The following is a 281,758-nucleotide window of genomic DNA, read 5'->3' on the forward strand; positions in this document are numbered from 1 at the left end:
CACTTAAAAGACTCCTATTATGATTTTTTTTACTTTTGTTCCCGTTTCTTTCAGCGTCTGAGTTCCTCTGCATGTAAAAGATAGTGAAAGTTAAAAAGGTCAAAGTCTGTCGGAAGCTCCTCTCTCCCACAGGAAACACTGCTCCTGAAACGCCTCGTCAGTAGTTAGATTTAGTGATGAAAATAAAACAAGAGCATTTCATTTCTTGACATTTTATGAGTTTATTTTTTCAGGGTTTTTTTTACAATAGAAGCTGAGAGAACCTGTGAAACAAACACATCTTCCATCTGAGACTGTCAGACTGTCGACTCATGAGGTAAAAACTGGTACCATGAGGCAGGACAGAACCAGGCAGTATCTTACACATTGCTCCTTTAATGTCAGTCATGTAAATAAATGGTGATTGTCCTGGTTGACAAAGCCAATAAAGTGCAAATCAAAATGAGGTCATTTGGACCTTTGGGTACTAAAATGAACCACCTGTGCTGAGCGATGGCAGATTTAAATAATCAGGAAGCTGAAACACATTTCATGTTAAACTTTTAAGCATTTATTTCTGGCTGTAACTCAAATAAAAATTCTTCACAGTGACTGATTGATGCAAAATCTTTAAAGTCTGTTCATTGTTTGTCCAAACGTCTTCTCTTGGCTGGTGTGTCTGATGACTGTCCTCTCTTTCTTTTAGGTGCCCTCTTCTTCTTCTTCTGTAATCCTGGTGGTTTGACCTTCTTCTTCTGTGGTCCTGTTAGTGCTTAATTGACATGAACGGGACAAAACTGAACTGTGCAGGTTCACATTTCTTCCATTCAGTGTTCAGACAGTAAAACATGAATACAGCATGTGCAGAATGTATCACTGATGTCAATCAAACTAAAGATACCTGTCCTCTGAGTCGGTCTGTTGGACGTTGTCTTCTCTGTTCGGGTCAGAACCATCCTCCTCTGAGCCGGTGCTTTGTGTTTCTGATCAGTCTTCAGCTCGACCTCCACGGGATAATGGTCACTGATACTCAGAGTCTTGGAGATCAAATACAGTCATATCCTGAATCATGATTCTGTCATCTCTTTCTAAAAACACATTAAACAGTTAATGATAACGAGCTTCTTACTTCCTCGTCAGTCAGCTTGAACTCTCTCTGGAAGTTGAAAGACTTGGCCGAGCCGGGAACGACTGCGTTCAGCATGGTCTGTCCGTACACCACGATCCTGTGGGCAGAAGATGCATCTCACTCTTTAGAAATGATTAAACAAGACAAAAACACAGATTGAGGCGCGTCTCACCTGTCGTAGGTGTGGTCGTTTAGGTTACTGGACGTGGTATCGACATCATCCTCTATCAGCCAATGGTAGTGAGCCGAGCAGATGCGGATCTTTTCCTTCTTCTTCTTGGAGAGGTAACGTCCATCTGCGTTAAAGTCCCCCAAAATCATGATTTTCTGGAAAACAAAGAACACAGCTGGAATAATTAGCAGTTTTTTAGGAAGCCTGGGAGACAGAGAGGAAGCCAGTAATGGTCACTGGTCAACAGGCCAGCACACCTGTGTTTCCTTTCCTCAGAAGACAGCAGGTATCTGTCTGATCTGTCGTCCGTCAGTCATGTTCTTAATTCATTCAGTACATTATTATGTGTATAATAAAGATATTATATAAAAGTTAAACGAAGAGTGTCCTACAACGTGCACAGTCAGATTTTTATACTGTATTTGCATTCAGGTATGAAACAGCCATAAAGTGACAGAAAGCTGAAGAACATTTTCTGGAGTTGAAATGTTTCCAGGAAGGAAAGAAAACATCTCTATGTAAATTAAATACAACAATGCTTTGCCATCTCCTGCTCTTTTTTATTAACTCAGCCCACATGATATCAAAATCAACATGTAAGAACTTCAGTTTAAATGTAAATAACTTAAATGATCAACAGCATGTCAAGAATTGTAATGTGTTGCAGAGATATCTGATGAAGTTGGCATGCAAACCAGCTAGCCATTAGCCATGTTAAGGTGATCAACAGGTGATCAATAACACCAACGTTACCCTCGTGCTCAGCGTAGAGTCATTTTATATGACCAGCTGTGTTTGTGATGACAGAACCACATATTTTCAAACTAAAATGTGAATTTTTTCTGTGATCTTCATGCCTAAAACTATCAAGAAAGTAAGAACAGCATTGTTAAAACATAAAATTATAAAAACTGAACCTAAAGAAAAGTTGCAGCATATCTGCAGTTTGCAGAAACGCACATCTGTCAACATTTACTCCAGTGTTTGTCACTATCAGACCTACATTAGTTTTCCACTTCTTCCTGACGGCATCGACCACGTCGTGCAGCTCGTCCAGCTCCTTCTGTGAGTCCTCGGGCTTCGTGTGGACCGGGATCAGAACCAGGTCTTTCACAACTGTAACACACAGAGACATAAACACATGTGGACACATTCAGACATGAATCTAACAACAGGAACACTCAGCACACACCTGTAGTTGGACAGCTGAAGCGCAGGATGAAGGGCTCTCTGGCGAACACGTCCTCATCTCCAACCTGATTATCTTCATACTGATGACAAGCTTCCAGCGTCACTGCGTCCTTCCTATGACACACACACAAACACACACACACACACACACATAAACACACACTTGTAATAAATCATTTGTGGGTAATGTAGGTGTCAGGCTTTGGAATGAAAAGGTGATGTGTGTGGTTCTGCTGTATCAGTCCAGTGTTACAGGAGTGCAATCATAGAACAGTGGACTGCTTGTCAAAACCTGGAGCCTACATTACCCACAATGCACTTTAGCCACTGACTGACATCATGCTTTGGTGTGCAGTCATCAGACAACTCATGTTGATTCTGTCCTTTATGAAAATATCACATGATGTCAGTCTCACACTTCCTCCGAATACTTTCTCAAGTGATTTTGTCAGTTTGTCAGTTTTAATGTGAACTGGACATTTTCACAAGTGACTTTTTTCACATCACGTGTAATTTCCACTGGTGCCACAATTAAAGTGTGTAAAAACACACACACACACACACACACACACACACTCACACACACACACACACACACACACACACACACACAGTGGCATCACAACCCTCCATAACAGCTTTAATTTCAGAGTGATCTCCTTCCTTTACTTTAAGGGTTGGAGGTGAGTTTCCTACCTGTAGAAACAAACAAACTGCTCCTTGTATGTGTCTCGTCCCAGCTGACTGCTGGCGATCATGGAGTAGGGACGGGTTCGGGTCCAGCTGAGGGAGTCAGAAACAGAAGGAGATTATCACTCAGTTATGGAACTTTGTGTGTTTCTCAGGTCAGTTTCAAAAGTCTGTTTGGGGTTTTGCAACATCAGCAGTTGAGCCTGATTAGCACAACATGACAGTTTCTCCTCTTGACGTTTTCAAAACAGGCTCGTTACTTTAGTTTGAAGGTATCACGAAGGTATCCTTCCGGATTTCAACGTAAAGGACGACGTGAGAAAAACAAAACAAAACAAAAATGTTTCCATAAGTAGTCCAAGATTCATATACTGCTGAACTTAGTACGTCCTAGACTACTTGCATGAATAATAAGTACTTTTACTGCGTACTTTTCGAGTCATACTCTGGGACTGGGGCTGTAACCATAGTAACAGACATGCTCTTATTTTCTCCGTTCATCCGGTCATTGTGGAACTGACGATGCATTCAGGTGCGCTCTCAGACAATGGGAGATAGGAGTTGTCAAACCTGGGGTGTAAAGCAGGCGCCACCTGCTGGACATTCGGGTCGATAAACTTTCCTTTGTTAGTGCGATTTGGGCGGCTCCCATGTCAGAACCATGTGACCGTCCCAACACAATCATAATGTGATAAAATGGTAGAAATATTTTCTTATTTATGACTGATCAGAATATTATGTCACTGACTTCCTCATACAATTCCCAGGGATCGTTACTGACTCAGAATCAGAACCTGCAAATAGGGATATTTGTGTGTCACAGCAGCCTAAGGACAGTTCAATTTAACAATAAACAATAATGATAGTACAAAATAAACAATTTAATAAAAAGTAATAAATATATTCTTATATACATAATATGTATAAGAGGGACTGGGGACTAGAACTGGAACAAGGGAAGACTCTCTGATGAAGGGACACTGCTTCACCAACTGGGCTAAACAGCTCTCAATGTGCCAACACTCTGGCTGGATCCACGTAAACCACGTAAAAATAAGTCCCGCCCACAGGTTATCTGACCAATCCAGGTGGTGTGAGCCAAAAGGGGCGGTCTCGCTCGTTTCCCGCGTGAAATCAGTGCATTTTCCTCCAAAACCTAAGATCCCTATAATAATGGCTGACTGATCATCACTCTGATCAGAACCGATCTTCTCTGCGGACACGAACACGGTCAGTAAACTGTTTTGTACCAATCTGCTTTATGTGTCCAGCTACCTGCTCAGTACAGGTGTATTCATGTCTGTGTGGGAGGTGTAGAGTTAAGTTATTACTTACAGATCTCAGGTAATCCTTCATTTATCAGTGAGCTTCGCATAGTTATCTACCTTCATGCTTTGTCTATAAACCCAGTAAGTTCTACATATGTGCGGGTTAAAATGGAGCCAGCCTCCCTCTCATGTAGGTGAGATTTGTTTTATCTCTAATGTTTCTGAAATAACTCTAAACAAAAGCTGAAGAGTTTCATTTAACTGTTAAGTGTTGAGGGAAATTCGGCTCAAACATAATCCTTTAATTATATCCGATTAAATCCGCCATGCACGTTATGTTTTGCTCTGTGCACCAAACTCCATTGTGATTTTTGTCGTTTTATCTCTGCCATGTTTATAACATGAATAATGTACAGCTAGTTAAATGTACGTCTCTTTCTCCAAGTCGGTAGTTTCAGTCGAATCGGCATGAAAGTTTTTTTTTTGTTTTTTTTTTTAATTTATGTATTCTTTTGAATGGTACGAAATCTGGTTAGCTAATGTCTGCTGGTCAGTTTAGTGAGCGGTTATGCTATGTTAGCTAGCTAGCTGACTTTAAAGTTGTTACAGGTGCACTGCACGGCTGGAAACACGTTAGCAGCGGCTCAGCTGCCTTTATTAAACAAGTAAGGACACATGAACCGGGTACTGACACTATAACGAGCTTATTTAATTGTCGTGTTTTTACAGACTGGTTTGTATGTTAGCTAACCTGTGTATGTTGTACAGTGTTAGCATGACACCATTATCGTGCTGTGTAATGTTAGCTTGTTAATACTAGCATCATTATAGCTGAATGTCTGAGCCCAATATCAGTACAGCACAGTTAGCTGACAGGCTCCATGTGTTTAATAATGTGTCAGTATGTTAGTATGTCAGCATCTAGAAGGTCATTTTGAGCAGCTAATGTAGTTTAACACACAACATGCAGCCTCATTGTAGCTGCACAGAATGTATTCAGTGTGTTTGTCTCAGCTCTGGTTTAATGTGTTACATCTGTTTAAATCTCTGCACTGACTCCCTGTGTGTGAGAAGAGAGACTTTAAAGTACATTACTCGCGTCTAAAGCACTAAATGTTCTTAGGTCTTACTACAGTTGGTTTACTTTTAGTTTACCTTAAAAAACACATTTATATAATCAGATTATAGTAGATTATACAGTGCAGAGTGATGTGAGACTCCTGAAGTGTTGTCATGCACATGGTTACAGACTGCTATACCATCCTTTATTATAAAATTATAATCCTGTAAGAAATCCCCTTTTTGCTGGATGTGTCTGTAATCTGATTACATCTTCTGTTTTCCTGTTAGAATCAGAATAGATAGATATATAACCACGCACACACACACACACACACACATATGCATGTAGTCATCATGTTATACTAAAGTTCTTCCTCCTCTCTCCAGGTGAACAGTGGGACGTGTCTTCAGCTTCAGGTGGAACAGCTCTGACCTGTATGATGATGAGACCCAGTGAGGAGACACACCTGGTCCAACCAGGTCAGTGCAATGGAAGTGCAAAAAATTAAAGGCAGAAAGTGTGAGATTTGTCAGTTGCTGTTCATTAATACTCTAGGATCAGTAAATGATTCTAGTCTTGTCGAGTCTCATTCTCAGGTCGCTGAGACAGTTTGGCTTGGCAGAAGCCACGACAGTGTCACTGTTGGGACACGAGTCTCTTTCCTTCTTTTTCTGTTTGTCTTTTTAAAAAAACTAAACAGAAAGGCAAACAAATTTGTAAACAAGCAATGTACAAGTAACTTCAGTGGGAAATAAAAGAAGGAAGTAAAAGTAGTATTTTAAATGGGTTTTACAAAGTGCTGTATTGTAGGCAGCTGGCCTTGTTTCAGTTCAACACGTTAAAGGGGTTTTGTTTTCTGAGAGGAAATATAACAGTATGTCTGTTTAGAACGCCTGCATTTATTTGATCTCATTTATATATAATATAAATAATATGATTATATTTTATTTAACATGTTTATCTCCACTGTTCAGCCACAACATTAGAACAGCTGACTAGTGAAGTGAGCATTGATCATCTTGTTACAATCAAATGTTCTGCTGGGAAACTTTGAGTTCTGTCATTTCTGTGGAGCCTCTTTGACAAACACCAGCCACCCAAACACTGTTCAGACCAACTGCACCCCCTCATGGCAAAGAACCCAAGGTGTCAAACTGGCCTCCTCATTCTCCAGATCCCAGTCCAGTTGAGCATCTGTTGGATGCATCAGTACCAACTGCCATCCATGTTGGGGCCCCCATGGATCGTTCTTGGCTCTGACTGCATCCAGTGAAAGCTCAGTTGGATTGAGATCTGGGGAATCTGGAGGCCAGGTTGACACCTTGAGCTCTTTCCCACGTTCCTCGGGTCGTTCCTGAGCAGTTTTTGCAGTGTTGCAGGTGCGTTGTCCTGCTGGGGGCGCACTGCCACCAAGGAGTGCTGCTGCCATGAGGGGGTGTACTTGGTCTGCAGCTGTGTCTGGGTGACTGCTGTTTGTCAAAGAGACGTCCACATGAATGCTAGGACTCATGGCTTCACAGCTGAACATGGCGTTGGAACACAATGATCCATGTTATTTATTTCACCTGTCACTGGTTCTAATGTTGTGGCTCTCAGTGTATACACATGTTAAATCCCTCAAATATTACTGTTCCCGTCTTTGTTTTTAGTAAATATTTTAAATATTTTATTTGACTGAGGGTCAGTCTGATGTCCATGGCTGTCGGCCATTTTGTCCCTCTCTCTCACAGACAGACCACAAGTGTCACGTAACAAAGTATTAAAGCATTTAATTAATTCTAAAGTAAATATAGGCATTAAGACATTATTTACTAGCCTAAAATAAGTTAAATAACAAAGTTTTCAATATCATTATTCAAGGATTTTGACAAAGTATTACTCAAAAAGTACACAGTGAAAGTACTTTGTATTATTCATGCAAGTAGTCTTGGAAGTACTCAGTTCAGCAGTGTATTAATCTTATGGAAACAGGTTTTTTTTTTGTTTTGTTTTTTGTTTTGTCTTTTGTCCTTCACTTTGAAATCCGTAAGCATGTCTTCGTGATACCTTCATTTTATTACCAGGAATAATTATCGTAAAATTCTCGTATGTTTCTTGGGTCTGATTGTGAGACTGTGTGTTAGTGTCTCGTATCTGCAGAGAGTTTCTGATTTTCTCTCTTTGTTGCTGCTCGGGACGCTTTACCAACCCAACATGTGTCTATTTGACGTCCTGGGAATGAGACTCAACCATCAACTGTCTTTGTGGTGCGTTCAGGAACAGCTGGGACAAATCCTACTGATTCTACCTTTAACTTTAATAGTCTCTGAATTCTATTAATATGACGTGAGCTTCAGTTAGCTTTGAGCACAAATGTCCTTCAGAGGGAGACTTTTTACTCTGAGAACAAGAACAATGTGTGTCGGGAACATAATTATACGAACAAAAATTCATGGCAATCGGTTGAATATTTGTTGACGTATTTCAGTCTGTACCAAAGTGGTGGACTGTCATACTGACGCCTTTTTTTGAAGAATTTTCCTCACCAGAAAAATATCTGTATTATTTGTTAGTTTAGTGCTTCACATGTAAGAAAAACAACTTCTCTCACCTGCTGCTGTTGAGCTCTTGGTGTAACTTCTCCATGGCCTTACCGCTCTTATCGTTCACCTCCAGTATCACCACCACACTGTACCGAGACATGATCTGGAACAGACGCAGTCAAAGCAGCGTGCTGTTTGAATGTGCACATATCATACTGTGTACATACACGTTGTTAATCAGCCCGGGATAAAATGTTTGGCAGTGAACGTTTCAACAGATTATTGATCACTTTGCATGTTATTGACCTGACTTTAATGTCAGGAGGTGGAGTCACCGGTGAGAAGGCTGCCAGGCTGAATAGTTTAAAGAGCCTGGAGTCATTTTCCAGTTGTGTTTGTGCCGACAAAAAACCTGATATGTTTAATGGGAATTTGGATTTCTGTGATCTGGTCGGTTATCGTCGTTTGATTTTTCAGATTACGTTTTCATCAAAGAGTCACCTTGGTGAGGTGGCGGACCACAGTCTCGTCGGTGACTTTTTTCCAGCCCAGGTTCTTGACATTGAAGGCAGCTATCTTCATTGTGACTCGTGTTCAAACTGTGGAGGTACAAAAAAAAAAAGGGAAGAGACGCAGACAGATGAAGTGATGTGTGGGAAAGTAAGAAACTGAACACTGTGGTTGTTTTCTGATGAGACTGAAGACGTCAGCTGACTTCTACACCACAACTTCCACACTGTGATGGAGGTGACATTTATAATTTTATGACTGTTTGCATCTCTGATAAAGCATCATAGTCTGCAAGATGGCGACATGTAAAGTAAATAAAGTCATAAATACAATATTTACCTCTGAAATGCAGGAGAGTTCAATAAAAAAAGTTATATACAATGGAAAATAAAAGTACTCAGCTACTTTCTAACACTAAACTTAACCTTTTTTCCCTTTTACACATTATAATTTCAGTCAGTTGGACTCTCTCTCTAGTTTTCCTCCTACTACAATTTAAATGCATATCACAATACTCAGCTTCACTGTCGACAACAGTGTTAATTTAAAACAATGTTATGTTATAAAACTGAGTTGTGGACGTTTGCTTCACACAAATCTGTGTCCAGAACAACTCTGTCAGCAGCGAATTTAAAGATTTAATATTTCTAGTCTTTAAAATAAAACTGAAATTAAAGCAAAAGAAACAGCAGAATAACTCACTCGTCAGGTTGAAGAAGCTTGTAATGAAGTAGCTCCTGTGTCAGCAGACGGACTGAACGACTGTTGAACCGCTGAGCGACAGGAAGACTTTCTGCTGGTTCCCACACATGAATAGACCCACAGTGTGATATACAGCAGACACATGCAAACCACCCAACAGCTTCTGTTATCAGTAAGTGTTTCCTGTCTCGAAGTGCTGCTCAGCCCTCAACCACAAGCATCGCAGCGCTCCGTCACTCAGGAGCTCTGAAGACCTGAAGAGAAACTTAAATGTTCCTTCATGAGGAGAATATGTTTCTCTGCTTCTTCTCTGAAAGTGAGTGTAGAGGATCAGTGTGTTGTTAGTTTAACTTTAATCTGACCCGCCAGATGGTTCAGTTACGCAGAACCATCTGATAAAACTGTTTGGATAAAGGGCGAGTCCTTTAAATAAATGTTTGGCAGATGATTGGACGAGCCATGTGTCTGTCACAGGCTAACCTCAACCAATCAGATCAACAGTAGGAGAGCACTACTACGTACTCTTCTTTGCTCTTCTTTCACTCAAATAAACTCTCTATAACTGATGCTAAATGAAGACTGAAGGAAGTTACCACGTGTTTAGAGACGCTGAAGGTCGAGAGGATGTGTGAGTCTGTGTGAGTGTTAAAGTTATTTTAATAAATGTACATTTTCTGTAACAACTTTCTTGTGGATATGATTCTATATGCAGTTTCATCTGTTGTCAATCGTTTGTCTTAACGAGCAGAAGTCACTGCTGCAGCTTCATTTCATAAATGGATCATTAACAAACTGCTGTTGCCTTGATAACAACATGGCCGTCAGAACAGCTGATACAACCTGGACTCGATCATGATACCTGCATGTGTCTTATATCGTTACACAAAAATAATACTTTATTAACTTCTGTTGAACACTTCAGTGGAGTGAGAGTTAATATACTGTTCTACCAAAAGATGGATGATGACCTTCAGACCTTAATGCAGAGACTGCAGAGGAAATTCACATTTTAATAAAACAGGTGTGCAAATTAGTAAATAAGTTCACCTCCCAGCCTTCGCAGACCTCGCCTACCTCTGTTCTCTTCTTTTGTCATAACCTGCAAATATATACGAAAATGAAAACACTTGATAATATTTGATAATTTTGTTTATTATTGTAAGACTCAGGTCATGTGATCGTTAGGCATCGTTGATATTGTGCCTTCGTTTGATTTTCATTAAAAAAGACAAGATGAGGTCACTTTTAGTTGTATTTATGTTGTGTTCAGTCATTTTGTGGACTTCCTCACTCTCTGACCCTCCTGGAAGTTAAAGTAAAACTCTAGAGAAACTGCTAATTTCTCTCGTTCACAACAAAGGTCTTACATGTTATATCTTTAATGCAGAAACAACAGAGAGCTTTTCAGAAGAAAGAACACACAAAAATACTCTTTGCTGCAGCCGTCTAGACATCCCTCTTCTTCTGACTCCCTGTCAGAGATTGATTCAGAGAAAGACACAAACAAAACAGAAATTACAGTTCAGGGAGAAGAAAATATGAAGAAGAGCAGAAACATCAGTCAACATCTGATGTCAGCGTCCATGATAGGAGTTCTTGTTTTATTCAGGACTTTAGTGACACCTGGTGTCAAACAGAAGCTGTGGCTGACAGAAGTACGAGATAATTCCTCAACACGTCTCATGAATGAGCTGATAAAATCACGACTCTCTGTGGCTGATTATCTCATTTCTGGGGGACAGTTGAACACAGACGGAACTTATTTTCACCGGACAACAAAAAAACATTAAATAAGAATGTATTTTAAATGTTATAATCACAAAACAAAGAACACTCAAACAGACGAAAGCACCAAAAACCCCTCAGTACATTTTGTGTTGACCTTCAGTCTTGATGAGTTTTCAGCTCTGGTTTGTGTATCTCACATGGTGCAGGTCAAAGAATACATTAATGATGTCAGTGAGATACCTTTCTTCTTCGTTGGTTGTCCTCTGGGCTCCCTCAGCTCCACCTCCACAGGGTAGTGGTCACTGATCTCTTGAGTCTGGACGAAAAACAAGTCAGAGAAACTTTCAGAACTTGAATGTATGAAAGTTTTTTGAATTGATCTCAACTCCTCCATGCTGAGTGTCAGTCTCACCTGTTCATCAGAGAGACGGTAGGCTCTCTGGAAGTTGAAAGGTTGAGCTGAGCCTTTCACAACAGCATCATACATGTCGTCTCCGTACACCACAATCCTGTTGTCACAGTCAGAGACAAATGTGGTGGAGTGGTGAAGCTGCAGACTGTAACCAAGTGAAGACCTCACGAGGCAACAGCTACAGTAACAGAAACTGTATTTCAAACAACGTATAAAGTTACCTGTCGTAGGTGTGGTCATTATTGTTGCTGGTTGTCGTGTCGGCGTCTTCATCGATCAGCCAATAGTAGGGCGGCTGGTGTATGGAGACCTTTGCCTTCTTCGTCTCGGGGAGGTAACGTCCATCTGCGTTAAAGTCTCCCAAAATCATGATGTTCTGCAAAAAAAGATTTCCAAAATTTATCACCAAACCATCATCAGGAAGAACAAACCACACACGGAGACAAACTGTTGAAGTCCTCCAGAGTCACACTGAAAATAACATCACAGAATCTGAAGAAAGTACTCGGTACAGAAAATGTCGTCTGTGACTCGGATGAATGATAACGTTGTTCTGTGTCTGTTGGATGTGAAAATAGAAAACTGTCCCTCAGGAGAACATATGTGGATGGTGATTATTATTTTGATAATTAAATTATTTAAATATTTTATTGAAGAAGTATTTAAAATAATGTCTTAACTTATATCAAAAGCTAAAGTATTTGAAATAACATCTCCAAATCAGAGAATCTATGTTACTGCTGACTGTAAATATGCTGCATGAACACGAGCTTTGATTGATACAAACTTAAAATGTGAGTGAGAGAAAAGCAACAATTTCATGATTCATTCATATGACCATACGTTTCATTTATTCTACAGCACTTACATCAGTCCTACATTTCTTTCTCGCAGCTTTGACCACATCGTCCAGAGCGCTCAGCTCCGTCTCTGCAGAGTCTGGTGTGGTGTGGACGGGGATCAGGACCAGCGACTTCACAACTGGAACAACAAATACAGTAAGTAGTTTGTTAGTGGTAACCAGGAAGATGCAAAACACACACACACACACACACACACACACACACACACACACACACACACGTACCTGTACTTGGCAAACTGAAGTGCACAACAAAGGGCTCTCTGGCGAGGAGGTCGACATATTCCTCGTTCCACTGGTAGGATTCGATCACCTTCACCTCGTCCTTTCTGAACACACACACACACACACACACACACACACACACACACACACATGCACAGAAACTGATTCAGAAACTTCAGACAAACAGCTTTTTACCCTAATTTATTACATTTAATGTTGCTTTTTTAAACCTACATTTAGTTTCATAACATTGATTTGAGGACATTTTTACTGCATCGATCAGTAACATGATGTTAATGTGAGTGAGCAGAATGTCTTAAAACATCTCTAACTCAGCACAAAGTGAATATTAAGATGTGATGTGATGTCATGAGCACAAATGGAGCTCAATGTACATTCAGATACAGTTTCTCTTCTTACCTGTAGAAGAAGACAAACTTCTCCTTGTGGAATCTTCGTCCCAGAGGTTCACTGCACTGCATAGCATACGGATGCTTTTTGTTCTGTCTGTCAAAAAACACAAACAACTGGAAATCACTTTTTATCCGTCCACCATTGAATAAACTTAAACATGATAATTATAGTTTTGATTTATGTGTGAACACATTCGGATGCGTTTAAACACTTTTTCTTGCATTGTGAACATTGACTGATGTGTATCCGTCCATGTGTAGACGACGTACTCAAAGGCGTTCAGCTCTGTGAGGAACATGTCGATGGCCTTGCCGCTTTGATCCATCACCTCCAGCACCACCACCAGGCTGTACCGAGACACGATCTGCAACAGACATGAAGCAAGAGCAGTGAACAGGGTCGAAAGAGCAGCTTGAAAAAGGAATATGTAAGTACAGGTGGTATTATTAACATTTGAACGCCTTTGTTCTATTCTAGTGTGCCAGTAAGTCGTGAACAATGTGTTTTAGTTAATGTTGAAAGGTCTTTTTTTTGCAGAAACTGAGTGTAAAACTCTAAACAGAGGTCTCGATTCTGTGATGAACATACAAACAAGACGTGGCATTCATATGTTTACGATCCGTAACATACAAAGCTCTTTTCTTGTGAGCATCACAAAAGTATGGTCATATTTTAATTTTATTTACTTCATTTTGAGATTTACTTTATTTTTTTTTTACACTACAGTAAATCATCACACACAGGCAGCACAGTCAGTTACCTTGATCAGTTGTGTCCGCACAAACTCATTGTTGGCCTTTTTACATCCAAAGTTCTTCACATTGAAGGCTGCGATCTTCATTTTGACTGAAAACAACAACACAAAAAACAAAATGTACCGTAATATTCAGAGATTCATGTAAGACTAAGAGTTGACAGTCATGTTAGCAGCTCTGTGAGGCTGCGGCACTGTGCTGAAAGCTAATTTGCCTATGTCAGCATTCCAATACCCTGCTGATAAGCAGCTATATTGTTTAAATTGTCTTTTGTTTTAGTTCAGCATATTAGCATGCTAACATTTGCTAATTAGCACTAAATGTAAAGAGCAGCTGAGGCTGATGTTAATGTCACGATTGAGGCAGAAAACAAAGAACTGGATCATTAAAGTTATAAATAACAATTCAGCTGTTAGAAGATAAAACATCGATCAGCTGAGAACTGTCTCTTCACTTTGATCTCTGCTGTAATATCAGGAAATAATCCCAGGAAACTTCGTTCATGGTGTGCATAAACACGACTTCCAGTACAAACTGACTCATTTCCTCAATGAAAGTTTTGAGGAATAAATTCTTCTGCAACTTATATTTAGATGATTTCTTTTCTCATTTTTTCATTCACGCTCTACAGAAACGTTGTGATTTAAATTTCCTGTGATTATTCTTCTGTAGTCTATGAAATAATGTCTCAATGTCGGTCCGACAGGTTGCCGCCAAAACTGACCCGACATCAATGAAAATTATACACTTGCACTTAAAATGACAGAATTGAATTGCTGCAAAGTTAAAACTTATTTGTAACATTGAAAAGTAGAAAGTAACAACAACAATAAAAAGCTCACCTCTCTCGCCACAGCAGGACAAATGTCACTGAGAGTTTCACCTGAAAACACTTTGCTTAAACCGAGACTGAATAACAGGAATAACAGGAAGTCTGTTTGCCAGCCAGATTTCAATCCAGTGACTCACGGTAAGTTCAGAAATCAGAGACAAACGGTGCCGATACGATTCATTAATATTCCTGTCCTGTCAGCAGAGGAGGAATGTAACTGGGTATATTAACATGAGATTACATTTCTGCTACTTTACGCTTCCACCCCGCAACAGATTCAGATTAAATCATTGTAGTTTTAACAATATTATTTTTTAAGATTATAAAATACGATCCATAGCGTAAGTCAAAGTCTTGACTTGTAACCTTGTACAAAAAAAGCAGTTTGAGGCCTTTTGCCATGTTTCAGATCAAACATGTCGCCTCAGAGTCCTCAGATAGTTTAGAGACTCAAATCTTCATGATTCTGATGATTAAGAGAAATTAATTATCTGACGAACCCTCAGATTTATCTGGTGACTCTTCGCAGGGCTCTGAACCTTCTGTTGGGAATCTTCACCTGCATGTATGTTTTTTTAAATGCTCCATCATCACCAGCAGCTACAGGAAAACACTTCTTTCACATTAATGCATCAACATCAAAACGTTACTTAAGATACTAATAATAAAAAGTCACAGGAGTCAAACTACTTTACTTTTGATACTTAAAGAATATTTTACTATTGTAGATTTACTCAAGTAAAAACTGAAGAACCTTCATGTTTGTTTTTAGATGGTTGAATATTTAACACTTAATTTGATCTTTAAAAAGTTGATATTCAAATCATGTAACTATGGCTGTAGAAAACATTTAGCTGAGAAAAAAAGTACAATAATTCTGTGGTATTTTTCTTTTTAAGTATAAAGTAGTGTAAAGTTGTACGAAATGGAAATAGAACCTTAGATTTGTACTTAAATTACAATTACGTCCCACGACTGGAAAAGCCATTTTCAAGTAAACTTCTTCAATTCATCAAATTATAAGAGAAAATGCTGAAGAATGTCAATCCAAATACAAACAAGGCTGGAAAACATGTTAAACAGCTGAAAGATGTTCTGCACAAAAATCAACCGGACAAGATCAAGATAATCAAAGTCGACTTGACTTCAAAACAACTGAAAGTCACTAATCACAGTGAGATGAAAACTGAAGATGAGCTGATTGATTAACTGACAGAGTTGAGGTGAGAAGTTGAAAACTTTAAAATCTAATCTTCCTACACACACACACACACACACACACAGCTGTTGATACAGCATGTTTCCCTTTTTTTACTCTATTAAAATTCCTATTTCCTCTATTAAGGAACTTTTTTCTGTTATTCCCAGTTTATGTTTTTGCTAATAATTCTGTACTTTCACTTGGATAATATTTTGAATGCACGACTTTTACAACATACTTTCTTTATAATCACAGAAATGTATGTTTGCAGGAATACAAAACATAAACAGAACTGTTTTCACGTTATAGTTTAATTACATCAAATATGAAAAACACATCCATAGTTTCTGATCTTCGACTGAAAGAAAAAAAAAAACAATCAAAAACTCTTTACAATTATGCCTCATTCATGGTTGTCGTGGCAACATATTGATTTACTAATGGCTGATTAATTAAGGCAGGTTGTGGATTTAACACCATTTAATGACAATGAAACTCTTGAGTTGAAAATAAAGTGTAGTCATTCAATGTTTATTGAAAAAAATCATTTATTTACTGATAATTATATTAATTAAATGAGAAGCAGACAGGGAAATAATGTTTTGCTCTGCTCTGATGACGCTGTTTGTCTGTGGGAACATGAGGATTTGTTTTCAGCCTGAGCAGAAGAGAGTTGTTTTATAGCTTCCTGCTCAACACAAAGCTCTTTTAATTAAACAGCAAATAAACTAAGTGTAGAAATAAAAGGGGGTTGCTGCTTCCCACGATGCTGATCATCCCGGGTGATGGTTGAGGTTTGTTCTCCGCTGGTGGAGGTGGAATGTTTCAGGAGCAGAGCATCATGGGATGAGTTATATTCAGACCAGCGTTTATGTACATGAGAAAACTCTAAACTGGGTGGAAACAAGGATCGGTGGAGTGCATCTGATAAGAAATACATTAAAGTAATTATCAGTCATGTTTGTGACATCTTTCCTGGGCAGATTGTAAAGATCGAACAGCTGATCTCCAGTGGAGCTCAATAACTGACAAACAAAAACAAAAGCTCAATCTGTGTAGGCGATGTCTTGTTTGCTTGAAATGTCCGTCATGTTTGTAACGCTCAATTCATCGATGAAGATCGGGGTCACTGTTGTGTGTGTGTGTGTGTGTGTGTGTGTGTGTGTGTCACTGCTCGCTCTGCTGTGTGTCTGTGATGGTGGAGACGGCTCCCTGGCCCTTGCTGACATCGCTGATACAAGCCCACTGACCGTCCATCGACTCCTTCCACAGCGTCACCTACACAACAAACACATTCACAGCAGCCAGATTGTTAGCAGTGTTTTTCTTTTGAGAATGAGAACACAGAAACATTCTCTGATGCATCTATTTTGAAGAGCAAATAAAATATCACGTTCCTGTGATTCAGTGTCAGTTTATTATAGACACACTCTACCTTATTGTCTCCTCCGGAAACAGCCAGAATATTTCCGGTGATAGACCAGCTGACGTGCCAAACAACATCATTGAACTTATGGAGCAGTTTGGCCGTCCAGGTGTTTCCTGCAGGATCGTCACACGTCCAGATAAACACACGTCCGTCCTAAACAAGGTTCAAAGGAAACAGTTAACAAAGAAATGTATCCGACTTAATGCTCTCTACTCGACTCATCAGCTGAACAATGCTGAGAATGTTTTATGTTTCTGTGGTTGCCAGTTTCATCCTGTCTTTTGTGTGTGGGGGCAACCGTTCGAAGGGATTGGCGCCAACAGATTCAACAAGGACAGTGACCAAGTCATGTGTCATCTTAGAGAATCTTTAGAGAAACTTTTTCTTTCAGGAAAAAAATGTGAAAATTGTGGTTCCAGGTTTTTTTATTTTAAATGTGAATATTTCTGGCTTCTTTCCTCCTCTGTGAGAGTGAACTGAATAGATTTAGGTTTTGAACAAAACAAGAAACTAATAATCATAACTAATAATAAATCTCACCTGGGAGCAGCTGGCGATGGTGCTGGTGGGGAGACCAATAGATGGAGCCCATCCGACATCTCTCACCCAATCACTGTGAGCCTCCAGCTTCTGGTCCTCCTTCCACTGACCGTCTTCCTCTCTGAAGGTGGAAGGAAACAATCAGTGACAGTCTATACAACAGGAAAGGTTTCTTTTTTATCCCATGGAATCTTCCTTGTCAAACATGGCTCCTACACTACCCACAGTGCAATCTGACTGCAGACTAAGTTCTTTATAAAAGTTTTTTTCACATATATAGTAGTGTTGTAGTCTATGAATAGTTAAGTGTAACTGATTTGATGTGAAAAATTGCTGCAGTTAACTTTGAAGTTCCATTGTCAGTCAACCTTGCAAAATTAAAATATTTTCTTTAGTTGTTTAAGGATGTAAATTTACTGATTTAAATGTCATTAAATCCTTATTTTTTAAGGATTCATATTAAGTTCATATTTTGTTTGTTATAAAGACTTTAACACACAGATCCACCACATTACTGATGCTCCCAACCAAACTTCACTGTGGGTGAATCTGCTTTACAAACCATTCAATTATTCTCTGCTCTCTATTCTCACGTCACAAAACACCACACAGGAAAACATGTGATGCCACAGAAAGTCTGCGAAACATGATCTTACTTCCAGAGTTTGACGAGGTTGTCGCAGCCCCCGGAGACGAAGCGTTTCACGTAGTTCGGTTTCTGTCCTGACGGCTGATCGATCAGACTGCCTGGAACGACGGCAGGAGCCCAACTGACTGCATTACAGCCGATCTGCAGGAAGATTACAACTGAATTAATAATCAGACACAATATACTCTTAAAGGTAATGCGACACAAAAACAAACCGTAGACACACAGCTGGAGTAAAGACTAGTCTGGAGAAACAAGCGCAAAATAGAGACATAAACTCATGATTGACTCAGAACTGCTCTCAGACTTACAGTGTGTGCGTTGCTGATCTTCTTGACGTCCCACTGCTGATCCCCAGTAAATGTGAGAAGGGAAATAGCTCCATCTGAGCTGCCGCAAGCCAGGATCAGACCAAATTCATAGGGACCCCAGCAGACAGAGTTCACTGTAGGCAAACACATAAAACAAGACCAAAGTCTTAAGAAACTGATCACATGCTGATGTCTCTCTCAGAGGAGGACACAGAAAAGAACTTGTCAGACTTTATTCAACACACAGAGATCTACTGACCTGATGACTCGTGTCCGGTGTATTCATACATCTTATCCCAGGATCCGTTATCCTCCTTCCAGATGATGACTTTACGATCGTAGGAGCAGGACGCCAGAATGTTGCCGAACATCGGGTGAGCCCACGCTACCTGCCACACGGGACCCTCGTGGCTACACAAACACAGAGACCCACATTTAGTTCATAATGCTCAGAGTGAAAGAACATGTGTGAAACAAATATGCCAACAACATGCCATCAGTGTAAAAACAGATTAAATGCCTCAGGTATGAGATATACCCTTTTTGTTTTTACTCTGTGCTGCAATTTTGACAGTTTTTTTTTTTTTTTTTTTACTTGTTCATTAAAATGAATAACCTGACAAAATTGAAAGTGTCTCAAACAGATTCATAATTTACAATTTATTTTCAAATGGCTGCAGTTAACTGACTTTCAGTGTGAATAATTGAATATAATGTATTTTATTTATTCATGTGAAGTGACTGAAACACTGTGAACTGTTCTGTCTAACTGAGACATTTTGCTGAATATGTATTCGCCACAAATTCAGAATTATTTAAGTTCACAAAGTCATTATAAAAAGTGTTTAAAAATGTCATAAATACAGTGTTTAATAATCAGATAACACTGACTCAGAAATGTGTATATGATATACCATCTTAAAACAGTGTTTGGTGAAGGCTTTTAATGCTTTGATGCATATTGTAATCAGAGTTTAGTTAAGGGCATTATGTTGTAATACTTACAGAACCAACATGGCTGCAGAGAAAGACTGAGGATCTAAAGTCAAGTTATTCTACACATGGTCCAATAGACGCAAGTCATTGTCTTTTATTTTGCTTTATACTGATGTATAATGTTTGTCAATGTGCTTAACATAGACAGTGGTGAGTTTATCAGTAACTATGTTTAATTTCAGCCAATTTCTGTTGGGACTGTCTTGGAGATTTATGTTTTCATATTTAAGTGTTTTAATTTGTTCTAGTTTTCAGGGTGTCTGCTGAAGAGACTTAAAAATAAACTTCTCCTGACATCTGTTTGCTGCTGCATAGCCATTATTTTGTTGGACTGGTGAAGCTACGACAGTGATTTACCCTCTGAGGTCTGCGACCAGTATCTGTCCTCCATTTCTAACATCGAAGATCTTCACAGTGCGGTCAGAAGAACAGGTGGCGAGTCGAGTCCCGTAGTAATCCATTTGGGCATCGTGCTGAAACAGACCAACATCAAGATATGATGTGAGACAATAATCTCCTATTTTACCTTCTCATATTTTCATCAAGGCTGACAATATCAAAAGAACAATGAACACATGGATCTTTCACTGGCAGCAGATGGTTCTTCATGAGTATATACATCAACTGTACAACATCTCTTACCCAGTTTTCCTGCTGGAAAAACCAACATAGACCAGCACCAAAACACAACATTAGCTGGTCACCAGCAAACCCAGCAAATGTTGTGATTTGGTGGTTTTTACCAGCAGGGTTATTTTTATTTACCAACCTCCACATCAATCAGACCTCTAAAATGTACTGTGTTAAAAGATATATTTCTACGATCGTTTCCTGAGATGTGGGACAGTCACCCAAATCAAACAGTGTCAGTAAATTATAATATTGCCATAATACCAGCAGCCAGCGTGTCAGCTGTGACTGCCGCGGTGTTGTGCAAGCTTTTCCCCCTGAACTCGCCCTTATCCGAATAAATCAAAGTAATGACAAGTAACAGTGACGCCACTGACAACATGAAGCTTTGACAACACAATGTCATCTGAATTAATCCTCACGTATTTGTTGTAACTTCATGCAAATGCTGTTTCTACTGAGAATGCTAACGTTAGCTTTAATGACAAGCTAGGGCTAAATGGAAAAGCAAGAAAACTTACGATCATGTCCTCATGAGAGGTGTCCACCGTGTTGATAACGGAAACCTGAAATTGACAAACAATATATTCAGCATTAAAAATGACAGAGAAATAAAGATAAACACTCCTGCTTTAGGGATTAGCTCTCTGTCATTAGCAGGGATGCTAACGGGCTAGCTACTTGGGCACGTCAGCAACTAACGGTCAACGTTTAACAGCTCAAATGTTAACAAGCAGCTTCACCTGCAGCTTTAATTAAGAGTTGTATGACTCACCATGACTGCAGATAAACGAGAAACCCTTCAGAAATGTATATTCCTTATTTGCTTCTGAATGAATAAACCCGGTTCTTCACTTATTCCGACGTGGCAACAACTACTCCAACCGCTTTCCAACGTCCGGGTCCGACAACTCTCTCTACCGGCGGAAACTGTAGATCCCACACACCGAAGGTTCCACGTAGGAAAACTTTACGGAGCTCGATAACTAGTTCATCAAATCAAATTAATCACCGTAAATATTTGATAAAGAAAATAAAGACCAAATTGCTAGTATATATGCATTTAAAACACAACAATGTATTTTTTAAGCTAAGAGAAAGGGTGGTTAAATCAAAAGGTTACGCCATTAAGAGACGGACTGACGGTTGTTAACGATAATTGAATCGAAAACCTGACGTTTAACGTTGATTCACCAACAAAATCAAATATTAGCTGCGTTGTAATTTAAAATCTCTTAACGCCGAATGCGCTGCGGTTCCTTCTCTGTCCACACGGTGGCGCCACAAACCCTGAAACACTTTTTTCCCCCCTCGTCTATTTTTATCCGGACCGAACAAGTGTCAGGTTCCCCGCCGGGCAGCTATCGTGTGTTAGCCCTCTCTCCGTCCCCTCCGGCCTCGCCATGTTGTCGGCTTGAATCTGTCGCCCCAGTGTCTTTCAGATTTTCTCGTAGAGTAACTTTCATAGCGTCGGTGACAGCTGTCAAAGTACCAAGATGTCGAATGTGTCTTACCACATCTCCAACTTGTTGGAGAAAATGACATCTACTGACAAAGACTTTAGGTAAGACGGTGGACGGACAGTGTGCGTGTTTCTGACAGTGAGATGACACTTTCTGCTCCTCACTCAGTCACTGTCACTGTCACTGTGTGTGTGTGTGTGTGTGTGATTTTAATACACGGGCGACATTTATTTCATTTTATTAAATTAAATTTGATCCGAGATTTTGTTCTTTGAAGACAAAGTTTACTTGTAGTCAGTTTTGAAAAGTGACATTAGACTACAGATTTCCCTCAACTGGTCACCTTGATTAACTGGGGATGAGTTTTTCTTCACCACGTCTTATGTTATACTTAATATGTATTTAATGTATATATACATAATAATATGCTCTCTTTAGCTGTCATTTAACATTTAATCAATGATGAAATGTAACTATGTAACTGTAATCAAGTACAGTTTTGAGGTACTTGTTCTTTAAGTATTGAACTTTTACTCCACTACTTAAATCAGTGAACTTAAGTTACTTTTCAGATTACATGTTGCATCAGAGCGTAATGAGTGCATGTTTAAATTAAGTGAGGTTTTTTTTTTACAGTCAGATAAAAAAAAGCAAAGGATTCCAATAATCAGGCTGATAATTGATTGCCCCATAGTACTCAGCATCTGCTTAAATTAAGATATATCCTTAGTATACGTATATATGTATTTCTGATACATAGATATATTTAATATCAGATCATTTAAGACTTTTACTCAAGTACTTTTTGCATGAGTGACTTTCACTTTAATCAAAGTAATATTTAACACAATATCTTTATGACGTCTGGATACTTTCCACAACACTGCCATTCATAATTCATACCAGCATAATTCGTAAACCAGGTACTTTGTATGTTTTTGCCTCTTGTCTCTTGATTTTAACTCTCAACTCATCATAGCCATCGCTTCCTGTGTCTCCACTGGTGTGTGTGTGTGTGTGTGTGTGTGTGTGTGTGTGTGTGTGTGTGTGTGTGTGTGTGTGTGATCAGGTTCATGGCCACCAACGACCTGATGCTGGAGCTGCAGAAGGACAGCATTAAACTGGACGAGGACAGTGAGAGGAAGGTGGTGACCATGCTGCTCAAACTGCTGGAGGACAAGAACGGGGAGGTGCAGAATCTGGCAGTGAAATGGTACAAAACACACACACACACAAGCACTCACAGGTTAGAGTGTGTAAATGGAAAGAAGTAATCCATGACGGCTTAATTACCTGTAATGATACTTAAATACCTGTGTGTCATGTCAGGAGGCCGCGTCCTGTATGTTCTCCTTCTCTGTCTGCTGTGGTTGGAACTTCCCTCTCTGTTGCTCCCTTTTTTCTGTAGTTTGTTTGGATCCTTACCACACGTATATTCTCCTGAAATGTCAAAGGGCATGTTTGTGTCTCATGACGTGGACAAGGCAGAAAGGAAAAACACCCAAATGTAACCGACCAGGGAGGCAGGAAGACTCCAGGGATTTATTGATGAAATTAAGATGCATAACTCACAAGAAAAGGCAACAAGTCTGAACCGTGACAGACGATCGGCTCCAAACTTATTTTACTCTTATTTTACCCTTTTTGCACTTTTTGGACTTAGCAGACTCCTTAGTCAAGGTAACATCAGACTTTCTGTCTGAAAACGGATTATTAAAGCTGAAGGCTTCAGCAGAGAGATCAAGTTTCCAGCTCAGCATCTGATCATGAGTGTGAAATTTTAAATAAGGGTTGTTTTATCAGCTGCACTGTGCATTGATTTCGTCTCAGAAAAATACTTAAACCAGCACACAAATGTTTAACTTTTGACAAAATGACAAGTGTTGTTGTCTGAGACAAGGAAGAAACGAACGTTTTCTCATGTTTTGGGGTGTAGATACTCTTCAAATTAAAATGACCAAAAGTGTCTGTGTGTCTTTATGCAAAATATTCTTTGGGTGCGTTTGATTTTCAGCCTGGCTCCTCTGGTGAGTAAAGTGAAGGAACCTCAGGTGGAGACGATGGTGGACACGCTGTGTTCAAACATGATGTCAGACAAAGAGCAGCTGAGAGACATTTCCAGCATGGGACTGAAGACTGTGATCGCTGAGCTGCCGCTGACTTCATCAGGTGAGAACTGACCTCTCAGTTAATTCTAAAGTTTGGACAACCAGCTTTTAATACCAGCTCTCCTTCTCACTAACTAACTGGGTTACCAGGTTTGAACCTGACAGCCAGTGTGTGTAAGAAGATCACCTCCCAGCTGATTGGTGCTATGGGGAAACATGAAGACGTGTCGGTTCAGTTAGAGGCTCTGGACATCCTGTCGGACATGTTGGGAAGGTAAAACTAAACATGCCAAAATATGATCAGTCGTGGCAGCAGCTCCACGTCAGTCGGTCTGTCCAACCAGACTGAAGTATCTGCAGCTACTGGATGGATTTTAATTAGATTATGTTCAAACATTCATTGTCCCCAGAGGATGAATCCCCCAGACCTTGTTGATCCATTCACTTTGACAAATGTGAGAAGTTTCGTCCTGAATTTCGTTGAAGACATCAGGAGTATTTATTTGAACTTCAGTGATCTTCTTCCTTCAGCACCATCACGAGGTTCATACTTGTGTTTTTGAGTGAAATGTCTCAAAAACCTCAGAGGATAGAACTGTTTAAGATGGCACCATCATCAGGTCAACATTTTAATTTGTCCGATACTTCAGTTTATGATGAAACACAAATACACAGTATTATGAGCGTGATGTTGATGCCTCCCAGAGCTGCTAGCTGTAGACTTTTAGTCTTGTTACAACATCGAATCACAGTGACTATGACTAATCGCTCTCTGCCAATTGAACAAAAGTGAATATGAAACACTGACTGTTGTGACTGTCTCCAGGCTGAGTGGTGCTCTGGTCGGCTTTCACAGCTCTCTGCTCTCCAGCCTGCTGCCTCAGGTACAAATCACTCACACTGTTTTCCTATTTTGTATTTAATCTATTTATTTGCTGTGTCTTCTATTTGTATTTTTCATTTTTTTTTAGGGACTACGGGTGCAAATTCACAGCTCTGCTATAATCTGGCATATTTACATTTTCGATGTTCATTAATGTGCACTGTCCCTATCCAAAAATAAAGTCTAAATGACTGATGACTAATGTAAAAGTATTAACTTTAATATCTTCACTACTCGCTGTAGTCCTAAACAGAATGGTAGTGGGATTAGTTCTAGTGTTCTTTGCAGGACTAATGTACTAATTAAGATATGTAGCCACTGTCTGTTGCTGTTTTAAATTATAAACACAGGACTCACTCTGATCTCACTCGCTCTTCCTCCTGATGCCCTCTCAGTTAACCAGCTCCAGGATGGCGGTCAGGAAGCGCTCCATCTTGGCCCTCGGTCACCTGGTGCCCTGCTGTAGCCCCGCCCTCTTCTCCCAGCTGACTGAACACCTGTTGACAGAGTTGGCCAAGGGCCCGCCCACATCGATGACGAGGACGTACATCCAGTGCCTGGCAACCATCAGCCGTCAGGGCGGCCATCGAGTCGGTGAGGTCTACTTTCTGAGAAACTCTCTTCCAAAGTCATTTCACTGGCTGCCTGGTTCTTTTTATTTGTTGTTAAATCACTTCATGACCTTTCATCACCATGTTTGTCTAACAGACTTGCAATACCTGAACCAAACTGTACATTCCTTTAGTCTTTTAATGCGTGTGTGTGTGTGTGTGTGTGTGTGTGTGTGTGTGTGTGTGTGTGTGTGTTCTGTAGGTGAACACTTAGAGAAGCTGATCCCCATGGTGGTGAAGTTCACCAGTGTGGAGGACGACGAGCTGAGAGAATATTGTTTCCAGGCGTTTGAAGCTTTTATACGCAGGTACACACACACACACACACACACACACACACACACACACACACACACACACACACACACACTGCTCTCTCTCCTTCCTGTATCACTGATTATGATTGACAGGTGTCCAAAGGAGATGTCCCCCCATGTTGCCACGGTAACAAAGCTTTGCCTTAAGTTCATGACCTTTGACCCAAACTACAACTATGATGACGATGAGGAGGAGCAAGAGGACAGCATGGACATCGAGGACGGACTCGATGAAGGTTTGTGTTCATCTTTCTTTTAGTTTTGTTTTCTGTTTTTATCTTGTCTTGATGAGTTAAAGTGTTTTTTTATGTAAAAATTGCATTCAAAAGACAATAAAAAACGAAAACAAGCAAACAGTTGAAAATTAAAATAAGTTTTGCATCTTATTTGTTTTCTAAAGCGATGATAGAAGCCCAGGTCTTAATGAGCACAGTCAGAGTAAACGTTGTGTCCATCCAGAGTCAGACGACGAGTACAGTGACGATGACGATATGAGCTGGAAGGTGCGGCGCTCCTCCATCAAGTGTCTGGATGCTTTGATCAGCACGAGACGGGACCTCCTCCTCTCCTTCTACTCCTCCGTCTGCCCCGCCCTGCTGGCCCGGTTTAAGGAGCGCGAGGAGAACGTGAGGGCCGACGTCTTTGCTGCCTTTTCTATGCTGCTGAGGCAAACACGAGTGGGGTCGAGTCACCACGGCCTCGTCGTGGCCGGCTCGGACTCTGAGCCGAGCAAAGAGGAGGAGCCAGCTGTCACCATGCTGAAGAAACAGGTAGAGACTCTTATGAAGGGGAGAAGATGATGATGATGGGATGGATGAGAGCTTATTCAGGGTGAAGTTCAAAAATGTCTGACATTCAGTTTTATGAAATATTCTTCCTCCGTGTGAAAGTCAGTTTATGATGTTAAAGATCTTTAAACCAACCATTAAACCTTATACTGCCTTTACACTTGCACTTAACCTACTTCTGCACTGGACTGTACATACTGCTTACCTTTATATGTGCCTGTGAGGCTTGAATGAGAAAAAGATGATTTGACCAGAAAACACACTGACATTTTGTCAAAAAAGATCTTGAAAATGTGTTCAAAAGCATTCAGTTGTGTCTGATACCTGTGTGTGTGTGTGTGTGTGTGTGTGTGTGTGTGTGTGTGTGTGTGTGTGTGTGTGTGTGTGTGTGTGTGTGTGTGTGTCCAGGTGCCAGTGATAGTGAAGGCTCTCCACAGACAGCTGAAGGAGAAGAGCATCAAGTCTCGACAGGGCTGCTTCTGTCTCCTCACTGAGCTGGCTCACACTGTGCCGGGAGCCCTGGAGCAACACATACCTGCTCTAATACCTGGTGAAGACACACACACACACACACACACACACACACATATTTTACAGCTCTTTTCTATCATCCACCCTTTCTGTTTCTATTTTTCTCTTTTATCCCCTCCTCCTCCTGCTTCCTCCTCCAGGCATCGTCTTCTCCCTGACAGATAAATCCACCTCCTCCACCATGAGGATCGATGCTCTCACCTTCTTCCACGTCCTCCTCCTCTCCCACCCTCCTCAAGCCTTTCAGCCACACATGCAGGTTTTGTTTTCCAGCTTTGCCTCCTGACATTTGCAGTGTGATGTGAAATATGAGTATTGTTTAAAAAGATGATATGCCAATAAAAGTACTGTGAACCTGGAGATATTCATATCTTCAGCTTGTGGCTCATTGTGGCTGATGGTTCCCTGCAGGTGCTGCTGCCTCCGGTGGTGGCCTGTGTAGAGGACAGTTTCTATAAGATCACCTCCGAGGCCCTGCTGGTGGCTCAGCAGCTGGTCAGGGTGATGAGGCCGCAGGGACAGACGGGAGGATTTGACCCCAAACCATTTGTCAAAGAGGTATGAGGGGTCAGATTCTCAACTGTGGTGTGATTTGATTTTGGTCCTTTCGCTGTGCGCTGATATCAACATTATACCCACCCAAGACTGGTAAATGTTAGTGGCTCACTGTGAGGATTGTTTGCTCCTGGTTAGTTTTCAAATCAGGTTGAATTTCTGACTGTTGTTTCTCCAAGGTGTTTTCTGTAACCCTGAAGAGGCTGAAAGCAACAGACATCGACCAGGAAGTGAAAGAGAGGGCTATTACCTGTATGGGTCACATGGTTTGTCACCTTGGCGACCACCTGCGGGCGGAGCTGCAGGGTGTTTTGGCGATTTTCCTGGAGAGGTTAAAGAATGAGATCACCAGACTGACAGCAGTTCGGACCATCACCCTCATCTCTGCTTCCTCATTAAAGGTTCCGCATGACTTTTGTTCAGAGGACCAACAAACAACTTTGTCTCTTTTCTTCACTCCTTTTGTTTCTTCTTCCTGTCCAGATCGACTTGTCGTCCATCCTGCCTGAAGCTCTGACCGTGTTGGGATCTTTCTTGAGGAAGAACCAGCGTGCTCTGAAGCTCGGCACGCTGGCGTGTCTGAACGCTCTGGTCACGCATCACGCTGCCAGCATCAAACCTGCAGCGCTGGATCCTGTGCTGAGTGAACTTCCTGCTCTGGTGGACGAGAGCGACATGCACGTGTCACAGGTACATCAAGCTCCTTCCACCGTGCACACTGTTAAAGTCACTTGTGTACTTATTTGTCAGTGTTCAAGGTGATCTGGACAAGTGGAGCCAGGACTCTTTTTTTTTTTTAAGATGATTTTGATTCAGTACATTTATATCAAAATGAAGTAATCAAACACAGATAATGACAATTTCATAACCACACATTTATGGCCATTAAAGAAATACCTACAGTAGTAAGGTGGCAGGGTTTTATTTATCATTTACTTTCAATTATCTGACTTTTATTCTCTTGCGTGTTCAAAGAAAATCAAAAACAGCACTTGCAGCGTGTGTGTGCTGCTACACTCACTCTGCAGAAAGCCACCAGGATTAGAAATGTCTTTTTTGCAGGTGAAGAAACTCAAGCTGGTGAAGACTGTCAACACATCTTAGATAAATTATTTGACCATATCATCTGAGTATGAAATATATGCTCAATATATCAGACCAGGTGTATAAATATTGCTCTGTATTACATGTTGTTACTGTACGTGTGCTCTGTTTAGGTGTCCGTCACCTTGATGACCTGCATGGCTAAAGCCTGCCCGTCCTCTCTGGCTAAGATCAGCTCCTCTGTGCTGCCGGGAGTCTTCAGACTCGTCCACTCTCCGCTGCTGCAGGGAAGTGTGCTGGCAGCCATTGTGGACTTCCTACAGGCACTGGTGCTGTCCAAAACCAGTAACCTGGGCTACAGGTAAGATGGTGGGTGTGGGTGAACTTTGTGTTGGTTCTGTTGTGGCCCAAATGTTCCCACAACTATAGCAGCAGTATTCTGGTGGGAAAGCTGTTTAGTGTTGAGGATAATTGTTAAGTTTCTGATGAGTCACATGAGGTTTTAATGCTGATTTGAATCTGATCCAGTTCTTTTTGTCAAAACACAGATGTGACCATATTTATCTTTAAGAAGCAAAAGATCTCAGGCTTGTAAACAGAACTCATCAAGTGGCATAAAACTTCATAAAAAGTTGGAATTCCTTCAGATGAGCCTATTATAACACAAGGCAGGAATAAAACTGCATTCTAAAGCTCAAGTGTGTGAAGTTAAGAAATGGATGTGCAGCTGAATATGAATTGACCCTTAAAGGCAAATTTCTTCAGTTCAGTAGCTGCGATGTCATCTGGACCTCAGAGTACTTACCAAATCAATTATTCTCCTCTCCTCTTCCTCTCCTCTCCTCTCCTCTCCTCTTCCCCTCCTCTCCTCCTCTCTCCTCTCCTCTCCTCTCCTCCTCTCCTCTCCTCTCCTCTCCTCTCCTCTTCCCCTCCTCTCCTCCTCTCTCCTCTCCTCTCCTCTCCTCCTCTCTCCTCTCCTCTCCTCTCCTCTCCTCTCCTCAGTCAGTTGCTGAAGTCTCTCACAGATCCGTTCCACAGCTCCCAGGCGGACGCTGCAGTCATCCACAGACAGTCGTATCACTCCGTCGCTCGCTGTGTGGCTGCTCTGTCCTCCGCCTGCCCCAAAGAAACACCGGCCACCGTGGCCGGCCTCATGAAGGAGGTATGTGAGTGTTTGTTTGCACATCTGAATATCTCAAGCAGCTTCTGTCTCCGTGTCACTGTATCACCTCTCTCCTGCTCAGGTGAAGAGTCCTGGTTCTCCAGAGTCGGCTCGAGTCCTGGCTCTGTTGTGTCTGGGGGAGGTGGGGAGGACCGGTAGCCTGGGAGGAAGCAAGGAGGTGCAGGGAGTCATCCTGGAGGCCATCTCCTCCACCAATGAGGAGGTAGAAGACATACTTAATAATGATAATGATTCATACATTTTATTTAGTCATCTAGAAACATGTATTCCTGCTTTCAACATTTAATTTAGTCTCCTAGAAGAGAGAAACAGAAATATGTTCATCATTACTTCGTTGTTTGTGAATCCAGGTGAAGACGGCAGCGTCCTGCGCTTTAGGCAGCATGGCGGTCGGCAGCCTGAACGACTACCTGCCCTTCCTGCTGAAGGAGATCTCCTCCCAGCCACGGAGACAATACCTGCTCCTCCACTCCCTCAAAGAAGTCATCAGGTGTGTGTCAATCTGGTTTTGTTTCGGTATCATCTGCTCTTTTTTCTCCTCATATCTTCTGTGAATTGTTTTATAATGCTGCATCAGGAGCATCACACTGTGGCGCCCTCAAGTGGCAGTGAAGGAAGAATTTTTTTACTTTGTAGTAAGTTGAAGAACGTCATGATGTAGAAATCTAATCATGTAACCTCCAAGTTTCTCTTGCGTAGTGTGTCAGATGGGAGGACCGAGGGTTTTAACTTTCACTGTTAACTCCAGCTTTGTTTTTAAAATATGATTTTGTTGAAGACCATCTGTTTGTGAGAGGATCTGACTCTCTTCTGTTTCTGCCCCACTTCAAAACCATACATGTTTTCTCATAACACTCTCTCAAAGTGCAGCTTGATCCTCAGCTTGTCTTCATGCTGAATACCTTCTCTCTCTCTCTCTCTCTTTACCCAGCGCCTGTCCAGCCTCTAGTCTCTCGCCCCATGTGGAGTCTATCTGGGCTTTGCTGTTTCAGAACTGCGAGTGTCAGGAGGAGGGAACCAGGAACCTGGTGGCTGAATGTTTGGGAAAACTGACCTTTGTCAACGCTTCCCAACTGTTACCCAGACTTAAACAGCAACTTAAAGCTGGTACGGTGTGTGAGGGGGGATATCAGTACCTTCACGATGATGACAGCTGCAAAAAATGATGTTTCAAACTTTATTCCATATAAACGAGCTGTGAGCTTAATGAAGGTCACAACGAACTTACTCAAAGTTGTTTTTTTCTAATAGTTGTATTTTATAAAATAACACAAAGTGAACCTGCTCCTCCTGCTCCCTCACAGGTTCTCCTCTGGCTCGCAGCACAGTGGTGACTGCTATTAAGTTCACTATTGTTGATCATCCTGCTCCCATAGATTCACTGCTGAAGGACTGCATCGGTGAGACACACAGCCGCAACAACACACTTCTGATTCATTTTACTCCTGAGGACGAACTAAAACCTCACGGTTCTGAAGCATCTTTACCCTCAGTGATGTGGAGTATCTGGTGACTTGATCAGGATGGAGGAGATAAGCGTCAAATTTTTAATTGCATCAGAAAGTTCAGATGAAGCTGATCTGAGGCTCCAGGAGTGTGAATCTTCTTTTTAGTACAAAATTATCTTTTTTAATGTACATGAGGAAATGTGGGTGTCGGGACTCTTAAAAGAAACATGTAACAATCCTTCGACCTGAACGCTTCATCTAAACGGTCCTCAGCTACTTCAGTAATGTCTCTTCTGGTTGTCAGGTGACTTCCTGAAGACGCTGCAGGATGGGGACATCAACGTGCGCCGTGTCGCCTTGGTGATGTTCAACTCAGCAGCTCATAACAAGCCATCTCTGATCCGTGGTCTCCTAGCAACAGTGCTGCCTCACCTCTACAAGGAGACCCAGATCAGGAAGGACCTCATCAGAGAGGTGGGTCGGCTCCACGCGACTCTGTCTGATGTTTGCATCTCAGTGTGTAAGTCTAATGTGTAATTCTGCGTGTGTGCTGCAGGTGGAGATGGGTCCGTTCAAACACACAGTGGACGACGGTCTGGATGTGCGTAAAGCGGCGTTCGAGTGCATGTACACTCTGCTGGACAGCTGCCTGGAGGGGCTGGACGTCCTGCAGTTCCTCGACCACGTAGAGGAAGGACTCAAAGATCACTATGACATCAGGGTGGGTAGAAAACAAAGACGTCAAATAATCAGAGTTATGTGCTTATTCTGATTACTCTGGATAGAAAATGTTGTGATGCCAGCCAGCCAATAAAAATCCACCTATATTTACAGGACCATCACTGATTTCAGGGACATTTTCCCACAATAATGTTGCAGGAGTGATTATAATATTGGTTTCTAACTGTAGCCGACTTGTTTACTGTAAGCTTATTGATGACATGTAGGAGACACTTTTCAATTGGTCTACATAAATAACTCAGTCTGGGTTATTTTGCGCAGCTCATTAAACTATTTTATAGCGTATACTGGGTAAAAATAAACACAAATTCTTGGCGCGGTTACTCTTCGTACTTGCCTTAATTTGGCAGGATTAGTTCCTTTGGTATGTTACATATGAACCCCTGATTCTCATTGGCTACTTATTTCACTTATGTGAAATATAAAATTATATAATTATAAAATTATATGGCTTGTAGCACAAAAACACAATATGGATTGTTAACAAGCTGAAAACGTTTTTCATTTGACTGTAAATTTGTTTAGAAGCTGATTTGATTGAGAGCTGAAACTTTTCATGATGTTGCCAAAAAACTCGTCTTAGTTTGTGTTTCCAGTTTGATAATTAGACGCACAAACCAATTAAATGTGTGTTCGTGTGCACTACAGATGTTGACCTTCTTGATGCTAGCTAGACTGGCCTCTCTGTGTCCTGCTGCGGTTCTTCAGAGACTGGACAGACTGATAGAACCACTTAAAGCTACCTGCACTACCAAGGTACTGTCACTCATACAACTCCCAAGCTCATATTATGAGTCATGTAATTGCTGCAGGTGCTAGTTGGGGTCTTTAGATGTGGGGCTGTAAGAGGTCTTTGTCCCTGTTCAGTGTATTAGCTGCAGTAGATCTCCGTCAGCGCTCCTGTATGTAGAAGCAGCACGTGGCACCAACAGGGAAGCAGAGCATTGTGCTGCTGACCTGCACCGACAGAAAGACGCATTAAAGCCACCTAAAAGAAGGCACAGCTACAGTATATATACACTGTAGCTGTGCCCTATGTTCAAATGTAAACTATATTTTGAACATCTGTGGTGCTTTACATTGCCTCAGACAGGACATTTCCTTTGAGACTTCCCTTTGTTTAGAACAATAAGATTCATTCTGACCAAAATCTTAAGAATCTGCCCAGTAGATTGCTCAGCTGGCAGTCTTGACTCACCTGCAATGGCTTCAACTTAATTCTGAGGGGCAACTCCAGCTGTCGAAGTTACAAGTCAGGTTGTTATTATGAATGTCTGACAACAGAAATGACTCCTACAGAGAGAGACCTTCTTTAATAAATAATCGGGTCTTCTATTGTAACTAGAAACACAAGTCTCGTGCGTCTTGCTCTTGGTCTAACTCTGAGTTTTCTGAGTTGTTGCAGAAAGATGATGGTGGAAATGTGAGTCAGAGTTAGAGAAGAAGTTTGTCAGCAAGAATTTACCTCCAGAAGTCGTGGCTGAATTCAGAGACTTATGAATCAACAAAAATGACTCTGGCAACCTGAGCCTGTCAGTAACAACAAAAAACACTTTTAGTGAAATAAAAGTTGGAGTTGCTCCAAAGAATCACAGAGTTGCATTGTGAGCTGAAGTGATATACTGGATGGATTCTAAGACTGTTAGTCATTATAAATCATCTACACACCAAAACATGTAAATACAAAACTAAAAGAGTGAATTGTGTATGTTTTTAGTAAGTACGCTGTGAATGACTCTGACATGATTCCCCACCTGAAGGTGAAGGCCGGTTCTGTGAAGCAGGAGTTCGAGAAGCAGGAGGAGTTGCGGCGCTCGGCCATGCGAGCTGTCGCAGCGCTGCTGGCTGTGCCCGAGGTGGAGAGAAGCCCCAGCATGGCCGACTTCGCCAACCAGATCAGAACCAACGCTGACATGGCGTCCATCTACCAGAGCATTCAGGGAGGGGAGGGGGAGGGCTTAGGCCCCGCAGAGAGCATGGACATGAGTTAGACTCTTTTATTAAGATGGTTTTTATAGACAGGGTTTAGATACAGAAAGCTCTGGTTGTTCTGAAGAGAACAAAACAGAACGTTAATGTTTAAATTTTCAATGCAATCTGCTTTATTTTGAATACTTTAGTATGAATTCCCTCTGTTGCAAAAATACATTAAATGACAGACTTGTGGTGAACTCACTGAAATCTGTCTGAGGTTTGATTCAGCTCACTTCAGCATATTTGTGCAGTTCATGTCTGATGTACTGATGGATCTGATATGTTGTGCCACTTCCTTTAAATCATCACACAAAATCTGCCGGTTTGTCCTTCCTTCCAGTCAAGACGCAAACACAACATCACCACAAACATCTTAATCTTTTCTCTAGAAAGGAAATGTGGACAGTGAGTTTTACTCAGAGGCGTTTCAAAACAACGTCAAGCAATAAGTGACATGTAAATTATATTAAAAAAGTTCCTTATTTTAAGCCATACAACTTCACAAATGTTTTCTATACAATTGATAAAATGAAATGTTTGGCCTTATCTTGTCCATTTTGAATTATATCAATACAAAATGAAATGACTTGATGTGTTCATGGTGTAGCATTTCCCCTTGCTCAATTCTAAATAGTTTGATAGCTACATGATGCATTTTGGCCTAGTTGGTATTATAAATAATTTTAGATATATTGCTATTGCCTGTCAGGCTGACATCACTGTTACTTACCGGGTCAGTATATTAATGCTCCCCAGAAACTGACCAGATTCACCTCACAATCCTCACAGGCCACAAACGTACACAGTACTTAGGCATTTGCTCTTGAAATGATTTAAATCTTCATGATTGAATATTTGGAACATGTATGGAATTATTTGTACAAGAAAATATCAGTGAATTAAAAAAAAGTCCATCTGTGAAAAAAACTTTTGGAGTTACCTTGGTAACACTGTTTTTAATGATACAAGTCTGGTCATAAGGTCTCAAAGTGTTTACACAAACAAAACCAAGTTTCATTTGCTTTGCACAAAAACCCAGTAATGTTTTTTTTTAACCCATTCCAAAGTTCATGTCTGGGAAAGAAGAAATAAGTTACTTATCAGTTAAGAGTTTTATTTTAAGCCGAGAAAAACTGGGACATACAGAAATAGAACTCTTGCATGATTGGGTAGACCTATTCCCAACTTCTTGGTGTGGTCACACGAGTTTGTGATCAGTTCTGAGTTCCCAAGATTCAAAGCAAGGATGACTCTGTCTTTGCTTAGTTCTGGAGCTCGTCTCCACCTTCAGGTGGCCCCTCTCCCTCCGGCTTCAGCAGGGGAGTCTTTATGTGCTGCCGTTGTTGTAGCTGCTACTGTCACCCGCAAAGTTGCCAAAGCCGGCGGGGAAGTTGCTGCCGCCATTGCCCTCGCCATTGCCGGCAAATATGCCGCAGTTGCCCTCGCCTCTGCCGGCGACGATGACACCGTTGCCCTCACCTCTGCCGGCGATGATGACGCAGTTGCTGGCAGCGATGCTGCCATTCCCATTACTGGCGATGATGCCACCATTGCCTTCGCCGTTGCCGGCAAAGATGCCACTGTTCCCGTTCTCGTTGCCGGCAAAGATGCCACTGTTCCCGTTCTCGTTGCTGGCAAAGATGCCACTGTTCCCGTTCCCGTTGCCGGCAAAGATGCCACTGTTCCCGTTCTCGTTGCCAGCAAAGATGCCACTGTTCCCGTTCTCGTTGCCAGCGAAAATGCCGCTGGAGAAGATGCCGTTGTTATTGCTGATGCCGCTGCTGGTGCTGCCGCCTTCGGGGAAGGTGCCACTGAAGGTTCCGCTGCCGGAGGAGAAGGGGAAGGGGAAAGGGAAGGTGAAGGTGCTGCTGTCCATGGTCGTGCCTACACGGACATCTTTCTCAGTTTTTAGCTGTTTTGGTCTGTTCGGGGTCTGTACAAGTTTCATGTGGCCAACTGACGACTCAGCTTCCACATCATTGGTTTCCAGTTGTTCTGAAAGTGAGAGAGCCGATTAACAAAAACTCAAGTGAAAGGAATTGAGTGATGTTCTCTACACTGACACATTGCTGTGATAATTCAGAGCAATAGAAAAATGAAAATCAGATTTCAGATACACCAAAAGAATTACTGGCCACCAGTCCAACAGAACATTTGGCCCCAAGTGCATACATGATGTCAAAGCAGCTGTATACATGACATTGTATGGTGATGTAGTGAAAGTTGTGCATTTTGTTGCAACAGCAGACAAATGCATTAAACTGAAAAGTCTCATTGTGAGACTGATAAAAAGGCTCCATACACAATCGACCAGTAGGATTTTGCTGAACCTGCTCACCTCCATTGGCGTTTTGCTCCATCATGGACTCCACTGACTGGAGAAGTGCAATGGCCTTCTTTAATGAGAGCGATTTGTGAGACAAGTCTGTGGTACAAAAGGAAATTAAGTTAGTGCCTGTGAGTTGCTCACAAAAGCATTTGGGCACAAACGTTCTTACCTTCCATCTTCCTCTGAAGCACACGAGCATTTCTTTTATCTGTCCCACCAAGTGGCAAACAAGAACCTATTGATAGTTCACTTGCTGTTAATCAAATGTTCATGTGGTTTGATGGCATGGTATATCACAGACTAGTGACAACTAACATTTCACATTTCAAAAGCATCCCCTAGTATGTCAAGTTTTTGCCTGAAATCATGTAAATTTACTCTTTTGGTTTCAATACTCCATTACCATTTTTATTTAACAGAAGCTTGAAATAGAAGGAAAAGTGAAACCTTTGGCAAGCCAAATAGTCAGGACACAAACGAAGAAGGCCCAAATCGCTCCCATTGCATCAGTCACCAACAGGAAATGCTACCTGTGCCACACACTGGGTCTGAAAAGGCCTCATGCAGGTGGCACAGTTGTTGCTGATCAGCTCTAATTAGCTTTCTTCAGAGGTGCTGCAGTTCAGCCCCTCCAGTCACAGGCATGTGTTCATTTGTATTTAATTATAGCAATACATTTTGGATTTATTTATTTCATATTCCTTGTATTGGTTGTATGTTTGTGAGGCGTTACGATACTGATATTCAATTAATTCTCACATTAGGGCCAAACATTGATAAAGCTCCATTAAAAAGGAAAACATGGAAGAGTTATTTTCAGACAGTTGATTGTGACAATGTTAATACTCACTAATTGTTGTTCTTCATGTAGAGCAACGCAGCACTTGTGTTAGCATCTCCAGTCAAGACATCCTGCTGACGTTAGCTGGGCTGACGCTGTTAGCATCGCTAGTGCTAACACACAATCAGCGCCTGTTTCTCCTGCTGTTCAGTAATGTTGTCATCATAAGTGGCCGCCGTGAAAAAGTTATTCATTGTCAGTGGTTTTGCCACAAACTTTCCATTTTCCTCCTGGTTCCTCCGTTCTCATGCACATCTTTACTTTATTTCGCGTGATTGTTTTGCTAGATTTCCCCCCGAATATTTTCTGCACATGCGCACTAAGATGGGACAGTCCAATGTGGTGAAGACTGAAGGGGAGATCCTGATATTATGACGTCATTCTAGCAAGGATTTAAAACAAACAACGTAATAAATAAATGAATAAATGATAATAATAATAATAATAATAATAATAATAATAATAATAATAATAATAATAATAATAATAATAACAATAACAAACAACATAATTTTTTAGTGAATAAATCAAATAAAACTTTCTTAGCTATCAGTTTATGAGGCGTCTCATGTTGCTCAAGGCAATTAATTGAATTTTAATTTGTCATTATCATGGCTAATAGTCTAATAAATAGTCTTGTTATTGTCAATCATTAAGAAGCTATGGCTGCTTGGTAACAGTCACTCAGGTGCTGTCGTAAAGTCAGCCCCGCCTCAGGGTTTACGGCAGACGATTGGCGGCAAAAATGTAAATACTAACGGTCGCTGACCCCACCGACCCAGTACCGTCTGTCTGAGGACCTGAGGTGAGTAACCGTTGCTGTGTTAATGTGGTTTTATGTACAATGACCTGCTCAGGAAAGTTAAATATATTTATGTGTGTGAGTTGGAGACATTTTAACATTGACTGACTTGAATCCAGTCCTGAAGACTTAGATCAGTCATTTTTAAAAACCCTCTCCAGTAACGAGTACAGGTGACATTAAGCTAACTTTAGCTTTTACAAACAGTGAGCTTGCAGTTATTGGTTTATTACTGAAACACTCAGAGTATCTGGCAGTGTTAAGACACTTTGTAATAAAGTCAGTGATAAACGGTGTTTTTTCAGTACACCAAACCTCCTTTGTGATTTTTATATATTTTTTTCTATTGTGTTTATTTCATGAATTATGCCACATTAAATTCAGTTTGGGGCACTATTCCCAATCAGTTGCTCCTTCTGGTAATGTCGGCCTGAAACCCGTTTAATGTTAAATGTAAAATCTGAGGTCAAGAGTTGTTATTATCGCTGTTAGCTAGCCGACTTTAAAGGTGCGGCACTTTCACTGTGGGGTTTGGCGAACCTGTAGCTAACGGCTCAACTGCTTTAAACAACTAGTGAAGAAGACACACGAACCGGGAGTCGACAGTGTAAAGGGATGTTTTTATTCATCTCCCCGTCGTGTTTCTGCAGACAGCTTTGCTTGTACCGGGGAGAAGTTAGTTTTAGGCAGGACTTTACTGAGGTTCGCCCAGTGTTAGCAGCAGGAGGACGGTTAGCTCACCTCTCAGAGCCTCAAGATGAATCGCTGGTAACTGGTTTAGGGACCATTAAATTACTTAGCTTAAATATATGAATACAAAATAACTGCAGTTTTTTTTTTTCAATATCCAAACCAGCAGCAAATTGTGTTCCTGAGTGGGTCAAACAAGAAACACCTCTTTTTATTGTATTGTAGTGCTTCCTCTATTTTATATGAATAGTTATATGCAGAAATTATGATTTTTTTTTCTCAATAGCTTCCATGTCATGTGACCCTCCAAACCAGCAGCAGCAGATTGTACTCCTAAATTGGTCAAATAAGACACACCTCTTTTTATTGAATTTTAGTGCTTCCTCAATTTACCACTGCAACTGCAGACATGCTTACAGTTGCAGTTGTTATTAGCTAGATGGTGCGTTGAGTTGTGTGTGTGTGTGCCAGTGTGTAACCTTGCTGTATAACATATTAATATTAATTAACCATCGTTAACCCTGAATATCTGGAAAAGCTCTGAATATAACATTAAAATATTAAGTGTTATTATCAATGAATTAAAAAAGTGGACAATTCAGGTTATTCAGGCTATTTTGCTCTTCTTACCTGCTTTATCAAACTATGGTGCACGTATTACCTACCTAAAATGACTTCTTAAAGTATAAAAAGAAAAAGGACAGATGTTGTGGTGAAATGCTCCTTGTCAGTGTTTTAGATGAATACATCTCTGATTAATATATTTCTGTGTCTATGTAGTCTTGCTGTTATATTGAAGTGCTTTCTTCTCTCCTCTGTGAACAGTGGGACTTGTCTGCTGTATTCCTTTGAGCCCGGCATGATGACTGAAGTGTCCAGAACTGCACAGAAAGCCTGCGAAGAAGCTGCTCCATGTGGAAAAAATTTTGACCTGTGTGGCAGTCAGACCCGGAGAGAAGGGATATCAAGTCTCACAGAGACCAAAGAAAGGTAAGTGCCTGCAGTGGATCCCACTGGTTGAGGATGCGGAAGTGGCAAATGACAGCAAGCAAGATTTGTCAGTTGCTGTTGATAAACACACGAGGATCAGGAAGTGATTCTGAAGGATATTTGACTGAGTAGACTCTGATAGAGTGTCACTGTTGAGACACCCAGACTGATCAAGTAGATTATGTTAGGCACCATGAGACAATTTTTATTTGTGTAGCACATTTCATAAGTGCAAAGGCAATGTCTGCTATGACAAATCCAATACCTCAAGGCTGAATACCCCAAGAGGCGTGGCGTAGCAGGGCGGGAATCTTCCGGCAAGACGGGACACCTTGGGAAGCGGAGCGTGATGGCGACGGCAGCAATAGAACAAAAACACAATATACAATATACAAAAAACAATAAAATACTATGGATAATAAAATGCTTGAGTAAATATAAAATAAAATAAAAGGCTAAGGTGAGGTTCGCACAGGGCGTCATGCAAGCTAGGACTCCCACTGTCCACACCACCGCAATCCAAATAGCATGACAATATATTTCATACAATGTATAATTAATGATTATATTACCTGCTACTTTGGTTGTTAAATAGAAAACAATCAGAAATTGTTGAGTAACTACTGCAAATATACAAAACTATGTTTCTACAGAAAATTGAAATGCAAATGGATGTGTCCAACATTATTTAGATTTGATTACAAAATGTGAAATTGAGAAATATACATTTGAAAGCGATATACAGAAATGAGAACTTAGGCTACATGATGGACAGTGATGTATGTTACAGGTATATTTTAAAGCGCTTCCTCAAGTGACTTTTCTAGCCAGTAATGTTACATAAATGTATACTAATGGAACAAAATGAAAATCATGCTACATTGAAGAAGACTAGAAACTAGAGATTGAGACCATAAACCCATCAGGAAAATGTTTACAAAGTTGAAGTTTTAATATAGATTGAAACAGTCTATGAAGGGCTCATCTAGACATTATACATCATCCTGTCACCAAGCCTTTGTGATTCATGGGTGATTAAGTGAATCCTGTGTGCCTTCTGAGAACTGGGATTTAAGTTGACAGAGTCCAGCATCTAAAAATCTTGAAGTAATTCTTATAAACTTGGCCATAAATTTAGTAAACCTCATAAATCCCTGACAGGGCCGATCTTTCCTCACTGTTACTGTTTGTTGTGACTGTTGAGTAGAGTGGATCCTGTGAGGATCTGGAGGGTTCCTTGGAAGAGTAGACTGGACTCTCATTGTACTTCACAGTTGAGTATTCACAGGCAGATCTGGATTTGATGGTCATTTCATCACCACCAGCTTTGTTGGAGCAGTTTTTAAAGGTGAGGGTGGAGTAATGCAGCGAGTCAGAGGGATTTGTGGGACAGTTGGCAGAGGCATAAACCGTGTTCACTACACCTCCTTTGTCTGGATTCTGGACGCGCTCTTGTATCTCCGCATAGATATAATCCTTCCAGGGAAGAATGGAAAAAAATACAGTCTGAATAAATCTCATGCACTGCTAACATTTAATACTCTCACTATAAAATTCTGCCCAATAGTTTAGGTAAAATTACAAGCAGGTATAAGATAAAAACTTTAATTCCCATTAATTTAATCTACGGTAGTTTTTATCACTGTTTCATCACCAGGTTGGATTCCAGCCTATCCTGGTTGGACAATGTAATTCAAACTATTTTTTATGGCAGAGAGGAAAGTTGAAAGAAAATTGAATCCAACATTCCAACTTTCTTTTTTTCATTATTAAAATGATTATTTAACTAAAAAGCATTTCACAGACTATACTACTTTATGTGTGTATTAGGTGTCTTCTAGAATACAAGAGAAAGCATGTTTGACAGCTGGCTATCAACAGTAATAATGCAGCTGAAGCTAAGACTAAATCACACCACTGCAATGACAATATTCCTAACAAACACAACATGGCTGCCACAGGTTTTCTTGTATGTGCAACCTAAATGTAAATATTGGCATTGTTCATAATATTGTTATTTAGCAACTATTGGTATTTCTTTTAGCAATATGAATACTAACCACACAGAGACATTTATATGGTTATACACTAACCTCTTTGATGTACTGTGCTCTCGCTCCATTTCTTGTGTTTTTTGAATGAGTAAATCCTGACTCACAGAAATGGAGGAGGACAACAAACAAACAGAAGGACATGATTGAGACACAGTTACATCTCTGTCTACCTTTTTTCACAACTATTGCCTGCTGTACTGTCCAGCTACGAACTAACAGAGATGGACTGGGTTGGTTCTGTAGTATCAGAAGTACAGAATTTCAAGCTAGACAAAAGGTAATGCTTAGTCACGACTAATGTCAAACAGTATGTCTGCTTTGGCTTTTTATGACATAACATCTGTACAGGATGCAGATGGAACAAATGTGGTTTTATTTGTACAACATGTTTTCATTTTCTGTTCTGTGAACGGATGATAAGTCTCTTACTTTTGTAGATAAGGATTAAAATGAGCACAAACAGCAACAGCAGCAGCACAGCTACACAGACAGTCACAGTGATGAGCACATGAGGGCTGTCTGCAAGATGAACCACAGAGCAAAGAAAATGTCCAGATTATAATTTCATCAGTACATGAGGATGGATCTCCTCTTGCTCCTCTGCAGCAGAAGGTTTAAGATATCAAACAAGCTGTCTTACCATTATCCTTAGCAGGTGTGGGTGTTGGTGTTGGTGCTGAGAACAAATAAAAATAAATTCAAGCTGAACATGTAATATAAATAAATGTCATAAATTAAAAGCATCTTATCAAAGGACAGAAAAATATAATTTGGCAAAGCCTGGTGAATGTATGAATTCATAATTCAAATCAAAATTTTAGAAAAATGGAGAGGAAACCCCCAAAATGTCTCCATTACTCTGGTTATCTAATTCCATTTTATAACAATTTAAGAGTTCAGTGAGTGTGACAACTTTGTTAAACATTTTGACATGTCACAATCGGAAAAGAACTGATGTTAGTAATAACGGTGTGACAGTGATAAGTACCACAATCCTGCAACTGAAGCTGCTGAAAAGAATTCAGTCTCAGGATGAGTTTGATGAGAAGACTGAGAGCAGTTCCATACCTGTCTGTTAAATAAGTACGCTGTTTAGCTTAGTTTAGCATGAAGACTAGAAATAGCTGGCCTGACTCTCAAAATCTGCCCACCATCAAAACTAAAGCTCAATATTTATCATATTTATGTTCTGTACAATTTCTTAGCCGTGAGCAGTAATTTCCTGGAGAGTTCACTTGTTGTCTGCATCTCATCAGAGCCAAAAAACTTCCAGCATGTAGCCTCATGTTAGCTTTAGCTGAACTTCATAATGCATTTTTAACGTCCTTTCAGAGCGATCCCGTCACTGTCAGTATGGGTCAAATCTTTGCCTAGAGGAGAAATTTAAGAGCCGATCAGAAAGCAGATTAGTTGAAAAAGAAAACACTACATCTCAATAATATCTGTGAGAGCTTCAGCATTGATAATTGAGGTTTTGATTGTTGCTCACACGTACTGTGACCACACTGCAGCAGGCTCCTCTGAGGGTATCAGGGGAAGTGCAGGAAATGGAAACAAAAGCATAAATAGCAACAACCACAAGTGATCTGAGTCTCTCTGCATCAACATGTCACAGTTAACTGCCATTTGATTTTTTAAAGTGAGTGATCATATTAGTCAAATTTGAGAACTTAATGAGTTGGTGGCTGTTGTTGATTTACAGTAAGCACACTGAATCATGTATAGTTCAGGCAGCGCATTCATTAGAGGAGTGTGTGCTGAAATGTTGATTAATGCAGCAGTTACAATTAGGATCATTATCTTATATAATATGTTTTTTAAATGGATAAAATAATAAATAATTGATGAAAACTTCATTCTCAGTATGAAAGCTTTTTGACATAACCACCCATATCAAACCACTTCCTCTAAATTTCTTTTCCTTCCATGTAACGTTCTTAATTTATAATTTAACTTGTTCTCCTCCTACAACCTGAACCAGGATGAGAAAACATCCACACAATGAAAAAGTAGAACTTACCTACAGTCATGGAGAATTTGTGGAAGAACAGATTGCTGCGTGTTTTGTCTTTGCTTTCTGCTCCACACCAGTATATCCCACTGTCGTTTGCTGTCACTTTTCTCACTGTTATGCTGAAGTTGAAATCGGTCTTTGACCTTTGACCATTGGACTCTGAAGTCTCCATGGAAAACTTCCCAGTTTTGTCGGGCTGTGTGCTGTTTACTAGAGGTTGACATATAGATGGATCTTCTCCCTTACAGATGAATATCCCTGTCAGAGTATCATTACGAGAAGTGCAGTAGTATGTAAAATCCTGTCCAATAGTTGGAAACTTTTTGAAGAACGTGATACCTGTTGATGGACAGACGGACAGAATTGCCCTTTAATGACTGTAAGAGCACATGTATTTCAGATACATCTTAATTATATGTGTGAGTAAAGCAAAAGTTTTAGATGTGAGTGACTCACTTTCAACCTTCAGTTTTATACTTCTGAGTGCAGCTCGGCAACATCCATCACTTGTCTTCGCTCCACACCAGTAGACACCAGCATCACCTTTGGACACATTACTGATGGATATGCTGAAGCCACTGCTGGTTTCAGCGAGAGTGAATGTCCCGTTTGACTTTGAAGAAGATTTTGTTGATAAAATTTCTTCACAGGTAGATTTGTTGTCTTTGCAGAAAAACTGGACACTGGACTTGTTTTTCTCTCCTGGATAATCACATGTGATGGTGGTTTTAGCTGTTGTGTACGCAGTTTGTTTAAATGGTCCCGGGCAGCCATCTTTCTCTGCAAATAAAAAAGGGAAGTATAACATGCAGACTGCAAGTAGGTTAACTGACCAGTTTTAAATTTCTGTTGATTGAAAGAACCGAACTCTTACCAACTACTAATATCAGTTCCTCTCTGTCAGATGTGCATGTACAATTGCATTGTTTAATGGCCACTGTGAGTTTTTTATTTAGTGCATCAAGATACAGGGAAATGTTGGTTTTGTTTTCCCATTCATCCCTCTTAGTACTTCGAATGTCTGTTCTGCTGGGATCAGCTTTATTACTTCCAAACCATTTAGGTTTTTTGTTGGCAAAGTCAGCCCATCCCTCTGGGCATCCCTTCGGTTTAGACTTGGCCTCACAACCTGCAGATCAGACAACGACAAAAGTTCACATCTCCTGAGCGTTACAGTCATTTGTCTTTAAACATTTTTTGGAACCATCTTTTTGTTGATATTTTCACAGCAGCGACTATCTGGAACAGTCACTGTTGAGTCAATGTATGTCTAAAACCAATGTTTAAAATGAAAAATAAAAAAAAATTGACTATGAATACATGAAAGGAGTCACATGTAGGCTGAAACCAACAGATCACCCGGCTGTGCAAAGAATTTTATCATCTATCAGCTCAGTGTTTGTTGCTCTATATGCAACTGTAGAGATTTGGTTTACTCACTGCTCTCGGCAGGGTTGATACCAGCAGCAGTTTTAAGAACAAGAGCTCTGTTAAACCGACTGTACACAACTTGTTTAGCACTGAACAAAGACAGTGTTAGCCACTAGCTGATGAAGATTGTGCTGCATATTAGAGATATTTCCATACAGAGCTGAGCGAATGAATGCTAGTGATATTCTGTTTCCACTGGATGTTTATTAAGCAACTGTTAGATAACAAGTTAGCCATGTTAAAGCTGTATCCACTGCTCCCGAATGGCCACTACATGGTAAATACAGATTTAAACGTACAAAGTGACATAAGTCGTTCTAACAATATAGTGGCAAAGGTTTAAGCGTTTTAGTGCCAGACTTTTCAGTGTGTGTTTTCCACCAGGTGTACAGGTGTACTATGTAGAAGACATTTCAACCAGCAGAGAAACTTCCAACTTCATTTACTGTTTTTATGCTCAAAACAAACTAAATAAACAAATTACTAAATAAATTATGATCTGAAAATAAACAAACTGACCTTGAAGGAAAACACAATTTCATACTGTTTTACTTGTTTATATGTGGCGGACCCTGCCACATTTCTAGCTTTAAACAGGGTATTATTTTCCTCTGAGAAACAGCTTGTTTATTGAATTTCTTCTAAAACAAAACTACATAATGCCCCTTTGATTAACACTATGTAGGTTCTGTTGTTACTGTGTTGAATGATTTACCCAAAGCAAGATGCAGGAGATATTGAAATGATAAAATACAGCAGACATTTTTTTCTACTCAGTGAACTGCTGTGATTAATGCAGAAATAGAAGCTGAAGCCGCACCTGGTTAATATCTGTACGGACAGACTGTGACAGTTATCTATCAGATCTCTAATAACAGCAATCAGGCAGAAAAAAGTATTTTACCTTTCATCAGTGAGAAGATGAGGAGAAAAAGAATGCTCCTCATTTTGATGATCTCAGATGCCGAAATCTTTAGTTAAACTATTGAAACTTTTTAAACTCCTGGCAGGTTTGTCAGTTCCTCCTTTTTGTTTGTTGGTTGATTTCAACATCTGCACAGCCGTGTTTCCTGAAATGATAATTTTAGTTACGTCAAAGTTACCCATCCCCCGTTCATATCTTCCTCTCTCCTCCTTTCACTGTCACAGAGGTTTGTAAATCAGCACCAACTCAAACAGTCCCAGCTTCACTTTAAACTGAGGCCTCAACATGAACTGAGACTGTCTTTCTCTCTGTTAATCAACATAGTGAAATCCCTGGTCATCGTGAACAAAACGAATTGCCATGTTTGTCTTTAGTCCTATTTGTATGTTGTCACGGTTATCCAAGCAACCTTTAAGCTTCACTTTTGGGTATGAGTCACTTTGTTGCGTCCCCAAACATTTTGGCCTGTGTGACTGTAGTTATGAGGCTGTTGTTAGATCAAAGTTGTTCTCAGCTTCACCAGAAACTTCACACATTTACGTGGTGAGAAAGTTTACTGTGATGTTTTTACACTAACTAATAAGTTTGCAACAACACCATCAATAACCTGTAAACTGGCTTTTTACATGAATAGACGATCACTGTTTGTAGAGCGCTGCGCTCATATACTGCTAATGCAAACTGAAATGCTACGACCTACTGCTGCAGCTTCACATTACAAGCATCGCACGTTGATCTCCATCTTTGTCCTGGAATTTAAATTGTTAATGCGTGTTTTATTGCTTTTGCCCACAAGAGTTAACATGATGTAATTACAGTATATGTTTAAGCAATTTTTGCCTCACCTTTCCTGTACTTTCTTATATTGCGAGCGTTTGTTCCTTGTTCCTGATTCCTGATTTATTCTTTGTTTGATCTCATCTGTTTGTGCTTCGTTATGTATTATAACAGAGTACTTGAGTGATTGGTTTTACTCCTGACAATTGCGTCTCAACCCTTTTGCCTAGATATTAAGTTTATGGCTTACTAATGTGTTTTGTCGATTATGCTTTTTAAGAAAATGCTGGTGGGATTATGTTCCATGGCAGCTATGTTAAGCGCATTAATAGCTGCTTTAGCGTGCACACAGTAGCTGTAGAGAAGTGGCCAGGGTGGATGGTGAACACATGAAATATAGGACTTTGTCAGTAGCATCCATCCTGTGGTAACATTCAGGCGTCAAGAGTACTTTGGCTTACGTTACGGCTTTAGTTTTCAATAGTTTCAATATTTAACGGAGAACATGTTCCGCTGCTAATCTTAACCTAAAAGTTTACTGTTGAGTTCATTAACAACATTTTATGATACGTCAGCCTTTCCTCGTTATGCTGATAGAAGCATGAAGCCATAAATAAATGTAATTGATTCAGTGACACTTTCCCATGTAATCTTTAATTCAGATCAACTCCACAGTTACAGATTTATTCACGTTGTGGCGTATCTAACCTCGCCCCTAATCAAGACCAGACCAGAGACATTAGTAGAGTTTGTCCCCTTTAATAATATCATAAATTCAGCACAAGCTAAAGCAACAACATCAATAACTGTAAGAATACCAAATGATTGATTAAAATGGTGAATATTTCACTCACTGTCTAGAATACCTGTATATATCTCATGCAATTATTATAAATGTAAAGTTGTATAACTATTATATAACATATATACAACATCTCATACATATTAAGGGTTCATTTGCAACAAAACAACGGCAATAGCATAACACCATATTTGATATATTTTCTCTTCTTCTTTGTTTTTGTATTATTTTGGTGCCCATCAGGGAATATCAATCAGACTGGTGTTGGTTTATTCATTTTAAGAATGCTTATCTGTTGTTGCAAAATTAACTCTTCATATTTTATATGTACACTGTAAATCATATCAACTATTACGTGCATATTGTTAACTTGGAATTTTTCTTCTGCAGTCCTTTTTGAGGTGGAAGTTGATGTTGAGCTGCATTATTGGTTACAGAACTGAAAACTTATAATCAGGTACTATAAACAATACTAGGACTCCTGTAATTTCTAAAGGTCTGTTTTCAATAGAACAGGAATCATAGAAATGAAGGTGGTGAAAACCGTCGGGACTTTTCTCAGGGCTGCTATGGTTTGTTGACCGTACTATAGCATCAGTCTTCAGAAAGTCCTGATGGGTGATTGAGAGTTGAGTAGACAGGGTGTTGGTCATTGTTGTTTACTGTAGAATATGGGTCACCATCATTAAATTCAACAGAGCTGTTCTTAACGCAGGAGTTGGAGTAATGATGTATGCCAGGAGAGGTGTTTGTGTCAAAGATGGCAGTGGTATAGATGGTTTTGATTGCAGTTCCTGAGTCTGGCTCCCGGGGGCGCTCCTGTATCTCTTCATAGGCAGGATCCTTCCAGAGCAGAAGGAAAAACAAGATAAATGAGGTCTGCATCAGTAATGCTATGTGCATAATAATCCCATCAAGAAGCACCAACTATACTGATGGCAGAAGATCACTAATTTCTCTGTAATATTCAGAGCTTTCCTACAGTGAAGTGTGTGGACATCACTGACATCAGCCTTCTGTGATAAGACAATAGACACATTGTCACTGCAGTCAAACAACATTTTGTTTGGTTTTATGACTTCAATGACAAACAATGATCCCCTAAATTTACCCAGCACCACAGGCAGGTTGATGTTTGGGTTATTAGTGACACGTCTCTTAGATCGAGAGCCATCAGATTTGGTGCAGACATCCACATCTTCATCAGGATGAACTGCTATGACTTTGCTGATCCCTCATCTTTTCATCTAGCGCCATCATCAGGTCAAAGATAAAATTTGTCCAGTTCTTTGTTTATGACCAAATACCTGAAAAACTAAAGACATCCCCATTAGACTTAACTGTGCTTTGTGTAGTTTTGGAGAAGAAATTCAATATCACAAAAGCTGTGCTGCGAGGAAAATAAGGTATCCATGGTTGAAGGCTTTGACGGAGAAGTGCTTGTTGTTTGCTCTTTGTTTCCAATTAATCTTGAATATACATCAAATTCTGAATGTTAAAATAGGCCACCTACGATTTTTATTCATTCTGTCACTTTCTTTGTGTTAAAAGACAGTTTTTAGAGCGAGCATGACAGCTACGCTAGCTTAAACCAGATTTAGACTCTAGCAAGGCAAAGTCCATTTCAGTTATTGTCCACTAAATCTGGCAACATGGACACTCACGCACACACACACACACACACACACACACACACACACACACACACACCACACACACAGTAAAACTATTTACACAAGTGTTTTCTTACCTCTTGGTCGTTCTGAGCGTTTTTGTTTACTGTGTTTTTTGAATGCTGATATCCTGACAGAAAAAAGGTAAAAAAATGTAAACAAAAAAAAAAAAAAAAACTTAACTAGTCAAGTCTTTTCACCACACAAATATGCTTGTGAATATGTGTATAACAGTGTGAATGTATGTGTGTAATATGACTGCAAACCAAGTTTCTTACGTTTGTGGATGAAAACCAAAATTAGCACAAGCACCAGCAGAACTGCACAGACGACCACAGCAATGATTATAGTCAACGCAGAGCGACCTGCAAGAGATAAAAACCACAGAACAGGATGACCAGCCTTTTTAAAACCACTGAAACTCATCTGCAACGTTCACATCTTCTTCCTGAAACGGTTTTCAGAAAAGGTTTCAGAAAACTTGCCTGCTTTATTCTGAGCAGATGGACTAATAGCTGTTAAAAAAGACAGGTGGTGTTGATGTAGCTGGAGGCAGTGAAGGTAGACATAACAGATTTTAAATATACAGTGGCAAGGTATAAAAAATAGGAAACACATTTTGCAAAAATGAAAAATGAATGAAAAACATGAACGTTAGTTTTGGAGCCATTGATTTTTACAGAGGCCCTAAAGATTATATCTTCATTGCCTCTCTGTACTTTAGTTGCTTTTCAAAGCTGGATTAACATGATCATGTCATTCTGTTTTCTCACAAATCAATTCTTTAAGATGTTTAGATGTTGTGACCAACAAGAAAAGTTGCTGTTTGTTTGGAAACCACGGTGGCTCCTCAAGAGAATAGCATAGCTGCTATTAGCATCAGTTATATCAGAACTGAAGGGTATATTTAATTGATGGAAGAACAAACAGCAACACTGAAGGCTTTTCCCATGTTTTCGCAGAGGCTCTGTGGATTTGCGATTTGCTTTTTTAATTAATTTTTTTCAATAAGAAGAGTTCCATATTTTTCTGCAGTCTGTATCCATTTATCTATTCCAAGATAAAAACGTGTTGCCTGACACTTAACAGACACAAATGATTCTGTTCTCAAAACACAGTTATTTTTTAAATACATCTTGATCAGTAATCAGTCGTAACTGAAGCTTTTGTTTTGAAACTATTTCCAGCCTTCACCAACATCCCCTCCACCTGCTGACGTGAAAGTCAGCTCAGATACAAGTTTTGTTAATGTGACATGGCATGTATTGTAAATGTTGATATGATGCATGTGAAAAAATACAAATTTGAACTATCCATAATTTGCACAAAGGTGAAGTGTCAACATTTTATCCTGGTTACTAGGCTGGTAAATCATTTCAGATGCGAGTGACTCACCTTTGACCTCCAGTTGTATTCGTGTGAGTGCAGCTCGGTACTTTTCTCTTTTGACTCCACACCAGTAGACACCAGTGTCACTTGGGGACACGTGATTGATGGATATATTCAAGCTACTGTGTGTTTCTGTGAGAGTGAATCTCTCGTTTGAAATATCCTCACAGGTATAATCGTTCTCTTTGCAGAAAAATTGGTCACCTGACATGTAATTTGCTGGATAATTACATGTGATGTCAGTTATTGTTGAAGCAGTTTGAATAGATTGTCTCTGGCAGCTGTTTTCCTCTGCAATTCAAAGAAGAAACACAAACATGTAAAATCTTTCTAGTATATCTGTCATGACTTGACAATGTGTCTTCCTGGAAAATAAATTGACCCTTTGTTTCACTTGTTTTGACTTAAAATAGTAGAGAGGCTTGACTCAATGTGGAATTTGATATAAAAATCCTGGAGGTATTGTCTGTATACCTGTATGTTCTGCATGTGTGACACATTAGTTCTTTCAAATCAATCACCAAACTTTGGTTTCTGTTGTCATGCAGTATAGACGTGCTTATAATATAAAACCAAAAGACATTTTCTCTTTGAATATTTTTTTGACTACCAGCTTCCCGTGTCCTCTGACCCTCCTCCTGACACACTATGCATCCTATTGTTGTTGCTTTTTATAAAAAAAATATTGTGATCTAACAAAGGGCATGAGAGAAAAAAGATGCCACACTTCTTACCAACTTACCAACTTCTACCTCCTCCTCATCTGATGATGTTGTAAATTGACACTTGTACTCTCCAAAGTCTTCAGGTTTTAGGTTTTTGATGGCCACCTTGAGTGTTTTTTTATATGTGTTATGGTACAGGGAAACGCTGCCTCTATTTTCCCACTGATCTTGTAGAGTACTTGGGATGCGTCTGCTATTTGGCCCTTTTACAACAATACTGTGATATTCTTCTTCAGGTTCTTCAGGATAATCGCAGGTGAATTCAACCCATCCTTCTTGGCATCCCGTCACTGTTAATGAGGCCACGCAAACTGTAAATCAAAAAGAAAAGTTTGTATTATGACAGATTCTGAAACAGTCGTCTGAATATGATCTCTAACAACAAAACATACACCGTCTGGATCATGCCACCTTCATACCTCTTATTTTTATTTTTGGTAACATCAGACAAAGCATTTCGAAGGGGATCTTACTCAGTAGAAAGATCTTTGGCTCACTGTTGTGACCACCTGTAAATTGCACGTCTAACTTTTATTATCCCGTATGTGTTTCTAAATGTTTGTTTTATTATTGTGATGTTTGTTATTGTTGTTTTGTGTTAGAGACTACAACAGTCAGTCACAATAATATGCAGCCTTACAGAATGTTTTTCGATCTAACTTCATGTTAAATAAACACAACATGTTTGAGAAAGCAATAAGAGGTCCTGCTGAAACATTCATCACACTGTGTAAGTACACTATGTAGTTTTGGAGAAGAGGTTCAAACTCAAAATTGCAAGTAAATTAAATTGAATGAAACTTTGTTGTCCTTTTAAGGTTTGAGTGTAAGTCAGTAAGTAAGTCAGAGTTTGTTTATTTAGTTCAATTAGGCACAAAATTCCAGTCAGTGACGATCTTTCTCTCTTCGTTAACATTTCTTCCCCCAAACTACAAAGTGCAACTTTTAATATCAATATCCTATAATAATAATAATAATAATAATAATCACTTCACCTGCCATCATTGAGAGGATGAGCAGAAGAAAGGTCTTCATTTTGTAGTTTTAGTGTCCCCCGAGCAGTGTGTCGAAACAGTCGGTTGATCTCGAGTGTTGTGTGCCCCACTTTTCTGTCAGTCCTTCCGTCACAATCGCTCCTTCCTCTTTATACCTTTTTCTGTACGTTGGCTGCAAAGAGGAAATGAGTGGGGAGACAGAGAGAGTTAGATAACATTTTAAAAGGAAGTACCTGATGTAAACACATGTCAGAAATACTTATTATATTTACATATAATGAGGAGACACAGAGTATTGTCAGGGTCATTATTAGGATTTGATTAAACATGTAGACTGTATCTGCATCATAAATCCACACTGTTCCTAAATATAAAAACGGCTGACTGGAGAAAATAAAGTGGAAGCAAGAGGTTTTATCAGTGCTTAAGGGAGCGGCTGTGGCTCAGGGGTAGAGTCAGCATCTTGTTATTGGAAGGTCGCTGGTTTGATTCTCCTGGTCTGCATGTCATAGTCTCCTTTGGCAAGACACTGAACCCCAAACAGTTTGGGGTTTTCAGCAGCGTTAATGGAAGCACAGACAATTGCTTTTGAACAAGGAGCTAATAAAACTTCAGAGAAAAAAGGGAACTGACAATAATAACGATGACTACAAGTATGACTGTGAATAGCAAAGATGATACACCATCCTGCTTTCTACAAGTTGCTATGTTTTACAGGATTACATCATGAACCTTGAAGGCCATGTAGAGCCAACCGCGTGTGAGTCATGTTGAGTTCTCTGCCAAACTGCTGCTGTTGAGATGCTGTCTTAAACCTTTCTTGATTTCCAGCCTATTTTAAATTGACAAATCAGTAATATTTTCATATGGCTGTTCTTTTCTGATTCACCTTTTGATGTAGTGCGTGTCCAGCTGTTTCCAGTCGCACAGTAGTAAAAACATGTCAGGGCGTTTTATCATACAGAAGAGACAGACAGGGGAAAGAAATATTAAAGCAGGGATGCTGTGTGATATATTTTAGATTTTAAGTAATTGCCTTCCAGTAACTGCAGAAAGCTGTCTTAGCATTTTTCAGTGGTGATTTGGTGTATATCTATTGATATATCTGATTAACTTTTTTTATATTGAGTTATTTGTAAGCTCTATGTGAATTAAGTGCGCTGAGCATCTGGAGCGGTCAGGAGTTCAATATCTTGCTTCAAATTCCCATGAAACCACTGGACTTTGATTTCTCATATGTGTGTTTTTCGCATAAAGTCAGGCATCTAGGGAGACACCTGTTGCAGATATTGATTGGTGTTCACAGTAGCCAATCGAGTGGTGAGGTCTGTTGTCCTAAAACCTGGAACTCAGTTAGGATTTCTGTACATCTGCTTCCCTCGTTGAATTCTTTTCATTGGTATTTGGTTTAATGTCTGAACCATATGTTTACCACAGGCAGAAGGTATTTACACGTTCTGTTGTCTGACATAAAATACATCATTAAATGTCCCACAGTTAGGGTTAAACAAGCCCTTTTTCATGTTTTAACTACAGAGGTTGTCGGGGACATTAAACATCCTCGCAGCGAACACGGAGACTCATCTACTCACTAGTCCGTCTTTACAGGCCACTTTAGTTCCACACTGTTCTAACTCTGACTTTACAACTTGTACATTGATCAGTTTATAGAAAATCTGGATAGTAATTATGTCATGTAGTCTGTTTATAGCCTAACATTATCTTTTCTAATGCTAGAGATTTAATAGGCTCATTGTCGAGGAAACCCAGCAATGCTAACTTCTGGGTTAGCCTACAAAACTATGTCATCACTTCAGCACTATGTAGCATTGAATCTCCTTTCTGGGCCTGATCTGGCGTAGTCATGGCGATCGGGCACAACGTGCTGTTGTAAAAATGTAAGTATGTATTTGATAGAAACTTATTCATGCTTTACTCATGCTTACATGTTTATGAGAGGCATGTGTCTCCATACATACATGTAGGTATCTGGGCTACTGTGTCTTTAGTTTTTAGCTTAGATGTTCCATAATGAGCTGCAACAAGTCATTGTTAAATGGGTGTTTAGCCTGACATGAGTTGGAGTCAGACATGAGTCAGAATTGGGAAGTGAGCAGAGCAAAGGTCTTGTGACACTAGAGACACTATGTTGAAGTACGGTACTGGCTGAGAAAATGTGGCCAGCGAATGTGTCCTTGAGTAAGACTGAAAAAACATTTCACCACCAGTTTTCAACAATAGTGTGTAAATGTGTAAAGCAGGTTGTCACTGCAGCAAAACCAGTGTAAAATGATAAAAATATCATAAAAGTGGTTGCAGAAGAAAGTTAAAGGAGCATCCTGTAGTGTGTGAGTACCATAAGTCCTCACACTGACCTCCACACACACCATCAGATTGTGTTGATTGTGTTGAAACCTACGATTTTAAGCCATCTCTCACAACTAATAAAACGGATCATTTTCCTAGACAGTCCTCTCTGGGTATCTTGGCTGTGTAGACCGGGAGGGACACCCGCCTTATTTCACAAACACTAATGTTTTTTGGCCGGTGCCGTGGGTTTGGAGTCTGATAACGTATGTCATCTGCTCCAAGTGAAACATGGAACAATGGCCGAGTGTGTGTTTATGGTTTATGGGTGTGTTTGCGCTCCGCGGAGCTGCCTGCCAATCTGGAAAGAAAACACAGATAAGATAGAGATTTTATATGGTAACGCATTTAGAGAGCCAATCCATGTGCTCAAACACATAAATTCCAATGTTGGTTGCTGTTTATAAAATCACTGGCTGTGATTTATTGAGATTTATTATTTATTTACAATCTGCTGGTGAAGAGACTGCTGAGAAGGACATTCATGGGGGTGATCACGTTAACTGCAGGCTGATGAGGGATTCAGCCTTATATGTGATGGTGTCAGTGGATGTTTTGGTTTTTGTGTTTTGTTACCATGGAGTCATTTTACTTGGTATTCAAGGTGTGAATCCATCAAGATGTCTAATAGAAGGCATAGGCAGCAGATGACACTGAGGAGAGGGAAGGCTTTTATTTTATTTGACCAACGATCATGCTTTAACAACCACGGGGGGCATCGATATTACGTTCATAACTACACTGTTACCACAAACAGAGCTATTTATGCCAAAAATATAGATCACAAAAAGTATTAAAGTATTAACCTCTTTCATTTTAAATGCATCCAAAAATGACAGAGAGAGAGAGAGAGATTTTACCGATATCAATATGTTACTCATTGATACTCTCCATAATGACTTCTGCTATTGATGAAGCTGTAGATGATGTGTGACTTTAATGTCTATTATTTAGGAATATAAATTAGAAATGCCAAAAACTAGGAAACTTCTTCACACAATTTATTTATAAAGTTTATAACACAGTTTAAGAGTAGATGTGAGGAGATGCGTCATCGGGGTCTGATGCAGATTCTGCCCAGTAGATCTACTATGAACCGAACTCCAAAAATAATTAATCAGAGTTTTACTGTGATGTGTTTAAAAATGCACAGAAGAATGTTATTTTATTGAGAGAAATGTATTTACTTTACCGCTATTTAGACTCCAAAGGTCTACATGATGGGTTTACGCGACTGTGTGGATACAATAGAGTTTCTAATAGTGTGAAGCACATGAAGAGTTGTGATGAACCTGTTAGAGAGTGCAGGAGCTTCACTGTGACGTTTGATTGATGAGGGTTAAGTTACCCTGGAGTGAGGGGAGCTGTAGTGTGTTTACTCGAGGGTTTAAAAGCCTGTCGGTAATCTGCGGCTGCAGGATCGACTCCTGAAAATTCCACTCTGTAACAGTCAGATACACGTTGATCCCGCCCACCGGTCTAAACCCTGTCACTGATTGGCACACAACAAGAGCAAAGGCTCTGCAACTGGTTAATAATGTGATCAATCTTTTTATAATAAATAAGCCACCAATTTAGCCCTCATTAAAGCTATATTTCATTTCTGAAAAGCCATTAAAGCAGGTAGATAAAGTTTCTTTGAGAATTCTTCACTGTGTTTCTATACATTAATTCACTTACTGACCTCTTTAATCTTCAGAGCCGCTCTTATCAGGTTTGAATTACTTTTGTGATACAGTTAGAATGAAGCAGATAATAAAGTATAAACATGATCATCACTAATGGTGGGAAATCTCATTCCAGTAATGTCAAGCTTTTGAAATCTAAAGTCTTTCTGAAGATATAACTGCAGTAAATTCCCCCCTCCTTGTTTTAAAGTAATGATGTTTGGACTCCCTCCCTGAAAGCATTCCTGTCTCCTTCTCTTCCCCCGGACAGAAACACTTGACAGGGAGATTAGTTCAGATGCTACTGTGTATAAACTATGAGACATTTTCATTAAATAAAACATTATTATCTCTTAATGAAACACAGAAAAAGCCAGACCTCTTTATTTCATGTTTGGACAAAAGCTTTTCTGTTGGGTCCTCTCAGTGTTGAAAGAGAAAAGAAATCACCATTAACTATTATTATCACAAAGAGGATTTTAGACTCTAGATTTCTACGGCTACAACTACTGAATGTTTTCATTGATCATTACTTTCTTGATTAATTGAGTTGTTTGGTCTATATTTTAAGTGTTTTGTCTGTTTCAGTCTCCAGGACACAATGTTAGCAGTAAACGTTTCTGCAAACTACAGATACATCCTGGATTGACATTTGTACCAAACGTGGCACATCATGTTCACATTCACGTTCACAGCAGCCTTATTTACTTGTATTAATGCCACAACCTCCCCTGAGGTGTCGCTACAAGCAAATAAGGATGCCAAATGTCCGACTGCAGTTCAAGTCACACCAGAGGATATTTTAAGCACACCTGGTAAGATGATTCAACATCAAGAGAATAAAAGTTCTTCTTTTGATTCTTTGTTTACGTCAAAGATCAACTTATCTAACTTAAGTTCTTATCTATAAGACTTTGGGATAAAGATATCACACAATGCATTGTTACTGGGACACTTCAGCAGGACAGATGTTTGCTGTCACATGATGGTTTAATTAACAACCTACTTTTGCTTCCACTACAGTGTGTGGAATATCCTCTGAATGTAAACTGTGTGGCACACTTAGCACTTTTCCAGCCATTCATGTGGCATCAAAACTGAGTGTTTTTGCTGGAAGTTGGACCGTCTCCATAGTCCGTGGACGGGGGCAGAACAGGTATCTAAGATAAACCATGATGTTTCCTTAACTCTAACAAAGTGTTTTTTCATGTCTAATCCTAAACAGAGCAAAGACAGCATGATGATGATTCAACCTAAACAAATGGAACGTTGTAACATGTAGAGACGCTGAGTTTGAACTCACGTTCATTAATTGATTATAGCCTGATAACGTCTGTAACTATTCAGCTGGCACACTTCAAACTTTTTTTTACATAGAATTCAAGTTTTTTATGAAAACAGTTCACAACAACTATTAATTATTGTGATTGTTAATTAATTCAAAACACCCATCTGGTAAAGTGTCAGCAGAAACTGAGCATTACACAGTAATCCTCACAAAGTTGAAGGAGTTTTGTACTGACAAGTATTTCTGTTAAGTCAAGGCACAAAAACGACCATCAGATAGATAGATAGATTCCAAATGACCTCAGAAGATTCAGAATAACACATGATTCATTCTTAACCTACCTCCTCTGCTTCCTGCTCACCTCAGCTGTGAAGTCTCTCCCTCCTGTGCTGATGGAGAATGCTCACTACAGTATGATACTGTTTACATGCTTTTTTGGTATCTTTGAAGTAGAATTTTAATATTAAAATATTGAGGTCTCAGATCTTCATCACCACCAGGAAATTGTCTGCTGCTGGCATGAACTGATCCTGTAGAGTGATATGTTAATATTGGAAAACAAAGATGTCACAGCAGATAACATTTACATCACACACAATAGAACCACTGATAAACAGGAAGATTAATCAATTTGAAAAAAGGGAAGTCTGTATTTTATACCTAGTGGTGTTGGGCACTTCGATACATTGACAGCCGAGGTCACAGTCAGTAGAGGATTAGGTCATTTAGGTGAACAAATTGAATTTCTCAGAACAGCAGTCTGATTTAGCAGCTTTGCAAAGAAAAGAAGTCTGTGTGAAGTGAAACCACACAAATAAACCAGGCGGTGTGCTGACTTGGTTTATCAGTAAAGTTTCACCTAGTGTTACTCACAACAACATTTTCTGGAAGTACTGAAGGAATCGCTGAAGGCTAAAAAAAGATCAAAACCATCATAATGTCATGACTCTTTAAGATAGAAGGCTTCGCTCTGAGCCATGAAGTCTCCTGTGATCTCTGAGATGCTTCATGTAAAATGATAAATGTCTTTTTTTTATCTTCATTTCAGAGTCGTGCAAGCTCAACAAGTATGACTGAGTGACCGTAATAATAGTCAAGAAAAAGCATTTACAATCTTCAAGATAAACTCAGACAAACATTGGAGCTTTAAGTGACTCTCGTGAAGCCGGTCTGATACGTGGAAACTCTTCGGCCTAAGAGTAACTGATACAGTCACATTTGTACCAAATTTGGTCAATATGTGTCTGTACTGCTTTTGCCTGAAAGGCCATTTCCACTGAATATGTTAAACAGTTGTTGAAGTTCACGCTGAGGAGTCTGTGTGCTGCAATACTTCAGTTTTCAACGTTTTTTTTTGTGTGTGTGTGCCTTTACCCATCAGTAGCAAGTGATGTTTCTGTTCTGTTTATTGTAAATCATCTCAAGTCGACACAGAAGCTGTGATGGTGGTTCAGAACATGCTGATGAAGGTTAGTACTAAGCTCTGTATCTTAGACACATGGACCTGCTTCAGTTTCTTGAAGACGTTTCACCTCTAATCCAAGAGGCTTCTTCAGTTATAACTGGAGAGGAGTTTTAGAGAGTGTCCTTACAGATTCGTTAAGGACACGTGTGGGTCATTGGTCAAATCCTCCTTTAAGTGGGTTTTTAAGACTAGCTGAGACCAGGTGTGAATGTTTGTTAAGCTGTCTGGGAGGAGAACAGTTTATTTAAATAATAAATATCATAATATTGTTGCATTCTTACATACAATTGTTGGAACAGGTGTTGTCAGAGGAGGTCCAGTGACTGGATAACTTTTAACTAGTAATTCCACAGAAGTTGGGACGCTGGATGAAACTGGATGATTTGCTACTTAGTGATTTTTTTTGTGAATACGTATCTGCTTATTGTGAATTTATTGGCAGCAGCATCAAACATTTCAAACATGTTGGAACAGGAGCAACATAAGTCTGTGAATGTTGCTCCAGAAACACCTGTTTGGATAATTCCACAGGTAAACAGGTTCATTGGTAACAGCTGATAGTTTCATGATTGAAATGCTCAGATGTTAGAAACAAGGAAAGGGTGAGGTTCAACACTCAGTCAGACACATGGGCTCAGGAACACTTTGTAAAACTGTCGTCAGTTCATTTGTAAACAATTGAATTCTGTTTTTATTTATGTTTAACACAGCGTCGCAGTAGATGAGGTTATTCCTGCAAAGGGTTGATTGGCAGTAACATCTTAGGTTATAGATTTTATAACCAAATGTGTCCCTGTTCACCTAGTTTTCTGGTATTTATACATAATGATAATTAAAGACAGAACTATTCCTACATATTTTCTATCTACATAGAACTGATGCATTTAGCTCAGCTGTGTTATTCATTCATCCTGCCATTCCTTCTTCTGCCTGTCCACTCAGTGTGTATGTGTTCAACCTTCCCTCTGTTTCTATGAATGAGCTTCTCAGGTTACATCCCATCATGTGTTTTCGCAGGTGTTGGGAATTACAAAGTGTGAGGAGGGTCGAGACCTCATCCATCACAGCACCGCTACACTATCAGGTTCAGACATCATTTCACATCATGAAAGCTAAGTGTGCCACACAGTTTACACTCAGAGGATATTCCACACACTGTAGTGGAAGTAGAAGTAGGTTGTTAATTAAACCATCATGTGACAGCAAACATCTGTCCTGCTGAAGTGTCCCAGTAACAATGCATTGTGTGTTATCTTTATCCCAAAGTCTTATAGATAACAAATTAAGTTAGACAAGTTGATCTTTGACGTAAACAAAGAATCAAAAGCAGAACTTTTATTCTCTTGATGTTGAATCATCTTACCAGCATTTCTGCACCAACAACAATGATCAACACGACAGAAGAGTTTCAGTGCAACGTGAAATATAAACATAGATTTCTCTTCTTTGTCGAACGATGATTGATTCTGCAGATTGTAGTCAAACTTGAACTTTATTAGAACCGTGATGAGACTTGGTCATCTGAAACTTGAGGACAGGAAATCTGTCTTTCTCTTTCTTTCTGTTAGTCTGTTTCTGTCGCTCACTCTGAATGCCTGACTCCACAGTCCTCCTTATTTTGTCTGTTTCTTCTTGACGGTATCTGTGTTTTCACTCCCACCTCTCATCTCCTCTGTCTCACAGACACTTTGTCTGAAGTAATCCTCTTTGGCTTTACACATGGAAGAGAAACAATATTGCTAAATAACATTACATAGAGGATGTAATCAGAATCATCAGCTCATAATGAATTCACACAAAAAAGTTTTCCCTCATGTGTTGAACACTACAAATATTAGCATTTACTAACCAGCCGCCCAGAAAAAGAAATCATTAGAGACATTAGCCCTCCACTTCTGCCTCGATCAGCTCATCTCAGACACCACCTGTGAGTTTCTACACAAGCTGAATCAGTCAGTTATAGAACCAGTAGTCCTGAAACGTGTAAACAGCCACCAGATGATAAAAACTGATAAACCATGAAGTGGTCAATGTGTCCAAGAACAAGGAAAGAGAACAAGGAAAGAAACCAGATGGACAAATAAAGAGACAAACATCAAGTTTGGGAAATGGACAAAAAAGACAGAAACAGACTGAGCTGAAATTAAATCCTTGAATAAAAAAACACATCCTCATCCGTCCGTCGGTTCCCACAGAGAGAAGGTGAAGGGTTGGTTCATGACTCGTGTGCCCTCAGTTATTCCTGATATCAGCCTGAATAGAAGAGAGTATACAGACATCAGCAGGACACAGAACTGGACAGCACAGAGATGTCTTTCAACATGTCGTCCTAAATAATCCTCTCTGACATGCTGGGATGACTGCAGCTGAAATTTTGAAATGTTTTTGGCATATAGACATTCAAAGATGATAACCTTTTATTGGAACTGATCTGATTTCAATTGCGTCATAAACAGTAAAGTAAAATAATAAGAAAAGCAAGAGAAAAACAAAGTTTATCTGAATTACCACTGAGAAGCACCCATCCTAAACCCTTAACTACTCCAGACTGTCAAACAAAGAATAATCCTGTGGCAACACCAGCCTCTGTCAAAACAAAAGACTCTTCCAAATGAACTATTTCAGTACAAGCTGAGATCTACTGGATGGATCAATATATACTAAAAGTAAGAGCATGAAGTCATGGCTCTGGTGTATTTGATGTACAAGTGGACAACAGGGCAGACAGTGACCCTTGACATGCATGTGATTCATATCATACAGTCCATGAATTTTAGCCTTTGTGAAGATGCTGGTGAGATGTTGGCATGTTACAGGTGACCTGCTCACTGCTAATCAATCCAACTCCACTCACCTGGTCTAACAGCTGCTCCTGATCAACTATTAACCTCGTATATACCCCGACATCACAGACACTCATGCAAGACTCCATCACTCTCCTCCGGCTGATTTCCTGTTGCTGACCCTGGCTGCCTCTGACCTGCCCGTCATGTCTGCCTTCAGTCCCTGAACTTGGGATTTTGTTGTCCATTCATATTTTGCTTGTGGCTGTCAGGTGTTACCACTCTACGACAGCGCTGCAGTGTGGGTTTTTCCTGCAGTCCAGAGACTTTGACTCTGTCTCCACATTTGCCCTTCTGCGTCCCACGAAGACACACCTGCTGGCTGTCCAGTCCTCTGCCTTCACAATTACCTACTACTACTACTACTAGTCACCTGCCGGCTCCTACATGGTACCATTACCTGATATTGAACTGATCTGTGTGTGAGTTTGTAACTCTGAATCAACACTCAAGACTATCTCCACACACCTGTATGCCACTAGCAGATTTATAATGGCATATGCAGCAAAGTTCAGTTATCAGGGAGGCTGTAATATCACCCAAACTTTTTTTATTGTGTTTATTCTCCCTAGAATAAGAGATAATAGAGATATACTAAATATGAATCCATTAAAAAAATCATCACTAACACATGAAAACTGTCCATGGATAAATGAGGATGTAATTAAAACCTGCTGCACACTTGGGTGAAGTACAGAAAGATTAATTAAAAATCAGATGTCTGCGCTCATCCCTCCATCAGGGTGGAGAAATAAGAATCAGATGTTAGAGAGAACTGTTATTGGAAGTTTATAGACTTAATATATTCTGTCTGATTCCATGTACTTTTTGAATACAACCGATGTTATGTAAACAGTTTTTCCCACAATCAGCCCATTTTTTAAAAGCACAGATACAAAATGAAGCACTGAACGTATGCGTTTGAGCAGGAACACCCACTCTATGTGTTGCAGCTCTGTGTGCTGGGCTCTCCGTCCACTCCTGTTCCCATGAGAATGATCTCCGGTTGGGGCAGAAGCCACTCGCTGTGTAACCCCCTCTGCTCTCCTCCAAACGACCAGTTGGCCAACATTAAATGCCCCGCCAAATTAAGATGTATGCCGCAGAACAACAGTAACAGTAGCCTGAGGTCAGGCCAGGCTAAAAATAAAACCCTATTATGTCAAAATAAATAAATGGTAAGACGATGAGAGCAGCTTTTTATCTTCATGTCCTCTTTGGCCAGCAGGGGATGATGCAGTCTTCGCTTCGTTTTTATTTTTTTAAGCTGAGATGTCACTTTTAACATTTTAATCTTTGTGCACAGCTCTGCAAGTGTGTCTCTTATCACTCTGTTTTTATCAAAGATAAAAATGTATCGGTCAACTTCTGCAGAACAGTTTATCACTAAGTAAATAAACTCAATAATTGACAACTCACATTGTCCCCCTGCATGTAGAGCTCGTGTTTCATAAGCCTGGGACCGAGCCATCGGTCTGGAACTAATCTTTGTATGTGTTTCCATGTAGAGTGAAGCAGGACAGATGAGAGGCAGTGAGAAGGTACATCCTGAGATCGAGAGATGGACAGTTTGAAACTATATGTTCGTGCACTACGTGTTTTTTCTCGGCCCCCAGATCTCCCATGATGCCCAGAGCATGGATGTGTTTAGAGGACAAATTAAAATCTCCATCTGCCAGTTGCTGACTCAGTATGAATGACCATACAAGGCATCCGGATTTACTTCAGGACTGAAACATCAGTCAGGAGAGAAGATTACAGCAGCCATTAGACTTCTGTTAGAGCTCTTTCTTTTTCTTCTATCTGCTCATTTCTTTCCGTCAGTCAACAGTTTAGTTTCTTTCTCTGCCATCTCTTCCTCTGTTTGTCTATTTCTCTTATCTTGCATTCTTTTCTTTTTGCCTTTAACCCTCTCTCTCTTTCTTTTCTCTTTCTTTTTCTGGCTACTTCTTATTCCTTCTTTCCTTCCTCCCTCCTTTCTTTTCCTCTCAGCCCACAAATAGAGAGGGTACTCTAATAGACCTCCCTCAGGTCTCCTGTCCCTCCACTCCTCCCTCTCCTCCTCCTTCCCCTCTTCCCTCCCTCGCTCATTCCTCCTTTTCTCAGCCAGCCCCAGATAAGAAGGGGGCAGAAGTATTTCTCTTCAGCCACTTCTGAAACTGGAGCCACCAGAGAAGGATGAGAGGAAGAAAAGACTCTATTTTTCTCTTTTCTTTTGTATTTAATTCCAGGACATTTAAGATTTAGAGGTCCATTTAAATCTCCTTTGGTTTTAATTTTTTTTTTTTTGTCTCACACTCTCACCTTGCATTTTAATTGTCTTTTCCCTGTCTTGGACATTCATTATCCTCCAATACTGTTTTTTGCCCACAATCTCTGTTTACACACTTAACTTTCTCCCCATCCATATTTTATCCTGAGTGGGTCTGAACCTGCTGCTGATGCATTAAGGACAGGAGGATATTTCAATAAATCATGAGGAACCTGCCTAGCGTCAAGCCAATGGACCCATCCTGAAAAATCTTCATCAGCAAGAAGATCCCAACCACAGAGAACAAAATCAAGACCCAAGAAGGAAAGAAGGATTAGGAGAAGACAGCGGCTGCATCCTGACTCATCTGATGTACAGTTTCACCACGAGTGAGGAGGGAGAAGATTCAGTGTGAGACCACAGAACAGGTGTTGCTCTCCGTTTCTGCATTTCAAAAGACATCTGAGCTATAAGAAGTTATCTCCTCAAGTTCAGCAGTACAAACTAAACTAATCAGATCTCATGGATTGACAGATTGGTGCAGATGTTTTCATAAAGTGAATTGGGGTCAAAGCCTAAACGAGCCTCTCACACTGAGAGAAAACACTTTAATACTGTAGAAGAGAGCGTCATGAAAGGCTTAAATCTCATCCGAGGTCTGCTGGTGCTTCTGCTGCTTTGGACCATGTTACTTATCGTTGATGCCGCCGGTGTTGGGAGCGCAGAACGAGGAGGAGCTGGAAGAAGCCAGAGAAGAGGAGGAGGTGGCGGCGGCAGCAGTGGGGACAAGAAAAGGAGGTTTCACCGCATCCAACATGGCCAGTGCAGCTACACCTTCATCTTGCCCGAGCTGGATGGATGCCAGGGCGGAGGATCGGCGTCGCAGACTGACCAGTACGGTGGCTCTCGTGGCGGGGCGAGTGTGGTGCAGAGGGATTCGCCGCCGGCTGACGGTGACTGGTCGGCTCAGAGGCTGCAGCACCTGGAGAGCACGATGGAGAACAACACGCAGTGGTTACAGAAGGTAAGAAACTAACTGCTGTCTTCTCTTTGTCATCTTATGTGGAGATCATCTATGCACTTTGTGTGTGTGTGTGTGTGTGTGTGTGTGCGTGTGAGCACTGATGTGACCTACAGGTGTGTGATGTCACATGTTGATGGATGCTCTGTCCTCAGTGGACCCGGAGAGACTAGACAGTAAGAAAAGATTTCTTAAACAGCAGCTGAGGATCCCTTGAACAGAAGTGTCATTTGCATGAGCTGCTCTGTACAGAGTCATGTTGAAATGATATTCTAGATTGCAACAAGCCTGATGTTCTTGTTTGGGGATCTGTTGAATAGAGATCAAAGTTTTGGGTTGTGACTGTGGACAAATGGCAGCTGGTTTCAATTGGGAGGGAGCTTTCCCTCCTGTTGTCCTAACGCACTGTTATCCCTCCGTCTGTGGTTTTGTTGGAATTGTGACTGCACGGAACATAATGAGAGGCATTTTAAAGCGTTGTTTCCTCATTACCTCACATCTATTCTGCAGAAAAGTCTTGTTCAAAGCCATAAACATGTGCCCAGATATGAAGAATCAAGTGTGAGTCTTCAGCCATTAGACTTACTAATTGTTCTAGTGAAATGATGTCTAATGAAGCGCTGAATGACGTGTTCATCACATTTTTACATGCACACAGCTACCTGTCCTGCTCAGTTCTTTCTGCTCTGTTCTTCATGTCACTGTTAACTCCACTGTCGCCTGGTGAAGGCTGTCGGACAGAAGTGCCACCAGTGTGCGTCATGAGCCAGCTGCTTATATTCTCTTGCTGGTGATGAGCTGCACTGAGAGGAGGTAATGGCGGTTGGTGCTAGTCACACAGGACTTTCCTCGATTGTGCAAGAGCCCAAGTTAACCAGTAATGCAACAACATGGAAAAGGATCCTCACTGGCCTCCAGACAACAGTTATTCAGTCTTGTATCTTTCGGGCCCTCTTCAGATGAGGGCCCTGTAAGCTCACTCCCCTTTTCTCCTCCTCTTCCTTGGAGATGTTCATATTGTTCTTCTGTCAGCTGCTCCCCTTTATGGAACGCCAGTTCAGTTTCAGTCTTTAAAAGAAATGTCAAACCAGGCCCCACCCTACCCACATGGACATTTGATTTCTATGATTTAGACATTTGTTTTGCTGTAGGCTTTGTTACGCTGGACACCTTCCTGTCACAAGCCAGGATTGCTAAAAATAGAAAAACGTGATTTTCTTTGTTCAGGATCTGCTCTATTACAGCTGGAACAAGGCAGGAACACACTGGCCCAAACGCCGAAACATCTGAAACGTTTGGGGAGACTCAGATGAATTCTGGAACAAATCTGTTTGGTGTGTTCAGCTGTGTTGGAAGCTTTTGGAACCGTGTCACTGATGTCTGGCCAGATTCAACTTGCAGAGTCTGAGAGTGTCGGCAGTCAGAGGATTGGACGCCATCGGATACTCTGATTAGTTGTCTGCTAGCTGTTAAATTACCATTCTGATTGGCGGTGTGCTAGCGAATCAGTGCGGTGTGTGGGAGGGGCGGAAGTGATGATGGTAAACAAACACTTTTTCCCTCCTGTGACGTCTTCGTATGATAACGAGCCTGAGAGTAGACAACACGACCTTCAGATCAGCCATAATGATCTTTAAAGTAATGCCAAGTATTGTATTCCACAGACGTCTTCTCAGGTCAAACGAATACTGAGCCAATACTGTGTGCCCTTTTCTTAAATCTGGTAATATATGATCTGTACTCCGTTGTGTGATTTCCTGTTTTCATTTTTTGGATTACTGGTACGAGACTAGCGCCACCCGATGTTAAGGAGACTTATTGCATCTCGCGCAAGTGCAGAACATACACGCTACTGTGTAGTTGGCAGTAGCTGAGGCGGTATGTTTCAGTGCCGAACGGGCCAGACGAGAGGCAACGGAGTGGTCGGAGAAAGGTGGCTGGCCGTTGGTTTGAGTCTGGGCGGTGTGTGAGCCCTTTTACTGGCACTGCTCACCTTGAAAGAACGTGAAAGGAGCCTCACGTTGTCTGTAGAAAACTTAATTTTCGGAATGGATGTTTTGAGAGGTGACATTTCAAGATGGTTGTACAGTGGAAGTGATTTACACTTTTATCCCGAAATCAACTTAAAACCTTCTTTCACGTCACAGGACAAAACATCTCGTCCTGGCCTGCCATCGATCTTAATGTACGACTTTTTCAAAATAAATAAACAGTGAACATTCATTGATGTGACATGATTTATGTGCAGCAGTGCTGGTCAATGATAGATGTTTGATGAGGACTCGTACAGTAGCCTCTGTATATCCTGTATTTAGGGACCACACAGTGTCTTCCTACGTCTGGCAGTTGTTGCAAAACGTCTGTCATCTGCTGATAGTTAAACCTGTTGCTCAGACTCCTGCTGATCTGCAGACTGAAGTGATTTTGGTGCAGCAGGTGATGTTGATCCACAAGGTCAGATTAGTGAAAGAAATCGCTTTTGAAAGGAGAGAGTGTGTGTGTGTGTGCGTGTGTGTGTGTATGGAGTCACCATTCATCATCATTAGAATAATTTAAATGTTCCAGAAGAATGAGAGGCTGTGCAGCGTGAATAATGCTTCTGTTTCAGGAATCAGTTCCTGTACAAATCATAATTCTTACAGGAGGAATGCTGAGTGAACGGCAGATTTATTTATCTTTCTAAACGTAAGGTGTATCCATCATGACTTTCTCTAAGATGTCATGTACTGTAGATGATGTTTGGGGGGAAAAAAAGAAAAAAAAACTTCCAGCAGCGGCAGCAGGGTGGTGTCCTGATTAATGGAGCAGCAACCAAATGTTGTATTTGGCCAAATAGTTCCAGGAACTATTCTCAGAAACTAAACTAGGAAATAAAATACCCATTTGCACTTTCCTGTTTGTGTTTCCACCACATCTGAAGAAGCGTGAAGATTAGGGAAATTACACCCAAGGCGAGTTAAACATTTGAATGTTGTATTGTGTATTGTGTTAACTGTTTCTCAGTTGAGTTGGATGTAGTGAATGAATGAAAAGGAGATGCAGCTGCAGAGTTAATGGAGACTGTCTCCACAGTAGATGATCTGCTGAGTGTTTGATGGTTATTTATTTCTTCTCCAGAGAGCAACAGCCATGAAACTGTCAAAAGTAATAAGAAAACTTTAATAACTGTCCTAAAGTTTGATTTCCTGTCTCTCTGCTCCTCCTCTTTCATTCGCTGGCTCTCAAAACGACAACAATTCATAACTTATTAGTTTTAATGTTAATAAAAAACAAGACATATGAGGCAAGTGCTCATTGTAGTTGCCGAATAAGCAATGATCAGGATGGACTGCTCATGAGCTTTACTCCTCTGAAACTGCATACAGGCTTAAACTCTACACTTCTGCAACTCGAAGAGCCGATACTGTCCCCAAATCAGATCTCCTCATCTTAGCAGTTTGATGCACAGCAGCTCAGATCACCATTGATACATTACATGAGTTCGGATACATTCCAGTGTAAATGGAGCGAATAAGAATTTCATTATTTCAGCTGCCCACCAGAGTTGATTTCTTTCTTCCTCTCTGCTCTGCATCTGAAGGACGGATTGAATTACTTACTAGAAAGATTTTAATCTGCAGAGAGTGTAAACTCAGAGTGGTGCTTCACAGGATTAAACCTCCAAGATTTCAGGAGCAAACCACTGAGTGTGTGTATGTGAGAATGTCATTATATGTGTATGTAAGTGCCTGTATGTATGTGTGTGTGCTGGTGTGTTTACCACCCACACTGTTCAGCCGGAGATGCGGGTCAAGTCCAGAGCCGAGATCTGCAGCAGCCCGACAGGAGACAGAGAGCCGACCTTTAACCTTTCGCCATCGATATCTAATCGCTCTCTGACTCCAAAACATCAATCCACACGTTTGTTACCGTCCTCTCATCAGAGCTTTAATTCAATTCAGATAAAAGATAGCTGCGTCTCGTCTCTCTGTCTTTGTCTCAGTCTCTCTGTCCCTCCTCCTCTCTTTCATCTTGTTCACCTCTTCTCTCTTTTATCTCCCTCCTCCCTGCTGAAAGTTACAGCACCACTGCATCAGGGGGTCTAAGGTGTTTTTTGGCAGAACTAAAAGAAAAAATTGTACTGTGGTATGACATTCTCTTAAACAGCCAAGGTTTCTGATTCAGTGTGATACACTGAAAGCTTGTTTTATTTGCACCAGCAGCTCCAACAATAATACCACTTGGAAACATGAGGGGCAGGAATGTATTTGTTTCTTAAAATGTCCTTTATGTTTTTGGCTCTATTAATTCTTTGTTTTTTCTTCTCCTATTTCATGCAGTGTTTAACTGGATAAAAGTCTAATTGACATTAAAATATCCTTCTCAAAATGAGGTCAAGCCACTGTTGGAGCAGGAGAACAGCTTAACAACAATAAATACGATCAAAACTGTAAAGAAAATTGTCATATTCGTTACACACAAGAGCTTAAAGAAAGGTGATGGCTAACATAATTAGTTGTTTATTACACTGTATATTTTGCAACCACTGATTATGTTTATTAAGAATTAGTGTGCTAAATATTTTTTCCGTTAATCTACCACTTCTGTCCATATAAGAACAGTATGTCAGCTGTTTAAAACCCCCAAATAATTTTGTTCAGGTTCAGATTACTTTATTTATACCTGTAAGTAAAAACTGTTTATCAAAGACAAGTCGCATCTTGACAAACACTGTGAAAATACACTGACAGTAGACAGACATAATAAAACATGCTGAAGGTACTCATGGCTCCAACAATCAGAAAAATTAACAATAAAAAACACCAAAATAAACCACTAAGCCACTCGAACAAAACATATGCAGTTCAGTCATCTCAGTCATTGCCTGTTATAAAACTTTGAATTTATGGACTGATTGTTTGTCCTCTCATGTGCTACAAACTAAAGTTAGATACATATTCAGACTTTTGAGGACATATCTTTAGTTTTCCTTGTAAACTGCACACAGAAGTTTTGAAACGTTTAAAGCGTAAAATGTAAAATTGGACAAAGCAAATGTCTTGCACAGCTGTCTTGTGTCTGCAGTCTGGCTGCAGTAAAGTATCCCGTTTCCCAACCCCCTAACTGAGACTCAGTAGATTCCCTCCATTTGTTCATATTCTTCTCTATATTTGCTTTTCTCATGCGGTCACTGGTGGCAAATGTTCTGTCTCACAGCTCAGGAAGTCACAAATCAGAACTTAAAGCGTGAGTCTTTAACTTTAGTCAGGTTCAAACTACAGCACAGATGACGGAGCATCTACTGTGGCGTTTGTAATGTTGTTTCACCTCGTTGTTTTTGGACTGCAGTGACAATGTCGACCAGCTGTGGTCTGACAAACCTAAGCAGCAGACCACTGAGACATGAATGTGCTGGTGTCAGGTACGCTAGTCTACAGCCACGCTAATGGCTCAGTGAGACTCTCGCTCTGTTTGTGCCTTAGTCATGTTAGAGGGACTTTTATCAATAGCATCCACAAAAAACACTTGGTTGTCACCAGATAAAAGGCTGGAAATGTTTCCTGATGCCCTTAAAACTATCCAGTGGTGTGACTCTGAACTGTGGTCAGCTGTTTGGAAGCCTTCTTGGCTTTTAATAACGCCACCACCTCCCTTATAAGCATGTAATGTGAATGTGGTATGACACATTATGTACAAACATCAATCTCAGACATATCTGTGTTTGCAGAAACGTAAACTACTAACATTAGATCCTGGTGTCGGGGCTGCAGCTTCATGATGGTGCAACAGATAAACTCTGATGATCCAGAGTCAGTAGACGTCATTTTCTGTGAGTCATGAATGAAGAAAATTAAAAGGAAGTTGGATTTTTGGCGGCACTGCTCAAGATTTCAGTGAAATTAAGTCTGACAAACACCCACTCTACTTCTAAACAACTCTGAGTTTCAACTTTAATTGAATCTGATGTTAGTGAATCAAATTTGAACTTGTTATAAAAGTTTATGAACTTGTCTTGTCTTTAGCTTAAATCTCAACACTCAGACTCTTAAGTGAATTAATACACAATCTATTTCTGTGCAGGCAAAAGTAACCGAGCCAGTTCAAAGTGTAAATTTGTTTTTACTCACATTACAGTCACTCTATGGTTTCACGGGGCTGTGCGGCCTCTGCAGCGGTTTGGTGGTTTTTCGAGAGAGTCAGTCTGTAAACAGCAGTAAGTGAGGTAGTTAACAGGGGGCTTGTTTAGTTTTCTGCCAAATGACTGACTTCAAATGGAGCTGTGCCTGAGAGACGGAGAGACAGGAAAGCCACAGTGGTCAGATCACAGCGCAGCTATCAACTGCTGCGACTACGATACGAAGCTTTGATGTGCGCAGAGGTTATTTGATGATAACGTTCTGCAGACACACAAAGAGAAAGAGACTGAGGCAACTTAGAAAAATCTGATGGGATAAGAAAGAGAAAAGATTTTTAAAGAGAGAACACTTTAATTAAAGCTATGCTGTAGCGGCTTCTGGAGAAACAATTCTGCAGTTGATGAAAAACCCCATTTTTAAACTGTAATAACGGTGGTAAAGACCTCACATTGTGCCCTTAAGTAGAAGTTCAGATACTTCTGTAAAAGTAGAAGTTCTGATCCATCTTGTTTCCTCCAGTACAGTAACAGAGTTCAGGCTCTGACATGGACTCAGAGTATCAGAGTAAAAAGTCCTCTGAAGGACATTTGTGGTCAAAGCTAACTGAAGCTCACGTCATATTAATAGAATTCAAAGACTATTAAAGTTAAAGGTAGAATCAGTAGGATTTGTCCCAGCTGTTCCTGAACGCACCACAAAGACAGTTGATTGTTGAGTCTCATTCCCAGGACGTCAAATAGACACATGTTGGGTTGGTAAAGCGTCCCGAGCAGCAGAAAATCAGAAACTCTCTGCAAATACGAGACACTAACACACCTTTTTTTTACGGCTTCTTACGTCTTTTTACGGCTTTGTCTCGTCTCGCTGCGTCTGCCATGCGTGATATGCTCTGATAGGTTGAAATCAGTCCACTGATGTTGGGAAGACGGCGTGCGATGACGCCAAATAAAGATAATCCACAGTTCCCCTCAAATGCTTCAAACTAAAGTAACGACTGTGGAGGAGAAAGTTCAGATATTTGTGTTCAGATGTAGGGAGGGAAAGTCAAAAACTGTCAGAAAAATAAAAACCCATGTGAATTACAGACACCTGAAAAATACAATTACAGGAATGAAGTTTTTGTTCTATTATCGTGTGCAATGATCATAGACTTCTGGTCCAAACTCCGCCCATCAGACCACGTGATCAGAGTAATAACAAACTATACTGAGAGTTGTTGCAGATACAGTCCGACCTCAGTCTGGAGAAACACCTGGTCTGTGAGCTGCTGCTCTGTGCTCCATCATCCTTAACAGCCACACATCAAACAGCTCCAGCAGACCCCACTGACAGCACTAATAACAGCCTAATGACAGCCATTATCTGCTAGTCAGCCTCCTTCAGTCTAAACACAACTTGGCTCTTTTTCAGCTGCAACTGGCTTTTAAATACGTCGTTAAATGTGAAGTGCAACAAGCAGGGAAACTGAATTGTACTCAAGAAGAATTCATTGTAGTTCTGGTATAAATTATAACATTATATTAAAAGAATAGACAGATTTGCTGTTTCTAAACTTGTTCTTCAGTGAGGCGTTTTTAAGTTTTCGTCTCTGAGATTCTCTCTGAGTTTATTCCCCTGTTGGGAATAGTTGGGAATGATTGTTGGGGATTGGGGGAAGTGGTGGGAGTGTTTTGGGACGGTTTTATTGTGTTTCGTGGAGATCTGGAAGTGTGTTGGTGTGTTTTAAACAGTCTCATAAAAAGGTTTGACTGCTGTGCGCTGGCTGAGGAGCTGCTGGGTTATGATCTGATAATGTAAATGCCAGAGCCGTGTGCTTCTAGTGAACACCACAGCTCTGCATTAGTTTAGCATTTGTAACGCTGACTCTAGTAAAGAGGTGATGAGATGACAGCAAAAAAACAAAAGGCATCATGAGATTATTTTTGTTTTTGTCATTAAATGTGATTTTCTGGGATATGAGAACACAGCATCTATAAATTAATGAGTCGGGGAGCTATAAAAGTGGAAATTAAAAACATAAGAAGCAGGAAATAGATTCACATGGGAAGTGGATGTGGTTGTGAGTGGGAGAGTGTGTGTTCCTGTTTGTGTGTCTGTGGGTAGTGTGTATTTCTGTGTGACTGTGACTAACTCAGGCATCGTACAGAACAATGTACACGTTATCCTGCAGGCTGAAGCAGGCGTCCATACATGGTTATGTGGTTATGACTTCTGAATTAATCTCCATTGTCCTTAAAGACTCAGATGTCATGAGTGCGGTTCCTGTCTGTGGTTACTGTGTCACTGTTTCATCATTTTTCTGAAGACCTGGTTGTAGTTTTTTCCAACCAGATGCTTGAAGATGGACTTTATTTATATATCGACTTCTAAATCTTCTGGAAACTAGATGGTAAAGCTGATGCCCAGTTTAATACGGGAGGGCAAATTCATACACTCCTCTTGAAAATGAGATGGTGCATCTCAAATGGCTTATTGTAGAGTTTTACATTTTTAAGATATACAAACAGATGGAAGACAGATTAAAGGACAGTAACACACTATAATGTGCCTCCAGATCAGCTTCAGTGCCTCTTACAGTGTCTCCAGATGTTTGAACTTTAGACTTTGTCTTCATCCCGATTCAATTTCTGACACAACTTTTTCTGTCACCTTCCAGAAACAACACTACAAACAAGCAACAACAAAAATTAGGTCTTTCCTTCCTCTCATACTCACTGTAATCTGTCTTTTTGTTTTTAAACTACCTGCTCGAAGCTTTAACTAATGACACGCTTGTCTTGATCCCCGCAGTACTACCCAAGAACCACCGCTGAAGAAATGGCTCTACTAATTCAGTTACGAATACATTTAACCTCTCATAACTTCTTCACAGTAAATGACCACTTTTATGTAGTAATATAAAAGCTTTTATTATGAAGCAGCCTTGCAGGAAATGTTGTATTTTCAGCAGCAATAACAAAACAGCTGAACGTGAACACGATGAATCAGTAAAACACAACAGATGTTTGAAAGTACGAACAGGAAGATAGAAACTAACAAGATTCAGTTAGAAGCAACAAAAGTACTGACGGCTCGGTCTGATCCGACTGTGGAGCTCAGCTTGACTCTGTGTGGCCAAAAGTGATGGTGGAAAATAGACATAAAACACTTTGCACTTTTATGTCAGTACTTGTGCTTGACGTTAGTTTCAGCACTATTCTTTGTACTGGTTGATTTGATCGTGTACTGCTGCTGCTGTGATGTGATTATTGTGTGTGTGAAGTTACCAGGAAGAAATAATGTTACTTCAGACCTCAACGCTGACAGAAATAACTTGTATTCAGTGTTTCTGGCTGCCTCTGTGTGCATCTCTTGTCATGTTATCACTGCAGCTGCTTTCAGACCACATGTGGCTCATTTTGATTCCCGGTTACTGAATGATTTCACTGCCCCGTAAAGAGGAAAAAAACCCTTTACTGTAGTTTCTTTATAGTGGGAGCCAGGTTGGCTCTCTGTATCACTGCAGCTGATTACTGGACTGTTATCAGCACTCTGAATCTGACTGGCTGCTGCAGACACACTTCAAACAAACTGACAGAGAAAGACAGATTCACTAGAAATAAACAGGACAAAGAGACGCATGTTTACCTGTTTTACCAGTTTTCCTTGCTGAAAAAGTAACATTTGATATCACAATGAAACAAGAAGAGCTCAGTTACTTAAAAATCTGTTGAAACAGTTGATGTTTTCTTTCGTAGGCGAAATGTTGAACCCCGTAACTGCAACAGTTTTTACATTTACAACTGAAGATCATGTTCAAAATAGTTTCACATCTGCTTTCAAAATAAATCATAGAAATATTACAAAAATGAGATGTGTCCAAAATGCTGCTTCCATGGAGCTCTATAACGGGTTCTTACCTAAAGTTTGATGATTTTGCTGTTTAAAAAAGACATTGGAACAAAAGTTTTATTACGAGATATTTTCGTTAAGCTTTACGTACAAACTCTGACTCACAAAGAGAAGAACATGTATGACATGTGTAGACCAGTTAGACAGAGAGATGGAAAGCAGCTTCTCTACTTAAAGACGATGATGATGAAGATGATCAAGGCAGCTTGAAGAGTCCATGCAGAGAAGTACAGACTTTTAAAATATTTTTTGAATCCTTTCCATTATGTTTTGTCATCGTTCCCAGAAGTCTGTGGGTAATATTGTGACAATATTATGATTTAAACTGTTTTTATTAGATAAAACAGGAAAAGAAAGACAAAGTAAGTGAAGGAAACGCTGGAGTCAAAAAGAAACAGGTAAAAGATACAAAGAGTGGGAGTATGAGTCAGACAAAGAGACAAGAACGTAGAAAAAACACAGAGGAGGATGAAACGGAGAGGAAGAAATAGTTCAACACTCCGAGACAAGTCGCCTGTTAACTCATTAATCACTACAGCAAGCGCGACGGAGAGGAACAAAGAGGGTGAAAGAGATAAAGTTAGAGGAGATAAATGGAGGTCAGGAGGGAGGTGAGAGAAAATGTAAGACAGAAACAAAGAGGAGAGAGAAAAGAGACGCAGTAGATCAACTACTGGAATATTCTCCTCAGTGTCTACATGTTTCTTTCACTTTAATAGACATATACACATATTAGTCATCTTTCAGTCATCTTACTGCCAACTAATGACCAGATGACCACAACAGAGAGTTAAAGAAGTCAGCAGACAAATATTTACTGATATTTATATATTTTCAAAGAAGCTACATCACTGAATCAAAACTTTTTTTTATTAGTATATCTCATGAAATGATACAGCAGAAGTTTGGACCTTTGTTGAAACAAAGTGACTCTTATTCTGGCTTCCATGTTACTTGCTGGGCACAGTTGATGGTGTATTACTGAGGCTGCAGCCTTGAACATTAAAGTGAAGTTACTTTTGACGTGAGGTTGTACGAGGCACTGATCCCTGCTCAGTGTAGATATCTGTCAGCTCTGCTGTGTGGAGAAGCAGCACGACAAGGAAGCAGAGCGCTGTACTGCTGAACTGCACTGACAGCAAGACGTATTTTAGCCACCTAAAAGAAGGCACAGCTAAAAATATATTTGTTCAAGTGTAAACTCTATTCTGAACATTTGTGGTGCTTTACGTTGCCTCTGACTGCCCTTTCCTTTGGGACTATATTCCCTCAACCATAAACGTCCATTTTCCTACGCACACATTGTGTTACACCACACATCAGCTGTTTGTGTCGGACTTCAGCAGCCACAAATATTCAAAATACTATGTTCACATTACTGGATATATATAAATTTATATATTTACTTGTGGCTTTTTTTAGGTGGCTAGAATTCGTCTTGCTGGTGCAGTTCAGCAGTACGATGCTCAGCTTCCATGTCCACACAGGAGGAGAGATGATGGATAAACACCTCATGTAACCCCTCATCAGAAGACCCAACTATCACTTTAATTGTTGGGCTTTAAAGCTCTTTACTCAAATAGAAGCGTCTCATCACTGCCTCCTGCCATCCCTACAGAAGAGCCAGAGCCAGAGAACAGGCTGATAAACAGAGCGGAAAAGAAAACAATGCAGAAACAAAAGAAGTATGTGGACATGTCTCTCCATACTTCATTCTTTCGCTCAGTGGCTGTTCTTTTTGGTTTGGACTGAGGCATCTGGAGCAAAGATCGAAGCCAGTGGAGGACATGCAGTTATATAAGCAGATACATGCTGGCAGGTTTGGGATGAGAGAGAGAGACAAAGAGAGGAAGAGGAGATGAAGAGAAAGTGGGGGGTTTCTCTCTCTCTGTCGGTTTGTCTGATGGACGGTGACAACATCACTTTAGTTCAGAACATTACATCAACCACAGCCTCTTCATCTGTCTCTACACCAGCTGCTTAACATCTCAGCTGTAACACACACACACACACACACACACACACACACACACACACACTGTTAACTCTTTATCTGTTACCATCTAGTTGAATTTGTTGAGCAGACAAGTAGAGTAACATCATAATCAGCTTAACACTCACCTCTTTTCTCAGTGGTGTGTGTGTGTGTGTGTGCGCATACACACTGTAGTTGAACACGCTGAGTTCATGAACGAATCCATAACATAAATTCTGATAATATCTCTATGTTACGGTCTGCAGCTGCTTTTTATCGCACTGATTTTCTAAAATTATTGAGACCTTTTAAACGCAGTGAGTAAAGCCAGATACTGAGAACTGTTTCGCGCACACACACACACACACACACACACACACACACACACACACACACACACACACACTTCCTCTAATCATCTGATCTGTTGCACGTTGAGAGACCATGATTACATGCATATATAAAAACAAAGGAAAACCCCCTCGTTTCTCTGATACAACGCACTGTGAGTCGACACATTTATGTAAACTTAACCAAAATAGTTGGGATGCCTTTTGTAAAAAGTAAATACAAACAGAATTCAAACTGTGTAACCTCCCTCCATCCTTGTTTGTGAACCACTGAGCCTTTCCAGGATGCTCCTGTCAATCCTTTCCAGTCAACCTGTTTACAGCTGTTTTTAGAGCACTTCACAACTTTCCCAGTGTTTTGTTGCCAGCTTATATGCATATATTTACAGATATCAGTAAAGCAGCAGTGACGTCCCTTCTGATTCTCCCACTGGGACCTTATTTCTTAAAAAACTTTGTCTGGTAGCGAATGAAGAGGGACAAATAATGTATTGATCCTGTTTTAACTGTGTCATGAATCACACACGTTTGTTTATTTAAGAGATTATTTTCCAAGTCAGTAAAGTGTCAAACATCATATGTGTGATTCATTACAGCTCAAACAGCATCACATATTTTCCTCTCCGTTGACTACTGTACAATTTATTTTTTCTGAAACGAGGTCCCATGAGGTCGAACAGAGGGGCCGTGACTTCAGCTCTTTATTCCTCAACTTTCCCAGTCTTCTGTTGCTCCTGTTCCAGCACATATTTACAAATTACAATGACATTGAGGAGATAAAACATTAAATATATTGTCATATATAACTTAAAAAGGATTAGTAGGTTACCAAATGCTGTTGTGTTATTCATATTTTACACGGCGTCCTGACGTTTGGAATCAGGGCTGTAGACACAAGTCATGGACAAAACTAAACACACATCGCAAATGCTCGACTGATCAACTGATGTATTATTCATTGGCCACATGCTGAGAAACAAGCTGACTCACACACCGCGTCCCTCTCTAATCAGCTGCTTGACTCCCTTTGGACGTCCATATTTACTGGGTTCATTTGTCAATTAGCTTTTCCCAGAGAAACGATGCTGTCAGCAGAACAGCTGGAGCAGAAACAAACCCCCAGTCAGCAACGTTCCCATTACTGTCCTGAGAGCTGTGTGTGTGTGTGTGTGTGTGTGTGTGTGTGTGTGTGTGTGTGTGTGTGTGTGTGTGTGTGTGTGTGTGTGTGTTCGTGCATAAAAAATGTGGTTATGAGCAGTATAGTGTATCAGTGTGTCTGATGTTTGCCAAATAAAAGAGCAGTACAGTTTGTATGTTTGTGCGTTTGATATCAGATGGATTAGTTGTTAATCAAGCATGTAATCAGCTCTGTGTGTGTGTGTGTGTGTGTGTGTGTGTGTGTGTGTGTGTGTGTGTGTGTGTGTGTCTGTGAGTGAGTGAGAGATTTATTAGTAACGTAAATTGCGAGGGGTTAAATAAACAATAAGATCAATATGCAATATGTTCTTTGATAATTAATGACAGTTGGCAGGCAGGAGACAAAATGATTGTTCACATAGTTCTTCTCTTATTTTCTTTTGCAAAACCGTGGCCCAGATGTTACCCAGGGGTAATAATCTACATTTTTATGACTTTCTAAGAAATCTTGAATATGAAGTTAACAGACAAAACATATTCTTTGTAACTGCAGCTGAGAAATGAGGCTTTGCAGCAGGTTCACTGATGTCTGTCCTGATTTCATACTCTTGTAATTTGCATTTTCAAGTGTAACCCTAACCCTCTTCATCATGGAAATGCAATTTTTCTGGTCAGAATCATATCAAATCAAAATGATGTATCCTCTCTATTGTTGATTGATTTCTGAGTTTGTGTGTCACTTGGAGCCTGGTACAGTGCTACTGATCTAAATCCATCTGATCTTGGTGAAACTCAGGAGTGTTCAGGCAGAGCAGCCGGAGGACATTAGAGGGAAAACCAGAAAACACCGTCTCTATGAAATATGATCACAGTAAATACATTTTGTACAGTAATCAGTGAAATACTTTTGACATTTGTTCTTAAGACTGCAACTTCAGAAGATTTCCACTTGATTTGACCTCAAGTACATTGTGACCTCGTCCTTTGATGGCAAAGTTTAATTCTCCCACTTGTATGTGATAATATTCTTTAGTAATAGGATATATGTTTTTCTATGAAGTCTAATTTTGGACCAGACGAGTTTCTGCTGTGTTGTGAGTCCAGAACACTCACACACTGATGTTACAGGGAAAGTTTTAATTTATTTGACTTGTTGTAGATAAAGAAGATTTGCTGGATATTTTTGAATACACCTGCTGAAAATCTGGCGTTTCAGACAGAAGCACTACAAAACTCTCCTGCTTTTAACTCTCAGTCATTTGGGCTGATCTTGTGAGAATTACATTGTTCAATTTGCTTTCAATCTGGATGAAAAAAAAAACTTTTTTTTTTTTTTTTGATGAAGTCCCTCTGCTGCCAAGACAGGTGGCCAAGTCAAACAAAGATATCATGTTATTTAATAATGAGTAAGAGCAGTATTAAGAGGGTGAAAGTGATCTTATTTGATGCTGCGGGCCAAATACGTGCTTAAATGAGTGAAAATCAATCACTCCCTGCGGTAGTGTACAAACAAAACACACACTTAGACACAGTTCTCAAGATGGATACTGATATTTCATCACTGACGTCTGTTGAATGTTTGTGTTCTTGGAGTTGGGTACGTGCCGTTTGTGTTTGTAATGATAATTCAGCCTGTCACTGAGAGCTTAAGCTACTGCCATTAATTCAGTCCACTTAGTGCTACGTGCTGTGTGACAGCACCAGCAGCAGCGAGCTCTGCTTTTATTCAGCTTTCATTTGGTCCAATTATATAAATAGCAGATAATGATGTAAAACAGATAAAACTAATTTTATTGATTCCCCAAAGGCAACCTGTGTGATTGCAGCAGAGGTGAAGGCTGGTGAATAATGAATAAAACTTACTAAAGGCTATAAATTAAAATATAAACACGAGAGCGTGCAGTCGAGCTGACTGGTTGGTTGATAAAGTCACTGACATCATGTTTAAGAAAACCTTGATTGCAGAATTGGTGGGACGGTGTGTAAAACAAAACACAACGCAATCATCTACTAATCCTTTTGGACATCTACTCCATTGAAAACTGTACAAAGACAATATATTTAATGTTAAACTCCTCAACTTTACTGATTTTTATACATATCTGGTTATAAGTTTGGACAAGGGCATCAACAGACAGGTAGACAGGTTCACTGGTCTGAGGTTGGAATCTGAAAAGACTCAGTCATTCAAAAGCAAGATTCAACACTCGATTGTTTAAAGGACACAAGCTTTGCTCAGGGACACTATGTTAAACTGTTTGCTCTGATTTGCAAATGATTGAATTTTGATTTTATTTACATTTTACACAGCGTTCCACCTTTTTGGTAATCAGGGTTGTACGTTACGAGGCTGATAATGTTCTCGCTTTGTAAGTCTTTGTGTTTGAGCTGTCGCTTTATACAAAAATCAACATCGAACAAATTTGAAATGACTTGCAGTTTGTTTGAATTCATATTTACAGGTGTGTTGTTGAGAGTTTTTAAAAACAGGCCAAGTTCAGAGATGATCGTGACCTCATGAAGCACTGTAATCATGACGACTCATGGATCAGAACCTGAACGTGCTGCCCTGAGCTTTATAAACCAGCTGACCAGCATGTACCACCTTTGCTTATGTTAATCTGAGTGCACACACACACACACACACACGCAAAGCCCACATAACACACCCATAAACACGCAGCCATCGGAACACGTTCACACACTCGGGTGGGATTGGAAAGTCATTATTTTGCCATTACTCGGTTTTCTCTGGAGGTCTCATGATAAACAGTCACTGCTCTCAGAATGTCGTCACCTCTCTGCTCCAATGAAAACGTGAAGTGGCGCTGACAATGTACAGATGTTGAACTGCTTCATGTAACTTTATCATGTCAATATATTTCAGTCACGGCTAAAAATAAGATTTGTTCTTTGGATTATGGATAAAACAAAACACTTGTTCGTTTGGATCTTTAGAGTTCAAACACGTTAAACGCTGCAGCTCAGATAACGATTGTTTCTAATGTAGATAAAACACTTTCAGAGATTAACTTCATGCTGTTTAACGCTTCCAGAAACACATTAGCTCACACAGCTCCAGCTTCCATGTGTGACTGTAATCAGACTTTGATCAGAGACGGATCACAGTCACACGGCCGTCTGTTTACTCCACTGCAAACTCTGCACAGACACTTTGGATTTACTGTCCTTTCATTTGATGTGCCCCCAACTCAACACATTCAGTTACCTCATTTATGTTGTTTCAGTGGAAAGTTTCACTGCTGCATGGCCCAACCCCCCGTGTTATACACCGGCTGATATACTACAGTATATTTATATGGATGTAATCCTGCTAGTTTTGGTTTCGGAGCTCAGAAGAATTCATTTGAACTGCCGCTGTCAGTTTCAGTTAGACGTTCTGTCAGAGCAACCCTCGCCGACCGACCAGATATTGACAAGCATCTTTTATTCACACATTTACACCACTTGAAATAAGTTGGGATATGGATACGTAGTACAAGGCAATTGAAAGGACTCACATTATTTTCAAGGACCAAAAATCTTAACACAACTCAACATATAGGGCAAAGTAAAGAACCTGGTAAAACACTAAAATATCCCTGACTCATTTTGAGAAGTGTGAATGCACTTGATGGAGAGTTTTCTCTGATTCTTAGATGAGTTATCCTGGATTTTTCTTCATGCTGGCTCAGTTTGACTTATAAATGCTGCATCGTAGGCAACTGGACGTGTTTCCGTATCTTGAAGACGTTTCACTTCTGAGGAGCTGAAACACGTCCAGTTGCCTACGTTACGGCGCTTAGAATTACAATGAACTGGATGACTGAGAAACCTTCATCAACACTCAGCTTTACTTGGTTGGACTCCACACGCCAGTTCAACAGGGATTTGCATTTCCACCACAACAGGCCACCTGCTCTTTAACTAATGATCCGTTTGTCCTCAGTCGTTGTCAAAGGAGAGTCCTTAGATACTCTTTACACCCACAGTATAGGTGAAGAATAGCTGCCAACAATGCTCAGTAGATTGGATGCTAAACTCATTTATTTTCTTATAGATTCTTAAAAGTTGTTTAAAGTTCTTACAATGAAGCAACAAATGAAATGGGTTTTTTTTCTTGTTCACCAAACAACAGACAGAACCGGAAGCAGGAGAGAAACTGAACTTCAGAACACAGAAACATTTAGAAGCTACAAATTTAGAGAAAACTGAAGACTTATCATATCTTGACATGAGGTCAGTATCTCAACACAGGCTTGTTTCAGAGGAAGACGAGGAGTCATCATGAGTCGGCTGCAGTACTGAGAGGTCACCACGGTCTTCTCGGATGCGGGGCGGTTGCACTTCGACCCCACTTCTGAGAAGGTCCATCTCAAGCTCAGTTCAGAGTGCTACAACTTGTAATGGAAAAGCAAATCAGTGTGGCATGGTTTGACTTGGCACAGCCAGTAATGCCGGTGGAACAGACCCAGTGGTTTGTTGCTGGTTGGCACAGTCACGATGGCCTCCTGTCACCCGCTGCTTGTTGGGGTTGGCGTGTCTGTTAAATGGTCGCCTCGTGTTCCTGAACTCCTCTGGGACTCCTTGTCTGTTATCAAACATGCTGGATACTTTCACTGTAGTGGTTGAACAAGCCAAATCATCACTTTGGCCCACTTGAAGATGGAAACTACAGTCAGACAAGCCAACTGGACTCCTACACAACAACGTCTGCTGGTGTCTGGCCTAAATTGTCTAAATATAGCAGGAGTTCAACAGAGATGACCAGAGAAGAGAATAAGTCATCATCACGCTAAAAGCTGCAGTGGTCAGTGGTTTATCAGAAGCTTTTAAGACTGGAGAGCGACACTTATAACATTAGTGGCTGGAGTGTGTTGTTTGCTTGTAGCAGAGAGCCTCATCGAGCTGTTAGACAATCACACAGCTGAGTTATTTGTCAGGAGGAGGTTAGAAAGTGTCTGAATTCTTACAGTATAACAGCTGCCATATGAGAGCAGTTGTGTTTTCCAGGACGAGAACAGTTCACTGTACCAACATCAGAGTCAACACATCGTCAGCTCGGTGATGTTTGTTTTTACAGTTTAACACACTGAGACCTTTACAGCATCACAAATAAGCGCTGTGGCACCCAACAACTGAGCCGGAGCCACGCTGAGAGAAGCATGTATGTCAGAGCAGCCATCACACAGCTGATTCACACTTAGGAAAAGCGCAACATTTTTCAGATGTACATCCTATTTGGTTCAGTTACATGTCACATCTTGTTAAAGGGCCAGTTCACCCCAAAATCAAAACATACTTACACAACAGGTGCGTTTCCTCTCACCTGTAGTGCTGTTTATCCATCCTGATGGTTTTGGTGTGAGTTGTGAGTTTTGGAGATATCGGCTGTAGAGATGTCTGTCTTTAATAGAACCAGATGATCCTGTTGTGCTCAAAGTGCCCAAATATTTGAACAGTTCAACAGCAGTGTTTCTTTCCAGAAATCAGTTACAGACCATGTTGTGAGCAGTTTCATGTAGAAACTATTTCTTTATGTTTCAGCACCCAGAAGAAAACACGTGTCCACTCATCCCCATGATTCCACTGAGTGGTTGATTACGCTACGTCGATAAAAGCTCATGTTATGTATCTGTTCTGAGCGTGCACAGGGTGTTTTATTTAAAACGACTGACCGGATGCACTGCGCCATCTGACTACCGGTCCGACTCGATCTGAAAACTTGGCACTTCTTCTCTGCGACCGTAATGAAGCTGAGAGAACGAACAGATCGACAATTCCTTCTGCGCAGAAAAACCAAAAGCTTTCGCTCCTAAATTCAGTTTCACATCCAAAATAAAAAGATAAGTAAAAAGGAAGTTTGCCAATAATGTCTTTGTAAATAAAAACATACCAATGACGGTAATGATAAGACCGGCTCCCAACTTCAAGTTCACTGAGGTGGCATTTCAGTCCTCCAGCTCTCTTTTACTGTGCTGTTGGCCATTCACTGTTTGTTTATGTGAGTCTGAGAGAGGAATCTCTGCTTTTGGCCCGCCGCTGCTCGTTCCCTCCGAGCAGCCGGGTCAAAGCACTCAGGCACAGTTTGGGGGAAGCCAGCACCATCTGAATTGCAAAGAAAACAGAAAATCCACCTCAGGCTCAGTTCTAACTTTATGATAACACATAATTAATCGGCTGGAATCTGCTGGCGCAATCAAATGTAGCCTTAACCCGCACCTCCGTGTAATTACAAGCTCAGGACAGAGAGCATGAAGTGAGTTTTGGGGGAAAGTTTCTCCATATGAACAAACAACTGAGAGGAAGTGTTTACAGCACGTCTGGGCAGAAATTGTTGACATGTTTTTGTGTATTGAATTTTTTTGCGTACTGCAGGATGCTCGGTTTGTTGATTTGCTGATGGCAGTGTCTGTAATGAAAGAGTTTCTCCGGAGGGGAAACAAACGCTGTGGAGAGGTTTGCTGTCTGTGTTGCACTCTGTGAATCTCTCCGGGGAGGTCGCGTCTGGACAGAGAGTGTCAGTGTCGGTATCAAGCCCACAGCGCTGCCTTCTGAAGACTCTGTTAGCGTTTGCTGCAGGCTTAAAGGGTCATTTCACCCAAGTCACCACCTGGTGACATCAAACCATGTCGGACTATTGTCAGGGCAGTCTGGGCATGTGCGAAGGCCCTGAAGTCCAAATTCTTTATGATTTTGTGAGGGTACAATTATTCCATGTAAGAGCAGGTTTTCTCAGATTGATTGAATTATGAAGTTAGAATTACTTTTAGAAAGTTGCATAAAATTCAGTCTGGCTTTGAAATTTGTTTTGGGAGAAGAAATCAGTCACGCTGTGATGAACCTACGGAACGAAACCATCATGAACCAATGATGCAAACTGTGCAGCCAGTCTGGTGTGTGAGTGTATGTCGTGACTGCTCGTTGAAAAAAGATCCTACCTCCAGAAGTATTAGGTTAAAAATGGTTTATTTTAACGTCTAATATTGATGCACGCTCAACAACACCAGGATTGAAGACAGCGCATTAAGTGCTCAGTTGAAGCTGAATGTAACAAATGTGTTGTGCTGCACGTTGTGCAAGAAATTATTAAAGGAGGAACTTTGGATATGAAGGCATTAGAGGCAAGTGGGAAGTCAGAAAACCATAAAAACTGCTGTAACACACCACCAGTAAAATTCTGCCGTCACCTAGTCTTGTTCTGTGTTCTCTTCAGAAGCATCACCACAGAGTGAACTACTTTAAATACAGACAGTAAATCACTGTTTCTCTTCCGCTTGTATGAATTATAAAAAGTCATAAAAAGAACATTTTAAAGCTTGAAGTTGTGAAACAAATTCAGTCTAACTTTGTGTTCACTGCACTCGTTTCAGAAATGAAGCACATAGATCAGCAACGCGGATTAGTTTGTGTTTCAAATGGGACAATTTAGTCATAAACATAATCAGAGTAACTCGGGATCATTTACAGACCTCAATGTCAACACTTTTTAGTGGGACTACTTCTTTGGTAGAAAGAGATCAAAGTTTCCATCGACTTCAAGATTGTTTTTTAAACTGCACCAGGAGACTTGACAACATGATCGAACTGAATTTTTTTCTGATGACGTTTTCCTGTGAACCCAAAACAGACATAACTGAAGTAAAAGATATATACGTCAGTCCACAGCAGCTGACAGGTGTATTTTATATCCACAAATCTTCCTTCCTGCAGATTTAATGAACTGCGCTTAGATTAACGTGCTGATTTGTTGTCTGATGCGTCTTGGGATCAGGTGAGGGTCTGGGAGTGAAATCCGTCCATTGGCTGTTGTGGTAAAACAAACAGACTCGTCTCTCTGACCGACAGACCACCAACGTTTTATGAGTAAACAAGGAATAAACAAAATGCTTCAGAATAAACAAGCGTATGGGACGACAGCACAGTGATCGCAGCTACAGACAGAAACATGATTATTTAGATGTCATACTGTAAGTCGCCATCTTCGTCTGCATCTAATGCAGGTTTTTAACAGTTATGTAATTAATGAGCTCTGATGGACCAGTGAAGAATTTCTGAGGTAATTTCTGAAAGGAAATTACTGTAGAACTCAACTTTAAATTGATTAGCAAAGGATGATTATTGTAAAAAACATCTTACACTCATAATTTTAGCATGTTTTCAGAGCAGGCATCTGAAAGTAGGCTGAGGATGTGTTGGCAGTGTCGATCAAATGCTGTAATGTTTTAATCCAAAGCCCTAAAATCTTTATCACCACACCATAACCTAATCTGTCCTGCAGAGAACATCCTTCACGCTGAGCATCGTGAATACCTGCTTTTCTGTTTTACATCCAAGATGATGTCAACATATGTCCACATGTATTGAATCTAAGCATCTAAAAACACACTCCAGCTCCCCTCTGTGTACAAATCCTCAACATTTTTCATGGAGAGGTTGATGGGAGTGTTTTATGGTCATCGGTTACACTCAGATAACAGCTCAACATTATACAGATATGGAACCTGCACACACGGCTCTGGAGAATGGGTGTTACCTTCAACATGTTCTGGACCTCACACGATTCGATGAGCAGCCATCAGCAAGATTTACAAGATTTATTTTATAATACTGCAGAGATAGAATTTAAAGAAAACAAAGATGAGTTTCTGTGACTCTCATGTCAGCTGATGGTTTTATTTTTTCCTAATTTCTTTGAATCTGTGAAAGAAATCTGACTCAGCAGGAGTTCTACAGAACGTCTGACAAAACCATCTGAAAACTGTTGGTGCCTAAACCTCACCAGACCTTAACCACAGCACAGTCACAACATGATACTGAACTGCACAGACATAACAGATTCATGGTTTGCAGAAACGTAAAATGCCAATACAGAATCTGCTGATAGGGCCCACGTTCAGCCCGTTTTGGGGTCTTGAGTCGGACTTTGAGACGCGACACATGAGATGACAAACAGCCAAGAGGAGACTAAGTGAGATTTATCTCCTGTTCAAAAGGCCACAGAATTAGTTAGCAGAGCAGACAGCCTGTTATCAGCTGGACGGAGATATAACACACTGTGTGTGTGTGTGTGTGTGTGTGTGTGTGTGTGTGTGTGTGTGTGTGTGTGTGTGTGTGTGTGTGTGTGTGTGTGTGTGTGTGTGTGTGTGTGTGTGTGTGTGTGTGTGTGTGCGCACGCACGGTGGTTCATTTTGTTTTCAAACCCCAGTTTAAAGAGTCATTCATCTCTCTACAGCAGTGAGTTGGCATGGTGGGAGATTTCAGTTGCCATAGGAGTAGACAAGCTGAGGGACAAAGGGAGGACAGACAGATAAAGAGGTAGAGGAGATGAAGAGGAGGAGGAAGAAGAAGAAAGAACGAAGGAGACCAAAATGCTGTGAAGGATGGAGAGAATTTTGGGCATGGAGGAGGACGGATGGATGGAGAGAAAGGGTACAGCAGTAAGTAGTGAAGGAGTGTAAAGATGGTGGGCGAGATATCAGATGAATAACAGATGAATAAGGAGGTGAGAGCAGTGAAAAGGGGAGAGAGGGGGAGTAAAAGAGGGAGAGATTCCCAGTGACATGTGGCCGAACGCCAAACTGACCAAAACCATGCAGGGCTTCTTGGAAAATCTCTCTCTCTCTCTCTCTCTCTCTGACTCACACACACTCACACGCACGCACACACACACACACACTCACACGCACACACACACACTCACACACACACACACACACACCTGGCATGCGGCCAATCACCACAGCCACCGGGGGGTTCAAACATTCCCTTTTTATCGGCTTTAAAACGAGCGATTTCAAAACTTTCTCTCTCCTCCGTCGACTCTTTGGGGACTGCAGGTAGTCAAAACCCTGAATGCAGTCAGACGTATGAAAGTCTTTTTTATTTTCCTTTTTATGCTCTTAAGACTCAGGGGGATATATTTGGCTTTGTTTTGCATAGTTTCACTTTGAAGAGAAGCAGAAGTGATTGGCGAGAGTGAAGGAGAGAATGAAACCCAGGACGCTGCAGACAAGATGAGATGAGATGAAACTTTATTGATCCCAGAGAGGAAAAGTTTAGATGCAGCAGCAGCACAGGGACTGAAATTATTACAGATAAACTGAGAAAAGTTCAAAGATAAATCATTAATTAGATAAGTAGCTAGAATGAAAGTGGACTTAAAAAATAAACTATACTAGAGGAATTAAACTCAAATTTACGAGTCAAGTAGATTCAGTTTGACTTTTGATTTCAATGTCTTAACTCGATTAAATTGAGAAAAATAAAATAAATCCAGTTCTGTTTTCCCAGCACAGGATTTGGTTTTATGCCCGGACGACTGTCACGTACATTTTCACTACCGCTGTTTTACCACAACAGCTCAGAAAATAAACAAAATCAACCCAACATCTCTGTCGGCTGATAAGTGGCAGTAGAGGAGCTGCGTCATTGTTCACTTGTTAGATATTCACACTAGTGAGAGAGAAAAACTGGCAAAAACAATCCTGCTTTTGATTTCCGTGATGAGAATTGTAGAATCATTTCAATCAAATTTCTGTGTCTTATACAAGAGTTAAGATGATCACGCAGGTTGTTACAGGTCATAAACAAAACCAACTTCATTTGAAAAAGAAAATGAGAGCAAAAGTTAAAATAGTCCTGCACTTTATCTTCACCTCTCTAACACTGTGTATCCGAACAGCCGGGATCTTGGTGTAATGGCTTCAACACGCTTAATCACTTTATTCAATTAGTGAAAATATATCTGCTCCCAAGACAGGTGTGTTTTTAGAAGAAGTCCAGTCAGGCAGAGTTGTAGCTGAGTTTTGAATGGAACGCAACCTTAAATGATTTCAGATCGTTGTGATGAGACGACCCTCAGGGATTCTCACATGACCGAGGTGTGTAAAGTGTCTGTCTGCACTTTCACCTGAATGATTAACTCGTTTCAGCAAAGAAATTAAAGCCCGACAGACGTTTCTGATGCTCATTAGCACTCCGAACAGTAACTCCTGCTCTCATGAGCCACATCATTAGCCTCACTCTCGCTTCCTCTCTCCATCACTGTCTGTCTTTCTTCTCCACAGAGAACCGAAACGTCTCCGGCCACAATCACTGTTTCTTCTTCCTTGACCAAACTCACTTCAACCACGCTGTCTATCATCCAGTCAGTGACTCCATCATCGAGTGGCGTCCGTCCAGCACCATCTGTTCAAACACGCTGTCAGAGGAGCGCTATGACAACACCGGTCATTAATACTTCATTAAACGTCGGCTTTATTTATTGTCACAGTAAATAGATTGGGACATACAGGTAATGTTACAGACGTGTCTGTCAACAGAGACTTAAACGTCTCTTTCTGTTTAGTCCAGTGAGTGAACGTACTGTTCTGTACAGTGAATTAGCCGCTGCTGCACTTCATTTATTTATCCTACACTTCTCCTGCAGCCTGTTCCCCTGAATCACATTTGTAATCCAACCAAACTATCTCTCTGTTTGCATTCTTCACTCTGTCTGAAACTCTCTTTTATACGTAAGAGCATTAACCTCCTGTCGCACATTTTCCTTGAACCAGACGGTCACTCAGCCCTGAACTGAAGCAATAATTCTCAAATAACATATTTCCTAACCAGCCGTTACTCACCGTGCTGTGTCTTTGCCCTTGGATGAGCATTCTTGAGCTGATTGTAACTTCGACCCTCGGAGTCGTCTGGGGACACGGGCTCTAAAAGTCTGGCAGGATGAATGAAGCAGGTCCAAGTTAGTGAAGAAAATGTGACATCAAGCTGATAAAAGAAAGAAGACAAATGTTGCTTTTAACAGTGAATCTCTGAAGTGAGTAGAATCGTTAAGATGATCACAACACACTGAGCCTGGACTGGATCCACACCCGTCCTCCAAGTCGTCCTTCAGTTTGATCTCAACTACACCCGTAAAGTTTCATGACTGCATGTTGCTCTGTTGTGTATCTGTCAAAGTCTGTCCACAGACTGACACACAGACATAAAAACATCTGTCAAGTACTGAAAACTGTGTCGGTAGTGTAATGTGGTGGGAGTGATTGTGGCTGCAGATGGAGGAACCTGTCTGGAAACACTGATGCTGATCTCTTCTTCAGGTTTAAAGACAGAGTGAGAAACACAAGAGGACATTTCAGAGTTCCACTTCATGGGACCTTTAACCTGGTTTAATCACAGCGCAGGAGCACTGAAGTCTGTGGCCGTGCACAACTCTACGAAACAAACAAGTGACAGTTAAGTTTTGCAACAAACACACATGTGTAGCTTAAAAAATGTGCACAATTGCACAACTGCACACACACACACACACACACAAACACAAACCGCTGTGTTGACTTAGGCCATCTGGTCCTGATTGTGGCGAGATGATTGAGATGTTTGTCGTGGCTGTAGTCGTGACCCGGCAGCCTGAGACACACACACACACACACACACACACACACACACACACATATATACATTGTGGATTGTCGCATTTACTGACACACACTCACTCATTCATTCATTTACTTATGAGCAGAGCTGGTACAAGCTGACAGCTGGTCACCTAACACAGTTGATCATTATAACACTGTGTTACAGATTTTAATTTCTTGTTCTCTTCTCATCTGTTCTCCTCGTGTGCCTGTTTCTCTCCGGTGTCTCTGGTGGGTTTTGAAGCAGTTGTCTTGGCTGTGAATTATTCTGCTTTTACAACACGTTCATGTGAATCCTAACGCAACAAAATAAAATGCTGACTGGGCATAAATAGTTACAAACATCCTCAGGAAACATTTAAAGTTCGCTCCAGCTGGATTTGTTTTAAACTAAATTAGCCGAACCTTGTTGTAAATTCTTTAGAAAGATGTAAAAATTTAATTGCAGATCAGTAAAATAACTCAGATGTGGGCCGTGAAACAGTCGTCTTGGCTGTGAGTTGATCACTTTGAGACTTTGATGTGAATCATGATGCAACAAAATAAAAAGCTGACTGAGCATAAATAGTTTAAACTTCCCCAGAAAACATTTAAAGTTTGCCAGAGCTGGTTTACTACCATTTGTTTTAAATTAAATAAACTAAACCTGGTAATGAATTCTTGGGACCGGTCAGTTCAATAACTCGTGTTAAAAACATGTTTTTGTGCCTTTGCTTCAGTGAAGCGTCTTTCACTGGCAGCCAGTCGACTCTGACTGTTGACTTGTGTTTACCTTGTAAAGCCAAAGCTCTTGTGAGAGTTAGATTAATTACCAGGCGTCAGAGCCAAAGCTCAGTGGTTGATTTTATTGTTTTCCTCACTTCATGTTATTGACAGAGCTGCACCAGATTGATGCATTTAACGCTAAGTTGAGCAAAGCATTCGTCTGGGGGATCGTGTCTCCGGACCCCCCTGGAGGTCGGAGGTCCACCCACCATACTGTAGTCTCACAGAGTCCTGTGGGAAAAACACTAAAGTCAGATCATTAAATCTAGTATAAAGTATCTGTCCACCAGCTGCAGGAAGTAGAAAAGTAGCAACATGTGGACGGTCATGTCCTGCAGCAGTCACAGGTGGACAGGTGGATTAACAGCAGAGGAAAGACGTCTCAAAACGTTGTTGTAATCTTTGTGTTTGGTCCCAGTATTGATTATTTTACCACTGCGTGTGTGACAGTGGGACCATGTGAGAAGTTTAGAGGTGAAATATCTCTGTGAAAAACAACTTGTAGACGTCAGAAACATCTGAAGCAGACAGGAAGTTTAAAACACTATATTGTATTTTATTAATTTAAGTACGATACCTGACTAAATGTACTGGCTGATGGACATGTTGGAGCTTACAGGCACAATTACAAATACAAATATTTATTATATTTATGTTATATTAATATTAATGAAAGTTTACTCAGAATTTTACACAATGTTACTGGCCACTACCACTGGGGGGCGCCAACATCAGATTTTATTCCAGTTTAAGCAATTTGGCTATTTGGAGGAAACTTGTAAGAGCTAACTGTGTGTGTGTGTGTGTGTGTGTGTGTGTGTGTGTGTGTGTGTGTGTGTGTGTGTGTGTGTGTGTGTCTGTGTGTGTGTGTGTGTGTGTGTGTGTGTGAGTGAGAGAGAGTCAGCCTCCACTCTGCTGGCTGTAGATTGTAGGAGAACATGTTGTAACAGAAGTTTTGACTCAATCATGATTTTTTTTTGGGAACATCTTTGTTTGTGTTTGGCCCACTTCGGATTCAGAGCCTTCGCTCTGCCGTCCTGTGGGAACGAGATTCAAAATAACAGAACTAAGTTGAACCCTCGCCACTGCTTTCCCACTCCTACCTCGCCTGTAAATTTAGTTTTCCCATAAAAAGCATTAAAAACTACTTTAGCACCAAAGTAAAGAAAGTGATCTGTTTCTTGTTCTACTCGCCTCATTTGAACACTGGACATGAACTTACGTGAGAAGAACAGATGCATTAATGTGCAGAATGACAGAAAGATTCTGACCGATCAAAGAATCCACACGGCCACTTTAACCCTGATTTTATCTAAATGAAGAGCAGGTAGTAGCTCAGGCTGCAGGGACTTGGCTCGGGGACGTGCTGGTACATCTCCTGAGCACTGCCAAGGTGCCTTTGAGCAAGGCACTAGAACCCTATCTGTTGCCTGGCGCCCCACACAGGCAGCCCCCTCTGACACATCTCCACTAATGCATGTTTATAGATCCTGTTTGTGTATGTTTTGTATTTCAGGCCCGTCTTTTTGAACTACAAAAATAAGACCAGTGTTAAAGAAATAGTTCCCACATTAATTAAAACTCAGTCATTATCTCCTCTCCCCTCATGCTGATGGAGACTTGCATCTTTTGGTGTCCACAAAACATTTCTGATCAACGCTGCAGCATTTTCCCAAACATCTGAAGTGGCTGGGGACGTTATTAACACCCCAAAATCTTTTCAGAATCAGAAACTGCTAATTTCCAGTCAGAGATGAAGCAATTCTTCACACGCCTCAAGATAAATTCTTTCATGTGAGATACAGAAAGTGAAAGAGAAGAGGAATGAAGGATTTCAGAGAGTGTAAAAGTCGGCACCATGCAGAGCGATGTTCCCCTCAGTGTGTCAAGTGGAGCGCTGCTCAGAAAACGAAGCCTCGGGCTGTTGGCTTGTTCTGCTGCTTCATAACTCTCTGAGCTTCAGCCAAAACATCTGGACGCTCTGATACTTAGAGACACGCTGCAATAATACAACAAGCTCAAGAGGTTTTTCCAAGAGTATTATATCATTGTTTAAGCTGAAGGCTTTCAAGCGACGTGATAAAAAGATATGAACTGAACTGAAACAGGATCAGTTGTCGCTCATTGTAAAATCCATCAGTTTCACACATAAGTCAGTGTTTCCAGGTGTTTGGAAGCACAACTGCACATGTGAAAAGTGGTTTAAATCCCTCAGTGTCTCCAGAGGATCTGTGTGACTTCTTGTAAAAGTCTTCAAAAGAAACTGAAAGTTTAAAATGAAACACTTCTGTTGCTTTGGAGTTAGACAGACGGGAGTTTACCAGACTTCTGTAGAGCTCCTCAGGTCTGCGGCAGAAAGAACGTTTTCGAACAACTCTCGTTAGTAGTTGGAAGGTGGAACGCTGCTAAAGCTTAGTTCCATATAAATGTGGATAATTCGTTATTTTATTGTTAGTGAAAAACAATATTGACCTTGAAGTTGAAAAAGGAGCTCATATAAGAAACAATACTAGAACCAAAAGCAGGAAAAGTCACGTGAGATCTCGTGGATAGTTGTTGCTGGAAGACAGTAGTTCCACCTTAACTGTCCTCCAGGTTACGTAACTTCTCCACTGGCAGGACGGCGGCGAGCGGAACAAGCTGCTGCTAACATGAGCTGTTCAAAAACTTTCTTTTTAGTAACTCTGTGTACACAAACAATGTTGTCAGTGCTGGTGTTCATGTGTAGAGACCCTGGTGATGCTACCAGCACAGTTTCATGTTGTGTCCAGACTTCTTACTGTGCCTGTAGCGCTCCCATTGAACATGAGTTTGACCAGAAAATGAAAATATGGTCAATGTTAAAAGTGGCCCTTTCCTCGTAATTATGCTTTTAAACAAACATTTTACTCAGGTACATTCACAAAAAGACCCAAGGTTGCATTTTGGCGAGAGTTTTGCTTTAAAGCTCTAACAGAGCTTTGCCACAGTATCCGACAGACGCTGTCCCGGCTGAAAGTCACTGCAGTGGAATGATTCAGTTTCTGTTGGCATCAGACTGCTGTTCAAAGAATCGCACCAGTGTTTGCTGTCTGCAGCTCAGCCTCTCTCTGCTCAATTTCTTTGGTCATATACTCGAATAGATACTGGTAAGGAACAGCGTTCAGGAACAGCTGGGACAAATCCTACTGATTCTACCTTTAATAGTCTTTGAATTCTATTAATATGACGTGAGCTTCAGTTAGCTTTGAGCACAAATGTCCTTCAGAGGGAGACTTTTTACTCTGATACTCTGAGTCCATGTCAGAGCCTGAACTCTGTTACTGTACTGGAGTGAAGGAGTTCAATCAGTACTTTGTTTTCACACAAGTCTCTGAACTTTACTGGAGGAAAGGATGTGTGCTTTTTTTTCACCTCTGTTTTCCACTAAACACAAACATGGTTTATATTTCCCAGTTTTCCCGCTCTAACGACACTCCGTCCTCGGTGGAGTCCCTCCAGTCTGGAGCTGCCAGTTCAGATCCCGACACACTCCAGCGACCCACCGTGCACTTGTTACCCCAGATCTCTATCGGTGCTACTTGCCTGTGCGTCAGTCTTGTTATCGGGGCTGTTTGGTGACCCAGCTCCCCCCACCTCCCTCTGTGAAGTCACCCAGAGGCCCAGATCACAGCGAAGCCAACATGTGGTTTGAGTTAGTGTCTCAGAAACAAGCCCTCCATACGTGGGGCTGTCTGCGTAGCTCGCTGGTCAGCTTGTGTAGTTTGTGTGTGTGTTTGTGTGTGTGCATGCTTGTATGCCAGTTTCTGTCTTTGTGAAGAGGGTGTGTGTGTGTGTGTGTGTGTGTGTGTGTGTGTGTGTAGCTCTAATTCTACAGCAGGAAATAAGGGTCAATTAAAGAGTCAGCACATTGTGTCTCTGGAGACTTGATGAAAAAATAACAAAAGACCAAAAAAGAACCTGCTGAACTTGTCTTGTTTGTTTCAATTATTCTCAATTTCTTTCTTCTTTTTGGATCTTAACTCCTCATTCTTTCGATCACTTACAACATCTTGTGTTCATGCTTGTGTAATCAAAGCACTGCAGTTATTCCGAGCCTCTGTTTCCCCCCTTTGTCTCTGTGCTGGTCGGACTGAGCAGCAGCCAGGTGGAGATTTTGGCTTTTGTCAGAGTTTATCTGCGCAGCATCTCAGGAAGCAAAGCAGGAGGGAGAAACGAACCAGCTCGTTCCAGCTATTTTCTCCTTGTTTGATTATTTGATTAACTTTCTGTCGTTGTTCCAGGTTAGCCCAATATACTCGCTCACACAAAAGTCCCTCCAAGAGGCCACTTTGATTCGTATCTGCGCTCGTAAAATCATTTTCTGATTGAACAGAGCGATTCTTGTTTTAATCTGAAGCTGAATTGAAGCAGACTAAACATAATAACTCTTGAGTAACTTTAATTGAGTAGTGAAAATGAGTAATAGTGCCGTCAGCATGCATGAAGAATGATGCATATGATAAAGTCAATCAGCAGGGATAAGATCAGCAGTTGAAAGGAATAAAACCATGAAAACACAACGCTGGTGAAACCGCAGGATTTGTCAGCACTGAGGCAGCTGTCGGCCGTCAGCAGTCAAAACAAACACACTTAAATCAAACTGAAGCGGCTCTTTGTGGGTCTTTTGTATTTTTATTTCTCGAAGTAGTGAACAGATTTAATTGAAGGTGAAGTTGGTTGTGAGATATTTGAATACTTGAAAGAAATCTGACACATATCTCAGGTGTATCTCTCGTGATTCTCTCGACATCATGAGGCAAATCTGTGTCCAGGTGTGGATGATAGTTTTGTGAATATTTTCCTTTAGAGGATGTGAAAACTTCTGCGTCACGGTGAACCAGATGAGTTTAGGTTGTGATCAATTTTGTCAGGTCATCTGTTTCTCATCTAAACACTAAATATATTAAATATTAAACATATATGACACGTTTGAATAGCAGCTAGATGACTTAATCTAAAATATGAAGCTCATGAGGTTAAGTTGTTGATTTGATATGACTGAAAGTTTATTTTGGGGAATGTGTCACCTGAAGATAGAGTGACTCCATCTGTTGAAATTGAGTTATTAAAAATGCAGAAAGTCCAGCTGTGAAAAGATCAGAAAAGATCTGCTCCTCAAACTCCTCAAACTGAAAATAAGTGTGATGATTAAACAGTTTTGTGTTTGGAATCATTTAAGAAAAGTGATATTTAGCAGATGTGATCAGATGTGATCCGGCCTGAACTTTGCTCCCAGTGACTCATGTGGTTGGTTACTGGTCGTCCCACTGGGACCAATTTGTTTGTTGGTGCAGTGATATATTTATCAACTCTGTGTGCTTCTCAGTGGCGCTGATATCCTGAAGTCGTGGAGTCTGAGGGATGAATACACGGCTGCATGGATGGATTATTTATTTATCAGGGGTTAAAAGTCACAGCGTGGCAGTGCGAGCTGGCATCAGATGATATTCCCAGAGATGTAGAGACCTGCAGCTTTATATACCAGACCTCCTGACATGTTTGAGTGTTCATGTTTGATTTGGTGGACCTGATGCACTGAGTGGGAGGTTTCAGCGCTCACAATCAAGTATTTCAACGCTGAGCTTCTGGAAAGACTCAACAGAACTCGTTTCACTGACTGAATACTGAGGAGAGAAAGACAAATCCTGAAACACGTCATCTGTCCACTTTCTTTCTTTGCACACAGTTTAATATTCTCTGTTGTGTTTATCATTTTTAATCCACTGCTGGAGAACGTCATTCAGAAGAAAATGAAGCCGGACATCGCTAACATACCGCCACACGTCGTCCACAACCAAACTGCCACCATGCTGGAGATCGGAACAAACCTCCTGACGCACACGGCGGAGCAGACTCGCAAACTCAACGTGGTGGAAGCAAAGGTAACGAGCTGCTAATTTCATCATCTCCTCACTTGAAAGCAGATTTCCTAGATTTAATGTTTTGTCCTCCACCAGGTGCTGAACCAGACGTCTCGTATAGAGATCCAGCTGCTGGAGAACTCTCTGTCGACCAACAAGCTGGAGAAGGAGCTGCTGCTGCAGACGACTGAGATCAGCCAGCTGCGAGCCAAGAACAGGTAGAAAAACTACTGAGTGACAGATTCTTACTAAAACTTGTTTATTAACGGTCCCATATTGTAGAGAGATATACATGTACAGAGTCTAATACCTCCTATACTCTGGACAAAAAAACACGAACATCTGGCTTTTATCTGACATGTGAATGTGTGCAATCAGCATTTATTCCCACGTAAAAACTCACTGATGTGTCTCATTCTGAACATTATTGATACTTTTAACGTCTTCTGGGGTTTTTCAGGCACATTAGTGATGATGAACGTGACACAAAAACAAAATGGCAAAGTCGTAATCTGGCAATGTGAAAAAAAACAGAACAACATTTGCCCCTAAAATGAGCCAAAAGTCGTATAAAAAATAGATTTACTTGAGTTAATGTACTTGGTTACATTCCATCACTGTTTTTAAGTCAAAAATCATTTAACAAATAGCGTCAGTTGTTAAAAATCCCCTCCAGACAAGTTTAAAGACATTAATAATTACTCTGCTCCGAACAATAATTTGTGTCTGATGTCTAAAACGTTTAATAACTTCGGGAAAAATTACATCCACCCTCCTCTGACCCAGATATGAGTCTTATCAGTGATTTCACAACTGGACAGTGAGAGTATTTGAAACACAAGCAAGTCATTAGAGATGATGGAAATACGTCCACAGCTGTTGCTGCGAGACACACCAATATTTGGAATCACAATATTTTCACTATTTTTCACTGTGAGGTGAAGTTGGACGGAACTCTGAGCGTAAAACATGCCATGAGTCATTATCAAGCGTGTTCTCTGTTTACAGTAACAGATGTAATACAAACAGGGTGTGTGTGTGTGTGTGTGTGTGTGTGTGTGTGTGTGTGTGTGTGTGTGTGTGTGTGTGTGTGTGTGTGTGTGTGTGTGTGTAGGAGAAAGGGGGAAACCATCTTTTATCGAGTGTTTCCAGCTGATGCAGAACATTGGATTTTCGCTCATATTCGATATTTTCACTCATTTTGTGTGACTGCAGACACTGATATCGATATTTGATCTCATTATTTTCCATCTAATCGCAGCGAACATCGAGTCTGTCCTGTTGTGAATTAACAGATTATTATTCCCTCTGTTACTGTGATGGTCAGCTGGCACATTTAGTCAGTGATTTGCATTGTGTGCATGTAATAAAAGCCTTTTTGATCTTGTCACCAACTTGTAATAACAAAGAGAATTTTGTCTGGACTACATGTTGAGGTTTGGTCAGACTACGTCCAGAGTCATCAGATCACATCATCTTCATCCTCATCATCATCATGATTCACACATTATACCATCACTCCGAGCCGTGACACTGGAGTGACGCAGGTTCAGTTTGTTCTGGTCGTATTTCATGAAAACACAGCTCGGTTGAACCTGTCGAGCCCGTGAGCCGACATCTGCATCAGTAAATTAAATTGCAGCAAATGAAGGTGTAAGGTCTCATTTCGTCACAAAGCATTCCTCAGATAATCCTGGAGGTTTTTAAGAGGTTTCTAAAAGCCTCAGAGGTTTTGGAAAATGTTCTCAACTGCAAAGCGTTTAATCCTTTAATTTACCTGAAAACGTGAGAAAGGTCGTGGCAGTGATGGGCTGTTCTTCAGAGAGCTGCTTCAGATTATTGTGTGAATAATAATAACCAGGATTTAATGAGGTGGAGCAGTTCTGATGAGCTGTTTCCAGCGACCCGCTGCATGATGACGGCTGCTGCAGGGTCGAATTTTCCTCTTAAGAATCTCAACGATTGTTTTCTTCATGTAATGAGTTGTGAATCAGTTTCAGTGCTGCTGTTAAAACGTGTCCTGAAACTAGAAGAAGAGTTTTTGGTTGTTGTTTCCTGACAGAAGAGGAAACAGACACAAGAGGCTTCTTAGCTCTTCTGCTACAGACTGTGTGCGTCAGTCAATCAGTTGATTAGTTGATCAAAGGAAAATTAAGATAATTAATTGTATCATTTTTCATTTTTCAAGCGAAAATATTAAACATTGTCTCGTTCCAGCTTCATAAATGTCTTTGGGTTTTAGACTGTTGGTCGGACAAAAGAACACTTCTGGATTCTGGGAAAATTTGATTAACATTTCACACATTTTGCAATAACTGAAAACATTTTAATTCAAATAAATGTAAAGCTTAGAGTACAGTCTCAACAGACTCACAGAACATGAGGCAAATCTTTTTCAGTGTGCAGTTAAAGTGTCTGACACCAAACAAAAGAGAATTTCATTAACTGTCAGACACATTATTTTCATGTTATTAGCATTTTAGTTCTTGACACAATGTTTGAATAGAAATCATCTTTTTAGACGTTTTTACAATTGTCATATGTAATTTTCCACGTCACGTTACAATCCGCTCACACGGCCAATAAAGCGATTAATACATGTAAACTGCTGCGAGGTGATACTTTGAGCCACATTAACAATGCCAGGTTATAATGTGTAGCTCACTTGGCAGAGTTTATAACCAGAACAAACTGCAGATGTTGTGGACTCATTAATCTGGACACACACACACACACACACACACACACACACGCGCTGTACAAACCGCAGCGATCAGCGACTCCTCATCGGTCTCCATCACAGTAAACGGTGCTGCCTTGTTCACGTGCAGGTCAACATATTGAAGTGATCTGAAGCAGGAGCTGATAATGTGTTTCAGCTCTTAATGTGACCAAAGTCTCACCTACTGATGTAAAGTGATATCAGTCATCAGCGTGAAGCGGCGGCGTGACGCAGCTGCAGGTTAGAGGGTGACGGAGGACGATGTCGTACTCGTCTGCTACACTTCAGCACAATCTGGACTTCGTGACTTTGTACAGTTCGGTTGGAAAAGCTGCAAATGTTTTATTAGCACATCTCACGTTACATATCTGAGTGTTAATGTAGTGATATTCACATGCGAGCGACCTACAGGAGAACAGAGGAGCCTGTAAATCCAACTACATCCTCCCTGTTTGATGGAGAATGATTAGAAATCCTCAGGTGATGTTAGATGTCTCTGAGGTCAAAGAAAGAAGGTATTTACAGGATTTATACAGTTTTACGTTTTAGATTTTTATACCCAGGAAGTCGAGCCTCTTCTGGGAGATGCGTGATTGGCTTGTTTGATGTATTTAAGGGCTCTCTCCGCTTTTGTAGTGTAATTGATACATAAATAAACAACTTTGAAATGCAACAATATTAGATATTAACACAGTTGTTGTCAGGAACGTATGTCGGTCTGAAAGGGCGACTCGGCGCAGCAGTTACAGAAATGTTAGCTGCTGAACGAGAGTCAGTCGCTGCTGCAGAGTCTTTAACCTTTAACATTATCACAACAACACAAACAACACACACAGCTTGTGTAACTACTCACTGCTGTCTCACCAGTGTGTGCAGGCCGGCAGGTACAGTTACTGATTGCTGTTGGGATGTCAGGACATTTTCAACAAATATCACAAAAATATTCTTGGTAAAAAAAAAAAAACTTAATGTGTCATTTCTGATGATCTGCTGAGAGACGATGAGCCTTCTCACAGGAACTGAGATATTAGATATTTTAATGATGATGGCCACCAGCTGATTGACTGTGTTTAATGCTTTAAAACACACATGCATCCAGATTTGTGGGAAACATTATGGAAGGAGACAAATTTTCCCAGCCGACTCCTGCAGACCCCCCACCTCACCTTCTGTTCCTGAGCCAGAGGAGTGAGTGTGAACTAGACGCTCAGCCACGTTCAGAGTCCCACGTTTTGCTCTGAAGCCGCTGCCACTCCTTCATCAGGTTTCATTCATTTGGCTCTTACGCTGTTGATCTAACTGTGAGGCAGAGTCTATTTTCAGCAGCTGTTCTGCTGGTTCAGCTGCAGAGATAACGTGGACTGTGGTCCGCTCTGGCAGAAAGACTGATGGTCGGGGTATTAATCTTTATTTCCCTGTTTTACAGCTTCTCTAACAGGAGGGAGTAGCTCAGGAGTTACAACCTCTGGTGCATTACAGACAGATTTGTTGTACAAATAGTTTGGATTGGTGTCCTCCCTCCGACAAACACACGGCCTTCATGTTAAACAGTCTGATGTTAATATGACACATTCCTGGAGTTATTCTGTGATGATGACACACAGTAATATACTGCACACTGGCACCAAAATACACTAAAGAAGAACATTTTGAGTGGATCTGAATATGAATGCGAGTGTTTTAAATTCTGTTTTTATTCTCTGTCTGTTTTTCAGTCGTCTGGAGAGTAAAGTTCAGAAGTTGGAGTCCCAGCAGAGAGGAGAGCTGGAGGGCATGAAGGAGGAGAAGAACAGGCTGCAGGTACAGTCGATAACAGACACATCTGTGTGTTTCACACTGAAGCAACGTGCACATACCGTTAATAATGTCAGGATTACCTCAGGGACGGTTTTATGAGAATCAGTCGGCATGTGTTGTACATTTATAAGGCCAAGCTTTCAGTGAGCGAGATGAAGACCGAGTGTCTGACCTCATAACTGTAAATTACACTGACCTGAGAGTCCAGAAGATTTATTTCACTGTTTCTGTTCAGTCAAACTACTTTAATCTCAGCTGGCTGATGTAAACAGAAACGATTCTAAATATGATGTATGAAGTCTGAGGTCAGGAGAAAGTGGTTCAACAGGAGTGAATGTTTGTCTCTCAGTCTGTCGTCAGGACTCAGATGGCGGCCATCGATGCTTTAGAGAGGCAGCTGAGAGTCGCCAGCAGCAACAACACGGCTCTGCAGAGGCAGCAGGCGCAGCTGATGGAGTCGGTCCACACGCTCATCAACATGGTGGCCACGACCACAGGTAACACATTCACTGCTGTCTGTCATTGGCTCTCAGTAGCTTTGTAGTCAGATATTTGCAGCTCAGTCTCCAGAATGTAATGGCTGCAAACCACAAACATTACAACAGTTTTACCAAACGTGACACATCACGTTCACATTATAAGATCATTAGGTGACTTCCACATCAGGAGGTAGAAGAATGATGGACTTATTACAAACAAGGCTGCAAACGGTCAACCGCAGTTCGAGTCTGTGGGGTCATTTTGGACCATTTCAGCCGTGTTATTGGTGAACAAAACAGTTGTTTTTCACGTTCAGGGTCACCACCGAGGACCCAGATATGGAGGGACTGTGCCGACGCATACAAGTCGGGTTACTCTGTCAGCGGTCTGTATCACATCTACCTCGGCAACAGATCTGAACCTGTGCAGGTACGACCAACATCAGAGCTGCAGTGTGTTTTGTTCCTCCAGTCGCTTCGGCCAGCTCATAAAATGACTCATAACGTTGATGATTAATCCAACAGTTTTTAGTGTCAACACTCTGCTCTCTCCTCTCTGAAGGTGTACTGTGACATGGAGACAGCTGGTGGAGGCTGGACCGTCTTCCAGAGGAGATTTAACGGCAGCGTGGACTTCCAGAGGAGCTGGAGGGAATACAAAATGGTCCGTTTGTCTCTTTAGAGCGATGAATCAAAAGAGATTACAGAGTCCACAGCTTGAGTTGAACCTCCTCTCCTCCTGCAGGGCTTCGGGGACGTGTTAGGAGAACACTGGCTGGGTAATGAAGCTCTGTTCCTGCTGACCAGTCTGGGTCAGTACTCTCTCAGGGTGGAGCTGAAGGACTGGGAGGGAAACCCCGCCCACTCCCAGTACGACCGATTTACACTGACCAATGAGAGGCAGCAGTACAGGTAACTAACGGTTACACTACCAGCAGTATGGACACACACATATATATGCTGTACACACTGATTCAGACATGTCACACCAGGCTGAAATCATAAATCCTCATGTCTTCATCAGTCTGTCCCTCACTCGCCTTCTCGTCTCGTGTCGTCTCGTCTCCCTCAGGTTGTATCTGAGAGGTTACAGCGGGACAGCAGGGACTCAGAGCAGTCTGGCCTCTCATGGGACCGGCTTCAGCACCCGAGACCAGGACAACGACAACTGTGACCACTGCAAGTGTGCCCTGATGCTCACTGGAGGTAGCGTCTCTCCTGTCCTCTCCTGTCCTTCCATGCCCTGTCCTGTCCTCCCCTCTTATGTCCTCTCATTTACTTTCTTGTCTTCCCCCGACAGATCAGATTTCCTCCTGTCCTCTTCTGTCATCTCCTCAACTCTCCTCTCATGGCCTTTCCTGTCCTGTCTTGTCCTCTCTCATCTTCTCTTCTCCTTTCCTGTCCTCTTATATCCTCTTTCTGACTCCCTGTACTCTCCTCAGCTCTCATTCCTTCTCATGTGCTCATGTCCTCTCATATCCTTTCCTGTCTTCCTCTGACATCTCATGTCTCTTCCTGTCCCCTTAAGTCCTCCTATTTTCTCTCCTCCCATATTGTCTCCTTCTCTCCCCCGTCCTCCCTCATCCTCCCTCGTCCTCCCTCGTCCTCCCCCGTCCTCCCCCGTCCTCCCCCGTCCTCCCCCGTCCTCCCTCGTCCTCCCCTGTCCTCCCTTGTCCTCCCTCGTCCTCCCTTGTCCTCCCTTGTCCTCCCCCGTCCTCCCCCGTCCTCCCTCGTCCTCCCTTGTCCTCCCTTGTCCTCCCCCGTCCTCCCCCGTCCTCTGGGCTCTCCGGGTTGCGCCATGTTTCATGTCAAATACATTTTAAATGTGAACTCAAACTCAAATGAAGCCGTTTCTCTCTTGGACTCGTCCGTTCCCTGGAAAGCCAAACTAAAATAAACAAGTTTTCTAGTAAATATCTTACTCATGTATGATTTCACAGGGTGGAACCACAAAAATGATAGCAGTTTGATTTATTTAATCAAAGTTTATGAAACTGTCATTGAATTATATCTCTCTGTCATAAATCACACCAAATAAAAAAAATACTTCACGATTCCAAAAACACATATTTTTGTTGCTGGACGATCAAAATAAGCCACATTTTCCCGAAAAAGCTCCGGCCTTTCAAACATCTGTCTCCATCACCCTTCACCTTGTGTCAGCGCCAACACAAACAGCTCTCTCGTTCTCCTCAGCCTCCCCTCGATGGGCTGCGATCGCCCATTAAGTTAATCGCGCCGACAAAACTTTGATGTCTCTGCGGAGGAGACGTTGCTGGTCACGATTAGTCAGCGAGTCGTTTAAAATCACAACAACACAGAGAGTCGAGAGACTGACGGAGACGAAAAGAAATGAACAGAGAGGGAATTAAAGAAAACGGTCGGGAGAGAGAAGAGAAGTGGTAATGTGAGTGTTTGAATAAGAATAATCACATCTACAGCGTTCCCTCAGGTCCAACAGTGAAAACTGTGAAGTCAAACCTTCTTCTTCCTTCTTCTTCTCACACGACTCGTCTCCCTCCGTGTCTTTGTCTCCCGTCAGGTTGGTGGTTTGACGCCTGTGGTTTCTCCAACCTGAACGGTATTTACTACACGGTCGGCCACAACATCAGGAAGCTCAACGGGATCAAGTGGCACCACTTCAGAGGCCCCAGCTACTCCCTGCGCTCCACCTCCATGATGGTACGACCCTATGACTTCTAACAACACCCCTACGCCTCTGTGATGGTGCGACCCACTGGCTGTCAATGCAACTCCAACATGCCGTCCTGATGATGTGAAACACCTTCTCAGCTTCAGCTCCGTGATGGTTTGACCCTCCACCCCACTGCCCTGATGGTACAGTCCCGCAGCTTCAGACAAACCCTCCCCCTCGCTACAACTCTGACTTCAGAGGATGCTGTTTTGTTTCATTTTACGTCTCCTCTTTGAGACTTTGTCTTCATAACTGATCCTGGATGGAAGTTCTCAAGTTGTTGCAAGGTAAAAGTTTTTATAGTTGAAAAGTTGCTTTGATTTAGCACTTTTGTCCAACGCACACACTCCACTTACTCATTCACACGCTAGCAGCTACCGTACGAGGTGCTCGTCTAAACATCTGGAGCACTTCGACACGAGGAGGCTGTGATCCATCACCGACACTTTGATTAGTAGACGATCCGCCCCAGACAGCCACATGAAGGTGGACTGAACAGCCGGCCATCAGAGAGGAAGGAGACTTGACTGTATGATAAGTATGAAGATGAAGGTGCGATGTCTTCCACACGACATTCAAAGTGTTGCACTTGTTTTTACTTACAAAAACATTGAGAAAACTGATCACTGCATGAAGTGGGTGTAAATGTCACATTATCGGTTTTAAAGTAGTTACTGAAATGATCAGATACTGGGTCCCTCAGGTCTGACGGTGGAGTGTGAAGGGACGGTGTTTCCCAACTCATTTAACCTCTGATGGAGCAAACTGGCAGCTTCATGGAGCAGACAGTAATGACTCTGAAGCGTCTCTTGGATCAGACATCGTTTGATTCACAGACTTCAGAATACCTCTGCAGTTAGTAACCATGAAGTTCATCACACTTGACATGAGAACATTCCTCTATGAGTCCTTCAGCTGGTAATCAGGTTCTAGTTCTTCTTTGGCCAACATTTTGTGACGATTTGGTTTTGCTGAAAAACATCTTAAGACACATCTTGGTGACAGAAAATCACGTCATACTGTCCTCCATCACCTTTCAACATCTCTCCTTACCATACGAACTCTGTGGGAATCAGAAACACTGAAAAGTTTGGACATCCCAACAAACGTTTCGGTCACGAGTCCTGAAGGAGAATTGAGCAGATGAACATGTAAACCTTTCCATCAGGTGAGCTCTGGTGCTCGAACCAGCCAGCGATTCCACCAGTTTTGAGTTGTACCGTTGTAATAAAGGATGCATCATCAGCAGAGGATGGAGAATAAGACGTGCCCACTGTGTGTGATTGGTATCACAATATTTGGTGCGTGAACTGGAACCTGTTCAGTATCGGTGGAAATATCCCACAGAGGACGTGAAGAGAGGAAGTTCATGTCACCTTTCTGTTGCTTCAGTTTACGGATGCAGACGATCAGTGTGGATCATCTTTCTGTCTGTGATGTACAAAATGCAAATAGAAAAAGAGAAAAACAGGTAACAGCACCGAGGATGTTTATATGAACCTGAGCTGAGGTCACTGTTTTCATTGTGTATAAAACTAAAGTAGTTGAACATGAAAAAGTGAGATTCTGATATACACAAGTTATTACACAATTAAAAAGCAATGGACTGGTGTGGATCACTGAACAGCTTGATGCTTTTAACTTCTGATGAAGCCAATCATCTAACTTCTAATGTTCGTGCATGTTAATGAACTTTTTGTGGAAGTGGTGTGTGAATCTCTTTAGTGTCAAAGCTTCAATGAGGATCAATCTGAAGATTTTCTTCTTTGAACCACACGATAGTTTCCGTTTACGAATGTTTAAGATCAGCCATGAGGACAAATGACGGCTCATGTGCTCCTGACTGTGTTTACTGTTAACCAGAGCTAACAGACTTGTAGATAACAAAGGAAAACAGTGGAATATTTGCAGGACGGGACATGGAGATGGAGACACTTGGACATCATGGTTTTGATTACTGTTCAGAAGAGAAACAGCGAGCAGGCTGAATTTTTATGAGGAGATGTAATCACATTGTTGAGCAGAATGCCAGAGGTTTGACACAGCAACACTTCAAATCTTGATCAATAAACTGTAGCCTCTGAATTTTTATCAAGAAAGAAGAAGAAACAAAACGCTAAGAATTATCTTTACTCAGTTGTTCTATGTTAAAAGTCAGAACAGTGAGCAGGAAAGAAGGACATAAACAAAAGAAGAAATGAAAGCAGTCGAGGCTGAAACAGAAATGTTGCTTTAATTATCTTCCTAATCCAAACAGTCTGAATGTGATCGTCTCCCTGTTTGTTGCTGGATTCTGTTTTGTTCAGCATGCGCAGCCACACTGTGATGACACTCACAGACATGAGATGAGTTACAGGACATATTGATTTTATTCAGAGCTTGTTATCATATAAACCGTCTGTCTCACACACACACACACAAAAATTACAGATACAGAGATTTTACCAACAGAATTTTATGTTGTGACAAAGAGTAGACCAGAAAACTGAGAAAACACAGAGGAGTTGTGTTATAACTCGTGTATCATAAGCAGGTAACTGTTCACCTGAACTGAATGCGTCTGTTACACAAAGACAGTCGGCGTTCGATTATAATATATAACTGTTGGAAAAGAGCTGAAGAACCAGGAGCACAGCGCAGATGGTCTGTTCATGGTCATTTTATATAAATTGATCCAATATTCTGCTTGTATTACAATGTCAATAATGTCAACAAGAAATATATGACTGCAAGAAATAAATAAAAGTATAATGTAAACCTGCTAGCAGCTGTTTGAACCTCGCTGCTTGAAGCTAAACGCTAACATCCACACTTGCTACATCAGGCTGAGTTAAAGAGGATGATGATCTGAGTTAACTGTGAATCACTCTCCTCAACACCCCCGACTCCATAACGACCATCACATCACACACACAAGAATGTGATGGTGAAATGATTTTTGATTAAACTAAATCCATAATATTTGTTTTACTATGAAATCAGGTGGTTACAAAATAATTACAAATCTGGAGCACAGCAAGAGAAACAGTTAAAAACAGGGAATGTTGTGTTGACGGGAATGCTAACATTTGCTCATTAACACCTATTGTGATGTCACTCGGTTTGTGGGTCACTGGACTGAAACTTTAACTTAAGGATCAGGGGCATCGTCATCTTGGGGGTTTTTTTTGGACCTATAAGTGACCATATGTGGATGAGAGGGTGGAGCTGGGGAGGATAAATGAACATCATGCTGAGTGGAAGAAGACTTGAAACTAGAGACGGAGACCATAAAGTCGTTGGGAAAACTGTTAATCGAGAGAGAAGTAGGATCACTTCTTCATAATATTCCATACAGTCAGATTTGTTTTTGGAACCAGTGGAGTCGCCTCCTGCTGGACATTATAAGTACTGACAAATTAAAAGAATAAAAGGAAGAAACAAAGTAAACCAGCCCGAATGACTCAAGTTTTCTTAATGTGACTGATTATTATCCTGCAACATTCTCCTTTACATCATCATCATCAATACAGTTTTGTATTTGAAGCCTATAAACTTCTATGTCAGAATAAACAAGTCTGTACTTCATCTTATTAAAATGCACTTTATGGAACAGGAGGTGGTGAAGTTTAGGACAGATGGAGTTTAATGATCGTTGCTCTCATTGTTACAGTGTTTTGTTGTGTTGAAGCCGTTTTAAATACTGCAAACATCGACAAATTACAACTTTTCAGATTTAAACACATTTTATTATATTTACTGTGATGTGTAGCAAAGCTTGTCCACTCAGCTGCCAACAGTCTGCAGAATTCTGTACAATGAAATATGTTAATAAAGCTCGTCTAAGGTGGTATTACAGGTGTGACCCGTCACTGTTTCCTCTTCTCACAGCTTCTCACTAATAATTTGTCAGATATATTTATGTAATTTTTAACAAATGTGATTTTCTCAAAGAAAATATAGGTGCCTTATACTAACAAATTCATTTTGTCCTATAGCTACAGAAAATTAATTCAGCTCCTCCCCAAAGCATTTCAGTTATGAAGACAGTCTTCAGGAATACCTTTTAAAGGTAACCCAGAGGACCTGCAAGGTATTTATTGTAAACTACAACCAACAGTTTGATTAACAGCAGAGAGATTTTGCAGAGGCAAAAAGTTCCCACTTGCACCAAAAGTTATGAATATTTAACATACTAGTATCAGTTGTCAGCAGAAGATACTGAATGGTAAAGAGCTTTACATCAACACGTCTCTGATAGATGGTGGAGAGGAAAATATTTAAAATCAAGCAAATATCAAATATATCAAAACATTTAATTATACTGGCCATCTCCTGTTCTATCCTCTATTTTAGCATTCACATAAAAATGGAAATAATATATAATCCAAACTAACCCTAACACAAACAGAGGTTATGAGTAGTCTGAGGTCAGTTGTGCGTCACTCTGCCTCCCTCTTGTGGTCAGACTGTATTACTACAACACGTTACACATTTAGTTTTCGGTGCTTCTGTTTGTTAAGTATGTGTATTCCAGTGCAGGTAAAGTCCTTCGGAGACAGAGCACAAATAATAATTATTAAAAAAATAAGAGCACTAATCCAATATTGTACATGCTATGGTGTTCTTGAATCACGGATCAATTATTTAAATGAGCTCCCTCTGATAGTATATAAACTCTTAATATAGACATAAACATGCTTATAAGATTAATGGCGCCGTGTTTAGTTTTATGCCATATTCTTAATAAGTATTGTTGCTCTGAACAGCTGCTGTCACGCTTTAAACACGTGAATTGTGATATTAAATTCGGCCCGTCATCGCATCCCTTGACCTCATCTGCCCTGGCTGACTTCGCGTTCGCGTGACTTAATTTTGTCCTTCCGCGGCTCCGGTAGGGTCTCTTCCGGTATAGTCTACGCAGCTGAACTGTGTTAGCGGTTTCTGTGAAGGTCGTGAGTCCAACCTGTGAGTATCCCCTGAAATAAGACTATTCAGATGTTTGCGTTTGATTTTATATAACAACATTTTGATTTTTCAGATTTATAACAACTCCTGGCTTTTACCGTTTTCCCGGTATTTTGACGCTTTCCTCTGAAGTCGCCGGTCGATTAGCAGTTAGCTGCATCGAGCTAGCTAACGTTAGCTTGTGTTGCCGTTATCCTGCGTTAGCTACATGCTAACTGCTAACTGACAGCTCGTTCCTCATTTTAACTAACCTCTAAGTGGAAACGATATTGTTGCTTGTGTGGAAGATATTCGTTAAGGTGTCTAGTAAATGCTGTTGGCCCTTAATATCATTTATGGGGTAAATTATTCTATATCAAACCAGGAAATAGTTTTCTGTCTTACCGTGTTTATGACATTAAGCTATGTTGACCCTTTGTCACACTATTCTTAAACTTAGCAGTACTGCATCCTGTTAATATTTGCCGCTGAGTGTAGATCCTTGATAATGTGTATATATTATGTGTGACACCACAGTGTAACACAGGAGACCTGTTCCAGGAAGTAAAGCTACAGAGAAGTCACAAGATATTCGGTGCTTGTGCTGCTGACCTGACTTGGCAGCGGTGTGTGATGGCGGTCTGCCTGCAGGGACACATTGAATGACTTATGTCGGCCATTATCAATAATATCTGTATATCCAACACTGTCATTTTTAAATGATAAAGGAAGTAAGAAGTAAAGTCATACAGTGAAGAGAGTATTTTTGAAAACGAGCCTGGTTTACTTCCAGATTAGTGGAGTTGAATTGACCTTCGAATCAGAGTGTGACTGTGTTAATAAAGTCACAATGAAAATCCGGTTTCAGTTACTATTAATGCACTGACGCATCTAAGATTTTGTGATATTGAGGTCGTCACTCCTCTAGAGGCTTTGTCGCACTGTCTAATCTGAAAAAGATGACATGATTCTTGGTAATGTTAAAATTATAAACAACTGTGAAGAGCATTACATGTGCAGGATGAAGATTAATCAGGGCCAGCCTTCTTTTATTGTCTCACAAACGGGGACATTTGTTTGCCACAGCAGCCAAAGGACAGATTATTACAAAAAACCAATAACAATAGCAAATACAATGTAAAAAGGTAAGCAATAGAAAATACTTGTACATACATGTAAACATGATATTGTACAAAATTAGCAGCAGTGAATTTTTACAATACAAATGATCAATATGTGTATTAGAATAGATAGATAGTATAGTGGTATCACACAGTGCAGAGTGAGGTCTGTATGGAGCAGTGCTGGTTGTACAGTCTGACAGCAGCAGGAAGGACCTGTGATTTCACACCTGGGGTGGATCAGGGATGATGAGGGATCTGCCCAGTGCTGTGACAGTGACCTGCAGGTGGCTGGACAGCGATGACAGCTTGTTCATCATCCTGCTCTCTCCCACCACCTGCACTGGGTCAAGAGGGCGTCCCAGGATGGAGCTGGCCTTCTTGATAAGTTTAGCCAGCCTCCTCCTGTCTGCTGCTGAGATGCTGATGCCACAGAGTCCTTGAAAGAAATGTATATTTATGATCTCTGGATCCCTTTAATGATTATTTTAATGTTTTATAATTTTCATACAGCACAAATTACAACACTTCTACCTCTGATTTTCCCAAAAAACAACTGGAGACTTGAGTCAGATGCACTAGAATGATAATCAGGGTATAAGGTCAGTAATGAGGGCCAATAACAGAAAATTGACGACGGACCACATAAGAATATGACACACTTAACCCTGAGATGTTTCTGATGGACCGACCCGCCCTGTGCATGGTGTCTCCGTGTGTGTCTGGACGAGTGAGAGGCCAATTTTAAAAAGTTTTGTTTATATAGAAAGCAAAATTAAATATAATGAGGCGTAGCATCTTGTGAAAACATCTTGACAGCATGAATGTAAAAAGTGTATTTGTCTCGATGTCACATAGAAATAAATTTCAGATTGACTGCATCATTACTGGAGCTATACTGGTGTCTGTGGTGAATGCAGTCAGCCTGTGAATAGGATTTTTGCCCTGTTTTTAATTTCAGCTTGAATGTCTTTCAGTTCTGATGCTGATATCAAGTGAAGTGGAGTGATGTCATACTGACTGATTAAAACCAATTTTATTTCCTTTTTTTCCCTCCTAGTGATCCATCATGTCTCTGCCAAAGCCTATGATGAGGGGGATGCTGGGAAAGCGTCTGAGGTTTCACCTGCCCATCGCCTTCTCTCTGTCACTCCTGGCTGCGATAACATTCAAGGTGAGAGGAGACAAATCCACACTGGCCACAGGCTTTATTCTGATGAAGCTGTTGGGATCAAACAATGTCACCTAATCAGCATCTGGACCAGAAGGAATCTAGACCAAGAAGTTAAATGGTTTTAGGTGTTGCACAAGATGGCTGACGCCAATAAACAGACCGTATCTTTATTTAAACCTGTCACAGTCACATCTGGTGACTAGTCACAGATTTTAAAGGGGTGAAAAAGATGAAAACCTGTTCACATCTGTTCTCTTTATAAATGATTATGTCTTGACAGTCATCGCTCTCTTTAGGTTTTAATTTTAAACTGTGAATAAACCAACGTGTCCGTTGTTCCCCTCAGTACACAGTGACAGAGCCCAGGAAACAGGCGTACGCTGACTTCTACAAGCAGTACGACGCCACCAAAGAGTTCAACACCATGAGGGAAGCTGGCATCTTTGAGAGTGTGCGACCCTCTGGGGAGTAAAACCACTGTGAGTATTTCTGCAGGTCACATCATCATGGCTTCTGTGCAGCATTAAGAAGAACCTCTTACATGCAGTGTTCAGTGGTGACAGATTGTAAAGATGGTGTTATAAACACGTCGACATTTGGTTTTAATTGTTGTGTTTTCATGTTTTCTTCCTGCAGCTCTTCTTCCTCGTTGTTCATTCCTGGTCTGAGGATGAAGTTCCCTCTCGCCCCCTTGGATGTTATTAACTGGTTAGATGTGAACATCGCTATGCTGTTTTGTTCCTCTAAATAAAATATTCTATTAATGTAACGGCCTTCTGTTTTATTCTTTTAAAACACTATTCCAGATATTCTGTTGTTATATTGTAATCCATTAGTATTGAAAACTCACATATATTAGCCTGAAATGCTGTTATTGACCGCTGATTGATTACTGTTCATGTGTTATAGAAGTGAAACTCTATTAAAATGCTACTTACAGACATTTTTATTGAATATTTAAGCTAAACTAGTTTGTGCTTAGAGTAGAAATGCACTGGCTGTGCAGAGCTGACAGTATTCAAGACAAATACTTTGTCTTGATTCTATATATCATTAACAGTATAAAGTAGATACTGATTTTTATAGTGTAGAGTTTTTTACCATGATAACTAGTATGGGTAAAATAAAAATCATAATAGAGTTAATTAATCGATTTGTGATCTATTAAAAAAATTCAAGTATTCTGTCAGTAATTTATTTAGAAATAAAGTCAATTCTCTGAAGCTGATTCCAGCTTCTTAAATCTGAATATTTCCTCAGTGATAGTAAACTGACAATAAGCTCATTCTGGCCATTTTGTTATAGTTCAATCATTAATTATGGATGTTGGAAAGCAGGAAAACTTCAGTCTTATTTCATTAAAAAGCTTAAATCCAGGCTGATGAAGTGGAAGGAAAATCACAAGAAACAAAGTGACATCCTACTTTAATGTGACTTTATTTTGATAACCTCAAAATTACTATTTTTTCCTATCTTGTACATATTTAATTTCAATTATTTATTTATTTTCATTTATGTTTTAAAAACTGTTCCCTGTACATTGAGAGCAAACCTAGCTGAAGATCAATCCCTTGTTTGTGTGCACATACTTGGCCAATAAAACTGGTTCTGAGTTTGTAGCTGAACAGAGCTGCAGTCCAGTAATGGTTGCTCCCTGTGTGTGTGTGTGTGTGTGTGTGTGTGTGTGTGTGTGTGTGTGTGTGTGTGTGTGTGTGTCGCCCCCTGGTGCCGCCGCCCGGTACTGCAGCCTTTGTTCGGCCCGCCTTCCTGCCCACTCTTCTTCTTCTTCTTCTTCTTCTTCTTCTCGACTCTTCCTGGTTCCTTCTACTGGATGTCACAGCGGCTGCCAAGCGGTTTGTCAAACAAGTCCAAAGTTGTCCAGACACGGGAGGAGGATGAACCCAACGGCGAGGAGACGGCAGCTGGGTGAAGACTTCGCACCGTGTAGACCTCGTTTCATAAAATGATAAACGGACGCGGTGTTTTTTTACGAGACTACCGGGCGGCAGCAGCAGGGACGCTGCTGTAGCACAGCGGGCTAGCTGCTCGGCTAGCTGCTGCTAGCCACCTCGCGAGCTCGCAGCCGTTGGTCTGTTAACTGACTGTTAGCTTCGAGACGTTGACGGTCAAGTTTGTCTGACTTCAGACGGTCGAGAAGAAACTGTTCGAGCGAACCGAAGAGGACAATATGGAGAGTACGAGCGGAGTGCAGATGAGGAATCACCCTCGCAGGTAAAACGACAAGATGAGAATGAAAACAAGCGGCTTGATTTCTGACATCCTCATTGATTTTTGTTATCTTGTCTGGACGTTTGAGTGAAGTTCTGCCTCACAGAAACTAGCTTGTGGGTGAGTTGGATTGACACTAACGGTTACATAACAGACACTCAGAGGAAACGGACTAATGTAAGATTAATGTAAAACTGGAACACCCGAACAATTTATTTTAACTGCTCATCTTCCTGAGTTATAATCTCGAGTTATAATCTGAGGATTGAGGTTCAATTTAACACAGTGTTCACGAGCCTAAGTGATCAGTATTGGATGTTGGTGGATCAGTTTTATTTCATTTCATTGTTACTGTATTGCAGCTGTTCTGGTGATAATAACAGGACCAGATCAATTTAGTTTTTTCATGCCAGTCTGAAGTTTGAGTAACAGAATCTCTTCCTAATGTGTTTCTGAAATCCTGCACTTTCCTCCTCCTTCTTCTTTACTGAAGTAGAAATACAAACAAACATTTATCCGTGAGTCCACCTCTTATTGTATCAGTGTCTTGATCTCTTGTGTCTAATCCCGTCTCTGTGTCACTATCAAAGCCCGGCTGATCCAATCTAAAGCCTCACCTCTGTGTGTAAATCTGGTTTCAGCTGCTTTAATCTCGACAGGTTTAACTGAATCAACACACATCAGATAAAATGCTGTGTGTGTGTGTGTGTGTGTGTGTGTGTGTGTGTGGGCTCCGACAGGTTGTCAGGTGGGTTTTTACATGACGACAGGAGCGAGAGAGAGAGAGACCACACAGAGAAATGAGGCCACTGGAAAGAGTTCACAGACTTTGGTTAAAATCAGAGAACAGCTGAGTTAATTTAGTGAACTGAAGTGAGATTGTATAATCCCTGTAATGTGTCACTTTGTTCTCCTCTGTGTGACTAAGTCAGCTGTCATGTCTGTGCTCCACCACTCCCGGGATTATTAAGGAAATAAACCTGATTCACATTAATGTTAGACAAGAGTAGAAACACTTTGTACTGACTTGAAGATCCTGTTGATGGTTTGTTTATATGCGTTAGTATTAACTTTAGGGCTGCACAATTAATCAAAATATCATTTGAATTGTAATATGATCAAGTGCGATATCAAAGATAGAATTTGTGACATAAATGAAGATGCTGTAGTGCTGACGAGATGTTCTGGCCTGCTAATCTAAATCTCCAGAACAAGAGCCCGATCAATGTATAGGCTGGCCGATACTGGCTTAACACAGTTACTTTGTGTCAGCGTATGTGTTGTTGATATCAGCAGATGTAAAAACTTTGGGGTTTAAAGAACAAAATGAAGAAAAGATGCCTAAGATGATTTTAAAATGACTCAATTCCAGTATTACTTTTTCTGTGCACTCGTGTGATTTTAGACAATATAAGTTTATTATTTAGATGTGAAATAACCTCCCTATCAGTTGTATAGCTTTGTCACATTTGAGGGATCACTGCAAAAAAGCATATCAATCACTGCATTTATATCAGAATTTGTTACTCCCATATATGGGACATGTTTGTCACCTCATCTCGATTCTAGTCAATGAAGATGAAACTGCATTATATTCTCTTAAAATAAATGTATCCTACAACATGTACTTTATCCATCAGTCTGTGTTAGGCCAATATCTGCCACACGATACAAAGGTCTGGCTCTAGTTATCATGATAGTAAACTGGATATCTGGTTTATCTTGATTAGATGTTAAAATATTGATTAGCAGATCAGTCTTTAGGGGAAATAATCATTAGTTGCAGCTCCAGACAGGGTTTATCTCACCTGAGGTGGTTGTGTCATGACTCATCTCACCTCATCATTAATGTAGTTGATAGATGAAACACTCATTGGATATTTGATCTTTGTTATGTGTAATAGCTCCTCTGCTCTCTCCCCTGAAGGAGGAGATATTTTAAAGCACCGTTACCTAATTATTTTTAAACCATTGTAGCGCAGCAGGCCTTCCTGCTGACGAGTAAATGATATTAGCTTGCTTGCTAAATTATGTCTTGTGTTGGACGGTGGATGGAAGGAAGAATTAAAAAAGAAAGAGCCATGTTTTTGATGATCGCATAACGGTGTAAATAGCAGTGACAAGATATTCTGTGTTATAAAAGAGATGCACGAGCAGTTTGTTTAGTTTAGAAATGTGTTTGTTTGACAGAAGGAAGTGAAGAGTTCCTATTCTGTCCAATTATCAGGAGGATGCTGGTAAAACGCTCTCTTCTGTTGTTGTCACGTCCACTCACTCATCGCAGTGTTTCCTCATTGACTTCATGCAGGTGTTTTTACATCAGTTCAGCTCTTTATGTAGAAGAAGGGTTATTTAGGTATTAACAACTACTTTACTTTGGTTGTGTCCTCAAACAGCCTACATTAACAGTTTTAGTAAAAGGTGTATTGAATCTCTCACTCCCACAAAATATCAGTCAACAGCTTTAACACAACACAAGATCTTCAGACTGTCCGTTGATCAGTCGCTGGGCCTCAGCCTGGTCTCTGAAGTCATCATGTATGGAAAGGGGAGTTCTGGTGTTAACAGGGTGTGATAGCAGTAAATGTGGAGTCAGATCAGTAGAAATGAGACTGAATTCTTGGAGTCAAATGGACGGTCTTTAAAAGAAGCTAGAGAAACTCTGGAGGTTTTATATTTAGTAGTATAAACATTTGGTGTGTCCAGTAGCTTCAGCCACAGCAGATCCATACATACATTTGTAGAAGTTCACAGAGTCCACTTGAAAAGCAGACTGTGGGCTGCTATGGTAGATTAGCATTTCAGTGCTCGGCTCGGTCTCTTCTGTGGTTTGTGGCCTGAAGTTGAACCACTGTGCAGCTCAGCATTGGGCCATGCTTGGCACAGGATGAGATCTGACCCAGAGGCCGCAAAGAAAGTCGTATTGACACAGCCGGGTTATAAAGTGACCACCTGACGGACAGATGGAGTGGCTGAGACCGACTGAGCCTTGATGACCGTTGTGTTTTAGAGATTTTCAGGTTTTCTAATTTTCAACAACAATAGTTAAACCATGAATAAAACCGAGCTTTACAAACGGCTTAAACAGTCTTTCTGGTGGACACCCACAGTGGATCACAGTTTGGTCTTGTGTCTTTGATTATTATTGACATGATTTAATATTTCTTTCTCTCTTCCTGTCGTCATACCAAGAATAGTTTGCCGCAAGCTGCATCTAGGACATATTTGGATCTATTTTCGTCAGCGTACTGAGTCTATTTCTGTCCTGACTCATCAAACTGGAGAATCTGGAAATGTTTTGCAGCACTGCTCTGCTCACATTCCTGGAGAGAGTAAAGGTGGATGGCTGCATGAATTAAATATTCTGCCTGGTTCTCATCTATTCAGCTGGCACATAGTGACTGTTCACATGGAGATTGTTTGGAAAGAGAAATAGCTGCAGTGACTCCTAAGATATCAGCATTCTGGAGCTCAGGCTGTTTAACTGCAAACTGTTGTCATCAATGTATTACTGCTTGTAAGATTGTTATTTAACTCCTGATGTGAACTCTTATCAGTGTTTGTAATTGGACAGATGATGGTGCAGTTGTTGCATACTTCACAATAGAGTTGTTGGTGTGTGTGAACAGAAGGGGCTCAGCACCTGGAGGGGTCTGGTGTTGAGCACTAACATGGAGGTGGTGTGACTGCTGATCTGAACTGTCTGAGGTCTGCTTCTGAGAAAATCCAATATCCAGTTGCAGTGTTAAGTTATACAGTACAATCAGCTTCATGTGGAGACTGAAGAAGTCAACAGAAGGAAGACGTTTGTGAAGCACATACACATAAAAATCTTGTTTGTTTTTCTATAATTCTCACAAATACCATAGATTGTCACGTTCGAGCCTCTCAGATGTAAAAATGTGTTTGTCTTATTTTTATAATGCAAACAGAATTTCTTTGGTCTTTGTATTGTCGGGACACCCGTCTAATCAATGAATCAAGGAACTTGACAGCAGATTTATCGATGAGACTAACAGCAGCCACACCCTGAAGTATTCATGCTGAAACGTTTCAGTTTTTCTTCCGTTTCTCTCCTCTCTGTCTCCACCACGTCCAACCATGTCTCTTTCTGTCCTCACAGACAGCTGAAGAAGCTGAGCGAGGACAGTCTCACCAAGCAGCCAGAGGAAGTCTTTGATGTCCTGGAGAAGCTGGGTGAAGGGTGAGTCACGTAGTCGCAGTGTTGGTAAAGAAGACGGGTGACACGGAGGATCAACACTCCCACACTCTGATAACTGAACTCCTGTGTCTCCACATTCTTGTCTGTATTTAAATGAGATCTAAGCGTTTGAGTTAATCAACTTTTATTTCCTCTTTCTCTCCTCCACACTTTCTCTGTGACCCGTTCTTTCTCCCTCTTTGTTCAGCTCCTCCTCTCTGGTGCCATCAACATAAACATTGCCTCTTCATATCCTGTTTCTCAACGCACTTCCTGTTCTGAGCGGCTGATTGAAGCTGTGGCTGTGTGTGTGATACACTTGTCATTTTCAACAACTTGCTCTACTTGATAACCTCCCAGTGAATGTAACTCAGACTCTGTGTAGTTTCTATCTGCAACATAAACCAAGCATCAGACTAATAATCACACCAGTTATGTTTTAAAGTTGTTTATTAGATCATTTTCTCCCTCTCAGTTCTTTTTTAGCAGGTGAGAACAAACTAAAGATGTGTGAAAAAATAATGAGAGAATAATCCAGAGCAGCTACAGGGAAGAACATCAGAAGTGACAGATAGTGTTGACAGCTGAATGACGTCAGTTCCTCATGATTATAAAGCAAAGTGTAACACAGCAGGAGGCAGAACAATATCGTACAAAACCATAACAATGATAATCATGTTTTGATTATTTTGACAAATACTGTGATGGCAACATGATTCACTGTTAGCATGAATGATGATGACCTGATGAACTCGATATTATAAAGACCTTTAGGTTCTATCATCAACCTTCAAGTCTTTTCTCTTGCACTTTCATCGTACAAGCGATTGTTAGAAAAATCCGCCGTCTGTTTGAGCGTCTCATCTGTGATTCTGCTGATGATTCAGCCTGTTTCTGTTATAAAGACGAAGAGAGATTTACCATTTACCATTTACAATTTATTACTCAAAGGTCCACATCTGATTTTTATTCAAGGACAGGCGTCAGGAACGATGAGTAATAACAAATTAGGTGAATTTAATCAATTAACGCCACTTCTCACGTCTTTAGTATTTAATTATTAAAAAATTATTTAATTGGAATTATTATTTTAGCATCCAACTTTGCATGTTGTGGTAAAAGAACAAGAAAGTTGTAACAGATGTAGACTTTTGTATTTCAACAAAGAAATATAAGAACAAATCTAAACTTTAAAATGACCTTTGTGATCATTCCAGAGTGGATTTCTGAGTATATTAGTTGCATTTGAATGCACCACGGCATCCCTGTTGTCGCCCCTGCACATGACCAGTGATTATTTTTTTGGTTGTAGGTTAAGTTACAGGTAACACAAACATTTAACACCTCATCTCATCTCATCTGATCTCATTATCTCTCTGCTTTATCAGTGAGGGTCGTGGGGATCTTACTGCTTTATCCCCTTTTTTCCAAGGGGTCGTGGGGGTTACTGGAGCCTATCCCAGTTGTCTCTCGGGGCGAAGGCAAACACATTTAACACAACAAATTAAATCTGTTTGTGTGTCTGCAGGTCGTACGGCTGTGTGTTTAAAGCTCATTATAAAGAGACCGGGGAGATTGTGGCCATCAAGCAAGTTCCTGTGGAATCTGACCTGCAGGAGATCATCAAGGAAATCTCCATCATGCAGCAGTGCAACAGGTACCTGTACACACCATTTATGTGATTATACATGTGTTGGTAAACAAACACACATCTGTATTATATTATAAGATATTATACTTAGTCATATGAAATTTAGGGCACTTCTGTGACGTTCATCTGAACGCTGTTGTTGAAATGAGACTCAAATATCAACGTTTCTTACAAATAGCACCTGTGGACTTTATTTGACTTACTCAGAACGCTAAAGCTTCATTTTATGTAATGTTCAAATGAGCAGCTGATAGATATTTTTAGGACGGACATGAAAGATTGTGAAGCTGTTTTTTGGAGAAGACAGTGTGGAGGTCTGCTCCGCCTTAAAGCATTTCTGTTTGCCGCTGCCTTTTTAGGATTAATGTTTTTCCACATCTTTGACTGCACTCTGTCGTCCTTTTATATTGCCTTGTTCTTTCAGAATATCTTTTCTTTAATGCCCTTTATGTTTTATGTTATCCACTTTGCCTATTTGCCTTGTTGCCATAAAAATAAACTTGCCTCGGAGGATGGTGTGGTGGAAGGCTGGAAATGTTCTTAAGTTAACTAAACATAAAAACTTTGATTTTGAAATGTCTGAACTGAATACAAAACCTTCTACAGTTGAAGGTGCCGACTGCATCATCCTGAGTCTAATCTGTGTTTGTGTTCAGTCCACATGTTGTGCGGTACTACGGCAGCTACTTCAAAAACAGTGACCTGTGGATCGTTATGGAGTATTGTGGAGCAGGATCAGTGTCCGATATCATCCGAATACGCAACAAGACGGTAATATAATACTCAAACCAACACACACACAGTTTGTGTAGAGCATGGATTATTAGTATAAGTGTACTGAAGTGGATGTGTTTATGTGTCTGTGCGTTGTAGCTAACAGAGGAGGAGATAGCCACCATCGTGCAGTCAACTCTGAAGGGTCTGGAGTATCTTCACTTCATGAGAAAAATCCACAGAGACATCAAAGCAGGAAACATCCTGCTGAACACGGAGGGCCAGGCCAAGCTGGCCGACTTCGGAGTTGCCGGACAACTCACAGTGAGTGAAATCAAAGAGATTATACAAGAATGAACTGCGACGCATTTTATGCAAAAGTTAAACTCCGGCTTGAGATACTGAATCAGTATCAGTGCAGATGATGATCTAATGAAAATAACAGGTGCTTACTTTGAATAAGATCTGGTTTCTGAGTCAATTTTGATTGCATAAGCCTTCCTGTTTTCTTGAACTATAAGCATTCTCTCTGTAAGAGAGTAAGACATCTATAGAATCTGTAATGTTTGGATTTAACCATCTCTCCTCCATCTCTTCTTGTCTCCACCTCTCCTCCTCAGGACACCATGGCGAAGCGAAACACAGTCATCGGCACGCCATTCTGGATGGCTCCAGAGGTCATACAGGAGATCGGCTACAACTGCGTGGCCGACATCTGGTCTCTGGGAATAACAGCTATAGAGATGGCTGAGGGGAAGCCGCCTTACGCTGACATACACCCCATGAGGGTGAGAGAGTCCGTACAGTGCTTTTGTGTATGAGTTGGTTTATGAAGACTGAAGGCCTGAAAGAAACAAAAAGTGTATTATTTACGTTGAGTGTTTCTCTGTGGATGCCCACCTTAGTTTTTTGTTTACTGAATGATGTTTCCTCTTCTAGGCCATCTTCATGATCCCCACCAACCCACCTCCAACATTCAGGAACCCGGATCTGTGGTCTGAGTCCTTTAGAGACTTTGTCAGCCAGTGTTTGGTGAAAAACCCAGAAACCAGGGCGACTGCCACACAGCTGTTACAGGTAACACAGTGTGAAATGCCACTTCTCAGCCTGAACTGACAGTAGATGCAGCATTTTCCAGCCAGTTTGGTTAGAAACTCTGTGAACAGGTCCACATTAAAGATGGAACATGTCAGTCTCAATCGGTAAAGACTGGCATTTTACTGTATTTAAGAGGCTTTAAAATGCAGCATTAGATGCTATTATATTTGCTGGTGATGAAAATTTAAAATTTGTTTGCACCTTTAATTAGATCTTTCTTACACATTCTTTGTTTTTCTCCACGTCAGCATCCATTCATCAAGTCAGCCAAGCCCAACTCCATCCTCAGAGCCCTGATCACAGACGCCATGGAGATCAAGTTGAAGAGACAAGAAGAAGCGGAGCAGAGAGAGCAAGAAGCTGATGATGATGACAATTCGGTCTGTAACGTTATCAGTAACAGTATTTGACTTGAAATGGACTTTGTTATTTGGATCCTAACCAGCTTTCACAAAGTGGTCACTTGTCTTCCTGGGGAAACATACCAAATTTAAAAGTTTCATAAAACAAGAAAAGGCCAAACAAGCCTAAAATAAAGGATGAGATAATAAATTAAATCATGTAGCTTATAATTAAATAAAAACAGAGGAGTCCCAAAGAAATCGAAACAAAAAGAAAATGAAAACAGTCAAAAAGCTTCCAAAAGCAAAATGCAGTATCATTTCTGTGAGAATCATCTGGGTTCTTTGTGACGTTTTGAATGAAAATCTTTTATTGTTGGTAACTTTACTAGCTTTGATAGTCCAGAAGTAGAAGCTTTATAGATACAACACAGTGTGTTCATGAACATGATTAGTGTCATCCTGACATGTGGTTAATAATTCTTTAACCCCTGCTGCTGTTTTTCAGGACGAGGACGAGGTGGACCAGGGAACAATGGTGCGAGCCGGAACAGGCGACTCAGGAACGATCCGGGCTGCTGGTTCGTTAGCGAGTTCACTCGGTGGTACTGCTCGGACTATGATCGAACACGATGACACTGGAACCATGCAGTCACAGCTGGGCACCATGGTCATCAACTCTGACGATGATGATGAGGAAGAAGCTGGTACTATGAAAAGTAAGACCTTTCACATACACTCACATACGCATAATGTGTGTCCGTCACATACTGTACGTATCCTCTACAGAGTTAAACATATAGAGACATGTTACACAAATAGAGGTCGTCATGTGTGACCAAGACTGAAGAATTGTCTCCCAGTTAACTGAACAAAGTGTAAGAGGAACCAGCTGATGAGAAACATGCTGACGCTACATTCAAACATAGTTACTGTGTGGACATGAGCTGATCGTCACCACATCTGACCCTCTTCATAGACTGAAACTGTGTTTGAAATCCTTAAATCAAGGAGAAAAAAACTTCAACTGGTCTCACAGATGATCTTTAATAAGTCTCTTCATCATTCTGGAGTAGAATGATTCTGTGAACCAGCTGCCTGTTGTTCATCTGCATTTAATCTTCCAAAAAAAAGTGCAGCTGTTGAGTTCCTGTTTCATCCACTAGAGGTCACAGTGTGACCATCACTGACTTACTGTGAACTGGTGGACAACTGTGGCTTGTGTCTGTTTTCACTGTATCATCTTGTACATGTGCTACAAGACAGGAAATTAATGCTTTCATCCACCAGCGAGAGTAGCTGTTGACTTCCAGAGTGGTTTTTGTCGTGGAAAATAGTGCATATCCCATAACAAGAACCCATTAATTTCTCTGTTGGCAGATTTTGTCCACAAATCTCAACAAATCTTTGATTAAATTCTCCGTGTTCATGGTGATATTTTAATAATGCATCCTTGTACAATTTACAGCATTAGTTCTCTTAGATTTCTTTCATATATGGGCAAAATTTGTATTACTGAAATATCCCTGGAAGCTGGATTGAAAACCTGGATGGTGTGTTCATTTAGCAGGCTGAAGGCTCATGAACATGCCATTAAACTAGAATAATTGTTTCCAGAGTAACACTGTTAACAGCCTTTCTTGTAAAATGAGCTCTCCAGGCTAATACAAAAACAAACTCTGGCTTTGTGGTTTACACATAATGTCCAGTTTTACTGATTTATTTTCAGTGACTGACCAAATTAATGCAAACACTTGCACAGATGGATGATGAAACCCGGCGTTAAATTAATCATGAAATACAGCAGCACTGCTGCACTCAGACATTAACTGTTCTTTTATCTGTACTTTTTAACGTTGTGGTGTAAATTGTTACCACAGTGTTGTGGCTTCTCCTCTGCTGAGCTCCTCCATATTAACACACACAGAGCGGGTCAGTAAACAGCAGAACTGAAGTTTACTTGTGTCGACAGCAACAATGCTCATTACTGGTAGTGCAGCAAGTTCTTGTCAGTACTCACACAGTACACCTGTTCAACAAGCATAAAGGTGTAAACATGAAGGAAGCGATATTCTAACCTGCTCTGTCTGCAGTCTGTCATTGATAAAATGTTAATGCTTAATAGATATGATGTGATCATCAGAAGAGTTTCCCAATTTGGGACATGTCTTTGATTGACTTGTTTAATCTTTGGAGGACATGTGAACAAGATCAGTGTAGCTACTGGGACAGATAAAAAACCAGCTGTGGTCCTGAGGGCCTGGATGAGGAACAACTTCTGTTTAAGAATGTGGTGACTCATAAACTTCTGTCAGTATCCCACTTAATACAATGAATATTTTACCTTCTGCTGGACTGTGTCATTTGTTCAGAGATGTGTTGGTGTTGCTTCAGTCTGTTGGAGTCTTTTTGCAGTGTGGGAGTTGTAAGCGTTGGATGTATCGGCTGCTTTTGGAGTCTCAATAAGAGTTGGACATCAGTGCTGGCAGCCTGTGGGTGTGTTTAATGTGTTTGTTTTCATGTGCTAAGAATTAACCCCAATGAGACACAACAGCACAGTGAGTTTGGTGTGTGTGTGTGTGTGTGTGTGTGTGTGTGTGTGTGTGTGTGTGTGTGTGTGTGTGTGTGTGTGTGTGTGTGTGTGTGTGTGTGTGTGTGTGTGTGTGTGTGTGTGTGTGTGTGTGTGTGTGTGTTTGCCCTGTGCGTCTCCAGTAATGCACACAGCTGATGCTTGTTGTAGTTTGCTGATGAAAACAAAGCTACTGTGGAAACTTATGTCAGATTATTAGAACGCCTACATCGCATCTATTGAGATTTATGTTTAAGTCACCGGGGCCTCGTAGCAGTAATGAACACTGGCAGGAAGAGGCAGCATGTGGACGCCCTGCAGTGTCCAAAACAGTCAAAATAGTCTGAAGTTATGAGGACAGAACAACCGCGTAATGAGCCAAACATACAGCTGGAGTCGACACCTCCACACACTAGAAGTGATGCAAGATCATCTGGAAAAAAGACACTGATGTTACGTTTTTCCGTTTGTATTTTTTGAAGCTTTGTGCAGCTCAAGCTGAGTGTCATGTTGTTCTTCTATACTGACGATCCCAAAACAATCGAGATGGACAAACAGCACAACACATAGGAACGTTACATTGTGTGATTTTGGAGTAAACTGTTCCTTTAAGAAACACACACTCAACATGAACATGCTGAGAGATGCACACACACACACACACACACACACACTCTGTCTCCTCTCTGATGTCCGACTATTAAGTTAGTATTGATCTCGACTGCTGGCAGTTCAATCCACATTAACACAGGAACATTTAGAGCTCATAATTACATTAGAGCCCCGATACCCTTCAGTTCTGTGTGTGTCTGTTGTGTAATGTCTGTGCTCTAGTGCTTTTCTACAAAGTTGGTCCTGTGTGTGTTCGTGTGTGTATGTGTGCGTGTGCATCCCAAACTAATGACCACAATCTGATGCTGAAGGAGCCTTGAGGATTGAGATAAGATATTAGATCAGTTATTGATCCTCTCTAATGGTTCCGAATAATAGAAAGCCTTTTTATTTACACTGATTAGCCTCTAACCCTCTCTGACTGGAATCCTTGATAGAAGTCATCTGTCATTGTCTGCTGCATTACTTCTCCAAGTCATTCACAATTGGGTTAATTTAATTATCTGACAAATGTAACCAGCAGGATATTAAAATATTAAACTCCAACATTAGAGTCCACCACAGTACACAGAGGTATTTTTCCAACAGATGTTGTAATCTTGGATCATCTAACAATGCAGTTTTTAGAGTCCTACTTTGTGCCCTCCCTCCGGACCGCTCCCAGTAACACTGCACTGTTTTCTGTTAAATCTCACCTTATTAGAGTTTCCACAATGATTCAGGCCTTTTCTGCCTTTTGCATTTCACAGTGCAACTTGTTGTAATATCTCGGCTGCCGTCAGGGTGTTAAATTCCTCCTCGACTTCCTCTCTCATTGAAAGGCCTCTAGTCTCTGTTGGTAGAACAGCTCACATGCACTCATTAGCCAGCATGTTACCTGTGGAAAGTGATAGTGACTGCCCTATGTCGAAAAAAACTACAATTACAGACTTCTGGTTGTTTTCAGGACACTAGACTATGAAGTTTTTAACATCACGCACTATTATTACCTCCATCAATGCTGGTTTGAAAACCTCTGATTTAAAAATAGCTTGACAGAACTTTAAAGGTTTGATTTGATGTAAATCTGAAGTAGTGGGGAGAAGTGGGGAGCTATGATGTTGCCAAGATCTCCAATTTAGAAATGAATACCAGTGCATTAGTTCTTCTTTAACACCAAAACACTGAGTTACTGAGTTAAGTTACGAGATGATATTTTTAGGGTTTTATTTCAAAATGTATTTCTTTTTCTGTTGTTCTCTCCAGTGAGACAGACACACACATCGGCTACAGAAACCCAAATGTGGACACATTTCTGACACTGTTGCTCTCTTTCTCTGTCTCACTCAAATATTATATGCACAGCAGCTTCCAGTAAAGTGAGAGTGATTCAGACTTTCCATTTGTTGTTTGAGATTCATGTAGACGGAAACATCATGTTGACGTAAATAAATTATTTAAATTGAGTTTTCTGTCTCTGAGCCTTAACAATGTTCTCTAATCTTTAAATGCGTGAAGCTTTGCTCCGTCATAACACCGTCTCAAGTGTAGATGATCTTTTAACCTAGAAGTACAAACAAGTGGATTATATACACACAGTGAATATAAATCCAGTGGTGTGTTTTCATTTACTCTCGAGTTAAAACGATTTAATGGCTCTCTGTACCTGCTCAGCGCTCACATCACTTTACTAAATTAAAGTTTAATTTTGTTTTGGAGGAGGAGCAGATGGTCGTCCTCCCTGGGGTCCACTCTGCTTCAGCCTTGAATTTAAGTTCAAACTGTATTAAAGCTTTACTTTCCAGTAAACTTGTGGTTTATGTTCAGCCTGGTTTAGAGGCTGCAGAACAAAACATTAACACTGCTGGAGATTTCCCTCCCACTGAAGCCTTGAAACAAAATGATACTCACGAATGCCATCAGCAGTCTGTAGTTGGTCAGGATGAAGACGTCCACCGCATCGTTTGTTTGCGTCATTAAATCTTCTGTCTCTTCTGAGTCACTCTGGATGTCTTCGTAGCATGGGATCCATCTTCATTTTAAGTCTGAAACTTCCTCGAGGATAAGGAAACATTTAGGCTTTTTAATTGAAGTAAACACAACAATGTCGACTCCCCACAGGGATGAGACCGCTGTGAGGTGACATCTGGTCTGATTGGTTGGGAAAAAGGCTCAGCAGAGAGAAGAGCAGAGCGAGCAGAGTAATGGTCTTGTCAGTGGGTGACTAACGATAATGATGGAAAACATTTTTACCTCTGGTTTATATTCTGCTTATTTATGTTTGCTTCTTTTGGCATTAGTCTAATCAGCTGATCAAGAAGCCTTTTCAGACCTTTTAGTGTCTGATACAGTTTTATATTGTGATTAATCACCCAGTGCAGTTAAATATTTAAATGCCTCTGTTGTGGTCGTGGCTGTATCCAGAGACGTGTTGTCTGTTGTTTTCTTCATCGTCGAGTTATCTGTTAATTGTTTTCTGAGTCTACCAGTTATTTTGAAAGAAGCCTGAGAGTACGTCCTCAACGGTCTTGTTTTGTGAGGAGGAAAGAAACCAGAAAACAAACTGCTGATTGTAGAGATCTTCTGTGCTGCACGGTTGAACATGTATGTGAAGCGTCCACATGTTTTAATTTGTAGTCTCTTTCCAGCAACATCCATTAAAAGCTTTGTCAAGCTGTTTGTGATCTCCAGGTGATGGTCGTTGCACCATGTGATGAAGCTCTTTATCAGTCCTCTATACGCCTCTGTAAAAATAGACTTTACGTGAAGACTTTGTGTTTCTTCATTGTAAATTATTCACTAGAATCATACATATCAATTTCACAAGGACTTCCATTTACCAAGAGCTACATTTAATACTTTTTACTTTTTTCAAAGTCTTTCCTACATGTTTTATGAGTTTGGACAGACATGGATGTAAACTGCAAATTGCCTGGTTTGCGGAGGCTTGTATTACAGGGCGGTAATTCTCTTCCAGTAAAATTACTTTTTTCTGTCCACTCATCATACAGTCTGAACCATCTGCTGTCAGAATGTGGAAGAAGGACGAAAAAATGAGATTGATGATTTCATTTGGAAAAAGACGAATGTGGTGTGGCTGTGGCTCAGCTGGTAAATCAGTACATCACAAATCTGAATCAACCTCTTGAGTTTTGAAGCATCATTGAGCTCCCATCATCTTTGATTTCTGTCTCTGTTTACTGATCAAACAAATGCTGCAAGGAAAAAATAGCAAATTGACTTCCAACATGAGAAAAGGTCACATAAAAGTATTTATGCAGTTTCTGCATCTGCATCTCTCCTCGTTTCTTCTCTCTTCCCTTCACTCAGCAGTCTGTTTGTCACATCACCCATTGATTTTCATGTTTTTCAGTTTGATTTATTAAATATAGATATTTTTCATCACTTCTGATATGCAGAGGTGGTAAAAGTCCACAGATTCAAAACATACTCTGGTAAAAGTAGAATACAAGTTCTGACATGGACTCAGAGTATCAGAGTAAAAAGTCTCCCTCTGAAGGACATTTGTGCTCAAAGCTAACTGAAGCTCACGTCATATTAATAGAATTCAAAGACTATTAAAGGTAGAATCAGTAGGATTTGTCCCAGCTGTTCCTGAACGCACCACAGAGACAGTTGATTGTTGAGTCTCATTCCCAGGACGTCAAATAGACACATGTTGGGTTGGTAAAGCGTCTATGAATATTTAAACATTTAAACCAGCACCATGTGAGGTCAAACAAATCGTGTGTGTGTGTGTGTGTGCGCGCGCGTGCTGAAATTTTAAAGTGCTGAAATTTTAAAGTGAAAAATCATGTTTCTAAACCTCACATGGTGCACGAGTCCATTTAAAAACTCTGCAGTCTCACACTTACTCACGTTGTGGCTGTTTTTTAAAGAAGCCTGTTTGAGCAGAAGCTTGGTTAACACTTCTTGATTCAAGTTACATAACAGGCAGATTAGTTGAAAGAACGATGGAAACAGCAACTTTCCTTTCTCAGAAAATGTGGGATTATAAAGATCTTCAGTGCAGAAAGTTTACGTGCATGTTTTTACACCATAAATCATGTCGTTTGAATTACTGCGTGGGCTTTTCTCACCATTAACCATTTCCCCTTGAAGATGTGCGACACTGACACAAGTCATCGCAGTAATGAGAACAATAACACAGCAGTTCAAAACATGTGACAGAAATATATCATAGGATGTATATATGCAGAGGCATAAAACAAAGCAAAGCACTGCTGATGAGCTTGCTTCCTCCACATGGGGTTGGCATAGCAACCAACAAAGCACAGCAGGTCACAGTTTATGAGGACGTGAAGCACAGTTGGAACGAGTCTTTGACCAGTGAGATAATTGCTCAAGTTTCCCAACAACACCAGATACCAAACTAGATAAAAGAGATGTTATATCGAGGCATTTATGGCTCTGACCTTCTTTTTATCTGATTATGCTGAAAAATAAAACTCCATATTGGGAAAACTGTGACTTGTTTTCTTAAACAATGGCTTCTCCAGAGTTCAGGCTCTTGGCAGCTCAGTCTGGTGTGGAAGCACCTGGCAGCACAGATGTTGAATAAACAGCCATTAATTACTTTTACAGTGGGGAGATTACTAAAGTTTAAACTTATTCTCAGCTCAAGTGAAAATAAACGGAGCCTCGAGTGAGTTCAGCGATACAACGGTAGGGACAGTTTCTCTTTAATCACCTTTATCCATCTCAGAATACACAAAGCTGACACATTCTCACACAGATCAGGGATCAGCAACAGATGCTTTGTTTCCTCGGAAAAAGGTTTAAAGTTGCATGAAACAGTTTCTGACCACACGTGGGTGAACAGAATTGTTTCCTCTATTAAGATCTCTGAGAGTCCAGACAACCAGACTGATGTCAGAGAGCTAAAATCTAATAGTTGCATTTCATGAGTTTTTGTTTTTGTTTCCTGATGGCATCCCATCAGACTACAAACTTACAGAATCTATAACAGGCAGGCAGCACTGTTGTTTTCTCCATGAATTTGCCAAATGTGTGCACGTGAATGATACATTTTAGGGCATTTAGCTGACGATACTAGTAAATGTGCATCTCAAGAGTAGTGATTCTCTTCATCAGCCAGTATTTGTAAATTTGTCATCTTCGATATATCTGCCAGATTACACAGAAATGTGTGGGACGGGAGATTCCTGTTTATAAAACCAGGTTTAAGTGGTTGTGTGTGTGTGTGTGTTCGTGTGTGTGTGTTTGTGTGTGTTCTTTTGCATTAGCCATGCTGAAGTGTCCCTGAGCTAGATACTGAAACTCTTTCACCTTCTGCTGGACTCTGGATGGAGCCAACAAGCAAGAATGTGACAATAAAGGACATTTAAAGCGTCCTGTACTGCAGGAGTGGAGACTTCAGCCTCTGTAACACAACAGCAGCTTATTAAAGCTGTGAATCACACTGAGCTCCACTGACACACTTGTTGTTTTGCTCCATTCATGGACTCACGGGAACAAAATTAAAGATGCAGAGAAGAATATGTTCAGTGAACCAAGTGTTGTCTCAGTAACTTCACACACTAATTGTCAAATAGCTGTTTATCTTTTCCATGCACGTGTACAGATACTAACACACTCACACATACAGTGAATCCTCCCACTCATTACTCACAAACAGAGTTAAGGCTGTTTTTATCATTTCTCTTGATTTTATTGGCACTTTTGTTGTGTTGTTGATCCTTTTCGGGTGCAGTTTTTTTTTTTTGTGGTAAAATCTGTTACGTTCCTCACAGACGAGAACAAACAATGTCATAGGAAGATATCGTTACTGCTGCTGTAAATTACTTTTGCATCTTCAATGAGAGATCAAATCATCTCGCTGTTCCTCCGATTGTGTTGATGTGCTGTTAAAATAACTCATTCTCTTAGCAGATATAAAGGGGGTGTTGTGGGTTCAGGTTCACAATTTGCTTGTACAATAGGAAATAAGATTCAGAAAGGAAATTATCTCCCACAAACAGCTGTTTCAGCAGCCTCGGCTAAGCTTTAGCTGACTGAAAGTTGTGCCTGCAGTGACTTAGATCTATAACACACACTATAGATGCACAGTGCCTTCTTGTAACCTTATCATTTATATTAACTAGAGCATTAAATCTCACTCAACTCAGTTGTAAGTCTTGACACTGATGTGGAGAACACCATGATTTCAAGTTGAACACAACATAAGGGAGATGAGGAGAAAAGAATATTTAGTTGTTTGATGTTTGTTAGCCTCTGTGTTCTAACGGTAACTAAATGTGTTTCGGCTCCAGTATCGCTGCTGTCATAACATAAATGACGGTTGTGTGTCTTGCAGGGAGGGACGAGACGATGCAGCCGTCCAAGCCGTCCTTCCTGGAGTACTTTGAGCAGAAAGAGAAGGAGGCCAACAGTCACAATGACGGAGGAGGAAAAGGAGAAAACTACGCAGACAATCGTAAACTGCCAGCTGAGGGAGATCTTCAAGTGGTGAGTTAGAAACACTGTTTTCTTTTACTTCATCAGCTGTTTGACTGTGATTATCCACACAAGCTGCTCCTTTGTGTCAGTCTAACAGAAGCAGAGTAGCTACACAGAGCCGGCCTCCTTTCTGACCAGCCTCAGTCCCTGTGGCCATGAACTGCTAAGCTAACATTAACTAGTCTAAGTTTAGGTAAAGCATTCGAGCCTTGTGAGCAGAATTGATGTAAAATCAATGTGCAGAACATCAAAAGTAAATAAATTACTTTTCCCAGACAAAGTTTGTAGTCAAAATGTTCAGTGTAGGTGCTAAGCTAAAACAAGCGCTCCCTGTGAAGTGGGTGCACACGCCTGACCACAGCTGAGAGTTAAAATATTGTCTTTTTCAAATCAACTTTTGATCTCACGGGTTCTTGAGACTTTGACTACGTTGCACAACCAACAGAGGAGAACGAGGCTGATAACACATTGTGGTTGTGCAGAGTGGCGAGTGCTGCTAATTTCGTATAAGAGGCCAAAATTAAACTTTTAACTTAAAGGTGTTCTGAAATTGTTAAAAGTTTTATTTTTGTCTCAGTAAGTTTTCATCATTTCACAGTTTTAGTTTGTTGATGAACGGAGGTGAAGACTTGTTGTTTCCGTGCCTCTGCAGTTTGACTCACTTTGTTCTGGTCCTTCTGGCTGCCTTTACGTTTTGGTTCGGTCAGCTGAGTCCTCTGAGGGAAAGCATATTACAGAGAGGGCAGAAGCAGCGCTTGTTTGTCTTCCTCAAAGACATTTAAGCAGGACAAATGGCTGCTGCTGGAATTAAATATTTAATATGTGACCTTTAAATGTGAGGTGGTTTCTCTTACCAGACCACCAGGCTCCCTGCTCACAGGCTTCGTATGTCTCCTCTGCTGCAGACAGGATACGTGAACAATTAAGCTGTTTCTCAGCAAACAAGGAAACCTCACTGATTTTCTTCTGCAGTTATTGAGGACGGATTTAGCAACAATGAAATAGTGTTTGTACTGTGAAATATTCAGTCATACGGTGGTGTATCGGCATGTAGTCGATGTTTGTGTTTATGCGCGTGCGTGCGTGTGTGCGTGTGTGTGTGTGTGTGTGTGTCATTCCATGCACCTATTGAGACTTACATCTGTGCCACTGTGCGTTTTTAGTTGTTACACTAACAGACAGTGACAGGTAACCGCTGGCTGACCCTGATTCCCAGTGTTGTTCTCCAGAATCACTGTGAACACATGCTATCTCACACACACACACACTTACAGAGGGAGCATAATTTTCAGTGGGTGTATCACACATCGCTGTGACATCAACACTGTCAAAGTTAATAGGTGTCACACACACGACACTTTATCTTCAGTAATATAATAAATTATGTAGTGTGTGTGTGTGTGTGTGTATACGCACACAGGTTACAAAGTATTAAGCTAAAGAAACTGGAAAACAAAAGCCAGACTGAAAGAAACACATTAAATTATTGTGTGTTGCAGAAGTGGAACAACTTGCAGAAACTCTAAAACATAAACAAGCTGATCGCTCAGAGTCAAAAGAGATCAAGTGATTCACTGGATTAAAATATCTGTCTTGTAATAGACAATGAGTGATACGTTTGTAGGTGTTTTAATTGTAAATGATTTGACACTTGTTGCATTGTATGTATAACACATTTGTGTAACTCAGATCTTTCTATCGTTGTGTATTTGTATTGTAATCAGGGCGTCACTGTGGCAGGGTGCTTTTCTTTGTGGCCTCTCCCTGTTTAAATAAAGCTAGAATGACAACATGACAGCAGACTGCAGGAAGTAACACCCAAATTTAACTGAGCATCTTTTGAATGCAGCGATGAAGGACGACGTGGTTCGTCTGCCCAGCCGCTCAGCCACACACTCACTTCCTGACACACACACACTTTTTGTTTTCAAAAGAAAATGCAGCTGTAGCAACTCACTCACGGTCACTGTTCTCATTCATCTTGTAACACGTCAAACTTTATCATATCCAACTACAAAATAAAAGCCTGGAAGTAAAAACGGAGATGCAGAGAGCTGTTTAAATAGAGATGATACAGCGTCTCGTCTGGTCACGTCGATGTGAACTGTGCAGACCGGCACAGTGCAAAGCTTCAGCTCGTCTCATCGTGAATCTTTGGTCTGAACTGGACTTTACATCAGTGTCCCGTGTTTTTGTGTCCTGGTTGTGTTTGACTTTTGAAAGGAAAGTGCCTCAGTCTTACCAGTTCAGAGACATTTTAACAGTAAGTGCAAAGACAGCAGTCCAGTTGATTCTAACAGATCCTGCTCTGGGAGGATTTATTGTTCCATTAGACTTGCAAATGTGAGGATAAAAAGCTGATTTCTTCTGGGATCTTTAATACTTGGAGGCAGCGTGTTGACAGCTTCATGCTGACGGTGTTTAATTTTAGATCTGACTACTCGGCTATTTTTGTGTGTTGCTGCCAGATGTTTTTTTCATGTAGTTATTCAACGTTTTCATGTTGGCAAAAAACTCTGAGAACTTTTGTTTCCACCAGTTAGTGTTTTATATGTTGAGCTAAACTGTCTCTTTCTCACACTTACTGTCGACTTTCTCTGATGAGCGTTGGGGGGATTTAGATGAGTAGAAATCCCTCTCAGAGTTTGAACATTTCATATCTTTGTTTTAAGCTACCTTGGATAATATTTACCATTCTTTCCGTGGCTCATGCTTCACCCAGTTCAGTGGTGTGAACATGCAGCGTGGAACATGTGGTGGGAAAGTACTAACCTAACCTACATTATTCATAAGAAGCGCGCGTAGAACAACCGATCTCCTTCATTTGCTCCATTCTGCCCTCTTCCTTTTCTCTATTTTTATTCTTCCTTATTGGTTTTTCTTTTCTCCCATCTCCCCTCTGACTCCTCTTTTCCATCCCTCCTCTCTCCTCTGACGTCTCCTCTCAAGGAGACTGTAGTCACATCTAACAGATCCTGACAGAGGGTAAAATCCCAGGCTGCAGCTTCTTCATGATCCCATCATCAGTCACACGTTAATCAAAGTTTTATGGTTAAATACCTTTAAGAGACATAACACCCAGTATCACGCAGGATTCCAGAGACCAGGCTGGTTTAGGTTTTGGTGAAACAAACACGAGTCTCTGTGGGATCTGATGTATGATGCATGAGACGGACGCATTAACATTAATATCAAGGAAGATTTGTCGACTGTTGAGACACTTTAAGTCTGAGTGGAGGGTTTCTGAGCTTCTCTTAACTTGGCTGAAGATCCTTCAAATGATCTTTTGTTATTTGGAATCATTTTGTGCTTCGTCCAAGATATTCATCACAATGTGCAAAGTTCTTTTCTGTCACTGTGCAGAGATTTGACATCTTCCAAGTGTTGGTTTCAGAAAGATTGCCAAGAACGAGATGAAAATGTAAAAGAGATGAAATCTTTCAAACACCTGCAGTAACAGATTCTTTGGCTGCAGAGATGAGCTGTGAACACAACAGTGACATTTTATCATGTTTCACCTTTTTATGACGAGATTGTTGGCAAACAGTTTTCTGTTCATACATCCAGCAGATACTTAATCTGATCAGATCTTAATCCTGGGGGGGAAAAATATGTATATTTAAAATGAAGTTGGCTGCTGGAACATAAATCACAAGACTGAACTAAACAGTGAAGCTGTAGGAAAACTAACAGGATGAGCTGAAAGATGCTGAACTGCTCTGTAGAGCTGAGCTCACCTGTCAGGTGACGTTTGTCTGAGGGTTCAATCCACCGCTCAGTCATCCATTGTTGATAGAAATTGTTGATTAAAGCAAAAGATTCAGAAAGCTTACTCTCCTTTCAGTTTCCTCCTCTGTGTATCTTCCTTATTGTTTCATTCCATCAACTCCATTTTCTTGTGTCTGTCCACTGAAATATAAAAAAGGTTTGTGGCAGAAAAGTATCTGAGTTTCTTGACCACTTCTTGCTTCTACCTTTCATTTCTGTTGCAGTCAATTTGTTGCTCCAAGTTATTTGGTCTTGCTGGTTTTCAGGGATATTGTAAAGCTCAGTATTATAGAATGAGGAGGTGCGTTTGTGTGTTTGTGTGTTTGTGTGTGAGAGACAGTGATGTGATCATGAGAGCGTGACTGTTCACCAGCTCAGATGCTAAATGTTTAATGACTTCAGATGTTTTTCTGTATCTTCTGTAGAACTTGAAGCTTCTTCTTGCTTGAAAGCAAGTGGCATTCATGAAAAACATTTCAGAATAAATATTAATGTTTCTTAGTTTTTCTTTTTTTAGTGTTTTGCCTGATAGTTTGAATATCAGACATTCATCCTGCAGGTCGACAGGATTCACAACAGATTGAAACGAACGTTTACACCAAGATTTATTTTCCTGTTAAGTGAATAATTGTTTTGCCTGTAAGTGTCAGTAAATAACAGAAATCACAGTTTTTCCAGAAGAAGGTGACGTTACCTGTTTTATTTGACAAACAGTCCAAAATCTACAGACACTAAAACCAGAATGTTCTTAGTTTCTTTAGTTTAGAAATGACTTTACTGATCAGTTATCACTGTAGTTGCAGATTAAATCTTTGTTGATCGATTGATGTAATCAATAGTGTTGATTTTTAGATTTGTAAATTGATTGTAATGAGACTTCAACAACAGAAATAAGTCGTAGTATTGACGACCCTGCTGAGCGTCTCTGGTGTCGTTTACTGCTGCAGATGAATCTCCGCTCTGCTCGCGGTGCATTCAGGCGCACCTCGTCAACTCTGAAATCTGCATCGCTTCGCACCAGAGGGGATATGTGCACTAATGGGGACATCATGGTGTGTTCAAGCGTTCCTCATAAAAAATGTAAATGACAGCTGTCAAAGCACAAAAGTCTCAGTCTAACAATAGTGGAGCCGTCGGTGCTGACAGTGTTTTTAAATCAGAAATTGTATCGAGCTTTACACCATTTTAGAGCTCAAACAACGAGCTGACTGTCAGAAAATGAATCTTTGTTTGCTGATCTTCATCGCCACCGTTGATCTGTAGGTTCAGTTATTTCCAGAAGGTATTTAAAGTTTATTGTTGTGTATGTTGAGTATAGACAATAATCCTGAATGATCACTGAAGGTATAAAAGAGGATTTACAGTGAGTGTTGTCACGAGTTAGAAAGTTTAAAACTGACTGAAGGTTTCGTCTCAGTGTCTGTTATACTTGGATCTGACTGCAGGACTGCAGGACTGCAGGACTGTAGGACTGAAGGACTGTAGGACTGTAGGACTGTAGGACTGTAGGACTGCAGGACTGTAGGACTGTAGGACTGCAGGACTGCAGGACTGCAGGACTAGAGGACTGCAGGACTGCAGGACTGTAGGACTGCAGGACTGTAGGACTGCAGGACTGAAGGACTGCAGGACTGCAGGACTGTAGGACTGTAGGACTGCAGGACTGTCCTCTGTGTCTTCAGTTATCAGTCGAGTGGACGAGGACGCCAGTGTTATTTTAGCTCATTGATCGTGCGTAATAAATAGCTGAGGGCAGAGTGCTGCTGGTAAAAGCTGAGAGGAGGAATCCCCTCGGGGAAGAGCCAGAGCAGGCACCAGGTCACCGTCTGAGGCCGGCAGCTCCCAGGAACAGATATTGAATAAATGTCAATAGATGAAAGCTACTGAAATAGATTCACTTATCAGACACCCTGATTCTCGCTGTCATGCAGCAGATATTTTTAGGCTGCGGTAAAGATTTTCTTAAGTGTCCATTAATGGACTTGGAACCGATTGATCTCTGAAATCCTCCAGCTGCAGAAGATCAGCGACAAGGAAGAGAAGTGGCTCCATGTGCAGATCTGAGGAACAAACATCTCATTCAGAGGTGATTTAGACTCCAGTAGTGACTCTGTAACGTCTGCTATGAGATCTTTGTAAATGATATAAGATATGAGGAAGTTACTCAAAAGTACAAATTCAGATACATTTTTACTTGGACACCAGTTGATTGAAGTTCTGCTGGTAGGAGCTGCTTCACAATAACGCAGACAGAGAACAGAGTGAGAGAGAGACGTGACCTGCTGCAGCTGAAGTCAAACCACCTCGCAGCCAGTTCTGCCTCTGAGATCGTTCTTTCACTTTGAAACATATCGATTGTTTCAGAGTTCATTCTTAAACTTTAAAACAGCAACTGACAAGAAGTTCTGGTTCTGGACGGCTGCTAGATGAAGTGAGACAGTTAGAAAATGTATCCAGCAGATGAAAAGTTGTTTGACTTTAATATCTGTGGTCTCATTATCAGCCTCCAGCTGGAGGTTGTCTGACCAGGTCAACAGATGGCTTGTAGCATTTGAGTCATGAACCAATTAAACATTTATCTCCACTGGGCACAAATCTGTTAAATATGTTACACAAGTTCAGCTGATAGTTGAAAGCTGCCTGTCGTCCTGAAAGCTGTGAGTGTCTGGATGTTTTTTTTGTCCTCGTCTGAAGTTTTTATCGCTCCAGCACCTCAGATTAGTTTGATAACAGGTGAGCTGTTTTTTTGAATTTCCTAAACCCAAAGCTGAGTGAAGATGATGTCTGTGTGCAGGTGAGCACGTGGTCGGTGGACGAGCTGCGTCTGCGTCTGGCCTCTCTGGACCCTCAGATGGAGCAGGAGATCGAGGAGATCCGGCAGCGTTACCAGGCCAAGAGGAAGCCCATCCTGGACGCCATCGAGGCCAAAAAACGACGGCAGCAGAACTTCTGAGAGGAAACTGCCGAGCTCGTCACAGCAGCAGCTGCAGGTTCGATCTCTGAAACGAATCTCACAGCTGCTGACGGACACGAGACGACAAAACTGTAACGATCTTCACTGATGTCAAACTGCTGAAGAAGAACAAAGAGCTCATCTTTGTCCAGATATTAATATTGTGTCTGTTTGATTTAACACCATGTTTCCTTTATTTTGCCTTCTGGAGACAATCTGAGTCTTCAAGATCTGTTTTGGATTTCTGGTTTTTAATGGTTTCAGGAAGTGAGAGAGTTTGATGTCACACCATCAGCAGCTGATTGGACGTTTGACTTTCTTACCGTTTATTTCTCAGATGTCTTTAAGTTTAGTTTTGTGTGGTACAAAGTCATTTTAACTGCTGTCTGTATGAACTAGGTACTCGTCTTAAACTCCTCAAGTGTTTCCAGTCTTTGTTGGTAGATGATGACGCTGCTGGACTTCTCAGTTCTCTCGCTCTGGAGATGGATCATGACCTGGTCCAGGTGAAGTCTGAACATGCAGGTTATTAGTTTGTTTGGACACAGCTGCATTTGAATGTTCCTCTCAAACTGGAATTTTAATTTTCTGATAGCAAACGTTTTGACTTTGTTTAATTTGTTGTCCAGCGTTTGTGTCCTGAGTTCGCTGCAAACAGACTCGGGTCGACAAATTGTTGAATTGATCAAAGCGTTTAATTCCTGGATTTGTTAGTTTGATCAGGCACCGAGGACCAAAATCAGATTTACCCCCAAAAAACGTGCCAAGAAGCTGCAGACTGAATCTGTCGTCTGATTTCACTTCTAACATTCCTCGGAGCAACTCAGCCGCTCGTGTTTCATACGTCACAAGGAGGATTTATATTTTTCTACACATGTTTAGACGTCAGTCACATGTTGGCTCGGAGAGTTTTGATCACAGGGACGTCGTCAGAATGAAAACCAGCTTCTCAGGTCATAAAACTCCTCAGGGTGTAAAATAATGATGAGAAAATGACTGTAGATAGTTTCACACAAAGAGTCGCGTCTGTGTATATATGAGCACCTCTGAGCTGTATTTGTATATTGTGATTAATTTGATCAGTTGACGTGTTTCACCCCCAAAACGCGACACTTCTTCTTTAAGTTATTACTCTGAATATTAAACTGTATCAGTAAGAATCGATGTTGATGTTTTGGGGGAGAAACACGTCAGCTGAGTTCAGACCTGATAACAAAATACTGTATTCAAACCTCCAGACTTGTTGTCGATGTGCAGGACTGTCAGTGACACGTGAGCACAATTCATTCTCATGTTGCTGTTCTGTGTTACAAGCATAGCAAACAGTTTCTGCTTATTTTGTCAGTTTTGGATGTTTTTCTGTTTTTTTTTCTGCACAGTGATCGAATACAGAACCATGAAAAAAAGGGAAAATACTGAAAATTATGGAGCTCGATTGTTTAAAATGTGGTGCTGAGCTGTTTGGGACACGTCAGGAATTAAAGTCGTAATCACTGGAGAAGATCTGAACAGAAGTGAAACTGTTCACATGTTCTGGAATCAGTTCTTACAGGAATCACTGTTTTTGTTCTTTGTCTTCTTTTGAAAAAAACTTGTTAATGCTTTTAATTATTGTCTGAACCTTCAACACAACATTGTTTTCTGTAGACTGGTGACTAAAGATTTGTTTGTTTCGGTCAGAATCACTGATTTGTGCAAAAAAAGAAATATAATCTATAATATAGACACATCTGGACTATGTTTAATTGTGTTTTAAAGGAACAGTTCTTCCAAAAACTGAATGTAAATCCAGTATTCATCTTCTCCTCCTGATGATATAAAGTCAGCTGAAGTGTCGTCGTCCACACAACATTTCTGGAGCTTCACAGTAAAACGAACCTCACCTGAAGCAGCTGGAGACTTGATTGAAAACATGCAGATTAATTGAGCTCAGCCGCTGTGATCTGGACCCCAGAGATCCAAACTGATTGGGAAATCTGAACTCTTCACTGCCGACCTTCTTTATTACAAGGCTCAGATTTTAAACTTGAAGCACCAGGAGCTGGACTTTTACATTTCCTCTGTCTGACCTGTTAAACTCTGGATTTGAATGTTAAAACAGTTTATTAGTTTTCATGTTGGAGGTTAAAACAAGTAAACAATCAAAAGTACAAAACAAAACAAAGCAGCTTTTTTGTTGTCAGTTTGATTCTTGTGAATCGTCTCTTTTAACAGACGCGCTTAAAAACTTTCAGAAATAAGAGTATTTTTGTACTTAGTAACGGTCATAATTAATAACTGGGCTAATCAGTTAAATATCAAAATGTTGAGGGGCCACATTCAGCTCGCAGGCCGACAGCGTGAACTGATTTCTCCTCTGTGGCTGCACGAGGTCGAGCGCTGAGGGTGGAAATGATGTTTTGGGGATTTGGGAACCTGGAGCTTGTGGAGACTCGGTGTTACACAGGACGAGATATATGGAGACATTTTATGTGTTTTATTTTTATTCTTTTATGTTTTAAAACAAGTCTCCAGCTACTTCAGTTGTTTAGGAGAAAGCTGCTGCTGTTTTACTGTGAAACGTCAAAAACTTGGACTTTCCATCAGCACAGAGGAGAAAATGACTGCATTTACATTTTCTTTTCTTTTTTTGTAACTGTTCCTTTAACTGCTCTCTGTAGGAAACGATCTGTCTAAAGATGTTTCAGTAGAACAATCACTTCACCAGGCTCGTTGGCATCTAAACTTTTGCTGAAGCACAAAGTGAACGGAGTCGTGTTACCACCTCCGGCTGCTCGGATGTTTCATTTCTTCCCTCTCATGGATCATCGTCAGTCGCTCAGATATCTTTTTAATATTTTGGTTGTTCAGGTGTTAAACCTGTGTGGTCTCAGCACAGTATTCAAGTTCAAACTGTAAAATATTCAAAAGTAAACCTTCATTTGGTTCCACATGAAACTGTGACGCCTGAAAAATTGAAGTGGAGGAAATAAGATTGACACGACACAGTTTGTGTTGTGTGTTGGGCCTGTTCTCTCTCTGTGGATCTGCTGTTAACTCGACTCTGAACTCTCTCGTTTGCACACTTGCTGTTTGATGCCTGATTTGTTGTTCAGTTTCTGAAATAAAGCTGTTTATGCCTTAAAGTATGCAGTGCAAAGTTGTGCATATGTTTGAGATCACTGATATTTGGTTTGTGTATTTTATTTGTTTTGGATTTTGCTCGTCTAATAAAGAAATTAATAAAAGTCGGGAAAGTTAAAGTTCTAGTTTGTCTTTTGTGTTTGTTTTCACATTCACATCTCAAAATGTAAAGTTTTCTGTGTGCTCACTGAAAATCTGATTTTAAGAGGCTGATTTCTGACATCGCAAACATTTTGGAAGCCAAACCTGCTCTGACATTCAGCCGAGACGAGCGCGATGTGGACATTTTTAAAACATTGTGACCTGAAAAACATTTAAATAATCACATATTCAAGATTTTATTATAGGAGGAAGAACTCATGGATGTAATTTGAAGAGCTTTAATGAGATAAAAGAACATTTATTTGTGTCTAAACCACATCAGAAACACATTAGTCAGGGAAAAGTGTTTTATACGTCCTAAACCTTGTCTGGAGGGGATCTTATAAAACAGGTGGTGGAGGAAGTCAGATTATGGAAGAAAGAGTAGAAACTAACTTTTCCCACAGAGCCAAGAGTTATTCTCCTGGGTGACACATCCATGATGAAAGTTAATAAAAACCAACTCAAATTTAACAGATTTATAGCTGTGCTTTGGAAAGATGTATCACCACCTACATTTACTAGCTGGACGAATGAACGAGCATCATGCATATCAAGTGAAGATCATGTATAATTTGAAGGGTAAACCTGGAGAGTTTCATAAGATTCGGGGTGGTTTTCTAAAATATTTAGACGCTGACGTCACAATATAGCAACTCTTTATACTGAGACAATGTGATGTGAGGGTTAAACTTCCTTATTCAACATTTGGTTCTGTTTCTAGATTTATTTTTGGTTGTTTTAATTTCCTTTTCTACGTCTCCCTACTGTGTGTTCCCTCTCTGCAACAGTCTGTTGTAGGTGGTTTTTGTCTGTTTTATGATTTACTGACGGCTTGTATTTATTCTCACTGATCTGACTTGGTACACACTCGGACCTGTAGAGGAGGGTTGAGTCAGAGGGGCTGATATGGTACTTTATTGATATATTGTTGTATATTGTCCCTTCAAAAATCCAATAAAAATATTGTTGAAAGAAATAACGCACACGAGTTCCTGAATTGGAGTGTGATTAACTTGTTCCTGCAGTAGATTCTTTCTACCAGTATTGACATCTGGTGTTTCAGCTTGTGCAGTCGATGTTTTCACATTTCGTCCTCCATATTTTCCTCGTCATCGACCTCGACTGAAGGACGGAGTGACTGAACTCAGCATCGTCTCATCAGATCAGACAGAAACTTTTAAAGCTCGTTTCCGTTTTGTTATTTCTCACCACGACCAGAGATGCTGGCCAGAATAGCAGCCATCAATTATTCATTAGGTGGTCACGAATCTGATCTCAGGTCTGTAGTTACAACCCTAAAAAAAGAGGCAAGGGTGTGTGTGTGTGTGTGTGTGTGTGTGTGTGTGTGTGTGTGTGTGTGTGTGTGTGTGTGTGGTGACAGATAAATTAAGTTTATTAGAGTTTGTAGTCTTTCAAAGCTTCTTTGTTTTTGGGACCTGCCAAACATTCAGATATTTCTGAACTAAAGACATTTAGATAATTGTGATGTCGACATAATTAGATTTAAATCAAACTTGATCGCTGCTTCCTGCAACATGAAGGTGATTCTGCCGTCTGTTTTTGACTCCCACAGGAAAATTTAACTAAATACTGAAGAGAGAAACACAAAGAATAATAAAGACAAAGTGTTTTTGGACTTTTATACTCGTCACTGGTATAAAATCCTAAACGTTGCTCCTCAGTGAGACATCAGATCTTCACTGAGGTATTTAAAGGCCACTAACTGCATATTGAGTTGCCGTCATCTATCATCAGGGAGTTCACAGGCTGTGGATCAATACCAGCGCAGATATCACTGACACACCTGGCACTGAAGACTTCCTGTTCTCAGTTAGAACTCAAGTGCTCTGAGGCGTTCAGCCAGAACCGACACGTTCAGGTCCGAAGCAGACAGACGAGCTTCTCTTCTGTCGCTGCTGGCGACGTGTCAGCGGTCCATTTCATTCCCAACAGAACTCCTGAGTCATCATGTCATTAACCCACAAATAAACGACTAACGACCATATTCACTTTGTTACAGAAACGTTCCACAGTGACGACTGATCGAACATTTTGGATTCGATTTAAACGCTAAAGTAAGTTCAGCGTTCAGTCATAAATAAAGTCATAAATATCAGATCAGAACCGGATCAAAGCACAAGTGATTGAAACTGAAGTTATTCTGAATTTAACGATGTGATAAAACTCTTCATAGCTGTTGAGATGAAGCTGCATCTCAAGTCTTCAGTCACAGAGTTTCTCACTTTATCACTTTTCAAGAACACATGATGTAAATAAAGTTTCCAGTGTTGGTTTGTGACGGAACATCAGAAGATGTTGTGACGTGAAGAACGTCACGTCACAACTGCTTAAAGTGCACGAATGGGTTGAAATACACTGACCATCAGCTCCAGTGATCTAAATGAGCTCAGACAAATATCAAAACTGATTATCCAGATGAAAAACACACAGTGCTGGAGCTCGTTAGATGAATTCACCAGCTCGTCGTTTTATTTTCATTAATGCGAGAAAATCAAATTCAAGTTCTGGAGAACATGGACGTGTAATTTCTCTGTGGAGTCACTGACGGAACCAAACTGTTCATGATCGTCCGCTGAGTTTCTGCAACTGTGTTCATGCTGTGTTGGGTTTAGGCAGTAAAATCACTCGGTTAGGGTCAGAAAAACAGCTGTTTTGCTCGTCCTGATGGCGGGTGAAGATCTCCACTGTCTCTACAATCATCTCGTGTTTTAGTTCACAGAAACATCTGAAACGTCTCCAGCTGTCCTCAGACGTCCAGCTGTGAGACTCCAGCCGCTCGTTTCATTTCTGTTTCTCATTTACATCATTCTTATAGTTTATTTCTGTCAGCATGCATCAATACTTTAGTTTCATATTTTCTTTGTCTCTTGCTAATAAAGAAGCACTGAACTCTGTCACGGCCTCAGATGAACGTTTGCTTCACTTTCTTTTCTCCTGTTTCCTCTGACAGATCGCAGCTTTCAGCTCTGACTCGTCCTGACGGAGCTTCAAACTGCGTTAGCGTCATCTCTCCTCCTCTTTAATGCTCTCAGATATGAAGGGAACCTGCAGGAAGATTCACCAGCGTCCATTATGTGAAACACAAGCTGAGCTGCACGGACGTCTTAATGTCATTCGTCTTGTTGAGACGCTTCAACCTGTTTTCCTTCTTCTCCTCTTTCAGAGCAAAAAGCTCCCAGATTCTGCTGGTTTTCGGCTTCATGCTGCTAGAAAATCTTCAGCGAACACATTAATGTTCTCATCCTGTCCTGCTGCAGAGCCAAATTCCAGTTATTTCACCACTGGACTGAACTAACTGTACATATTCTCACTGATTCAGCTCCACCTCCAGCAGCTCCCACTGTGAAACGCTGCGTATGGATCGATAACAGTAACGTCAAATACAATATTCCTGACACTGAGACGGTCCAGAGGAGCCTCTCCTGCAGAACACTGTCAGAACATTTTACTGATGATACATTTCCACTTAAGTAAATGCAGGACTTTTGTTTTTACAGTGTTGTATTGTTACTTTTTACTCAAGTAAAGGATGGAAGTACTTTATCAAACAGCAAATATGGTCAAATTTAAATCATAAATAAAATTACATCACAGATTTTGTAAATTCCTACATTTCTGCACTTGATCAGTCTCCTACAAGCCGAACAGACAGAAACAAGAAGAATGGAGGCAGTAAAATGAAGAAGAGCAGCTGAGACGTGAGCTGGTGTGTGACGCTCACAGCTGCAGTCAGATCAGCAGCTCATCAAACATCAGCGGAGTCACCGTGATGTTAAATGACAGTTTGACAGACTGTGATCTGTTTGTGAGGACGATTCTCACCGAGGGCGTCGTGCAAATGAACTCTGAGCTTCTGACAGACTCGAACACTGAACAACGTGTTCGTCGTCAGTCTTCTCAGACATATTAGAGAATAAAACGCTGTTTGTTCTTCTGTTTTGATTCCTGCGATGCTGTAGGAGGTAATATTAGATTCTGTGATAGAGTTTCTATTTTGATCCTATTTTTAACACCTCGGCTCTGATCCGCCCACCGCGCTGATCCAAACTGAAGTATCAGAAAAACTAACGGATGAGTTTCACCTTGAAATCTGGCTCAGACTCATCGATCCCCTCAGGATGAAGACCGTCTCCGTCTCTCTGCTTCATCAGCGGGTCAAAACTTAAATGTTGTCAAATTTCTGGTTTATTAGAAAACTGATGACACTCAGACTCAGATGTGCTTCGTCCTCAAGCTAACATGCTAACGGCACTAACTGAGATGGTGACGGGGGTAAACATCACACCTGCAGGAGTCATTGATATTGCAGGCATGTTAGCATGCTAATGTTAGCATACAGCTGACAACATGTAGCCTGTTACTGACATTTACAACAGTTAATACGTATTCATGTGTTCACAGTTTTTACAACACTCGTCACAACACCAGGACGTCAGATTGTTCCACTGAGGAGCATCGTTACAACTGACCAACGACGTTTTTGTGATGTCACATTTGAGCCTCTTGGGGGGAAAAAGTCCAGAAAAATAAGCTCATGATGTTTCAAACACGTGGTGAAAAGGTTTATCTGAACCCAGAACATGTTTCCCTGAACCTAACCACGTCTTTCTGCTGCGACAGGAAACAACAGGAACTTGATGGAAATAATAAATGAAGGATTTGGATCCTCGTCTCCTGAGTGAGAATCACAGCTCGCTCCAGGTGGGTTTTGTTGCTTTTTTGTAAACTGAAATAATCTTCGATCAACATTAGTTATGACGCTCCAGGAGCAACACCTACACAAGCGAAGAGACGACAGCTGATTGGCCGTGTCCCACATCTCATACTTAGTAAGTTTATTTGTGTGTAAAGCGTCTGCAGTACGAGCTAAAAGTGAGAAGAAATAAAAAAATAAAACCTTTCAGTCTTCTGACATGAAGACGACGCCTGATGATGAGACGATCTGAAGCGTGTCTCACGTGGAACATGCAGCTTCTTCCACAGACGCTCTCGTCATGATATTTTATATTCAGGTAACTTTATTTGCCTGCATGCTGTTTCACTTCAGTCTTTTCTTCACATTCATGTTTTTAACACAGAAACACGTCCAGTATCAGAGTGAACAAACCTCCCAACATGCACAAAGACTGAGACAAACTACAGAACAGTCTGTCATGGAAGACCCAAAGTGTCAGACTTCAGTCGCATGCCGTCTGTAACTTTGATTTTCAGAAGCGTCTACTCAAACTGCTGTCTGCTTGGTTCACTGAGGATCAGGAGTCTCGTCTGACGGCTGACACTTGATCTCTGTGGCGTTGGATCAGATCAAAGTCAGCTGAACGATCCTGAAAGCATCCGACTGATTTGAACCTGGTCTGAAGTCGAGCTCGTCACAGCTGACGCAGCTCCTTCATCTTCAGTATCGACGTGTACGATGGATGTTCCACGTAGCTGTAATTGATCACGCCTCCGTCGTCCACGTAGTCTATATCGTCCTCCTCCATGTCGTCGTCGTCCAGACACCTGCTGTCCCCGTCCGACCCCTCGTCCTCGTCCTCCTCGTCCTCGTCCTCCTCCTCCTCGTCCTCGGGCTCCTTCTCACAGCTCAGTCTCATCTTCCTGCGGTTGTTGTTCCTCACCGACGCCTCCAGAGCTTTCTGCCTCCGGTAGAAGTGGGAGAACTTGTTGAAGATGATGGTGATGGGCAGCGCCACCACCAGGGTGCCGCCCAGAATGCAGCCGCCTGCCGCCAACTTCCCGGCCACCGTGACGGGCACCACGTCCCCGTAACCCACCGTGGTCATGCTCACCGTCCCCCACCACCAGCAGGCCGGGATGGTGTCCAGACCCACATCCTGGAGCAGAGACAGAGGGAGGCGCTTCAGAGCAACGTGGTGATGTCGATACGAAACAAGAACATTTTAATTAAAAAGGACACGAGACGCTCATGTGAAATAATGATTGGTACTGCTCATGTTCTGGGTCGTTTTAAGGATGTACAGGAACTTTGTTTGAAGAGACGAACAGATCTAACTTTCATTCTGTCGACTGGTTTGCAAACAGTCAAGAAACTACAACGTAAAAACTTAATAAAATAAAAATAATCTCCAGTCTCAACATCAGCAGTCAAACATGATTTTAACTTCACCTCCTCATATTCGGCGGTGTAAGCGATTCCAGAGAAGACGGACACGCCGACAGCCAGATACAGCAGCAGGATGCCGACCTCACGGTAACTGTGCTGCAGACACAAGATGGAGGACGACTCGTTAGAACTTTACATTACTGCAGGTCAGCGTAGACGATGAGGAGAGAGGAGAGAAGAGGAGGAAACAAGAGAGGAAACAAGAACTGAGGAGAGGAACGTTCAGATTTGGACTGATCATCCTGTAACACTGTCCCGCCTGGGGACTCTCTAAAGACACCAGAGAAGAAGAACGTCCTCCTTCAGCTCAGTCGTTACTAAAAATAAAATGCAGACTTGATATTTCCATTAATGCCCTGATGTCATGATGCTTTGTACAAAACATCTCAGATCATTTCATTTCTTTGTGTTTTCCCTTTAAAGGAGAAACTAACAGCGCTGCAGATGTTTTATCATCAGCCGCCAGCACGAAACTCTTCTTCTCTTTACGGACATCAGCTGCGACTCAAACCGCCTCTGATTTAAACTGATTTGAACTTGTGTTCGTCTTTCACATTAGCTGATGTGCAGAGAAGAGAAACTAAAAGCTCCTGAGTCACCGACTGAAGTGCTGAATGTAAATATGATGCAGCCAAATCCAGTAAAGCTTCCACGTTTCAAACGGTGAAACAAACGAGTGAAGACAGTGATTCATCTGCTCACATCACAGCTGCTGTGTAACGATGTTTAATACTCAGATAATCTCTCACGACCTGCTGCTCAGTGGACGACTGAAGAGGCTGAGACGCTTCATGACACCGTCAACACAGAACATCCAGCTGAACCGAACCAGAACTGAACTGAATTTACACCCAACCCAAAAAAAGCAATCAAATGTCTTTGTGGTGCGTTCAGGAACAGCTGGGACAAAACTTACTGATTCTACCTTTAACTTTAATAGTCTTTGAATTCTACTAATATGACGTGAGCTTCAGTTAGCTTTGAGCACAAATGTCCTTCAGAGGGAGACTTTTTACTCTGATACTCTGAGTCCATGTCAGAGCCTGAACTCTGTTACTGTACTGGAGGAAACAAGGAGGAAACTGTTCCTTTAAATGTGTGTGTGACATCAGCTCAGACCTTCAGACCAACATCTGCTCACAATCCATCAGCCTTCATCTGCTGCGTCTGCAGAAGGTCAACGGACCAAAATGTCACCAAGAAAAACAAAAGTTAATCCGACTGTTTTTATTGTTTTCACCGCGAGTCAGGAAGTCAAACGTCACGTCGCTCATGAAACATACGTACGGGAGAAGACGAGACTCACCCGAAGTGTCGCTCCCAGAGACCTCAGTCCTGTCGAGTGTCGGGCCAACTTCAATACTCTGAAGATCCTCATCAACCTGAACACCTGAGAGAGAGAAACAGAGATGAGATACAGATTCCACTAAGGTTTGGACGCTGTGTCAAACATCACTGGAACCTGAATGCATCATTAACAGACAAACACTTAATTAACGTCTTTGAACAGACAGAAGACTGTTGAACCTGAATGAGTCGTCCCAGGTTTCCCAGCTCAGACTCCGCCCCCACCGTCAGGTCGAAGAGCAGAGTGATGTAGATGGGCACCACAGACACCATGTCGATGATGTTCAGAGGGTGATGGAAGAACTTCTTCCTGTTCGGCGCGAGCAGCAGCCGCGTCACCACCTCAGAGACAGAAAAGACAGTGTGTTTTCTGTTTTCATCCACAGCTTTACACACTGCAGCCGCTTGACAACGACACACTTTGTTTTTCTCGCTCACCTCGAATGTGAACCAGCAGGTGCAGAAAACCTCCAGAGCCTGCATGGTGGTGTCCTCCACCATCTTCCCCTCGCTGTCAAAAGTCTGAGAGGAAAGAAGAGAAACAGCAGCGATCACATCTGCAGGAGCTTTTTAAGCTGAACAAACACGATCTGAAGATGCTGCACTTCTCTCACCGACTGCTGGAAAGATCTCAAATGCAGTGACGAGCTAACGCACTTCTGACGGAGCTGTTAATAGATTTTACCTCCAACTTTCAAACTGGATGAAAGTGGCATAAATGTTTTATCATAAATGATTTGAATAAATAGTTTTGGGAGAGAAAGACTATGTTCCTCACCATCTCTCCTCATTTTGGGAGGTTAGCATAATTAAAGCGTGCAGAAGTTGTCATTCACGGTTACTTTCTGAAATGCATCCGTTAGTATACAGACGAGTAGAACTGTGTTACTTTGATACTGAAGAAAACTTAAAACGTGATGTTTCTAAACCAAGTTCTGTTTTAATGAAGAACGTCTCTTTTTATGATTTCTCAGCGGTTTGATAGACTTTTGACATGGATGAACATCAGAGATGATGATGACTGAAAGTGTAAATCACACAGAATAAAATTTAAAAAAGTGTATTCAGATTGTTCTGTTTGAGTTCTTCTATTCTAATTTATTGGAGTGAATCATCAATCATTCATTTTTGAGGAGCTAAAGGTTTCAGAACTCATGAAACTTTGCACAAACATCACATGTAAGATGAGAATTTACCTGTTTTATGGTTCTTGGCTCTCCTCATGGATTATCTTTGACAAATTCAAACATCTCCAAATGTCCTGCAATCATATTCTGGACTATCATTAGTCTTCACACTGACCTGGTACTCCGGCATGCTGTTGATACACATGGTGGCGATGGAGGTGAGCACCACTCCGATGGACACCAGACTGAAGAGCTTGCTGGGGATGGAGTATCCCGGGTTCTCCAGCGTCAGCCACAGACACTTCCTGACGTTCCCATAACGCACCTCCTGGAAGTGCTGCATGTCTCTGTGAGGGTGGAGGATGATGAAGAGTTAACGATCAACTCACCGTGAGCGGAGAACTTGTAGATTTCAAAACGCTCCGCAGTTTTACCTGTTGAGGTCGGAGATCTCGTCCACGGACGTGTCGATGCTGCTGACGTCGCTCTCGTCGTCCCAGCTGCGATGCCGGCTGCTCTCCAGCTTGCGGTCGTGGTAGCGATAACTGCAGCAGCTGTCCAGGAAAAACTCATTGATGCCCCAGTACTCGATCTCCTGACTGTGTGGGAAACATTAAGACAATCAAACCCTGCCGAGCTCCACCCAACATCCTGCCAGAGGACCAGAGAGAAAATCAACTACATGGCAGAAATGTCACTTTGTGTCACTGATGACTTTCTGCCTGTATTCCCACTGGAGACGAGTGAGAAGGTTACTGCAACAAATCAGGATCTTTTTAAACATGAGAAGCAAAAAAAGTGAGTGGATGGAACTAATTCTACAGAGACAAAATGAGACTGAAATGAATGGACTGATGTAAAGTCTGTGTGAGAGGCAGGATGATGTTCAACCTCAGAGAGAGAGAGAGAGAGACACAGACCTGAAGGAGAAGACACACAGCTCCTCCATGATGTGGAGTTTGCCGGTCTGATAAAAGTGGAGGACATAAGGGAAGAGGCCGGGGTTCCTATCAAAATAAAACTCCTTCTGCTGCACGTCATAGTCGTCACACACCTGCAGGAGGGAGGAGAGAGGAAAGGTTGAGATTAAGAGTAAAAACAAATGAAAGAAAGGAGAAACTTCCCCCTCACCTGCAGGATGTCCTCCTCTGAGTCACACGCCAGCAGTTTTCCCAGTCTGGTGTCGGGGAACTTCTTCAGCGTGCTGGAGCAGAGACTCCTCTTCAGACCGCCGACGTTCACGTGGACCAGACCCTCGTCTGAGTCCTGGTGGACCCAGCTGGGCAGACTCTCCTTCACCATGGTTACCTGCTAACAGTGGAGAAGAACAACGTGGCTAACATTAGCCGTGCTGCCGACATGTTTAACATGACGCTGCTGTCTGTCAGCTGAAGGTCGTTGGCCTGAAAACATTAAAGATCTCTGTTCTGTTTCAAACGTTTCTTACCATTTTTCTCTGCGGTGACATTTCTATTAGAAGAAGCAACTGTAACGTGACCCAGCTTCCCCCTCAAGGATATATTTTTCTGCCCTTTTTTAAATTCCTCACACAGTTATTTCTGTGAACTGAGTATAACACCGTAAAATGTCTTCCAGGAGAAAACGTGTCCCACTATCTTCACTCTCAGACAATGTAATCTCTCTTCCCTCTCTACAGCGGCCGGCTTTTCACCCAGCTCTCCGGTGTGGCTGTTTGGATCTGCTGTAAACACTTTGCAGGAAAGCCTGACAGCAGCAGCCACAGTCGCAAGACCTGTAGTAGGAAATCAATTAAATAGCAGGTAGAGAACACAGGATGTTTTCAGCTGTGGCTGAAATCCAAACAAGCACTTTGTCGATTCTTTAAAAAGGTGCATTTTATTCCTCCATGAATTATGAAGAGTGATAGTGGAGAAACGAAAGAGAAAGAGAGATGCAACAAAGCTCTCCAGCTGGATTCAGACTACGGCTTTTTTCTTAATTAATCCATTAAATGTTCGGTCGATGAGTGTTTCCCAAGTTTCCCAAGCTTACTTCCTCCAAAGTCTTCTGTTGTTGTTCAGTTCACAGTCTGAGAGGAAAGAAACCAGAAAATATTCACATCTGAGAAGCTGGAATCAGAATTTGGACTTTTTTGTCTTAAAGAATTACTCATACCAGTTATTTTATTATCAGAATAGTTGGTGGTTAATTTAATAGTCGACAACTAATCAATTAAACGCTGCAGCTCCAACTTTAAGTTGATGTGGTGGCTCATGATCGAAGTCTTTAAGGACAATTTTCAAGCTAACATGAATGAATACTACTTTAATACTTTAATTACACACATATATATATATATATATATATATATATATATATATATATATATATATATATATATATATATATATATATATATATATATATATATATATATATAATTAAAGTAGTATTCATCGACGTGGGATGTTCCTGAGGACACTGAATCTTTCTCTTGCAGATTCAGTTACATCGGAGCTGCTTCATGCTGTAACCACAGTGTGTGCTGAGTAACACTGAAACACGATCTGTCCTGTGTTCTGCTCATTCAAACGTCCTGTCACATCATATACAGGAACTTGATCATTTGGATAAAAACAATGTCAGAATATAAATATTGTAAAACCACGTTTTGACGTTGTGTAAAGATAAAGCCGGCGTTTCCAAAGTATGAAACTTATCATGTAAAAACTATTTTACTACCATAACATAAGCAAAAGTACAGATGTCATTAATAAATGGTAAATGTATAGTTAATTAGTAAATTAAACTTTAGTTAATGAAGTGATAAAAGTTTATTAACATCTTTAGGTGCCACCAAATTAGTATTCATACATAAATCTCACAGTATTTGTTCATGATTTACAAACTGTTGTAAACATCAGCTGCAACTTATAAAATATATATTGTAATAATATTTAATTAAAGAATGATTATAAGGAATGTTTAATCAATTTATAATTCAACATTTATTAAAGGTGCAGTATGTCAGACCTGCGCTTAAAAACACAACTTCACTAAAATCAACAGAATGTGAAGGTGTGACGTCATGATGTTTAGCATGCTAACCAGTTAGCCTCGACCCGACCCGACCCGACCCGACCCGACCCGACCCGACCCAGCCCAGAGCTCCTGTTCACTCGGGGTCTGATACAGCGTGAAATCTAGCCGAACTGAAGTTACCAGATAACTGTGGTGGAGTGAAAAAGTTAAATTTACTTGCCTTCAAAATGGAAACACTTCACCTCAAGTTGTTTAATAACACAGACTTTGAGTAATTGTACTTCATTCCATCACTCAGTGTTTGACATTGAACCTGCAGTTCTGTTCGGAGCGGTCTAACAGAATTATTCTGGATGTGACTCAGATGTCCCTCTTTCCTTCATCTCAAGCTGAGTCAGCAAAACCAAAACCTGCATTGAAAACTTTGTGACGAGGAGGATCTGGACTTTTATCCCCCGAGCTTCCTCTTGTGACGGGGCCACTCTAATTTCACCCACTCTGCTAAATGCACTTCAGAGACGAGACGACCGGACGCTAATTTAATGCTCCAGACATTTTAATATAAACTCTGAAACACAGTGTGTGTTGGTGCTGAGCCAGAGAGCTGTTACTGGATTTTTGATCTTTGGAGAATGAATTAATATTTTCTGTGTGTGAGACAAAGAGAAAACAGTTCAGTCATCACGCGGCTCTTGCTGACATTAACCAGGGCTGAAGCAGCTTGTTTTCATGTGATGATCAAGTTTTAAATAAAAACACACGTGTGCAGCCAAAAGAGACGCCCACGCACACTCATCTACTGTACTCTGCGTACGAACACCCACACAGCGTACACACTATGAAATCACTCAACGCATGAATTAATAATAAAGTTCACGTCCAACTCTCAAACCGTGTAAACATCTTTCCACATTAAAAATGTCAGTTTGCAGTCCTGCCCAAAGGCCTCCAACGTTTCCACTGTGTCCTAAAATACTTTTACAGTAAGACGTTAAAGTGGCTGCCAGCAAACACAACTCAGCTCCGCTCGGCTGGCAAATGTTGGTTTAACATTGCTTAGCAACAAGTGAAGTTTCAGGGGACGAAGATTTTTTTTATTCTAGTGTTTTTTTTGTTATTATTTCTGATCAGAGTGACGCCTCCCGGTGTAAAGCTGCTCCTCTCTGACAGGACTGAGGGTATTTGTCCACTACCAGCCGGCAGTTAAAAGCCTGCAGCTCCAGGTGAAGTGAGGCTGTAATCTAATGTTATCATGTCTAATTGCAGACTGTAGGAAATGGACCCAGGTGTTAAACCTAATGTGGACTTAATGGTGTTTTAACCAGCAGAGCCGTCTGGATGTTTCTCGCTCTTCCTGCTGCTGTTTCGTCAGGTTTCTCTCTGACAGTGAAGGCTGGTGGGTGTGTATGTTGGAAGCATGTTCGGATCTAAAGAGAACAAACTTCTACTGAAGTTTACATTCAGGAATAATTTTGATGCTCTTGTACTTTGAGAGTTTTTATTTCATGCTACTTTATACTTTAACTCCACCTGTCAGAGGGAAATATTACACTTTTCCCTTCACTTTAGAGGGAGCGGGTATAGTGTCGTCCAGTAATCGGAGGGTTGTTAGTTTGATTCCTTGGCTCCCGCGGCTACACAGCTATGAGCAAGATACTGAACCATCAGGTCGGCACCTCACACAGCAGCTTCTGCCACCAGTGTTAGAATGTGAAGTGTTGTGTGTTTTTACAGAAATGCAAGTCCTTTCTCTCTTTAAAGAAAAAGAAAAACTGATGGAAATGTTTAAATAAAGAAGTTAGCTCGGACCGGAGGACCAGAACTAAAAGGCTGAGAGGCTGAGAGGCCGATTGTGTGCGTTCAAAAGGGAAACACTGTGAACATGATGTGTAAAATATTTCCTTTCTCATAATAAGAAGACAGTTACAATAAAGAGATGCAAGTCCAGTTTCCATTTAGGCTTGTTGTGATCGTCTCCCTGACGAGCTTCACCCGTGTTTCATTATCTCCTCCTCTCTTGTGTATTTAATTCGTCCCTGTCTTCTGTTCGTCTTTGTCTCCTGAAGCATTTCTCCTTCCTTGTGTTTTCTGACCTCGTTTCTGATCCATCTGTTTTGTTTTCTTGGCTGACTCATCTCACGTGTACTGAATCTGTCTTCAGTAAAGACTTTCTGACTTTTATCTGAACTGTCTCTCTGAGTCGTGCATTTGGGTCTAATCAAGTGTCTCAGACCGTTTCAGAGGATATTTGATTTTAGTGTCGAGGGGAACGATGCACAGAGAATCTTCTAAACTCTCCAAACTAAATGTTCATAGAGGAAACACTGATTAGTAAGATTAAACTAAACTGGATAACTGAGAAGGAAATAACTAAACTAAGTGGACCGTCTGCTGCTGAGTTTGTGATGACCAAAATACTAACGTAAGAGAAAACAAAGTTTTAATCTTTCTGTGGTTTTGCAGAAATCTCGGCTCCTTGTGGACGTTTATTCTGGTGGCTCGGCTGCATCTTTTGTTTTGTAAAGAATCTACATGCTGCGTTCATGTGCTCCTCAGACCATCCCACGCTCTGATTTGAGAAGTCGTTCTTCCGACTTCTTTGTGTTGATGTGGATCAAGTTGGACTGTGGGAGCAACATGGATGATGTAAACTCTTTACTCCACTATGTAATCTGCAAAGTAACTAGTTACTATCAATCAAATCAATATAGTGGAGTGAGAAACACGATGTTAGCCTCCAACATGTGGTGCAGTGAAGAAAAAGGTTAACGCTCAAGTAAAGCAAAGTTGTATTTTAGTTCAGTACTCAAGTAAAAGTACTTAGTTACATTTCATCTCTGTACTTACGGCAATGAAAGTGAAAAGTGTACGTCTCTATAATATAACAGCAGTTAGTCCAACAGCTCGATCACAATAATCTGTATTATCATGTTGTGTACAAGCAACAAACAAAAGAAAAGACAGTAAACAACTGTGTGTGTGTGTGTGTGTGTGTGTGTGTGTGTGTGTGTGTGTGTGTGTGTGTGTGTGTGTGTGATTACATGTGGGCTCTCAGGGGAGCTGCCATGCTGCACATACAGAAATAAAGTTGATCTATAATTCAGCAGAGGAAGAGCTGCAGCTTCAGTGACGTGAACACAACACAGATGAACTTCACACGAGCTTCAGCTGATCAATAAATCTCAGCTTCATCTACAGGAACATGTGAGATAAAGTGTGGTGAGATCTCACCTGTCAGTTCGGTCACGACTCTCCTTCATCACCATCACCTCCTCCTCCTCCTCCTCCTCCTCCTCTCAGGTCACATTCACCCCATGATGCCTGGGTGAGAAGTTTCACACTTTCATCACTGAAGAAAGACAAAACTGTCCAACACGGATCGAGTTAAGAAGAAGAGAAACAAACAGCGAGCTTCTTCTGGGAGAAACTTCCAGGACGACCGCCCGCCCGCCCGCCTGCAGCAGGACGCAGTGGAGCACAGCTGAGAGTCCGCGGCACGTTTCCTCCATCTGAGCCTCCGTCCGTCCGTCTGTCCGCGCTCAGAGGAACACTTCGGCTTTTTCCGGCACATTCCGGAACACGAGCGGAAAATCCCGTCGATAACGCGCCGGTGTGACGTGTGCGCGGCGCTCAGCGGTTCATTCAGAGTTTCATCATGTGTGAAGTCTTAATTTTCACATCTCCATGGAGCTGTAATAAAGTAGATTTACTCAAGCGCTCTATTGTACTGTTGGACTTCACTTATTTACAGTGTTGTTAACAGTTCTCAGGTCATACTCCAGTAAAAGTAAACGTTACGTCACAGTACAAGTTTACTTCGATGGAAGTGAAAGTGAATCATGTGAACAGCACCTGAGTAAAAGTATCCGATTTGTACTCATGTATCACAGGTACATTTCTGACAATCAGTGTACTTAAGTAACTACAGTATAAGTAAATGTAACTTATATGTGTTTATCTATTACTGGATGATGTCGGTTTAAAAACAAAAAAAGAACATTATCGACTTTGGCTCTGATGTAGCATCCAGTCAGCAAAGTAACTTGTAACTAAAGAAATCAAGTAAAAGTAGTGAAGTGAAAAGTACAGTATGTACCTGAAAATGTAGAGGAGTTGTGATATATTATGATGATTGTGATGTTATCAGTGATTAAATATAACTAAGTACATTTACTCATGTAAAATTTTTAGCCACTCAGTATTTTTTTTTTTTCAATTTTCTGCGACTTCTAATGAACTACATTAATTAGTTGCTAGTTACTTAATTGAACATAATCGATAAATAAATGATGATTTCATGCTCAATATATCAGGTCTGATCATCAGTAAACACAATTAACAGTATACACATAAATGTAAGTATATGAATAATTTACTTTTACTTGTACTTTTGCTACTTAAGTTAAAACAACCAGAGACTTTTTTAAAATAACATTTTATTGATCTTTGAGGGGAAATTCTTGAGATAACCTGAACAAATCCTTTATAAAGTTGTTAAAGTACCAAAAGTAAAATTACTCAGTATGCAAAGTGGCATATTTCATACTATTGTATATTATGTTATTCAATCATAATTATTGATGCATCAGTGTGAACATGTAATTGTTCATTGTAACTGAGTGTTTCTACACGGTGGCACCACATCCGAGTGCTGTTTCCACCTCTGCTGCTGGAGTCGATAATAACTTTAAAGTGGTTCTTAATGGAGTTTCATATTTCCTGTAATATTCCTCTCACAGCTGGTATTTTAAGAGTGTGCATGTGGTCCATAATAAAATTTTGTGAACTCTCTGGAGTCGTTTAACAAAGTCATGATGTTTTTATTTTTTAATCACAGTAATAAGCCTCTAATGTCCACACAGACAAACTGCACCGGCAGCAAGTTTCCCACAAACAACAGCTGACTTTTCACTTTTCCTCATCAGGGTGAACTCATCAGAACACAGACGCCTCCGCTCTGATGCCCAGCACTGCACTAACACATTAAAGGAACAGCTCACCCAAAAATGAAACAACAAAAACAATCAACAGCAGCTATTTAAGATTCTCATGTATCTTTATTCATCAGTTGAAGCTGCTTGTCACTGACTCCTGCAGGTCTGTGATGATGGCTCTATCTAGTGGCCAGCAGCTGGTTTTGCATCCTGGCTTATCTTTCTCACTCATTAATCTATCTCCCAAACACTTTACTTCACACAGCAGAACCTCTGGACAGAATTCATTGTCATAAAAAGTTCTCCAGTCATCTATACAGACGGTATAGATGCTACAATGCCTCCTCACAGTCATAACAACAGTAACTGACATCAGTCAACTGAGTTTTTGAATTTCACCATCAGGTGTTGAACACTTTGCACAGACATTTTTAACAACAACCATATCGGCCCACAGAACCAAAGTTAATGAAGAACCTGTAATCAATCCATACATTTATTATCTTTGATAAATTACCACTGTGGAGATAATCATTGTGTATGCATTGTGGTTCATTGATTTGTCAGCAGGATTAAAGAAAAACTACTTAACAGATTTTCACAAAACTTAGATGTAGGACGTGTCAGTCCAGATAAAAGGGACGGATCCAGGAGTTATTTCTCAATTTCTTTTACGTTGCAAGATAGGCGTTTTTCAAAATATTGCATGGATCTGAATGAGAAAAAAAATCAGGCATATTTAGGTTTTTGTGACCCAAATACGAAATATGTTTTGTTTGAAAGTGAATTTGACTTTACTGACTTAAAAGGGACCGTAACAGTCCCGCCCATGTATTCTCAGATTTATATGAATGAAATTAAATGTAAAATATATTACCTTGAACTGAATAGTATTATAGTACTGAAGGCTAAAGCAACTGACTTTTTTAATGTGTAATGTTTATTCATGCATTCTGCACTGCACTTTGGAACACTGACAATAAACACTCACACAATATGTGGAGCATTTTAGCTTGAGCTGGTTTACATTGTGCTGTTGTGTTTCATAAAAAGTGAGATTCACTATAATAGAAAGAAACTTTTTCTGACCCAAATGTAGCGTGTACCCCTTAAACCATGAGGGCCTGAACGCATCAGAGCAGGTTTAAGCACAATCATGTTGATCAGCTAGCTGAAAAAAAACACTGTAAAAATGAGCACTTCAATGCCGGTATGGTAAATAAACTGCCTACATAAATATAACTTAAGTAATATTTTAAATGCAGGACTTTAGGAGTATTTTAATACCTCTAAGTAAAGTATCTGAGCACTATCTCCACCTCTGACAGCGACAGTCTTCTTCTTGGAACGGAAATCAAGCGCACCCTCGCAGTAAAGGCGGGCTTTTAAACAGTCTAAGCTCCGCCCACCTGTTTTTCCGTTTTTCCGTTGGCGGTGTTGTTGAACTCTGTTGCTAACGCTTTAATGCTAAAGCTAATGCTAACAAGATATTATTGAATTTATCAGCTTTCCTGTCAGAGGTGCCATCATGTCGTCTCAATCATGATTTTGTGTTCGCGTCGCTCCGCAGGTTCGCTCCCTGCTGCCGTTAGTCAAGTTAACGTTAGTTAACCGTTTGTGTGAAGTTAACAGTGATGGCGGCCGTCAGCTAAGTCATCAGTGCTGTTGGTCAGCCGTTGGTGTTCTCAGGCACATTTCACAGCCACTTTGTGAGGACTACTGGAGGATTTACTGTCACACTGACACCCTGAGGACCACAGCTTCACTCCACCTCAACTGTAAGTGTTCACTTCTTGCTAATGTTAGCTAACAGTATGAGGAATCTGAGAGTCCTCTTTATGTATTACTTTCTGCTGCTATGTCATCCAAACTAGCGCTAGCTAACTTGCTCTCTAGCTGTACCTTATCTGTTCCCGCTAATATTACATTACTGTGGGGCTGAGCACATTTGTCCTTTGCTTGTTTGGCTGACAGTGAAGTTATTATCCATAAACTAGGGATGTAGTGCTTTTTGTTTCAGAACCAAAGCATACATGTATAGGCTCATGAGATGAGTGCTGGCATGCATTCACAGTTTCTTATTTTTAACAGTTAATTCAGTTAATAGTTAATAGACTCCCGGTATCTTCTAAGGTCTTATTTATTACCCTGGTATGATTCTGTGGAAGCCCATTTCTGCCAGTTAAATGATTTTTTTTTGTACAAACACACACACACACACACACACACACACACACACACACACACACACACACACACATATATATATATATATATATATATATATATATATATATATATATATATATATATATATAAGGCAGCAGAGTAATAATTATACAAACCATGAAAATGATTTCTTCATTTGGAGAAATGAAAGTTGAAATTTGAATGTTCAACATCTAAACTAAACTGTCCACCGGCCCCCTTTCCATGCAGGACACAATGATTAAATGATTCCGCTAATGTTGGCTGGTTTATAGCGGGTATCTGTGGGCTGCTGGGGTCTTGTACATCTTGCAGTGAACAAGTGTCCCACTCTGATACCTGCATCTGCTTGAAATGCTGAAATAAACGTGTCAGTCTGCTGCCTTTAGTTGCAACAGCCTTAAACAAACTTTGCAGCGGACCGTGGTTTGTTTGAGGTCGAGCTGTGTGTAATCTGATGACTAACCTCCAGTGATGTCGCTCAGTGGCTCAGTTGCATTGTGTGTAATATAGGCACCAGATTTGGAAACTGCTCAAACTGTTAGATATTGTGCACAGTTAGTAATTTATGAACTTCTTGCTCCAGGAAACAACGAGCAGATCTGGCTTCTACCCCCGTGAAGGAATGACCAGGCCTAAATATGTTGCTGCATCAAGCATTGGGCTGAGTGACGTAAGTAAACCGTGTGCCCTGGGAGAACCATGTTGCTCTCTGATGAAAAAGTTGCTCTCTGCAGTCCATGTTTCTGCTATATGACAATATAAAATCATTAGTTTTGTACACAACTGTTCAGCTCACTTTCCTCCTACAATTCCTTTTCACAATCAACAACAAGAACAATAATCAGTCAACTGATACTAGTTTTTAACTTTAAACATGAAGTGTTGAACACTTTCACAGATATTTTTATCAAACAACCTTATCGGCTGGCAAAAATGGCAGCAAAAAAAAATTCAGTACATCGGGTAAGAACAAAGTTTGATGAAGAATAGTTGATCTGTAGTCAGACCATACATGTATTGTCTTGGATAAATTACCTCCTATCGAGATAATTTTTATATACGCTTTTTGGTTGGTTGGTTTGTCAGCAGGATAACACGTAATCTTCTGAACAGACGTGTGTCAGTCAAGAATAGACCCCATTAAGTTGTGGTGTGACTCAATTTCTTTAACATTGCGAGGCCAGTAGGTGGGCAATGAGAGGCTTTGCCTCAGGAGCAGAAACACAGGCGGCCACCAACTCTTTGGTGTCCTTGGATATGCTCGGCCACCAGAAATGCTACTATAGAAATTGAAGGGTCTGATGGATACCAGGACGGAACGTGAGTTTCGAGGAGTGCCCCCACTGGACACAAACAGGCGATTTGTTGGACCAGCACTTGGGTCCAGTTGATTGCATTGAGACTCTCTGACAATAGCCTCAATTTCCCAGGAGGTAACGCTGACAATGCAGCGAGGGGCAGGATGATTTCAGAGTTGTGAGACGTAGAATCAGTGGAATATAGGCGGCAGCAGGCATCAGGCTTGATGTTGCAGGATCCAAGGTGGTAGGAGAGGTTGAAGTTTAAAGCTGCTGAGGAATAGGAACCAGTGTGCTTGCTGAGAGCTCAGACGTTTGGCTGAATCCAGGTAGAAAATGTTTTTGTGATCGGTCCATATGAGAAAAAGTAACTCAGAGCCCTTGAGCCAATGCCTCCACTCCTACAGAGGCTTTTTCCAGCATTGTAATTGTGTTTGGCGGGGGAGAGGCATACGGATGTAAATGCATGGAAATTAAGTTTCTTGGAAACTGGCCTGCTTTGGGAGAGAACAGCTGGATCCATGTTGGCCAGATTACGAATTGTTACGAATTGTAATGGTTTGAAATTGGATGCAGACATCCGGACACAATCATGTCAGTGGATTTGGCTTAACTGAATTGGAAGGGACTATTGATGGAGGTATGCACTGTATTGAGTGCCATTCTAGCACTCCCCGTCCCTGGAATCTCAGATTTATATGAATGAAATGAAATGAAAAATATCTGTATAAAATCAGAAATTATATTATTAAGCATTATTTATTATCACAATGGTTGCAATTGCTATTACTTGAATATTACATTTTTGAGGTTGTTCAGATATTTGGGATCATTTAAGGTAAGGTACTGAACATATTCAGTCTTTCAATAAGAACATAGGCTAAACAACTGAATTTGATGTTGTATTTTCTTTATTTATGCATTATGCAGTGCGCTTTCGAAAAATGTGCATTCACTGTTATGGAAAGTACTAGAACTGACCCAAATGTGCATTTACCTCTTAAACCATGAGGGCCTGAAGGCATCGGAGCAGATTTCAGCGCATAAATGTTGATTATTCTCTTACAAACGTTCCTTTCAGTAAAAAAAACTAAATCAATTTGTATTTGCAGATAATGAACTATAATATGCAACATCACTGGTTTTAAGGTCATTCAGTGTGAGACCTTTTTGGACCTGCTCTGGGGTCCCATCGGGTTCACCCTCTTCTCTGCAGGATAACAGCTCCAGCAGTAGAGCATCCTGATGTGGCTGCTGAACGTCTTGTCTCTGATGCCGTATATGAGCGGACTGAGCAGACGTGGAAGTATACCGGACACCAGGTGGGTGGTGAAGAGTATCGTGGGGCGTTTGTCGGGCCAAGCGGTGACTAACATGATGTTGATGAATGGAGCAATGAAGGTGGACATGCAGATGAGGAGCTGGACTCCGTGCAGCAGGATGGTGTTACGTGCGTTTCTGGCTGAGGCCTGGTTCAAACCTGAGGCCGCCCGGGCAGCGCAGAGGACATTCAAGTAGGTGATGAGCACAGTAAGGAAGACGAAGCAAAGCAGAAGACCCTGAGGAAGACATGAAGGCACACAAGCCAAACACTTAAACGGCTCCATGGAATAAACAGAAATGGCTGATATCATAAAGGATATCAAAGATTAAAAATCAGTATTTCACCTGGACAATTTCCCTGTGTGTCTTGTGGAACCGTGTGCTGAAGATGTTGGAATAGTAGCAGATGACGTTTCTTGAGAAGATAGAAAGAGGCTGGGTGGCAACAAGGAAGACGACATCTGTGACGCTGGGCATGATGGAGACGGCCCAGATCAGTGTGATGAAACCGTAGGTCCGCTGCACGGTGCAGATCTGGACGTGATGAAGAGGTTTGCAAACAGCAATATAACGCTCGAGTGCCATGCCAGCCAGGTTCAGAGGGCTGTTCCTGGGTGAAGACAAATATGAAAGAAGTGTGGATCTCATTTGTGAACAGACATACAGTACATGTATTTGACCTTCATTAATAACCCACCACAGCATGAAGCTTATGATCTGATATCTAATATTTGTTCTGACTTTTGTAATCAGTGTTTGTTCTTTTCAGGCGTCTATAACATAGACTAAATTCATTGTAAAAGGTGCCACTTTGGCTCTTGTACAGCAATCTGCAAAATGACCAATAACCAGTAAGTTATCAGATAAATGTGGTGGAGTAGAAAGTAGCAGAAATGGAAATACTTAAGTAAAGTCCCTAAAAATGTAAGATGTATTATCAGGGGGTTAGGGAAGTTGGAGGTGGACCCAAATGCAGACTCATGAGAGGCAGAGCTTTATTTAAAAAAACGGTGAATGCAAACAAACCAAGGGAGTTAGTCATAGAAACTAGTAAAAAGGGAAAAAGGTAAAGTAGCAAATCAAAGAAAGAAAAAAACAGAAATCCCAAAAGAATACCAGAACCACGAGCCGACACACAAGGAACTCGAGGGAGACATCACACAAACAACAACAAACTGACAAAGAGTACATGGGGAGCCAAGGCTTAAGTACACAGACACAATGATGAGGGAACGAGGAACAGGTGGGGAGAGTGGAGGGAAGAGGACAGGTGAGATAATGAGGGGAAGGTACAGAGGAGAAAGCATGGAGGAAACGGTACTGACTGAGAGAGGGAGACAAACATGCAAGGAGGAAGGGGAAAAGACAGAGAGAAGAACATAAAGGAAAGAGCCCAGAGGAGTACACTGAAGAGACACAAAAAGGGACAAAATATCAAAACACAAGACACAACACAAAGACATCGAATCATGAACCATGACACGTATGTAAGTGCAATATGTCAGTAAATATGCTTAGTGAGGTTACATTTATTATTTATTTGGAAATGCTAATAAATTATATTCCTATACAAAGCAGTTCAAAATGAGCTCCATCTCAACAAATAAAACAGGGAAATCATGCTTTTACTTTGATGCAAGAGTAACAAGGATGTTAAGGTCTACTAGATCTACTAGCAAACTTATTTTTGATTAGAAATATGTAATATTAAGAAATATTTTCATAATAAACATAATTATGACTCAGAAAGTCAAAAGACTTGTGTCAGTTTCAACTTTTTTGAAACTAATAGTAATGACTTTCACCCACACCCATCACTTAAATCTTATAATTCATTTTTTCAATCTCATAATTTAATTTTTTTATCATATTTATGAGTTTCTGTCTCATAATTCCAACTGTTTTAATATAACATCATTTTGACTTTCTGTCTCATAATTTCTTACCTGATTATGCCTTTTTCTCTCATTATAATGTTATAGTATTCACCTTATTCTTTTCTTTAACTGGTAGATAGCGACTTCCATATTTATACCAGTTAACCTGATGTAAAGCCTTGCACAGACACTCTTGCAGTAGGTGTTTTTCCCACTGTAAATATTTCTGCCACGAAAATGTCTGAGTAGAATCTCCTAATTGACTCTGTGCAGAAAGCCTGAATATGTCACGCTTTAAATGAATAAAGGGTAATGGTTCGCTTAGGTCTTAAATGTAGTTGCTGTAATGATTATGCAAACCATGAAAATGATTTCTGCACTTGGAGAAATTAAAGTTGAAAGTTTAACATCTAAACTTGTTTTGATCTGAAACAGGTAGTTTTCTGTTTTTGGTATCGACTGAAAAACTAAAAATAGTTCACCCCAAGCTAAAACATGTACTGTTTCCAGTGGGAATGCCAGATCCAAGAAATGCCCCAAAGCGCAAACAGTGAACCTGTGAGTCTCAGGTAGCTCAGGTCTTTAAACTTGTACAGATGTGGAATTAAACATTGCAAACAAATATTATTATTTGGAAATGCAAAAATTAGTCAACCAAAAAAATGTATTTGCCAACTATTTTGATAATCAGTGAATCATTTCACTATTTTTTTAAGCAAAGGTGTTAAATATTTGCAGGTTCCAACTTCTTAAATGTGAGGATTTGATGCATTTCTTTGTCATTAATGATAGTTGTACACAAATGCTACACGTGAGGATTATACGCTAGCAGTCTTCTTTTGACCGGCTGTATTTTTACATGTCCAGAAAAGTTGTGTTAACACTTTAAGTTGAACAAACAACTCACACCTACTTGTTTGTACTGGCTAAGATGAGGAGCAGAATGCAGCAGGGAGTCAGTTTCAGGGGAATGGTGTAGGTCATGATCTGCAGCGCCACAGAAACTGTCAGCATGATCATGTCATTGATAACCAAATGTATGTACAGCACATACCTGCCAGAGAGACGAGCACAGCAGTCAGCAAGGAGAAGATATGACAGGAGAGTAAAAATACTTATGATTTGACTGTAATGATCTTCACATATTTGTTTGAGAGAAAACACACATGGGTCTCATATCACCTGGGGTCTCTCTGGAAGACGTGGCTCTTAAAGTAGGTGTAGACAAAAGTTCCATTGATGAAGTTAATGATGACAGCCATAGCAAATGTGATTAAGTTCTTTGAGAGAGCTTCGCTCAGGCTGTCAAGACGTCTGGTTGAGTTCATATTGTACCTCGTCCTGCTTAGTCCTGAGAAATCAAGACTTGGATCAGATCAAATGGGCAAAAAGAGCTGTCAGTGTCTCTTTTATTGTTGAGTCAATTAAACCTATTTAAGTTTATTTCAGTTAGCTAAGTGCAATGTCCAAATCACAGAAGCCTTAATTGTTTGAAAAAGGTAAAATACATGATGGAAAATCATCGTAATAAAGAACTGTGGTGCTGCAGAAATGTCCTGGCCTACCAATCTAGTTATCCAGATGTAAGAATACATGTTCAGTAGAGACTTCAACAAATGTCATACCATATGATTTTATTTTATTTTTTTAGTGAGAATAAAAGCTGTGATGCAAAAATGATCAGTCACGCTAATCCACAAAAGACATGTAATTACATAAAGCTCCAACTAACAGTTAATTTAATGACAATCAATCTTCTGATTATTTCCACAATAAATCACTGTCTGTAAAAAGTAAAAAATAATGAAATATCATAATTTACCATAGTCCTAAATGATGTCCCCAAAAAGAATAGAATACAAGTGAAAATAGAAAGAAAATGGCCCTATTTATGATTACCTAGATCTGTTAGAATAGTTTCTCTAGTTATCCCTGTTTGGTATAAAATATCTTTTTGTTTGTATCACAAGTTATGAACAGAAGAGTTTTTCATCATTATATTTTTTTAACAACTGAAACAGTTAAGGCAAAGCAAATAAAGATCAAATTAAACATTTTTGAATAAGGCTGCAGATCTGAGCTAGATTCAGATGAGCTGCCTAATCTTTAAATGATGTGTATTGTACATTTGTCTGAAAAGAGGAAACATTTTAAAAAACAAAAATAGCAAACCTAACAGTGTAGAGGGAAACAAAGTCCTTCGACTGGCACCTGAGTGCTGTCTAACTTTTTCACAAACTTCTAAATGTTAAGGTAAATTAAGAAAGTTAAACTTACTTCAGTTCCACACTGGTCTGGTCTATGTGAAGATATCGTGCTAAGTATCTGTGAGTAGTGAGAGCAACAAGAAGAGATGCGGTTATATAGATTTCTGCGATGATAATTCAGTGAGATGATCCCGTCATGTAGAGGAGGGAGTCACTGAGGAGGGTAAATTTCTATTTCAGTTTTTTGAAATTTAAATGTATTGTTAATGTCCAGTACAAATTAGATTTAGTGGTTGTAAAATAGACCTCTAACCGGGTTTATCATCTGCTACTATAACCCATTATCAATCTATTAAAATAATCTACTCCAGTAAAAGTTAGTTTGTTATCATGAATCTGTTTTGGATCGCACTTTTCTATGAGTGTCTGTAGTTTGTGCAGAATGTCTGATTCTTGATAAGGACTGCAATAAATGATTATTTTCATTATCAGTCAATCCGCTGATAGTTTTCACTATCAATGGATTTATAGTTTAGTGTATGTCTAAAAATGTGAACAGTGCTCATCACAATTTCCCAAAGAACAAACGATACCTTCAGTTTTGTGCTTTTGTCCAAAACCCAAAGAGTCTTAATTTACTGTTGCAAATGATAAACAGCAAAGCTGAAACCAGCCAATGTTTCTTGCTTGAAAAATGACTGAAATGATGAAATGATTGATGATAACTGATTTTTCTCCGGTATCAGCCACGAGAAAAAGATAGTTATTGGTTATCGACTGGAAAAATCCATCAATTACATCCCTACTTTCTGAAATGATGGCAGTTTTCCTCGTGTACTAGAAAGCCTTTTTTCACCCCAGAGAAAAATGCATGTAGTAATATGATAAATGACCTCCAATGATGTCGCTCAGTGGCTCAGTTGCATTGTGGGTAATGTAGGCACCAGATTTGGAAAGTAGTTTGCTGCTCTGCTTAATACTCCTACATTACAGCTGGACACAAGGAGATATCACCTTTTGTATTCCACAAATTCTTCTTCAAAACATTATGACTACATTGCTCAAAATGCAGTTTAGCTGAGAGACATCAGTGGGGGCAATTTAACAGATCACATGCAGCTTCCTCTGGGGGCACTTATTTTCATATATGCAGAAGCACTCCCCAAGAGATTATAGCGGCCTTATTGGAAGTAACCATGAAGGGAAGGACAGAAAACATTTAATGGTAGTGACGATGGAAATATACAGTCTTTAAAACAAACAGTGAACCTGTGAGTCTCAGATGTGGAATTAAACATTGCAAACAAATATTATTATTTAGAGATGCAATAATTAGTCAACCAAAAAAATTTATTTGCCAACTATTTTGATGATCAGTTAATCATTTCACTGTTTTTTTAAGCAAAGGTGTTAAATATTTGCAGGTTCCAACTTCTTAAATGTGAGGATTTGATGCATTTCTTTGTCATTTATGATAGTTGTACACGAATGCTACATGTGAGGATTATACGCTAGCAGTCTTATTTTGACCGGCTGTATTTTTACTCTGCTGTCAATTATAAGTTCAGAATCACAATCGTTTTTATTGTCATTGCACAGTGTACAACACAATTTTAAAAAGTACAAGGCATTAATGCAATGTAAGTTTGAAACATAAATAGATAAATATGCACAGCATTTTTGTATACAATACAATGATTGTTTTACAGTTATTGCACATTGTCCTTGTGTGGTGTGTGTGTGTGTATGTGTGTGTGAACGTGCCCGTTTGTGTTCAGTGCAGTGATGGCTTGTGGAAAGAAGCTGTTTCTGAGTCTATTAGTTCTGGTTCTGATGGACATGTAGCGCAGAGGTTAACAGGTCGAACAGGTGACGTGCAGGATGGGTGCTGTCTCTTGTGATTGCCTCAGTTCTTCTGAGGAAGCGGGAAATGTAAATGTCTTTGAGGGAGGCGAGGGGGCATCCAATGATCCTCTGTGCTGTCTAGACCACTCTCTGTAGCCTTTTTCTGTCTGCCTCGGTGCAGTGGGAGACCCACACAGTGATGCAGTAGGCTAAGATGCTCTCGATGGTAGAGCAGTAGAAAGTCACCAGCAGCTTCACATGGATGTTACTTTTCCTGAGCACTCTCAGGAAGTGCAGACAGTGCTGTGCCTTCTTGATGACAGTTGAGGTGTTTGCAGACCAGGAAAGGTTATCAGAGATCACGGTGCCCAGGAAGGTGAAGGTGTGGACCCTTAACGCGCAGTCGCCGTGCTTGTAGAGGGGAGATGGATCTGTCCTGTGTTTCCTGAAGTCCAGGATGATTTCTTTTGTCTTTGTGGTGTTCAGAGACGGGTTGTTTGATGAGCACCACTCAGACAGTTTCAATAAAGACAGTTGCCTTTATTTGTAACAGCTGGATCAGGCGTGTTCTTGCTTGGTTGGAATGAAAACCTGCAGCCACATGGCCCTTTTCTGGATCAGTTTGACACCCCTGCTGTAAACTGTGATTGTATGGACCCAATAGTTGACCAAATGTTGTCATTCAATTCATTATAGTGTGAGGACTTGGCATTATGGTTATGAGACCGTTAAATAACTTCGTTAAACATTTTTGAAGACATTACAAGATTTATAACGTGTACGTCTCACTGTAGCAGTGACACTGTTAGATATTGTACACAGTTAGTAATTTATGAATGTCTTGTTCCAGGAAACTAGGAGCTGATCTGGCATCTAACCCTGTGAAGAAACGACCAAGTCTTTAGAGCTGGAATGTACTGCTGCATCAAGCATTGGGCCGAGTGATGTAAGTAAACCGTGCCCCCTGTGAAAACTGTGTGGCTCTCTGATGGAAATGTTGTTCTCTGCAGTCTATATTTCTGCTGTATGACAATATCAAGTCATTAGTTTTGTACACAACTGTGCAACTCACTTTCCTCCTATAATGCGTTTTCACAGTCATAACGGCAATAGCAATAATCAGTCAACTGATCCTAGTTTTCAAATGTAAGCATCAAGTGTTGAACACTTTTCAGAGATATGTTTATCATACAACCATATTGGCTGGCAAAAATGGCAGCAAAAAAAAAATTCAGTACATTGGGTAAGAACAAAGTTTGATGAGGAACAGTAGATCTGTAGTCAGTCCATACATGTATTGTCTTGGATAAATTACTTCCTATAGAGATAATTTTTATGTATGCTTTTTGGTTGGTTGGTTTGTCAGCAGGATAACACGTAATCTTCTGAACAGGTGTGTGTCAGTCAAGAATAGAGACAGAGTTGTCAGTTTAATCAAATACACCGGTATGTGGCTATATTAAAAATTCATATCATAACGAAAATATACACCGGTATTCGATGTGAACCGGTATACCGCCCAGCACTTGAGTTGTGAGACGTAGAATCAGGGGAATATAGGCGGGAGCAGGCATCAGGCTTGATGTTGCAGGATCCAGGGTGGTAGGAGAAGCTGAAGTTTAAAGCAGCTGAGGAATAGGGAACAGTGTGCTTGCTGAGAGCTCAGACGTTTAGCTGAATGCAGATAGAAAAGGTTTTTGTGATCAGTCCATATGAGAAAATGGTAACTCGGAGCCCTTGAGCCAATGCCTCCGCTCCTACAGAGCCAACACCACAGCCAACAGGTCAGTGTCCCATATCATAATTGTGCTTGGCGGGGGAGAGGCATACTGATATGGATAGGGATCAGGGTTCTCCCCAGACAATGGAACGGTGGCGCAGTGCCGCTATACTGCTAGCTCTGCGCCACTATACTGATTTTCAATGTTAGCTGCTTTGTAGCGGGTGAGGGTGACGAGCGAGCGAGCGTCCATCCTAGAGAATTGAATGATTTAACCAGGTCAGCATAGTCTCATCATAGATTACACAACCAAAAAAGGAAAAAAAGAAAAAAAAACATGTAATCTCACCTGAGAATAAGTAGCCTACATATTACAGGTTAAACATTAATGTTATCTTCCTGTAGGCTAAACAAGAAAGTAGGCTCGTTTGGCTGGGAATCCAAATCTGTACATGGTGTTCATCGATTATAGGTGCTTCTTTACCCCATCAAACTGCTCGTTGTTTGCGCACTTCCACAGAGAAGTCTGGAAAAACATGAGTCGGTGATCTTGGTATTTTACCGTTTTCATTTTGTTGATCTTAAAAGTTCAGGAACTTCATGATTAGCACTCAGGGATATTTTTGTTCCATTGCAGGTCTACTTGGGAGCCTGCCAATTCGATGTGCTCATTCAATTATTACTGGACTTGATAGTGATGCTCGAAACACTTTTGACAGCCATTCTTTTAGAAATCTGATGGCATTTCCCCCTCCGCCTTTTCAGGGAGGTTTACCAGGCATCAGTTGTAGCATTTATTTCTATTCTCCAAGTCCTCTATTCTGGAGTTGAGCAGCTTCACTTGGTTCTCCATAGTTTGCACCATTTTTTTGCATACCACTGACGATATCTTCTGTACTGCTAATTTGATGTTCAGCTTCAGAAAGCCTACCTCCAATGTCACGTCTTGGCAGACAGCACACTGTCAAATCTGGAGGTGAAAATATCTTTCAAGTCTGAGATGGCTTTCATTACCTCCCATAGCTTCTGCGCCTAGAGAATGTTAGCCTCTTCAGGCGTTTCTCCCTTTTTTTTCGAGATTCTTCTTAGTTGTCATCTTTCGAGTTGCCAACCATGTAATTTCCTCATCTTAAATGCAATATAGTCAATCAGTTTTGTTTTGGAGTTTTGAAACTGCTAAAAACAGGATTTAGGGCACCGTGCAGTGAGAGCTGGTTCCAATGCAACCTACTAACTTGCCGGTATGCTGGATCTCCTGAATATTATAGCTTTGATGTTGTTCAGGTATTTGGGATCATTTAAGGTAAGGTACTGAACATATTCAGACTTTCAATAAGAACAAGGCTAAACAACTGAATTTTTTATATTGTATTTTCTTTATTTATGCATTCTACAATGCACTTTCAAACATTTAAAGTCAATAAACAGAATTTTGCAGCATTTTTACATTGAAAACCAGTTGCATGTCCTAAAAATGTGCATTTACTATTATGGAAGATAAACTACAACTGACCCAAATGTAGCGTTTACCTCTTAAACCATGAGGGCCTGAAGGCATCGGAGCAGATTTCAGCGCATAAATGTTGATTATTCTCTTACAAACAGTCCTTTCAGTAAAAAAAGACTAAATCAATTTGTATTTGCAGCTAATGAACTATAACTTGCAAAATCACTCGCGTTTCAAGGTCATTCAGTGTGAGACCTTTTTGGACCTGCTCTGGGGTCCCATCGGGTTCACCCTCTTCTCTGCAGGATAACAGCTCCAGCAGTAGAGCATCCTGATGTGGCTGCTGAACGTCTTGTCTCTGATGCCGTATATGAGCGGACTGAGCAGACGTGGAAGTATACCGGAAATCAGGTAGGTGGTGAAAAGAATTGTGCTGCGTTTCTCGGGCCAAGCGGTGACTAACATGATGTTGATGAATGGAGCAATGAAGGAGGACATGCAGATGAGGAGCTGGACTCCGTGCAGCAGGATGGTGTTACGTGCGTTTCTGGCTGAGGCCTGGTTCAAACCTGAGGCCGCCCGGGCAGCGCAGAGGACATTTATGTAGGTGATGAGCACAGTAAGGAAGACGAAGCAAAGCAGAAGACCCTGAGGAAGACATGAAGGCACACAAGCCAAACACTTAAACGGCTCCATGGAATAAACAGAAATGGCTGATATCATAAAGGACATGAAAGATTAATGATCAGTATTTCACCTGGACAATTTCCCTGTGTGTCTTGTGGAACGGTGTGCTGAAGATGTTGGACTCGTAACAGATGACGTTTCTTGAGAAGCTCGAAAGAGGCTGGGTGGCAACAAGGAAGATGACATCTGTGACGCTGGGCATGAGGGAGACGGCCCAGATCAGTGTGATGAAACCGTAGATCCGCTGCACGGTGCAGATCTGGACGTGATGAAGAGGTTTGCAAACAGCAATATAACGCTCGAGTGCCATGCCAGCCAGGTTCAGAGGGCTGTTCCTGGGTGAAGACAAATAAAGACACAAAAGATTTGATTTGTTCAGGATTTGTTCAGATTTACATTACAAATACAAATGTGGGGTGTTTTACAGGATTTCTGTTCATAAATGAGTTCGACATTTATGAACAGACATACTGCAAATTGATGTGTTAATCTAACTTTAATTGCTAGTCATTTTGCAGGGACAATTTGTTTGCATGCTGGCCCTGCACACAACTTGTGTGTGTATGTGTGTGTGTTCGGTTAGGTCTACTTCTTTATGATGCCTTTGGAGATGTCCTCTCATATTTGTTGTGTTCACTATGGACGTGTGTGCTAGGTTGGTGTAGCGGTGTGGGAGTGTCACTCCATGGTCTGTTTATGTGACGTATTGTGAACCCCCACCGATCAGTTTACTGGAAGATGAAGCTGCTATGTTTCATGCTGCTAGCATGCTGGATGTACTAGTGACTGTTTCTCATTAACGGATTAAGAATACCAGTAAAGTGTCTGTCTTTTGTCAAATATGTCTGCTGAATGCCCTAAACGTAAATGTAATGTAAATAACATGCCTTGCTACAGACCCGTTTCACTCTGGTTATGATCTCTGGTCATGTCTCTGACACAGTGGGTTACACAATGCTGGTCCTACATTGATTGTCAGCATCCACAGATGTGTTTTAAACTGGTTCACAAAGCCACTCTAAGCGAATACTGTTACTTGATAAGAATACAAACTTTTATTGTAGTTCAACAACTCCTTTATTAGCAAACATTGCCGGTAACACAACCTGAAGCACCAACTAACAAACATCCTGGTCCTTCACAATAAAAGTTCCCGCTTACTTCCAATACACAATAAAAGGTATATTTTCCATACAGGCTGATATTTGGCTAGCTGAATATATCAGAACAGTCCAACAGTATACTGTAAGCTAACAAATACACACAACACATTACATTACACTCCACTGTGGCTTCCATTCCAATAACTAAAACTTATCTCATAATTTTCACTTTCTATCTCCATAATTTCTACCTTGTATCTCATGATTTTGGCCTTTTCTCTCATTATTATCATTTACCATGGGAATATTCTTCACCAAGCTTAGTTTTCACATTATCCTTTTCTTTAACTAGAAGAAAGGGGCTTCCATATTTATCACCGTGAGCCTGATGCAAAGCCGGGCACAGACACTTTTGCAGTAGGTGATAACAGAGTGAATGCAGCAGTTCGGCTGATTGATTTTCAGTTTAAAGCTGCTGCTGTGCACTGTAACTTTTGTCATAATGTTTTCCCACTGTGAATATTTTTGCCACTGAAAATGTCTGAACTCCTGATTGACTTTGTGCACAAAGCCTGGACATGTCACATATGCATAACAGTTGTGTTAACAATTTAATTTAAACAAACAACACACACCTACTGGTTTGTAGTGGCTAAGATGAGGAGCAGAATGCAGCAGGGAGCCAGTTTCAGGGGAATGGTGTAGGTCATGATCTGCAGCGCCACAGCAATTGTCAGCATGATCATGTCATTGATAACCAAATGTATGTACAGCACATACCTGCAGGAGAGACGGTCAGCAAGGAGCAGATATGACAGGAGAGGTGACAATACTTACGATTTGACTGTAATCATCTTCACATATTTATTTGAGAGAAAACAGAAATGGTCCTTGTATCACCTTGGGTCTCTCTGGAAGACATGGCTCCTAATGTAGGTGTAAACAAAAGTTCCATTGATGAAGTTGATGATGACAGCGATGGCAAATGTGATGAAGTTTTTTAAGAAAGCTTCGCTCAGGCTGTCCAGACGTTTGGTTGAGTTCATATCGCACCTCTTCCTGTTCAGTCCTGAGAAACCACATCTCGGTCAAGATAAAATGGAAAAAAAGAGCTGTCTCAGTTATTGTTGAATCAATGAAACCATCTCAGTTCATTTCAATTAAAATATAGCTATGTGCAGTATCCAAATCACAGAATCCTCAGTTGTTCTGTAAAGGTAAAAGATGTGATGGAAAATCATTGTAATAAAGAAATGTCCTGGCCTACAAATCTAGTTATCTAGATGTAAGAAAACAGTAGAGACACCAACAAATGTCACAACATCAAGATTTTATAGTTTTTCAGTGATCAGATGATCAGTCACACTAATTCTAAAACATATCTGTTAATAGATTGCAATAGATTTTTTTCCACAAAAGAATGAGGTATAATTACACAAGGCTCCAACCAACAATTTTACTGAGCCCAGACTGACATCTTCCAATTTCTTCTTCTTTCCGAGCAACAGTCCAAAACCCAGACTCTGGGTAGCAGCGAAACAGCAAATCCTGATTGATTTTACTGACAATGAATCTGTTGATTATGTTCACAATGAATGGATTGTTTAGTCTGTAACATGTAAAAAAAACCCCACTTAATTTACTTTCATAAATAAGAAAAAAATTCTCACATAATAGAGGACACATTCTTTGAATATGACTGAATTGATTGATTAAAGTTGTTGACAATACATTTACTTTTGATTGATGAATTGATTATCCTGAAAGAATTGTTATTGCATGTCTAATGATTAAAGATGCAAGATAAATAATGGAAAATCCACAATTTCTTCACATAAAATGATATTAAATTTATATTGATTTGATTTAAAAAATAGACTAACATTTGAAAATAGAAAAAAAGCAGCCCTATTCATAATTAGCAAGATCTGTTCAAATATTCCATCCACTTATCTTTATATATATATATTTTTGAATGAAATATTATATTTTCTAAGTTATGAACAGAAGAGTTTTTCCATCATTACATTTTGTAATAACTGACACAATTAAGGCAAGGCAAATAAACAACAATCGGACCATTTCTGAATAATTATCAGTATTTGTAGTAGTTAAAAAACTGACTCACTTTTTAACAAACTTCTAAATGGAAAGCAAGATAAACTTACTTCAGTGCCTCACTGGTCTGCCCTATGTTGTGATATGTTGTTGTGAGCACTGAGAGCAACAAGGAAAGATGCTGTTATATAGATTTCTGTGATGCTAATTCAGTGAGATGATGCCATCATAGCCAGGTGGGACTCACTGAGTAGAATGTGTATTTAAACAAAATAAAAATCTGCAGTTACTATTATGGAAAGAAACTTTTACAAACTTTTTCTGACCCACATGTAGCATTTACCTCTTAAACCATGAGGGCCTGAAGGCATCGGAGCAGATTTAAACGCATAAATGTTGATTATTCTCTCACATACATTCCTTTCACTAAACAACTAAATCAATTTGTATTTGCAGCTAATGAACTATAACTTGCAAAATCACTCGCGTTTCAAGGTCATTCAGTGTGAGACCTTTTTGGACCTGCTCTGGGGTCCCATCGGGTTCACTCTCTTCTCTGCAGGATAACAGCTCCAGCAGTAGAGCATCCTGATGTGGCTGCTGAACGTCTTGTCTCTGATGCCGTATATGAGCGGACTGAGCAGACGTGGAAGTATACCGGAAATCAGGTAGGTGGTGAAGAGAATTGTGCTGCGTTTCTCGGGCCAAGCGGTGACTAACATGATGTTGATGAATGGAGCAATGAAGGAGGACATGCAGATGAGGAGCTGGACTCCGTGCAGCAGGATGGTGTTACGGGCGTTTCTGGCTGAGGCCTGGTTCAAACCTGAGGCCGCCCGGGCAGCGCAGAGGACATTTATGTAGGTGATGAGCACAGTAAGGAAGACGAAGCAAAGCAGAAGACCCTGAGGAAGACATGAAGGCACACAAGCCAAACACTTAAACGGCTCCATGGAATAAACAGAAATGGCTGATATCATAAAGGACATGAAAGATTAATGATCAGTATTTCACCTGGACAATTTCCCTGTGTGTCTTGTGGAACGGTGTGCTGAAGATGTTGGACTCGTAACAGATGACGTTTCTTGAGAAGCTCGAAAGAGGCTGGGTGGCAACAAGGAAGATGACATCTGTGACGCTGGGCATGAGGGAGACGGCCCAGATCAGTGTGATGAAACCGTAGGTCCGCTGCACGGTGCAGATCTGGACGTGATGAAGAGGTTTGCAAACAGCAATATAACGCTCGAGTGCCATGCCAGCCAGGTTCAGAGGGCTGTTCCTGGGCGAAGACAAATAAAGACACAAAAGATTTGATTTGTTCAGGATTTGTTCAGATTTACATTACAAATACAAATGAAGTGTGCATCTCATTTTTGAGCAGACATACCGTACTAGTTAATTACTAGTCAAATTATTTTGCATGTTGGACCTACACACAGCTTGTGTGTGTGTTCAGTTAAATCTACTTCTTTATGATGTCTTTGGAGATGCCCTCACATATTTGTCGTGTTATCTGTGGACGTTTGTGCTAGGTTGGTGCAGCAGTGTGGGAGTGTCACTCCACAGTCTGTTTATGTGACGTTTTGTGAACCCCCGCCAATCACTTTGCTGGAAGACGAAGCTGCTATGTTTCATGCTGCTAGCATACTGGACGTGCTAGTCACTGTTTCTCATCAACGTATTAAGAATACCAATAAAGTCATTTCTGTCATCAACCAAACTGTTTTCAGCCGAACTGAAACTTAACGTTACACAAAGAAATGTCTGTTTTCCCTCTGTAGTATTTATCCATGCTAAATAATATGCCCTGCTACTGACGCTTTTTAATCTGGTTATGGTCTCTGGTCATGTCTCTTACACAGTAGTTAAACCATGCTCATCCTACGTTTATCTTCAGCATCCACAGATGTGTTTTAAACTGGTTCACAAAGCCAAACTGAGTGAATACACATGACACATTACATTACACTCAACTGTGGCTTCTGCTGGAGTCTGATCTCCAGCTTGTTTGGCCAACGCAACGTGTCCGTCTTAACTTTCATCAAGATCCTGACACCCGAAATAACTAAAACTTATTGTCTCATAATTTTGACTTTCTATCTCCATAATTTCTACCTTGTATCTCATGATTTTGGCCTTTTCTCTCATTATTATGATGTACCATGGGAATATTCTTCACCAAGCTTTGTTTTCACCTCATCCTTTTTTTTAACCGGCAGCAAGGGGCTTCCATATGTATCACAGTTAACCTGATGTAAAGCCTGGCACAGACGGTTGTGCAGTGGGTGATAACAGAGTGAATGCAGCAGTTCGGCTGATTGATATTCAGTTTAAAGCTGCTGCTGTGCACTGTAACTTTGGTCACAATGTTTTTCCCACTGTGAATAATTTTGCTACTGAAAATGTCTGAGCAGAAACTCCTGATTGACTTTGTGCACAAAGCCTGGACATGTTATGTCTTGAATAAAAAAAAGACTAATAGTTTGTTGACACAGTTGCTGCTCTTAGTGACTTGTTTTTAATGTGTAGGTCTGTGAAATGCAGCAGAGTAATAATTTTGCAAATTATGAACATTATTTCCTTTATTGGAGAAATGAAAGTTGAAACTTGGAAGTACAGCAGCTACACTTGTACTGGTCTGAAGCAGGTAGTTTTCTGTTATCTGTATCTGAAAAACTCAAAATAGTGCAGCTCAAGCTAAAACATGTACTGTTTCCAGTGGAAATGTCAGATCCAAGAAAACCCCCAAAGCACATATGCAGAAAGGTTGTGTTAACACTTTAAGTTGAACAAACCACACACACCTACTTGTTTGTAGTGGCTAAGATGAGGAGCAGAATGCAGCAGGGAGCCAGTTTCAGGGGAATGGTGTAGATCATGATCTGCAGCGCCACAGCAATTGTCAGCATGATCATGTCATTGATAACCAAATGTATGTACAGCACATACCTGCAGGAGAGACGGTCAGCAAGAAGAAGATATCACAGGAGAGGTGACAATACTTACGATTTGACTGTAATCATCTTCACATATTTGTTTTAGAGAAAACCCACAACGTCCTCATATCACCTTGGGTCTCTCTGGAAGACATGGCTCCGAAAGTAGGTGTAGACAAAAGTTCCATTGATGAAGTTGATGATGACAGCGATGGCAAATGTGATGAAGTTTTTTAAGAAAGCTTCGCTCAGGCTGTCCAGACGTTTGGTTGAGTTCATATCGCACCGCTTCCTGTTCAGTTCTGAGAAACCACATCTCGGTCAAGATAAAATGGAGAAAAACAGCTGTCTCAGTTATTGTTGAATCAGTGAAACCATCGCAGTTCATTTCAATTAAAATATAGCTATGTGCAGTATCCAAATCACAGAATCCTCAGTTGTTCTGTAAAGGTAAAAGATGTGATGGAAAATCATTGTAAGAAAGAAATGTCCTGGCCTACAAATCTAGTTATCCAGATGTAAGAAATCAGTAGAGACACCAACAAATGTCACAACATCAAGATTTTATAGTTTTTCAGTGATCAGATGATCAGTCACACTAATTCTAAATCATATCTGTTGATAGATTGCAATAGATTTCTTTTTCCACAAAAGAATGAAGTATAATTACACAAGGCTCCAACCAACAATTTTACTGAGCCCAGACTGACATCTTCCAATTTCTTCTTCTTTCCGAGCAACAGTCCAAAACCCAGACTCTGGGTAGCAGCGAAACAGCAAATCCTGATTGATTTTACTGACAATCAATCTGTTGATTATGATCACAATGAATGGATTGTTTAGTCTGTAACATGTAAAAAGAATCACTTAATTTACTTTCATAGATAAGAAAAAAATTCTCGCATAATAGAAGACACATTCTTTGAATATGACTGAATTGATTCATTAAAGTTGTTGACAATACATTTACTTTTGATTGATGAATTGATTATCCTGAAAGAATTGTTATTGCATGTCTAATGATTAAAGATGCAAGATAAATAATGGAAAATCCACAATTTCTTCACATAAAATGATATTAAATTGATATTGATTTGATTTAAAAAATAGACTAACATTTGAAAATAGAAAAAAAGCAGCCCTATTCATAATTAGCAAGATCTGTTAAAATATTCCATCCACTTATCTTTGATATATATATATATATATATATATATATATATATATCTATATATATATATATAGATAGATATATATTTTTTTTTTTTTTTAATGAAATATCATATTTTCTAAGTTATGAACAGACGAGTTTTTCCATCATTACATTTTGTAATAACTGACACAATTAAGTCAAGGCAAATAAACAACAATCGGACCATTTCTGAATAATTATCAGTATTTGTAGTAGTTAAAAAACTGACTCACTTTTTAACAAACTTCTAAATGGAAAGCAAGATAAACTTACTTCAGTGCCTCACTGGTCTGCCCTATGTTGTGATATGTTGTTGTGAGCACTGAGAGCAACAAGGAAAGATGCTGTTATATAGATTTCTGTGATGCTAATTCAGTGAGATGATGCCATCATAGCCAGGTGGGACTCACTGAGTAGAATGTGTATTTAAACAAAATAAAAATCTGCAGTTACTATTATGGAAAGAAACTTTTACAAACTTTTTCTGACCCACATGTAGCATTTACCTCTTAAACCATGAGGGCCTGAAGGCATCGGAGCAGATTTAAACGCATAAATGTTGATTATTCTCTCACATACATTCCTTTCACTAAACAACTAAATCAATTTGTATTTGCAGCTAATGAACTATAACTTGCAAAATCACTCGCGTTTCAAGGTCATTCAGTGTGAGACCTTTTTGGACCTGCTCTGGGGTCCCATCGGGTTCACCCTCTTCTCTGCAGGATAACAGCTCCAGCAGTAGAGCATCCTGATGTGGCTGCTGAACGTCTTGTCTCTGATGCCGTATATGAGCGGACTGAGCAGACGTGGAAGTACACCGGAAATCAGGTAGGTGGTGAAGAGAATTGTACTGCGTTTCTCGGGCCAAGCGGTGACTAACATGATGTTGATAAATGGAGCAATGAAGGAGGACATGCAGATGAGGAGCTGGACTCCGTGCAGCAGGATGGTGTTACGGGCGTTTCTGGCTGAGGCCTGGTTCAAACCTGAGGCCGCCCGGGCAGCGCAGAGGACATTCAAGTAGGTGATGAGCACAGTAAGGAAGACGAAGCAAAGCAGAAGACCCTGAGGAAGACATGAAGGCACACAAGCCAAACACTTAAACGGCTCCATGGAATAAACAGAAATGGCTGATATCATAAAGGACATGAAAGATTAATAATCAGTATTTCACCTGGACAATTTCCCTGTGTGTCTTGTGGAATGGTGTGCTGAAGATGTTGGACTCGTAACAGATGACGTTTCTTGAGAAGCTCGAAAGAGGCTGGGTGGCAACAAGGAAGATGACATCTGTGACGCTGGGCATGAGGGAGACGGCCCAGATCAGTGTGATGAAACCGTAGGTCCGCTGCACGGTGCAGATCTGGACGTGATGAAGAGGTTTGCAAACAGCAATATAACGCTCGAGTGCCATGCCAGCCAGGTTCAGAGGGCTGTTCCTGGGCGAAGACAAATAAAGACACAAAAGATTTGATTTGTTCAGGATTTGTTCAGATTTACATTACAAATACAAATGAAGTGTGCATCTCATTTTTGAGCAGACATACCGTACTAGTTAATTACTAGTCAAATTATTTTGCATGTTGGACCTACACACAGCTTGTGTGTGTGTTCAGTTAAATCTACTTCTTTATGATGTCTTTGGAGATGTCGTGTTATCTGTGGACGTTTGTGCTAGGTTGGTGCAGCAGTGTGGGAGTGTCACTCCACAGTCCGTTTATGTGACGTTTTGTGAACCCCCGCCAATCAGTTTGCTGGAAGATGAAGCTGCTATGTTTCATGCTACTAGCATACTGGACGTGCTTAGTCACTGTTTCTCATCAACGTATTAAGAATACCAATAAAGTCATTTCTGTCATCAACCAAACTGTTTTCAGCCGAACTGAAACTTAACGTTACACAAAGAAATGTCTGTTTTCCCTCTGTAGTATTTATCCATGCTAAATAATATGCCCTGCTACTGACGCTTTTTAATCTGGTTATGGTCTCTGGTCATGTCTCTTACACAGTAGTTAAACCATGCTCATCCTACGTTTATCTTCAGCATCCACAGATGTGTTTTAAACTGGTTCACAAAGCCAAACTGAGTGAATACACATGACACATTACATTACACTCAACTGTGGCTTCTGCTGGAGTCTGATCTCCAGCTTGTTTGGCCAACGCAACGTGTCCGTCTTAACTTTCATCAAGATCCTGACACCCGAAATAACTAAAACTTATTGTCTCATAATTTTGACTTTCTATCTCCATAATTTCTACCTTGTATCTCATGATTTTGGCCTTTTCTCTCATTATTATGATTTACCATGGGAATATTCTTCACCAAGCTTTGTTTTCACCTCATCCTTTTTTTTAACCGGCGGCAAGGGGCTTCCATATGTATCACTGTTCACCTGATGTAAAGCCTCGCACAGACGGTTGTGCAGTGGGTGATAACAGAGTGAATGCAGCAGTTCGGCTGATTGATATTCAGTTTAAAGCTGCTGCTGTGCACTGTAACTTTGGTCACAATGTTTTTCCCACTGTGAATAATTTTGCTACTGAAAATGTCTGAGCAGAAACTCCTGATTGACTTTGTGCACAAAGCCTGGACATGTTATGTCTTGAATAAAAAAAAGACTAATAGTTTGTTGACACAGTTGCTGCTCTTAGTGACTTGTTTTTAATGTGTAGGTCTGTGAAATGCAGCAGAGTAATAATTTTGCAAATTATGAACATTATTTCCTTTATTGGAGAAATGAAAGTTGAAACTTGGAAGTACAGCAGCTACACCTGTACTGGTCTGAAGCAGGTAGTTTTCTGTTATCTGTATCTGAAAAACTCAAAATAGTGCAGCTCAAGCTAAAACATGTACTGTTTCCAGTGGAAATGTCAGATCCAAGAAAACCCCCAAAGCACATATGCAGAAAGGTTGGGTTAACACTTTAAGTTGAACAAACCACACACACCTACTTGTTTGTAGTGACTAAGATGAGAAGCAGAATGCAGCAGGGAGCCAGTTTCAGGGGAATGGTGTAGATCATGATCTGCAGCGCCACAGCAATTGTCAGCATGATCATGTCATTGATAACCAAATGTATGTACAGCACATACCTGCAGGAGAGACGGTCAGCAAGGAGAAGATATGACAGGAGAGGAGACAATACTTATGATTTGACTGTAATCATCTTCACATATTTGTTTTAGAGAAAACCCACAACGTCCTCATATCACCTTGGGTCTCTCTGGAAGACATGGCTCCGAAAGTAGGTGTAGACAAAAGTTCCATTGATGAAGTTGATGATGACAGCGATGGCAAATGTGATGAAGGTTTTTAAGAAAGCTTCGCTCAGGCTGTCCAGACGTTTGGTTGAGTTCATATCGCACCGCTTCCTGTTCAGTTCTGAGAAACCACATCTCGGTCAAGATAAAATGGAGAAAAACAGCTGTCTCAGTTATTGTTGAATCAATGAAACCGTCTCAGTTTATCTCAATTAAAATATAGCTATGTGCAGTATCCAAATCACAGAATCCTCAGTTGTTCTGTAAAGGTAAAAGATGTGATGGAAAATCATTGTAATAAAGAAATGTCCTGGCCTACAAATCTAGTTATCCAGATGTAAGAAAACAGTAGAGACACCAACAAATGTCATAACATCAAGATTTTATAGTTTTTCAGTGATCAGATGATCAGTCACACTAATTCTAAATCATATCTGTTAATAGATTGCAATAGATTTCTTTTTCCCACAAAAGAATGAAGTATAATTACACAAGGCTCCAACCAACAATTTTACTGAGCCCAGACTGACATCTTCCAATTTCTTCTTCTTTCCGAGCAACAGTCCAAAACCCAGACTCTGGGTAGCAGCGAAACAGCAAATCCTGATTGATTTTACTGACAATCAATCTGTTGATTATGTTCACAATGAATGGATTGTTTAGTCTGTAACATGTAAAAAGAATCACTTAATTTACTTTCATAGATAAGAAAAAAATTCTCACATAATAGAGGACACATTCTTTGAATATGACTGAATTGATTGATTAAAGTTGTTGACAATACATTTACTTTTGATTGATGAATTGATTATCCTGAAAGAATTGTTATTGCATGTCTAATGATTAAAGATGCAAGATAAATAATGGAAAATCCACAATTTCTTCACATAGAATGATATTAAATTGATATTGATTTGATTTAAAAAATAGACTAACATTTGAAAATAGAAAAAAAGCAGCCCTATTCATAATTAGCAAGATCTGTTAAAATATTCCATCCACTTATCTTTGATATATATATATATATATATATATATATATATATATATATATATATTTTTGAATGAAATATTATATTTTCTAAGTTATGAACAGACGAGTTTTTCCATCATTACATTTTGTAATAATTGACACAATTAAGGCAAGGCAAATAAACAACAATCGGACCATTTCTGAATAATTATCAGTATTTGTAGTAGTTAAAAAACTGACTCACTTTTTAACAAACTTCTAAATGGAAAGCAAGATAAACTTACTTCAGTGCCTCACTGGTCTGCCCTATGTTGTGATATGTTGTTGTGAGCACTGAGAGCAACAAGGAAAGATGCTGTTATATAGATTTCTGTGATGCTAATTCAGTGAGATGATGCCATCATAGCCAGGTGGGACTCACTGAGTAGAATGTGTATTTAAACAAAATAAAAATCTGCAGTTACTATTATGGAAAGAAACTTTTACAAACTTTTTCTGACCCACATGTAGCATTTACCTCTTAAACCATGAGGGCCTGAAGGCATCGGAGCAGATTTAAACGCATAAATGTTGATTATTCTCTCACATACATTCCTTTCACTAAACAACTAAATCAATTTGTATTTGCAGCTAATGAACTATAACTTGCAAAATCACTCGCGTTTCAAGGTCATTCAGTGTGAGACCTTTTTGGACCTGCTCTGGGGTCCCATCGGGTTCACCCTCTTCTCTGCAGGATAACAGCTCCAGCAGTAGAGCATCCTGATGTGGCTGCTGAACGTCTTGTCTCTGATGCCGTATATGAGCGGACTGAGCAGACGTGGAAGTATACCGGAAATCAGGTAGGTGGTGAAGAGAATTGTGCTGCGTTTCTCGGGCCAAGCGGTGACTAACATGATGTCGATGAGCGGAGCAATGAAGGAGGACATGCAGATGAGGAGCTGGACTCCGTGCAGCAGGATGGTGTTACGGGCGTTTCTGGCTGAGGCCTGGTTCAAACCTGAGGCCGCCCGGGCAGCGCAGAGGACATTTATGTAGGTGATGAGCACAGTCAGGAAGACGAAGCAAAGCAGAAGACCCTGAGGAAGACATTAAGGCACACAAGCCAAACACTTACACGGCTCCATGGAATAAACAGAAATGGCTGATATCATAAAGGACATGAAAGATTAATAATCAGTATTTCACCTGGACAATTTCCCTGTGTGTCTTGTGGAATGGTGTGCTGAAGATGTTGGACTCATAACAGATGACGTTTCTTGAGAAGCTCGAAAGAGGCTGGGTGGCAACAAGGAAGATGACATCTGTGACGCTGGGCATGAGGGAGACGGCCCAGATCAGTGTGATGAAACCGTAGGTCCGCTGCACGGTGCAGATCTGGACGTGATGAAGAGGTTTGCAAACAGCAATATAACGCTCGAGTGCCATGCCAGCCAGGTTCAGAGGGCTGTTCCTGGGTAAAGACAAATAAAGACACAAAAGATTTGATTTGTTCAGGATTTGTTCAGATTTACATTACAAATACAAATGAAGTGTGGATCTCATTTTTGAACAGACATATTGTACTAGTTAATTACTAGTCAAATTATTTTGCATGTTGGACCTACACACAGCTTGTGTGTGTGTTCAGTTAAATCTACTTCTTTATGATGTCTTTGGAGATGTCGTGTTATCTGTGGACGTTTGTGCTAGGTTGGTGCAGCGGTGTGGGAGTGTCACTCCACAGTCCGTTTATGTGACGTTTTGTGAACCCCCGCCGATCAGTTTGCTGGAAGACGAAGCTGCTATGTTTCATGCTGCTAGCATACTGGACGTGCTAGTCACTGTTTCTCATCAACGTATTAAGAATACCAGTAAAGTCATTACTGTCATCAACCAAACGGTTTTCAGCCGAACTGAAACTTAACGTTACACAAAGAAATGTCTGTTTTCCCTCTGTAGTATTTATCCATGCTAAATAACATGCCCTGCTACTGACCCTTTTTACTCTGGTTATGGTCTCTGGTCATGTCTCTTACACAGTAGTTAAACCATGCTCATCCTACGTTTATCTTCAGCATCCACAGATGTGTTTTAAACTGGTTCACAAAGCCAAACTGAGTGAATACACATGACACATTACATTACACTCAACTGTGACTTCTGCTGGAGTCTGATCTCCAGCTTGTTTGGCCAACGCAACGTGTCCGTCTTAACTTTCATCAAGATCCTGACACCCGAAATAACTAAAACTTATTGTCTCATAATTTTGACTTTCTATCTCCATAATTTCTACCTTGTATCTCATGATTTTGGCCTTTTCTCTCATTATTATGATGTACCATGGGAATATTCTTCACCAAGCTTTGTTTTCACCTCATCCTTTTTTTTAACTGGCAGAAAAGGGCTTCCATATCACAGTTAACCTGATGTAAAGCCTGGCACAGACGGTTGTGCAGTGGGTGATAACAGAGTGAATGCAGCTGGTAGGCTGATTGATATTCAGTTTAAAGCTGCTGCTGTGCATTGTAACTTTGGTCACAATGTTTTTCCCACTGTGAATAATTTTGCCACTCAAAATGACTGAGCAGAAACTCCTGATTGACTTTGTGCACAAAGCCTGGACATGTTATGTCTTGAATAAAAATAGACTAATAGTTTGTTGACACAGTTGCTGCTCTTAGTGACTTGTTTTTAATGTGTAGGTCTGTGAAATGCAGCAGAGTAATAATTTTGCAAATTATGAACATTATTTCCTTTATTGGAGAAATGAAAGTTGAAACTTGGAAGTACAGCATCTACACTTGTACTGGTCTGAAGCAGGTAGTTTTCTGTTATCTGTATCTGAAAAACTCAAAATAGTGCAGCTCAAGCTAAAACATGTACTGTTTCCAGTGGAAATGTCAGATCCAAGAAAACCCCCAAAGCACATATGCAGAAAGGTTGTGTTAACACTTTAAGTTGAACAAATAACACACACCTACTTGTTTGTAGTGGCTAAGATGAGAAGCAGAATGCAGCAGGGAGCCAGTTTCAGGGGAATGGTGTAGGTCATGATCTGCAGCGCCACAGCAATTGTCAGCATGATCATGTCATTGATAACCAAATGTATGTACAGCACATACCTGCAGGAGAGACGGTCAGCAAGGAGAAGATATGACAGGAGAGGTGACAATACTTATGATTTGACTGTAATCATCTTCACATATTTGTTTTAGAGGAAACAGAAATGGTCCTTGTATCACCTTGGGTCTCTCTGGAAGACGTGGCTCTTAAAGTAGGTGTAGACAAAAGTTCCATTGATGAAGTTGATGATGACAGCGATGGCAAATGTGATGAAGTTTTTTAAGAAAGCTTCGCTCAGGCTGTCCAGACGTTTGGTTGAGTTCATATCGCACCTCTTCCTGCTCAGTCCTGAGAAACCACATCTCGGTCAAGATAAAATGGAGAAAAACAGCTGTCTCAGTTATTGTTGAATCAATGAAACCGTCTCAGTTTATCTCAATTAAAATATAGCTATGTGCAGTATCCAAATCACAGAATCCTCAGTTGTTCTGTAAAGGTAAAAGATGTGATGGAAAATCATTGTAATAAAGAAATGTCCTGGCCTACAAATCTAGTTATCCAGATGTAAGAAAACAGTAGAGACACCAACAAATGTCATAACATCAAGATTTTATAGTTTTTCAGTGATCAGATGATCAGTCACACTAATTCTAAATCATATCTGTTAATAGATTGCAATAGATTTCTTTTTCCCACAAAAGAATGAAGTATAATTACACAAGGCTCCAACCAACAATTTTACTGAGCCCAGACTGACATCTTCCAATTTCTTCTTCTTTCCGAGCAACAGTCCAAAACCCAGACTCTGGGTAGCAGCGAAACAGCAAATCCTGATTTATTTTACTGACAATCAATCTGTTGATTATGATCACAATGAATGGATTGTTTAGTCTGTAACATGTAAAAAGAATCACTTAATTTACTTTCATAAATAAGAAGAAAATTCTCACATAATAGAAGACACATTCTTTGAATATGACTGAAACGATGAATTGATTATTAAAGCTGACAATACATTTACTTTTGATTGATGAATTGATTATCCTGAATGAATTGTTGCATCTTTAATGATTAAATATTTAAGATGAATAATTGAAAACTATAAAAAAAAAATCAATTAAGTTGATATTTATTGGATATAAAAAATAGAATAACATTTGAACATGGAAAAAAAACGTATTTCTTATTAGCAGGATCTGTTTAAATATTCCTTCTAGTTATCTCTGATTTGATTAAAATATCACATCTTGTTAGTCAGTTATGAACAGAAGTTTTTCATCATTACATTTTGTAACAACTGACACAATTAAGGCAAAGCACATAAAGATTGTATTAGTATTTGTAGTAGTAGTAATTTAAGAATTGTCTTTGTTTAACAAACTTCTAAATGGAAAGGTAAATTAAGAAAGTTTAACTTACTTCAGTGCTACACTGGTCTGGCCTGTGTTGTGATATGTTGCTAACCATGAGTACTGAGAGAGACAAGAAAAGATGCTGTTATATAGATTTCTGTGATGATAATTCAGTGAGATGATGCCATCATAGACAGATGGGACTCACTGTGGAGGGTAGATTTCTATTTCAGTGTAAAAGTTAGTTCATTATCATAAATCTCTCTTGGTTGGAAAGTTTTTGTGAGTGTTTGTAGCTCCACCAGAAGGACTGCAACTAATGATTATTTTCATTATCAGTCAATCCGCTGACAGTTTTCACTGTTTAGGTTTAATAGTTTAGTATATGTCAAAAAATGTGAGCAATGCTCATCACAGTTTCCCAGAGACCAAATGACACCTTCAGTTTTTCTGCTTTTGTCTTAAAACCCAAAGACTGTTTATTAACTGCTGCAAATGAGCAACAAATCTTTTTGAAAGAAAGCTCTTTCATTGTGAGAATTATTCATTAATTATTTTGAATTAAATGTTTTTCGACTGTGAGCCTGCAACTCACCTCCAGATAGTTAGAACTGAAGAAGCCTCTTGGATGAGATATGAAACAACTTCAACAAACTGAAACACATCCAGTTGCCTAGGATACAGCACTCAGAATTAATAATAAGCAATTATTGTTAACTACTGAATAACTAGTGAAAAGGCAAACAGGTGAACTCATAAACAAGAGATGCACAAGGCCAAAGGTCTTCCTCTTCTTCTGCTTTTGATATCATAGTTATTGTGAATATGGAGAGATCTGTAATTTATTGGTTTTATCAAGCACTGCTTCATTAAAACTTGCACGAAGGGGAATGTATTGCAAACATGGGTTCTGGCTTCAGATACTTTCCACCATGATTACACTGGTTTTCTGTGTGTGGATTTGTGGTATTGGGCCTTTAATGAAGGCTTAGCGGCAAGATTGCAACATCAAAGTTCACACCATGCTTTGTTTAAGGTGCTTTATAAACAGCTGAACAATATTTTGACACATTTGCTCATCCATCTGCACGTCTTTCTTTTTTGATGCAACTGAAATTATTTTAATCTCAGTATAGAAGTTTGCTGTGTTTCTGTAAACAGAAAAGTTTTATAGTTTTTTAGTAAAGAGTCAATAGTAAAGTCAGTAATTCCAGCACTTGTCAAGTCAGTCAGAAGTCCCATTGACTGACTATCATTTGGAAGACAGGTTCACTTTCAGTAACACCGGTCTGACCCTGATGATCCTTTGGTTCCGACAAGCCAGGTATCGGGTCCAGTACTTCCTGAACTGCTCGTCCCGAAAACCATAGATGACAGGACTCATGAAACGGGGGATGATGTAGACAACCAAAAAGAAGATGTAACGAATCTCCAAACTGAAGCGGGGGAAGAGGGAGATGAGAGCAGCCTGAAGGGAAGGAACCACGAATGCAAGCATGCACAGCAGCAACTGAAACAATAGGACAGAAAAAAATGTAGTGGTGAAGATAGAAATAGAAATATTTAATAGAAATAAATAACAGGTAACTTGTGAGTGTCAGGTCGCCCAGGTCTTCAAACATGCACGAATATGGAATTAAACCTTGCAAACAATCAAACAAAATCCTAACATTTAGAAAAACAACAATTAGTTGACAAAAAAATGCATTTACCAACTATTTTGATAATCAGCGTGCAGTTTTTATGCAGCCAATTTATGTGCTATCTATTCAAGTTGAAAAACTTCTTCTCGATCTAAAAATGAAATAGTCAATTATTCAGACATAAATATCAATATCATTTTTCGTTAATGATTTGTTTTTATGTTGTAATTAAAATAACTTAGTGAGACAAAACAAGATGTTGATGAAGGTGTCACCAGTTGTCACCACTTCTCTCAAAGAAGACTTTCTTTAAAAATATTTTCGTCACACCCTGGTGGTGTTATTCTTGACCTATTTGAGGGATGAGCTTTATGTGGAAACTCTGTATTATATATCTCAATAGGCCTTGGTCAAGGTGAACATTTTGCCTTGTTTCATTATAATGATCACAGTTATTTAGGGCCATATCAACCAGCCATAGCTCGAGACGATTTGTGTGTCGAAGCACAAACCTGCACCCCATGAAGCATGACGGTATTCCTCGCTCTGTTCACTGAGGCCAGGCCTGTTGAGGCAGCTCGTGCTGTCAGCATGATCCTGCAGTAGGTGTAGAGCAGCGTCAGAGCTACAAAGGACAGGTACACCCCGTCAAACACACAGTTCTTGTAGTAGATGGAGCGGTGGCGGAAGAGAAGTGGGTGGTCGCAGAAAATGGTGGTGTGGAAGATGCTTAGAGGCTCGTTGACGATGGTGATGAGGAGGTCAGAGACAGGTGGGGTGGCGGTGAGGATGAGGATGACACAGATGAGGAGGAGTGTGCGAGGAACAGTGCACATCTGGCTGTAGTGTAAGGGAAAGCAGATGGAGATGTAGCGCTCCACTGCCATGCCAGCCAGGATGAGTGGGGTGGAGCGGGTGGTGAGGACTGCTGTCATGATCTGGGGGATACACGGGGGGGTTGGTAGTCAGATGTGAGGGGAGTTTTAGGAAGTTCAGAGAGATAATCAGACACAGATTTGTATTCTTGTACATGGTTTGATAGGCATGAGCATGTCAGTTACTATTAGGGTTAAATAGGTGGAACCAGGTGGACACAAAGTGGAACAAATTGTAACTTGCTCATCTCTCTATTGAAAGTAAAATAAACAAACTCTTTTCAAAGCCTTTTCATTTGGGATTTTTTTTAGTTGTTTTTCCCATTATTCCAAACTCATACTGAACCATACTCTTTTGTGTACCGTAGAACTGGCTTTTCCCTAATATTGTGACAAGATACCACATGAAAGGATTTTATCAGAGATGGGTATACATTTAATGTGGTAGGGACTTACCAGAGAGCAGCAGAACGAAGCGTGGATCTTCCTGAAGATGTAGCTGACCACATAGAGAGCTGTTACAAGGCTGAGCTGCAGAGCATCATTGATCACCATGTAGATGAACATGATGTACCGGGGGTTCTCATAGAAGAAACTATGTGTTGAAATGTAAACAAGAACCGAGAAAGACCGTGTCAGTGTGAGTATAGTAAGTTAAAGTAGGGTTGCAACTCAGGACTATTCAAATGATCAATTCATCTGTTAATTTTTTTTTGATCTATTGATGTGGATTTTTATTTATCTAAGGGGAAGTCATCAGTATCTTGTTACATATGTCCGATCAACAGTCCAAATCTAAAATAGGATTTGACTGTTTACTTCCTGTAACATTACTAACACTGGAGAAGGTGGAGCTTCTTGGATCTTTGGTATTTTTGCTTGAAAAGTAACTTAAAATTATCTAAATTGTTGCAGAATAATTTGATGTCGATCATTTTAAATAATTGATGAATAAGGTGCTGTTCAGGGAACTAGCAGTAAGTTTCTACCTGTGCCGTAGGAAGGTGTGCACCATGCTGCCATTGATGATGCTCAGGGCCAGCCATACCAGCATGGCAACTATGTTTTTGGTGAGAGCATTAGAGAAGCTGTCTTTAGGCACTGCTACAGTGCCCCCTGCCAGTGCAGAGCTGGTATTACTTGTCAGCAGGTCCAGAGGGCTGGAGGAGGTGGAGTTGAGTATCAGCAACATCTCCTCCTTACAGTCTGAACGGACACAGACATGAAATCTGTTTTACAGTCAAATACAAACAGCAACAATCTTTTAGGGATGAATTCCACACCAGTTAACTGGATATTGAAAAAAACGATCATCTAGAAAAAGCGAGAAGATTATATCCTCTGCAAGTGACACAATGACATGCAGTATAAGGAACATAGATGAGTATATAAATTGCATGAAAGGCTGAAATTGACAATATTTTCTTATGGAGAAATTGCAATCAAACGACAGCTGTATGCACCTGTTTATTATAAAAAATGAATAGACATTCAAACCTGAACAACCACAGAGATCCCATTAACACTTTGTTAGGAGTTCATTGCTCACTAATGAGACTTCAAAACCTGCAAGAAGATGAAATAAGTATTTAGAAATGAATATGATTAAAAAAAGAAAATGTTTTAGTTTGGTGGTCATGCTCTGATACACACAAATAAAAAACACAGAGAATCTGGATGCTGAATTTTGCCACAACTTTGCAAAACTTATATTTAGAAATATATTCACTATGTATCTCAGCATTCAGAATCTTCTCAAAAAACAATTCATAAAATGAAAATCAAATTCCACAACGTCTTTGACCAAATTACCCGATATCGCTATTGAGACTGTATTGTTGGGATGACTATTTGTGTTCTAACAAAATCTACACCCATAAGACAACTTAACATAGCGTTGTCTGTGATATAATGTTGTATGTTGATGTTTATTAATCTTACGCAAACTTATTTACATATCACAATATTCAAAATCTAAGGCCATGTGGTCTCATATCATGATAGCAAGACGTATATTTTTTACTAATGTCACTCAAATTCACTGAACTTAGACTTACTCCATTTAGCAGCTCATAAATGTTTACGCTGTACACTGCACTGCAAAATCATAGAGGAAGTCACGTTAAAATGAATATCTTGTTTCATTGTTTACGCATCAGATTTACATATTCTACACTTAAGAATCCATAATATCAACACAGTCAGAAAGCTTTAGTATAAATCATGAAACCATTTCAAACTCAAAAGGTAAACAAAGAAGAAAGGAAGGAAAACAAGCATTAATAAAGACAGTAAGTTCACAGATAATAAAGTGAAAGAGCCTCCTCTCACCTGCAGAGTGTCAGTGACAGTGTCAGCAACCTTGTCACGATCATGTTGTCTCATATATAAGGATTTGTATGGATGCCACTGTGTGTCTCTGTGTGTGTATTGATCAAGTTGTTATGGGGATAGAGTGAAGGTCATGATGTCATGGGTCATATAATGGATTCCTGTAATGAGCATTAGGTGACTTATGATTTCTATGACAATAATTAACCCAAATGTGAAGAGTATTTTTATTTGAGTTTAACAGAAGGACAACATGCCATAACTTTAATCAGCATCTGACTATTATGTTTTAGCCACTGATTAAGTAGATGAGCTTGTATGGTAAAGCAGTGTGTCACTTATGTCCTTGTGATTTGAACATGAGTAAATTGCACAATTATTTATTGATAATTAATTCAGAAGTGTTTATGATTAAGGCGAATCTATGGGATACGACATCTAAATTATGCTTTCATTAGTGTATATAACACCAAAATATAAGAACTGTTGTGTTTTCTTTAATTTATGTTGATGCTTTTATATATTTTATATGTTTCTACAGTACACCAGAAAAGACAAACCCTGATTCTAGAGATGCCCTTTAAACTAAGTGTTTTTAGCTGACACTGTCATGAAGTGTGAATGAGCAGGTGTTCAGTTGTGATTTGCCACTAAATCCTACACAGTGGACCTTTAAGAATTTTATTAAACAAGGTTAATGTTCAGTGACAGACATGCATTGAAGCTGTTTTGACACCTGGTGGCATTGTCTTCTATGTCAGACCGAGATGCTGTTAGTGCTGCACCTCTCCTGAGTAACATGATGGTTTGTGTATGATGTCCTTGTCTTTCACATGGTGAAATTTTATTACAGAAATCTTATTACAGTTATCACTCAAAGATTAATTGGCAGAAGTAACAGGATATTGAAGTACAGAACCGCTAAACTCACAATTTATCACACTCCATGTGATATGTCACTGTTGAGTAGATTTTCAACTGATGAAATTTCAGTCAGTGTGTATCAGTGTAACTGAAAAGAATCCAAGGGATTTGTTGTATAAAGATTCCTTGTATTATGGTTCTAGCATCAAAAAATTCCTTGTATTATGGTTCTAGCTTCAAAAAATTCCTTGTATTATGGTTCTAGCTTCAAAAAATTCCTTGTATTATGGTTCTAGCTTCAAAAAATTCCTTGTATTATGGTTCTGGCTTCAAAAAATATCTGCATTTTTTATTGTAGCAAATGAACATACAAAATAGATAAATCCTATTTGTGCTGCCACTTGCCACATTGCCATTTTCATACATTTTATTATGACTCTAGATACAGTTTTTCAGTTACTATGGTCTGCAGCAGGTTTGATTCATCAAACAGTGAGTATATATTGTTCAAACCCTCTTATTATATAATCTGCCACATGCCATCTTTGTCATCCAGGGGCCACTGTCTGCAGTTTGACCCTGCACCTGCCGCCTAGAAGATACATCTTGAGATACTTCCTGAACTTTTTGTCCCTGACGCCGTAGATTATTGGGCTCAAGAAGCGGGGCAGGATGTAGACAATCAAGTAGTTTGCATATCTGATTTCTAGGATTCGGCCGGGGAAGATTAGATGCAGGACAATCTCCACACTAGGGGAGATGTATGAGAGCATACACATGGCCAGCTGGGCCCCATGCAGCAAGATGGTGTTCCTGGCTTTTTGGGCTGATGCCTTCTCTGTGGAGAGCGCTCTGGCTGCAAACAGGATCCTCAAGTAGGTGAAAACCAGAGTCAGAAACACACAGGAGAAGTAGATGATATCAAAGACTTGTCTTTTATACGCCAGGATCGGGTCTTTGAACACATTCTGGCGCAAGCAGAACACACGCTCATGAAAGAAGCTCAGGGACTCTGTTGCCAGCGTCACAAAGAGATCTGTGATATCTGGAGCCACACATATGAACCAAATCAACCCGATCACAATGTAAGTCCTTCTCACTGTGCAGATTTGGGGGTGGCGTAAAGGCTCACAAATGGCAATATAGCGCTCTATGGCCATGCTAGCTAAGTTGACTGGGGTGTTTCTGGTTGTAAAGACAGCCACCAGGATGAAGAAGCAGCAGAAAGAGACGTTAATCTTGTAGAAGATGTAGCTGAGGACAAAAAGTGTGATTGTGACGGTCAGCTGAATGGCATCATTGATCACCATGTGGATGAAGAGGATGTAACGAGGGTCTTCATAAAAATCCTGGTGGAGGAAAAAAGAGTGGAAAATGTAGCGTTACATTTTGTTACAACCAAGGGAAGAGGAAAGGGGGAGCTGGGTCAGGTGATTGGCGGAGGAAAAGTGAGAAGAGAAAAAAGATTGGTCATAAACCACTGCTTAAGTGTTCCATTGAAAATTAAATGCAGTCAGGAGGGAACAAAAGCATAGATAAAGACAACTGATAAAAATCCTTGGAATGCGTAATTAAAACTAATTAAAATGTATTTTTAAAGTTGTTTTATAATTTAAAGGGGACACTTGTGTAGGCAGAATAGTCAAAAACTTGATCAATTTGTCATGTTGATAAGAAATAAAAGACAAAATGAAGCAAGTGTAGTCAACAAATGTCTCCTGAAACAAACAGCCAGGTGATATCTTCAAAGTAAGTACTCTGAGTAACAGTCTAAAGCCTGAAGATATTCAGTTAAAAAAGGCCTTTAGGCTGACAAATGCCACAGTAGATCAACAAAGGAGTTAGACAGTGAGAAAGGTCATGTGGAAATAGTAAGCGAGAGGACTCTTTATACTGAAAACATAAGGGCACAAGATGATCTGATGTACTGCCGTATAGCAGCAAATAAGGTTGTTAAGATACCAGAATTTTAAACTCTGGAACAATACTACTATAAAAAACAATTCTTTATAACTCTTTTGGTATTATAGCAAAAAAAAAAAAAAAAGGAAGATCAAAATAGGATAATGCATTTGTTTGTGCAGTGTTGGTAAAGAAGACATCACTTAACACATGCCAAGACATTTGTAATAATGTTAATATCTGTATATGCTTTTCTTTTTTTCATGGAATCTGTAATTTCCATTCTCACAGTTTATTATACATTATATAGTATCTGTGTACCTGGTGTTTAAAAAAAGTTGCAACCAAGGTGCCGTTGATGTAACTGAGGATGAGCCAGACCAGAACAACAATCAGGTTTTTTACAAACGCAGTGGTGAAGGTATCTCTGATGAGCATGAGCTGATCCAATAACATAGGGATCCAAAGAGAAAGAAATAGAAATTGCTATTAAACACAATGAATCATTCATCTTGCATCACTGTTTCTGTCAGCTGTAACCTTGTTTGAAATGTTGAAAAATCAATCAGGTATAATATTTGATATAAGTTATGTCCAGTTAGATGAATCATATGATACTTGGGACCTTGGAAAGTATTTTGTCATATGTTGATGAAAATGACACATCAACTCATATAGCTCCTGTTCATGGACAAACATTTCTGTGACTGTCAGCTAAAATGTTAGAGCCGTTAAAGATTGTTAACAGTAGGGTTTGATGATTATTATCATAATGTATCAAACATATATAATTTTAAATGTGGTCACAAATAAGAAAAAACAAAATGTTATCTTTAAGTATTAATGGTCACATATGTGTATATGGTGAAATATGTGTATTGTTAAACAGAAAACATATTACAGCATACTTTATGATAATTGCAATGAAAACATTTACTCCCCAATGAAGCCTTAGAAACTTGCAGGATAATAATAAATTATTTCTTCACCAGACCTGAAAAGGAAATGTCATGTTGACTCCGGGACCCACTGATGAGCTCATACTTCACTGAGACCTGAGAGAGAACACTAACAAGCCAGAAAATACCAGCTGACAAATGTAAAGAAATGCAACAAAGCCGCAACCTATTTATACACTTTAAATTCAGCAAAGTCTATTTACACTTTCTCAAAATGTTGTTAAATTGAATGCAGCATTTTTATGATTCATGCACAGTATTTTGACAACGCATTTGAAATTACTCAGTTTTTATTTTGGACCTTTTTGTTTTTTAGAAAATCAAACAATAGTAATGATAATAATAAAAATATTTCAGCTAAAATGCTGTTGATTTAATGTAATTACAAACAAACGACCTGAAGCTTAAGACAGTTTGTGAATCTGACACCGAAGTTCATCATGTGTGAATAAAGTCAACTTCAAATTAAATTTCATAACACAAAGCAATTTGCCATTACTCTCCTTTCACCTTAGGCCTGATTTATTTTCTCCCCCTCTACCTTATCAACCCATATATCATCCTAAAACATATATTAGTTTAGATTATTTGTTTTAACAGAGACTGGTGTATAAAGCTTCTACATTTGTACATGATGGCATTATTTATCTCCAGCAGCCAAACTCAGAGTGATAGAACACATGTAAAATGAATCACAAATGATCATTATGTTGTAATGTTTTTGTAAACACAAACACATATTTATCTAATATAAAAATGCAAGATTAGATTTAAATTGAGGTAATTTAGGCTTTCTTTTAAAATGGAGATATTTAGATGAAATAACTACAAATAGGCAAACAAACTCAAACTGTAATATTGCCTGACAGAGCTGAATGTTAAAGACTTAAGTCATAAGCTACCTCACCACCACCTCCATCCTATTCCACCTACCTGAGTCCAGGTCAGACACAGAGGAGGCATGCAGGTTGACAGATGAGCCTTTATAAACACTTTCAAACAGGTCTTAATTGATTTTCATCTTCTTCCTCAGTGTTTATCAGAGAAGAGAAAAACAAAGATGATTATGATGACTGACATCATATTTGATGAGATTAAAGCATTGTTTTTACATTTTATAACTAGAAGCACCAGTGAGGCGAGCAAGAATGCCCTTTTGATGATTGATTTATGATTTTGTTTTTTAAAATCATCGTCGTATGTCATGTGAAACACCAGAACCCTGATGCCTGTTACTCTGATTCACTGGATCACTTAAAAAACTTCTGAAAAGACTCAATGTTTTATGCAGTAAAGTCTGAATCACAAGAAATCTAATAATGGACTGGGGATGGGTACTGTTTTTATCGGTATTTAAATGTCTCTGTCATAATTAAAAACCTAACCAGTTAAATCATTGACTTCTAAAGATAAGATATCATGAGTCATAATTTACAGAAACAATGCACATCACATGTAGGTCAGTCTTTCAAGGTTTTCATTCAGTAACATCTGGTTATACTGCATAGAAATCCAGTAAATAAAATACCTTTTTAAGTAAATTGCTACATTTAGCTTTTCTTGCTAATCAACCTAGTGCTATAAGAATAAATATTATAGAAAACTTAAAGATGTATATGTGCTGCCCTCTCCTGGCACACTACGTCTTCATGGTGGTGGTTGTATTTAAAACTGATCAGGAATTTTGAGTTTGTGTTTTGACCCCTTGAGCTTCCTTTGGTAGTTCAGGTTTGATGCAAGAGCAGCAGATTGATTTAATTATGTGAAGTCAGCCATTGTAATTTTGTTTCCACTTTTGATGAAATACTTTATATACCTGTAAATATGCTGATGATGATATTAGGGAGTAAAACATAACAACAAGGTCCAACTTTTCTTCTCTTGGCTAGAAGCAGAGAACAGCAGAATTACCATTAAAATTAAATGTCACTCTGTGTTTAGAAATACTCACTTTTTTCTGTTCACATCAGGCACAGGTGATCAGAAAATAAGGATTGAATCCCTTTCAAATATTCAGAATCAATATGTATTGATGTGTTTTGTTTTTTTTTTTTTTTTTTACAAAATCAGTATGTGTGGATATTTATGTGTGTGTGTATACATTATGTAAAACTGTGTGTATATGGATGGATAGATGTGTATATATGTATATGCATATATGTTTGTGTGTGTGTGTGTGTGTATTTGTATTTTTTGTAGCAGTAGATTATGCCATGATGGTTTTAAAGCATCAGATATTTTATACAAAATATATGTCACATCTTGCCATTTTTTGAGTGACCATTTTTTTGAAGAACCCTTAAAAAAAAGAAAAGAAAATATATATCAACATATTAATATCTAGCAATCAGGTATTTATTGGAATTTATTTGTTCTTGAAATATTATTGCCTCAAAATAAACAACAAAGAGCAGCTGTTTCATAATTCACATGTGTTTGCCAGAATGTGACTGGAAACTGAGGAACTCAGTGCAGTTTCATAGTAGACCTCATTTGTGACATGGGGACACTTTCTGGGTGGTTGCTCATGCTCCACTTACAAAGTAGGTACCTTCCTACATGTCTCCTGAAGGTGTTGTCTCGCAGTCCATACACAATCGGACTAACAAACCGTGGCAGGATCTGGACAATGACATAGCTTGTAAAGCGTACAGCCGGGCTTTGATTTGGCAATACGTAGAGCAGACCTTTTTCAAACATGGGTCCCACGTAAGTGAGCATACATAACAGCATCTGGAAACTGTGGAGGAGAATAGTGTTTCTGGCTTTTGTAATGTTGACAGCCGCTCCCTTGGCAGCAAACACAATCCTGAAGTAAGTGTAGAAGAGCGTGAACCAGACCAGGGAAAAACAAACATAGTGTGAAGCATCTCTTTTCCTCAGACTGTAAGTGCTTCGGAACACGAAATCTCTGGCACAAAACAATCTAGAGTGAAAAAACTGCAGTGGCTCTGTAGCCAGAAGGATGAACAGATCTGGGAGGATAGAGAGTGAACTCGCAGCCCAGATCAAACCAATCAGGATGTAGGTTTTCTTGACAGTACAGATCTGTCCATGATGGAGGGGGATACAGATGGCGATGTAACACTCGATTGCCATGCCAGCCAGATTGAATGGTGTGTTGAGGGTGGTGGTAATGGTAATGATCAGCAGGATGAGGCAGAGGGACGCATTCATTTTGTACAGGGCGTAGCTGATGATGTGAAGGAGGGTTGACAGGATCAGCTGCATCATGTCATTTATCACCAGGTGGATGAACAGAATGTAACGAGGGTTTGAATAAAAGATCTGAACAAGATAAAATTAGTGTTAGTAGAATAGTATTAGAATTCTAGATGTAGATGATTTCTGATGATGACTTGTATTTTGATGCTTTGATTTTTACACTTTGTTGCAGCAAAAGAGCAATAAAGTAAACATTAAACTACATATTCAGCTGCTACTTCCTCACAAATCAACATACCTGACATATTATGAAATATTTAATTACTTCCAAATTATTGTAACCGATTTACCCCAAATAAAGAACATAAATGAAAACTACTCTTTTTCAGGTCTTTAAATAAAGAGTACATGTTAAATCTGTTCATGTCCAGCTCATATGATAAGTGAAAAAAATCACAGATTTACAGATGTGTTTCCACTGAATTTGACTGACATATGCATAAATAAAACATAAACCATTTAATGCAGGGACCAATTCACATGAATATTATAGTAGTAGTGAATATACCAAATAGTAAATCAAAGTTAAAACTATCCCAAACTTTTTCCAGCTGTAGCATCAGCTTACACATTAATGCATTATTAATTATAAACCAGTAATACATTTTTTAATCTGAAATTAGCCTTACTGCACAACAGGTACCTTTCCTTTTGGTACTTGATGTTATATTTTCACTTTAGTAAGATTTTTTATTTATGATATTTTACTTGTCATAGTGTTTGTACCCTGTTATAAAACTACTAAAACCCCCAGAATAAACATTTATGTGGCATGAAGCATAATTTACTCATTGTCTAGTTATAATCTCTTTTTATGGATTTATTTAAACTGTGAAAACAATGTACACAATTAAAAAAAAATCTTTAAAGTTAATGTTTAATGCTGAGAGCTAAAGAGGAAGATTTGAAGACGATGGAAAAGAGATTTAGACATGTTTTAACTGCCTTTTTCTTCTGGTCCCAATTCCCCTTTGGTGCTTGCACACATATACTAATAAAAGAATATCACACCTGGTGCTCTCTGAATGTGCGGACCAGAGTACCATTGATGTAGTTAATGGAGATGCAGAGGGCTGTGACGATCACATTCTTGGTCACAGCTGTGATGAACGTGTCTCGCTGATTCCCAGTTACAGTTGAGGTTCCATTGACAGATGAAAAATTCATGTCTAAAATGGCTTGATGCTGTCTGAAATAAGCACAGATCATATTCTAGATTATTGTGTCAAGTGTCTAGATAGAAGTAATGAATATAATTTTTTTTTTTAATGAAAACTCTGAAAATCTGACTATAACAAATGTTCTGTGGAATGAATTGTTCGGCCTCAATCTAATATTTCTTTAAAACACAGTTCACATGTTCTTTGTGTTTGTATGCATTTGTGTAAGTATGTCCCAAACTCTTGCATTTATTCTAAATCTCCATAAGTTATTTCAGTGTTGGAACCAGTGTCGGCTTTGTCTGAGATACTAATTGAGCATAATCCCCTCAGAGGAAGCACCTTTGTCCTGGAAAAGCACAGAAAATACTCACTACACTCACTTTATCTGTACCCAGAGTGACAGAAACAGCAATTCAGCTACATGTAAGTCATAGAAACATAACAATGCTAGATAAAACATGTTACACACAGGAATATAAGACAGTGATAAACACATAACAGTAACCTGCAGTTCATACATTACTAGTCCAATGCAATAAGAAAGCAGTAAGCATGACTGTACCTTCCCAGCAGCACGTTCCACAAGACCAGTCGGTTGTGGTTGTTGAAGAGTTTATATATGTTGACTGAAGACATTTGGGATTAGGTTGGCACATTTGGTCTGTGTGTACATGCTATTGTGTATGTTTTTTTAAGGAATAGTTTCGGAAATTTGATATACACTGATATACTTTATTTTCAGTGTCTGTCACATTATTAGTATTTCTAACTTCTATATATTACCTGGACAAATAATGATATTTGACAACATCTTTCATACCACAGAAAATAATTGAAACAGAATTTAAGGCACAACATTTTAGAAATGTAGAATAGTTAACTAGGTCTGAGTACTTTGTGTTGAGAACAACAAAATCTAAGTTAATTGACCTCTGGTCAACAGATCCTTCTTGTTCCATCACTCCATCAAATTGTAAAAATCTGCTCCAACATTTAAAACTGATTTGCTGTCAAAACATGCCTACAATGACCATGGTCATTTTTTAATGAAAACTAGCTTTGCTAAACTTACTTTGCAAAGCATTTACTACAATGGCCTATTTCAAAATAAAAGTCGACACCAGCTAAATGTTTTTAATTTGAAGTTGCAGCCCTACAAAATGTTTGGTGCATTTGTAGTACATTAACACAGCGTTCTTTTATTTTTGAAAGGCAACCTACGCAACCCCGACTGGCTTGTAATTCCGGGACATGCTGATTATTTTTTTGTCCGCCTGCTTCCACCTGTAGCAAAGTGAAAACCATTAATGCATCATGGCTCCACAGGACAATTCACTCACTATTGTTAATGTTTGTTTAGGTATAGACTGCAAAACAATTTAGTAAAAGTGATAGTTGCGGTCTTTTGATGTGAGATTGAATGAGGTACTTATCCCAGTACAGTGCAGTAGATGACAGTCAGCTCTGCCCCTGTGTGGAGAAGCAGCACATAGCACTGAAAGGGAAGCAAAGCATTGCACTGCTGAACAGCTTCGACAGCAAGATGTATTTTAGCTACCAAAAACAAGGCACAGCTAAAAATCTGTATCTGTTTAACTGTACGCTAGATTTTAAACATTTCAGACAGCCTTTTCCATTGGTACTACATTCCTTCAACCGAATAATGTCTGTGTTCTTTGGATTCCTCAGCCGCAGATTAGCTGTTGAGCTGGGCTTTTAGCATCTGTCTGATGGCAATGAGAAGGCATCAAAAATGTTCAAAAAATAGTGTGTACCTTAAAGTGGACACTGACTTTTTTTGTTTTTTATATATATTTTTGGCCTTTTCGATAGTACAGCTGAAGAGTGTGACAGAAAACAGGGTAAGAGAGGGGGAGTGAGACACAGCAGGGGGACCCGAGCCGGGAGTCGAACCCGCGTCCACTGCATAGCCTTGGCACATGGGTCATGCGTGCTACCAATCGAGCTAAGCGGCACCCCTGTGGACACTGACATTAACTTACTTTGCGAAACAGGAAACCGTGTTCACCAAAAGTTAATTTGTGGCTTTATAAAATTGTCCTCCTCCTCTGCACCCGATGGACAGCAGTTATGGTTACTTATTTTTACAAAATATGAATGCAGTGTGTTTTTAAAGCATCGTGTTATTTGATCTGTGCCAGTTCACGAAAATTAAATGAAATTGTCTTTCATACTAGTTTGTGGTTTCACACATTTATGAAAATAACACTTAATAAAGAATCTTAATTAAAAAAAAAAAAATAAAATCACTGCTAATTATTAGTGTTTTCAGAGTAGAAATGGATCATGAGAATTTATTTTTGTGTTTGGAACATTATTGGGATGTAAACAAAACTGTAACTCAATGTTCATGTTAGAGAAATCAGTTTGAAACATGATATTCACCATCTATAAGTATACAAGTCTGTATTGTTGCAGGAACTTTCTGAATGTCTTGTCTCGTAGACCATAAATTACTGGACTGATCAGCCGAGGCAGGACGTGAATAAGTATTGAGACAGTAAAGCGAATAGCCAGTACCCCTCTTGGGAACAAGTATGTGAGACCCTCTATTGTGAGACCGTAAACGTAGGTGAGCATACATAAAATCAGCTGGAAGCCATGGAGGAGGACAGTGTTCCTTGCTTTTCTTACATCTGCAGCAGCTGCCTTTGCAGCAAAAATGATCCTGAAGTATGTGTAGAAAAGAGTTATCCAAACAATGACCATTAACATTATGTTGGAAATATTGCTCTTCTCTGTGAGACTGGGGTGTCTGAAAACATTTTTGGGAAGACAAAACACTCTAGAATGTAGGAATTCCATGGATTCTGTTGCCAGTGTGAAAAATAAATCTGTTAGGACTGACAGTGTTCCTATAACCCACGTGAGGCCAATCACAACATACGCTTTCTTTACTGTACAGATCTGGGTGTGGCGTAGAGGGAAGCATATTGCAATGTAACACTCTATTGCCATAGCAGCTAGTGTTACAGGATTGTTTAAATTTGCAGGAATAGTAATCATCAGCAAAAACATACAGAAGGAGACATTAAGGGTAAACACAATGTAACTCAGGACTTGAATAAGGGTGAACAAGGTCAGCAGGATAATATCATTGATTACCAGATGGATGTACAGGATGTATCGAGGGTTCATATTTAGAACCTGCAGGTAAAACAGAATTGATTAGGATATAAGAGGAAAAGAAGAGAAACAGTGCGACTGACTATATGAGAGTACAGTATATGATATGAAGTAAGTGTATACTCAGCATAATGATATGTGGGCACAATTCATTTCCATAAATCAATTCAGACCTGATGTTTCCTGAATGTGTGTACCAGGACACCATTGACGTAGTTGATGGAGATGCAGAGAACCACTGTGATCACATTCTTGATTATAGCTATGTTCAAGCTGTCCCGATAGACAACTGCTGTGGCATTCCTGTCAGTATTTGAAAGGCTCATGAGTCAACTGACAGGGTCCTTGAAACCTGTGTGACCAGAGACAGATGTGGGTTAAGGCAGTAGTATATGTTAAGAGAACAAGATTGATCAGTTTTTGTTTTTTTTGACTAAAATCATCTGTAAACGGAGACTTCCTGAACGAATTATATATATACTTACATACATACATCCATACCATCCCTTACACGGAGTTCTTATTAATAACACGTCAAGCCTCAGTTAGTCTATGTTGGATTGTTATTGTTTTTTGAATGATATTTACTCAAGAAATCGCCACGAGTCGATGCCACTTTCAAAAATCTAATGACAGATAATTTCATCAGATTCTTTTCATCAGTGCAATCAAATTCTCTTCAGAGAAGACACTTTGACATATCACAGTAAGAAAATCAGCTGTAAATAACAAAATAAAAGATGACTGAATGTCATTTAGCTGATTCAGTGTCAGAATCCTGGTATTGCACATGCTGGCTCATTGTCATAACATAATGGGACACATGAATAAAACAAAGCCATCATTAAAGTCAATACTAAAACTTAATTTGGTTTTCTTCAAGGTTTTCTTCAACAAACAACCTTTTCTGAGTAAAACATTATATTATTTACATCATCCAGTCAGTCATCCCAGTGAGCCAGCATGCAAAAGAACAGTACCGTGAAATGAGGCAGCAAAATGTTCAAACCAAATTAGTTAGAAACCTTGTAACAGTTAACAGTTCTGTATCCATCAGTATTCAGAGAATCAGTGTAAAAATCTACCGCACAAGATGAGCCACAACCACAATATAAGGGTAAAACAGAAATGTCTACAATACTGTATTTGTCTTGTAATACACAAAGAATAACACAGAATATGTTCTCACCTTGACAGTAGTGGTATAAGTGAATCATACATACACTACAAGTGAGATGTGAGTGAATGACTTACTATATAGTAGTCCAGGACAAATGTCTTGGGATCAAGAACGGTCACGGCCCTGTGTGTTTGTGAGGTGGCAGATTATGTGCAGTGTGCATCGTCAGTTCATATTTTCAGTTACATTTGTTTTAGGTTTTTGCTGTTAACTTTTAATGTTTAAAATTTCATATATTTTACCTTTATTTTTCCCAAATATTCAATATGTGTATAAATACGTTTGTGTGTGTGTGTGTGTATTTTCATGTATACATATCCTTACACATATGTTTGTATATATTTGTATACACAGGCACATATCCAACCCTACACATACACATGTATATTCACACACACACGCACACGCACACGCACACACACACACACACACACACACACACCCATATATATATCTATGTGTGTATACGTGTGTGTGTAATATATATGTAGCAGATTTAACTTCTACGTCAGGAGCAGTTCATGGGCACAGGCTTAATTTCAGACTCATGCTGACCACTATTTGGGACTATGGTCCCTCACCGTAAAATGTCTGTATTCCTCAGATTTGTCAGCCGCAGATCAGCTGTTTTGTCAGGACTTTAGGGATCTGTCTGATGACAATGAAAACCACGAAAGATATTCCAAAAACAGTTTACGCCTTAAAACAGACACTGATGTTGACTAACCATAGGATATGGCAAACTGTGGTCTCCTGAGATAAAGACCAACCTTTTGTCTGTGTTTTTAAAGTACACTGCTCACAAAAATTAAAGGGACACTTTTTTTATTGGGCCTGGCATGAAATCAGTTAAACCTGTCTGATCATTTTCTGGTTGGTTAAGCAGCTGAGGGCATCGTTAATCACTTTCAGCTGTATTGGTGTTCATGGAATTAACAACAGGTGCACCACAGTGGCAACAATTAGAAAACCCTCAAAACAGGACTGGTTTTACATGTGGAGGTCATTTCAAGTTTCTCCCTCTTGATCTTTTTTGGCGGATTTTTCACTCATGCTGGTTTTGGCTTGAGTAATTATCTCTACTGGCAGTATGAGGCGATTCCTTAACCCTACAGAAGTTGCACAGGTTGTCCAACTTCTCCAGGATGGCACATCCACACGTGCTGCAGCAAGAAGGTTTAATGTGTCTCCCAGCACAATCTCCAGAACATGGAGGAGATTTCAGGAGACTGGTGGTTATTCTCGGAGAGCTGGACAGGGCCGTAGAAGGTCCTCAAGCCATCAGCAAGACCGATACCTGCACCTTTGTGCAAGGCGGAACAGGCTGAGCACTGCTCGTGCCCTACAGAATGACCTCCAGAGGGCCACTGGTGTGAATGTCTCTACCCAAACAATCAGGAACAGACTTCATGAAGGTGGCCTGAGGGCCCGACGTCCTGTAGTGGGCCCTGTGCTCACTGCCCAGCACCGTGGAGCTCGACTGGCATTTGCTGAAGAACACCAGAATTGGCAAGTCCGCCACTGGCGCCCTGTACTTTTCACAGACGAGAGCAGGTTCACCCTGAGCATCTGTGATAGACGTGAAAGAGTCTGGAGAAGACAAGGAGAACGTTATGCTGCCTGCAACGTCGTTCAACATGACAGGTTTGGTGGTGGGTCAGTGATAGTCTGGGGAGGCATATCCATGGAGGGACGCACAGACCTCTACTGCCTAGGAAATGGTTCTCTGACTGCCATAAGGTATCGAGATGAAATCCTTCAACCCATTGTCAGACCCTACGCTGGTGCAGTAGGTCCTGGTTTCCTCCTAATGCACGACAATGCCCGGCCTCATGTGGCAAGAGTATGCAGGCAGTACCTGGAGGATGAAGGAATTGAAACAATTGAATGGCCTTCACGATCCCCTGACTTAAACCCAATAGAACATCTGTGGGACATTATGTTTTGGTCCATTAGGCGCCGCCAGGTTGCTCCTCAGACTGTACAACAGCTCAGGGATGCCCTCACACAGATCTGGGAGGAAATGCCACAAGAAACCATCCGTCGTCTCATTAGGAGCATGCCGCGACATTGTCAAGCATGCATACAAGCTTGTGGGGGCCACACAAGATACTGAAAAGCATTTTGAGTTGCAGAAATTAAGTTTTTGAAAAAATGGACTAGCCTGCCACATCTTCATTTCACTCTGATTTTAGGGTGTCTACACAATTGAGCCCTCTGTAGGCTGAAAACTTTTATTTCCATTAAAAGACTTGGCATCCTTTTGTTCCTAAGACATTGCCCTGTCGTTATTTGTATAGATATCCAACTTCATATTGAGATCTGATGTATCTAATGTGTTTCTTTAAAGTGCTCCTTTAATTTTTGTGAGCAGTGTATAATCCTCTTTCTTTGCACCCGATGGACAAGAGTTCTAGTTACTTTGGCTTTGAGAGGCCTATGTCAGTTGGACAGCAATGTTGATCATTTTGGGAAATTCGTTTGTCTGTCTTATTATGCATGAAATGAGCAGAAAGAAATGCAGCACACGCTCCAATTCCCAAACAACCTGCCTTTTATCTGTAGGTATGTATGGGGATCAGGTGCTCCAGCAGCTGGACTAACAGCTGCCTCAGTTCTTTAACACAATGCAATTAAAAAGAATGGAATGGTTCATGTTACACAATAATTTACTAGCCACAAAAGCAATAACAGAGAACCCAAGCAGGGATCATTTGGAGATGAGTAAACACAGAGGGTAGATTTCCTAGCTGTTAGACTTTTCTAATTTGCCTTGTGGCTCTACAATGGTTTATCAAACTGCAGATGAATAGCTAAAGCTGTTGCCTGTGTGTTTCTGGGATTTTTTTACTTGCAGTCCAATCTTGTTTAATCCTTTTTGAATGTAAGGTTTTACATATTTTGATAGAAAATTCTATTCTTTTTTACTGCTGTGATATCAAAGAAGTCCGTAAAATGACATTTTTAAATGCAATGCTAATGCCAATGAACACATCACTCTGGTCTGAGCCCTTCTTTTTTCATCTAATAAGTCATTCTGTTAAAATAATAAATATATGAATCCAATGTGTTTTAGATCATCACTTTATTTGATCTCAACAAACCATTCACGAAAACTTAAATAAACTAAACTTTGGTTCAAGAGGCCCTCTTACTGTTCGCCCAGTTCCCAGCATCTTATTTCCTCACACTCTGCCTTTTTTGTGCGGTCGTTCCGAGTGCTTCACTTAAGAAGAGATCTCAACTTTTTAGAAATGTACTGGTGACCTCACCGTTGCTCTTTTCTTGTACTGTCCTAGGCGATATATATTCACCATATTTTTCTCTCCTGTGGATCATGTCATGCAACTACATGACAATGATCTGAAAAGACTGCTATGTGGACACGGGCTCTTGAGGCTTTCTCTTGTCTTTTATACTAGTTAGTGGTTTCTCACAGTGGTTTCTCACAGTGGTTTCTCACATGAAAATAACACATAATATAGAATTAATCAATTTTTTTAATTGATAATGATTAATGAGTGAGCTCAGAGTAAAAATGCATGATGAGAATTTATTTTTGTACATTGTGAACATTATTGGGATGCGAACAGCACTTAATAACTCATTGTTCATGTTAGAGAAGTCAGTTTGATGTTCACCATCTATAAGCATACAAGTCTGTATTGTTGCAGGAACTTTCTGAATGTCTTGTCTCGTAGACCATAAATTACTGGACTGATCAGCCGAGGCAGGATATGAATAAGTATTGAGACAGTAAAGCGAATAGCCAGTACCCCTCTTGGGAAAAAATATGTCAGACCTTCTAGAGTAAGACCGTAAACATAGGTGAGCATGCATAAAATCAGCTGGAAGCCATGGAGGAGGACTGTGTTCCTCGCTTTCTTTGCATCTGCAGCAGCTGCCTTCGCAGCAAAAATGATCCTGAAGTATGTGTAGAAAAGAGTTATCCAAACAATGACCATTAACATTATGTTGGAAATATTGCTCTTCTCTGTGAGACTGGGGTGTCTGAAAACATTTTTTGAAAGACAAAACACTCTAGAATGTAGGAATTCCATGGATTCTGTTGCCAGTGTGAAAAATAAATCTATTAGGATTGACAGTGTTCCTATAACCCACGTGAGGCCAATCACAACATACGCTTTCTTTACTGTACAGATCTGGGTGTGGCGTAGAGGGAAGCATATTGCAATGTAACACTCTATTGCCATAACAGCTAGCGTTACAGGATTGTTTAGAGTGGCAGGTATACTAATCATCAGCAAAAATATACAGAAGGAGACATTAAGGGTAAACACAATGTAACTCAGGACTTGAATAAGGGTGAACAAGGTCAGCAGGATAATATCATTGATTACCAGATGGATGTACAGGATGTATCGAGGGTTCATATTTAGAACCTGCAGGTAAAACAGAATTGATTAGGATATAAGAGGAAAAGAAGAGAAACAGTGCGACTGACTATATGAGAGTACAGTATATGATATGAAGTAAATATATACTCAGCATAATGATATGTGGGCACAATTCTTTTCCAGAAATTAATTCAGACCTGATGTTTCCTGAATGTGTGTACCAGGACACCATTGACGTAGTTGATGGAGATGCAGAGAACCACTGTAATCACATTCTTGATTATAGCTATGTTCAAGCTATCCCGATAGACAACTGCTGTAACATTCCTGTCAGTATTTGAAAGGCTCATGAGTCAACTGACAGGGTCCTTGAAACCTGTGTGACCAGAGACAGATGTGGGTTAAGGCAGTAGTATATGTTAAGAGAACAAGATTGATCAGCAGTTCAGGGACCTTGCAAGAACAAAACAGCAGTTGCACAAAAAAAGAACCATGTGTCATGAAAACAAAGCTTTATAATATTCAATCAAATTAGACAATTACCGTACATTTGGACAAAAATTGGCTGTAAACAGTGACTTGACTGAGCAAATAATTTTTGCAAAATCTTACCTTATCCCAACCTTGTATATCAACAACAGTTTTGGTTGATGTATGTTTGGTTATTGTTGTTTTTTTTCACTGATATTTACACAAAAATCTGCCACAAATCAATGACACTTTAAAAGATGTGATGAGAAATTATTCCTAATCAGATTCTTTTCATTGATGAACTCAAAATGTGTTCACAGAAGTCACTTTGACATGTCACAGTAAGAAAATAAGTGGTAAATAACAAAATAAATGATGGCTGAGGGCGTTTAGCTGCTTCAGTGTTAAGATCCTGGTCTTATACATTTTAGTTTTGTATATACTGTCATAACTTAAGGGGACACATGAATAACACAAGCCATCATTAGACAGTCATCACCAAAACTTAATTTGGTTTTCTTCAAGGTAACAAACAACCTTTTGTGATTAAAACATCATCCAGTCAGTCACTGAGTTAGCCAGCATGCAAAAGAACAACATCGTGAAGGGATGGTAGCAAAAGCACCATGAATGAGGCAACAAATGGCTCAAACAAAATTAATAAGAAATTTTATAACAGTTGATTTGTATATCCTTCAGTGTTCAGAGAATCAGTGAAAAATATTCTACTGTAGAAGATGAGCCACAACCACGATATACGAGTAAGAAAGAAAAGTCTACAATTCTGTATTTGTCTTGTCATACGCAAAGAATAACACAGAATATGTTCTCACCTTGACAGTAGTGGTATATGTGAATCATACATAGACTTAGTGAGATGTCTGGTGAATTACTTGATATATAGTAGTCCAGGACAAATGTCTTGGGATCAAGAACAGTCACAGCCCTGTGTGTTTGTGAGCTGGCAGATTGTACAGTGTGCATTGTCAGATTAGGTATTCAAAATTACATTTGTAAATAGTTTGCAACGATCATCCAGCAGCAGAAAGAATGTGTATCTCTAAGTTAACATGGTAGAATGCAATGAACAATTGATAACTGTTGATAATTTCAACATCTGACTTGCTGGCAGGCTCATTTGGTTTGTCATGTTGATAAAGAAGCATATAAAAAAAAGAAGACCAGCATCTTCTTTCAGCGAATCTAAAATATAATTGCAAGGCTACAAATTATATTAGATAGACTGTAAAATGAGTCATTTTTCAGGGATTGTGAGGCTTTATTACTGTTTTACAGACGTGTCTCAAGTCCTCAGTGCATAACATGACGATGTAATTACATGGCTTGGCCACGACAAAAACTAGCTTCAAGGCCTGGCATTCTTTGGGGGCTTGAGGCCAGCCATCTTCTTTGCAGAGGAAATTAAGGTCAAGCCAACTGTGTTAAATAGTCCATTTCCTCTCCTTCGTTGGTTTGACCGGTGGACTAAAAACCACACCATCATCCATTATATAGGAGTATATAAAATCATGCTATTCACTGATGGGTGCACAGTCTTGAGTGAGTGAGAACGGGATGCGCAGCACAGAAAATAAAAATCAGTATGTGGCGACAAATGTTGCCATTATGACGGACCTCCACAAATAAATTAATGTGTGGAAAACACATATTGTTGTGTTCATGGTAATGTTTACAGGGCTCAAGACTTTGACCGAAATAGGGCAGAAAATTATGTTTTGTTTTTTGCCTGTTACGCCCCTGATCTAGCGGAATCAGAGACATGACATGAGTTGCTTCTCCCTATTATTCCCACTCCCAAGAAGTGTCACCAGGAATTTATATCTAAGGTAGCATTTTTATTTTTGCTTCAGAGGGAGAGAAAGCCAAAAAAACAAACAAAATAATGTATCTCCCTACCTTCCCTATGCAAATCAAAGTTATTAACAAAAAGACAAAACCTTACCTTACTTCTAAATAAGGAAAAACAGGAGAACAGGGTTAAAGAAAAGGCCTCTCCCTCCTACTGGGCTACTACACACAATTTTCTCTTTTCACAAATTTACAAAAGCTCAGATTGTAGATTACACCAGGTTTCAAAACACAAGCACAAAATCCTTTTCAAACTAGACACTAGTCCCAGTTGGATGTGGGTGAATTGGTGGAGAGGAAGACTGCAGTCAGCCTGTGCTGACCAATCAGCAAGTCCAACCTGCTATCACTCTCTCACACACACTCAGAGAAAACTGCCCACACACTAGGAGGAGGGACAGAGCAGAATCAAATATACACAACATAATGACCCAGAGTCATAACATTTTGAGAGATGAATTCCATGAACTGCAAATTTTGCATTCGATACCTGCAGCATGTGGGGAGCGCAACATTTGCGGGTAATGCTGGCACTACACTGTTAAAACATGACACATTGGTCAAACACAGTGCTAGTTTAAGGCATAAAATATGCCGTGGCCTGTACTCCAATGACAATGCAACTCCACTGTCAGTTGCATCTAGAAGGCTAGAGGCTGTTAATCAGTGCACTGAGGAGGCCGAATTAATATTTAAGTTTAACATGGCCTCTTTCATTGCCAAGGAAGAACTACCCTTTACCAAATATTACATACATTTAAAGTATTTGTTAATTTTTGGACTGTGTACTGTGAAAGGATAGGAAGGTTGCTGTGCACATACTTTGTTTACATCTCTGAACATAGCTTTGCATTTATGACTTCCGAATGTATGTTCATTAATATTGTACTGTAATGACAGTAATGGTCCTGTCTGTATACCTTATTTCTCTTATGTTGCTTCTTCAAAAGTTCAGAATATAGAATATGTTCTTTTCATCATACACAATTTAGCATGTTGAAGTGGATGACAAATAGTGATGTAGCACTAGCAACGGCCCTAACAGCTAAATTTAATGGAGTGTTGAGGGTGGTGAAGACGGCAAACGTAATGATGATGAGAAAAAGAGAAGCATTAAGTTTGTGAAAAATTTAACTTGTTGTAGTAAGATGGATCATATCGTTCACAACCAGGACGATGAAAATCATGTAACAGGGATTCAAGAAAAATATGTGAGAAAAAGGAGATGAAAAGAAAGGAGATTGTTAAACCATTTCATTGATGAATTCATTGACTGATTTTGTTTGAGTGTCCTTCACAATAAGGTACTCAACATTTATGGGCTTAAAAAATAAAAGACAACACTTATAATCCCCTTTTATAGTCATTTTAGTTCTGATACAGTTTCACAGATTCAACAGATCATTATAAAACATCCACTTTCCATGACTGGAATATCCTATTATGTCTTAATTACAGTGTTTTTTTCTATATCTTTACTCTAACCTGAAACACAAAAATGCTGTCTTTCCAAAACCTTTATCTCTGCCTCCCTCAATCATCAGTGTTAAGGTACCAGTTCTTAGCTAAGCACACATAAACCTCAGTTCCAGTGTCTGTGGTGTTCTTCTAAGGATAATAACAGTAATGATAATTGACATTGAAACTAATATTGACAGTTTCTTATAATTGTTATAACTATGATAACGCATTCTCACCTGGTGTTTTCTTAAGGTGTGAATTAGGGTACCATTGATATAGTTGATAGTGAGGCCAAGAGACAGAACAATCACATTTTTGGCCACAGCTGTGCTGTAAGAGTCTCGTCTTAGACTACTTGACATGTTAAGGCCATAAGATGAGGAATTCATTGAGATGATTTGTGGATCCTGCAGGCCTCTGTAACACATTTTTATGTTATTTACACAGCAGATCTAAATTGTTGATATACTCTTCATTTCCTACAGTTACTCTTTGGTAGAGCATAAAGTAAACTAACCAGTAAACTCGGCTTCTCTGTTTATAGGCAAAGTATTCATCAATAAATGTATTAAAGAAATTATTTACTTTGATACCAAGAGTCAAACAATTATTAAAAATTAAAGTGTGTAACTTTTTTTTTTTTTTCCAGGAAGCTAACTTTAGCCCCATAGCAGAAGGTTCCTCAGCCAGGATGCATCGTAGTAGCTCAAAACCAAACAAGACACAATAAACAAAAGAGCCCAAAACACTCTGATCTACTGCAGGTATATTTACATCAGGTTTCCAACAGCTCACTTCATCATCAGCTAAATTAATCACAAGATTAGACTTTTCACGATCTGTAAATATCAGATGAGACAGTCGAGTGGTTTCCTGGGACTGAGCAGTGAGTGAGTTTACCAACTAAAAGTGAAAATTAAGTTGCATCATGAACAATGTTGTATTACACATGTAGTGAAGACTATTGTGGTATATGTTAGGACACAAAAGACATTTGAAACAGCCATTTGAGATAAATTTTTTTTTAATCCCGCCCCAGTTTAGCTCACCAACAAAAATATTTCTTTATACCATAGCTCAGGTTGGGATGGCTATACCAATTTATACTTAATGACTTGATATGTACTCAAGTGTAGGGGTAGACCAATTATCAGCCCTGCTTGTTTGAGATTTTGACACAAAGACTTTAATGGTAACTGTGAAAGAAATACCGTATCTCCGTCTCCTTGATTTTTTGTGAGGCTGCTCAAAATTGTTTCATCCTTTAATTTTTTTTTTGTATTATGTTTCATTGAGTTATTTTGATGCATCAAACATTTTTGAGAGCTATTTTAAGTAGGCATCATCACGCTTGTCTTCAGATGAATGTCCATGGTACATAGGAGATACATTTTGAAGTACTTCCTGAAAGTTTTGTCTCGTAGCCCGTAGACAATAGGACTTACAAAGCGAGGGAGGATTTGGTTTATGATAAACAAAACAAAGTATATGGCACTTAGACTTCCTGGGAATAAGTAACTGAGAACCCGTTGTAGCATAGGTTGCACATAAACCATCATACACAACAGCACCTGAAAGCCATGAAGGAGAAGAGTGTTTCTAGCCTTTGTAGCATCTGTGTTGGCCGCTTTGGCTACAAACACAATTCTGAAGTAAGTGTAGAACAGAGTCAACCAAACCCCTACCAGAAACAGCATGTGGGATGCATCCCTCTTCTTTAAACTGTGCGTGTTCCGAAACACTGCATCCCTGTAGCACATCACTTTTGAATTTATGAACTCCAGAGGTTCGGTTGCAAAAAGGATGAAGACATCCGGCAAGACAGAAAATGAACTACAAGTCCATATTATGCCAATTACAATATATGTTCTTTTGACTGAACATAAGTTGTTGTAGCGGAGGGGAATGCAGACAGCAATGTAGCACTCAGCTGCCATAAAAGCTATGTTCAGAGGGGTGTTTTGTGTGGTCATAATGGCTGGGACCACCAAGAGACAACAGTGGTAGACATGGATGGTTTGGAAGGCGTAGGTGATGACGAAGAGGGAAATGCTGGTTGTCAGCTGAATCATGTCGTTGAACACCAGGTGGATGAAAAGGATATAGCGTGGGTTTGACTTGAAGATCTGAATTGTACAAAGCCAGAGTTAGAATACAGTATAACACAAATCCATAACTGATTTAAAGCTGAAAGGATTATGGAAATATTACATATTAGTAGATATTTGAGGATATGTTGCTTTCTTCTTTTTCCTAGAATAACCCATATACTTGTAAACTTGTGCTTTTTTGTGCTAGTCAGACAAACTAAACATTTCCATATATTTATTTAACAAAGACAATCATTTTACATGTTTTTTGTGCATACATTGAATATTATAGGGGCAATGTGGAAGTCTTTTAGATTAAAACATTAAAAAAGAACTTGAAAATGATCAACATCATGCAAAGAAATAATAGTCTGCGACACATGTCATTTGACTCTTAATGCACTCGCATTTATACATATTTTGAGTAGTGTATAGCCTCCCACATGTATCTAATGTAGACCATCAACTACATACACGACAGCATTAGAATGAACTTGACCATCTGTCAATCTCTATGCCTGATAATCAATACTTTCCCATAAAATCCACCTGTCTTACTAACATCCATATCGTACATGTGCCTTTGCTTAATTAGAACCCCTAGCTGCACAGCTAACTAGCTTAAGCTACAGTTACCAGCTGCAAGGTGATATGCTGCCCCTTATTTGAGTATAAATTTAACTTGAATTCTTACACATTGCACCTTTAACATTCAACCATGGTCATGTCTTGTTTGTTTAGTTACTTCATCACACAGGCTGTATGCACACTGGAAGAGAATGTCAAACAGTATAAAAGATCACTTCTTACATTAATTTGAATTATATCTAATTTAATAATACTTTTGAACCCCACCTGTTTGTAAGAAAAAGAATAGAAGCAAGCAAAAGAAAGGAGAGTTCTACACAGCTTCATATACATCATACACATTGTACTACTGTATTTACCTTTCTTACCTAACTCTTAACTAAAAAACTTGCCGATTCAATGAAATACACACATGATGCTTGCTGAATGTGTGGACCATGTTGGCATTGATGTAGTTGATGGTGATGCCCAGGACAAAAACTGTAAAATTCCTCCCAAGAGCTGTAAGAAACCTGTCCTGGTAATTCACAGCTCCAGTTACATTGCTGTCCACAGGTGTGAAATTCATGTCTGCAGTTGATGAACTTGTGTAAAAAGCAAAGGACACAGTATAATGAAATGATTGTCATCTAAAAATCAACACCTTTAAAAGGCTGCAGAAGTAGTCAAGTGAAGCGGATAGTTCAGTACTGACCTGAGATAATGTATTGTGATCTGGAGATTAGTCCACATCAACGACATCAATGACAATGCTGTTGCGTGAGTTTATAGAGAGACATAACATCAGTATGTGTGTGCTTCTGATCTAAAAAAGGTAACCTATTAGAGAACACTGACAATTACTTTATTTCCTACTCAATTCAATGTGAGGGATTTGAATGAGACATCATACACATTGTTATTGTTAACATGTTCAAAGGTAATGTTGTAGATTCTTACAGGAAAAGAATAGAAAAAACAAATCAGTTCACTTCTGGCTTTAAACTCAGAATTCAGACTTTTTTCTCAGAAAAAATAAGGTCATGATTTTAAGAAAAAAGCTTAGTGCAGATCAAAAACACTTTATCCATTGAACTGAATATATGACAGGCCACCTACAGTAACATAGTAGTTGTGTGTGTATATGTGTATGTTTTGCTGATAGTCACATGAGTGTGAGAGCAGTGCAGTATGTTGTCATAGGCTTCGTTTCACAACTTAAAACCTTATGTGTCCAGCAAATAATAATTGATATTTCCAACACCTGATATGAGCATCTCACCCTGTGTTTTTGTTACCTTCATGCTATTCAATTAAGTCAAGGAAATAGCAGACCATGTAACATTTAGCCAGACACAGGACTGTTATACATTTTATATTATCTTATATTTGGGGTATTTGATTTAGCACGTAAACACTTTCATTTTGATTTCCAAAAATGTATAACAGTCATGTGTCTGGCTAAATGTTAATTCATCTGCTACTTGCCTGAGTGAAGTGATGCGTGTAAATGTAAAGAAAACACTGGTTAAGCCTCGGAGACTGAGGATTTTACTTGCTAAACTGTGTGGTTGACAGAAGTTTTTCCAATATCACCCTGGTTTGTTATTGCATTAGTGCTCACTTTACACAACAGATACCTTTTCAGGTACTTCCTGAAAGTATTGTCTCGTAGGCCATAGATAAATGGACTGATAGATCGTGGGAGCATCTGTACTGCAATATACATGGCGAAGAGGGAGTCTGTAAAATTCTTCGGGAACCATTGCTGCAGAACATCTTGGAGCATGGGGGTCACATATGAAGCCATACAAAGCAGCAGCTGAAACCCGTGAAGGAAGATTGTGTTTCTGGCTTTCTTTGCATTTTTGCTAGCTGTTTTTGCAGTGAAGAGGATCTTGAAGTAAGTGTAAGAGATGGTGATCCAAACTATAACTAGAAATACTAAATATGTGCTGTCCCGCTTCTTGGTGACGATGTGATGTGGGAAGACATTTTCTGTGAGGCAGAACACTTGAGAATAAAAGAAGCCCGATGGATGTGTGGCTAAAGTGATGAAGAGATCAGACAGACCAGAAAACATGGTTGTCGTCCAGATTAAACCAATCAGCATTAACGTTCTCTTGATGGTGCAGATCTGCACGTGCCGAAGTGGGATGCAGATGGCGATGTAGCACTCGACCGCCATGCAAGCCAGGTTCAGAGGAGTGTTTTCAGTGGTGAAAACAACAAGCAGGATGAAGACACAACAGACAGAGACATTTATTTTGTAGATGGTGTAGCTGATGACAAACAGCATGACGGTCAGTGTCACTTGGATCATGTCGTTGACCACCAGGTGAATGAAAAGTATATACCGAGGATTCCTGTAGAAGATCTGGAGGGTGGGAACAAAAGCAGATAGGCTGTGAGAAGAAGTTTGAGGTCAGAGGTGAGGTGACTTACAGACAAAACAACTCTAAAACTGTGTATTATCAAATTAAAATAATTAAGTCAACTTCTCCCTGCAACTGTTAATCGCAGTACATCACTTTCTCCTGATGAGGACATAACAAAGCAAACCAAGGTTCCACCCAACAACACATCTGCTAACATGAGCTCTATGCAAGGCAGAATGACTGAAGTGGAGGAACACTCGACCTGGTGTTTGCTGAAGGTGTGAATGAGGCTTGCATTGATGTAGTTGATGGAGATCCCGAGAGCCACGACAATCATATTCTTGATCACAGCTTTAGTGAAGGAGTCTCGATATTGTAAAACCACTGTCACATTGGCAGATGAGACGTTCATCTCTTCAAAACTGAAAAGAATAATCAAGATTTTTCAGTTCAAAGTAAACATTTGCAGTGATTATAGATTATTACAAATGACCTCATGAGACAACACTGATTTTAACACTCAGAACGTTCTGAAGATCAGAAACATTGAAAGTAAAAGAAGGTAGAGCAAATAACTGATGATAATTTTAGATGTTGTCAAATTTATACAAAAGCAAAATTAATTCTGAATAAATGACAGCAAGTCACCACCAGTACACATTATGATTAGTAATTATCACAAACTTGTAAGTCTTTAGGTTGCTTTACTCTTCTTTTCTTCTTTTGTAGCTGTGAATACCTACCTACACATTTAAATATTGAGAACCAACCTTACAGTGACTCAAAACACAAGATAAATCTGAGAATGAGAATGATGCTAAAATGTAGCTATTATCACTGAATGCATAATAATATTATACACTGTAACTTACATGATAACCTGTAGCCTACTCATGCTTATTCAGAAATTTCACATTCTCAAATAGTATCAGCACTAACTGGTGGATAAGTGTCTTACACAATCATGATGAACTGATTCATTAACATATATTTAAATGTACAACAGACACAGAGACAAAGACAGGATGGGTGACAACATTCATAATAGCATTTACTTCTAGTTCTTAAAGGCTCAATAAACTAGTTCTTAGCTCATTGTGTATTGGTGCTTCATGATATCATATCAAAAGCTTACACAATTGACCTACACCTGGCCTTGGTTTGAAGGTTATGGGCTATGTTACAGCTTTCAACAAATGTAGATATAGATTATAAAAACAGAGATAGATTTTTAATAAATGAGGTCAAAATGTTTCAGGATAATCCAGCACGAGCCCTCTCAGTAACAACAACATGAGAACAAAGTCACTAAGATCATTTCAGTCAGAGGATCAGAGCCCTATTTGAAAATGACAAATATATATGATCTTTCAATTGATATGAATGCATTTAAAGTCATATCACTGAGATGTGATTATTAAAGTAAAAGCAAAAGATGACCAATTTTCATGAAGTCTGAACACTCTCAAAACCCTCAAAAAGTCTCTGTTAAAGAGTCTTTCAGACCGTCCATGTTTCAATTCAGAACAAATATTCTTGCACTGTGCAGATTTAAAATGGTTCTTCAAAAACCAGAGACAACCCAGGCTTTCCAAATATAAGAGAGTGTAACAAACAAGGACTCGGGAACCGAGAAAATGAAAAACATTGAAAATGTCAGTCCATTATCATGGCTAAATAATTTAAAGACTAGTCATTAAAAAGCCAAAAATGTTTTGACACTGATTATTCATCAGGCTCCCAACAAACAAATGTAAAAATGTTACTCTTGGAAATGAAAATAAAAAGGTAGCAGGTAAAAAGACTCACAGTTAACTTCTATCATACTAATTAAATATCAGTCCATTCAGAAAACAGTTCAAAGGATCACGTAGTTTCCTGCAGGTGTAATTTACCTTAGTTAATGCGTTTGGACCAGGACACCAACAATATGTCTAAAGACAGTCTCAGAGTTTATATGTGATGCTGTGAGGGATAATCCCAGGCGTGTGACTGCATGGTGACCTTGCATGTATAGAGTGTGTGTGTTCATACATTTAATCATCTTTAACTTTGATTCTTTTTGTTGTTTTGTGTGAACACAAATGTGAGTTTTTAAAAAGATGCAAATCTGCATTTGCACTGTGATGAACATGGAAAATTAGACTTCAGTGCAGAAGCCTCATGTACAAACAGCATTGGCTCGTTTGAAAGTCCATATGTGTGTGACATTTTGTGATTGACCTGTAATCATCAGTATAAAAAATGATTTTTGACAAAATCATACAGAAATACCAATGGTATATTAGATAGAGAAATATTATTTCAACACATAACCAGAACACTTACAGCAAAAGGAATTTCATATCTCTGAACTGAATCTTGTTGATATTTTGCCCAGAGCTGCGTAACCTGTTGTTTAAAAAGTTATAATGGTGCCAAATGACAACAACTGACTGGAAACATAGTTTTTAAACATTGAGCAAACATCCAAAGACACTTGAACAGTATACCACAAACAAGCCTGTGTTTGTAGAACATTATATGAACAAAAATCCATTTGAATTACTTATAAGAAAAAACAAATAACAATCAAGACTATGAGCAAGCATTCAGTTTTGTCTGTTATCAGCAATTTGTGACTCACTGCACATTTTGTTCAGTAGCAAAACAGTTCTGATGTTTGATTCCCAGTCCTTTTCCTTATCATTATAACTCATATAATTATAAACTTTTGTAAGTGTATATTCATGTTTTTTTGGCCTGAGAAGAAAACAGCCATATAAGTCATTTTTTATTGTCTGCCGACAGTATTAAGCAGCCTTAGCAATTCTGACTGAAGCTAATGAGAAAATCAGTCGATGTAAGACAGAGTGACAAAATCTGCATATGGGTGAGGCTGGGATGCCTGGATGGGTCAAACACAGAACATTTACCCAGGAGACCTCTGTTGATGTCCTATGCAAAACCAAAAGTCAACTCTGACTTATTTTAACGAATGTAAAATAAATGTCTCTGTCTGTTAACATATGTAACATACTTGACTTACATATGTGGAGTGAGTGAAGTAACTTATGTACATGATCCAACTTATGCAGCAAAAGTGCCTTTTTAAACTATAAACATGATCTTGTTCTGCAGCTATGCAAAGGCTTTGACATTGCCATCAAACCAAACTGACATTAATCACAATTTTGTCCTGTTGTCGGTCAAGCGGTCATTTCTGGAGTCATTGACAAACAATCTGTTCTTTTGCCCATGAACTGATACTTACTACGGGCTCACTTTCCAACACAGATTAGTTTTCAGGTACCTTCTGAAAGTCTTGTCTCTTATGCCATAGATGATCGGACTAAGTGATCTTGGCAGGATCTGTGCAATGATGTAACATGCGAACAAGGTGTCTATTTGATTCATGGGGAACAATTGCCTCAGAACATCGTTTAACATGGGAGTTGCATATGAAGTCATACAAAGCAGCAGCTGAAACCCGTGGAGGATTATTGTGTCTCTGGCTTTTTTAATATCTTTTAAACCTCTTTTTGCAGCCCCCAGAATTCTGAAGTAAGTGTAAAAGATGGTGATCCAAACTATAACTAGAAATACTAAATATGTGTTGTCCCTCTTCTGGGTGATGATGGGATGTGGGAAGACATTGTTTCTGAGGCAGAACACTCGAGAATAAAAGAAGCCCGGTGGCTGTGTGGCTAAAGTGATGAAGAGATCAGACAGTACAGAAAACGTGGTTGTCGTCCAGATTAAACCCATCAGCATTAACGTTCTCTTGATGGTGCAGATCTGCACGTGCCGAAGTGGGATGCAGATGGCGATGTAGCACTCTACCGCCATGCAAGCCAGGTTCAGAGGAGTGTTTTCAGTGGTGAAAACAGCAAGCAGCATGAAGACACAACAGACAGAGACATTTATTTTGTAGATGGTGTAGCTGATGACAAACAGCATGACGGTCAGTGTCACTTGGATCATGTCGTTGACCACCAGGTGAATGAAAAGTATATACCGAGGATTCCTGTAGAAGATCTGGAGGGTGGGAACAAAAGCAGATAGGCTGTGAGAAGAAGTTTGAGGTCAGAGGTGAGGTGACTTACAGACAAAACAACTCTAAAACTGTGTATTATCAAATTAAAATAATTAAGTCAACTTCTCCCTGCAACTGTTAATCGCAGTACATCACTTTCTCCTGATGAGGACATAACAAAGCAAACCAAGGTTCCACCCAACAACACATCTGCTAACATGAGCTCTATGCAAGGCAGAATGACTGAAGTGGAGGAACACTCGACCTGGTGTTTGCTGAAGGTGTGAATGAGGCTTGCATTGATGTAGTTGATGGAGATCCCGAGAACCACGACAATCATATTCTTGATCACAGCTTTAGTGAAGGAGTCTCGATATTGTAAAACCACTGTCACGTTGGCAGATGAGACGTTCATCTCTTCAAAACTGAAGAGAGAAGAATAACCAAGATTTTTCAGTTCAAAGTAGGTAACTGCAGTGATTAGAGAATATAACAAATGACCTCATGAGACAACACTCAAAACACTCAAAACGTTCTGAAGATCAGAAACACTTAAACTAGAAGACGGTAGAGCAAATAACTAATTTTTAGATTTTAGAATTTATACAAAAGCAAAATCAATTCAGAACTAATAGCAACAAGTACGCTTTATAATTGGTAATTATCACAAACATGTTAATGGAAGCCCTAAAGGTCCATGCATTCATATGTTTTATTGCTGTTTTCTCGTGATAACAAGTTAATTTCATTTGATTTCCAGAGGTAATGGGATAATTTTCTAGAGATAATGAAACTTTGTTTTCCTGAGATAACAATATAATTCATCTGAGATCAGAGGAGCATGAGCACATCGATGACCACGTCACACATGTATCTTTTAAATCAAGGCCTGTCACAGGCTGAAATAGCATTATACCTTGCCATTACAGATAGTATCCACATTAGTGTGTATAATCTAAGAAGATGGAGCCTGATGTCGTCGTTAGCTACATAGCTAACCAGCTATGAAGTCCCGGCATCCATGGAGACACCTGGGAACTCGTAGCTGGTCAGCCATGTAGTTAACGACGACATCAGGCTCACTCAGATCATGCCGCCACCATATGCCTTTTTTGCACTGTGACATGCATTGTGTTGTGTGTGTGTGTGTCAGAGAGAGAGAGAGAGACAGAGAGAGAGAGAGAGAGAGACAGACAGAGAGAGCCTGCCATAGACTGAGAGATGGGGAGTGACACATATCATCTGACACACATATTTGTTGTCTGTTATTTTCTTCTTCTTTGTTATTAATGTTATATTGACAACCGACTACTTGTTTTAACTGTAGCCTGCTACTTTACTACTATTTTAATGACATGACATGATTTAATATACTACACTATCATTTTGTTTTCTCAAGATCTCAAATAAATTATATCATTATCTCGGGAAAACAAAATTTCGTTATGTTGAGAAAATTATCCTGTTATCTCGGGAAAACAAACAAAAAATTAACTTGTTATCACGGGAAAACAGAGGAAATAAAATGTATGAATGCATGGGCCTTTAGGGCTTCTATATACATTTTTAGGTTGCCATGTCATCGACTGTAACCGCTTATCCCTTTCCATGGGGTCGCGGGGTGTTGCTGCTGGAGCCAATCCCAGTATTTCGCTCAAGGACACTTTGACATGCAGGTCAGCCCAGCCTGGAGCCGGGATTTGAACCAGCAACCTTTCCGATCACTAGTCGACCTGCTCTACCCACTGAGCTACAGCCGCCCCCTTTAGGTTGCTCTACTCTTTTCTTTTTCTTTTTGTAGCTGTGAATACCTACCTGCATATTTAAATACTGAGAGCCAGCCTTATGGTAGATCAAAACACAAAATGAATCTGAGAACGATAATGATGCTAAAATGTAGTTATTTTCACTGAATAAAATATAATATTATACACTGTAATTTACATGATAACCTGTAGCCTACTCATATTTATTCATAGATTCCACATTCTCAAATAGTATCAGCACTAACTGTGTCAAGTGTCTTAAACAATCATGATGAACTGATTCATTAACATATACTTACATCAGCAACAAAGACAAAAATAGGATGGGTGATACATTTATAATAGCATTTACTTCTAGTTCTTAAAGGCTCAGAAAGCTTGTTCTTAGCTCATAATGTATTGGTGATTCATAATATCATATAAGCTTACACAATAGACAATTTGGTATTGGCTTTAAAGTTATGGGCTGTGTTACAGCTTTCAACAAATGTAAATAGATGGAAAAAAAAGTCCAGATTATTTTAAAGGAACTATACACTGTTAGAACCAGAACTGGAACTGGTGTTATGAGGTCAAAATGTTTCAGGATAATCCAGCATGATGCATCTCAGTAACAACAACATGTCACTAAGATCAATTCAGTCAGAGAATCAGAGCGCTGTTTGAAAAATACAAATATCTATATGATTTTTCAATTGAAATGAATGCATTTAAAGCCATACAACTGAGGTATCAGTCTAAATTTTAAAGAGTCGTGTCTTTCAAACTGTCCGTGTTTCACTTCAGAACAAATATTCTTGCACTGAAGAGATTTAAAATGGTTCTTCAAAAACCAGAGACAACCCAGGCTTTCCAAGAAAATCAACAAGTAAAAAAGATATTGAATCTCCACAATACTTATAAAATATCAGTCCATTCAGAAAACAGTTCAAAGTATCACATAGTTTGCAGTAGGTGGAACTTACCTTAGATAATGTGTTCAGACCAGGACACCAACAGTATGTTTGAAGACAATCTCAGAGTTTATATGTGATACTGTGACAGATAATCCCTGGTGTGTGAATGAATGTTGAGGTACACATGCATAGTGTGTGTGTGTGTGTGTGTGTGTGTGTGTGTGTGTGTGTGTGTGTGTGTGTGTGTGTGTGTGTGCATTGATTTTGTATTGTAATGACACTACATTTTAAAAAGATGCAAATTTGCATTTGCACAATAACAAATATGGTAAACGGAAGGCCTCATCTACAAACATAACTTTGGCATGTTTGAAAGTCCAAACAGGGATGACAAGTTCTTTGTTACGTCTGCTGAAATGTGTTCATATTTTGATGAGAGGTCAACTAATAGTGGATTTTTAAAGGTTTAGAGCAACAAAAGCAGAGAGTTGCTTCGTCGGCCGATATCACTGATCATCAGAATCAGAAAAACTTTATTGTCCCCTGCAAAAAGCAGTGGAAATTTGTCTTTGACGTGTTCACAGATGTGCATAGAAAATAAATAAATAAACACAAGTCAAACACAGTTAACGTAAAAACAGCAACACAATAAAATAAAATAAATACAGTGTAATACGTACAATACAGAATATAAAAAATAATTTTATAGTGCATTGTTGATGATGTTGATGGCGGACTGGATGAATGATTTTTTCAATAAGATTGTCTTAACTAGTGGGACGCTGTAACGACGGCCTGAAGGAGGGAGTTGGAATGAGTTGTGGAGTGGATGTGAAGGGTCATGTATTTTGGAGGTGGCTTTACGACTGACTGCCTGTGTGTGGAGGACTGCGAGGGAGGACTGTGGGGTGCCTGTTATTTTACTTGCGTGTTTGATGATGTGTGACCGTTTGGATTTGTCTCTGATGGAAAGAAAGGTGTACCAAGATGAGATGTTTTAAAGGAGGACTGAATGGATGATCATATCATATCATATCATATCAAAAAATGACTGCTTGCTAGTAGAAAATGGGGATTTATTATTGTGGATATATTCATTAGATTACATTATTCTTCTCAGGCTACTTGATAGAATTGGAATAATTGAATTCATGATATTTGCATGTAGACCTATTTTTGTATTCTGTTCTGCAATTTAGGTTGGGTACTACATGGTATAGTGCACCTTGGCTGTGATGTGAGAAATGGTTAAGATTGGCAGAATGATGTTATATAAAAAAAGAAGAAGATTAAAGTTGACATTAATGCTTACTGTCGGCTCACCTTACAAAACAGATTCCTTTTCAGGTACCTCCTGAAAGTCTTGTCTCTTATGCCATAGATGATTGAACTAATTGATCTTGGCAGCATCTGTGCAATGATGTAACATGCAAACAAGGAGTCTGAATAATTCTTTGGAAACCACTCATACAGAGCTTGTTTTAACAGGGGTTCTACATATATTGCCATACACAACAGCACCTGAAAACCATGGAGGATGATTGTGTTTCTGGCTTTTTTAGCGTCCTTGCTAGCCGTTTGTGCAGTGAACAGAATTCTGAAGTATGTGTAAAAGATGACCATCCAGACTATAACCAGATACACAATATAGGTAATGTCCCTCTTCTTGAGAATATGGGGATTTGGAAAAGTAGTTTCCCTGAGGCAGAAGACTCGGGAATGAAAGAAGTCCAGCGGTTGCATGGCCAAGGTGATGAACAGATCAGGAAGCACAGACAACAAACTTGTCACCCAGATTAGACCAATCAGCATTAAAGTTCTCTTGACGGTGCAGATCTGCACGTGGCGGAGGGGGAAACAGATGGCGATGTAGCACTCGACCGCCATGCAGGCCAGGTTCAGAGGAGTGTTTTCAGTGGTGAAAAGAGCAAGTAGGATAAAGACGCAACAGACAGAAACATTTATTTTGTAGATGGTGTAGCTGATGATGAACAACATGACGGTCAGAGTCACTTGGATCATGTCGTTGACCACCAGGTGAATGAAAAGTATATACCGAGGATTCATGTTGAAGATCTGGAGGCGGGGAGAAAAGCAGGGCAGATGGGAAGTAAATGTTAGTTATACAGCAAGAGTAGAACAGCATTAATCATGAATACTTGAATAAATAAAGTTCATATTAGGGAACACTAGTTTTTACGAGAACATGTGCCATTTCTCACTATCAAATTTGATTATGGAAAGAAATGCCCAGTGTTTCCCACACATACACTTTACAGACAGGTATATTAACAGAGAGTTAAGGATATTTGGCGTATGTATGTATTTATTTTTTATCTGTCTGAGAGCACAACGTCATCTATGAATGATTAACAAGTGGCCAGTCTGTTCTCACACATTTTAAAATCTCACAAAATACAAATTACTATATAATGCTTCTTTGCACTACATATCTCAGTATGCATCCTATTTATTAATTTCATAAAGCACATACATCAGGGTACAGAACGAAACCAGTTAAGTGTTTGTTTTAAGAGACTTGTCTTATTTTGTCTTTTGTATATTTACTGTTGCTCTTGATTAAAGCAATACTTCCAGCAGCCCTTGGGTACTGGTGTTCATGCTATTCAGTTATCGATGATCAGGCAGTCATAAATACTAAGCGAAAATTCACAAGAGAAAAAGGCATTGGGGTTATAAATAAATGAATTGCTCTGTTCAATTATATTTATTTATTCTTATAATACTTCTTATTTAGTATATTACCACACACCATGTGTGTATTACAATTTGAAGTGCAGTTTTCGTGTGCAATGGTCCAAGTTGGTTGAATGTATCATTATTTTATGGTATATTTGTGTTATTCAATTGTGTATTCTCTTGTTGCTTTTGCTTTATGTTTTACCTTATTTTCTCAATCTGTAAGGTGCTATAACATGAATATACCAGGAGAGGGATCAAAAGTGTTTTATCTTATATTATCTTAATGTTGCTTTAAGGTGGACAATTAAAACAACACTATGTGGGCTAACTTTTAGATTGTTTCTGAAAAAGATAGTTGAGTCTCATTCTCAGGTTGTCAAATACAGATGTACCAAGCACCATTCAACTCACAGTACATTGCCCACCAGTTGGTTTGTTTAATGGGTTTATATAGGTTGCTCATTAAATTTTCTACCTTTTGAACAAAAGTGAATACAACAGCCAGTTTTCTCTGTAAAATATTACTTAATTAAAGCCATGCCCCTAAATATCCTGAGTCCACCACTGTCTACATAGCTTTGATTAAGTAATATTTCATAAGCTTATAAATAGTTATGTATCACCAATTTCAAAAGTAATTGCATCTTTTACTGCAGACAGCCCAGTTTTATGAAAACACAAACTTATTTCATTTAACTAATTATTTATCAGTGTATTATTAGTGTTTGCACATAATTAAAGAAAAGTCATACCTGGTGTTTGCAAAAGGTTTGAATGAGGCCTGCATTGATGTAGTTGATGGAAATGCTGAGAACCACAACAATCACATTCTTGGTCACAGCTTTGGCGAAGGAGTCCCGATACTCTATAACCACAGTCACATTGGCCGTTGACACGTTCATGTCTTGACTGCTAAAGATCTAATTAAGGGAAGGACATGACATTAATTATTGATAATAATTATAGACATTATTAAATACATGTTTATTATTATAATCGGCATTATTATGAAGAAAACTGATATTACCTTTGTTAAAATAATGAAAAACCTTTTTGAATAATTTCTAAATAGTTTTGCATTGCACATATTTAAAAATGTTAATTGTCAAAACATGTTTCAAAATGTAAACTTCACAACACGCTCCTCTGTACATCATCGTCATATTGCATTACAGCATCACTTATCATTTCTTAACATTACAATGTGTGCAGAGGGCATCAATAGTGAGACTAGGTTAAACACTATTTAAACTGGATCATGACAGTTTCCAGCGTTTGTTTGTAATCATATAGTATTTCTATCTTCATCATTCATAGATACTCAATTTTTAAACCACACATTGATAAATTTGCATTTGTTGTGAGGTGAAAGTTGTAAACATTCATTTCTGGTAACGGTAACATAAAGAAGCACTCACCTCAGGCCCAGGTTCAGTGCATCATCTTAAAAGATGAAAAGTGAAATGATGAATGAATGTATTGTTATTTGGAACTGAAGTGAGTACATTTAGTATTTAGCAGTTAACATGTCAGATCAAAACGATCATGAGGTGTTCTGTAACATTTTTCAGTTAAGTTTTGCATCCTTTTTAAGCTATGATGACAAAACAAGCTGATCAAGAATTGAAAAGTATCTCGTACCTACATTTGATATGAAGTTCATTTTAATTTTGATTAGATCATCAATCTTTTAAAATGAATCATATATTGTTGTTAAACACCTATCAAGCATTTTTAGAGAATAAAGCTTAACATTGTTTTAAACCAAACTGCTCTTCATCCAGCAGACTCCAAGTTGTGTTCTGGGAATATGAATGAGAAAATGTAAAGTGTAAAATGTCCAGAAAAAAACATGAAAAAGAATCATGTCAAACATTTACAAAGAAAACACAGCACTGAATCACTGTTTGTGCATTCTGCACAATACCTAGTCAGCCATGCTGGTTCAAACATGGTTTACACAGTTTAAGTATCAGGTGTGTCAGGATACAGCACAAAGTTCAGTACACATCAAAGCTTTCAAGACAACATGAATATGTTATACAAAGGACAAAAACATTGTTGGTTCAATACTTAAGCTTTACCGTGACACATTTAAAACCACATGTCTGCGCAAAACTTACCTGAGTCAATTCCCTCAGACCAGAGAGAGTTGAGACTTTATATATGGTTTAGTTGGCAACCATCCATGTACTCAGAAGTGTGTGTGTGTGTGTGTGCGTGCGTGCGTGTGTTGGAGTGTGTGTGTGTATATAAGATTTCCTAGATAGACAAGTATGATTCTAATTGGACAAGAATTTATATAAATAAATTATATAAATTATATTTTTTTCCATGCAACAACATTCAAGACTGAAATGCCAAAATAACTTAGGAATTGACTTCCTTGAAATTTAGACTGGCACTGGGCAATAAAGCCTTTGAATAATATCCTAGTATATTTAATTAACATTGCATAAAATTCAGAAGTGTTTGAATTTAAAAATGTATGTCAGTCATGCTTTTCAGCAATTGGCTTGGCAAAAACAATTCACTAGCGCCCACTAAAATGCAGCTGGGGACTACTTTCACCTACATATTAAAGGTCCCATATTATACTGTTTTTCATCAATTTCACACAGCTGATAGAGGTCCAGCAACACTGTTTTCGAGATCTATTGGCCCAAACCCATCCATGGTCCTGGATTTCAGCTGTCTAAAAGTCGCTCAAGTGAGCTCTACTGAGAACAGGCTGTTTCTGTGCCTGCACCTTTAAATGCTAATGAGCTCCAACCGTCAATGCCTTCTTGGAGAGCCTTGCCTGCTACAAGTCCCTCTCAGGAAACGATGCCTCTTATGCTAGCGGTATCGCTCTGGCTCACGGAGATGCTTTCGTTCACCAATACCTGTTTGACCCAGAATCTGACCCAGGAGGAGAGGCTCATGAAGAAGTACAGACTCTGCGGCTGCCGCAGGACGTTTCAGAATGGTTAGTGTGTTTGAATAATGTTAGTTTGTTCTATGTGTTGTTAAAGTTACTACTATGTAGCTAATGGCTAACAGCTAGCGAAAGCTATGTTTGTCTCCAACACAGTCTCCAAACTCTTGGACACTGTTCGCATCGTCTCTGTCTCCAGTCTGCACGTCTCCAGACTTTTTACTGTGACAACCAAGCTCCATCGTAATATTATTAACATCAAACCTGCTTCAAATGCCATAGCGGACCGAAGCAGAGCTAACTAGTTAGCCAATTTCCAGCTGACTTCACCATGATTGTATGCAACTTTAAACTGTGGCGACACTTAGCTGTGGCTTAGGTGCTGTTGCTGGGTCCGGTATGGTTTGGACTGATCCTTTTACAAGAGTCAGTGTCGAGGCAAAGCCAGCTTTGCACTGACCCTCGTTACTGAAGCAGTCTGATGTGAAGTGGTTAGCACATACATAAATGCTAACACAAACCACAGCCGGCACGTTGTCATTAAAAATGAAATGCAACCACTGTCTCTTCTGTTGTTCTGTAGCTGGGACAGAATATAGACACTGATGTTGGTTTTTACAACTAACAACCGAGCAATTTGCATGTCTAAATCTGAGCAACAACAGTTTTTGAAAATTCTTATTTATATAGTCCAAAATCTCAATCACATTGCCTCACTGGGCTTTACAGTCTGTCCATTGGGAAACACAGCTACCTTACCACTGGACACACTGAATTTCACCTTGGGGATGAATGCCCCCCTCTTGGATATCTCCTACCCCCACGCAGAGGAGGTCAGCCTATGAAAATGACTCCTTTCATTACGTGATGACAGGAGAATCTGAACAGCCTGTAGGAGCACCGTGTTACCAGTGGGTGGGCTGAAGAGACCATGCAGGAATTGCTTGTTTTCCTCATTCTGGGAGTTGGCAGGCTCAGGGAGGACCAGTTTATACATGTAGAGACCAGAGAAAACCTGTTTTTCATAATATGGGACCTTTAAGAATTCAGTATGTGTATCACACCTAGACCAACAAAAAAGCCTGATGGTGCCACGACCTGAACCCACAGGCTCCCTGTCTGGTGGACCTCATGGGACCTTATTTCAGAAAAAACTTTGTATGGCAGTGAATGAAGAGAGACGGATGCGGTTTTGTCCTATTTGAATTGTCATGTCATGAATCACACATATGATTGCAGTCAGTTTTATGTAGTTTTGTGATATAGTGCTCAGTGAACTACATCATCTCACTCAACACACGTCACCGTCACCAACATGGCTGTTTTAAGTTACGGATTTTGGTGAGCGTTTAACGAGCCAGCGTCACTAACAACACTGTTGGCTTTGTAGTCTTCATAAAGATGTATTATCACAGGCAGATATTTAATTAGTTTGAGACTTTACTGACTTGAAAATTATCTTTAAAATCGACAAACATTTCTCCTCATTCACAATATTAGCTTGTGGGAAAAAAACGTTTTAGGCTGCAGTACATCATGAAGATGTTTGGCCATCACTAAAACGGGCTTCCAAGCCTGGCACGGTTCCTGAGGGATTAGTCCCACACTGAACACATTTACATGCCAGTATTCAGTTTCAGTCATAGTGCCCCTCAGTGGCAACACAAAAATTAAACTTTTTTAAGGTTCTAAGTGCTCTTAGCTGGAGAGTTGTATGTTATGATGTTGGGTTGTTATTGGACTGGGATGCAGTTGCACAGAATTATTCATCAGGAAATAGGAACTTTTTATAACATCTGATCTATAAAATCTGATTTTCAGACTTTGAATCAGATTAAGTCATGTCATGTCATTGTCTGTAACAGCTTATCCCTTTCCAAGGGGTCGCGGGGTGTTGCTGCTGGAGCCAATCCCAGCCTTGTCTCAGGGCGAGGGCAGGGTACTCCCTGGACAAGTCGCCAGCTCATCGCAGGGCCCTCACTGATGAGCAATGTGGGGTTCAGTATCAATCAGATTAAGTCTGGGATTTTATCTCACTCATCCTCTACTACGTGATCTTTTCTTTTCATCAGTTTCATGTTTAGCGGATACATTGTGTATTTTAATACATCCTCCAGATTAAAAATGGGGCTTTTTATAGAGGAAGTGAGAAATGATCCCTGTGGACTCAGCTCTGTCTATAAAGTATTATGTTTCGAAGTCAGTAATTTCTTTCTGGAACATTTTGCTGTTAAACAAAAATTGTGACACTTTTGGCACTTTCCTTCAATATTTGATTAACTCGATTAAACTTACTGTGAGCACGACTTTGTTGCACTTTCCAGAAGAAGGACTTTTGGGACCTTCTGACATTTTCAGTAATCCTCTGTGTATTCAGGAAGTGAGTCATGCTGCAGGACACAGAATGAGCTACCATCTCATCAACCCTCACTAGGCTTCATCATTAAAGGTCACACACACTGGGGTTGCTTGTTATGTAGCATCCAGCATGCAGGGCACACAGCATCAAAGGGATTTATTAGATATGTCTTCTGAGAGGTTTTTCTCATCGTTGTCATTAAAGGAATCTGCAAATAGAAGGAGCTGGAGTCAATTAGCTGTGACATTAAAGACTTTAAATGACCTTTTTGGTCAGTGAAAAACAAGTTGCAGCATATTCAGTAGAGAAGTACACTGACATTAACAAGGTTGTTTCAAAACACAACCAGGCCCTCTGTGGACAAATCAACTGGTAATCCACAAGGAGAACAGCTTTGTTCTACGCGTATGACTGAGCTGTTTGCTCTTTAATGTGAAAGCAATTAACAGAAACTTTCCGTCAGAGAAATTCCAGGTCTGTTTGTGGTGATCAGAACTTTATCATGAAGTTGTTAAACTGTTTAAAGCCACAAGTAAAGTTTTATGTTTATGGACATTTGTAGCCACAGATTCAAAAACCCTTGCTATTGGTTTAATGTATATGTCCTGTGAACTCCTCTGTTATTTTGAGCACATCTCATTAGTTGATATCAATGAATCAATAAATGTACGTATTTCTTTTCATTCATAAGAAATATTCTCTCCGTCCAATTTTTCAATGCAGGTTTTCTTTTACTTCCATGATTGTAAACCGAAAAATCTTTTGGTTTGGACTTCTGGTCTGACAAAACAAGGCCTTCCAATAAACTATCTGATGGATTTTTTTTTTTTTTACTATTATTAACTAGCTGCCATTTTATAGTTCACATGATTAATCAGTTAATGAAGGAACTAATGCCCCAACACTGGAATTTCTAACTTCTGTACAATACTTTGAAAACTAGCAACATTTTTGATACATAGGGAACATTCAATGTGGAAAAAATGACTCTAAACAATAAATGAAATAGCTTTTTTTTGCTCTTCAAATCAGGCCTTTGAAAATAATGTTAAGGGTTTCGATCCAGAAAAGGTGGGGGCATCAGAAAAAGGGTTTGTCAATCAAATAAGAAGAGCTGGTCCACCTTAAAAGTCAGTCCATCTTAAGTGTGTCCATCAAGAAACAGACTGAACTGTACTCACACTCTGCTTCTACATTCATGGCTATAATGTTACGTTAAACATCATACTTATGTGTTTGCAGTCCCTGTGCTACAACATACTTTTTTTTTTTACATTTCTGAACATAGCATTGCATTCATGATTTCTGAATGTATGTTTGTTAATACTGTACGGCACTGACAGTAATGCCACTGTCTGTATACCCTATTTCTCTTATGTAGCTCTCTTATGTGACAGAAAATTAAAAACAAGACATTGTAATTTCTGAATTTATTATCAAAGTACTTATCAGTAATACAGTAATAATGAGAGGAAACATGAAAATTTGTTGATGTTGATTTACGGTGTGTTCCCCTAAATTTTGTGATTGTGTTCCGAAAGTATTCAGTCAGGGGTCACTGTGAGCTAACTAAAAAAGTTAGTTTGGAGCCCAAGTTTAGAATAACTGAAATCAACCTCTCTAATCACAAAATCAGAACTGTGTGAAGCTGCTTGTGTAGATGCATCTTTACTGTCAGAATAACGCCCAATCTGCCATCAGTGTGCCTGACCATACCTCATTTTAAAGGGATAGTTTGTGTTTTTTGAAGTGGGGTCATATAAAGTACATATCTATAGTCGATCTGTTCCCTACCGTAATCACCGTTCAGCGCAGCCTCAGTTTGGAGAAGCAGAGAGCCGCTCCAGCCCAGACGCTCAGCTTTGTACCGCAGTGAACGGAGTCCAGATGCAAAGTGAATTTTAACCACCTAAAACAAGGCCCACCTAAAAAAATGCCAGTTCAAGTGTACATTATATAGAGAAAAATCACACAGCTTTACATCGCCATCAGACCTCTCTTTCTTTTGGAACTACATTATCTCAACCGTAGAACCCCCGTATCCCCATGCATTAGCGCAGCTGGGCCTTGCACTGTATTTCAACGCTCGTAGATCACCTGTTTGGGTCAGAGTTTCAGTGTAGGTATATAGTGTAACATTTACTCTTATTATACCACTGTTTTTGATGTAACTGACTAAAATGTATACAAATATAAATTACCTTAAATTTAGTGAGGTGACAAACACATTTCCTCAATACTGCAAGTTACCGTACAGTACATTAAAGTGCATCAAAAACATTTTGACTTCATCATGTCTTCATACAGTAGTATTTTGTGTTTTTATCGGTTTCATTTGGGTTTCATTGATTAGAAACATGGTCAAAATGCTCAAAATGTCGACTGAAAAGTGGTGTTGTAGTTAAGACTAAAACCACAGCTTGATAAAAATGTCTAATCAAACTAGATCATCTCAAAAGAATGACTCTGGAGTCAGTGGTTTCTTACTTTTTTATTTCATGCTTTAGTCATCATTGAGATCCCACGTTGTAGTACAGCAACACGATGGTGTACAACTATACAATGTTACAACAGCATCAGAGCCACAAAAATTGCACAATGTACTAAACATGAAGTTAATGTTAGAAGGCCTCTCATTTTTAGTTGGTGCTGACTGGTGGGTTACAGTTTTAATGCATCAGATTTCGTAATCTTTAGCGAATTAAATAATGACTAATTAAATACACTTTGTACGGATCTTCGTAAGCCCCATGTTATGAATCCTACTGGAGGTTCCTTAATCCTTTTTTTCTTGCACCACTATGACGTTTAACCAATGTGGCTCTTTGTGAAATGGATGGACTCCATAGTATTTGGTACATAAATCCATTGTGCCCAGAGGATGTAATCTAATGACTCCCCAGACTGAGTTTATTATCTAGCAAGCCAGCATCAACCTGAGTTTTGCCGTAGTGTAGCAATGGTTTGACACTCACTCTCACTGTACACAGCAGGTACTTTTTCAAATGCTGTCTAAGTGTCTTGTCTCGAAGCCCGTACACAAGGGGACTGACAAACCTGGGAAATATCTGGATGATGATGTAGTTGACAAAGATTGCATGTAAATAATGTTTAGGAAACCAGTAAAACATCATGCTTCGTAACTCAGGGGCTATATAGGTTAACATACACAACAATAACTGAAAGCCATGGAGCAGGATTGTATTCCTAGCCTTCTTTGTGTCTCCATCTGCTGATTTAGCAACTTTAGCTTCTTTAGCAGCAAAGAATATGTTGATGTAAGTGTAGAGGAGAGTGAGTCCAACAACGATGAAATAAACAATGTAGGAGACATCCCTCTTTTTCAAGTGTATAGGGTGTCGGAACAGGTCATCCTTGGCACAAAAAATGGCAGAATGAAATAACTGTGCAGGCTCTGTTGCAATAAGAATAAACACATCAGGCAGGATTGAGACTGCACTCAAGGCCCAAATCCAACCAATCAGAATGTATGTTCTTTTGATCGTGCACAACTCAGTGTGTCGAAGTGGATGACAAATGGCGATATAGCACTCAACGGCCATAACAGCTAAATTTAATGGAGTATTGAGGGTGGTGAACACAGCAAACGTAATGATGATGAGACAAAGGGAAGCATTAAGTTTGTGAAAAATATAACTTGAAAGAAACAGAGTTATTGTTGTAGTAAGATGGATCATATCGTTCACAACCAGGTGGATGAAAAGGACGTAACGGGGATTCAAGAAAAATATCTGAGAGAGAGGAGATGAAAAGAAAGGAGATTGTTAAAACTCATTGCTTGATTTTGTTTGAGTGTCCTTCACAATAAGGTAACCAACCCCTATGGGCTTAAAAAATTCAACAGATCATTAGAAAACATTCACTGTCCACGACTGGAATATCCTATTATGTCTTAATTACAATGTTTTTTTTTCTATATCTTTACTCTAACCTGAAACACAAAAATGCTGTCTTTCCAAAACCTTTATCTCTGCCTCCCTCAATCATCAGTGTTAAGGTACCAGTTCTTAGCTAAGCACACATAAACCTCAGTTCCAGTGTCTGTGGTGTTCTTCTAAGGATAATAACAGTAATGATAATTGACATTGAAACTAATATTGACAGTTTCTTGTAATTGTTATAACAATGATAAAGCATTCTCACCTGGTGTTTTCTTAAGGTGTGAATTAGGGTACCATTGATATAGTTGATAGTGAGGCCAAGAGACAGAACAATCACATTTTTGGCCACAGCTGTGCTGTAAGAATCTCGTCTTAGACTACTTGACATGTTAAGGCCATAAGATGAGGAATTCATAGAGATGATTTGTGGATCCTGCAGGCCTCTGTAACACATTTTTATGTTTAGGTTATTTACACAACAGAACTAAATTGTTAATATCTTCTTCAGTTCCTACAGTTACACTTTAGTAGAGTTAAGTAAACCAGCAACCAATAAACTCTGCCTTTCTTTTTGTAGGCAGAGTATTCATCATAAGTGTTTCACAGGATCAAAGAGATTGTTTACTTGAAGGCCAAGAGTCACACAATTATTAAACGTTTAAGGGTCATAACGTTTTCTTTCTTAAAGGAGACAGCTGACTTGTACACGATCAGACTTTCACCAACAAGCAATTGATCATTTACATAGTTATAATAAAATTATTCTGACTTTCCGAAAAACTTTCTTTTTTCCCCCAGCCTCAAAATAAGGTTGATACATGCTCGATGAGAGGATATGAATGGAATGTTATGATGAATTACAGTTTTTAAAAAATATAGAAAATTGCACTTCCTAAAAGACATGCTAAAACTCAATTAATCAAAAAAGTTATCGGGGTGCTGGGATTGCAATAATATTAACATCCTAATAAAATACTGCACTTATTTTTCTTTCCTACCTCAGATTGCACACTGCAGTAATCACTTAACCAGTGATAAAACGAGTCCTTGTCATAGGTTTATATTAATGTTGCTTGAGTCCTGAAAAATAGGTGAGGTTTACTCAGTTTCCATAGGTTGAGATTTTTACTTGTTGTATGTGACATGGGGTCTGGAGGATGGGCTCTTTCTGGAGATATAATATTATCAGGGAAAGCACAACACCAAACAATGATCCCTTTTGGGAGGTTCCCTCGGGGGGAATTGAAGCTCCATGTCACACACAGCACTGTTACACACATATACAAGATCAAAAAAGAGTAAACACCAAAGTACCCACCACCCGTATAAAGATATGAAATAGATATAATATACATAGACATATGTATATAATAAATATGACATGACAAACATACATCTAAATATACATAAATATAAAATAGCACTATAAGAATAGAGATATATGTATATATAAACTGTACATGGATACACAATATCCGTTATGGTTATTTTATTATTGCACATGGTTGTTGTATTGCACATGGTTATTTTATGTTGTGTTCATGAACAGTCCAGCATGTCTATTGTACATCCTGCTCTGAGCCATCTTGTACAGCTGCTTTGTTTTTCTTGTCCAGCCCAGCTTGTTGTCCAGCCACAGCCCAATATATTTATAGGTCTCCATGACCTCCACCTCCCTGACTCTTAACAGAACTGGTCTAGGTCTGGGTCTGTCCTTCCCAAAGCCGATGACCAGCTGCAGGTTGTTTGTGTGGCACCAAACAACAAAGTTCCTCACCAGGCTCCTGTATTCCTCCTCTTCATCGTCTCTGACACACCCCATGATGGCTGTGTCATCTGCAAACTTCCAGATGTGACAGATTTCAGAGTTGTAGCGGAAGTTTGCTGTGTACAGAGTAAAGAGGAGGGGGGACAGCACAGTCCCCTGTGGAGCTCCTATGCTGCTGACCACAGTGTCAGATGTGATGTCTTTCAGCCTGACATACTACGGTCTGTTGGGGAGGTAGCTGGAAATCCAAGCAAACATACAGGGGTCCATTCGCATTCTGATTAGTTTTTCCGGGAGTAAATGGGGTTGGATGGTGTTGAAGGCACTCAAAAAATCTGGGAAGAGGATCCTGACTGTGCCTCTTCCCTTTTCCCGATCTGTAAATATCGGATGAGAAAGTGGTTTCCTTGGACTGAGCAGTGCATGAGACTTTACCAACTAAAAGTGAAAACTAAGTTTTGTTGCATCATGAACAATGTTGTTATTGCACATCAAGACAATAAGACATTTGAAACAGCCATTTCTGATGTTTGGATTTTTTTTAATCCCGCCCCAGTTTAGCTCACCAACAATAATAGCTACATTATACTGTAGCTCAGCTGCTTTAAATAGAACAGGTTGGGATGGCTATACCAAATTATACTTTGATATGTACTCAAGTGTAGGGGTAGACCAACTATCAGCCTACCTTGTTGTTTGAAATTTTGACACAAAGACTTTGATGGTTACTGTGAAAGAAATATCAGTTTTCAGTCTCCTTGATTTTGAATAATTGGTACTGGTATTGGCCCTGAAAAAAAACATATCGGTAGACTCCTACTCTTGACACATTGCTTTGTGAGGCTGCTGTAAATTGACCAGAACAACAGCTGTTAGTTACAGAGAAGCTTTGTGATTTCTCAAAATTGTATCATTTGTTTTTTTTGTTTTTTTTTTATTACTTGCATTCAGTTATTTTGATGCATCAAACATTTTTGAGAGCTATATTACGTAAGCATCTTCACAGTTGTCTTAGGATGGATGTCCATGGTACATAGAAGATATATTTTGAAGTACCTCCTGAAAGTTTTGTCTCGTAGCCCGTAGACAATAGGACTTACAAAGTGAGGGAAGACTTGTTTTATGATAAACTTCCTGGGAAGGAACAAACTGAGAACCTGTTGTTGCATAGAACCTGAAAGCCATGAAGGAGAAGAGTGTTTCCAGCCTTTGTAGCATCTGTGTTGGCAGTTTTGCCTACAAACAAAAACACAATTCTGAAGTAAGTGTACAACAGAGTCAACCAAACCCCTACCAGAAACAGCATGTGGGATGCATCCCTCTTCTTTAAACTGTACGTGTTCCGAAACACTGCATCCCTGTAGCACATCACTTTTGAATTTATGAACTCCAGAGGTTCGGTTGCAAAAAGGATGAAGACATCCGGCAAGACAGAAAATGAACTACATGTCCACATTATGCCAATTACAATATATGTTCTTTTGACTGAACATAAGTTGTTGTAGCGGAGCGGAATGCAGACAGCAATGTAGCACTCAGCTGCCATAAAAGCTATGTTCAGAGGGGTGTTTTGTGTGGTCATAATGGCCGGGACCACCAAGAGACAACAGTGGTAGACATGGATGGTTTGGAAGGCGTAGGTGATGATGAAGAGGGAAATGCTGGTTGTCAGCTGAATCATGTCGTTGAACACCAGGTGGATGAAAAGGATATAGCGTGGGTTTGACTTGAAGATCTGAATTGTACAAATCTAGAGTTAGAGTGTAGTATAACACAAATCCATAACTGATTTAAAGTTGAAAGGATTAGTCCATTAATTGATTAGTGATATATTAGAAGATATTTGAGGATAAAAGTTACGGGCTGTGTTACAGCTTTCAACAAATGTAAACAGATGAAAAAAAAAGTCCAGAGTATTTAAAAGGAACTAGATGCTGTTTGAACTGGTGTTATGAGGTCAAAATGTTTCAGGATAATCCAGCATGAGGCCTCTCAGTAACAACAACATGAGAACAAGGTCACTAAGATCATTTCAGTCGAGGATCAGAGCCCTATTTGAAAAATACATGATCTCTAAATTGATATGAATGCATTTAAAGTCATACAATTGAGATATGAAAGTAAATACAAAAAATGACCTAATTTCATGAAGTCTGAACACTTTCAAAACCTTCAGACAGTCTTAATTTTAAAGAGTCATGTCTTTCAAACTGTCCATGTTTCAGTTCAGAACAAATATTCTTGCAATGAACAGATTTAAAATGGTTCTTCAAAAACCAGAGACAACCCAGGCTTTCCAAATATAAGAAAGTGTAACAAACAAGGATCGAAAATCAGCAAGAAAAAAGATATTGTATCTCCACAATAGTTATAAAATATCAGTCCATTCAGAAAACAGTTCAGAGTATGACAGTTTCCTGCAGGTTGAACTTACCTTAGATAATGTGTTCAGACCAGGACACCAACAGTATGTTTGAGGACAATCTTTATTTCATATTTGATGCTGTGGCAGATAATCCCTGGTGTGTGAATGCATGTTGAGGTGAAAATGCGGGGTATATTTTTGTGGAGATGTATTTATTAGATTACTTTATTCTTCTCAGGCTAGTTGATAGAATTGGAATAATTGAATTAATGATGATTGCTTGTGGGCCTATTTTTGGTATGGTAAAGATTGGTAGAATGATGTGATGAAAAAAATTGTCAGTGTTCAGTTGTCTGACTCCTGAAGAGGACATTAAAGTTGACATCAATGCTTACTGGCTCACCTTACAAAACAGATTCCTTTTCAGGTACCTCCTGAAAGTCTTGTCTCTTATGCCATAGATGATTGAACTAATTGATCTTGGCAGCATCTGTGCAATGATGTGACATGCAAACAAGGAGTCTGAATAATTCTTTGGAAACCACTCATACAGAGCTTGTCTTAACAGGGGTTCTGCATATATTCCCATACACAACAGCACCTGAAAACCATGGAGGATGATTGTGTTTCTGGCTTTTTTAGCATCCTTGCTAGCCGTTTGTGCAGTGAACAGAATTCTGAAGTATGTGTAAAAGATGACCATCCAGACTATAACCAGATACACAATATAGGTAATGTCCCTCTTCTTGAGAATATGGGGATTTGGAAAAGTAGTTTCCCTGAGGCAGAAGACTCGGGAATGAAAGAAGTCCAGCGGTTGCATGGCCAAGGTGATGAACAGATCAGGAAGCACAGACAACAAACTTGTCACCCAGATTAGACCAATCAGCATTAAAGTTCTCTTGACGGTGCAGATCTGCACGTGGCGGAGGGGGAAACAGATGGCGATGTAGCACTCGACCGCCATGCAGGCCAGGTTCAGAGGAGTGTTTTCAGTGGTGAAAAGAGCAAGTAGGATAAAGACGCAACAGACAGAAACATTTATTTTGTAGATGGTGTAGCTGATGATGAACAACATGACGGCCAGAGTCACTTGGATCATGTCGTTGACCACCAGGTGAATGAAAAGTATATACCGAGGATTCATGTTGAAGATCTGGAGGCGGGGAGAAAAGCAGGGCAGATGGGAAGTAAATGTTAGTTATACAGCAAGAGTAGAACAGCATTAATCATGAATACTTGAATAAATAAAGTTCATATTAGTGAACACTAGTTTTTACGAGAACATGTGCCATTTCGCACTATCAAATTTGATTATGGAAAGAAATGCCCAGTGTTTCCCACACATACACTTTACAGACAGGTATATTAACAGAGAGTTAAGGATATTTGGCGTATGTATGTATTTATTTTTTATCTGTCTGAGAGCACAACGTCATCTATGAATGATTAACAAGTGGCCTGTCTGTTCTCACACATTTTAAAATCTCACAAAATACAAATTACTATATAATGCTTCTTTGCACTACATATCTCAGTATGCATCCTATTTATTTATTTCATAAAGCACATACATCAGGGTACAGAACGAAACCAGTTAAGTGTTTGTTTTAAGAGACTTGTCTTATTTTGTCTTTTGTATATTTACTGTTGCTCTTGATTAAAGCAATACTTCCAGCAGCCCTTGGGTACTGGTGTTCATGCTATTCAGTTATCGATGATCAGGCAGTCATAAATACTAAGCGAAAATTCACAAGAGAAAAAGGCATTGGGGTTATAAATAAATGAATTTAGGAACATATGAATCTATGGCTGCTCTCCCTGTCCTACCACAAATGTCCTGGAGAAGTCCTGGAAAATGATCTCTTGGAAAGAGTGGGAACCCTGATACATGCATACAGTTCATCCCTTACGATTTTTGCACTGTGAAACTATTCCAAGCAATTTTGTATTGCTCTGTTCATTTATATTTATGTATTCTTATAATACTTCTTATTTAGTATATTACCACACACCATGTGTGTATTACAATTTGAAGTGTAGTTTTTGTGTGCAATGGTCCAAGTTGGCTGAAAGTATCATTATTTTATGCCATGTTTTTATGACTCTATTGTGTATTCTATTGTTGCGTTTGCTATCATGTTTTACCGTATTGTCTCAATCTGTAAGGTGCTATAACATGTGAATATACCGGGGGAGGGATCAAAAGTGTTTCATCTTATATTATCTTAATGTTGCTTTAAGGTGGACAATTAAAAAAAAAAAAGTTGAATCTCATTCTCAGGTTGTTAAATACAGATGTACCAAGCACCATTCAACTCACAGTACATCGCCCACCAGCTGGTCTGTTTATTTTTTAAGCTTATAAATAGTTATGTATCACCAATTGCAAAAGTAATTGCATCTTTTACTGCAGACAGCCCCGTTTTATGAAAACACAAACTTATTTCATTTAAGTAAGTTTTTGCACATAATTAAAGAAAAGTCATACCTGGTGTTTGTAAAAGGTTTGAATGAGGCCTGCATTGATGTAGTTGATGGAGATGCTGAGAACCACAACAATCACATTCTTGGTCACAGCTTTGGCGAAGGAGTCCCGATACTCTATAACCACAGTCACATTGGCCGTTGACACGTTCATGTCTTGACTGCTAAAGATCTAATTAAGGGAAGGACATGACATTAATTATTGATAGTAATCACAGACATTATTATAAGCACTTTTATATAATTAAATACTTATTTTACGTTTTTATATACATGTTTATTATTATAATCGATATTATTATGAAGAAAACTGATATTACCTTTGTTAAAATAATGAAAAACCTTTTTGGATAATTTCTAAATAGTTTTGCATTGCACATATTTAAAAATGTTAATTGTCAAAATATGTTTAAAAATGCAAACTTAACAACACGCTCCTCTGTACATCATTGTCATATTGCATTACAGCATCACTTCTCATTTCTTAACATTACAATGTGTGCAGAGGGCATCAATAGTGAGACTAGGTTAAACACTATTTAAACTGAATCATGACAGTTTTCAGTGTTTGTTTGTAATCATATAGTATTTCTATCTTTATCATTCATAGATACTCAAACTTTAAACCACACTCATTGATATTTACTCCCAAAAAATTTGCAGCAGTTGGTTGTTGTGAGGTGAAAGTTGTAAACATTCATTTCTGGTAACAGTAACATAAAGAAGCACTCACCTCAGGCCCAGGTTCAGTGCATCATCTCAAGTTTTGCATCCTTTTTAAGCTATGATGACAAAACAAGCTGATCAAGAATTGAAAAGTGTCTCATACATACATTTGATATGAAGTTAATCATTTGATTAAATCGTCACTTTTGAAATTAATCATATATTGTTGTTAAACACCTATCAAGCATTTGAAGAAGAAAACTTAACATTGTTTTAAACCAAACTTGTTCTTGTTATTGCTTCATCCAGCAGACTCCAAGTTGTGTTCTGGGAATATGAATAAGAGAATGTAAAGTGTAAAATGTCCAGAAAAAAACATGAAAAAGAATCAAGTCAAACATTTACAAACACTAAATGACAAACACTTTACAGCACTAAAACACTATAGTTTGTGCATTCTGTACAATACCAGGTCGGCCATGCTGGTTCAAACATGTTTTTTTCAGGATACAGCACAAAGTTAAGTACAGTTCAGAGATTTCAAGGCAACATGAATAGCTCATATAAAGGTAACATTGTTGGTTCAGTACTTAATAAAACTTTACCGTGACACATTTAAAACCACATGTCTGCACAGAACTTACCGGAGTTAATGCAGTTAGACCAGAGAATGTTAAGACTTTATAAATGGTTTAGTTGGCAATCATCCATGGACTCAGAAGTGTGTGTGTGTGTGTCTGTGTGTGTGTGTGTGTGCTCACTATAAAGGTAAAAGAGTAAATGCATAAGATTGCAAAAATAAACAAGTATGAATGTAATTGGACAAGAATTTATATAAATAAATTATATGAATTATATATATATTTTTTCCATGCAACAACGTTCCAGACTGAAAAGCCAAAATAACTTCAGAATTGACTCCCATGAAATTTAGACTGGCACTGGGCAATACAGCCATTGAATGATATCACAGTAGGGCCAGAGCACTGGCTGAAACAGGCTCAAAAACTAATTCACATTGCATACCATTCAGAAGTGTTTGAATTTAAAAATGTATGTCTGTCATGGTTTTGGTTTTGTAACTGGTGTGGCAAAACAGCTCACTAGGAACCTCTAAAATGCAGCCGGGGACTACTTTCACCTACATATTAAGAATTCAGTATGTGTATCACACCTAGACCAACAAAAAAGTCTGATGGTCATGACCTGAACCCACAGGAAGTCGGCAATTTTGAATTTAGTGTTTGTTTTGGGGGATTTCTTGAATACAGAGCTGAAGTCCTGCCCCGTCGGCTGGACGTCATGGGACCTTATTTCAGAAAAACTTTGTATGGCAGTGAATAAAGACAGACAAATAAGATTTTATCCTATTTGAATTGTGTCATGAATCACACATTACTGCAGTCAGTTTAAAAGATAAGATTTCAACTCAATAAAGTCTCAGTTTGTCGGAAATAAAGTTAGATATCATGTAGTCTTGTGTTATTGTGCTCAGTGAACTACATCGTCTCAGCACACATCACCAACACCAACATTGCTGTCATCTGGGCTCAGAGAAGTTGGTAAAGAAGATGAAAATCACAACAAATCTGCTCATATTGACAACCAACAACTTATTGTTAAAAGAGAGCCGGTAGGTTCTGTGAGCTGCTCATATAAAGAAGCAGCTCTACAATATTCAAGTTACAGGTTTTGGTAAGCGTTCAATGTGCCGACGTCACAACAAGACAGACACAGGTGGATATTTAATTAGTTTGAGACTTTATTCAGTTGAAAATTATCATTCAAATTGATAAACATTTCTCTTCATTCACTGCCATACAGTCTATTTCTGAAATTAGGTCCAGTGACAGTTCTGACTGTCAATTCTGACAGTCACACCATAAAGATTATGACTGCTGCTCTCTTTTGTACTTAAATGAACTCTACAGCTTTTACTAGATTGATCTTCAAATTTTGCTAAAAAAACTTGACTGAGCTGGCTAACTTCTGGTTTTGTGCCTGGCCAACTTGAATGGGGATAAAATAATTTAATCGTACAGCTCTTCTGACTGATATTGTTACTACAAAATGTATCCAACATTTTACTGAAGCTTCTTTCACAATGTTAGCTTATGGGAAAAAATCATTTTAGGCCGCAGTACACCATGAAGAGGTAATTACATGGTTTGGCCTTCACGAAATCTGGCTTCCAAGCCTGTCGCTGTTCCTGCGGGATTAATCCCACCCTTAACATATTTACATGCCAGTCTTCAGTTTCAGTCATAGTGCCCCTCAGTGGCAACACAAAAAAATTAGATTTTTTAAGGTCCTAAATGCTCCTAGCTGGTGATTTCCTTTGAACAATGTTGGAACGGCTGTATGTGGTGATGCTGGGTTGTTATTGGACAGGGATGCAGTTGCAAAGCATTATTCGCCAGGAAACAGGAATTTTTGATAACATCTGTGTAAATGGTCCAGTCTTTCCCATATTTCACGTTTCATCATAGTCTTCCCCTTAATGCTTCTGGACACCAGTTAGCAGGTGTAGTCATTGTGCCAATTACTGGCAACAGGATTTAAGTCCATTGTAAAATATTCTTTGACCTGATGTTATGGTACACTTGAAACTTGATTGGAACTTCATCACTTGATAAGTGACTGTTCTCTATCGCCATAAAGTGGACACAGGAGGTCGCATTGCAGTGCAATGTGCAATGTCAAAAACTTATGACAATCAGAGCAAATAATTTTATTAGCTGTAAAATCCCTCAGCCAAACACACCAAAAGATTCTGCTGCTCACCAACATTTTAGGGACAGCGGAGAAACCAGATTATCTGTCAAAGTTCTGTAGTGCTGAAGTGATGTCCAGGCCCACACATTCATTAAGTTATCTTGAAGAATGTCTCAGTACTGAAGCGTTAAAATTCATTGCAAGTAAGCTGAACTGTGGGCAGATTTTCCGGATTTTGCCGCTGCTTCTCCTACGCAGCTGGCGATCCACAGGTGTGCAAAAGCTGTAGTTGTGTAGGTAAGTGACACAAAAATGATCATTCACACCAATGATAAATCATCTCGCAATTACAATATCTGTCAGAATAATCGCAGTCATATTTTTTTCTGTATTGTAGTTTGTCTCAAAACTCTCATACTGGCTGGACTAACACAGAGCTTCTCAGTAGAATAAAATCAGTTTTTAGTAAAGATCAGAAGTCTGTGATTTTATCTCACTCATTTCTTTCTGGAACTTTTTCCTGTTAAACAGAAATTGTGACACTTTTGGCACTTTTCTTCAATATTTGACTAATTTGATTAAACTTACTGTGAGCACGACTTTGTTGCACTTTCCAGAAGAAGGACTTTTGGGACCTTCTGACATTTTCAGTAATCCTCTGTGTATTCAGGAAGTGAGTCATGCTGCAGGACACAGAATGAGCTACCATCTCATCAACCCTCACTAGGCTTCATCATTAAAGGTCACACACACTGGGGTTGCTTGTTATGTAGCATCCAGCATGCAGGGCACACAGCATCAAAGGGATTTATTAGATATGTCTTCTGAGAGGTTTTTCTCATCATTGTCATTAAAGAAATCTGCAATTAGAAGGAACTGGAGTCAATTAGCTGTGACATTTAAGACTTCAAATGACCTTTTTGGTCAGTGAAAAACAAGTTGCAGCATATTCAGTAGAGAAGTACACTGACATTAACAAGGTTGTTTCAAAACACAACCAAGCCCTCTGTGGGCAAATCAACTGGTAATCCACAAGGAGAACAGCTTTGTTCTACACGTATGACTGAGCTGTTTGCTCTTTAACGTGAAAGCAATTAACAGAAACTTTCCGTCAGAGAAATTCCAGGTCTGTTTGTGGTGATCAGAACTTTATCATGAAGTTGTTAAACTGTTTAAAGCCACAAGTAAAGTTTTATGTTTATGGACATTTGTAGCCACAGATTCAAAAACCCTTGCTATTGGTTTAATGTATATCTCCTGTGAACTCCTCTGTTATTTTGAGCACATCTCATTAGTTGATATCAATTAATCAATAAATGGAACGCAATTTTGATAATGTACGTATTTCTTTTCATTCATAAGAAATATTCTCTCTGTCCAGTTTTTCAGTCATGAATATTTTCAGGTTTTCTTTTACTTCCATGATTGTAAACTGAAAAATCTTTTGGTTTGGACTTCTGGTCTGACAAAACAAGGCCTTCCAATAAACCATCTGATGGACTTTCTTTTTTTTACTATTATTAACTAGCTGCCATTTTATAGTTCACATGATTAATCAGTTAATGAAGGAACTAATGTCCCAGCACTGGAATTTCTAACTTCTGTACAATACTTTGAAAACTAGCAACATTTTTGATACATAGGGAACATTCAATACAGTAAAAATGACTATAGTAAACAATAAATGTCAAACTTTGTTTGAAACATTTGATTTTTGCTCTTCAAATCAGGCCTTTGAAAATAATGTTAAGGGTTTCGTCCAGAAAAGGTGGGGGCCCCAAATAAGAAGAGCTGGTCCACCTTAAAAGTCAGTCCATCTTAAGTGTGTCCATCAAGAAACAGACTGAACTGTACTCACACTCTGCTGCTACATTCACCACCATAATGTTATGTTAAATGTCATACTTTACATATACCATTATGCACTCAACCCTCACACAGCGTTATACCTTAGAAGTGTTAGCTACTTGTATGACTCACTTTATTTCAATAAAAACACAAAACAAAATGTTTTCAGTTTTTGCAATACCCCTGATGTGTCGCCATCCATTTCATTTGTATTTTTGATTTAAACTCTGCTCTTTCTGTCTGAATTGATCTGATTTTTTAACTTTTTGACCTTTGACATTACATGGCTGGACAGATCCACTTGAAGGGGTTGGGGAGGAGAAGGTGGTCGTTGCCACTTCCTGCCACTTGTATGTAGGTGATTGATATTGTTATATTGAATTTTGTGAGCATATAATACTCAATCCATTTTAATGCCTGAACCTGACTCAAAACTGATGCAGTTAATGTGAGCTGGGGCACTAAGTTTGTGTTACCATCTGACTGCCTGATTACAGACATGTACACTGTAGCTAACTGTGAAAAATTCCTTAAAAATAAGGAAAATGTTTTTACTTCTGTAGTTATGCACATACTCCTACAAAGCTGGAGTTACATCCATATAGTAACTACTTGTCCTAGTTATATTCTGACAAATACACACGTTGACAACCAAACTGAAATGCCTCCATTCAGTTGACTTCCCTGATTTTCAGTGGTTTTGAACTAGTTTTGCTTCACATCCTCCAACCTTAGTTGCTAAAAAGAAATGTATGTTTGCCAGTTGGAAGGTAACAGATATTTTCCAGTTGTGGTCAAAACGCTACATAAATAATAAACTCCAGCATTTACCAGGATGTATAGACTGCATTTACACTGTATTTATATATTTAAGTTTACACCATAATTTCACTTGACAAACCTTAAAGCACCATGTCAACTGATTGACTGACTGTGAGTAAAACCCAGCCTTAACACAGACATCACTACTAAAATTTTGTCTGAACCTGGTCTGGCCCAGCCTGTTGGGTCCTGACAGGTTCTGGTCGGGTATCCATGCTCTGCTGAGAATATTGATTCCAATAATGTACTCTTTTTTTCCCCCCAAATTTTGGCCGCCATGACTGCGTGTATCACTGATAACTAATAACTAATTTTATAATGACACTGACACAGAAACTGTGTTTTCATGTATCAGTCTTGTTATTGCTGACACCTGACCTGCTTAATAAGGTCAGCATCCGCACAACCACTGTAATATCTCCATAAATCATAGTTAAATCCAGCTCATTTTAAAACTGGCATTACTTTCAATTAAAAAAAGTTGTACCTGGTCATGTTTTTTCAAAGGGAGGAAAGAAACTTATGGAACAAACATGTGTTGCATCACAGTCCATTGAGGAAATGTGCTTAAGGTCATAGTCAGTAATGATGCTCTTTGTTGGGAAGCAGTCAGTGATCCCTGTGGAGCTGCTCTTTGCAAACAACAGTCCACCAGGAATTAGTTTTGTTCCTTTAAGCTTTGCACTCGATGGTATGTGTTCTCACCCATTCAAAAACAAAACTTACCTTTGACCCACTGAGGACAAACTTTTGTCATCCGGGTACTGAACATTAAGAGCCTTACGAAGAAAAGTTTAGTTAAAATGTTCTGATGTCCACACACTTGTAGAGATGGTATCTGGAAGATAAATGCGGTATTGAAACATAACATGTGAATTAGCTGATACAGAGTACTGATTGGAAACCGGTACATTATAAAAATTGTAAATTGTAAATTTTTGGGCGCCCCAGATATAGAAGACATGTTCGGCTCAGGGTTCGAATCCGACCTGTGGCTCTGTGCTTTATGTCATCCCCTGCTCTCTCATCCTGTTTCTGTCATCTCTCCAGATTAACAGTAATCAGTTATTAGTAAGGCCATGAAAAGGCCAAAACATGAAAATTTCAAATAGATATAAAGCGTAAATAAATACTGAAACATGTACATGAAAGCAGTATACTAGTAACCCTGTACGTATATAATATGATTGCCATTGTTGTATACAGAGAATGACTGACTAGTTTTAATTATCTGATTATCAAGCCATTGATGTTATTTAGCCATTTGTAGTAGCTTATATTGATGCTTTTTAATTTATTTATTTTTTAAATCATGTGCGTTGTCCTCCTGAACTAGTGACTCTCTAGATGCAATTGAGGAGTAATGATGGATTAAAAGATGAGATCTAGCACCTGAGATGGACCGTCTCTGGAGTGGTCCCATTTTGTAGTTTGTAATTTAATCTCAAACATCTGAAATAGTGAATGAAGGTTTACTTGGTGTTTAACAGAGATTTTCACTCAAGGACATTTTCGAAAATGACTGAACTGTTAAAAACCTCAAAAAAAGTTTTCTTCCATATTACAGAGACCACTTAAATATTTCATTCAAATACAGTGAATACAAAGTAACATTAGAAAAATGAGTTTGATAAGTTTGTCAGCTGAACAATAGCAGGAACCTGAATCTCAGGCTCTCCATAATAGCTTGCTATTTTATTTTACAAAGTGTGTTGTAGTGTTAAAACCACCAGCAGCACCTGCGAGTTCTCTTTCATCATCTTGTGTCTCAGTCCTTATGTATTTCTTCTGTATGTTGGAGGGCTACGAAGCCTTTTACATGTCTGTGCCCCTACTGTGTCTGAATCAGTCAGACCATTACAAGTGGAGGTGGTCAGAATCAGAGTAATGGTTTGCACAGCTGGTCATAATCATGATCCGTCAGTCTTCTTGTGTTCCTGAATATTTGTCTTTCAAAAACACTAAGGAACACATTTATACTGACTATATTTTAATGTTACTTTTTAAATGTATGAACACAGAGGTTTAAACAGCACCACACTGATATGTTGCTGGACACCACATCTGTTTTTTTTTTTCTTGAGATGCACAAAATTCAGAAACAAGAAGTTTGAGAGCAGTGGTGGGAAGATTAGTGGCTGTACAGAAACATATGAGCCTCCAACAGATTGAGACTACCATAGGAAGTCAGATTATTTTCCTGTCCTTGAAGAATAACTTTTTCAGTTGTGTCTTTAATCATTTTGGAATTTAAAGTCCGGCAAAGTATTTCACTGCGATGTGTGTATACACATACAAAGTCTGTTGCACTTCTTTAGACTCAATAATTTCAAGGTGTCCCCACAATATTTCATCCACCTGACTGAAGCTGGCCTTTAACACAGTTTGGACAAATCTGTTTTCTGACATCGCCTTCTTGTTTATTACACACAAAACATTTTGCCTGTGATGCAGATTAACAATATAAAGTTCACACTCACTCTAAAACAACAGGATTATACAACAGAATAAGCAGATTAGTCAGTGATGAAAACCGTCATCATTAGCTTAGTTACAATTCAGCCTTTACATTGTGGTTTTAATTACTTATTTAATTTAATTTAATTGATTTAACTTCTCTTTTCATACAGAACATATTTTGTGACGTGCCCTCTGGTGGTGAAAACATAAACTACATGATGTCATTAACACAGATCACATTAAAATGTTTCTGAATGATTAAATATCAGAATATTACTAGACATGACTGTGATTATTTGTAACCGACAGACGTCCAATACCAGCATGTGTGCTTCATATTAAACTGGACCAGTAAACAGAGAACTGTCAACAATATTATATATACGCTGACATATTTACAAATGATTTCAGCATTCAGTCTAGTAATCTGATGATTACACTCCATATGTGACACAAACATTATTAAACTGCTGTAAATACAGTTATCAGTAGTCTGTAGTACAGACCTACTCAGCTGGTGGCTTGTGGGCAACATGTAATATTTCTTTGTTAAAAAAGAATTGCATTGTTTTAACACATTTTGTTGATGAGCTTTACAGGTCAGACATACATAGAAAAGTAAAAGTTGGCCCCTTGGCATTCTTTTCAAATCTGGCTCTGAAAAAAAGAAGTTGAATGTTACAGGACTTAACTGACTGATATGTGGAGTAGTTACTGACCCCCGGTGGTCAAACTGACTCAGTGCAACAGTATGTTACACTGAAATGTGTCAAACATGATCAGAACTTATTAGGGATCAATACTGATCATCATTGATGTTGTTATGAAAAGAGGAGTGCTGCAGTTACTCCCTCTGTCATCTGTTATTCTTCTACATATAAATTGTGATGTTAGCAGAGGCATCTTAGCTGCAATTATATCAATCAAGCTAACTGAATGTAGATGTGAGAAGGTATTATTTTGCTACTACAATGCTGTCTGATATAGAAGAAAACAGAAAAAGGTGATGCTTTTTAAAGTGAAAGACAGCGATAACACAAGGATACACTGTACAAATCACGACTTAGGAAAGTGCTATAGGATAATAAGAATGTATGCTGAAAATTTCGAAATATAAATCAAAGAACATAACCAGTACAAATAAAATCAGCAGCACAGCACTGATTATTTAAAGAAGCAACAAATTAAGGCAATAGATGATAAAACCAGACACTAACTCCCTTCAGCTTTTGTGTAGGTAAAACTTCTCCTTAAAGACGTATAAATGTGTATGTATATATGGATATATGTATGAATATATGTATGCATGTATATACTGTATATCCGTGTATACATGTATGTGTCTATATACTCTTGATTCAATCACAGAGGATTGTTTTGCTATAAGGGGTAGTTACTTCTGTCAGCTGTAGTGTGACTACATAAGCATAATCAGGACTAAAAGGCTGTGTTGTGTTCACTGTTGCAGAACAGAAATCAAAAGTCCCTGTTCATGGAATGTTACTAAGGCGTCCTGCATTATTCAGCAGAGTTGCATGAAACACTACTTAGTGTGGCTCAGTGAAATGACCCTAAAATATTGTCACAATATTTTTAAATCTCCCCAAAATCACTTTGCTCAGACTGGCGACAAAATAAAATATCAGAATATGTTTTACCAGATACCTCTATCGATATTGTGACAATATTGTGGGGATGACTATTAGTACTTTAACAGAATATCGGTAATGTGGATATGATGATTAAATGGGTAAAGACAAATGTTAGAACAAGTAGAGCAGTGTGGTAACTTTTCAGATTTTAAAACCAGGAAAAAAAACAATTATGCCATATCATGATATTTTGGATATCCAAAACGTAAGATGATTTATTGTCTGAAATCACAATAAGATTTTGATGTACTTTGAATGAGCCCTACTACTTACTCTGGTTAAACGTTAGGAGTGAAACACTGAGCTAGCTAGTTGTCTGTAGCGATGGTAGACAAACAAAACTTGATTTATCAAACTATGTATTTTAGTGAGGAAGGTTTGTAGCGGAGAAAGTCTAATAGAGCAACCCACCAATCATTAGCTGTATTCACCAAGATAGATTTTCACTGTTCGTGGCAATAGTCAATTTTGGATCTTGAACGAAGCTAACATGAGCTTTGTGTGATTCTGTGACTTTTTCTCAAACAAGAGGAGACTCTCCATCCTCCTGAGAACACATAGACACTGAAGACCCAATCCTGGACCAGAACCCAAACCCAAACCCGGGATGAAGAGGTTCAGTGAAAGTGGTGTTAAAGGTGTAGAGGCGGACCAGTTTGTTAGAGGAGACTTTATAGAAGGACAGAATGCCAGCAGGATAGTCTACATACACTGCCACTCTGTTGTAGACGGGGGCCGGGGGTGAGGAGGAGGAGGAGGAGGAGACCGATATCCTCCTGCTATTGTGACAGACGGTGTAGGAACTGTCAGAGCAGGTCAGACTCCAGGACTGATTATTCTCTCCAAACCTGCAGTCAGCGATGTTTCCTCTCCTTCCCACTCCTCTGTAGGACACAGATATAAAAGCTCCTCCTTTCCACTCGACCTCCCAGTAACAGCGACCGGTCAGACCATTGCTACACAGCAACTGGCTGCAGTAGTCGAATCTTTCTGGATGATCGGGATATGACTGATCCTCCTCCACATATGTCATCTTCCTGTTGTTGTCAGACAGTTGGATCTGTTTGTGTACAGTATTTGTGTCGACTGTGAGTTCACAGGAATCTGATGGGGAGAACAAGTCACAATAGAGCAGCAGTTATTGATCATTATCTGTTCATTTATTGACAGTTTGATGATGATTCCTGACATCAGAGATTTGAATGAGTGATGTCACAGTTTGAAGAAAGTTGAATGTGTGCTTTGCTTTTTCAAGAATTAAATTGAAAACACACTTACACTTCCTCAGACCTGGTCTCAACCACTGTTCTCCAGCAGGCTCCACACTAAAAGAAGGAATGTGGGGGTCAGAGCAGCACATCTTCTCTCAGCTTACAAACATGGACACGAATCCCTTATTCATAGTGTATTTTGGCATTTTTATGATATTTTGTATTTTTTGGAATCATTTCCTGATGATATTGATGAGCCACACTAATCATCAAATATTTTTTGACAACTGACTTAAAACAGTGACAAATGACTAAAGCAGAATCTGTTGGTCACATGTCATCCTATAAGCTTTGCACACTGACAACAGAGCCTTAAAAAGCCACAGAGGAACCAGCAGTAGATCATGTGATCTCAAAATCCATGTCACCAGGATTCAGACTATGTGCCTTGGCAGAACCAGAGTGGATCAACCAATTAACATCCTTTGAGAACCAGCTGGCAGCTAAAAGCATGGTTTTGGTGCGACAACAAACGAGACATGACTGTTGGAAAACTGCAATGGTGGCTTCTGAGGATGTTAGCATAGTTGCTATAGCATCAGTTTTATCAGAACTGGAAAGTTTATTTAATTGAACAAAAAGAAAAGAAGGATACATGAGGCATTTCTCGAGGGAAAGCATGTCTTCACTCTTCTCTCGACTGGCTTTGATGAGTGTTGATTTATCAAACGGTTTCCATAGATGCCTTTCCAGATGTTAGGTTATCTGTCACCAGCATTGACACAAACATTTCTCTATCAGACTGATTGTCTGGGGCTGCAGCTGGCCTCTTCATACCTGAGAATGTTTGGATCCTCCAGCCAAGTAGAGAGCTGCTTCACTCCAGGGTCCCCTGGATGATTGTAACTCAGGTCCAGATGTTTCAGATGAGAAGCACTGGAGCTAAGAACTGAGGCCAGAGAAGAACAGCCTTCCTCTGTGATCAGACACCCAGACAGCCTGCAGGGACACAAAACAACATAGGTCAGATCATCTCTGGGCTATATGTCACTTTTGTGATATCTTTCTCATATTTTGTTGAGTTGTGTCCTTTTTATTATGCCAAATGTTTACAGCAATGTTCAAACCTGAGAAATCCACAAGTTTATTCAAGATAACAGTGTGTTACATTGGTCAGAATCATATCTGAATCATGTCAGATTTTATTCAGCAACGGTGGTTGTTTAATGTTGTGTTCACCACCATTGAAGCCTTTGACCACAGGATTACTGATTGATTATTGACTGCGCATTGGCTGTAAAATACACAGAGTGTGTCTGTGTCTAAATTCAGGTCAATCTCTGACTGGCTCTGTCTTCAAGTCATAATAAATCTTTCATCCCAAAACAAACACTCTGTCTCAGTATAGGCTAAGTGGAAAACGCAAGTATAGGTAATTATAGATGTTACAATTCATTATTTTGCGTTGCATCATGTTTTACTTTCAAAATGACTTACTAGGGGAAAGTGATCCACATTGATTGACATTTCCAAAATGCAACAGAGAAACATATGATGAATAAAATATTATTGTGTCAAATGCAATAAGAAGAGAAAATGGAAAAACAATCTAGTAGTCTATAAACTACTGCCAAAGTTCAGTAATGTAATTTGACATCAATCATAAAAGCAGATAAAAGCCTGCACAGGTTAGCTGTTTATAAATGATTCGTAATGGTCATCATTTGAATGGGTTAATCGATACTGACCTGAGAGTTTCCAGTTTAAGGTGTGGACTCTTTAGCCCAGCAGACAGCTGCTTCACTCCAGAATCCTGCAGGTCGTTGTTACTCAGGTCCAGCTCTCTCAGACTAGAGGACTGGGAACTGAGAGCTGAGGACAAAACTTCACAGCTTCCCTTGGACAGGTTACATAGACTCAGCCTGAAAAAAGAAAAAGAAAAGACACAGAACATTTTAAAAAGACGAGTCTGGACTTTATGTGAAGTGGACTTCAGGTACAATCCTTGGCATTTTATTCTGGGCTGTTGGAAACGTGAAAATGACTTTGATTTAATCAGGATAAAGAAGTCGTCCACTGATAAAAGTCACATGATATTACAACATAAATTAGATTTTCAATGTCAGCCAGATTGAATCTGAAATAGAACAATCTACACCAGGAAAATAAAATATTTTTTCTAGAATAAAATTTTGAATCCTTACAGGAGAAAAGATAAAAGTTATCAAATGGAGCTGAAATTTTGGAGAAATATCTAAATAAGTCTAGCAGACTGTACGCTGATCTGACCTGAGTGTTTTCATTTTACAATGTGGACTCTTCAGTCCAGCTGACAGACGCTTCACTCCCGAATCCTGCAGGTCATTGTTGCTCAGGTCCAGCTTTCTTAGACTGCAGGACTTGGAGCTGAGAACTGAGTTCAGGACATCACTGCTTCTCTCTGAGAGGTTACAGCCAGTCAGTCTAAAGAGGGAATAACGAACAAGAAGACACATGACACACATTGAACATGTTGGGTCTTTCTCTAGCACATATAATCTCTTCTCAACACATGTTCAAATCCTTCAAGCTTTACCCCAAACAAGTTGAAGGCATGACATTTGATCATTCCTACATCTGATATAAACAGCCCAATCCAGCAATATAAGTCAAATGTTAACAAAACAAAAATGAGATTCTCGATCTCAGCCACAGTTCACATGTTGTGCCGTATCTGTAAATATGAATAAGAACAAAAATATTTCTGTCCTGTGAAATATTGAGGCTGTTTTATGGAGGTTAACATTTTTGGAATTAATTTGATAACTGAAGACAAACTGTGACTTAATCTGACCTGAGCGTTTCCAGTGTACAATGTGGATTCTCTGCTGCAGCAAACAGCAGGTCCAGTCCTGATTCCTGCAGGTTGTTGTTGCTCAGGTCCAACTCTCTCAGTCGAGAGGACTTGGAGCCAACAACTGAGGACAGAGCTTGAAAACTTTTCTTTGAGAGGTTACAACCACTCAATCTGAGGAGGCAAGAGTAAGGAAACCAATAAGTAGTTGTTTCATTATCTCTCCTGTTAAAAGAAAGCAGATCACTTATTTATTTTGAAATACCCTACTTACAGAGCTTTCTTGGAGGCTTTGACCACTGGCAGGAGCTTCAGAAGAGCCTCCTCCGAAGCCGAGTATTTCTTCAGGTTGAACTCATCCAGATCTTTCTCTGATGACAGCAGGATGAAGACCAGAGCTGACCACTGAGCAGGAGAGAGATAATATCTGTAGAGACTTCCTGAACTCAGGTACTGTTGGATCTGCTCCACTAGAGATCGATCACTCAGTTCATTCAGACAGTGGAACAGATTGATGCCCTGCTCTGCAGACGGAGCCTCTTCCAGCTTCTTCTTGATGTACTCAACTGTTACCTGATTGGCTTTTGAGCTATCTTCTGTCTCTGTCAGCAGGCCTCGCAGCAGAGTCTGATTGGTCTTCAGTGAAAGACCCAGGAGGAAGCGGAGGAACAAGTCCAGGTGTCCATTTGGACTCTGTAAGGCCTTGTTCACAGCATTCTGGTAGAAATGTGTCGCAGGTTCATTAGTTGGTATTTCTTCTGACAGCTTATTGTCACCAGAGTTGACGAATTTGAGATGGACATAAAGAGCTGCCAGAAACTCTTGAAAACTCACATGGACGAAGCAGAACACTGTGTCATGGTACAGGCCTCTCTCTTCTTTAAAGATCTGTGTGAACACTCCTGAGTACCATGAGGCAGCTTTGATATCGATTTCACAGTCTTTCAGGTCTGATTCATAGAAGATCAGGTTTCCTTTCTTCAGCTGCTCAAAGGCCAGTTTTCCAAGTGACACAGCTATCTTCTTGTTCTGTGGAGTCCAGTGTGAATCTGTCTCAGCTTTTCCATCATACTTGACGGTATTCCGTTTGGACTGAACCACCAGGAAGTGGATGTACATGTCAGTCAGGGTCTTGGGCAGCTCTCCTCCCTCTCTGGTCTTCAACACATCCTCCAGAACTGTAGCAGTGATCCAGCAGAACACTGGGATGTGGCACATGACATGCAGGCTTTGTGATGACTTGATGTGGGAGATGATTCTGCTGGCCTGCTCTTCATCTCTGAATCTCTTCCTGAAGTACTCCTCCTTCTGTTGATCGGTGAACCCTCTGACCTCTGTCACCATGTCAACATACTCAGGAGGGATCTGATTGGCTGCTGCAGGTCGTGTGGTTATCCAGAGGCGAGCAGAGGGAAGCAGTTTCCCTCTGATGAGGTTTGTCAGCAGAACAGCTACTGAGGTGCGCTTCGTAGCATCAGTCAGGATCTCATTCTTATGGAAGTCCAGAGGAATTCGACACTCATCCAGACCGTGTAAGATAAACAAAACCTGCAACTCTTCAAACTGTGTGATTCCTGCATGTTTGGTTTCAGTGACGTAATGATGAATGAGTTCCACCAAACTGAACTTTTTGTTTTTCAGAACATTCAACTCCCTGAAGGTGAATAAAAATATGAATTCTATGTCTTGGTTGGCTTTGCCTTCAGCCCAGTCCAGAATGAACTTATGTATTAAGACCGTTTTCCCGATGCCAGCAACTCCTTTTGTGATCACTGTTCTGATTGGCTGATGACTTTCAGATGAGGGTTTGAAGATGTCTTCTTGTTTGATTGTTGTTTCCGGTGTGGCAGTTTTCCTGGATGCTGTTTCAATCTCTCTGACTTCATGTTCAGCGTTCACCTCTCCAGTTCCTCCTGCTGTGAGGTAGAGCTCTGTGTAGATCTGGCTCAGACTGGTTTGTTGTCCTGCTTTAGTGATCCCCTCAAAAAATTTGTGGAACTTCCGCTTCAGGGTACTTTTGAGTTTACTCTGACAAGCGCCAACATGACTTTCTGGATGAACACATGGACACAGAAAATCAATAAGTGACTGATAAAGAAAGTATGACAATTTAATTCCTATAAAGAATGTATACATAAACATATTTTTCCTAAAAATGCCACATTCATCCAGCTTGTTAAATATTTGAAAAAATCCTCTTACTGCTCTGCAGACAGTCAGCCAGCTCCTCCTGCTTCATTTTCCTCAGGAAGTGCATTGTGATCTTCAAGAAGGCCTCTCTGCTGCTCCTCCTCTGTTCTTCCTCTCTGCCATCCAGCACCTCCTCATCCTCCATCTGGCTCTCTAAGCTCTCTGGGTGATCTGGACTCAGAACCTTCTGGATCTTCTTCAGCTCATCCTTCACATACATGACAATGTTCTCCTCCAGCAGCTGGAAATGAACGTTATATAAAGAGCACAGTCAAACTAAAATCATCAAACTAAACATTATATTCATGTTGAACAGACTTTAAATCCACTAATATTTAAAGTGTGGCAGGGAGATGTGTGTGAATATATGAATAGATGTAAAAGTTGTACAGACCATAAATACTGAGTCCAGGGGTGTTTGATGCTGCTGGGCAGAATGACCACTGGGAACCTCTGAGCTCTCCTGGTCGACTCTGTGGAGGAATCATGAACAATTAGCTCACATTATGTCTGTCCATACAGAGACAACACAGGTAGATCCAAAGAGTAATTACAACATTCAATCAGAGAATTTTCCCTGATGTGTTGGTCATCATGTTGATCCCACTGTGAATCCACAGTCCAGCCTGCATTTCCGTGCAGCTTCCAATTGCTGATATTTGTCTGAAGCCAAAAACATTTTAAAAAGAGATGAATTGTGTTTTTTTCATTCACAATTTCCTCTCAAGTGAAGAAAGATGAAAGCAGGTGTTATGGATTAAGAGCAGCAGACTTTGGGACCATCAGAGTGCAAAGTATTTTTCCACCATTCAACCTGATCAACCGGACCGCACCAGGGAGGAAGCGAGTCAGAGCTAGAGCCATGCTTTCTATTCCAGCTTGGTTTAATGCTGCTCCTGGCTAATGTCGGGTCAGAAACAAAATCAGAGACCTGTCTCAACCACAACATCTGATGTTTCGCATGACAGGCGGACCGTGTTCTGACCTGACAGAGCACAAGACTGAAGCTGGACAAAAACAAGTGGACTCTGTGTTGATAACATCGATGCTTGGTGCTCACACACTGTCAGAGTTCATGGACTTTGTCTCCCAGATGTTGAACTTTTGACATGAAGATGCCGAGCACTTTATCATCACCACGTTCACACCTATTTGTGATGTGGCTAATGTTGGTTTCCCTTTAATGCATAACACCTGAGACAATCAAACATTTACATTTTTAAGACAATAAGGGAAGAAGAACAATGCTTAAAATACACAATCAGGTTTTAAAAAACGTATCTGAATTAAAAACATATCAGTAATATTTTTTAATTCATAAGCATCTTACCTCTTTTCGACAGAGGATTTTTGTTCTCGTTTAAAGTAGATATCACGATCAGTGGACCAGTCACTCTTTAAGGACACACTGCTGGATTCAGGTGTTTTCATCTTCCTCCTGATATAAACACAAAAACAGGTTTTAATCTGAACTGCACCCAGAACAACTGGTTAAACTGAGCTTTCAGATTTGAGAATAAGGCAAGAAGAACAAAGCTCAAAATAAACAAAAGCTTTTAATGTATCTGGATTGATAACTAAAAAAAAAATCTATATTTTTTATTTTATCAGCAGCTTACCTCTTTGCAGCAGAGGATTGTTGTCCTTGTTTAAAATAGATATCACGATCTGTTGACCAGTCACTCTTTACGGACACACAGCTGGGTTCAGGCTCAGCTTCAGGTTCAACTTTAGCAGAATCTGGTCCCTCATAGATTCTGTTAAACAAAGAGGAAGACCATCAGCTATCGAACAGAGAAGGAGATCTGCCAAAAGTCTTCCCTATAGTATGAGGAAAACTGGTGAAAGTAAACACACTGGTTTAAAGAAACTAATCTAGAGCAGTTTACCTCTTTGGAGCAGAGAATTTTTGGCCTCGTTTAAAGTAGATCTCACGATCAGTGGACCAGTCACTCTTAAAGGACACAAGGCTCGGCTCAGGCTCAGATTCAGCTTCAGGTTCAATTTTAGCTGAATCTGGTCCCTCATCGATCCTGTAAGACATAGATGAAGTCAAACTTCCCTCAAACACGAAGCTTTGAAAATATAAATGTGTGTAGGTTAATGAAGTCCAGCTTTATTTCAATAGCTCTTCTTAAAACACATGGTCATGAAGTGCTTGGCAGCTCTCAGATGTGAGAATATAAACATGTGTTCGTACAGTAAGTTTGGTAAAGTTTCTTGTATAAAGCACTTTTAACACAACACACACCGAGCTTTGACTGTGAATACTGATGATGGAGTGCTTTAAGTTCTGAGCTCTGACATGGAAAAGAGTCGTAGACAGTTGGAGACCCTCATCTCACCTCTGAGCTCTGGTGTGCTCCACCTTCTCTTCCTCCTCTCTCTCCTCACTCTGATCCATGTTGCTGATCTCAGACCTGCATCAGCTCACACACTTTAATCTGGAGAGGAGACACAAACATTTCATCATCAACTGAGATCATCATAATTTCTCCTTTATGTCAGCTGCTCCTCCAGTTATTGGCAGTTATTGTCTGTTTCAGGTCAGTGTGAGGAAGCAGAGGAAGCTGCCTCCAGCTGCTGTTCTTCACAATCAATCCACTAGATGGCGTCATGAAGCTGCAGTGAAGTGGAGAGCAGCACACACACTATGCATGGAGGACTGTTTCCACTCAGTGGCACAGCAGCAGTAACTGAGGTGAGATCATGTGAGTGTGACCTGATGCAACAAGCTACAGCTGTTTATTTCACACCAGCAGCTGAGATTAGATGCCACTGTGATAACATTAAATCAAATCCCATCAATGACAATAAAAGCATCTTTCATAAACACACTATTTTTTAGGGATGAAATAATCCAAAGTACAATGAACTTAAGTGCTGTTCTTAAGTAGTTTTGAGGTACTTTACTTGCATATTTCCGTTTTCTGCTACTTAATAGCTACTTAATAATTCCTCTCCACTACATTTATTTGTTCACTAGACCCTGTTTAATTGGTATTTTTCTAATTAGTGCACTCAGATGGACAGTTGAGATAATTTATTTAAATCAGTGCAATGCAGTAAGCTGAATATGCAAAAATATGTGAAAAATATGGCTGCAGCTAACAATCATTTTCTCAATTTATTAACGAGTTGTTTGCATGGATGCAGGAATTAAACTTAAAACGAGGCTGTAACTAATGCTGAATTTACGAGAACAACCAAATAATTAAGAATTTGTCACTGACTGCGTTTCACAAAGTTTAGAAAGCGTCTCTTAAATCAACAGCTCCCAAAATGTAGTGATTTTATGAGGGAGTCTGGGAGATTTTTCTCCCTCTTCATCTCCTGGCTGTTGTTGATGTGGCTGCTGTGACCTGGTGGTCAAGTTTACCGTCTGCTGTCAGGCAAAACATTCTCACAATGTACATTTTTATTAACGACCAGATTCTTTATCCTGGGTATTCAAATTAATATTTAAAAAAAACATGAATGTCTGGCAACATTTACTATGATGTCATTATACAGACTGACCCCTTCAACACAAACTGTTAAACTGTTGGTCAGTGTTTCTTGAGGCTCAGGATGACTTCTAAATGTCTTGTTTTGTCCACAATCCAAAGAAATCAGAAAATATTGTCTTTTTTCTTCAAACTCAAAATAGTTGATGGTCAATTTAAAAGTTGAAAAATAAATGATGAATCATCAGTCAGCTTTACTGGAGTGAAAGTAAAGTCAAAGTCCAACATTCAACATCCTACATAAAAGTAAACTTAAGCTAAAAATAAATTTCATCTGGTTTCAGTATCAGAAGTAACTGTAACACTTATCAGTAAAACGTCTCCTTTTATAGAGAGTAAGAATAGCTGAAAGTACTTCACTAGGCTCAAGCATTTTAGTAAAAGTAGCTCTACTTTCCAGAATAAGATGATCCAGAATATAAATCCATATAATACCTGATCTAAACTCTCAGTAAAACATTGAAACTTTGATCTTGATTAGCCTTCTCCACGTCGTTATCGCCTGCAGCTGTTAATCATTATGTGATTACTGATCAGAACCGAAAGTAATTTAACCGTTGAGCTCTGAGTTATGAACATGTTGAGCTTTACAAAGCTGCAACTCCTCCACAGTGTCCACATCAGGCCTGTAGTGTACATACTGCATGATGATGGACGTTCACCGGCTGCCTTCAGCCGTCAGTCAGAGCTGCTGCACAGAATCACAGAATAACCGACAGAATAACCGACTGACTGTAACTACCGTTTACTACTCTCACATATAAAATGGCGAAGAGCCGCTGGTAGAGTTTCAGTCTCATTAACTGTTCAAAGCTGTTAAGAAGCGAGCGACAGAGAAGTTCCACTGCAACAAGCCAACAGAAGTTAACACTAACAAGATGAACACACAGTTTTCAAAGTGTACAACGGTGTAAATATGTCGTTTACCTTTACAGGGAGAAACGAGCTGCGCCATCGTGCTGCAAAGTGAAAGTAAAAATAAGAGGCGGATATGAGCGGAGCGGAGTGACGTCACAGTCCTGCCTACAGCAGTGCTAATAAAAAAAAGAAAGAAAAAAAAAGATCAGTGTTCCTTAAAAAAACAATATATATATATATATATATATATATATATATATATATATATATATATATATATATATATATATATATATATATATAAACACACACACTTGTACATGTAGTGACAACAACAAAAACAATACTAATGATAATGATGATAATAATCTAGAGGCCCTTTGAAAGTTAGTGCAATAAATTGCCATTACCTAAAAATATAGTTTTGTTGAAAAAAGTCAGTTTTAGTATTAATAAGCAGTATTAAAACCCTTTGAATAAATCTTAATAACTGTAATTATAAGCAAATATAAGGACATTTTTGAGTGTTTATTAATGTACAGTACTAGTCAACAAGTGTCATTTTTCCTCTGACATCATGTGTTCACACAGCTGCCTCCACTTATGGAGGTAGTTTTTAATTTAATATTTACACTGTTTATGACATAATAAAACAAACAAAAAAATATGTATTTTTTTACACATAATGCCAATTTCTTTCTTCCTTTGAGAAGTTAAAGTTGATCTTTCACACTTGGCTGGGTATTACAGCCTTCAGATAGTATCCAGATAGTTTTAGATTACATCATGAAACACGATGTTTTGTTGTTAGTGTTTGGATTGGGCGATGATACGTTTGTACATCCAGTTTTCTGCTTTTGTCATCCTGAAACGTAAAACAACACAACAGTCGGGGGTGAAAAGTTCAGTCTTTTATTGCCTTCTGTGCTGTAATACAGGGATTCATCAGAAAAGTACAAAAAGGTAAATGTTTGAAAATATACAAAAAAAATACAGGCTTTCAAATATAAAGGGGCATACATTTGTGTTGTTCTTTTATACAAAACTACAAGAATGAGACGATCTACCGGAGCTAATGTGGTGGTTTATCTACATACACCTGTCACTCTCCCTCCATGTGACCGACGATATAACCTCATGTGAAGATAGACAGAGGGGTCGATTTGAGCCATTCCAGGAGAGCGCTGTGGGACAAATTCAAGAAAGTGCAGAGCCAAGAAACAAATTTGATTCCTGAACGGTCGATTCATCACATTGTCTTCATCAGACCGCAGCTTCAGTCAACAGAGAAGCTTCAAACTTCTTAACGTCCCTTTTTGAAAAAATCTAAACCACTTTCCTCTTCGCCCGGAGTAAAATGTTAGCAGTTAATGTTTCTGTAAAACGCTCAGACGTTCACATTTGTGAATGTCGCACTTAAAATATTGACAATTGCACGGAGTTTCATATGAAGTTCACTTTGCGTTTTTTTATGACCCGGCTTTGATAGTGGTGAGTTGCAGCTCGGCGAGAGAGCTGCCAAGCCAGAGATCGTAGTTTGAGATGCCGTTCCAACATGTGTAAGTATCACACTGCTGGATCATCTTAAGGAGACCTCGGAGAAGTTGTCAGATGTGTTTGTGACGACAAAAATAAGCATTTGAAGCCAAACATGATCTTTTCCCAACACTACCAGAGTGGTTTTGTGCCTGAAAGAAACCCGATCATAAGCACAGGGATGTCACAACGTGAAACTGAAAACTGAACCCTAACACTGCAACATATCTGTGGTTTGCAGGAACATATATTGCGAACATTTATCCTGGCGATGTGGTTGTCCTCCTCAAAACTCCTCACACTGCGTGCCAGCTAGTCCTGCGATCAAAACTCATGTTTCTACGGGCGAACAATGACCGATGACCAATTTATCACTGGGAGTGGTAATAACTCTTCATTTTTTTCTAACTTCTTTTAAAAAAATTGCTATCCTACCGTTGTACTTAAAAAAAAAAACAATCGGCTATAAATACATCATATTTAACAAACCGTACAAAACAGATCAAGTATAAACAGCACAAAGAGAGACAGACGGATTGTGTGTGTGTGTGTGTGTGTGTGTGTGTGTGTGTGTGTGTGTGTGAGCGGCTGCTCCTGTTGTCACTGAATAGTATATTGTTGCTTCTATCTGATATCTACAGTACGTTGATTACATCTGGTTTACAAAGGTAGCCTACAGTCCCCTGTGTGCTGCTGTGGTACATGGAGGTCAATAACAAATGTTGTACAATATCTTGAATTTATCCTTAATTCTGTTTGTTTGTTTGGTTGTTTGTTTGTTTGTTTGTTTGTACACATGCACTGAGAGTCCCAGATGTTAGCAGACGTCTCGGGGAATCATGAAAATATAAAATCCTTCTGTGTGATGAAAGCTTTTGCGTTCAGTGATGGATGGGAAAGTGGACGTGGTGGTGTTGTTTTTCTTTTTTAAGACAAAAGTGTACAAATTAGGTCATTTACGCTGATAGCAGAAATATGATTCACGTCATCCTCATGAAGAGCAGCAGAGCTACTGAAGGCCTCAAAGGCTTTGTGAGAAGACACTTTGGTTTTGTCCGTTGACTCAAAGGGTTTCTGATTTCCTCTGTTAATGATCTTGCCAGGATGTGCCCTCCTCCTCCTCTTCCTCCTCCTCCTCCTTCTTCCTCTGTGGTGCCCTGTTGGCTCACTTATTACCAGATCACTTCCTGGAGAGAAGCTGGTTCTCCAGCTGCTCCAGACGAGCAGTCATGCCGGACAGTAGACAGATTAAGGACCAATAAAGACAGGTATCGACTGTAAGTCTGCTCATAAGTACACACACCGACATCCATCAGATTTTTGACATGTGTCAAATATCTGTTGGTTTAAAGCCACAGTACACAACATTCATTTTATGATATCATGTGGACCACAGAAAAAGGTTTTAATATCCACAAATCTAATTAAAAAGACAAAACACGATCATTTTGACGTCTCTACTCTGTCTGTGGCTCTCAGCTCTGAGCCCATGTACATTTTAAAAACAACTATATAGTTTCATGTTCAAAACTTATGAATTGTTGAATTAGTTTTGTGACATTTCATCCTCGAGTCCAAGTTGAAATTTGTGCCAAAGAAATTTACTGAAGACGATCTTGAGGTAACACGTTCACAGGAAAAGGATGAACACAGACAGCCTGGAAATATACTGTAAGATATACTGTCAGGCAGTGCTCAAAGCTAACTGAAGCTCACGTCATATTAACTGATTTCAAAGACTATTAAAGGTAGAATCAGTAGGATTTGGATTTGTGTTCAGATGTAGAGAGGGAGAGGGAGTCAGAAGTTTGTATTTTGTTATTTCCACCTCTGGGTTTTAGCACGAGGCGTCTTAAGAATAACTGATTACTTCTTTTTACCTTCGCCTCCTCATGTTTGGATGAAGCTGTTTTTTAAAGGATATGTTTCTGTGTGAGCTGCTCCAGGCTGCTCATGGTGGCCTGCTGGAACTCCACCAGACTCTCGCAGGCACACGGATCCTTCACCTCGATCTCCCCCTGACTCTCCTCTGCAGAGACACAGGACACAGACAGGAGACCATCAGCACACAAACACCTTCACTACTTCCACCTGATGCAAGTATCGGTCACTCATGGGAGAAACACGTCAGGCTCATGAAACATGGTTTCAGAACCACCTGAGTTCTTTAAAATCACTCAATAAACAAAACACTAAACTCCAAATTACTACCCTTTTCTGTTTATGTTTAATAAGGTTATATTATTCTGTTCTGTTTTGTTCTATTCTGTGTATATTTAGTTTTGCCTAGAAATGTTCATGCTTTTTCTGCAGTTGTCAGTAGAGGGAGCCAGAGAACAAGACTTCATTCAGGGACCTGCTGGTGTCACATGTGAGTTTCATCTTTTACATTTTACTTCATGTTGAACAAAATCTTTAAAACATATTATAATGATTAATATATTTATAGATGTGTTTACTATGTTCATGACACTAACGCTACCTGAATTAGAATTATGTTAAAATTTTAACAGAAAAGAATCTAAATGTAGGCCCAGGTGAACAGATGTATTTTCAGCCATAGAAAATAAAATGTGGAAGTAAAATAAAAATAGTTTCTAAAATCTTTTGCTGAAAAATATAGTTTTTATCAGTGTGTTTAACTCAGAATAAGAGGATGTAACACTTATTCATGATCACTTTTAATTCCACTGATGCATAACACCTTCAAGCAACATATAACTTAAATTTTCACCTGTTAAATAGTAAAAACTATTTTTTTAAAAATATATAGTTATGTTATTATGATTAACTGATTTTATAGAGGTTATTCAATCATTAAAAGAGTTAAAACAGCTGGTGAAAATGCATCATTAGGTGATGATCAGCCGCTGTTCGGGACTCCAGTCAGGAGAGTTTCACCGGTTATGTGTTGGTGTCCTGAGTTTTGTACCTGGGCACACGTTGAGTTTGAGGTTCTCAGCGATGGTGCTGATGGCAGTGAAGTCGGTGGTGTAATAGAAATGTTTCTCCACCGGCTCAGAAGCGATTTCACGGAGTTCATCCTCCACAGCTTTTCCAACACCGACTGCGTACATGGTGATGCCTGCACACAGGGACAGAACCACCACAATCTGACCTTTAATGTCAACATTAACCTACAGGAGCTGAAATCAGATTGTTACTCCACCATCACGTGGATCAGGGACACAAACCATACATGCAGTTTGGCCCTCACACTAGTTGATTCTTACCGGCTTCTTTGGCCTTCTTGGCGAACTCTGTGATGTCGTCCTGAGAGCGTCCGTCTGTGAACACCAGTCCGATGCGGGGGATGTTGCGGCTGGCGGGCCGAGCGCCCTCCGCCTCTGAGAAACTGTTCTCCACCATGTGTTTGAGGGCCAGACCCGTCATCGTACCCTTCTCCATGTAGTCGACCTAGACGGGCACAGTAACAACAGTTAAAGTAAAGTTGAATCAGAAGGTGTATTTTTCTGTTTAGTAGGGACGACACATGTAATGTTTCCTTTCTTGACATTGTGTGAGTTTATTTTGTTAATTTATTACAGTAAAAGTCAACAGGAATACTTGATAATACTTCATGTACATCGCTAGTCAGTGATGATGCATCTAGAGTTAAATATAAAAGACAGAGATGAAGATATGTGTTGGCCTTTACCTTCATGACTGCAGCTTTGATCTCGTCAGCAGTGTGGTACATGTTGAGAGGGAACTCTGTCCTGACCCGACTGGAGTACTGGACCAGACCAACTCTGGTGCCATGAGTGGACACGTCCAGGGAGTCCACAACCTGCAGCACAGGAGGAGGTCAGAGATATTCATCTGACACAGGTACAGGTCCTCCATCAGTTTCTTTCTTATTGATCAGTTTATTGTTTTTAGTTTTTCCTACAGTTGAATGTTTGAGCTTCACTGTGTAGATGATGTTTGTATGTGATGTGGAAACACTGAATGATATTCACAGTGAAGTCAGAGACATCTTGTGTCCAACAGTTAAACTTGTGAAATGAATATGCAGATATTTTCACTTCAGTTGTACTTTTTTATGATTCAGTAATTAAACTTTTGTTTATAATAACCAGACACACATTAGACCATTTTTTTTATGTCTTTAAACACATGTGGAGGAGATCTACATCACATCCTGCGTCTCCACAGCAAACTCTCATCAAGTATCGCTGCATATTTGAGATTTCTGTGTACAGTTCTTAATTTCTTCTGTAATCTGATCATGAATTGATCTATGATGGGAACCATTTGCTAAATCGACTGATCAGCTGGCTGTTTTACAGATCGACCTGTGATCAGATGAGCTGCTGGTGGATGCATTCAAACATCTCATCTGTGCAGGAGTTTCTTATTCTTGTTGATACATATATTTTTACATTTTTTTCATTAAACATAATACATGATATTAAATGACTGTAGCTGTCTGTGTGGTAACATTGTCCCACCTGGTTTACAAACTTTTTGACCAGCTCAAAGTTTTGCGGGCGGACGCTCTTGGAGCCGTCGATCAGGAGCACCAGGTCGATGTTGGCAGACTTGCAGGCTGAAGAGACACGAGAGACAAAGAGAGACTGAATACTGAGTCCTAATGATTGCTCTTTAGTATTCACTGATATTATTTCTGTTGCACAGCTGAACTGGACTGATATGGTGTTGCTGCAAACTGTGCGTCAGCTGATAAGTCACAAGAAACTGGAGCACAGGAAAGATAAAGATATCTTTGAGGTCCAGTCATTTTGTAACTGTAGATATCTTAGTCGCAATACTTGGACGAGTCCTCAGTCCTTCATCCTGAAGATGTGTTTGTTATGTAAATACATAAAAATTGTTACACCAAAATCTTGTTGCTGTTTCTCCACAACAGCTGTTATCTATATGTATATAAAAACATTTTGTCGTGGTGTCAACAGGAGTCAGCGGGAGCAGTGGCCCGAAGTTAATCTTAGCTGAATGATAAAGACTGTGTGTGCTGCCATGAGCGTCCACATGGAGGCGCTGTGTGACGGCTTCTCTCAGCCTCCCCAGAGGAAGATGTGGTCTCTGTGCAGCCGACTCCTTCCAGACAAAACTGAGCTGCTTTTAACATCAGCAGGAGATTTGGTTCATTTTCAAACACATCTTTATTTAATCTCCTGAGAAAAATCTCCACATTCTTTTCTTACTCCAACTCTAAATCCCAGCTCTGGATGTTTTCCCTCATCCGAGCGCTCCACGATGGATGGAGGTGTCATGACATCAGATGATGTGATCCTGACATATTACAGATTTCTTTTGATTGTATGTTTATCACAGTTTGAGGCAGCTGGTCTGGGTTCACGTCCCTAAGTGTTGTTTTCTGCTCTGTTTTTCTGTTTCTCTGTAGACTGATCTCAGACCGATGATGAAGCTGACCTCCTGCTCCAGCCGCTGCACCTGTTGGTCCCGCAGAACCCACAGGATCTTAATCCTTACAGAGTGGTGAGTTTGTCCAGACCTGATGTACTCATGAAGTTGTGTTTGTCATCACCAGAATGCAATCATTTCCCAGTTGCGGAGCCCATGTAGATCTGCTTTATATATGAGTTTTCATGTTGCTCCATCTTTGCTTGTGAACGACTGAGCCTGTCAATCATGATACTATCACCTGTTATCAACATTGTTCTGTTTATGTTGTTCACAGCATCCCTCTTTTAAAAATGTAACCAAGGTTGTGTAATAATGAGAACACTGAACCTGTCTTGTTTGTGCCTCAGCAACCGTACAGCTGATTTCATATGCAACAGATCATGAATCGGAGAGTCGACTCACTGCCGCAGCTCTTGCCGTCCTCCTGCAGCAGTTGTCCCTCCGGACAGATACAGTAATAAGATCCAGGAGTGCTCACACACTGGTGCTCACAGCCGTGCTCCACCGTGTTACACAGGTCCATGTCTGCAAACACAGTCAGTAAACACTGATTAGATCATAACTTATACATTCAGCCTGCACAGACACATGAAACCAGTGGTGGACATAAAGTCACGCATGTAATATAGTTCCGTTCTTTACCGTCAACATGAGAAAAGGACGACAATGTGGCGGCTGATGGATAATAACAAGAATTCAGCTCAGTTCTGTTTAGAGACTTTTTTCAGTCAGTTCAACTCCAGAGAGGTTATTAATATAAATTCAGTGTCGGATGCACAGGCTCACTCATTAGTCAGACAGCTGTTTCATGCAGTTTGTATAATTCTGAAGGTTTTCTTCTCAGTCAACCTATAGACAAACAAAATCATCCTGAGGTAGATTTTAAATCAGGGATAAAACCCTGAGAACACATATATGACGAGCCGAAAGCTGAAAGAATATTTGTGAGTGTGAGCTTCACTGACTTGTGCAGGTCTTCTTGTCCTTGTTGAGTTTGAATCCTTTGTTGCAGTCGCAGGTGAAGACACCAGGAGCGCTGATGCAGATCTGCTCACAGTCGTGCTTCCCCTCGGCACACAGGTCGATGGCTGATAACACACACATGCACACATGAGGAACGTTCTGTGGAACTGATGTTTGTCTTTGTGTCTGTGTGAATGGGATTTTACTTGTCTACAATCACAAGTTAAAGTGAAGCCAGAGGAACATGTAGAAAAATATTCAGAAGGAAGGAGAAGAAATATGCGACTGACAGCCTATTTAGAGGAAATTATGAGCTGCAGCAACTTTAGCAATATATATATTTAATATTAATTAATCTGTTCGTTGTTTTAATTAATTAATCCAGACACACTAAAAGATTTATTCAAGAAGCAGGAAGCAGCAACTGTTCTGTACACTAATGCTGGATTATCAGACTGATCATTAGATCACAAAAAGTGACTGAAAGTACTGCTTCTACAAAGGACCGATGCTCCAGGAGTGATTTCCTTTCACTGTAAATGTGTGTGTGTGTTTGTGTGTAGGTATGTAATTGTGTGACGGCCCGACTAACGTGTGCAGGTCTTCTCGTCCTTGTTCAGAGTGTATCCTTGGTTGCAGTCGCAGGTGAAGACGCCCGGCGCACTGACGCAGATTTGTTCACAGTCGTGTTTCCCCTCAGCACACAGGTCAATGGCTGAATAACACACACACATACTGCGTTAAAGTGTGTGTGTGTGTGTGTGTGTGTGTGTGTGTGTTTTGAGGACATTGTCATTTTAATGCTCTGGTAAAAATAGATTTTCCAGGGGAAAGTTTTCAGTGCCAAAGAGTTTTTCAGTTGTTGGATGCAGTTTTAACAGCGAGTCCAAGCAGAAGGCAGGTCAGCTGCTTCTACACTCGTCCGTCTCACACACATTTGTCTGTAGTTCTGTTGTTGATAGTTGATTTAAATGAAAACAAACAAGTCATTTACTCGAATAACTAAAATCATGTATTTGTTTTGATTGAATTAATGTTGATGTAAGAATGATATTCTGTAAAAGACGAGACTAAGAAACGCTGATGTGGGTTCCAGTCGCTTTATGCAAATGGAAAATGATACTTCTAGATGCACCTGGAGGGATTTCTTTTAACTGTGTGTGTGTGTGTGTGTGTGTGTGAGTGTGTGTTGGTGTGTGTACACCTGTGTATGTGTGTAACTGCATGACGGCCCGACTAACGTGTGCAGGTCTTCTCGTCCTTGTTCAGAGTGTATCCTTGGTTGCAGTCGCAGGTGAAGACGCCCGGCGCACTGACGCAGATTTGTTCACAGTCGTGTTTCCCCTCAGCACACAGGTCAATGGCTGAATAACACACACACATACCGCGTTAAAGTGTGTGGTTGTTTAGGACATTGTCATTTTAATGCCCAGGTAAGAAGAGATTTTCCAGGGGAAAGTTTTCAGTACCATGTTTCAGTTGTTGGATTCAGTTTTAGCAGCGAGTTGTGTGTAGTTTTGTGGTTAATAGGTGATGTAGATTAAAATAAACAAGTCAGGTATTTGCTAATATTCATCTGATAGAATTAATATTGATGTAAGAATGATATTCTGTAAAAGACAAGAATAAGAAAGCTTTCTGTGATAATGCTGATGTAGGTTACTGTGGCTTTGTGCAAATGGATGCACCTGAAGGGATTTCCTTTAACTGTTGTGTGTGTGTGTGTTGGTGTGTGTACACCTGTGTATGTGTGTAACTGTATGACGGCCCGACTAACGTGTGCAGGTCTTCTCGTCCTTGTTCAGAGTGTATCCTTGGTTGCAGTCGCAGGTGAAGACGCCTGGCGCACTGACGCAGATTTGTTCACAGTCGTGTTTCCCCTCAGCACACAGGTCAATGGCTGAATAACACACACACATACCGTGTTAAAGTGTGTGTTTGAGGTCATTTTAATGCTCTGGTAAAACTGATTTTCCAGGGGAAAGTTTTCAGTGTCATAGAGTGTTTTTCAGTTGTTGGATTCAGTTTTAGCAGCGAGTTGTGTGTAGTTTTGTGGTTAATAGGTGATGTAGATTAAAATAAACAAGTCAGGTATTTGCTAATATTCATCTGATAGAATTAATATTGATGTAAGAATGATATTCTGTAAAAGACAAGAATAAGAAAGCTTTCTGTAATAATGCTGATGTAGGTTACTGTGGGTTTATGCAAATGGATGCACCTGAAGGGATTTCCTTTAACTGTTGTGTGTGTGTGTGAGTGTGTGTTGGTGTGTGTACACCTGTGTAGGTATGTAATTGCGTGACGGCCCGACTAACGTGTGCAGGTCTTCTCGTCCTTGTTCAGAGTGTATCCTTGGTTGCAGTCGCAGGTGAAGACGCCCGGCGCACTGACGCAGATTTGTTCACAGTCGTGTTTCCCCTCAGCACACAGGTCAATGGCTGAATAACACACACACATACCCAGTTAAAGTGTGTGTGTGTGTGTGTGTGTGTGTGTGTGTGTGTGTTGACGATATTGTCATTTTAATTCTCTGGTATAAAAATATCTTCCAGGGAAATGTTTTCATTTCTTTCTCTTCATGTAAACGAGCCAAAGAGCCTTTTTCAGTTCCTGGATTCAGTTTTAGCAGCGTGTCCACACATGAGGCAGCTCAGCTGCTTCTACACTCGTCCGCATCACGCACACTCAGGGGAACCAGCCGTATTACATTTCTGTTTATTTCTAGAAATTAGAGGAGGATCATGGAAACCATCTTCCTTTTTCTTCAGGTGGATTCCTTTTTTAATAATAACTGTGACTCTCAGAGGGACAACATGCGGACTGTTACTCATCATCTTGTTTACCTAAATGAGTGTGTATTCAAATGTAAACCAGCTGTTTTCAAGAAGGCCAGAACAGCTGAAGCAGGAGGCGGTGATGTTTTATTTCTCCTCACATACCTGCTGTGGTATTTGGGTTAAACTGGGCGACACAATTACACGATGTGTTACTTTGAAGATCTGTGTGGCTTACAGCGAGTCTTTGGTTGTAAATTGTGCTTCTTTCATAGTTTTCTGTCAACAAGATCTCGTACAGCAGGTGTTGCTGCCTCTGAGTGTGTGTATGTGTGTGTGTGTGTGTGTGTGTGTCTGTGTGTGTCAGGGTGCATGCATGAATATGTACTGACATGTTGGACGTGTGTATTCAACTGCATACATCAAGCTTGTGTGTGAGCGAGACTTTAGAAACCCTCTTTTGTTGCTGCATTTAAATGAAATGGGTTTGCAGAAAATAGTTTTTATTCGGAAATGAGCTTCCAGGAGGGCTGAGGCTTTAGTTGTTTAGTTAATGATAAACATCATCATGACCACAGAAACACTGAGTTGTTTCTGTGAAGCAGGCAGATTACTGTTAAAAGTCTTTTATATAAATATTGAGGAACAGAATCAGTTTTCTGTTACAGTTGTAGTTTCTGTCAACAGTTTAATCAGAGGTAAAGTCACAGCTGTTTGCATGGCAACAGTAAAAACAGCAGATGTTTTGTGACATCAGCAGACCTGTAAATAAATACGTTTTCAACAGGGATTATGATTTTCAAGAGTTCTTGTTTTCTCAGGTAAGATGCTGCAGTTTAAGCAGTTCAGATGTCCTAGCTGACAGAATGACAGAATCAGTAGCACCCTCTTTCATTTCTTGACTTTGTGACATCACATTACATCACCATGTCACACTTTTGCATAATTTTTGCTTAGTTTGGCATGTAAGAATTAATTTAGCACAGCTGCCTTGTTGTCAGCGACGCCGGCTCAGGCATCTGTCAGCTGACCAATCAGGAGAGACTGGGTATTCGGGGGGTGGGGCTTAAAGATACAGGGGCTAAAACTTAAACTGGACATGTGTTCTTTGAGCATTAAAGTGTGTAAACCTATTTTATTAGAAACCAAAAATAAAATGAGCAGAATATGTCTGTTTGGTATTCTTAGCCTTGGCCCGTTTACTCACTGTTTATTGCTCAGGTTGAGCATGTTTATAATGGTGATGCAGTCAAAAGATAACCTGGAGCATTTGAAAATAACGGAGATTTTAAATGGTCCTGTGACGACCCTCAGATAAGAAGGGGAAACAGACAGCGGACAGGTGAAGGAGAGGGAGCCAGTAAATCTCAACAAAGCTTTGTTTAAGATTCACATCAACAGCGTTGTAGCCAGAGATGGAAATACTTCAAATGTATCTCCTGATGTTTCCAGACAGAGAGAGGAAATGTGCAATGTTTCTCTGTTCTGAGGTTCTTTAGAGAATTTAAACTAAAGACTAAATGATCCTAATTGAATGATACATGTGTGTTCAAGGCTCCAGCAGCAGCAGCAGACAACGTAGTTCTGTTTTAATCTGTATCATTTACGACGACTCATCTTTGTACTACTCACCCTGGCAGGTCTTGCCGTCGTCCAGCAGCCTGTAGCCGTCGTTACAGCGGCAGTGATAGCCGTTGAGCACACTCACACACTCATGATCACAACTGTGGTTCCCAAACGAACAGTAGTCGATCACTGAGGGGAGGGAAGCAGCGAGGCCGTAAGCAGCAGAGCAAACAGCAGCGAAATGTGCGGGATCAGTGCATCTATGTTCCCTCTGTGTCTCAGGAAATCTTACCTGGAATGAGCCGGGGTTCTTAAAGGAACAGTTCACCCCCAAAAAATGATTTTGTCAAGTCACCATCTCCTCACTGTCATGTTGATGTAAAGTCAGGTGAAGTGTCGTAGTCCACAAAACGTTTCTGGAGCTTCACATCAAAACATCATGCAGCAGTCACCTAAACAACTGAAGTAGCTGGAGACTTTATTTAAAACAGCAAAAATAATCCAAAAAATCATAAGATGACTCTGGCATTGGTCTCTAGAAACCCTGAGATCCCAAATGTATCTGAGAAGATGTTTTGTACGTCCTTGACACGTGGCTGAGCTCATGCAAGGTCTTCAGACTGCTACAGTGAAGATTCCTGCAGGACAGGGGTGTAAATAACATCTTCTCTGATCAATTTGGGATCTTGGGGCTTCAGGAGACTTTGAATACAACCAGCGAGCTGTATGGAGCCTTTTTATGTCTCTGGTTGTTTTTTCAATTTTAAAACAAGTCTCCAGTTACTTCACTTGTTTCGGAGAATGCTGCATGATGTTTTGCTGTGAAGCTCCAGGAACGTTTCTTTGGACTATGAAACTTCACCTGACTCAGAAGATAAATGAACTGTTCCCTCAAGTCGATGTGCTATTAAAGCTGCATGACTCATTTGCTTTTAAAGTAACTGCAGACGCAAAATTACAATAAAAGTTTTTCCAGTTTAATAATTACAACAAGGCCAGCAGACTGCAGATTATATGAAGGTTTTTAAAAGAGGTTCTTCTGATTGTGTCCAGTTGAGGGTTTTCAGCTGGATGTAAAGGAACATAAAGGATGTGTTGTTTAACAAATCCAAACGACAGCAGGAGGAACATAGTGCAGACCCACACTCAGCTTCATGAAGCAGCAGAAATCAAGTCTGAGCAGCTCAAAGGTCAGAATCCATCTCAGCATGAATTCAAGCACAATTTGTAATACAAAGCCAGCAGCTATCAGCAGTTACTACAGTTTCTACAGGTGTTTGTTTATTTGTGTCTTTTGTGCATGCTTGTGTGTGTGTGGTGTGTGTGCGTGTGTGTACGTGTGTGAGACTAACTGGAGCAGGTCTTCTTGTCGTCGTTCAGTTTGTATCCCTTGTTGCAGTCGCAGGTGAAGGAACCTGGAGAGCTGACGCAGATCTGTTCACAGTCGTGTTTCCCCTCCGCACACAGGTCGATGGCTGAAACACACACACGTGATTTATTAAGCAGGTTTATTTTAAGGTAATTAACCTTTCCCACGCAGGCATCTGAAGTCCTGAGCCTGCTTAACTGCGACCACCCAAATGCTGCAGTATGAGTCAGACTTTGTTCTCCTTCTCTGAATTGTAACTCTTAGATGTGACAACACAGACGTGATGTACATGCTGTCAGATTCTTCTTGTAACTGCAGAACTTACCTGGCAGTCATCACATTTTTCTTCAGTACCAAAGTGATCCAATAATAGCTGTCTGTACACCAAATGTACATGGCAAGCTGAAGGTGCTGAAAGCTAATCGGCTTACTTTTAACGTTGTGATGTTGCCAAAATGTGAACAAATACAGGCTGAAAATTTGGATCTGAAGTTGTGGAGATAACTGTGGAAACAACATGTTGTTGCTCATGTTTGTGTGAACTTGTCGTCTGTATTGCTCTTTATTTCCTGTGTGTGACCTTTGTCCTCACCGGCACATGTCTTCCCGTCATCATTCAGAGTGTATCCCGGCAGACAGAGGCAGTGGAAGGAGCCCGGGGAGCTCTCACAGATGTGCTCACAGCCGTGGTCCGACTCCAGACACAGATCCATACCTGCAGCACAGATCACGTCAACCTCAGAGTCCAAAATACACGTCAGCTGCAAGTCAGCTGCAGGTTCGTCATCCGTCTTACAGTCCCTAAAAATGTATTAACTCCACCAACTTCTTATAACACATGATGAACCTGATGTAAACACACACTTCTGCCAAAATAAGCAGAGTTTGGGATATTAGACTCATTGGAGCTCCATCAGGGGTTACACATAACATAAAGTGTTTTTTCTTTTAATTCACTTCTTAATTCCTTCTTTTTATATTCATCCACCGCCTTAAACCGCCTTTACTCTTTTTTCCATCTCCCTCTGAGGAGAGACAGATATTTTTTAAATCAGCCGTCCAGTCTAGAATAATAGCAGCGCGGGGAAATATCCTGCTCTTAAGGGATTTGAGGCGGCTGTTATGAAAAGTATTATGTTCTGAGGGGTTAGATGGGCATGGTGATTTTTTTTTCTGGTCAGACGAGACTTTCATAGTGTTTTTAATTAAATAAAGAATCTGGTGTTGCCCGGGATGAAGCATGAAATCCAAAGTCCAGACACTTGGCTGCAGGTTTTTACTTGTCTTATGAATCTAAATGGAAGTTATTATAAAATGTGAGGTTTCAGAGGTGGAGTTTACGAAATATGATTTCAAATTATTAATCCTCTCAAAGGTCAGGTATTTTATCACCTCTGTATTTGTATTTAATGTGGCTTATAACAGTGAGGACTTAATTTTCCGCATTTCAGGGAAATTATTGAACAATTTGCCTTTTCTTCTTTCAATTTTTTTTGTTCTTTATTCTTATAAAACTCTGCTAGAAATCATCATCCAAACGGAGTCAGAGTAAACCACGAGCTGTGGAGCACGTTTACCAGCTGCTAACCATCATAAAAAAGATCCTGTTGTTATTTGAAAAGTGTTTTTGGCAAATGTGATAATGAAAATACCAAATATACTTTCTCTTTTACAGACAGTGATGTCATTTCCTGTCTTACCACAGAGTTTATCCTGGAACTGCAGTCCAAACTGGTGGATGAGATCGAAGGACTCCACCAGGAAGACGTGGTCCTCGAAGGGCGGAGACGCCATGGCCCTCAGTGATGTCATGTCGGCTCTGGCCACACCCACAGCGTAGATCTCAATGCCTTTCTCTCTGGCCTCAGCCGCCACCTCCGCCACGCGGTCCTGAGGACGTCCGTCTGTCACGATCACGACCACGTTGGGAACCTGGGCGAGAGAAAACCTCAGGATCAGAGCTCAGGGAGGACGGTGGTGTGGAGGTAACTTTACAGAGAGATCGTTTCACAGCCGGTAGATCACAGTCTGAAGTCTTTTGTGCATCAAGCTTTCACAAGAAAAACTCTTGTTCTTGAACTATAATAACTGTGTCTACATTATATAATCATATAAACTCAAATATTATG

General features: G+C 39.8%; 26 protein-coding genes, 3 long non-coding RNA genes and 2 pseudogenes across 55 annotated transcripts in view; 7 read left to right on the forward strand and 24 right to left on the reverse strand.

Annotated features, from left to right (window-relative positions):
• Positions 1-354: 354 nt before the first annotated feature.
• Positions 355-14,471, reverse strand: LOC119020637. Its single transcript, XM_037100129.1, has 17 exons — positions 13,628-14,471; positions 13,137-13,231; positions 12,874-12,960; positions 12,454-12,557; positions 12,235-12,347; positions 11,588-11,742; positions 11,367-11,463; positions 11,152-11,270; positions 8,516-8,606; positions 8,083-8,177; positions 3,168-3,254; positions 2,473-2,585; positions 2,284-2,396; positions 1,281-1,435; positions 1,109-1,205; positions 881-1,016; positions 355-751 (listed from the first exon to the last, which is right to left on the reverse strand). Exons 1-17 carry the CDS (start codon positions 13,706-13,708, stop codon positions 621-623), a joined length of 1,869 nt encoding a protein of 622 aa, XP_036956024.1. The 5' UTR covers positions 13,709-14,471; the 3' UTR covers positions 355-620.
• Positions 14,472-15,948: 1,477 nt separating this feature from the next.
• On the reverse strand, positions 15,949-21,156 carry sec13 (SEC13 homolog, nuclear pore and COPII coat complex component). Its single transcript, XM_037099964.1, has 9 exons — positions 20,986-21,156; positions 20,732-20,776; positions 19,938-20,053; positions 18,844-18,995; positions 18,585-18,718; positions 18,281-18,414; positions 17,625-17,745; positions 17,091-17,237; positions 15,949-16,933 (listed from the first exon to the last, which is right to left on the reverse strand). Exons 1-9 carry the CDS (start codon positions 20,986-20,988, stop codon positions 16,823-16,825), a joined length of 963 nt encoding a protein of 320 aa, XP_036955859.1. The 5' UTR covers positions 20,989-21,156; the 3' UTR covers positions 15,949-16,822.
• Positions 17,656-19,882, forward strand: LOC119020565. The gene is made up of 3 exons (XR_005075363.1): positions 17,656-17,792; positions 18,237-18,466; positions 18,906-19,882. It is a non-coding gene; the product is annotated as an uncharacterized LOC119020565 (long non-coding RNA).
• cand2 (cullin-associated and neddylation-dissociated 2 (putative)) lies at positions 20,062-34,439 on the forward strand. 2 transcript variants are annotated; one of them, XM_037099948.1, is made up of 24 exons: positions 20,062-20,081; positions 22,743-22,886; positions 23,688-23,842; positions 23,932-24,055; positions 24,608-24,665; positions 25,060-25,258; positions 25,478-25,583; positions 25,686-25,828; positions 26,052-26,362; positions 26,789-26,930; positions 27,052-27,170; positions 27,323-27,469; positions 27,646-27,867; positions 27,950-28,156; positions 28,684-28,871; positions 29,513-29,672; positions 29,755-29,895; positions 30,044-30,183; positions 30,625-30,800; positions 30,998-31,093; positions 31,446-31,615; positions 31,698-31,862; positions 32,531-32,638; positions 33,643-34,439. In XM_037099948.1, the coding sequence occupies exons 1-24, from the start codon at positions 20,077-20,079 to the stop codon at positions 33,871-33,873; spliced, it is 3,657 nt and encodes a 1,218-aa protein (XP_036955843.1). In that variant the 5' UTR covers positions 20,062-20,076; the 3' UTR covers positions 33,874-34,439. The 2 variants fall into 2 exon arrangements, with proteins under 2 accessions (XP_036955843.1, XP_036955842.1); XM_037099947.1 differs by lacking the exon at positions 20,062-20,081 and adding an exon at positions 21,707-21,774.
• Positions 34,440-34,781: 342 nt separating this feature from the next.
• On the reverse strand, positions 34,782-37,313 carry LOC119020563 (cell wall protein IFF6-like). Of its 3 annotated transcripts, none has more exons than XM_037099967.1 (4): positions 37,036-37,312; positions 36,355-36,420; positions 36,195-36,281; positions 34,782-35,851 (listed from the first exon to the last, which is right to left on the reverse strand). In XM_037099967.1, exons 2-4 carry the CDS (start codon positions 36,359-36,361, stop codon positions 35,184-35,186), a joined length of 762 nt encoding a protein of 253 aa, XP_036955862.1. In that variant the 5' UTR covers positions 36,362-36,420; positions 37,036-37,312; the 3' UTR covers positions 34,782-35,183. The 3 variants fall into 3 exon arrangements, with proteins under 3 accessions (XP_036955862.1, XP_036955861.1, XP_036955863.1); XM_037099966.1 differs by lacking the exon at positions 37,036-37,312 and adding an exon at positions 36,633-36,783; XM_037099968.1 differs by lacking the exon at positions 36,355-36,420 and having other exon boundaries at positions 37,036-37,313.
• Positions 37,314-37,692: 379 nt separating this feature from the next.
• Positions 37,693-109,258, forward strand: angpt4 (angiopoietin 4). 11 transcript variants are annotated; one of them, XM_037099952.1, is made up of 14 exons: positions 37,693-37,831; positions 39,344-39,508; positions 60,098-62,313; positions 63,432-63,464; positions 63,540-65,198; positions 97,596-97,751; positions 97,827-97,948; positions 102,168-102,252; positions 102,599-102,746; positions 103,046-103,158; positions 103,291-103,392; positions 103,474-103,640; positions 103,801-103,934; positions 105,271-109,258. In XM_037099952.1, exons 5-14 carry the CDS (start codon positions 64,806-64,808, stop codon positions 105,429-105,431), a joined length of 1,581 nt encoding a protein of 526 aa, XP_036955847.1. In that variant the 5' UTR covers positions 37,693-37,831; positions 39,344-39,508; positions 60,098-62,313; positions 63,432-63,464; positions 63,540-64,805; the 3' UTR covers positions 105,432-109,258. The 11 variants fall into 11 exon arrangements, with proteins under 11 accessions (XP_036955847.1, XP_036955849.1, XP_036955848.1 ...); XM_037099954.1 differs by having other exon boundaries at positions 60,098-60,164; XM_037099953.1 differs by lacking the exon at positions 60,098-62,313.
• LOC119020561 lies at positions 39,783-52,498 on the reverse strand. Of its 2 annotated transcripts, XM_037099962.1 has the most exons (13): positions 52,294-52,498; positions 51,316-51,609; positions 50,580-50,864; positions 49,463-49,549; positions 49,262-49,314; positions 45,912-48,354; positions 44,451-44,705; positions 44,033-44,356; positions 43,583-43,915; positions 42,203-42,238; positions 41,992-42,081; positions 41,602-41,657; positions 39,783-40,984 (listed from the first exon to the last, which is right to left on the reverse strand). In XM_037099962.1, exons 6-13 carry the CDS (start codon positions 45,952-45,954, stop codon positions 40,643-40,645), a joined length of 1,479 nt encoding a protein of 492 aa, XP_036955857.1. In that variant the 5' UTR covers positions 45,955-48,354; positions 49,262-49,314; positions 49,463-49,549; positions 50,580-50,864; positions 51,316-51,609; positions 52,294-52,498; the 3' UTR covers positions 39,783-40,642. The 2 variants fall into 2 exon arrangements, with proteins under 2 accessions (XP_036955857.1, XP_036955858.1); XM_037099963.1 differs by having other exon boundaries at positions 50,580-51,609.
• A 965-nt stretch (positions 109,259-110,223) lies between the features above and the next one.
• LOC119020564 (cytochrome c oxidase subunit 6C-1) lies at positions 110,224-113,413 on the forward strand. The gene is made up of 4 exons (XM_037099969.1): positions 110,224-110,370; positions 112,531-112,644; positions 112,991-113,123; positions 113,281-113,413. The coding sequence occupies exons 2-3, from the start codon at positions 112,540-112,542 to the stop codon at positions 113,114-113,116; spliced, it is 231 nt and encodes a 76-aa protein (XP_036955864.1). The 5' UTR covers positions 110,224-110,370; positions 112,531-112,539; the 3' UTR covers positions 113,117-113,123; positions 113,281-113,413.
• A 1,025-nt stretch (positions 113,414-114,438) lies between these two features.
• Positions 114,439-142,487, forward strand: LOC119020560 (serine/threonine-protein kinase 4-like). The gene is made up of 11 exons (XM_037099961.1): positions 114,439-114,876; positions 118,997-119,077; positions 120,603-120,731; positions 121,382-121,496; positions 121,599-121,763; positions 122,060-122,227; positions 122,379-122,516; positions 122,786-122,917; positions 123,387-123,597; positions 132,376-132,527; positions 139,081-142,487. The coding sequence occupies exons 1-11, from the start codon at positions 114,833-114,835 to the stop codon at positions 139,237-139,239; spliced, it is 1,494 nt and encodes a 497-aa protein (XP_036955856.1). The 5' UTR covers positions 114,439-114,832; the 3' UTR covers positions 139,240-142,487.
• A 2,502-nt stretch (positions 142,488-144,989) lies between these two features.
• Positions 144,990-157,828, reverse strand: si:dkey-43k4.5 (potassium voltage-gated channel subfamily S member 2). Of its 2 annotated transcripts, none has more exons than XM_037099723.1 (10): positions 157,360-157,828; positions 152,257-152,433; positions 152,046-152,179; positions 151,560-151,724; positions 151,301-151,472; positions 150,437-150,520; positions 150,179-150,340; positions 149,958-150,041; positions 148,655-148,747; positions 144,990-148,361 (listed from the first exon to the last, which is right to left on the reverse strand). In XM_037099723.1, the coding sequence occupies exons 2-10, from the start codon at positions 152,425-152,427 to the stop codon at positions 147,897-147,899; spliced, it is 1,530 nt and encodes a 509-aa protein (XP_036955618.1). In that variant the 5' UTR covers positions 152,428-152,433; positions 157,360-157,828; the 3' UTR covers positions 144,990-147,896. The 2 variants fall into 2 exon arrangements, with proteins under 2 accessions (XP_036955618.1, XP_036955617.1); XM_037099722.1 differs by having other exon boundaries at positions 152,257-152,436.
• Positions 157,829-163,725: 5,897 nt separating this feature from the next.
• LOC119020638 (odorant receptor 131-2-like) lies at positions 163,726-167,099 on the reverse strand. The gene is made up of 4 exons (XM_037100130.1): positions 166,954-167,099; positions 166,685-166,825; positions 164,240-164,504; positions 163,726-164,130 (listed from the first exon to the last, which is right to left on the reverse strand). The coding sequence occupies exons 1-4, from the start codon at positions 167,097-167,099 to the stop codon at positions 163,726-163,728; spliced, it is 957 nt and encodes a 318-aa protein (XP_036956025.1).
• Positions 167,100-169,961: 2,862 nt separating this feature from the next.
• LOC119020644 (odorant receptor 131-2-like) lies at positions 169,962-175,826 on the reverse strand. The gene is made up of 5 exons (XM_037100136.1): positions 175,681-175,826; positions 175,420-175,560; positions 173,748-174,012; positions 173,246-173,638; positions 169,962-170,294 (listed from the first exon to the last, which is right to left on the reverse strand). Exons 1-5 carry the CDS (start codon positions 175,824-175,826, stop codon positions 169,962-169,964), a joined length of 1,278 nt encoding a protein of 425 aa, XP_036956031.1.
• LOC119021455 lies at positions 173,300-180,502 on the reverse strand (annotated as a pseudogene).
• A 648-nt stretch (positions 180,503-181,150) lies between these two features.
• On the reverse strand, positions 181,151-185,090 carry LOC119021454 (odorant receptor 131-2-like). Its single transcript, XM_037101758.1, has 4 exons — positions 184,186-185,090; positions 183,925-184,065; positions 182,144-182,408; positions 181,151-182,034 (listed from the first exon to the last, which is right to left on the reverse strand). The coding sequence occupies exons 1-4, from the start codon at positions 184,329-184,331 to the stop codon at positions 181,630-181,632; spliced, it is 957 nt and encodes a 318-aa protein (XP_036957653.1). The 5' UTR covers positions 184,332-185,090; the 3' UTR covers positions 181,151-181,629.
• A 227-nt stretch (positions 185,091-185,317) lies between these two features.
• LOC119020645 (odorant receptor 131-2-like) lies at positions 185,318-189,178 on the reverse strand. Its single transcript, XM_037100137.1, has 4 exons — positions 188,430-189,178; positions 188,169-188,309; positions 186,388-186,658; positions 185,318-186,293 (listed from the first exon to the last, which is right to left on the reverse strand). The coding sequence occupies exons 1-4, from the start codon at positions 188,573-188,575 to the stop codon at positions 185,880-185,882; spliced, it is 972 nt and encodes a 323-aa protein (XP_036956032.1). The 5' UTR covers positions 188,576-189,178; the 3' UTR covers positions 185,318-185,879.
• A 970-nt stretch (positions 189,179-190,148) lies between these two features.
• On the reverse strand, positions 190,149-193,438 carry LOC119020646 (odorant receptor 131-2-like). The gene is made up of 4 exons (XM_037100138.1): positions 193,110-193,438; positions 192,522-192,715; positions 191,758-192,173; positions 190,149-191,112 (listed from the first exon to the last, which is right to left on the reverse strand). The coding sequence occupies exons 1-4, from the start codon at positions 193,310-193,312 to the stop codon at positions 190,855-190,857; spliced, it is 1,071 nt and encodes a 356-aa protein (XP_036956033.1). The 5' UTR covers positions 193,313-193,438; the 3' UTR covers positions 190,149-190,854.
• A 2,425-nt stretch (positions 193,439-195,863) lies between these two features.
• On the reverse strand, positions 195,864-198,195 carry LOC119020647 (odorant receptor 131-2-like). The gene is made up of 2 exons (XM_037100140.1): positions 197,539-198,195; positions 195,864-196,664 (listed from the first exon to the last, which is right to left on the reverse strand). The coding sequence occupies exons 1-2, from the start codon at positions 197,671-197,673 to the stop codon at positions 195,864-195,866; spliced, it is 936 nt and encodes a 311-aa protein (XP_036956035.1). The 5' UTR covers positions 197,674-198,195.
• A 20-nt stretch (positions 198,196-198,215) lies between these two features.
• LOC119021448 (odorant receptor 131-2-like) lies at positions 198,216-202,568 on the reverse strand. Its single transcript, XM_037101751.1, has 2 exons — positions 202,413-202,568; positions 198,216-201,464 (listed from the first exon to the last, which is right to left on the reverse strand). Exons 1-2 carry the CDS (start codon positions 202,566-202,568, stop codon positions 200,643-200,645), a joined length of 978 nt encoding a protein of 325 aa, XP_036957646.1. The 3' UTR covers positions 198,216-200,642.
• A 2,390-nt stretch (positions 202,569-204,958) lies between these two features.
• On the reverse strand, positions 204,959-206,037 carry LOC119021452 (odorant receptor 131-2-like). Its single transcript, XM_037101755.1, has 2 exons — positions 205,885-206,037; positions 204,959-205,732 (listed from the first exon to the last, which is right to left on the reverse strand). The coding sequence occupies exons 1-2, from the start codon at positions 206,035-206,037 to the stop codon at positions 204,974-204,976; spliced, it is 912 nt and encodes a 303-aa protein (XP_036957650.1). The 3' UTR covers positions 204,959-204,973.
• Positions 206,038-210,535: 4,498 nt separating this feature from the next.
• Positions 210,536-211,599, reverse strand: LOC119020648 (odorant receptor 131-2-like). Its single transcript, XM_037100141.1, has 2 exons — positions 211,447-211,599; positions 210,536-211,294 (listed from the first exon to the last, which is right to left on the reverse strand). The coding sequence occupies exons 1-2, from the start codon at positions 211,597-211,599 to the stop codon at positions 210,536-210,538; spliced, it is 912 nt and encodes a 303-aa protein (XP_036956036.1).
• A 4,782-nt stretch (positions 211,600-216,381) lies between these two features.
• Positions 216,382-218,296, reverse strand: LOC119020649 (odorant receptor 131-2-like). Its single transcript, XM_037100142.1, has 2 exons — positions 218,141-218,296; positions 216,382-217,176 (listed from the first exon to the last, which is right to left on the reverse strand). The coding sequence occupies exons 1-2, from the start codon at positions 218,294-218,296 to the stop codon at positions 216,382-216,384; spliced, it is 951 nt and encodes a 316-aa protein (XP_036956037.1).
• A 969-nt stretch (positions 218,297-219,265) lies between these two features.
• Positions 219,266-222,078, reverse strand: LOC119020650 (odorant receptor 131-2-like). The gene is made up of 3 exons (XM_037100143.1): positions 221,981-222,078; positions 220,348-220,507; positions 219,266-220,084 (listed from the first exon to the last, which is right to left on the reverse strand). Exons 2-3 carry the CDS (start codon positions 220,495-220,497, stop codon positions 219,266-219,268), a joined length of 969 nt encoding a protein of 322 aa, XP_036956038.1. The 5' UTR covers positions 220,498-220,507; positions 221,981-222,078.
• A 1,144-nt stretch (positions 222,079-223,222) lies between these two features.
• Positions 223,223-227,967, reverse strand: LOC119021449 (odorant receptor 131-2-like). Its single transcript, XM_037101752.1, has 3 exons — positions 226,832-227,967; positions 224,366-224,525; positions 223,223-224,102 (listed from the first exon to the last, which is right to left on the reverse strand). Exons 2-3 carry the CDS (start codon positions 224,513-224,515, stop codon positions 223,338-223,340), a joined length of 915 nt encoding a protein of 304 aa, XP_036957647.1. The 5' UTR covers positions 224,516-224,525; positions 226,832-227,967; the 3' UTR covers positions 223,223-223,337.
• Positions 227,968-228,070: 103 nt separating this feature from the next.
• LOC119020651 (odorant receptor 131-2-like) lies at positions 228,071-230,962 on the reverse strand. Its single transcript, XM_037100144.1, has 3 exons — positions 230,884-230,962; positions 230,218-230,385; positions 228,071-228,838 (listed from the first exon to the last, which is right to left on the reverse strand). Exons 2-3 carry the CDS (start codon positions 230,365-230,367, stop codon positions 228,071-228,073), a joined length of 918 nt encoding a protein of 305 aa, XP_036956039.1. The 5' UTR covers positions 230,368-230,385; positions 230,884-230,962.
• A 6,289-nt stretch (positions 230,963-237,251) lies between these two features.
• On the reverse strand, positions 237,252-240,465 carry LOC119020652 (odorant receptor 131-2-like). The gene is made up of 4 exons (XM_037100145.1): positions 240,212-240,465; positions 238,906-239,086; positions 237,717-238,493; positions 237,252-237,296 (listed from the first exon to the last, which is right to left on the reverse strand). Exons 1-4 carry the CDS (start codon positions 240,463-240,465, stop codon positions 237,252-237,254), a joined length of 1,257 nt encoding a protein of 418 aa, XP_036956040.1.
• Positions 240,466-241,397: 932 nt separating this feature from the next.
• On the reverse strand, positions 241,398-243,161 carry LOC119020653 (annotated as a pseudogene).
• Positions 243,162-243,167: 6 nt separating this feature from the next.
• Positions 243,168-245,417, reverse strand: LOC119021451 (odorant receptor 131-2-like). The gene is made up of 2 exons (XM_037101754.1): positions 245,268-245,417; positions 243,168-243,932 (listed from the first exon to the last, which is right to left on the reverse strand). Exons 1-2 carry the CDS (start codon positions 245,415-245,417, stop codon positions 243,168-243,170), a joined length of 915 nt encoding a protein of 304 aa, XP_036957649.1.
• A 7,801-nt stretch (positions 245,418-253,218) lies between these two features.
• Positions 253,219-266,146, reverse strand: LOC119021445 (NLR family CARD domain-containing protein 3-like). Its single transcript, XM_037101747.1, has 14 exons — positions 266,094-266,146; positions 264,006-264,104; positions 263,550-263,693; positions 263,280-263,417; positions 262,991-263,098; positions 262,055-262,133; positions 261,673-261,901; positions 259,745-261,521; positions 259,471-259,644; positions 258,927-259,100; positions 258,386-258,559; positions 257,475-257,636; positions 256,705-256,751; positions 253,219-256,530 (listed from the first exon to the last, which is right to left on the reverse strand). The coding sequence occupies exons 2-14, from the start codon at positions 264,062-264,064 to the stop codon at positions 255,947-255,949; spliced, it is 3,849 nt and encodes a 1,282-aa protein (XP_036957642.1). The 5' UTR covers positions 264,065-264,104; positions 266,094-266,146; the 3' UTR covers positions 253,219-255,946.
• Positions 259,644-266,213, forward strand: LOC119021459. Its single transcript, XR_005075585.1, has 5 exons — positions 259,644-259,658; positions 259,747-259,920; positions 260,083-260,165; positions 264,207-264,361; positions 266,102-266,213. It is a non-coding gene; the product is annotated as an uncharacterized LOC119021459 (long non-coding RNA).
• A 2,454-nt stretch (positions 266,214-268,667) lies between these two features.
• Positions 268,668-281,758, reverse strand: part of matn4 (matrilin 4) — a 15,921-nt gene continuing 2,830 nt past the window's right edge. Inside the window, exons 4-19 of the mRNA XM_037101757.1 lie at positions 281,330-281,561; positions 280,222-280,344; positions 279,613-279,735; positions 278,327-278,449; positions 276,236-276,358; positions 275,695-275,817; positions 275,159-275,281; positions 274,510-274,632; positions 273,920-274,042; positions 273,357-273,479; positions 272,015-272,112; positions 271,219-271,350; positions 270,794-270,977; positions 270,493-270,645; positions 269,485-269,589; positions 268,668-268,799 (exon numbers count right to left, since the gene is read on the reverse strand). Coding sequence (XP_036957652.1) covers positions 268,741-268,799; positions 269,485-269,589; positions 270,493-270,645; positions 270,794-270,977; positions 271,219-271,350; positions 272,015-272,112; positions 273,357-273,479; positions 273,920-274,042; positions 274,510-274,632; positions 275,159-275,281; positions 275,695-275,817; positions 276,236-276,358; positions 278,327-278,449; positions 279,613-279,735; positions 280,222-280,344; positions 281,330-281,561 — 2,070 coding nt within the window. The 3' untranslated portion in view covers positions 268,668-268,740. The remainder of the gene's footprint in view (positions 268,800-269,484; positions 269,590-270,492; positions 270,646-270,793; positions 270,978-271,218; positions 271,351-272,014; positions 272,113-273,356; positions 273,480-273,919; positions 274,043-274,509; positions 274,633-275,158; positions 275,282-275,694; positions 275,818-276,235; positions 276,359-278,326; positions 278,450-279,612; positions 279,736-280,221; positions 280,345-281,329; positions 281,562-281,758) is intronic.
• On the forward strand, positions 269,872-280,386 carry LOC119021457. Of its 12 annotated transcripts, XR_005075579.1 has the most exons (9): positions 269,874-269,931; positions 271,251-271,391; positions 272,932-273,026; positions 273,302-274,034; positions 274,538-275,350; positions 275,723-275,809; positions 276,264-276,350; positions 279,314-279,727; positions 280,250-280,386. It is a non-coding gene; the product is annotated as an uncharacterized LOC119021457 (long non-coding RNA). The 12 variants fall into 12 exon arrangements; XR_005075575.1 differs by having other exon boundaries at positions 274,538-275,809; XR_005075578.1 differs by having other exon boundaries at positions 275,723-276,350.

This window comes from Acanthopagrus latus, chromosome 6 (genome assembly GCF_904848185.1).
Source record: "Acanthopagrus latus isolate v.2019 chromosome 6, fAcaLat1.1, whole genome shotgun sequence".
Classification (NCBI taxonomy): domain Eukaryota; kingdom Metazoa; phylum Chordata; class Actinopteri; order Spariformes; family Sparidae; genus Acanthopagrus; species Acanthopagrus latus.

What these genes read in the sequence shown, in the direction of transcription:
- LOC119020637 (XM_037100129.1), bottom strand. Translation starts at nt 13,708, where the DNA reads ATGAAGATCGCAGCCTTCAATGTGAAGAACTTTGGATGTAAAAAGGCC. An exon ending in TGCGGACACAACTGATCAAG is followed by an intron (nt 13,232 to 13,627) that starts GTAACTGACTGT and finishes TGTCTGTTGCAG; the next exon opens with ATCGTGTCTCGGTACAGCCT. An exon ending in TCAAGCTGACTGACGAGGAA is followed by an intron (nt 1,017 to 1,108) that starts GTAAGAAGCTCG and finishes TTGATCTCCAAG; the next exon opens with ACTCTGAGTATCAGTGACCA.
- sec13 (XM_037099964.1), bottom strand. An exon ending in CACCGGACACGAGTCATCAG is followed by an intron (nt 18,719 to 18,843) that starts GTCAGTAGATCT and finishes GTTTGCCTACAG; the next exon opens with TGAACTCTGTCTGCTGGGGT. An exon ending in AGATCAGCAACGCACACACT is followed by an intron (nt 18,415 to 18,584) that starts GTAAGTCTGAGA and finishes ATCTTCCTGCAG; the next exon opens with ATCGGCTGTAATGCAGTCAG.
- cand2 (XM_037099947.1), top strand. Translation starts at nt 21,707, where the DNA reads ATGTCGAATGTGTCTTACCACATCTCCAACTTGTTGGAGAAAATGACA. An exon ending in TCTCTGCTTCCTCATTAAAG is followed by an intron (nt 27,868 to 27,949) that starts GTTCCGCATGAC and finishes CTTCCTGTCCAG; the next exon opens with ATCGACTTGTCGTCCATCCT. An exon ending in TCTCCTCCACCAATGAGGAG is followed by an intron (nt 29,896 to 30,043) that starts GTAGAAGACATA and finishes TTGTGAATCCAG; the next exon opens with GTGAAGACGGCAGCGTCCTG.
- LOC119020563 (XM_037099966.1), bottom strand. Translation starts at nt 36,687, where the DNA reads ATGGGAGCGATTTGGGCCTTCTTCGTTTGTGTCCTGACTATTTGGCTT. An exon ending in GCTTCAGAGGAAGATGGAAG is followed by an intron (nt 36,282 to 36,354) that starts GTAAGAACGTTT and finishes TTTGTACCACAG; the next exon opens with ACTTGTCTCACAAATCGCTC. An exon ending in GGAGCAAAACGCCAATGGAG is followed by an intron (nt 35,852 to 36,194) that starts GTGAGCAGGTTC and finishes TCTCACTTTCAG; the next exon opens with AACAACTGGAAACCAATGAT.
- LOC119020561 (XM_037099962.1), bottom strand. Translation starts at nt 45,954, where the DNA reads ATGAGGAGCATTCTTTTTCTCCTCATCTTCTCACTGATGAAAG. An exon ending in TATAAAACTGAAGGTTGAAA is followed by an intron (nt 43,916 to 44,032) that starts GTGAGTCACTCA and finishes GTCCATCAACAG; the next exon opens with GTATCACGTTCTTCAAAAAG. An exon ending in TTTAATCCTTATCTACAAAA is followed by an intron (nt 41,658 to 41,991) that starts GTAAGAGACTTA and finishes TCTGTGAGTCAG; the next exon opens with GATTTACTCATTCAAAAAAC.
- angpt4 (XM_037099952.1), top strand. Translation starts at nt 64,806, where the DNA reads ATGAAAGGCTTAAATCTCATCCGAGGTCTGCTGGTGCTTCTGCTGCTT. An exon ending in ACACGCAGTGGTTACAGAAG is followed by an intron (nt 65,199 to 97,595) that starts GTAAGAAACTAA and finishes TTTAATCCACTG; the next exon opens with CTGGAGAACGTCATTCAGAA. An exon ending in GCTGGAGGGAATACAAAATG is followed by an intron (nt 103,393 to 103,473) that starts GTCCGTTTGTCT and finishes CTCCTCCTGCAG; the next exon opens with GGCTTCGGGGACGTGTTAGG.
- LOC119020564 (XM_037099969.1), top strand. Translation starts at nt 112,540, where the DNA reads ATGTCTCTGCCAAAGCCTATGATGAGGGGGATGCTGGGAAAGCGTCTG. An exon ending in TGGCTGCGATAACATTCAAG is followed by an intron (nt 112,645 to 112,990) that starts GTGAGAGGAGAC and finishes TGTTCCCCTCAG; the next exon opens with TACACAGTGACAGAGCCCAG.
- LOC119020560 (XM_037099961.1), top strand. Translation starts at nt 114,833, where the DNA reads ATGGAGAGTACGAGCGGAGTGCAGATGAGGAATCACCCTCGCAG. An exon ending in CTGCCACACAGCTGTTACAG is followed by an intron (nt 122,517 to 122,785) that starts GTAACACAGTGT and finishes TCTCCACGTCAG; the next exon opens with CATCCATTCATCAAGTCAGC. An exon ending in AGAAGCTGGTACTATGAAAA is followed by an intron (nt 123,598 to 132,375) that starts GTAAGACCTTTC and finishes TGTGTCTTGCAG; the next exon opens with GGAGGGACGAGACGATGCAG.
- si:dkey-43k4.5 (XM_037099723.1), bottom strand. Translation starts at nt 152,427, where the DNA reads ATGGTGAAGGAGAGTCTGCCCAGCTGGGTCCACCAGGACTCAGACGAG. An exon ending in CTGTGTGTCTTCTCCTTCAG is followed by an intron (nt 151,725 to 152,045) that starts GTCTGTGTCTCT and finishes TTTCCCACACAG; the next exon opens with TCAGGAGATCGAGTACTGGG. An exon ending in ACCTGGGACGACTCATTCAG is followed by an intron (nt 150,042 to 150,178) that starts GTTCAACAGTCT and finishes TCTCTCTCTCAG; the next exon opens with GTGTTCAGGTTGATGAGGAT.
- LOC119020638 (XM_037100130.1), bottom strand. Translation starts at nt 167,099, where the DNA reads ATGAACTCAACCAGACGTCTTGACAGCCTGAGCGAAGCTCTCTCAAAG. An exon ending in GTCTTCCAGAGAGACCCCAG is followed by an intron (nt 166,826 to 166,953) that starts GTGATATGAGAC and finishes TCTCTCTGGCAG; the next exon opens with GTATGTGCTGTACATACATT. An exon ending in ATCTTAGCCAGTACAAACAA is followed by an intron (nt 164,505 to 166,684) that starts GTAGGTGTGAGT and finishes GTCTTCACCCAG; the next exon opens with GAACAGCCCTCTGAACCTGG.
- LOC119020644 (XM_037100136.1), bottom strand. Translation starts at nt 175,826, where the DNA reads ATGAACTCAACCAAACGTCTGGACAGCCTGAGCGAAGCTTTCTTAAAA. An exon ending in GTCTTCCAGAGAGACCCAAG is followed by an intron (nt 175,561 to 175,680) that starts GTGATACAAGGA and finishes TCTCTCCTGCAG; the next exon opens with GTATGTGCTGTACATACATT. An exon ending in ATCTTAGCCACTACAAACCA is followed by an intron (nt 174,013 to 175,419) that starts GTAGGTGTGTGT and finishes GTCTTCACCCAG; the next exon opens with GAACAGCCCTCTGAACCTGG.
- LOC119021454 (XM_037101758.1), bottom strand. Translation starts at nt 184,331, where the DNA reads ATGAACTCAACCAAACGTCTGGACAGCCTGAGCGAAGCTTTCTTAAAA. An exon ending in GTCTTCCAGAGAGACCCAAG is followed by an intron (nt 184,066 to 184,185) that starts GTGATATGAGGA and finishes TCTCTCCTGCAG; the next exon opens with GTATGTGCTGTACATACATT. An exon ending in ATCTTAGTCACTACAAACAA is followed by an intron (nt 182,409 to 183,924) that starts GTAGGTGTGTGT and finishes GTCTTCGCCCAG; the next exon opens with GAACAGCCCTCTGAACCTGG.
- LOC119020645 (XM_037100137.1), bottom strand. Translation starts at nt 188,575, where the DNA reads ATGAACTCAACCAAACGTCTGGACAGCCTGAGCGAAGCTTTCTTAAAA. An exon ending in ATCTTAGCCACTACAAACAA is followed by an intron (nt 186,659 to 188,168) that starts GTAGGTGTGTGT and finishes GTCTTTACCCAG; the next exon opens with GAACAGCCCTCTGAACCTGG. An exon ending in GGGAAATTGTCCAGGTGAAA is followed by an intron (nt 186,294 to 186,387) that starts TACTGATTATTA and finishes GTGCCTTAATGT; the next exon opens with CTTCCTCAGGGTCTTCTGCT.
- LOC119020646 (XM_037100138.1), bottom strand. Translation starts at nt 193,312, where the DNA reads ATGTTGCTGATACTCAACTCCACCTCCTCCAGCCCTCTGGACCTGCTG. An exon ending in TGATAAAATCCTTTCATGTG is followed by an intron (nt 192,174 to 192,521) that starts GTATCTTGTCAC and finishes AGATCATGACAG; the next exon opens with CAGTCCTCACCACCCGCTCC. An exon ending in TCATGCTTCATGGGGTGCAG is followed by an intron (nt 191,113 to 191,757) that starts GTTTGTGCTTCG and finishes CTATTGTTTCAG; the next exon opens with TTGCTGCTGTGCATGCTTGC.
- LOC119020647 (XM_037100140.1), bottom strand. Translation starts at nt 197,673, where the DNA reads ATGTTATTGGATCAGCTCATGCTCATCAGAGATACCTTCACCACTGCG. An exon ending in CAACTTTTTTTAAACACCAG is followed by an intron (nt 196,665 to 197,538) that starts GTACACAGATAC and finishes TTCCTCCACCAG; the next exon opens with GATTTTTATGAAGACCCTCG.
- LOC119021448 (XM_037101751.1), bottom strand. Translation starts at nt 202,568, where the DNA reads ATGAATTTTTCATCTGTCAATGGAACCTCAACTGTAACTGGGAATCAG. An exon ending in GCACATTCAGAGAGCACCAG is followed by an intron (nt 201,465 to 202,412) that starts GTGTGATATTCT and finishes TATCTTGTTCAG; the next exon opens with ATCTTTTATTCAAACCCTCG.
- LOC119021452 (XM_037101755.1), bottom strand. Translation starts at nt 206,037, where the DNA reads ATGAGCCTTTCAAATACTGACAGGAATGCCACAGCAGTTGTCTATCGG. An exon ending in ACACATTCAGGAAACATCAG is followed by an intron (nt 205,733 to 205,884) that starts GTCTGAATTGAT and finishes TTTTACCTGCAG; the next exon opens with GTTCTAAATATGAACCCTCG.
- LOC119020648 (XM_037100141.1), bottom strand. Translation starts at nt 211,599, where the DNA reads ATGAGCCTTTCAAATACTGACAGGAATGTTACAGCAGTTGTCTATCGG. An exon ending in ACACATTCAGGAAACATCAG is followed by an intron (nt 211,295 to 211,446) that starts GTCTGAATTAAT and finishes TTTTACCTGCAG; the next exon opens with GTTCTAAATATGAACCCTCG.
- LOC119020649 (XM_037100142.1), bottom strand. Translation starts at nt 218,296, where the DNA reads ATGAATTTCACACCTGTGGACAGCAATGTAACTGGAGCTGTGAATTAC. An exon ending in ACACATTCAGCAAGCATCAT is followed by an intron (nt 217,177 to 218,140) that starts GTGTGTATTTCA and finishes TGTACAATTCAG; the next exon opens with ATCTTCAAGTCAAACCCACG.
- LOC119020650 (XM_037100143.1), bottom strand. Translation starts at nt 220,497, where the DNA reads ATGAACGTCTCATCTGCCAATGTGACAGTGGTTTTACAATATCGAGAC. An exon ending in ACACCTTCAGCAAACACCAG is followed by an intron (nt 220,085 to 220,347) that starts GTCGAGTGTTCC and finishes CCCACCCTCCAG; the next exon opens with ATCTTCTACAGGAATCCTCG.
- LOC119021449 (XM_037101752.1), bottom strand. Translation starts at nt 224,515, where the DNA reads ATGAACGTCTCATCTGCCAACGTGACAGTGGTTTTACAATATCGAGAC. An exon ending in ACACCTTCAGCAAACACCAG is followed by an intron (nt 224,103 to 224,365) that starts GTCGAGTGTTCC and finishes CCCACCCTCCAG; the next exon opens with ATCTTCTACAGGAATCCTCG.
- LOC119020651 (XM_037100144.1), bottom strand. Translation starts at nt 230,367, where the DNA reads ATGAACGTGTCAACGGCCAATGTGACTGTGGTTATAGAGTATCGGGAC. An exon ending in AAACCTTTTGCAAACACCAG is followed by an intron (nt 228,839 to 230,217) that starts GTATGACTTTTC and finishes CCCCGCCTCCAG; the next exon opens with ATCTTCAACATGAATCCTCG.
- LOC119020652 (XM_037100145.1), bottom strand. Translation starts at nt 240,465, where the DNA reads ATGGGGTGTGTCAGAGACGATGAAGAGGAGGAATACAGGAGCCTGGTG. An exon ending in ACACCTTAAGAAAACACCAG is followed by an intron (nt 238,494 to 238,905) that starts GTGAGAATGCTT and finishes CCTCTCTCTCAG; the next exon opens with ATATTTTTCTTGAATCCCCG. An exon ending in ACCTGCTGTGTACAGTGAGA is followed by an intron (nt 237,297 to 237,716) that starts GTGAGTGTCAAA and finishes AACATTGTATAG; the next exon opens with TTGTACACCATCGTGTTGCT.
- LOC119021451 (XM_037101754.1), bottom strand. Translation starts at nt 245,417, where the DNA reads ATGAACGTGTCAACGGCCAATGTGACTGTGGTTATAGAGTATCGGGAC. An exon ending in AAACCTTTTACAAACACCAG is followed by an intron (nt 243,933 to 245,267) that starts GTATGACTTTTC and finishes CCCCGCCTCCAG; the next exon opens with ATCTTCAACATGAATCCTCG.
- LOC119021445 (XM_037101747.1), bottom strand. Translation starts at nt 264,064, where the DNA reads ATGGATCAGAGTGAGGAGAGAGAGGAGGAAGAGAAGGTGGAGCACACC. An exon ending in AAATCCTCTGTCGAAAAGAG is followed by an intron (nt 262,134 to 262,990) that starts GTAAGATGCTTA and finishes ATTCCTCCACAG; the next exon opens with AGTCGACCAGGAGAGCTCAG. An exon ending in AAAGCCTCCAAGAAAGCTCT is followed by an intron (nt 259,645 to 259,744) that starts GTAAGTAGGGTA and finishes TTGCCTCCTCAG; the next exon opens with ATTGAGTGGTTGTAACCTCT.